General features: G+C 48.6%; 3 protein-coding genes, 3 non-coding genes and 1 pseudogene across 7 annotated transcripts; 3 read left to right on the top strand and 4 right to left on the bottom strand.

The window, feature by feature from the left end:
- Positions 1–24,789: 24,789 nt before the first annotated feature.
- jing (AE binding protein 2 jing) lies at positions 24,790–202,736 on the top strand. 2 transcript variants are annotated; one of them, XM_065439358.2, is made up of 8 exons: positions 24,790–25,342; positions 128,630–129,422; positions 131,667–132,656; positions 148,268–148,436; positions 157,444–157,629; positions 182,861–182,991; positions 186,461–186,528; positions 191,029–202,736. In XM_065439358.2, the coding sequence occupies exons 1-8, from the start codon at positions 24,819–24,821 to the stop codon at positions 191,186–191,188; spliced, it is 3,021 nt and encodes a 1,006-aa protein (XP_065295430.1). In that variant the 5' UTR covers positions 24,790–24,818; the 3' UTR covers positions 191,189–202,736. The 2 variants fall into 2 exon arrangements, with proteins under 2 accessions (XP_065295430.1, XP_065295431.2); XM_065439359.2 differs by lacking the exon at positions 24,790–25,342 and adding an exon at positions 80,560–80,665.
- On the top strand, positions 65,141–65,322 carry LOC135907693 (U2 spliceosomal RNA; annotated as a pseudogene).
- Positions 98,214–120,558, bottom strand: Tsp (Thrombospondin). The gene is made up of 10 exons (XM_065439357.2): positions 119,061–120,558; positions 117,454–117,798; positions 116,012–116,277; positions 113,797–114,037; positions 111,033–111,242; positions 106,289–106,510; positions 104,500–104,688; positions 102,822–103,128; positions 99,474–99,712; positions 98,214–98,820 (listed from the first exon to the last, which is right to left on the bottom strand). The coding sequence occupies exons 1-10, from the start codon at positions 119,916–119,918 to the stop codon at positions 98,458–98,460; spliced, it is 3,240 nt and encodes a 1,079-aa protein (XP_065295429.1). The 5' UTR covers positions 119,919–120,558; the 3' UTR covers positions 98,214–98,457.
- Positions 202,737–208,827: 6,091 nt separating the features above from the next.
- Positions 208,828–240,136, bottom strand: LOC135907692 (globin-like). The gene is made up of 4 exons (XM_065439395.2): positions 239,921–240,136; positions 235,556–235,747; positions 227,312–227,494; positions 208,828–209,079 (listed from the first exon to the last, which is right to left on the bottom strand). Exons 1-4 carry the CDS (start codon positions 240,089–240,091, stop codon positions 208,993–208,995), a joined length of 633 nt encoding a protein of 210 aa, XP_065295467.1. The 5' UTR covers positions 240,092–240,136; the 3' UTR covers positions 208,828–208,992.
- A 3,842-nt stretch (positions 240,137–243,978) lies between these two features.
- Positions 243,979–244,051, bottom strand: TRNAM-CAU (transfer RNA methionine (anticodon CAU)). The gene has a single exon. It is a non-coding gene; the product is annotated as a tRNA-Met (tRNA).
- Positions 244,052–249,901: 5,850 nt separating this feature from the next.
- Positions 249,902–249,974, bottom strand: TRNAM-CAU (transfer RNA methionine (anticodon CAU)). The gene has a single exon. It is a non-coding gene; the product is annotated as a tRNA-Met (tRNA).
- A 15,661-nt stretch (positions 249,975–265,635) lies between these two features.
- On the top strand, positions 265,636–265,708 carry TRNAR-CCU (transfer RNA arginine (anticodon CCU)). The gene has a single exon. It is a non-coding gene; the product is annotated as a tRNA-Arg (tRNA).
- The last annotated feature ends 1,330 nt before the right edge of the window (positions 265,709–267,038 follow it).

The following is a 267,038-nucleotide window of genomic DNA, read 5'->3' as shown; positions in this document are numbered from 1 at the left end:
TTGTGTTGAATTTATTCTGTTTAAGTGTACTGGGTTTCGGAACGTTCTGGTTTGCAATCTTCTCCAATCTGTTTCTTGAGACCTGTCGAGTTGTTTGTGGGGTTGTGGGTATGCTTCTCTTTGTTTCGTGTAGTGTGTCAGTATGTCGTGGTACGTGACCAGTCTGTCCCTGTCGTCTTTTATCGCTTCTTCGTCGTCCTCGCCTCCTCCGAGAGCCACGGATATATGCGTGATCCGTTTTTTTTTTGTGTGTGTGCGTGTGTGTGTACGTGAAGGTGCAAGCATGGCCCTCGGTGATGTCGCAAACACTTTTGGCGGTGTTTACACTCTAAAAGAAAATTACACATTTTTGGTTGTATCCTGCCACACAACAATAAACGTCATCTGTCTTGTCCGCATTTCCTTTCTTTAACGCTGCGAGCTCAGTACTTCCCAGTAACGCACAGCATCTGCGCGTTATCAGCATGACATAGCATTCCCGACAGGAAAGTAGCGGGCGTGGCGTTTTCAAGAAAGGAAACGCAAGCAAGGCAGATGACGATTATTCTTGTGTGGCAGACCTCTGTCTGAGAGTGTAGGCCTATTAAAGGAATAGAATAGTTATTTCATGCTGCTGCGTGAACCAGCGGGGACTGGCTGTACGCTACTTCGCTTGTTCTCTCCGTGAACGAAATGGACGGCCTGGGCGTTCACGCCAAGTGCCATTCGTAGCCGGAAAACAACTGCACGAAGTCATCCTGCTTGTGAGTAAAGTCTACTGTGGCACTAAAATGGAAGCGACTAAATTGGCACCGTGAAAACCTTGCGCTTTTAATAGCTTGACCGATATTTTTAATCGACGCCTCACTGTTGGCGATGCATGCCTTACTGCGCACCGGCGCCGTTGTACGCCGCGGCGTTTCATTTGATCGGTATACTTTAGATCGCCATGCAGATCGATCTCGACCGAACACAGCTGCGCGGTCACTTTGGGTCGCGATGTCTGTATTCAGTCGATCGCGATTAAAAAAAATTTAAGGGGTTTTACGTGCCAAAACCACTTTCGGATTATGAGGCACGCCGTAGTGGAGGACTCCGGAAATTTCGACCACCTGGGGTTCTTTAACGTGCACCTAAATCTAAGTGCACGGGTGTTTTTGCCCCCATCGAAATGCGGCCGCCTTGGCCGGGATTCGATCCCGCGACCTCGTGCTCAGCAGCCCAACACCATAGCCACTGAGCAACCACGGCGGGTGTCTGTATTCAGTCGATCGCGATCCGCGCATCGAGTTCGAGCTTCACGATCGCGATCGTATAGGCTGTCGTCAGCACCGTCATGCCGAGTGAGCTGAACTAACTCGATTCGGATTGTTGGACCGGGTAGCAGCGACCATGCTTGAGGGCAACTGAGAAAATTGCTCCGGATCGGGCGCGATCTTGATTTAAAGTGACTGTGCTCCGTTGCATACCACCTAATATGGACATGTACGGGTTTACAATCGGAACGCTCTCGTCTCCTACTGCAAGCCGGCCTCCGCTACAGTGTGACAACCAGCTGTGACCGCTGGATACATGACAACAGATTCCACAAAACACTGCTTCAATTCATACACAACACAGGCCTCACAGCACACATATAATACACATATACGCTCCAAGAATTATGCCTTAAGGGCAAGCCTTTATCGCAATAAAAAAAAAAGACTGTGCGTCACTGCGGTGCTCTGCAACGTTTTGTGGGCTTCTTCGTCATCTGGCAAGCCGCCAAACGAAAACTTTTTGCGGTTTGGAAGCAGTTGTAAGCCTTCCATCATGGCTCACTGCTTAAGACAGAAGCAGGACCTACTTGCCGACATAATCGGCACAACTACGAGTCGGCTTCGCGTGGCAAGTGAGACAAACGAGCCCTCATTTACCAGGTCTTTTCATTCGTCAGATTGTTCTCGTCGACTTGCCGCACTTTGTAAACGTCCGGAAAAAGCGTGGGGTACGTTGTAGCTGGGATGACTTTCGATGGTGCCTTTTTCTCCGTTGACGAAATGCGCAGAGCATATATCCTGGTTGAGTCAGTTCGGACCCATTCGAAGCCGCCTGCAGCGCTGAAAAATGCGATTATACGCGATCTTAATATGTCTGACGCAAATGTTCGTTTTACATAATGTACAGTCGCGTGCAATGAGAGCTGCAGCATGCTGCCCATGTTCAACATGGCACCAAGACCGTACGGTGGCGCCGACATACGGATAACTGGAGGACTAAACACTCTTACAATTTCTGGTATTTATTGCACCAAATTTTCATATGTACGCGCTACCCTTCAGTCTTGAGGCAATTTCAGCACGTGCTCTCTGTTGCAGCTCATTTTGCATGCGACTGTACAATCATCGAGGTTCATTATGCCCTTCCCACAAGGTTCGATTTCGCTTGCGAATTCATTTGCTTGCATATGCAGTCTGTTTTTGCAATGCGATTTCAGAAATGTAAATTCGCAAGAAAAATCGCACCACGTCAAATGGCGCCTCTGATGACTAGCACCTGGAACGAGGCTCGTATATATTAGCGCTCTCCAGCATAAAGACAAGCTTCCTCGGTGACACGCAACAAATACTGGGAACGGAGAGAGATCAGATGATCAGCTTTAGCGAGATCACCAAACACTATAAATTGGGAAGGGCCCATTTCCCCCCGGCACACTCCTCGCTGAGTAGACGGCAAGCGACGGCGTGGCGCCTCTTATAAACAGATACATATCCGAACCCGGTGGCCTACCACCGCTACTATCCGGACCTTTACGCGGATAGATGTAGATTCTGTCAAGAAAGGGTGGACTTACAACATATGGTTTGGGCTTGTCCTCGGACACCCACACTGAATAAAATAAAAAAGGCCAGAAAGCAGTGAGAGACCGCGTTGCTCAGTTGTGCGCCCGAAGACCAACTCAGGGCAATCAAGCAGGCCGAAGATGCCGCCAGGGCCCAAGGGCTCGAGACCGTCATCTAGGTAGAGAGGTCTAGGTCTCATATCTGCTGTGCACAAATAAAGTTTATTCCTTCTCCTCCTCGGCATAAAATATTGCTCATCGCAAACGCCAGTGTAATCCTGATCGTACCGAGTGCTAAGGTTACGGTAGGGAATCTTCAAATCAGCATAGTGACAAATGCCACTTAAATGCTGAACAGCTGTCCCGGCCAAGACTGCTGGTGTCTCAAAACCAGCTGCGAAACGCGCACGTGTTGCACGATTTAAAAAAAGGGGGGAGGGCTAATTAACAAAGCAAAACGACCTCAACCGAGGCCGACACGAAGTGCAGTGCGCGTGAAGGAATGCGCGTCGAGCCGGCCGAGCCGCAGAGCCACCTTCTCAGTACTGTCGCGTTGCTGCGACAGATGGCGCCAGAGTAACCGCAAACTTGTGTACGGAGCCTATTGACCCTTTTCCGGGCAATTCCGTGGGCGCTGCCATGTTTGATCACGTGGTGACGCATCCATTGCTTGCCTCAGCTGCCTCCGTTGCATCTGTGTTTACAACGGATGTATATGACGCCGATGCGGCTCTGCAAACCTCAGTTCCGGCGGATATGGCAGGCGGTGACTGGGTGGACGGCACGCGAAGATTTATCTTCAGCTTCAAGGGACATGTAAGGGCTTTTAGAGCTCCTTACGCATTGACCAAACGGCGCGAGCAGTGCACACGGGGCTTGTAATTAAAGCGGGGCTAAAAATGTATTCTGAGCTATCCTAACTTTTCGCTTGTGAATTGAACCAGTACAGTGTGTTTAGCCCTGCATTCTTTACTTGGCAAATACTTTTAAGCAGCGGCTTGCCACGTTTCTGACTCAGTAAGGTTCCCCGGGCGCTCTCTGTACGATTCTTTATCTTCTGCATAATCGCTCGCGGGTAGGCTTAGTTGGGATAGATTTGTCCTTGCTGGGCACAAGATTTGCAACATAGATGTTCGGTACGTTGTAATAGCTTGTAACAAATACGTATTATCGCTAGTCACTCGCTTACTGTGTTGACCGTTACGAAACGTTTAGCTTCGAACATCAGCGTGCGGTCGTTGTAGTCGCCGTCACCCATGCTTGGGCGCATTGATTAAAGCGTGTGGCCGTTCACTCACTCTTGAAACGTTGGTGATAGTGTGGGCGTATGTTTGCGTGTGAGTTGGGGTGGATGTGTGGAGATTGCGTGCGATAAAGTTACTAGGTGCGAAGAAGTGGCGCAACCATTTGTCGCCGTATAACGAGCACTACTCACTCGTGTAGACGTTCCGAGGTTGAAGTCCTTTTAGCTCAGCGCTACAACTCTGGCGGATAAGTGCATGTTTTTATACTCGAGGGAGGCCGTGCATTGCGAAGAGCCGGCAACACAGGCAGTCCTTATGTACCAATGGTCCATGAACACACAGATGCATTCGATTCCTTAATATGTCAGTCACAATTTTCGCAGCCAACTACTGCACACGTCTTCACTTCACCGCTCCATATTTATCAGCATGAATGGAACACAGTGCGCCAGCGAAAGCTCAGTTTCATTTCCCACAGCTGATCGCTCAAGAGCAGGGCAGAAGAGGTAATGCATGGTTTCGCATTCATGCGCTTTAGCTGAGGCAACGTGCGGCGCACTGCTGAAGGCGCCATCTCGTTTCTCTAGAGGGAATTGCTTCGCGAAAAGGGTCCATACACATTCTGGCTTGCCAGCCGCAGTGGTCGCTGTGTTGAATAGTGCCATCGGTCGCATACAGGAGGTCTGCTAGACTTGAAATGCCTGAGAACGACGCCAGTGGCTGACGAAAATCTTTTATAATGATTGGCGCTTAGATGTTCCGTGGTCGCATTAGGTTGGCCGTAAACGAGGTATCTTGTGTTTCAGCTCTTTCGACAAGCGATCAGATAGTGAGAAGATCTTCCAATTCACGCTTTCACTTCACAGGCGCCGCTGCTCTTCGTCGAGTGGAAACCGATGCCCTCAAAACAGTTCGCAGTACGTACACAAACCACGTCACATGTTTGCGCAGGCAACACAAACTTCCGCTTCCACATATCCGTGGTTAGCGCTGCACCGAAAGGCCACACAGTGGTTCGCCAGCGACCTCGTATGAAGTGACACCACGTAAATCTCACGGAGAACGAGCTTGAACATCTCCGAATCGATCTGTGAACTCTTTCAGGCATGCGCCACGCCGGCTCGCCCAAACCAGAGAGGAGGAAAGGCTAGCCGCGCGCCCTTTGTCCATTAAGGGTCCATTAAAGAGCCCGGGCTTCAGATTGTGCTAACAGTATCGTCGTCAAGTCGCTCGTTTGCGTACTACAAGTGATACCAAGTGCTGCCGTCATGGGGCGTTTAGGTCCTGTGTTTCTTGCCACAGTAGAGACTTTTCGTGTTCGCTATTCTGGCAAACCGGGGCGATTTGGGCGGGTTACCGGATGGTCGGGGGCGTAAACGTGAGCGGCTGGAGCGGTGCAGCCGCCTGGTGTTGTAGAGCTCAATCAGACAAACACAGAACTAAAATTGTAGTAACCTACTTTATTCTCCTTCGCTGCTAGTCCGAATTCTCGGCAGCGGCGTAGTTGTGTTCACAATTACGCCGCTGTCGAGAACTTACATCCCAGCTAAGAAGAATATAGTAATTGGCTCTGTGTTTATGTGGTTGAGCTTTGCACCACCAGCTGGCGCCACCAATCTGGCCGCTCACGTTTACGCCCCCGACTATCCAGCAAACCGCCCAAACCGCCCCGGTTTGCCGGAATAGCGGACACGCTAAACGTCTCTAGTCTCGCACCACAACATTAATTCACGCTAATTAATTCGATCATTCGTAGAAATCGGGCAATGTTCGTTACGGTGGTCGTCGCCGTCGTCTCGCTGCTCTCGTCACGCACACGCATTCGCGTTAATTCTACTTCGCTGCACTCGCGTCAAACAAACGAATACTGGATTTGCACAAACACATCGGTCAAAACAGTGTAACGCGCTTTGCGGAACCCCAAACAATTCCGCATAGCCAGCTGCCTGCAAAGTGCTTCGCGTAACGTCCATCCCCGCGGTGCACGGAATCTGCAGAATTTTTTAATGCGAAGCATTCTTTGGCAACTTCGGGCACATTGAGCGGCATCTATACAGGGTGTCCGAGCTAACTTTAGCCGGAGTTTAAATATATGCGAATGCCACATAGCTGGGCAGAACCAAGGTAATGTTGTTTGCCGTCGCTTGGAGACACTGAACAGTCTTTTTTTTTGTTCATTCCACCGAATTAAATAATAAGTCTTAGTCAATTAATCAACTTCTCACATATTACAATTAGATAAAAACTGTTATTGAGACAATTGTAGTGCGACATGAAAAACTCCCGGTACAGCTTTCGGTTGCTCAGTGCGCGCTACATAAAAGTGTTTTTCCGAGCGTGAAAGGAGCTTTTTATCAAATTATAATATGTGAAAAGTTGATTAAATAATAAACACTAATGTAATTAGGCGGTATACAAGAAAGAGTAAGCTGAGTATCTCCAAGCGATGGCAAACGACATTGCCTTTGTTCTGTCCAGGTATACGTAGCATTCGCATATTTTTAAACTCCGGCTAAAATTAGCTGGGACACCCTGCATATGTAGCCTCCTACGCCGCGGTGCCGGCGTTACCTACCAACTTGAGCTGTCGGGTAGCTCGAGTTCTCGATGCCGTCTTGATGCCGTCATAATCGCCGCATCGCCGTCATTCGAGCTTCGTCATTCGACTCTCGCCGCCGATTCCCGCCGCACTGGCCGCGCTGTAGAGCAAGGCGACGCGGTTCCTGCAAGAAGTTCCACGTGATGGTTGCCACCGCATGAACGGGCGATTCAAAAGGCGAGTCTCCCACGAGGCTTGATTTCCGATCGCCGGGCACCAACGTGCCACATCACTGTTCCCCCCCACGCTCGCACCGCACTGTCACTGCCCTTCTCGTTATTTACCACCCTCTTAGGCAAAGTTACACCCTTTGGGGTGTATCTCTGCCATAGAATGATAAATCGTCATCTGCCTTGCTTGCGTTTCCTTTCTTGAAAACGCCGCGCCCGCTACTTTCCTGTCGGGAATGCTATGTCATGCTGATAACGTGCATGCCGTTCGTTACTGGAAAGCGCCATGCTCGCCGCGTTAAAGAAAGGAAATGCGGACAAGACAGATGACGATTATCGCTGTGTGGCAAAAGGGTGAAATTTTGCTTAAGAGTGAGGCCGCTTAGTCGGGCATCGATGCCTGCCGGCTCTTTCATTCTGCGCACAGAGTACGACGACGACGCGCCCAACACCGGCGAGGCAGTGTCATTACAACCAGACGTGGTTGCTCAGTGGCTATGGTGTTAGGCTGCTGAGCACGAGGTCGCGGGATCGAATCCCGGCCACGGAGGCCGCATTTCGATGGGTGCGAAACGCGAAAACACCCGTGTACTTAGATTTAGGTGCACGCTAAAGAACCCCAGGCGGTCGAAATTTCCGGAGTCCTCCACTACGGCGTGCCTCATAATCTGAAAGTGGTTTTGGCACGTAAAACCCCATAATTAATTATTGTGCCTGTGAAAGTATACCAGTGTCAGATTGTGGTCAGTAACATTGTTCCCTAAATTTTTAAACAAGATATAAGATAGAAGGCATGCGCTGTGAATGAGATATTACGTTACATTTCTTAGCGCGCTGAAATTCTAAGAAATTCTGATAAATAAGTCAGTTAAGATCATAAGACCCGTCCTGAGCCAATTGGGCGGTTGAATAGTAAAACATCTAAATACACGGCATAAACCCAAGTAACCACGGATATCCGGGCGACGTCCGACGGACGTCCTTTCTGGATATTCGGGATGTTCGTGGGATATCCATGAATGTCCGACGTACGTCCGAGGGACGTCCCTGGGAAATCCAAAGGTAATCGCTTTGGCATCCGTAGTACGTCCGACGCGGACATCCAGCATGGACATTCAGGGGACGTTCAGGATATATATATATATATATATATATATATATATATATATATATATATGTGTGTGTGTGTGTGTGTGTGTGTGTGTGTGTGTGTGTGTGTGTGTGTGTGTGTTTGTGTGTGTCTTCCCGGGGATATTCCAGATATACACATGCCTTCAAGCACCGGACCATTATATATATTACATTGGTCTAATGCTTGAATGCATTCTTGTTTTAAATAAACGAGAAATGAACTTACACCAACTTCCAAATACAATTAAACGTTTATTGTCACCTTATACATATACATAAAAAGACCAATAAGCAGATATATGCGTACTGTTCAAAGAACAAATAAATACACGGATAAAGAAGAAGAAGAAGAAGAAGAAACTTTAGTAAAGAATAGTCCGGCAGTTCTTGATGTGGTGGCCTCAGGTGACGGCTCGAATTTCTTGGACTCGAGCGGCATCTTCGGCTTGCCGGACGGCCCAGAGCTGGTCTGCCAGAAAACTTGCAATTTCAATAGCACAACAAGGTAGAGAACAGCAGAACAAAAATACTTATTGCCCACCCTGCTTTGACATTTGAGTTTGCAGCATGGAATAAAAAGAAAGAGCAAAAACACATCAATTAGCATTATTAAGCAGCGAAAGCAACAGAAATGACATGAAGGAATTAATCTTGACTACATCACTTCACTAGCACTCTGCGACACGGGCACAAAAAATGACATTAACTGGCTAATGCCTTAAACTTTAATGTCATTCGCGGGGTGCCACACGGACATGCTTAATGGTATTGCAGCTTAAATGTTATTCGCGACGTAGTGCGTTCTCGTAAGTCAACTTGGCGTCAAATGCGTACTCTCGTTCCCAATGTCTCCACATTCTGACGTGGCTAAACGAACTATTAGTGAAGAACAATCAATATATTCTTCACTTTCTTTAAACAATAGCTCTTCCTCGTGGCGTAGTGCGTTCTTACAATTATTAAAACTCACTTGGCCATCGAATGCGTACTCTCGTTTACAATGTCCCCGCCGTGGCCGTAGTGACCATATTCTCACGATATTAACTAAACTTGTAGATAAAAACAACTAATATATTCTTCACTTTTTTAAAAGGAGCTTTTTATTTTCGTAGATATCAGCAGGCGATCTTACCGCTACTGACGGCTACAGCTCTGATCATGAGCGCATTAGCCAGGAGAAGCTGTTTGCCAGGAGAATCAAAGGCCGCCGATGAAGAGTCCGCGGTAGCTAAAGCAAATGTAGACTCCGGGGTCCTGCTTACCAGAAAACCCGCATTGACTTGTGCGTACACCTCTCCTAAGGGATCCTGTTCCGTTCTCACAGCGAAGTGAACCATCCGAAGCGTCACGTAGAGTATATCCATCAGGGAAGCAAGGCACATTGTCCTTAGTGCGCGTAGTGTCACAACCACCGTCCTGAACTTCCGATGTCGCCTCGGTGCAGCGACCAGCATCACAAGGCGTACAAATGTTTGCAGGGACAGCCCGAACGCACATGTTAATGCATGCGTGCGGGGTATGCGCGCCACTGCACAGTTCTAGACTTGCGAATTCTCGAGCTGTTGACTGCTGGCTGCCGGTGCGAGATCCGAAGTCCTCGAATACCGTCTTTGTTTCCAGCGACGCTCTTTTTCGCGCGTGCGGCTTCTCCAGCAGTCTAGGCATCCTGGCACCTGTGAAGAAAACACATTTCAATACCCAAACGAATTAAAAAAGAAATCGATGTAGCTGTCATACCTTGGTAGCTGAGTAGGAGACTTCGGCAGGCACGGAAGGTGACAAACGCTGCTCCACGATCGCAGAATGAAAAATGGCGTGGCGACGATGGCTAGAGCTTGGATTGGGTTGGATGACTGCAGCGTTCTGCTTTGCCAAGGTTGTAACACTTCCACGTGCATCTACGCAAACATAAATAGTTTTTTAAAATATTCTATTATTATACAGTGAAATATTTACTTATTCTGGGAATATTCGGTATCTGATTTTCGAGTTTTTATTTTCTTCTAAAGCTGTCGGCGCCAGAAAAACATAGCCTTTGAGATTACCGTCAATGCATGGCGGCTCTGACGCATTATAGCTTTCGTAATCGCTTTCAACGCACGCAGCCACCAAAAGCGTAGCCTTTGAGATTCGTTTTTGTTACCTATAATGATATTATTGTATGCACAATTGAACACTGCAGACAACTTCCTGTTTTAAGAAACCAGCCAAAAACAGGCGCACACAGGAAACATACGAGAAGACAGGAAAGAGGCTGGAAGAGGCCTGTCTTGTGTATGTTTCCTGTGTCCGTCTTTTTTTTGCTGGTTTTTTTCTTAATACAATGCACCAACTAGCCCAACAACGTGTTTTACTTCCTGTTTCAATGATAAACCTGAACCTACATGTTCGGAGGTCAGGACCAAAAATCAGGAACTTTTCATAATGAGGGATAACTTGAGTGCTTGGCTCTAGGTCGAATAAGTGGCTTCAAATGGGCGCTTATATATTCTGCTAGTCATCCACAAGCATTTTTTTTAAAGCAAACTACAAATTGTTTGTATGACCCACCGATAGAAAAAATATCGTATTTTAATACTGCGATGTTAAAGTGGTCAGAATTGATATCAAGTTGGAAATATATTTATTTTGCTTTGAAAAAAGAATGAACTGTGTCCGATAGAGAACAAAAATAAACAAATATAATATGAACAAACTAAAATTTCCGGCAATATATTTATGCTAGTTTATATATAACTCACTAGTGTATATCCTGGGCATGCCTATTTATGGACAGCCAGCGGACGTTCAAAATGGGATGTCCTTCGGACATCCAAACAGGATATGGACTTCTCCTGTACGTCCCACGGACGTCCGTGTCGGATATCCGGATGGATGGACGTTGGGACTTATGGTGGACGTCCCACGGATATCCGTGGTTACTTGGGAATTGTACAGCATGCATACACGTAGGACTTGAGAGAAGTCAATGCTTCGTCCTTTGTATATGTTATCGTGTGGAATTGCGCCGTGGTTGCAACTCAGTTCGTATCGTCTCTTGCTGAAGTAAACTTTTTCTAAACAGAGGTCAGGTCACGGCGACTGCGACGCCGACGGCCCAAGTTTGCCTGGAGTGTCCATACATGCAACAAAAAAAGAAACACTTCTAATGTGCATTTGATTCTCCTTGAGGGTACGTTGTATATACCGCAACCCGCTAACACTTCGTAATATGAGTACGCCATGGTGATTATGAATCATTGCATAACCGCCCACGAACCCTTGCACCTCTTGTATGCGTATACACCACAATCTGAAAACGCTATTTTCCCAAACGCACAGACACTCCTAAAATAATTATTGGCACGGCGTACGTCATAATAAGGCGCACGCGTGGCCGCCACTTAAGTATGCCTTCAGTTTCGGTTTCGAAATAAATACTCTGGGGACGCTCGACTCTCTCACGTACCCTGACGTTTGCTCCCAGCGGTTCTCGCGCCTCCCGGTATGCAGCTTCAACACAAAAGCAGTGGCGAGCGTCGGTGTAGTTGCGCACTAGTACGAGAGATGGCGCGAGCGTTCCGGCGCTAGCACCTCCTGGCGCAAAACCAGGTAGTCCACTAGTTGCGGCACGGCAATCCGCGCGCGGAGAGAGTGCGTGCAAGTTGAGTGTGTTTTTTCAGGGACCGAAACGCGGAGGCCTCCCCGATCGCTTGAACACGTCTCCGTTCGCGCGGCTGCACTCACAGACAACTTAAACTGTCCTGTTCAGCAATGCTGGAAATGAGCCCCAACAAAGGATTGAGGACCTTAGCGAACAAAGTGTAAGAATAGTTCCGAAGTTAAGCAGTAGTGTCCGGCATGGGGGTTAACCCATTCGCTGTTTTCTATCGTGACGAGCCCAACTTTCTCGATTCCTCGGGGTATTCCATCGGCATAGTACACTCCTTGTCTGTCGGCTAGCTGTCACTGTTGTATGAAGGTAGAATAAATGTCCCTTTGTTTCCACTACTGTGTCCTTTACTCGAGACCCCACGTTGCCGATCCGGGATCTGAAGCTCAATTTCGCGGAGTAGTTTGCTCCAGAGGAAACAGATGGCGCTTTCGGCGGCGCGCTACTAGGGTGCCTCGATGCGCGCGCGCCCTCTCTAGGGTGAGGTCACCCTTTGGGAGGGCGAGTGCCGCCTCCTCAGCCGGGACAGTCCACCTGCGGCCATTTTCATGCCCTTTCTCGCGGCGGCGCGGCGGCCGTAACACGTGCGTTCGCTCTGTCGCCTTTTCTCTTGGTGCTGACCGGTGGCGCACATCGAAAAATGCCGGGTTGTTGTGTGCCGCAGTGCACCAACCACTCCAGAAAGGGATGGAGAATGTTTCAGTTCCCGAGGGACCCCAAGAGAAGGCTGCTTTTGACAGTAAAGACCAAGCGCGATCTCGATGACCGCGAATATCTGGTAGACCTTCTCTCACAGGCAAAGAAAGAAAGGACAGAAGTGGAAGCTGATGAGATAAACGACTCAGAAATTCTGTTCATTGAAGAACTGTCCACAACAGAGTGCAGCATTCTACACTACATAGGAGGCTTCATTTTGAAAGGAATCTTGCCGTCTGTCAGCTGCCAGCAATGCAAGGATGCCCTACTGGGATGTGCTAGTGACGAACATGCCTCTCTGACTGCTCTGAAGGAATATGTGTCAGAAGGTGACAACCTAATTTATCCCAGTGATGATGTGATGCACATGCTCAAAATCTACGAGGAGCACTTTGTAGGGATAAACTCATGGTGCACAGGCAAACTAGTGACAATGAAGTCACCTGTCCGCTCACTTACAGCATACCTAGGAAAGGTCTGCTGCAAGCAAGCATACCGACGGCGCTTGAAGCTGTGCGCAAGCCATGATGAAGAAATACGGAAAACGCTGACCGACAGGTACGCAAGATTGAGACTGCGCATCTTTCTCCGACACCTTCAGAAAGCTCGTCTCAATGGTCACGCAAGCAAGACGTGTGCGGAAGTTAATTTAACCTAAGCTTCTATCCACGCTGAAGTACACTCATGCTGCTAGCATTAGCAGAGTTCCTATTTTTACACCTAATAAGTGTCCTAAATTGCACTGACTCCAGGTTCTGAAGACAAGGATAATCTGTGCAAACATGCCTTTAAAGTACCCTGAAATATTTTTTTTCGGGGCAAATAAACAACTTTCATGGTTTTAAACAACATTAATAATTGTTTGTTTTCAACTAACCTCTGATCGCGGCAATATATTGTTATTTTGTCTTTAAAACGCTGTCTTAAGTGCGCGTTGAATATACTAATGCAGTCGACTCTCATTAGTTTGACCTATTAATGACCTCAAAATTTCGATTCCATTCGAGTATAAACGGATGTATTTTCACTGCGACTAATAACTTTCCTCATCATTTGACCAATATACAGTGGTCCCGCCAAGTTCGAATGGCCGACTACACGCGTATAAAAATGCCTGGAGATATTTGGGGTTTTCAGTGCACAATGCATGCATGCGCGGCTCAGGTACTGCGATATTCGGTTCGTGTACGTGTGGCGAATGCGCTGGCTTTTATTTCTTAGGACAAGGTACGTAAAGCACATTAATCTTTTTTCTTCTACAAAAAAAAAACCGTCATTCTAGGTTGACAATAAATGTGAATAAGGCAACTGGAGCGTTCTTAATTAGTTACACAATTGAGTAATTGAATGCAATCTACCTGCTTATGATATTGCTGTTATTAATTTATTTTAATCCTGCAGTTAGGTTCCTAGTGCGCTCTATGAACTCTTTCCAATCTAGCACCCGAGTCGCCGTGTGCTAGGAGAAACGACCGTCCAAATCTTAAAATATTTGGACAGTTGCCCCTTACAAGCCTGTTCTGTTGACACTTCATTAGAAAAGGCGTGAAACGCTGTTGTATTGTCTTTTGGTCGCGAAGACAAGCGCGCTTTTGCAGCGGCAAGTGCAAAAAGCCTGTTGGCGCACGCCCCGCGCCTCTGAAGTAGGCATGGCAATGGCAGCCGCCGTAGCAGACGACGCAGTTGTCTTCACCCTCAGCGGAGCGCGCGCGCGCATCGAGGCACCCTACGCGCTACATGCTGCCTCGGCGAAACCGCACGTATACGAAACCATTGCCGCTTCTGCTTCTTTGCGATCAGCTGTCGGAACTGAAACTGGATGTCCGCTAGTGCACTGTACTCCATCCATGCACCGAAATGTTGAGTGGTAGGTAGAAGACATGCGCAGTAATTGGCCGCACAACGTATTGACTGGCATATTAAAGGATGGCCTGGATCTGTGTGTCCAGTTTCGCGGACCGCTCTACGAAGCACAGGGTGGCCTGTGTTGCCGGCCACCCTTCGCAACGCATGGTTTTTCTCGAGGGCAAAAAGAAAATTACCTCATCCACCAGTGCTGCACCGCTAACCTCCAAATAGACTTCAAGCCCAGAACGTCGGTAAGAGTGAGTACCGCTCGTTACACAGGCAGTGACAAAGGGAGCAGCCATGCTTCCTGGCATAGTGTGTTTCTCCCATGTAACCTACGCACATCGACCCCGACTCGCGCGCAAACTTACCCCACACTACCCCACACTCTATCGCCCACTTATCACAAGTAAGTGAATGGGCCCACACTTGATGCAATGCGCCGAAGCATGGGTGATGTCGACTGTGCACCGACAGCGCAATAATGTTTGAAGCTGAACGTTTCGTCAAGGCTGTCAGAATAAACAAGTGGCTAGCAATAATACGTCTTGATACAAGCTATTACAAAGTGCAGAACATCTACGTCCCAAGCCCTGCGCACAGCAAGAACAAATGTATCGCCACTGAGCAAACCCGCAGGTGATTAGGCAGAAAATAAAGAAATAACGCGGTCACATCCAGGAATTTTAGAGTCAGAATCATTACACACCGGTGCTTCAAATTATTTTACAAATAAAGAACAAAGACCAAAACACACTGATCCAGATTTAATTCATGAGCGGAAACATTGGACAGCTTTGAATACATTTATAACACCGCTTAATGAGGTGTTAATAAGGACAAGGCGTAATGAGCTCCGGAAGTTCTTATATATCCTTTGAAGCTTTGGGGAACACTTAGTGTCGTCCACCCAGTCACCGACTACTACATCCACCGAAACAGAGGTTTGCCGAGCCGCTCCGGGGCGTCATGCAATCTATTGTAAAGACGGAGGCAAATGAGGCAGCTGAGGAAAGCAGTGGACGCGCCACCACGTGATCAAACATGGCGGCGCCCACGGAATCTCCTTGAAAAAGGGTCTGTATACGTCTGAGACACGAAGGCCGCTTAAGGCCGTAATCGCTTTGAGGTTATTATTAGTGACGACGCCAACCCGCTGGATTCAGGCTTCACGATAGTGCGTTATACCGGTGCATAATTACCATCACTCGGGTAACCGATGGGGCCTGGTTATTCCCCGCTCTCTCCGTTTATACGTCCAAAGATCATTTTATGATAACGCAACTGTTCGGCACTAGGACTTCCGCAATACTTACCGGTGAAATATTTCTGGCCTGGCCTCTCCACCAACGTCGTAGAATATGTGTCTTCCCGTTACCCCTGCCCGCACCGCAAACGTTTAGCCACCGCTCCCGCAGGACCAATGCAGCCTTTTCCGTGCTGATCCACTCCATCTGAAGTCATCGACATCTTGCATGGTCCACTCCCGACAACGCCCACTGGTAACCACTGGATTGTCACTGCTATCAACCATATGACACACTACGCCGTGACTGCTTCTCACCGCTCAGGCGCTGCCTGTGAAGACGACGACGTCTTCTTAGTTCCTTCACTTTGCGGCACAAAGCCCCTCACGTGCTTCTCAGCGATCTTGGCGAGGCGCTCCTTGGCAAGGCGTTCACGGAACTTTATCCGAAAGAGTGTCTTGTCTGTACCTTTGGTGCCCGTGCTCAATCTATATCATTTTGTGTGTGTGTGTGTGTGTGTGTGTGTGTGTGTGTGTGTTCGTGTGTGTGTGCGTGTGTGTGTGTGTATTTGTGTGTGTGTGTGTGTGTGTGTGTGTGCGCGCGCGCTGTTAGATATGGGGCTGTTTCCTGCGCCTACTTCGAGTTCCCCGGACCACATCGAATCGCAGCACAACTAATTGAGAAGCGCAGAAACGTGGAAAGCACATTCCAGAGGAGCGCTCGAGCAAACAAGTTCACGTGCAAACAAGTTCTTACGCCGCCGGTGGAGCTATTCAATGCTTGGATCTTCCAGAAAACGAGGGGATAGCGCGGCACTGTTGCAAGGAAAGTGGGTCCCGAAGCAAGACGGCTGTGATGTACCGGGATGGCCTGGCAGCGCAGCCCCCATACGCCCATTGTGCCGACGCGTTGCAAGCCAGCGAGGCAAGATCGCAGGGAGAAGTAAGGCACCGTGAAAGTAAGGCACCCTGCCCGCCTTGGTCCGCCGTCGCTCCCACCTGGCTATTGTGACGGCGAGTTGTAAGTCAGCAAGGCAAGACCGCAGGGGGACCAAGCGGCGACTCTCTTCGCCGGGTATGACACCATCGCACGGGCGCCTACCATTGGCCGAAAATGGCGTCATCTGAGCGGACTCTCCCATTGGCCGAACATGAACGCGACTTCCAGTGCTCGAAGGGTAAGAAGCCTTCCAGAGAGACCAGAGCATTCCCTGATTCCCTGATTCACCTCTCTCGAACTTCTTGCCGCGGGCCGCAGCGTCCGAGTTGCTGCCGGCCCGTAATGACTGTACGACTGTTACATGACTCTCACCTCCTTGTAAATAATGTAAAATAAATACTCCCAAGTTTGGGTTTTCATCCCGACGTCCGTCCTCAACCCCTACAGCGTAAAGAGAATGAAAAAGAATTATATAAAAAAATGTACGTGGTTCAGTTTTACAACACGGATCCAACTATCGGAGCACACTATATATGGGGGCGTCTTTTCATGTCCGGGCGTCTCTTTTCTTTCGCAGCCGTCCGGAGCCGCTGTTTATGGCCTTTTCTTCCCTCTTGCCTTCGTTGAGCGAATCCACTGGTCAATCACAAACACCGAATCGTTCACCACCTCTGTCGCCCCTCACTGGTCTTCTACGTGCTGATCGGGTGTCCAGCGTGGTGCTTCTGTCTTCCACGCGCTGCTCGTGGTGCTCCTGTCTACAACGTGGCACACTACGAGGCAACCGCGTGGCAAACCGTGAACCCGCCGTTGGTCTCCCCGGGAGTCCTTGTCAATGACCCTGTCATCGACTAATGGCCTCTTCGTAACGGTCATGAGGGCGTCGTTGCTGTCTCCGAGCGAGCTGCCTTGAAGTGAATGATGAGGCGTAAACATCAACCGTGACAGCTGCGTGTCGCTGGTGGGGCATCTTCCGCTCTGAGGGACCGCCCGGCATAACAGGGCGTGTGAGAGATGAAAGGGAACCGATGGACTCGATTTTCTTAATCCTGGCCACATCAAACCAACAGACAATGGAGCCAATTGGAAGACAATGGAGCATCGGGGAAGTTAGCTGTAGTCAAAAATGAAATGCAAACAACAATAAAGAAAGGGACGATAAGATAATAGAGAGCTTTAGATTAGGAGACGCAAGCGGCTTGCGTACGCAAGAGCTATAGGGCGACGGTACTGCGCATCCGTAGACCCATACGTTGCGGTCTGCGCATGCGCAGTACCTTCGCCCCTAGTTCTTGCGTGCGCAAGCCGCTTGCGTCCCCTAAACTAAATCTCTCTAATGCGTCATTGATGAGAGCCGAACCCACAACCTCCGGATCACGCGTGCGTTGCAGCACCAATTGTGCTGCGCCGACGGCTATCAATTCGTCCACTAACTTGGGTATTTATGTTTACTAGACCTAGCCCCAGGAGTGTTAGCCAGCGTCGCTCAGAGCCAACGTGGGCGGATGTGGAACATCCTTTTTTTGCCCGATGGTGTCACGTGACGCGCGATCTTCGGAGAACGGGCACGTGGCTAATAAAGCCTCGCACGCTGCCTAATGGCAGCAACGTGGCAGGATTCGAGACCCTCGCAATGAATAAACGAGAGAAGAAGGGGAACCGAGGGGTTCGATGTTGTTTTAATCATCACCGTATAAAGCCAACAGACAGTGGAGACAAATTAGCTGTGGTTGAAACTGTAGCGTAGAAAATAATAAAAGACGGGAAATGAAAGTGGGCGAAAACATAACGTATATATATATATATATATATATATATATATATATATATATATATATATATATATATATATATATATATATACGTATCTGTGTGTGTGTGTGTGTGTGTGTGTGTGTGTGTGTGTGTTTGAGAGAGAGAGACTATATAGAAGGGAGAGAAAGTGATAGATGGGGTAGAGAGCCGTGCACGAACAGCGCTACAGAATCAAAGTCGCTTGAACAAGCCAGACGGTCTCGGAAAACACAAAAGTGCCTTTAGTGCCCTCTGAGCCGATAATCGGTGGAGACGGTGTTCTAGTATTGTCTGTTCACCCAGAAGACGATCATCTAGTTTCGTGGATGCGTTGGTCGTAGATTGTCTTTGTGCTTCAAACTGAGGACAGTGGCAACAAAGTGGGGGAAGAGCCAAAGAAAGCTGTGGCTTTAAAAATAATAATAAAAGCGTCGCACATGTGCCCGTGAACATACGAGCAACTCGTACATCAGAGACAGCTGGAGAAGCTGCACAAGGGAGTTCTCGAACACTTCCGAATTTCTGGAGGTCTGTTTTTGCCACTGCTGACTGTTCAAACGCCCTTTTGCCTACCCGGTGAAATTCATTCCCTAGATTACATTTCATTCGAGTGCGTCACTATATGTAAGAACTTAGTGCACGCTCTGTGTAAAAAAAAAAAGGTGAGGCGTGCAGACAGGATACAAGTGGACAACACGAACGCCGACTATCAACTGATGGCGAAAAAGAACTCTTTTTTCGCTTCAGTGCTCCCTTCAGTTGTTAGTCGACGTTCGTGTTGTCCACTTGTATCCTGTCTGCACGCCTCACCTTTTTTTTTTTGCATAATGAATCCTTACCCACTAGCTCAGCTTTCTGTCGTTCCATGCTCTGTGTGTTCTGCGCCGGCTGTGCAGAAGCTGGTGCCGTGCCCGGCTGTGCGTTCCGACGCATACCGTACTTATTCGAGCATAGGTTGACCTATTTCTTCGTTTTGTGTTAGGAGATGTTACCCAAAATTAGCTATCGACCTTTATTCGTGGCCGAGGAATCTGGACCTGCATTCGCGAACAAAGCTAGCAGCAGTACAAAGCTAACGGAGGTTCTTCGTCGCATACGCCGTAAAATAAGACTGGAGATTTTATACAGACTGAGCTTTGAGAAATGCTGCGTACATGCAGTGTGGTTGAGGGAGGCGTAGTCGCCACAGTGAGGGCATTTGCACGAGTTCTGATTGTCTCCCAAGTGTTAACTGGGTGTTAAAGGCCAAAATTATCATTCTCGCATGTCAGGATTAATGAAATATACGGCCCCTAATTTCGCGCATTTCATTCGTTCGCAAGTATTGTACGTTTAAGGCTATATAGGTAGGCATGTAAGGTCAACTGTTTGATACATTGGGAAGGGTCTCTTCGCAAAAGCATTGAATTTACTGAGGTCCAAGTTGTACCGGTAGGCGGGGTAGTCATGGCAGTCTCGCAAGGTGTACAGCGTGCGGTTTTTTTTCGAAGCCTCGGGGCCACTGCGGTGGATGAACCAGGCGAATTCGCTAATCCGGGGTCCTACTTAAATAAATCTTCCCAATTAGATATACCATTCGCATTCCTCAGGTCCACGTGCCTACATATGTATAGCAAACTACGTATAACAGACTACGCAGGACTGTGTACGCGGTTTATACAATTTGTGTTCCTGTCCACCAATCGCATCCCTTTGCCCCTTCCCCAGTACAGGGTATCCAACCGGAGATAATCACTGGTTACCCTCCCTGTCTTTCCTTTGCCGTTCTCTCTCCTTCTCTCCTTTCTTTATCCCCCTTACACCCATGCATGAAGCGCGCCCAAGCAGAACTACCTCTTGCTAACCTCCCTGCCTTTCTGCTGAACTTTCTTTCTCTTGATATTATTCACTGGAGCTTGTACATGATTAATGTTGCACGTAAGTTCATTCAATTCCTGATGTGATATAAAAGTTATTCTGTTAATTCCTGCGTAGACGTCCCTAGCTGTCCTTTGGTTCTCACTGCTTCTGGGAGCCTTTGTTATATGATGTCTATTGGATGCAACCGCAGCATGTTCAGCAGGATGTTCAGCCATACAGTACTTTTCAGCGTCAACAAAAGTAGTGAACCAGAGGTTCGCAGAAAGGAAGCAAAAAAACAATAAAGAAAGTGACCTGGACGAAAAAAAGAAATTATCCTCGGAAGAAGTTGGTGAAACTCCATCTTGAATAATGTACTAAAACATACGCCTAATTCTGTGAAAGTTAAAAAGCCGCAAACACCTAATCCTGAGTATATTAGGCTTATATTACGAAGTTATAGCTCAGCGGGCCAGCGTGGATGCCACTGCGCATGCGCGGTACAACATGCGCAATGGCGTCTACGCTGGGCTTGCTCAGCTATAACTCTCTGTTGACTCGCGTATTTGTTTATCCGGTGACCGCATTTCCCTGGCTACCAAGTTATCACTGAGCGCATGACGCGGAACTTCGGTATCGGAAGTTTCTTCAATGTTATCAGTGCTTCTATCTGATTTCTGTGTTTTCACCGAGACTCGTGTAATCAGATTGTACGCGCCGCGCGAATAGCGTAGCACTTTCTGGAAGTTACGCCGGCAAGAGTGATTACGTTGCAACCTTCCGCTAGTCACGTACAAAAGCCGGCGCACTTGACCCGCACAACTGATTATACCTTATCACGTGCCTTATCAGCGTGCTTTGCGTGCAGGGAACATTAGCCTCGGGGCCTGTGCGGACGCCTTATCACTTTGCGCGACGCGCGTGGGGCATCGGTGAGAACGGTACACCCGGCGGCAAAAGTTTACGGCCCACGGGATCTCCGAAAACGTTCAATTCCCGAGCAGCCCGTAGCAGTAGCCAGTAAAACTGCATACACTCTTAAAACGGTTGCACCCTTTGGGGTGTATATTTGTCCCACAACAATAATCGTCATCTGCCTTGCTTGCGTTTCCTTTCCTGAAAACTCGGCGCTCGCTACTTTCCTGTCGAGAATGCTGCGTCACACTGATAAGGCGCATGCCGTTCGTGACTGGAACGTACCGGGCTCGCAGCGTTAAAGAAAGGAAACGCGGGCAGCACGGATGACGATTATTGTTGTGGGACAAGATACGCCCTAAAGGGTGTAAATTTTTCTAAGAGTGTATACGACAATGTTGTTGGCATATTCTAGTCGATGCCCAAAAATGCAAATACCGGACTGCGTTGTAAGGTCGCGGAGATATTCAGCTTATTTTTTTTTTCTCAGATTTCGGGGTCCGTACTATTTTTGTAATATGTACATACCGTGCATGGGACCGGTCCCTACGTCCGAGTATTCCTTTCACTACGTATTCCTAACGCTTCACCCCAGCTGGTCAGTATACACGTGCCGGTCAGAGAGAAGCTCCTCCGACGGACCTCTCCACTTATCCCGTCATTAAAACTTTCTCTCTCTCTTTCTTCCCGCTCGCAAAACGGCGTGTTATTGAGTTCCATGAAGTTACTTGTGTGCTTCGATGCATGAAAGGACGTTTTGTTCACAAATTAACTGGAGCACCAATGCATTTCTATACGCAAAGTTTAGGAACTAATATCTCGAAACTGGTGTCGTCCTGAGAATTTGTTCCAATTCGATCCGTCTTCCGAACTCAACGGCTAGAATTACTGAATTGCAATAAGGGCCATTATGTAATTAGTTAAAAATTAATTACTGAATTTTTGTTAATTAGTCGATTATGTTATGACTTTCATTTTTTTTAATGTAGCGTCCGCCGCTGCGAGTAGACCAGCTCACGAACTACAAATGGGATATCTGCCACATGCTTTAAAGATTTTTGAAAGTGTTCGCTGAAACACCCTATATATATATATATATATATATATATATATATATATATATATATATATATATATATATATATATGAATGAGAATAAAGGAAACCGAGAGGCGCGATTTTTAATAGTAAAATGGTAACAAGGCAAGAAAGAATGACGCAAAGGACATTGTGTACTATTATTGTGTAATATTACACTTAATCTCCGCTTGCTGTCCTTTGTGTCATTGTTTGTTAGCTTCATCAAATCATATATATATATATATATATATATATATATATATATATATATAGTACGTGATGATACATGATAATGATAGTACATTGTGTACTATCATTGCGTAATATTACAGTTAATTTCAGCCATGCTGTCCTTTGCATCATTGTTTGTTAGCTTTATCACATACACTCTTAAACAAGATTACACCCCTTTGGATCGTATGTTGCGACACAACAATAATCGTAATCCGTCTTGTCCGCATTTTCTTCCTTTAATGCTGCGAGGCCTCGTACTTTCAGTTCTCGAACCGCATGCGCGTTATAAGCATGACAGAGCATTCTCGACAGGAAAGCAGCGAGCGCAGCGCTTTCTAGAAAGGAAACGCAAGCAAGGCGGATGAGGATTATCGTCGTGTGGCAAATATGCGCCCCAAAGGGTGTACATCTAAGAGCAAAGAACAAGTCCACCTAAGTGGGCTTGTTCATTTCTTCTGCTGTAAGTTCTGATTGGCTGGGCTGAGCTGCGCGTCCTTAGCAGCGAGGCGCTACATCCAATAAGCACTCCAGCAGCAGATGGAATGGACATGTCCGCTAGGTGGACTCTTACAGAATACCACGTCACAGGACACACACATAGAGCACATGCACACGATCGCAGCCTATTACTCCACATATTAACAGTTAACGCTTGTAGGTGCTGGTCACTTGCAACGTTTCCTTTTGTTTCCCTTAAGAATTGTAACGATGTACCCGTAGCCCTCTTCTGCGATGGCTTACGAAGTGAGTACTCTAAAACGACTTCTTTTGGGGGTTGCGATACTCTGTTAAGGGTGGGAATAGAATGGTACGTTATACTCCGGCCCAGGTATATCAAAGGGGACCAATGTTTATCGATAAACCACCGCATAATCTGCGCCAGATGCACGCAATCTTCAGTGACAGTAGGATTGCGCGGGGAAGTCGCAGCCGTATCATTTATCTGAGACAAGTGTACTGATGGTCCGCTCGCGAAATGTGCACGTGACCACCAGGACCTGACAGCTGACCCTCTTACGACGGCGAAATGGGTTTCTCCGGGCCCAAACGTTCAGAGAAAGCACAGCACGAGGCTGCTCCTGTCTCATAGGGAGCGTGCCATGCTGCGGGCGCATTCAGTTACGCCTGGCGGCTTCTTCCAAGACACTAGGCGACGGCGGCTATTAGCTTTCCGTGCGCCGCTCCCAGTCAGTGTTTATTAACGTGTCGCGCTCTCGGCGTGCGCCCGTCATCAGTGGATCCCGCACACTCCGCCTGTCACTTCTTATGTTTCTGTTCTTCCAAAAAGACCTTCCCCCTCCCCCGCCAATCCCGTGTCGTCGACGCACTCTTTCCCACCGGTTTTGAAGCAACAAGCTTGCAAGCAAACATGGCGACGGGCCAACGGGTCGGACGTCGTCTGCAGAGCATGCTTCTGTTTGCGGTGCGGCAGCAGCGGTACCGAAAAAAAAGAAAAAACAAGAAGCGTGGGAAAACGCGGCAATATGAATGACAATGCACGGCTCCACGCGACAGGGAGCGGGCCCGGCCCCCCCTTCTTCCGCTACTGCTCGTGTGTCACGTGCGCCGTGACGTCAACGGCACGTGACGCGATCAAGGCTATTACGTGCGCTCCCACTGTCCTTCTGTTCTTTCTTCTTTTCCTGTTTTACTTGCACTTTTATCTTCCTGCTGACTCGCACCGCCCCAGGGAAGGGGAGTGGGTGCGTCAGCGCCATCCAAAGAGGAAAAGCGAGATGCGAGAGGTTCGTACGTTCTCATCTTGCCGTATTTCTTTGTTTGTTTTTAGTAGCCAGAAAAGGCCGCTAGAGGGAATTAATCGCATGCGATTTGAATAAAGTCGCGGTGAAGGGAATTTGACGAAATGGTTTTTTCACGTTTCATTGTGAGACATTTAGCTACATCTGGACATCCGTTCAAGACGAAACTCATTGAACCCAAAAAGTCGTGACTGCCTATTAAATCATGACACAGCCAATGAGTTGATTCCGATTCGCTCATTCCCGAAGTTCGTATTATCCGGGTGTGTATGTCTGTCTATGGCATGCTTCCAATGCGCGGAGCAAAAAAAAAGAACGATGGATTTCATTTTGGAATCATTCTCATCTCTGAATTCTTCTCGTCCTGCGTCATTACGTGACAAATCACCGGGATTGGCAACTAGACGCGACGGAATTAAATAAAGATTACTTTACACCGGTACATAACAGGGCCCCAAGTGCTAGATTACAGCGTTTTATAGGTCAAAGACATCTCGCAACTCAACAAAAGTCTAAAACAACAGAGAGAGAACAAATACAACCGCTGCTACCCATAAAAAGCTGCAGCCAGCCGTTGAAAGCGGCTGCGGAAGAGAGCGCGAAGAACCCACTAAATCGAAACACAAAAAGACAAACCAAGCAGCAGACGACGATGCAATCGCTGGCGATGTCAGCGCTGCGACAACGACCGGCGGGATGCGCTTGCGTAACACCCGGAACGGGGAGCTTCCTTCCTCCACCGAGGCTTCTCTCCTCCCGGGGCGCACTGCGCCCTTGCAGGGGCGTCATCGCTCAGCAGTGAAAGCGTTTCCCCCTCTCTGCATCCCTGCTCCTCCTTTCCTTTCGGGTTTTCGTACTCTCTCTCTACACATGCAAAGAGAGCGAGAGCGAAAGGCAAAGTCGGGGGGGCGCCACAGTAGAGGCGAGAACAAACGGCAAGGGAGGCGGAGGAGGAGGCGGCGCGGAGAGTCCGTGCGTGCTCCCGTGCGTGTTTCCAACATGGCGGCCAGCGGATGCTTGGACGAGGAACGGAGCGAGGAGCTAGAACACAGCGTGGTGCGCAAGGCGTTGCTCGATATGATTCGACCCGAACGGATATACCACCAGCGCGGCGAGTTCGACTACGCCCCCGTGAGGTCCTCGGCCGGCCCGGGGCCCAGCAGCGGGCCGGGCGGCCTGGCTAAATGCCTCGTCGAGAGGTTCGCCAGCGGCGGCTCGGCGCCGTCTGTGCTGGTGAACAACAAAGTGGTCGTCGGCGCTGGCTCTTCATCGGCGGCGCGCGGTCTCGCCTCGAGTGCGGCACGTCTGGACGGTTACGACGGCGACCAGGAGCCGGCGGAGTTCGCGACCGAGCGCCGCAACCATCGCTACGACCGCGCGCCGAGCACGGACAGGTCAGTACCGAACAGCACGCCTTTCTCTTTTGTCTGTACGCCAGCGACCGGAGGCCTTGGGGGCTCCCCCCCCCCCCCCCCACAACTTCGGCGCTTTCCCCGTGGAACCGCTTTGATTCAGAAACGCGTATGTAAGTATGTATGCATCGCTCGTAAGTTTGCAATCGTCCATTTCGGTGCGCGTTTTTTCGCTGCCCTCTACTCGCGGTACGCGTTGTTTTGATTCGAGCGAAGAATGCGAGAAAGTATCAAGGGGGCGGGCTCAGAGGAAGTTGTATCTGAAGAGAGCCGGAAATAAGGGGGGGGGGGGGGTCGAGGAAAGCCAAGGGGAAGAAACCGAAGATTCCTAAGGGGGCGATCAAGATCGTGGATTTCGGGCAAGAAGGTTGTGCTCTGTGCTCCCCCCCCTCCCCCCTTATTTTTTTTTCCTGCCATCTCCTGGGAGACTTGCTTGGAGGTAACCGGGTCAATAACACGTTATCGTCCATCTAGGAGAGAGAACGTATTATGCAGGCGCCGAGTCTTCTCGCTAGATGTGACCTAGGCGGCAGTGTTTTGGTTGTTGCGCAAGCACTGTCCGGAAAGACCGGGCATTCTTTCTTCGTGGGGCGCCGATTATACATACGTCGGCGGGATTTATGTAATCGTAGCGACGTCGGGGAACGTACTTTCACTTGCCGAGGCGCTTGGCCCATTCGGGCGGCCTCAAAATCGCACCCGGGCCTGTGTGTGTGTTTTGAGGGAGGAGGGGGGGGGGGAGGGTAAATAATCGTCAAGTCGAATGCTTCGCTCGTACATTTTTCTTTATCTGAATTCGAAGAACGCTACACGTTCCTTGCATTAGTATCGATGATTTGCGCACACGATTTAGTCGTTGGGAAACGTTGGCGTTACTCGTTGCCGCTGTATTAGCATATGTCTAGGACATTTCCCCCTTCAGTTCTTCCTTTTTCATTGTGCATCAATCTCAATCTGCGGTTTCTCTGTGGTTCAGTGTTCTGCACAGGGCATATGCGACTGAAAACATTTGCTTTTACGAAGTTTAAGCGTACGGGAACAAGTTGTTTTCGTGGGTGAAGTGACCACTAGAGCGTAGAATCTTCTTGTACAAGTTGTTGAGTCTTCCTAGCAGAGACTGCAGAGTTAATTATTCGGTCGCCACACTTGACGACAGCGTGGAAAGTGCCTGTGTTAACTTAGAATATGGGCAGATTAGCTGTATTGCTGCGGCAAGGTGTTCTTTCTTTCTGCGAACCTTTGCTCGTGTAAACGAACTACGCACGATGAACGAATGGTAGCCCTTGCTAATTATGACATTAAGGTCTTCTTCAAACTTACAAAATAATGAATGCCTTTGAATAGCGTAGCATGGTATGGCTATGTCGAAATGCTGCTTGTGCCTGCGTTAGTGCCAGCTGATTGTACTGGAGAGACAGCAAGTCTGGGCCGCTGTTCAAGTAGCTACTTAGGAAAGCTGCGCTGTTTGCATTACGGCATGGGTGGTTGTCACCTTACAAGTCGTCGTACGACACGCGGTTTTCTCTTAGAATAGCTCGGTTAATACTTTTGTTCAGGAGCTATTCATACCAACCGCGAATGGCTTCCATTTCTCTGTAGTGCTGCGACCGTCCACAGACTGGATGTTCATTTCTTTTTATTCTCCTCGGATAAGCGCTTTTAACATCGTGCTAATTTAAACGGTTCCTTGCGAGTGCTCTCGGGACCAGGTTTGGAAGTGATGCTACGACGTATTCAAGTAACAGCCTACTAAAAATAATACATAAACGTTGTAGTTGGTTCTCGATTTAATCAGTTACGGTATATGGCTAAGCGAACACACATATATACCAGCCAAGGACGAGCCGAGTTCGTACTGAAACAATGCCGCTATGAAGTGCGTTTCTTTTTTAACGTTTACGCGCTTCCAGAAGCCAGGCAGGTGTTTTTGATTTTTGGAACGTTATTCGTTGTTATTACAGTGGTAATCGACGGAGAACGTAAAGCCTATTGATGATTCCTTCATGGTGAATACATAACCTAATGTGTGCATAACCTAATGTGAAAATTCAGAACTCGGGTATAAGTTGAGAGGGCTGCCTGGGTTGCGCCTAATTGTGCGCTGCACCTTATCTGACCTATTTTATGCTCTAGTTTGTCTACCAGCGTAAAACATAACTTTAGTGGGCCTTCGGGGTTTCCCTCTCTCCTGTCTGGGTTCTTACGAGACATGTACCCGTCGTCAGCAACGGAATAGCATAAACGTAATAGCATGTCCAGCTTGAAGACTGGGCGTGTTGGTATAGCACATTAGAGGTTGGATTGCGCCACATTTTGAGGAGACACAGAAGCGCTCTGTGGTGTGTGTTTGTCTTCTGTGACGTCTCGTCAAAATGTTGCGCAGTCCAACCTCTAGCAATGGCATGTAACTTTCTTACCTGTCGGCGATCGTGGGTACCGCCCCGCGGCAATGAAAAGGAGGAAGAGGTGAAGGGAACGGCACGAAATGACGAGGAAAACCAAGCTACACACTCAACAACGTAGCCACAAAGGTCCCCTTGGGGCAAGAGGAACGGTGAAGGACACCCGCCGTGGTTGCTTAGTGGCTACGGTGTTGGGCTGCTAAAGCGCGAGGTCGCGGGATCGAATCCCGGCCACGGCGGCCGCATTTCGATAGGGGGGCGGGGGTGCGGAATGCGAAAACACCCGTGTACTTAGATTTAGGTGCACGTTAAAGAAGCCCAGGTGGTCCAAATTTCTAACACTAGCTAAAACTAGCTAAGGACTACTTCCCTCGAAGCCACACAGAAACCAAGCTGCCCTTTTACCTTTACACCGCCGTGTGGGAGCGTCGCCACACTGCTTCTGCGATTACATAATTCCTCGACTTTGAAATAAGCACTGCGGGGTGCCTTATAAGATAAACGATGGTGACGAGACGATCGTGAATACGGAATGGATGCCGGAAAAAAATAAATAAAGACGCGTCCTGCGTAGTCGCCCAACCCGGCAACCTAATTCGCCGGCTCCGTCACCTCGCTTTTTCGTTGGCCCACAGCCTGGTGCGCCAGTTCTGGGAATGCACGGGCCCCCCCTTTTCTCGAGTGGACTCTTCTAGGCACGACAATGGGCCCCCGAACAACCTGCACGTGCGGCACGTTATGTCCACCTAGAAAATAACTTTCTTCGGGAAATATTTTGTGCGAGGAGACGACCCGTGTCGGCTTGGCTTGGCTTCCAGCGCGAGGCGCCCCGAACGAGCGTCGTCCTTCGCTAGGCTTTTTTTCCAGCAATCGGGCACGCGTTGTCAAACTGGTCGCAGTGAGTCTCTGATGGGGCGGGTGTCAGCGTCGAGTGACGTTTCGGACAAGCGAGAAAGCTCGTTCTCCGCTCCCCGTCCCCAGGCTGTTTGCGTGCCGGTAATTTTCTCGAAACCGAAGCCAGCAGTCCATCCCCCCCCTCTTTCTTTTCCTGGCCCTGTGTCTTGATTGGAGTCGGTAGGAGTGGGGACGGATGCCAAGAAAATCCTTGGGTGTCGAGCTGTGGGGCTGGGCAGGCCGGTGACAGTGACTTGTGTCCCCTAGCGAGCGTTTAGTTCTCGTCTTCGAGTCTGTTTCCTTTTTTTTGTTATTGCTGGTAAGTGGTTTTTGTTCCTTCTTGGTTCGGTGGTGTGTTCGGTGAGAGGGGGAGGGGGCATGGTGAATGAATGAGATGCCCAGGTAGGGGGCGCTAAGGAGGTCCACGCCACGTTCTGACACAGACGTGCCGGATTTTCGTGTTCTGCGTCAGCTTAAGGCTAGTAAGGGGAACCCACATTACTCCCCCGTGATGAAATAGTCTTTTATACGATCACTACACTAAATTCTTCAATAAAACGACTAGGCATGAGTGATTCCGTCTTCTCTTACCTCATTTACTTCGACAAATGGGCAGATGGGATTTTTAGTTCGACGGATAAACGGACACACCAAATCTAATTTTTAGCCGTTTTTAAACGCTGTCGCAGAAAGAAAAAAAAATTACATGCACCTTAGCAGGGCTTGCGTTCACCTATCGATGTCAAAGTTAGGCAGACGAAAGGGAGGTGTTTTGCTCGTCTGCGATGTGGCAACAATACAGGACATACAGGAGCAGACGACAAAATACAACAATACAGAATACAACACTACGGGAGCAGACGACAGTAGAAGTCCGATCACTTTATCCAGCGTTTACCTGGACCATGCGGCTTTATGTACAGCGCCAGGCTTGACGTTGTTGCGACGAATACGCTGTGTAGTGTGTGTGATGCAGGCACTGTTGTTTCAGGAGATTACCAGCATTCGTCTCGCGTATGTTGAGTTGTGATAGCGCACACAACTTTTGTTAGCGACCCTCCGCTTCAGTGCTCTCACGAAAGCGATATTGTATCGACCATGTATGGATAAGGCACATTCCCGTGCTCTCTTTCATGTTTTTTGTTTTTTTGCGTTAGAAGTGTTCATTATATTAAAGCTTGTTGAGCTCGTGTCTAACCGCAAAGACTGTAGGACGTGCCGTTTTGTTGCTTTTTGCTTTTCCTATATCGGCTTGTTCACGCTCGTTTGCGCAACTTCCGTTATCAAGTGTTCCGACTTCGCCTTGTGTCGTCAACCTTTGGTCTGTGGACAATCGCTTCTCGTAAAAGCCGGTGACACAGTTGTTGCCAACGTTACTGTTCTTTTTTTCTCTCCAAATCAATCAGTCGACCCCGCAATGCCATGCACCTTTCTCTCCCTCATTCAGGACTTACGTTGACAGGTATAAAGTGCTACTTTCACACAGTTGGTGAAACGTAGCCCTCGTAGAATACAGGCGTGAACAGACAGACGTACAGAAAGTACGAACTCTGACAGCCCGCGCTACAGACGGTTTTATTAGGCTTGAAAAGTCGCATATATACAGTACACAGTACATTGAAGGCGTGCGCATAACCGCGATTATTGATACGAAAAACACAGGTAAACAATGATAACTGGCGTCAAGTTTCATGTAACAAGGTTGGTCATGTTCTCACCTGCCATTTTCTGCGCTTGTGTTTTCACGTGTGGTGTCCTAATAGATAGTCGGTCACGTTCTCACCTGCCATTTTCTGCGCGTGTGCGCTTGTCCTTTCACGTGTGGTCTCCTAATAAATGGTTGGCACCTCTGTATCTGCGTCTTATTGATTTATTTTAAAGTTATTATTGCTATTATTAATGCTGATTTCATTCCTCAAGCACACCTTTCTGAGTCATCAGATCACCAAGCCTAACATGCAAAGCAAGGCCGACGTCTCCATCTTCAATTAAGTCTCTCGCCCCTAGCATTATGCGTAAATGACATTTTGATTCTGATCACACGGACGTCATCATTGTCGTAAATGTGCTGAACCCGTTGCGTTTATCGCAGTTGTTTTCGTCGCGCCGAGTGGAAGACGTTCGCATCCGTGTTTTGAAACTCCTCCAACTGTCTTACTGTTCGTTATTTCTGCTTCACCACTTTTCATGGCGTGGGCCGTCTGGAAATCTACGAAAAAAGGTTGTACGTGGTGACACCCTGTTAGAATCTAATAGGCACATATTCCACAGAGCTGGTGCAGTTGTAGCACTGTAGCTAACTCGGTTTATAGACAAGGAGGTAAGAATACGTGAATACTCGGGACACTCAATACGAATATTCAGATGTTCTTTGTTGCTCGAGTCGTCACCGATCGAGAACGTGGTAATCAGAAGTTTCGGATGTTCGTTTCTGTTGACCAAATAGTGTGGGATTAAAGAGCGTCGCTTTTACTGCCTCGTATTTCTTGTGGCGACGCATTACACCGACTTGAGTCTGACCACATACGTTACGGAGCGTACCGTCTTATGTTTTCTTAATTTACATATTTTAAGTATACAACAATAAGATAATATGCCTTTCTTTTTATAGGTGCAGCTATTGCGATAAGCCAAACACACTACTCGTGCAAGAATAGCGGGGAAAAAAATGACGATGTTTTTTTCTCTGCGTACTGCACCTGCATATTTAAATATGCAGATCCATCGCACATGTTGGCATCTCTCTGAAGTAGAGCTCGTGCAAAACGGTTAACCAAAGGCTCTAGAACTGATTAACGGCGACGCGTAAAATTGTTTTTATTTCATCCTACACAACTTCGGCGGTACTCAGTTTTTCATCCATCATAAAGTTTTTCATCCATCCATCCATCGGCGGTACGGTCCAGTACTCCAGTGCTTCGCTGTGTTTTAGAACCGCAGCAGTGGCTCACTAGCTATGGCGTAGCGTTACCGATCTGCGAGGTTGCGGGCTCGATTCCTACTAGGGCGGGATGTAAAAAAAAAGAAAAAGAAATCGCTGGAGCGTACCTGCATTTCTGTGCACGCAATAAAATCCCCCCTCCCTCCCCCCCACCTGCTACGGTGTGCCTCGTAATCATATCGTTGTCCCGGAACGTGATAACACCGAATGTAAATTACAATTTAATGGCTGTGTTTCAGCGCGCGCGCGTGTGTGTGTATGTGCGTGCTTGTTAGTGCCTTCCTATCTGTTCACTCGACTGCCTAAGCCTGCTTGCGTACGCTATTTCTGTTGACACTGTTTCTTAAATGTCGCCCGGCTGTTATCGTCGTTCGATTCATTGAACGGTCGACCGATACGGGCCCTGTAGAAGCGGCGTCATAACATGTAGCCGGGATTTCCCACTGCATCCAAATAAATAATTCATGGCTGCCGCTCGACGTGTGACTGTCGTTTGCCGGTCAGTACATGTTAAGATGTGCGGCGATGGGCTTTGCGAATGACGGGTACGTTGAGCCGTTTACGTGAGGTGCTTACCGCGTTTGCTGAGTTAATGCAGGTACTCGCACCGTGTCACTTCACTGTGATCGGAAAAAAGAAAGAGCACCGCCTTTCTGTTTTGGTCGCAACTGATTCATCCCTTTTCTCTCTGCAGTCGTTCTTGTTCCTTCTTGCGCTGGCAATGTTTCGTTTCAACCGGCACTATCTGTCCCATAGAATCACCCTTCCGCACTCGTTTTCTGTTTGTTTATTCTTCTGGCGTATTGCGTTTCGACATTATAGTCTCGGTTGTGTTTTGACTAAACGCGTGTTCACTACACGCGCGAAGCCTAATAATTTGTTGTTATTCTGAGAGATGCGGGGCCGCGGTGCCTTGTTGGGAGCAAAAAGACTCGTAAAATTCATTGGCGATGTATAGCGGTAAATGCGAGACAAGTGCGTTAGCATTACATCGCGCCTCTTTGATGTCCCCTATCCTTCAGTGAAAACGCGTTCGCCGCATTGCAAGCTGTTGTTCATGGGCTCACTCGACAAACGTCCTGCCTCTTCGAAGAGCGACAGTTGCATTATATATATATACATATACATGTACCTTTACCACGTGACCGGCTTCCCACACTTCAGAACTACTATTTCCACTGGAACACTCCTAATCCTAAGGCATATGCGTCGAAAAAAAATTGAAAAAAATTATATTATGGGGTTTTACGTGCCAAAAACACTTTCTGATTATGAGGCACGCCGTAGTGGACGACTCCGGAAGTTTCGACCACCTGGGGTTCTTTAACGTGCTCCTAAATCTAAGTGCACGGGTGTTTTCGCATTTCGCCCCCATCGGAATGCGGCTGCCGTGGCCGGTATGCGTCGAGGCGACATCCTCTTGAAGTTCTCGTATTATACGAGGTCAACGTTTACCGGGTAAACTGAGTTTAGAGAGTTTTCTGTGCGTGTTCTTTTTTTTTTTTTCATTACGACACGCCGACGTATCCGTGGTGTGTCGTATTCTCCTGCCAACTGTCCGGAGAATTCGAAGAGTACGTGGCTTCATTTTTGACGCAGAATGGAGGACTCCCTTGATTCTGCCGCAGCGGCCGTAACCTGGCCGCCATCTTATTTCGCGCGTTAATTTGCACAGCGCACCAGCAGCGTTTCCGCATTTCCAAATATCGAGAGAGGCGTTGCTCCTCGGCAGATCTCTTCAGTCCGTAGGGATTCCCGCGAAAATTAATGGAGGGAATCACGACGCCACGGTGTTTGCAGCAGGTGCAAGCGTGGCTTAATTAGCTGCTGCGATGATAAATTATTGCATTCACTTTCTTTTTCACCTGCATTCACGTTTTCAGCGATTGCAGCGTTCGCTGGCTTTTATTTGTTGTTGCTTTGCACTGTTATAATTGCGCGCACACTGGCTGATTTTTGCCTCGTTAAGGTCTTTAGGGACACGTCGAGATATATACTTATGTAGCCTTTAGCCAAAAGTGACCGTCCAGCAGGTATACCGTAACGTAAAAAACCACGGCGGAATTAATCTCACCATGACTGCCTACGATATAATGCGATTAGCATTGGACCACTGTGTGGAACGCGGTGTATTGCAAGAGTGTGCTAGAATCGAGCGCTGCGATTTCGTATCGATGCCTTCCGGTCGGTTCTATTTCGCTCTTATCGTTCATGTCAGTCTGTTTATCATACGGAGAATTGGCGCGTAACAAATAAGCTAATAACAGCGTGACAAAGAAGCCTAAATTTTACGCGAGTAGTTAGTATGTAAAGTTTTACTGCGTCCGGTATTCCGGCAAGGGCTGCCGGTTTACCGGATAAGTGGGGGCGTAACATATAGATGATGATTATTATTATAATTATGACGATGATTTATTGACATTCCACTTGACATGGGGCGGCGACGAATAGTCGCCTATAGCCTGCTTGAGTTAACCGGGTATGCTATACACGCTTTTCATTGTAGCATTTTTGTATACATGTTGATTTTCTTTCTGTTCCTCAAACTTCTCTTATTTGTACCGGAACCTACACCTGTAACAAATGCGGTTTTATCAATCTCATGCCTGTTTTTTTTTTTGCCCCAGGATACTCTAAAACGTATCTTGCTTATCTTGACCGCAGGTCGGTTGATGCTTCCGTCCACTTGAAGTCCAATCGCTTCTGGAAGGTGTACGTTACGTACTGGTCTCGCTGGGTGAATCCCTTCGCATTCTACGTATTAGGATGCGCCGAGCGGATTCGGGATTTTTGATGCAGAATACACGTGCGGGCAGGACATGTAATGAGGAGGGAGGATAACCGATGGTCATTAAGGGTTACGGACTGGGTTCCAAGGGAAGGGAAGCGTAGCAGGGGGCGGCAGAAAGGTAGGTGGGCGGATGAGATTAAGAAGTTTGCAGGGACGGCATGGCCACAATTAGTACATGACCGGGGTTGTTGAAGTATGGGAGAGGCCTTTGCCCTGCACTGGGCGTAACCAGGCTCATGATGATGACACATGCGTCACCTAGTTGCGAATATTTGCTGCCGTTTGTCTTTGTCCTTAGGCTCGAGCCCCGCATAGCAAGGCACTGACTGGCCTTAGTGCTATCGTACAGATTTTCCCTTCCGATTTCTTTCTTCTCTTTCTTGTAAATCTCCGTGGTGTATTTTTGTTTTTGTTTCCAGTCTTTGCATCCAATTCGCTGTCGCTGCTTCTCTCACTTTCCTTTTTATGACTCCTGGTTTTCTATTTGCACTTCCAATTACCCTGTACTTGGCTGCCGACTTTCTTGACCTCTTCCTCCATTCTGTGTCCGCGCTTTTCAGGTACGACTACTTGTGCACTTTAGCCGTTAGTTTATTTTTATCCACGTTCCTGAATCTTTCCTTCTTCAAAACTAGTTTTGCTGTGCGCTTCTCTCACTTCAAAAGAGGCCCACAGTTTTGCTCGGCCTCATTTGTGGTTTTACCGTGGGCTCACAAAGCCAACTGGGCTACCGATCTGTGGTTAGCTTCCAACCCCGACAAGATATCCGATTTCAAGCACCGAGTGGCATTTGCGAACGTTAGCGCAGGCACCATTACTCCTTTCGAGATCCCAAGCAGCAACTCGTATTTATTGTGGCCCCAAACTTCCCTGTGTTTCGTTATTGCAGCGCTCTGCTTCCTCTTTATTTTTCAGATTATTTCGGTGGGTGCTCGAGTAGTAATTCCTCCCTTCGTGTGTTTATATTGCTTGACTATGGGCGTCACTTGCTCTGGAATTGGCACCATGTGGTTGCTCGTCTCTTCTTTAAACACCGTGATTCCGGATTTCTGTGCGCTAAACTTCAGGCTTTTATTTTTCGCCGCGTTGCCACTCATATTCGCTAGTCTCTATAACCCTCTCGCATTGTCTGCTAGCATCACTAGTGGTTTGGCCCGATCACCCGAGTCAGCGGGGGCGTAAGCATAAGCGGCTGGTGGGGTGGCGACTCCTAGTGGCGAAAAGCTCAACTAGACAGAGCCAGGTAGTCCTCTTCGGTGCTGGTGCAAATTTTCCACAGGGGCGTAATCGGTGTTCAAAATTACGCCGCTGCCGAAAAATTTACACCAGCAGCGAACTGCAATATACTTGGTTACTGCGACATTACACTCTTTAAAAATCACGTGCTTTGGGGCTTATCTTGTCCCACAACGATAATAGTCATCTGTCTTGTCCGCGTTTCCTTCCTTTAACGCTGCGAGCCCGGCACTTCCCAGTCACGAACGGCTTGCGCGTTATCAGTGTGACACAGCTTTCTCGACAGGAAAGTAGCGAGCGCGGAGTTTTCGAGAAAGGAAACGCAAGGAGGCAAGGCAGATGACGATTATTGTGTGGGTCAAATATCCACCCCAAAGGGTGCAGCCGTTTTAAGAGCGTAGTTGCGTTTCCTTTAGTTTTTTTCTTTTTTTTATGAGCTCTTCGCCACCAGGTCCCTCATGTTTACGCCTCCGCCCCCCCTCCCTCCCGCTCATCTGGTAATTCACACAAACCGCAGTACCGCAGTTTGCCGTAGTACTGGACACGTTAAAAAACTCTGTAATAGTGCGTTTGCGCGGCGCTATAGCCGATTTTCGCAGCGACAAGGACCCAGTCTTGGGACGAACACGGGCGACGCAGTCAATAGGGTCTCGCTCATAAGGCAAGGGAAGTGTTGCACTCTCATTGAGTCACGTTTGCCGTCGCATGTTTACTTCGACAAGCGCTTTCAGCATTTCGTATGGTGCAGTATAGAACGTTGTCTTTCATCAAAACGTTTTTTTTTTCATTTCTTTCTCTAATATTTATCTATCCGTCCGTCCTTCTCCGTCTATTTGCCCTTCCGCCGGACCCAGACCTTTCCTTCTTTCTTTCTTTCTTTCTTTCTTTCGATCAATGCCAGTGCGCGTAAGCTGACAGACGGGTCATCCTTCAATTACGCTGCGGAGAATGCCTCTTGTCGCTTCGTGTCCGCTTGACCGCCCCAGAATCCATTCTTTCACCGGTGTGTGTGCCTCACAGATTACGTGAAAGCTTTTGACAGGTCGCGTGGGAGCGTTGTATACGGCGGCGCAGATTTCAGTAATTTTTTAAAAAAGTTTTTTTTTATTTCTATTGGCAAGGCTAAATGAAGCGATCTGTCAACACTAGAAGGTGCCGTGGCTACTATATTTTTTGTTTTTGTTGTTGCGAGTGACCTAGAAATACGAGGCGACATAAAAATAGCGGAGAGCGAGGATCGTGGGCTCAAAAAGAAGTGCATGGACAATAAGCATTTGTGCCGTTTTCAGAGAAATGCGCTGAAAGACGTGGATTATATTTTTCTAAATGCAACAATGCATTTTGTTGCCGACTGAAAGCGCTAGTATCGCCGGGCAAGCTTGAACTGGCATACTGAAGTTGCGCCCGTCGTTTCAAGACATAGCTATTCTTGCAATTAAATTTCTTGCTATTACAAAAAAAATACAACAAACAAGGAAAAAAAAAAGGAAACCGTCCTTCTGCGCATTTCAGTGAAAACGAAATCGCGGTGTTGTCTATATTTTTAGAATTATGGGATTTCTGCTTCTGCAGTCTTCATGTTCACACACACACACACACACACACACACACACACACGCACACGCACACACACGCACACGCACACGCACACACACACACACACGCACACACACACACACGTACAGTCTTGGTCAAAAAACTTGAACCCGCTGTGAACAGCCGGGGAGCAGCTGCGCTCCGCTATCGCGGCGCTGCCGTCGTCGGCGCGCGCCTCTGCTCGCTTGCGTCGAGGATAGAGAGGGCGAGGGAAGCATGGCCCTTACTCTCAAGCGTCGTTTGATAACAGCGCTCGTGAAAAACTAGTGCGGCGAGCGCGGTGCGAACGCGACGGTGGCGAAGCGGAAGCCACTCGACCGGCGAGCATGCCGTTTGCAGCGCATGCTCGATGAGAAGGTGGGGGTCTCTGGCTACCGCTGTCACACGCGATACTCTCAAATTTGGCAATTCTGAGTATCGTAATCATCAGTTATTGTTTTCCGGTACCAAAGTAAAGGAACAGTGCTACGAATAGTCCTGCACGTGCATGCTCGAACACGGGCACATTGCGAGGATCGTAGCTAAAATCTGAATTCAGCATCTTAATGATATATTAAATAACATTCCAAAATGGCACCTAGTATTTGTAATCATTAATGCCATAAGTAGGAAATTAATCAAGAAAGCGTAAGACTCAGGGTGGCACCTGCGCCTCGACAAAATCACGGGGGGGGGGGGCAGCATGCCTTCAAGGCATTGAGTGTGGCTTTGTCTGTGGCTGCCCCGCACAATTGCTGTTTGCCCATGTGCTTGACTGTAAACTATCCAAGGTCTATAGTAGAAAGGACGATACGTATAACCCATTTTTTAAACTCCTTGTGAAGCCATTTCTCGCAGAGACGAACGATACCTCAGTAAACTATGTATAAAATACTTCTTACAGTGAACCCGTGACAGCGACACCACCGCCGGTGTGACGCCTTCACTATGCGAGAATCCTATTATCTCGTGGCAGTGGTCTACATTACGCGATTCAAACGCGTGATGCCCAATGCAAACGGGATGAACTTACACTGACCTCATGTGTGCATGAAAGTGGGCCCTAACGACAATGAGGCAGTGTGCACGAAGACATAAAAAAAGATGAGGAAGTGGGCACTTTCCAAAATGCCGAGGGAATGGGTCTAACTCAGTCGGCTACTCAGGCAGGGCGAACGTCTTCTAGTCCCGAAAAGTTTTCAGAATCTCACTGTGGGTTTAATTAAAGAACTTCAACGCCAAACGCACTCGTTTGGTCGTTCCTTAATGGAGATGTGCGGCCAACGGATTTGAAATATAACGGTGGTTACGAGCCCTTTCCGAAGAGAGCCTTCATAGTCGAAATTACTGCTTCTGACCTTTTTTTAAACGAACGATGATTGAATTGCCCGCATATTACAATAAAACCTGGAACAACGCTAGACAACTATGAGAGATGTTAGTTATTTTTTATCTTTTGTTTTCATCGCACTCAGAAACACATTCAAAATGTTTATTTAAAAGCATAATGCGAAGGCTCTCGCCTTTGAATATGTAAAATAAAATTGTAATAGGTAATTTCGATGATTAGGAAAATTTTTATACTATAATGCGCTGTAAGGAAGCCAGGCAGTTTCGCCCAGGCCACCGCATTTACTCGCACGAAGCGCCGTACCACGGCGGCCGCAAGACGACCTCGCAGCTGGCAGAACGAACGCTGCACTAGTTTTTTACGAGCCCTGTTATCAAAGCATGCTTGAGAGTAAGAGACGTGCTTCCCTCGCCCTCTTTATCCTCGGCGCAAGCGAGCAGCGGCGAGCACCGGCGGTGGCAGCGCCGCGATAGCGGAGCGCAGCCGCTCCCCGGCCGTTCACGGTGGGTTCAAGTTTTTTGACCAAGACTGTACGTGTGTGTTAACAACGGACCGCGGGTTCTGTTCCCCGTCTGCGTCGTTATTTTCGCACTGTCATCCTTCACGGCGCCTTCTGTTCAAGCGGCCGCCGCACTTCTCTGCTGCTCTCTCGCACCACAGCGCTTCCGTTCTCGTCGCCGCATTGCTTCACCGGCAGAGAAAGCGGGTCGGCTTTCGTGCCAGCTTCTCTCGCTCGTTTCGCGTTGCAATTGTTCTGGGTTGCTTCTTTCCGGCCTTTGTTTTTTTTTCTCGTTCTTTGTTTTTTTTTTCTTCGCACCTTCTTCCTCGTGGAAGCAGCCGTTGGTTTCCCGTTTCCGTATTGCAATTTTTCTAGTCCACCCCCGCTTCCCTCCCCCCTCTTTTTTTTTCGTTCTCAGTTTGCGGGTGCCATGCGGCGTGAGTCATTGAACAACGAAGTGCGCTAATTCTCACCAGTTCGTAACAGTATTGGAAAAAAGAGAGAGAGAGATAAAAAAAAAATGGCTGTGGCTTAGGTAAGGTTAAGCCCAGGATGCGAAGCATACTAGCCTTTATTTTAGTTGTTGAACCACTGTTTAGCCTGGTGAACTGCTGTTGCTTGGCTATATTTGGTTCGGCTAGACGAAGAAACAACTCATGCGCTACTCTGCTTCGCCTTCAAGAGTGGAACGCGACAGCGTTCCCGTCGACCCGCCAAGGGGTGTGAGACAATGAGCTACGGCGCAGCGACTACGCGCCCCGCATTGGACGCGGTGAGCGTCGAGCAACGCAGGGTTCGGCGCGGCAACGAAATGTGCGCCTGAGCAAGCGACCGCATTCACTAGAGGCGCTTTTGTACCGCTTTGAAGCATCGTACTCGTGGCTCAGTGGTAGCGTCTCCGTCTCTCACTCCGGAGACCCTGGTTCGATTCCCACCCAGCCCATCTTGCAAGAGTTGAGCCAAAGCCACTTCTCCTCTGTCGTGACGTCACGGTGTCACGTGGTATTGAAGGCGACACCGCCGCGCCTGAGGAGCTGGGTTGAGCTCTCGTAATATGCTTCGCATAAAAACCCGGCACATCGTTTTTAACCTACACTCGGCCTCGGAAGTTTTACGGACGGGGGAATGTCGGAAAAATCTCAGTGGTACCTCGCGCGACGACTGACTCTGTCGGTGCCAGGGGTCGCCAGTGTCTACGTGCAACAAAGTTTAAAAATATATTTTCTTTTGACCTACTGTGTCGCGATGTAGAACAAGAAATGCGCAGTATATTTTGCCCGACTAACGCGGCTCCCATTGCGGACCGAGGGGCTGCGTACAGTTCGGTGCCTGCTACAGAAATCGAGCCTCGGCAAAAGCGAAACAGCCTTTATGTTTACGAAAATGCAACAGAACGCAAGAATGAAGAATGCGCCAACGCGCAGTCGGACATTCTAAAACGTAATCCTGGTCTGTCTATTGTTATCCTGTAGGGAGAGACAGAGAGAGAGAGAAAAGCAACAGTCTTGGCACTTGGCCGTCCTGACTGGCTCAGATTGGGGCACGGGACACTTACTCAAAGGTCGGCACTGTCCCGCCAAATTCGGGACGGTTGGCATAGGATGTTTTCCTCAAGTTTCACATTCCCTGCGCCCGCCGGACAAACGTTGCAGTGGTTAAGAACTGCTATAGTTTCATGCATCTATCGCTCTTTCTTTCCTGGAACGTCACGAATGATTTCGCTAAGAAAATTGCTGTCAACCTTCGTTTCTGACGGTGCCCTGTCACGTTCGACGTTCGCGTCCTGAGCATCGTGTGGCTTGGTTGATTCCTGGTCTCTCTCTCTTTCTCACACAAACACACGCACACACACACGCACGGACGCACACACACACACATTTGAGACCTAAAATCGGTGTAAAAATGTCATGGGTGAATGCGCGAAGCAGCTTAATTGTAGTGTATCCTACTTTACGTGAGTTATAGCAACCATGTTCACACCGTCGCCTCCGAGATAGCACCGGCGTGGTGGAGGCCACGATCTCGGAGGCCACGGTAAACACAGTCGAACGAATGTTTGCATAGCAGCGCTCCAGATTAATATTCACTTGATAACCGCCCTGTGCGCCGTTGTCAGTTCTTGGCCCCGCGAGTTGTAAAATTCGCGCTAAGCTTTAATTTTCCGGCTTCTAGCGTGATGTCTTTGTTGGGAAATTCCATAAGTCCCATACCGCAATCAAATATGGTCACGTGAACTTATGTGGTATCAAATACAGGATTATGGTACTGGACAGATGTGATTTGCCAAGACGGGTTTCAAAAAGCCGCGGGGATACAAACAACCGTGGTGTTAAGGGGACATCCCGCTACCCAGCTAGCTCATAACTACTTAGCGAAGTAGTAATAATATTAAGTAAATAAATAAGAATGGTAGTGGTCTCCGTGCCAAAACGTTCGCCCGGCGTGACACCCACTTCGGAGAGCCGCTGTGCTTTAGAAATGGGTTAGAAGTGTTGTTGCTTCGCACACAGCAGTTCGAGAAAGAAAGCAAAAAGAAAGCAAAAACAAAAAACCGAGCAGAGACTGATCGTTGTAGGGTCAATAGTCGGAGCGTCGCCCTCTGTCACGTGTGTTGCTCTCTCCAGCGTGATAAGAATAACAAAAGCAACCCCCATCCCCCCCCCTCCCCCCCACACCCACAAACGCAGGTACGCGCACGCGCACAAGCGCTCTCACTACGCACACACACGCACGCACGAACGAAAGACAGAAGTAACGCCGAGCGTTACTAAGAGCAGCTTTGAGCATTCCGGAACACCACTGACGAGAAACGCTGCGGAGGCAATAGAGAGTTTAAGTTTAGGGGACGCAAGCGGCTTGCATACGCAAGGACTAGGGGTGACGGTACTGCGCATGCGCAGACACCCACGTCGGCGTCTGCGCATGCGCAGTACCGTCACCCCCTCGTTCTTGCGTGCGTAAGCCGTTCGCGTCCCCTAAACAAACTCTCTAATGGCTATCTGTCCCGTATCCGCGAAATCTTTACCGACGCTGTTGGATGTGATCCGAGGCCAGAGTTTTACGGCTCTTGGTCAAGCAAGTGTCCCGGATGGAGGAGGGCAGACGAAAACCAGCAGCTGTATCTCCGAGCAAGCCGCGGTTGTAATGCGTCGAAACTAACGCACGAGCTTCTAAAGCTTATAATTTTATAATCTTTTTTTTTTCTTTATGTCCTCCTTGACAGCTGTGCTGACAGCTGAAAGTGACCTCCTTGACAGGTAGGTCACTTTCTGTCGCGAAAAGCTCGTCGTGAGGATGACAGACAGGAAATGCGCGTTAAACATGTTACGTGGCAGAGTATGCTGTTACGCGCAAAACACCTGTTGCAATACAGGCTTGCTTACCTCGAACAGCCGCATAGCAAGTTGGACGAGTCGGTGCGAGTGCACGGTTACGAAATTACCAAATCGGACGCAACGGGAAGCAGGGCCGACATCACACGAGTTTATTGCTGGCAGAAAAGGCCGTGCCGAGAGGTACCGGGATCGATACCCGGCACCTCCATCGGTTTGTCACAGTCAAAGCCACAAGACTTCGGTCGACGCTATAGATCTTATATATATCTGTCCTGGCACCTTCGTCGTCGTCTTCTTCTGGGAGCCAGCCAACATGCCTAGCATGTGGCACCGAATTACACCGAGTGGCTGTCAGTTGTGTCAAGGTCGTGGCACTATATATATATATATATATATATATATATATATATATATATATATATATATATATATATATATATATATATATATAATATGATTATGAGGCACGACGTTGTTGAGGAATCCGGATCAATTTTGGCCACCCTGGGTTTCTTTAAAGCGTACGTGAACTTAGGTGACATGAGCGTTCTTCTCTTTCTCTTTCGTGCTCTCTCTCTTTTACATTTCTCGCCTCCATCGAAATGCGGCCGCCGGTGCAGGGATTCGATCCCGCGACCACGAGCTCACTTTATGTGGCCAACCTCTTACAGCGAAATTTACGAAAAAAAAATGGCGGCGCGTACATCCTTTGGAGGTGGTTGGCGGGACGTTAACGCGACTAGCAATACTTCTTACGACAGACGTGTAAATGGCGACGGTATGTTTTATTTGTTATGGTGCTTAATGCGAGGAACCGCACATAGCAAGTCGCACATACATGCCGAGTGACCGAAGTTGTCGTGACAGAAAGACGGTCACATCGGGACATAGATACCGGAAAGTGCGTGAAGTATGCCGATAATGCCAGTCGCATTATTAGTCTTTTTTTTTAAATACAACGCTTAGTCATTCCAAACCGATTTCGTGTTCGTCTTTAGTGTCTCTTCAAGCTTGCGGTGACGGTTCGAGAGTCCGCGCCGTTGTGTGCTCCAACCCGTTCTCATTCATCCGTGAGTGAGTGTCAACTTTATTATCATTCATCCGTGAGACTTCCTCCTCACGATCCAGGTTGTCCCGTGGTCACGTGGCCTGGGTGCACGTACGAAGCATCTTACCCGAAGGGTGAATCTATACCGTAGTTACGAAATTGCTTCGTGGAAATCGCTCCCCCTTCTCTGTGCCAGCCCGAGGCGGCGGTTGGTTCGTGCAGCTAACATGAGGGATTTCGTTGCCCGGTATTTGGCAAGGGAGCTTTTTTCCATCGGCTCCGCCGAAGTGACGCGTATGCCAGCTCAAGGACAGTGGGTGTTCCTATTGTTCTTTAATTTTTTTATTTTCACGCAGCGTTGGCCACACTTTCACTCTTGTTGGCCTTATCGGATACCCGTCGCTCACTGACCATCGACAAATTTATTTTTATTTTGTTTCCACCGTGGACTGACTGACCTGCCGTTAAAGTTGTGGGCGCCGCGCCAGGCACTCCGGGCGGAGCGTGTTTTTTTGTTTTTGTTTTATTTAAAGGCCGTTTATTGTTTCCCGCGGCTTATCGCGCGTGTCAGTCGGCCTCGCCTCTTTCTCCTAGCAGTGCCGTTCGGACACGATCTCCGTGTGTCTCAGTCTCGCCGACCTTGGGCGAAGGAATGTTCCGGCATCGCTCGCGTCTGCCTGTTGTTTTGCATACTTGGTTTGGCATACTTGGTTTGGCATACTTGGTTTGGCATACTTGGTTTGGCATACTTGGTTTGGCGTACTTGGTTTGGAATACTTGGTTTGGAATACTTGGTTTGGAATACTTGGTTTGGCATACTTGGTTTGGAATACTTGGTTTGGCATACTTGGTTTGGAACACTTGGTTTGGAATACTTGGTTTGGCATACTTTGTTTGGCATACTTTGTTTGGCATACTTTGTTTGGCATAATTTGTTTGGCATAATTTGTTTGGCATAATTTGTTTGGCATACTTTGTTTGGCATACTTTGTTTGGCATACTTTGTTTGGCATAATTGGTTTGGCGTACTTGGTTTGGCGTACTTGTTTATTCCGTCACTTTGTTTCGTCCGAGCGCGATTTGTTTATCACCGCCCCCCCCCCCCCTGGAATTGCGTGAATGGGTGATGACGATGGACACGCAACGCGATGTCGTCTTCGCTCATGATTATATTACGCGTAATGTTACACTGACGATTTTAAGTGAAGGACAGAACGTAACGCTAACGCTATAACACTAAGCGCAGTATAATCGTGAACGTCCACCAATTAGCCCCCTTCATTGCTTTACTAAATCGTCTTCGGTGGAATGGCGCCGTGTTCGTGTTCAGAATGAGAGAACAGTCGTGTGCGCTGTGGCAGATTATCGGCGGATTCTCGTAGGGAAGCTCCCCAAAGTGAACCTGGTGTAATTGCAGTATCTTTAGTTACAGTATTTTTCAGTCTTATATCACAAATGACAAAAAAGGCTGAAACGTTGTGTTAGGCGGACGTGAATTCAGATTAAAAAGAGAGAGAAATACTAACACGGCTTCATTTTGTGTTGATCTGTTTTTGGGCAAGTTGTCACTTTTCTTTTTTGTGCCGTTGTGTTTTTGCACGATGCCTCACTATGGCGAGGGACATTCCGCCGTCGGCCTTTGCCAATAACGCCCGCTCAAACTCTTAATCCGCCCCAGTGATCGATTCAGAGTTCCGCCTATAACCCGCCGTGGTTGCTCAGTGGCTATGGTGTTGGGCTGCTGAGCACGAGGTCGCGGGATCGAATCCCGCCCACGGCGGCCGCATTTCGATGGGGGCGAAATGCGAAAACACCCGTGCACTTAGATTTAGGTGCACGTTAAAGAACCCCAGGTGGTCGAAATTTCCGGAGTCCTCCACTACGGCGTGCCTCATAATCAGAAAGTGGTTTTGGCACGTAAAACCCCATAATTAAATTTTTTCCGCCTATAGTGTTCGTGCGTGCAACGCCACGCCGTATCTTCCCCGTAATCGATGGCGGAATGCTAATTAGGGCTTTTTTTTGTTCCTTCAGGTGTGAGCCATGCATAGTGCTTGGAGATGTGCATTTTATTTGACTTGATTGATTACACTTATTAATGAAGTACCGCCCCGCGCTTGAGACCGTCGATGAACCACATGTGGCAGACTTCGTTGCCGCCAAGTTCTGTGCATTGTTCGCATTGCGACGGAATCCCGTCATGCGAGAGGAACGATGAGGCAGGACGCGACGACTTCTGTGTCCTTAGGCGCGGCTAGTTCGTTACTTTTCATTATAGCCGGTTGACTTCCGTTTTGAGGGTAGTTGGCTGCACGGCTTTTTTTTTTCCCTTTTTTTCTCTTTCGGACCCCCCCCCCCCCCCCCCTGGCTGACACGTCTAAGGATTCGTGAAGTCGTGTGACACGTGTCACTGATCGCGGTTTCGACAATCCCTGTCGAAACCGCGTCGCGTTATGTCCTTTCGAAATCGATTTGGCAACGCGGTCGGTGCTCAACCCACGTGTACATACATTACGGACCCTTCGACGTCGCCCTTTGGCAGAGAGAGAGGGGGAGAGAAAAAAAAGAGAGAAAAAGTCCTTGCCTCACGCTCGGCGACGGTCGTGTTCACTTGCGGGAGGACGTCAGCGGGACTTATCATACCGTCTTATCGCACCGTTTGCCGAACAGCGGGGAAAGTGCGCCGCACTGTGTAGCGGGTGCGCGTGCCCATATCGATTGCCTATCGTTCTTTATCGCTCCTATCGCTGGGCGTGTTTGCAGTCGTGCACGCCTTTTGCTCTCTTGCCAAGACCGGGAGGGGTGCTTCCGCGTTTCAGCATCGGCTTCGACCCCCTGGCAGGTCACGTGAAAGGCCACGCGTTGAAGCGCCCTGGACGTTTGTCGGAAATACTCGAAAAAAGAAAAAGCGTCGGTGTGTATGTACGCGAACTTTCAGAGAGTTGGTTAGCATCAAAACCTTTCGATCTGCATCTATAGCGACCGACTTACGTCGTCCGTCCGAAATCGAGTGCGTGTTGAACGTTCTGTCGAGGAACTCACTGGTAGCTTTTGCAGCAGAGGAAAAGGTCAGCATTTCGTCTGATGCCTCTGTAGTAATTTAGTAGCTATTCAGAGATACTAAATTACTACAGAGGCATCAGACGAAAATACCCGCCCCCTCACAAACAACTAAACAGAGAAGACGCCGTAGCATGGCGACAGCTACAAACGGGAACATTCCCGTGCCTAAACATGCTTAGCAAGATCTACCCCACGGAGTACGAGAGCAAGTGCCCATGGTGTGGAGACAAGCCAACCCTATACCATACCACATGGGCTTGCCAGAAAACAGAAGGGCTAGCCATAATAAAAAACCCGAGTGCGGAACAGTGGGAGAGGATGCTATCCAGCGACATCCTGAAAGTCCAACAAGGGCTAGTAAGGCGTGCACGCAGGGCAGCTACCCTCAGCGGAGCCCTGGACTAGGGAAACCGACCCTGGAGAGAAGATGGAAGACTCCATCTGATGCCGCAAAAGTCACTGCAAAATAGAGCAAATAAACGTTTTTCATCATCATCAGCAGAGGAAAGCCGTCTACATTACCCCCCTGTAGTGGGGAAATGTAGACGGTTGGAACAGCTCGCTACAGCGCAGTTTTCGAAGGCAAGACTTAGACAAGTTGTGTGTCGTCACAGAACGTGGCTGACGCTGGGATTGACGTTAGACGCTTGCTCTTTTTATATATATATATATGTATATATATCGCTTCTTGGAAGTGGGTGATTCATGCCGCACGTTTGTAGACTCGAACGAATCCATTAACATTTGCGTTGAATATTTGATAAAGGACAAGGTTTCCGAAAGATCGGGGAGGGGTTCGGGGAACTATGCTTGACAATGCGTGTTCAGTAAATGTAGAGATATCAATTAGTATATATATATATATATATATATATATATATATAAATATATATATATATTCTGGCGTAGAAGATCAGTTACACAACTGTACCTATAACAGCCACCGACCATGCACCCCGAAAATCAAAATTGGTTTTGCTTGGCTACTGATGTTTTTACCCAGTTCTTTCCTGCTCATGAGGCAGTTGCCTGTTAGTCCCCTCCTAAGTGACGTGTTCTAAGTTACGTTATCAGAGATACGGCGTATCTATCTTTATCACACGCCACTATGGGCAGTGTGCAAAACGCTGAGCGAATGCAACAGCAGTTTGTTAAAGATAAGCTGATAAGTAAATACTGGGGCGCTGGGGATGTCGGGGAATTGATGTCTGCTTGGCTGATTTTCCAGCAGGTAATGGAAAAGAAGTGTCGCAAATAAATACTCGCGGTATTAGAGCAGCAAGCTGCGGTGTTAAAGAAAGAATGCAGACTCTTGTCACGGGCATTCGTGGTCGTGCATGATTTCGGACAGTTGTTCGTTTTAGCAGTTCATGCGTGGATATGAGGGATTGTGAAAGTCATATTGTTGAATGGTTTGCCGCCAAAATGGGCCTTGGGAGCCTGGAGTGAGCGACAGCTGGTTTCGGGCGCATTATCAAGAAGTGGACTTTTCGAGAAGGAGCGACAACGGACACCACTCTATGTTTACGCTTCAAGTTGCGCTGCTTATACGTGGAAGCGTAGTTTACACCGTAGAATCATGTTATAGGAACCCCGTGCCATGGCCCGTCCAAGCTCCTCGAGCGTCCATTTTGTCTGCAAACTTGTTACCCCCGTATTCAGAAACGTTCACTCAAACCCAACACTCCAACTCGACGATGATATGCGGACGAAATGCGAAAACATACTTAGATTTAGGTGCGCGTTAAAGAACCCCAGGTGGTCGAAATTTCCGGAGTCCTCCACTACGGCGTGCCTCATAATCAGAAAGTGGTTTTGGCACGTAAAACTCCATATTAAAATTTTTTTGACGATGATGATGATGTGTGGCTCTACCCTTCGAAACTAGTGCACAGCTGTACGAGAAAGTAGAGTGCCTCGACGTCCTCCTCGCCCGCCGCCTCGTACAGGCTGGAGACAACCGCGGCGTCTCCTACGGCGTTGGGCACCCGAATGGCAGACGCACACGAGCATAGAATTTCTCACTACATTACCTAGAGGGAAATCTGGCGCTGCTGCGCTGTGGTATGCATGGGAATGCCGGTATATTGTGGATTCGGATTGGCATCGTTCTCGTAGAGACAGGACACCTTGAAGACGCGCTTGGCAAGTACCGTTCCGTCTGTCACAATGATTCATTTTCTACTAGAACAGCACGCGAAAAGCTGTTTTAACTTTATTATTACGCGAAAACATGTTTTGTTTAACTATGAGAACTTGTTATTGTGTGTACGACTACATGTTACGTAAAAAATATCAGCGGGCCGCTAAAGTTGGAGGACAGACGACAAGGTTCGAGCTCGCTTTGAAACAGTCGGTCGTCTGTTCTTGCTTTTCTTCGCTTGGTCATGCATCGTGGGTGAGTAAAGATGTAATATGCGTGAATGGAAACATTTTATGAAGATTTTACTTTGAGAACGCGTTATTTGCGTAGCCATATCCACGTTTTAGACGAAGCCTCTTACAACACCAGTCAACATGAGCCTCGCAGACACATATACCGTCATTCCCATGCCGGCACGGTGTCCCCTTAAGAAACTCCCATAGACGGTGGCGCCAGATTACCCTCTAGGTGTTATGAGAAACTCTATGCACACGAGCGCCGGCAACGCATCCCTACGGCGTCCGCCATTCCTGTGCCCAATGCCGGAGGAGATGCCGCGGTTGTCTCCACCCTGTACGGAGCGGCGGGCGAGGAGGACGTCGAGGCACTCTACGATGGATGGATGGATGTATGTTATGAGCGTCCCCTTTGGAATGGGGTGGTGGGTTGCGCCACCAATCTCTAGCTATTATACTGCCTAATGTCCTACCTAGGTTAAACAATTAAAAAAAGAAAAAAAAACACCATGAATTACCACGCCCAAATTTTCTGATCTCCTATTGCGAACTGTGCTTTTGTACGTCTCCGTCTTTTGTCGTTTCCTTACTTTTCTTCCACCAATCCTCCAATCGCCTCTTAACCGCTTCTTACGAGAAAGTCTATGGCAGCGCCGTCCCTCGGTAGGAGTGGGCACTGCGTTTGAGTGACGCACCGCAGCAGTTCTTGAGAAGCGTGAGCGTTTTCTTCGGTCGAGAGGCGACGCCGTGGTCAATTCGCGGTGGAGTGAAGGATGAGCTTTCGAGTGGAATGTGGATATGAGGGTATGCGGGCGTTAATCTCATCACGCCTTCTCATCAACCTCGTGGCAATAGCGAGCTGAAGGCATACTATAGAACAACAGATGAAAAAAAATTCAGCACTTGGCTCGTTCGTTAAGCATACTGTATGTGGTGTTTTTGGCGCTAAAATAACGAATCGTCCAGACTGGACACAGGACGTGGAGCGCAAACAATCGACTGCTTACTTTCTTCAGAAAAACGAGCGGTTCTTGAGAAACGTAAGCGTCTTCTTCGGTCGAGAGGCGACGCCGTGCTCCATTAGCGATGGAGTGAAGGATGAGCTTTCGAGTGGAGTGTGGATTTGAGGGTATGCAGGCGTTAATCTCATCACGCCTCTCATGCCGTACTCTATTACGCTTCCGTTCCGTTAGCGCGCACATTCACTCGGTTAGACCGTAGTAGACCAGCCGTTATCTGCTTCGTGCGCATTGCTTGACCTTCTACTTCTTGCCGTTGGTTTAAAATATTTGCACGGCGTCTGCAGTCGTTGTTTCTGGCTGAAAAAAAAAAAAGCCATCCAACGAAGTGACACGCGTCAGCGAATCCCTGTTTGACGCACTTTGGCTGCGAGTTATACATATCTCCGGGGCTCCTCCTTCCGTGTTTGGTGGGCGCAGGTGCTGGGTGCGTTATTGTAGGTAGTTTCTCCGCGATTCTGGGAGCGCGTGCGCCATGTTCAACGTTACAGCTTGCATTCCTACTTTTGTTTCTATACTGTTTATTTTCCTGCACCTGGACCGTTTGCGTTCCGCACTGCACTGCGTAGCGGCCTCACCCGAAAGGGATAATTTTTTATTCCGTGACTGCGTTCATTTTGCTTGTCCTGCCTCGTGGCAATAGCGAGCTGAAGGCTTACTATAGAACAATAGGTAAAAAAAAAATTCAGCACTTGGCTCGTTCATTAAACATACTGCATGTAGTGTTTTTTGGCGCAAGAATAACGAATTGTCGAGACTGGACACAGGACGTGGAGCGCAAACGATCTACTGCTTACTTTTTTCACAAAAACGAGAATGTATGTGTAGCCCACTCGCATGCGCAAAGATGTCACTCCAGCCGTACCAGCGACATCGAGTGCTGAAAGAATGTCATTCGAAACTGGTTTAGTCTTTCTGTTTAGTGTATCTTTAAACAAGAATAGATAAGCTTGTTAGACCGGTCATGTTTCTAGATTAGGCCTATTGTTTCGCTGAAAGGGAAAATTATCGGCCGCCCGGTAGGACTAACCTACAATGGTTCTGTAATGTTCTTTTGCTTTACTGCTCGGCAGGTACAACAGCGAGCTGGCGTAGGTGGCTTTCCGGTTGGCAGGGCATCCCTCTTGGAAGGGTCCAGCCGTCCATTGTGCGGCTAAAAATCTAATCTTATTTCATTTGGCTGGCAAAAATCTTACATCACCGAGGAAAACGAATGTCGAAAATTCACCTGAATTTCAAGCCTGAACCTCATCGCCGGTACGTCTCTGTGACGTCACGGATTTCAATGTAATTATAGAATTTCAACGTGTCCGGTATTCCGGTATAGCGCTGGCGCATAGGGCGGGTTACCGGGTGAGCGGAGGCGTAAACGTGAACGGCCGGATGGCTGGCGCCGCCTTGGTGGCTCGGAGCTCAACGTAGACCGACACAGAGCTGATATGGCAGTAAATTAGTGTATTTCACTTCGCTGCTAGTGTAAATCTTCGGCAGCGGCGTAACCGTTAACACGTTGCCTCTTTATATGATCTGTTTCACCGGCAGCCACGATCCTGCAATTCGTCCCATCCGCATGCGTATGCCGAAATACCGGACATGCTAAAGCTGTCTAGTTTTCTCGGTAGTTCGGATACATTCGGCACAACAAAAGTTTCTGAAACGTGGTCGATATAGTGTTTACTTGCTTTTAAGACGTAATATTCTTCTTTAACGATGAACGATATGCTAGAGCATAGCTTTATCGTGTTGATGATGTATTGAAGGAAGACCTCTATTTAATTCGCACAGTCGGTAGCACTTCGCGTGAACATTGATATGCAGCAACGATAATCTAAGTAGGTTGAGTGAATGCGGAACAAGGCGATTTCTGAGGTAAAGCTCCCGCTTGGTATCATTATATAGGGTCCATTTTAAAATCATAGTAAGCATGAACGCTCTGTCAGGCTAGATCAGTATATTACGCTAGTAATGTTCTGCGTTCTCCCTGTTGGAGATGGTGGTGTATTGAAAGAGAAAAATCAAAGGCGATGTTTAAAAAAAATTGCGCTGAGTCAACCGCGAAGTCGTGACGTCATAGATCAGACTTACGCAGGTGTCGGCCCGCATTCCTTTTTCTTGTTCATTTTTCTGTTACTATATTAGAACGGCACTGTCGAGGCAAGCTCTTCGTTTGTTTTCGGATCGAATGCGATTGCCTTCCTTTTTTTTTTTTCGCATGATGAACAAGTTGTAGCCTCGGCAAAATGTTCAGACCCTTCGTGAACTGTGCTCTGCCCTTTGGCAATTGCACTTGCACTTTCTTTCTTTCTTTCTTTCTTTCTTTCTTTCTTTCTTTCTTTCTTTCTTTCTTTCTTTCTTTCTTTTTCTTCCTGCTTTGTTGAAATGAAGATAAACCTAGAATTTGGAACTGGATTCGATAGCGAAACGGCGCATGGCTTTTAGAGCCAACGTGATGGTAACGTGGACAACCGGACTTCCGAATGAACACCTGTATCTTCTTTCTTCATTCATGCGTTCGGAGGCCTCTGGATTCTGTGAACCACGGCGCACAACGCAGATTACCAAAAACGGAACTCCGTTTAGCGAGCGCGTCCTCGGTGAACCACACTGTGTCCGAGCGAACTGGCGTTGCATCAAGTATTCGATAGCTGTTCGCGAATCCCCCTCGCACACTTGCGAGCACGCGTATGCGTATGTGTGTAACACAGGCACCAGGATGTGCGAATTGTGTGTCGCAGGTAATTTCCCGTTTAGCACAAAGGGGTTGCCAGGCTACACAACAACGCGGGGTGCGTCACCAGTGGTGCGGCAATGCTGGGTGCGTCACAGGCCGCCACCTATATAGTGCCGGTTTTCCGGCTAACAGGATATGACGAGGCGCTGGCTCGCTCGTCGGCAGTTCCGGAAGACGTGTTCGCGATGACGTGGCATCGCTCGAGTCGCAGAAGTGATTTACTTTACGTATATATATATATATATATATATATATATATATATATATATATATATATATATATATATATATATATATATACACGCACATACACACACACAGGGTTCATCACAATTCTAGCTCATGAGCTCGTCTACTCGAAGCGGCGGACATTACTTGCATAAAAAATTGAGATTCAAAATCGACTAATTACTAAAAATTCACTAATTAAGTACTTAACTAATTACATTATGTCCCTTATTTGCAATTTACAAATTCTAGCCGGGGAGTTCGCAAGGCGGATCCACTTGTAACGAATTTTCAAGATAACACCAGTTTCTTGATACAAATTCCCGAACTTTGCGGAGAAATGCATTGGCGCTCCGGTTACTCGCGTGCTTCAGTGCATGAAACGACGTTTCGTTAGCAAATTAAGTAGCCTTCCTCGCGATATCTGCAGTGTATGCGGAACGGTGTTTGCAGCGCTGCCGTAGGGACCAGGCGTACACAGTCAGCATCCTTGCGCGGTGGAATATAGTTCCAGGCGCAACTGTCTGATTAACGGAACGATTATGAAGCTTTGTTTCTGCTCGGTGCATCGATACGTTGCAGCGGTATACGTGGCGCGTTAGGACACAACCACTGAGCAGACGACGCGGCGCGGATGAACACATCTCGAGGGGCGTTCGGCCTTCCTATTGGCTGAGGAGTCCCAATGCTGCCAACCGCTTTTGAGACGGGCTCGGTGGCGATGCACCGAACTAATAGCGCGTGTTCGTCTGGGCGCGCCGGCGTGTCTCCTCCCTGCGCGAATCCGCCGGTACCTGCGCCTCCTTCTCCTCCTCTTCATCCTCCTCCTCTTGTTCGCCTCGGTGAAAACCGCCCTTGCCGAAGAGAGGGAGAGAGAGAGAGAGAGAGAAATCTCGTTTACGTCGCCGCCGCCTCCGGGCCCGCCAAGCCAAGTTGCGTCATATGCGTGCACGGCCCTGCGTGCAGTCGTTGCGTCTCTCGGTCGCTTGGCTTTGCGAAAGGGGCACGGCTGGCACGGCCTCGCATTTCTCGGGGGGAGCGGCCGGACGCTGGGACGTCGAACGTGGTAGTATAGTCTGTCGTTGCTTCTTTGGTCTTTATTTATTCTTTTTTTTTATCATAAGAGAGAGGAAATGGAGGAAACTGCTGGATAGCTGCTCCGAAGAGACTGACGCCTGAGGCGACGTGCAGAATGAATGTACGAGGATCGTCGATGGTAGAAGAGGTGGGAAATTAACGCTATTTGCAATCTGTATGCAGAAAGATCGCGACCGAGCTTGGACTCCGAGATTGGGCGGCACGAGCACGCTACGCCGTCTGGTTTCGGAGGTCAGGTTCGTCTTCGCTCATGCGTGTGGCGCAAATCTGCGTAAAAAAAAAAAAAGAAAGAGGATTCGTATACGCCGTCGTAGTGGATGACTTTCTGTAGAATCTGGCTTGTGGCACCACCGCTCTAGAAAGTCGCAGCTTCCAACGACTTTGCGACTTTGCAAATTCATCACTGTCAACGGAATATGGCGTTATAAGGGCACCGATTCCCCGTCATGTATGCATGTGCACAGAAACTCATTGCTTTCGTGCGTGTAGAAAAAAGAGAAAGAAGAAATGGATTTCTAGCGAAGTTAGCCTCAAAAGCCTCTGTAGGCACAGACACGAAGATTAAGACAAGCGCAAGTTGTTTCCTCAGGAGCCCATCATTCTGACGGTATCCCAACCATCGCAGCTCCTGAGTTCTCTCTGGCAAATTTTGTAGGAGACTCCCACGCGAAGACATGACCTCCGAAATCCAGTGGCGCGAGAACGCGCACCGCCCGATCTCGGAGGCTATGTGAAGGAACGAAACGCCGCTTAGCAACCTTGCCCGTTTCGTTCCTTCGATGTATAGCTAATCACGCCCCGCTTCGCTGTTTCTCTTTCTTTGTTTTCTTTTATGTTTTTTTTTTCTGAGCTGATCGCCTGTGCGCGCTTGGATCGCCTTGTCAGTGCAGCGTTTGCCCAACTCAGTCGGCCAAGGTTGGTGCGCGCTTTGAGCGGGACGCGAGGAAGAAGGGAGAGGGGACGCCATTACGGAGACGCCCGAGAGGCAACCGACGCGGTATACGTTACGTTAAGGCTAAACACCGTGAGCTCGATTTTGTGCGCGACAGCGACGGCTTCGAGCGACGGATCGGGCCGTCGCTTGAACAGATCGCTCGGTCTTGTCGCGCGGTCGCCCGGTTCTGCAAATCTAGAATTCGTCGCTCGTCGCCCGGAAGTGCCATGAGCGACTAGCCAATAGCGCGAAGCCGAAACTGGATTTGCATCACTCGAGCGCTACCCATTGTGGCACGGAACGAGCAAACGATCGAATTGTTACCAGTGCAAGGACAAGAACCTACTGGAAGACCTTCAGATATATTTTTATGCTGCGTTTTACAGCAAGACACATCAGCGTAAGTTAATAAAGCACGCGTCACGCTAGTTTCGGCGCCAATATTGCTGCCCTCATACCGGCAACACCGGGGAGTCGTCGCTCGAAGTCATCGCTCGCGCGGGGTACGACTTGTAGGCGACGAAGCGGACGCGACAGCCATCTCTGTCGCGTCGCTTGTCGCTGTCGCGCGCAAGATCGCTTGCATGGGGTTTATACCTAATGGTTGTTGGAAATAGCACTTAAACGAAGGACATGCTTCCTTTTTTCTTGAGGACGATTTGCCCGTGGAGTCCAAACGCACAAGTGAGGTTCACCGAATTCGATAACGCACCGCGGAGTGCCTACACTTATTGCAGTAACCCGAATTTATGGGGTTCATACCTTAGGCTCGGTGAAGCTGGGCGCCTTGCGACAGACCAGGTCGCCTGCCGAGGGCGGTCGCGTCGTCTGCGGGGGGGGGGGGGGGGGGAGTCGCGAGACCCACTGTTATTCGCCTAGTGTTTCTCGAGTGCTTCGAATGGTCGTTTTTTAACGCGACAGCGTTAAGGCGCTCGTGTCGCAGAAAAGCCGGTGTCGTCGGTGACGGCGTCGGCGGCGTTGGCCGTGAGCGATAAATCCCAGCAGGCACTTCATGAATAAAAAACAACTTGCAAGATGGGCCGGGTGGGAATCGAACCAGGGTCTCCGAAGTGTGAGACGGAGGCGCTACCACTCAGCCACGAGTTCGATGCTTCAAAGCGGTACAAAAGCGCCTCTAGTGAATGCGGTGTTGCCTTAGAAACGAGCTGTTTCTATTTTTTAATTCTTACTCTCTCGTCGTTTTTTTTCCTCCTCTTTCTTTTCTTTCTTGGTCGGGCTGCCTTGCGTTCAAGCGTGCTCTTTCGAGCTTGCCTGGCGACCGGTCGCACGAATTGCCGGCGTGGTTTTGCGGCGACCGTCGAGGAGAGGGTATCATTGAGTGGCCTGGCGCAAGAACTAATCTGAATGACCGTAAAGAAGAAAAAAAAAGAGAGAAAACAGAAAGACAGTTCTGGTCATTTGCGTACTTGCGGGATTATACGTCTTGCAACCTGATTACCGGGCGTCGAACGCCGCACGTGACGGCGATATGGTACAACTCTACGCGGAGAAAATTGTAGCCGTGAAAACTCCGTCACGTGCTGATTAAGGCTGCAGCGAGTCTGGTTAGAACTGACCTGCAGGCGTGTTATTGGGTGCCCGTTAAGGATGTGGGCACGAGAAAGGGCAGTTCGCTTCTTGGAACGGGCGTATACCTCTCTTTAGGCGGAATCTGTTTCTCAACTCTTTTTTTTTCCCCAACTATTTCCTTGTCGTCTGCACTTGTATTTTGTTTTCGTCTGTCCTGTTTGGCGCGTCAGGTGACGCGGGTTGTCATCTAACACTCGCCGTGGACGTCTGTGTAGGCACCTATAAGCGAACATTGGCCAAGTTTCGTATCTATGCTAACGCAGCCGGACAGGAGTACAGCTTCAACATGACGTCATCGAAGTGAAAAAAAAAAGACGATGCAGACTACATTGCTTTCCAAAACATGGCGGCTGAGAAGCCTGCTTGTAAGCTCGCCTGCAAGTTCGCCTGCGTTATAATGTAAAACGTAGCCACGGTTTGTTTAGCGCTTAGAAGGAAGCCGCGTTGCGTTTTACTTGAGTTTGCACGTGCAGTGTTACAATGTTGCGTTGTATGCATTTCGTAGCTTTTATTTATTTTATATTTTTGTGTCGACGCCAGCTGGCGTCAAGTACGAGACGTTTAGAGTATTGGTCGGACAAATGGTACGGAAGAGATGGAATCGGCGTCGTTACAGGCACAGGTAACTTTACGATATAAAGATTAAGATATAAAGTGTTTAAAAAAATTACGGGGTTCTACGTGCCAAAATCACTTTCTGATTATGAGGCACGCTGCATAGTGGAGGACTCCGGTGATTTTGACCACCTGGGGTTCTTTAACCTGCACCTAAATCTAGGTACACGGGTGTTTTCGCATTTCGCCCACACCGAAATGCGGCCGCTGTGGCCAGGATTCGATCCCGCGACCTAGTGCTCAGCAGCCCAACACCATAGCCACTGAGCAACCACGGCGGGTGCATAAAGTTTTTGATGGACAGTGAGAAGAGCAAAGAGAAAAAGGCAGAATGCTGGACTGTAATCGATGTAGTAAAACCTGATTAGCTCAAGCATGCCGGGGTGTCAACCTGTTGTCGCCCTCTTTGAGACCTGATTTTCGTGTTAGATATAATTATCATCATCAGCATCAGCGTTTCGTTCAAATACTTTTACTCGGGGAGTACTTCCAAGCCGTCAGGGTAGACTGGGTTCCCTACTGGCAAGAATAGGAGCACGCACATAAGCTTTTGCGCGTTTAGTACAAAATGGCGGCTTTGCCGGACTGGGTCCCTGTCCTTGAAGGCACCTTTTCGCCGGAACCTATAAAGTGAGACGCGCAGTCGCGATTCTCATTGATGTTTTCTTTTTCTCTCCTTGTTTGGAGTGAATAAGTTGGAGACAACAACGAGCAGACGACTTGCAGACGGCGCCGGCGCTGTCGCAATATAGTAGGCCATAGCGGAGTTCGTCGTCGTCTGGTCGCTTTGAAGTCGGAGGGTATTGTTCCCCCTCGCCAGGCCTATTGCGCTTGCGCGCTCTGTGGGTACTTATGCTACTTCATTTTCTTTTTTTCTTTTATTATCTCATTTTCGAAGAAGAGAACGCACGCCAAGTCGCATGAGTGCCATCGAATGATCCTCGTACATGCTGAATTGTTCGGGCCGAGTATGCCAGTCACTAAAGTACGGGTATTGGAACCGCGTGCAAACGTCGGAAGCTGGTCAGAATGTGCAGCAAATGTACGTGCAGCAAATGTCAGCAAATAATGTATCATTCCAAACTGATTTAGCGTTTGTCTTTACTATCCAATTGAGAAACGTGTCGTGTTTGTTAGAATCTCAGCTTCTTCTTCTTTTTTTGTCAAACATAAGACGCATAGCTGCGTAGACTGAGAAAAATCCTTGTTGCAACTTCATCTCGCGTAATCATAAAGGCTGACAAAGTGCACAATTAAGTTAAGTGCCGCCGCATCTAATTCCGGTTACTTCCTCGAGGTTGTCTCCGCGAAAACTGTTACCACAGGTATGCTTCCTAAGGGATTGTTAAACAGTCGTGAATGCCGTTCTTTTTTTGCCCGCACAGTGTGATAGCTGTCGCACGTCTTTGCCAATGCACTCAATGACCTTTCGACAACCGTGACAATGAATGCGGACCGTCTGCTGAGGTAGCAGCCAGCTTTGACAGATGTTCTCGGACGTTAAGCTCTCTACTGCACGTTTCTCGCGCTTGAAGCGATGACACTAAGCCAATATATAAAAAAAACGTGGCATATTTTCGGCAAGTTATTTTAATTTGATACTGCAGGCGTTTCTAAATGCCGTACCTGCAGCGTCAACGACGTTGCCGTTACGTCTTGACAGCGGTAGAAATTTTTGTACGCCCACGTAGCGATAAGGTCAGGCATGACGGTGTTGCTCATTGAAAGAAAGACAAAGAAAGAAAGAAAGACAAAGAAAGAAAGAAAGAAAGTCTGGCAGAAACCATCTGAGGACGAACGTGCCGACGTCAATGCGATTAGCCTTGAAGCAATGTCGGGACGCGCCATGTTGCCGCCGCCGAAAGCGCGTCATGCGTGAGGCGCCTGCTGCAGCCGGGTTCCGCTCCCGCGTTTCTCCTTGTTGAGCGGCACACACACTCTGAGGCGCATACCCCGCGAGCAAAGTTGGTTGGCGTTCAAAGATAGATAGATAGATAGATAGATAGATAGATAGATAGATAGATAGATAGATAGATAGATAGAGAGAGAGAGAGAGAAGTCAGGAAAGGCAGGAAGGTTAACAAGACGCAGGTTGGTTTGCTACCCTGCACTGGGGGGAAGGGGGTATGGGGATGAAGAGAGAGAGAGAGAGAGAGGAGAGTGTGTTAACTGAAGGGCGCCACGTACCCAGTGGTGCACGTAGACAACCGCTCAGAACGTGAATCGAGATAGCCCCTCTGATGTGAAGGTTGCCCATCGTATTGGTTGAAACGAGCCATGTTTTTTCTCATTAAGCGTGGAGTTATAGTTTTGATTCTTCTCTTAAACGTCGCGAAAAATGACCGTTGGCGCCCCGCGCGGCAAAAACATGAAGATGCATAAGTGCAAGCCTACCACGTGACCTTCTATTAGTGTACGGGGTTCCTGGCCTTATTATTAGCATTGAAATGCTGTACACTTTTTTTTCTGTTATATCCATTTTCTTACAATGTGCAGATAAGTTTTCGTTTGTAGCGAGCAGAAAAGTGACGCTGCCTTCGTTTTCGATGAGTTGGCTTGGCTTGGCTCGTCTGTCGGCAGAATAATGACGACAGAAGCCAGCCAGCCATGACGTACACGTGTACTTGTCTGGAAAAAAAAAGAAACGCGGCACAAATATAAGGAAGGTCTGTAGAACGACGCAAACCTGTTGTACCAGCTTTCTATATTCAAAAGTGGTTGAAAAGGTCAGAATGTAGGTGTTTAACCACAGGTGCACTAGCTCACTCCTGTGAAAGCAGAACGACGAGCGACTTTCACTATTCGCGAGGCGAGCTGTCACCAATGCTCTCGCTTCTCAGCGTTGCCGATGGAGTGACTTCTTTTTTTTTTTTTAGAAGCTGCGTGCTTAGAACGAAAAATTCGGCCTACAAAATATCCGCACGCTTTTCGTAGTAACCGCTGCAGGTGTAAACGCTACCGAGGGTAAGCTTTTCGTTGCGCCATTAAAAAAAAGAAAAGTTAGGTTTTTCAAAGTCGCTCGTCAGTCCCTCGAAGTATCGCAACAATGCTAATCGCAATGAAATAGACAAGAGCACTCCCTGCGCTTCTATGACTGTGCTCGCTCCTGTTGTCATAGCAACGATCACTGGAACGGAGCTGGCCGGTGTATCGTGACGTCACTATCCACAGACCTTCCTAGGTAACGTAACTGAAATTGGGGCGTAGAAACAAGTGTTACAATAAATTATTTCGGCCGCTTTGTTGCTTGTTCGTATATTTTTCTGAGGTTTAGAAGGCTCCCAGAATCCCATTTACAGCTAGAAACAAAAATAATAGAAAATGATATACGAGTACTGGGTTAACACGGAAACCTGTCGGGCATAATCTTGCGCTTGTATCTTTCTTCACGATGAGCAGTCACATCTTCGCAAATGTGAAACGGTGAAGTGGACAGCGGCGGTGTTGAGATCGGCTACGTGAAGCTAAAAAAAAAAAGTTGCCTAAAGTTCGTTGCGTGCAGGACGCCCTGTCCTAACATTACCGCGTAATATGTGCGCCGGGTCAACGTGCAGCGTAAACGGCTGTCGTTAGCCGCAATTCTGAAAGACTCATTGATCAACCCCCAAGAACAGATCGTTAAAAACAACCTTCTATCGCGCTACGCAATCTCGTCACGGCTGGCCGGCTGCCTCATGTGTCGGCGCTAAAAGAAGAATCAGTGGTCATTTTGAGCCCGCGTCCGTTTTACTTCGTCTTCTTTCTGTTTGATCTTTGTTTCTCTGCTTTTTTTTTACTACTACTTGTATGTAAAATAGCGTTTCCTGCACTCCCGTAATATAACAGGAAGTGAGGGTCGTCAAGCAACAGCAGGACGTCATCTCACCACCACTAGGGGTCGCGCCATTCGCACAAGCTCTCCCGCGGCGCCCGATTCATCTGTAGAGATTTCGTGCAGAATTTGCTGTTAAGTCTCAAAGTTCTACAGCGCATGCTGGTCCTTCGGCTTCGGTAGTTCTGACATTCCTGCTGCCGGCATAGAACCTTCTCTGTAAATTTGTCCGTGTACAGTGACTTGTACAGTTAGGTGTCGCGCTCTCGAGAATACAGTCGTCTGCATCAAGACCTGGGTCGCGGAACAGACGATCTCGAGTGGAGCAGACGACGTTGTCCGGTTGGCCGGATGGCCTGTGATAAGTAGCGTCGGCTGACACAACGACGACCAACGATGCGGAAAATCCCGTAGTACGCGCCTTTATAACGACATGTACAGTGAGAGTAAGAGCCGGTGCAAAGCGCCGCGACGTTGTAGGCGCGTGCGCAGAATGTTAAACAGATGTTAACAGGATGCGGGCGACGCGGAGCAGACGATCGCAGCAAGGGCGAAGAGAAAACAAGAAACGGACTTGAAGCGAGCGTGCACGAAAAGGCGGATGGGAGTTCGAAAACCTGATGTGAGAGAAACGGGGTTTTTGATCTGAGAAGTGAAACATATTGAAAAAAAAAATCTTTCAGGAAGCTCCGGGAAAAGAACTTTAATCAGGAGAGAAATAAAGACTGGTTCATCGAACTGTGTCCCAGACAGTGCGTGGTAGGCTACGTCTGAAAAGTCGCGCATTTTATCACCAGCACACATGCAGAATTCAAGTCGTGTTTTTCCCTCGAATCGAATGCGTGTGCATGCATAATTTCGTGACAAGAGCCCATTCTCAAAGGGGACAGCACATTTATTTTCTGGAGCTCCTAGCCCTTTATTTTTGTTTTTTTTTGTAATTTTTAATCGTCTGCGTGTCGTCAGTTTGTGTGTGTTTGCTGCTCGCTTAAGAGGTATGGCATGTTCAGTAGCAGGGAAGAGATAGGTAAATTAAGGAGTCGCCGCGCTGCAGATCGGGAGGAGAGGGTTTTTGCGCCAAATTGGTCGGCGATTACAAAGGAGGCAGTGGGCCTTCCCGAAGTCTCGTCTGGTGGTCGCGTAGTCTCGTCTGATTGTCGTTTTACGATCTTGTTCTCTCGTGTCGTCTTTGCAGGCCCTCTGTTTCTTCTAACGCGCATTTCCCGCGGTTGTCGCGGTGTTTGGCGAGGCGCAGTAAATTGCGTACTGGCCGAGTTTTGCTGCCGCATTCGTCGCACAATGAAGACGTTGGTTCATATAGCCCTTTCGCGACCTCGTCTCGTTCAGGCGAGAGACCTTCTAAGTGCTTAAAAAATGGGACGTCTAATACTCCTTAACTTAGTGCGTTTATGGGTTAAAGCTTCGAGTGCGTCATACTCCGCTAGACTTGACGAGTTTTGACGAGGCTTCGACAGGAAGGCCGTGGAATCGGCCCCCTAGAATTCATATCAGCTCGTTTGCGTATTGACTGAAGAGGTGCAGAAACGCATAAGTAGATCGTACTGGCAAAGAAAACGAACGATCGTTCATAAGCAGCGCTGTTGTCAGCGCAGCGGGGTGCCTTTAAGCTCGTGAGGTTGGATATTGACTACGCGGACGACTTGCCTTGGCTGGGAAACGAATGCTACGAAACCGAAGGGAGCGTGTGGCATCGCCGCTGGAAGTAGTCCCGCAGTTTCATTCGCCTTTTCTTAACGAGAGAACTAGAATATGTAATCATGACCGCATAAATCCTGCAGACAATGAAGCAAAAGAAAACATCGGGAAAATTAGGTGTGACTGAAATTGAAATGTAGAAAATAAAGGAAAATGAAAATCGAAGTGGACGAAAAGATAACTGGTCGCCGGTGGAAGCCGAACCCACAAGCTCCGCTTTACGCGTGCGTCGTATTAACGATTTGCTAAGGCAACGGCTATCAATACATTCACTAACTTGGGCATTTAGGTTTTGCTATATCTAGCCCTGGCCGTGTTAACCAGGGCATTTCCACGCGAAGTTCACGGCGGAGTTTCACGGCGTCCGTCATTCCACCGCTGCCACCACGCATGAAGAGAAAACCGCGATGTCGGGTTTAAGTTGAACCCAACAACAAACGATTCAGCGTCGTCATATTTCCATCTTACAGCTTCCTCACGTCTGGTTCCTTAACTCGGGTTCTTATAGTCCGTCTACGTTGTGCCCAAAGTACCTGTTCTTCAATGTATATCTTATTGCACCGTCGATCTTTTCCGATTTTCGTTCTTAGCATACATTTTACACGTATCATCGAGCACTCCCAGTCCCGCAAAGTGCACTTCACGGTCCCATGGGTAATTTCGGTCGCGTATACAGCAACGTAAGCACTCCGTGCCTCGCTTTCGATGGTGCTGCACCATGTCCGTTGAGTGCTGCGTGCGCGAGCTCCTCGCATTTTCTGCGACGTATCATCATTATTCCGCAAATTTCACTTCCAAATGGTTGTCTTTCCCTCCTCCTTCTCATTTTATTTTGCTGTTTTCGTATTTTTTCCTACATTGAACAAGGGAGAAACGATTTGCCACAGAGAACTTTGCTCGGGAGTGGAAACGAAATCATGTCGTCCGAAGGAAACCGCCCTGAAGTGAACGTTCGTCTGTTCTGTCTTCTCTTGGCTTCGCGGCCGTCTGCCGTATATACTTCACCGCGTTGTCTTCTGCGCTGCGTGGTTTTGTGGTCGTCTGTTTCTCCCGCCTGTCTTCTGATCTCCTTTTGTGGCTGTGTGCTTCTTGCGAGTTCTCTCGTCTACGCTCCGTTCTGGTCGTCTGCTCTGGTTTTGTAGCCGTCTGCTTTTGCCTTGTGTTTATTCCCCGTTTCCTCTGTCCTTATCCTCGCGTCGTTTCCCCCAGTTTCCGCTGTCGCGCGGTGCGGAAAAAGAGGGGCCCCTCTCCTTTTTCGATGGACCCGTTTCCATGGCGACCCGGCGCCGTCGTAACTCAGGGTCTATCAGGTTCCCGAGCCGCCCTCCGCTGTTTGTTTTAGGGCAATCCGCTTCTTTCCTTGGCCTTCGCCTTCAAGTGTCTCCTTTATGATGCCGCGACCGAGGGCCGCGTCCTTTTTTGTGACGCGTTTGTGTCACGCATCTCTCGCTGTGTTTAATTGAAAGCGCTACGAAAAACGACTCTATTGAAACAGTTTTCAGATATTTAGGGTGTCTTTGACTACATTCGATTTTGTCCTGTCACAGCTTCTATGTGCCACTTAAGGTGTTCAGCCACAGTAGAAGGATTTAAGACGACGTTTCTGCATACATTTTGTCCTCAGAACGTCACCGTGCATTTTTGAAGACAGGATAATGCTTTTGATGCGACAGTTTGCAGATTAATTAAGCGACCCGGTGTAGATGACAAGCGAGCTCCCTATCACGAACCGTGATTTCATTGTTGGTCCATGACAGCGGGATCTGATAGTGAAGTATTTACAGACACTCCATTTCGGTGGAATGCAGTGGAATCCTGCGCACAAGCCGAGGTCTTGTGAATTCTGGCACGTCAAATTACCCTCTTATGTATTCGGGTAACTTATTCGGGTTCGAAGCGTACTGTTCCGGGTCTGCGTACATGCAGATACCGCTTTCTTTAGACCTACCCATGTATTGTTGTATTGTATTGTGTATTATTAGACATAACCATGTATTGTTGCAAAACGCGGCACGACACCTTTTACTAACGGATCCGGGCACGTAGAACAGACACGCACCTCACCCCACTCCGAGGGCACACACTGCTTCACCGTAGCCGAGGCGATCGTGCGTTGGTCGACGTCCTGCAGTGCAGTGATTGTTGTGAGGTCACTAGGAAACAACGGCGGTCACACACAACGCAGCCCACACAAAAGTGCTTCCCTTCAGGCTCTCTCGGAAACCTGACCACTTCTCCGGTGAAGCGTTCCAAGTTCGCGGCATCGGGGCCACGTGGACGGTTCGCACTAGTTTCCGCCTCGCCCTCCTGGCAGGCAGCACGCTTACGGGAACGCCATCATGGGAGAGAGAGAGAAAGCAAGGACAGGAAAGGCAGGGAGGTCAAACAGAAGAGTATCCGGTTTGCTACCCTACATTTGGGGTGAGGGAAAGGGAAAAGGGAAAGGGGTGGGAGAGCGGAAGGAAAGGAAAGGAGATAGGCAAGCGCCTGGAACGCCGACAAAGAGAGGACGGTGCGAACGTAGACATGGTCGACGCGGGTGAAAGTGTAGTATCTGTTCCTATCAGTTTATTATATGATACGGGTTGTATTTGTACCGAATATATTCAACTTATCTTTAGAAGTTGGCGGAGTGCTTAAAGCCTGTTTCGCCTCCGCCGTGGGTCGGCCCAGTGTTGCACTATCTTCGGGACCGGCCCACAAAGGGGGAGAAATTCTCGATCTACACGGTTCGATAGGCGCACGCAGTCTTTTTTTCCAGAACCTAGCCATATGCAGCTTCGTTGCAGAACGATTAAGAAATCGCGGTTCACGAAAGGATGTTAAGACCTGCTGCGTGCGGTCGTCAGTCCTCTGACTACCGTACACCGTAGGTCTTAAAGTCGTATAGTGCACCGTGGTTTTTACATTATTTATTTATTTTTACCTTCAACAGCTTGGCTAACGTTAGCTGGGACACACGGTATATCGGTTTGTTCTTCACAAACGCAGAGAGCCTCGAGAGCTACCGGTTAAGCCCACAGAAATAGACCGCTGACCTCTGACGACCGAGCACCTAGGTCTCGAAATCGTATCCGGCAGCGTGATTTTTAAACATCATTTTTTCCCCCCTTCAAGAGCTTCGCTGACGTTAGCTGGGGCATCCTACCCAATTGAAGAAACGCATGAAATGTCGGTCTGTCGTATTTTGGCACGTTCTGTAGTCTGACGCCCTCTGTGGTCTGACGTCCTTTGTAGCCTGACGCCCTCTGTGGTCTGACGTCCTTTGTAGTCTGACGTCCTCTGTAGTCTGACGTCCTCTGTAGTCTGACGTCCTCTGTAGTCTGACGTCCTCCGTAGTCTGACGCCCTCTGTAGTCTGACGTTCTGCGGTTCTTTAATAATATTCGATAAAGCTTGACAGAGACTTCTTAAGGCCATGTAAATTTGGCAGTGCAAAAAAGTTAAAGGAAAAAAACAATCATAAAATAAATAACTTTCAGCCGGGGATTTGAAATTGCCCACTTGAAGATTCTGAACCCAGTATCCTACCATTGCACCATGTCGGGCGTGGTTGTACTTGGACATTTGGCCATGTCAACAGTAAGGACCTCTGTCTGCGCTGATGTTTACATTTGTATGTTGAGAACCAAGGTGCGCTTTCACTTCGCCACGTCAACTGGCGCCTCTCTCGAAGAACAAAAGTGTTGTTACCATCGACAAGTACTCCCCGAAGTGCTAGAACATCGATTTTGCTTTACGATATTTATATCGTTTAGCAAATTCAGAAACAGATAATGGTCACCGGAGACGCTGTTAGGTTTGTTACTTCTAATTCCGACAGCTGTCTCTAGCTCTACACTTTTGAGCGCGCTTATAATTCGTGTGTTCGGCGCAAAATAGCTACACAAACATTCGTGGATATGTGTTCATTTAGACAGTGTACCGGTTTCTCGACGGCAGCGCTTGTTCCAGAGTATACCGACACCCGAGCGAGACAGATGTTTTCACGCAACTTCGAGGAACGACTCAAAACTTCTTTTCCGCTTGGCAAAAGCTTATTGTAATGTTCCTGGGAAATTAACTAATGTGTCAGCGTCGCGGCAGGTGTAAGTCCACGAGCCTGTGTGTCACATCTTACGAAATATAACAGAATGAATGGACAGCCGTTTCCGCAGATGCTGTGATTTTTGATCAGCGGCCGATTTTGAGGAGCCGGAAAGCGTAATTGGTGGTGGCTCGTTGCCACGGCACAATTACGACAATTGGCCACGTCGACTTCAATACCGGTGTCGGTGCTATCAGCATTGGCGGATTCAGAGAACGCACGATTGAATCCTCTTGAAAAAAATTGAAGTTACGATTACAAAACTACGGTGCCGGGTCCCCTCACTGAACGTTTACCTCCACCGGTCTGGTCTGGCTATATCGCTCCTGTGCCCTTTATACAATGAGAAGGAATCTCTGGAACACTTGTTTTTAACATGCCACCGTTTCATTATTGAACGGAAAAGATTTTTAGAAGAATTCTTCCAAAAGCTTGGCTTGAATTCGACTATTCCTGTAACTCTTATCTTTAGGGCTACCGTACTTGGTTACAGTCACAGAAACGTTTGTGAAGCCCTGTGCTTTTTTTCTGCGTGAAACAAGATGAATTGCGTGTTAGAATTCTTCTAAATGCTTATAATGTTCACAAAATTAACAAAATATCTAGATAGTTGATTATTCGTATCTGTAACAGCAGACACTTTAAATCCCATTTGCGAGATACTTATTTCATTTCACCCTAATTTATTTAAGAAGTGCTAACAGTTCCTTTACCGCCCGATTCATGATGATGTGCTGAAGGACTGAGGTTCGATCCCCACCCTCGACCACGTAATTCATTTTTTTTCCTTTAAAGTGTGAGCTAGTCGGCGAGACAGCAGCAGCCACGGTCAGGAAATTCTGGGACGGTTCACCAAGAAAACTTAGCTTTAGCATTAACAGCTGTTTCTCCATGCTCTCAACTATTGAACATCGGCTACCCAGCCTCGTTAACCTTGTTTGCTCTATTCTCCCTCTTAGCCTTCGCGCACGTCCAACAAGAGCTCAGAGGGAGGGAGAGAGAAAGATAAAGGGAGAGGGAGGGAGGGAATCGGGTGACAACCCTTGGTCACACCTGCTCGAAGAGCCAAGTAGAGCGCTTCCGAGCGGAGCCGGAGTTGGTTCACCTTCAAAACTGTTCACCTGGCCGCTCCGCGACGAGGTTGACATAACGAATGGCTCTGCTTCCCCCTCCTCGCTTCCCCCCTCGCCTCGTTTCCACCGGTCCCGCATCGGCTAAGCCGCTGTTCAGCAGCCGCATGCGTAGCGTGACGCCACCCTGACGTCAACCTTGGCACCGTAAAACAGCGGCGACGATGGGCAGCCGGCGTTTTTTTACTTTCTTTTCGTTCTCGGTCGCGTCTTGTTGTTCTGCTGCTGCATGCGAGACTGCAGGTGACCCGGTCAGCAGCGAGCGGCCTCTAGGGGTCGCGAGTGAGAGTGTACGCGAGCGCCCTCTGTGAATCGAAGGAGGGACAGATGTTTCCCTCCGGGGTCACGTGGTTAGGGCTCCCTCTTCGTGCCGTAACCTTCGGTTGTCTCGCTAGATCGGTGCACTGTGGCGGAGACCTGCTGGCACCGTGCGGACAACGATGGTAGTACTACTCGTAGTAGTAGTTGAAGTAGTTGAAGCGGTGTGATCATGTTGTTTCTTCATGAAAGAAAAAGATGATTGCATGTTTACATACAAAGTTGTTCCTAGTCCGTCTCGATAACCTACGGCAAATTCGAGCAATGGGATACGTGGCATAGTAAAACACCATGTGGAAAAAGGTGTAGAAGCTGTACAGTGTAAGCACACGTGGCCACTTGTACAAAAGCGGAAAGTTACACGGGTATAAGTGTCCAGACGAGCGTGTATTGGGAACCGAATATATTCAACACACAGAAAGGTATTTAGGGACGTGTATGGTAGTGTTTAGTAATACTACTATAGTAGCCGTAGCGATATAGTAGCAGTCATATTTTTTGTTGGCGTGTTTAGATGTACTCAAGCGTATTTTGAATTTTAGAACGTACATACACTGCATTTAGTAGCAGTAGCAACAGTCGTATTGATTTCTTTATTTTATTATTATTTTTTGTGAGCAACAGCATCATGTCTAGCCTAGTCGTCATGTTCGGCAGATTTGTCCGTTTCGTCGCGTCTAGATAATAGTCGACGACACCGGGTCCGCCATCTCGTTCGTGGCCAAATTTAGCGTCAGATTAAAACGCCTTCCACGTGTTTCTCAATCGCGATGCTTTGCTAAGTGCCGGCCTCTTACGCGCGATGAGCACGTGGTAACGGTTCCTTTTTTTGATATCCAACTGCGAGAAAAATGTGCGTCCGTGCACCTTTCAATGCGGTGGACGACGTTCTTTGTGCGTTTCTCGTTCTAACATTCCTCGCGCCAGCGTGAACGTTGCCAGGGAGACAGCTGTAGGGTGTGTGTGTGTGGTGTGTGTGTGTGTGTGTGTGTGTGCGCGTGTGTGTCTGTGTGTGTGTGTGTGTGGTATGCGTGCGGAGTGCCGTACATTGTGGCCGTAAGCGATGGCTTTCCAAATTGCGCGCTATCAACTGGGTACTCGCCGAGTGGAAGTGCAGCTTGCGCAGCTGTTTCCGAGCGCTCGCGGGGCCGAGACATTTGCGCCCTTGTCGATTGCCTTGTTAGCAGCTGTCCCTCTTCGACCGTTTAACCGGGCCTTGAAAAGCGTTTACGCGTTTCGTGGCCTTTGTTGAAAGGGCACCGAAGAGGCATGTTAAGCGGACTGGAAATAGAAAAGCAATTTGCGTTTTATTACTCAATTGCTGTTCTGTGATGCATTAAAAAAATAAAGAAAAGAGAACGCAAAAGCGAGACGAGGGCTGACGCCGCCTTGAAGTTTCCGCGCCAGCCCGTGGTGACGTCATTGATCTTGGCTCCGTCTGCTCAGACGTAGAGAGAGAGAACTAAACTTTTATTTTCCGAAACGGTAAACCGAGTCAGAACCCGGTTCACCCTAGGTGGGAGGATTCCTTATTCCAAGAACCCTCTGGCTTGGGCTGCCTCTTTGGCCCGGGCGACGAGACTGCGTTGGTCGTCCAGGTCATCGGAGGAAAGCTTGGCCTCCCACGTTTCGGTTATGGTATGGATCTGCGGTGATTTGGGGCGCTCTTCTTGTGCTTCTATGGGGCGGCTTTCTTTGGAGTCGTCTTGTGGAGCTTGTGAGGTAGGGTCTGTGGGTGTGCCACGCAGTGGGCAATCCTGGACCATGTGTTGCAGGGTGTCTGGAACGTCGCAATGGGGGCATATGTACGAGTACTGCGTAGGATACAGTCTGTGCATGATTATTCCGTGCACGTAGGTGTTGGTCTGTAGGCGGCGCAGGATGACTTCTTCCTCCTTGCTTAGATTCTTGTGTGGCAAAGCGTACGTTCTTCTGCTGAGTCGGTGGTGTTGCAGAAGCTCCGAGTACTTTAGGGCGATGTCATCAACGTTGGTGGCCGGCCTAGTGTGGGATTGCAGGAAAGCCCGGCTGGTATGCTCGCGTAAAGCATTTTTTTTTTCATCCGTAAAGTAAAGATGCGCTACATCGTGTTCCAAAAGACCAATTGCAATGCATGCTCACTGACCTGGAGAGGCAAAGCAGAAGGGTGGGTCTAAAATTAATGTGCAGAAAACTAAAGTAATGTTTAACCGTCTAGGAAGAGAACAGCAGTTTACGATATTTAGCGAGGCACTGGAAGTGGTAAGGGAATACATCTACTTAGGAGAGGTAATGACCGCGGATACCGATCACGAGACTGAGATAATCAGAAGAAATAAAATGGGCTGGGGTGCGTTTGGCAGGCATTCTCAGATCCTGAACAGCAGGTTGCCATTATCCCTCAAGAGAAAAGTATATAATAGCTGTGTCTTACCAGTACTCACGTACGGGGCAAAAACCTGGAGGCTTACGAAAAAGGTTCTACTTAAATTGGGGACGACGCAACGAGCTATGGAAAGAAGAATGATGGGTGTAACGTTAACGGATAAGACAATAGCAGATTGGGTGAGTGAACAAACGCGAGTTAATGACATCTTATTTGAAATCAAGAAAAAGGAATGGGGGCATGGGTAGCACATATGAGGAGGGAAAATAACCGGTGGTCACTAAGGGTTACGGACTGGATCCCAAGGGAAGCGTAGCAGGGGTCGGCAGGAAGTTAGGTGGACGCATGAGATGAAGAAGTTTGAAGGGACAACATGGCCACAATTGGTACATGATCGGGGTAGTCGGAGAAGTATGGGAGAGGCCTTCGCCCTGCAGTGGGCGTAACCAGGCTGCTGCTGCTGATGATGATGTGCAATAGTGATTGCTATATTAATAATCACAATCTAATTACGCGGAACTTAAGTGCGCTCTTGCCGCGTAACGTCCGTGCTTCAGGCACAACACGCAGTGGCAACACACACCGTTTTGCTTTCCGTTTTATCTCGAAGGGGAAGTATTTCCTCCTTAACGGCACCTCCTTTCTTTCTTTCGTTCCCTACCCCCCCCCCCCCCCCTTCTTTCTTGCCTCGACTAAAAAAAAAAAGCGTACACTAACAGGCCTCGGGTCTTGCCTCCGCCCCTGTGCTCCCTTGGAGCCATCCGTTGTCGATGTTTGGTTCTGTTCCGTCACTACAAAAGGAGAAAAAAAAACACAACGAGCGGGAAACTGCGTTCACCTCGAGTTTGTTCGTGTTTCCCGCTAGGCGACGCGACCGTCTGTGGGTCCGTAGACGGCGCAGGGGTCCTGTTTGTATGTATATTAGACGCCAGGGGAGGGAAGCCGAACTCCGGTTCTGGAGTACGCTCCGGGAGGTCGAGGCTTGCAAGCGGGGTGAAGTGGTGAGAACCCCGGGGGAAGGGGATTGTAATCGGAATACAAAAGGTGTGGTGAAGGGGGGGGGGAGGGAAAGGGGGGGTTGGAGGGGGCCGTCTTTTAGAGACTATGCCTCACTCCTGGAAAGGATGGAGCCCGTGGTCGCGGCGCTGGGGCGATCGCGGGGTTTCGGGGCTACAGTGACACGCGTTTTGGGGGCGCTTTTGCCGTTGGGTCGTTTTTTTTCCCCCTCTTTATTTCGGTGTAGGCGCATGTGTCGTACGCTCGTGTTCGCTAAAACGGTGCAGCGTATTGAGAAGCGCACTGCGTTATGTAGAATTGAAAACAGCTCTAGTCGGGTTGGCGTTCGAACTGTCTCGTAGTTCATGCAGCGCTCGCCAGAAACTAGTGCAGAACTATTGCAGAACGGGAGTGCCAGCATTGTGCATTTCTTCTCGCATTTACCGTTGTGCATTTTTTTTGCAAATTTTTCTCCCTGAGTTGTCCTCGTTTCTGGTGATCACAGCACGAACCACAATGTAGTGAAAAGAGAGATAAATTGTATTTACGGGACAGTCAGAGAGGTCGCCCTGAGCTGGTGCACTCAACTCTGACGCTCTACACTGGCGAAGAGGCAAAAGGCACAGTTCAGGGATGAACGAAAGAGTGTGGTGAAATCTACGGTTGGCGTTATCAAACCTCGGGCAGCCCCATGTGCGTACAGCCGCTGTCCCTCGGATTTCGCTACGCGGTTTTAAAAGTGCGCAGCGTGGAGTCGATCAAGTGATGTCCTCGGTTGAGTGAAGGTTTCGATAGGGGAGTTTGTGTTCGCCCTAACAAAGAGAAGTCCGCTTGTCGAAACGTTCAACTCCAGCGTGAGACATTTCTCGTTAATTTGTCTATTTGCAAACAGCAGTACGTGAGAACAAGTGGATTTGCAGTCAAGAAATATAGTAGGAGAATGTTCGACAGCTGTTGTTCTTTCTCCAGCTGGTCTCCACATTCCTGTGAACCTCCGTCGTGCTTGTGCACGCGCGATATTTGAATATTTTAGCATGGAGCGCTGCGCATGCGTTGCCGATAGCCGACGGTGACGGTAAAATAGTAAGGCTATGCTAGAGAGAGAGAGAGATAAAGAGGAAAGGCGGGCAGCTTAACCACATATCAGTCTCTGGTTTGCTAACCCACAGTGGGGATGGGAGATAGGGGTTAGAAAGAGGACAGGGAGGAAATCGTTGAAAAAAAAGTACCAGATTGGCTAGCGCCTTGGCTGCCTGCCTACTTTCGGAGAACGAGTATCGGGTTATCTCGAACCGTTCTTCAACGTTGCACGCTGCCGTTCAACATAACGCGTATTCTCGTGATTTATCGGGTCTTATTTCTCTACTCATTTGCAACATGAATAGTTTGCAGACATGTTGGGCGCTTGTTGTTCTGCCGATGCTGTTCGATTATGTGGGCTACCGTTTTATAATTCCTTGCCTCTCTGGCCTTACGTGCACCTATATTGCGGATACGTGATCTGCTCTGTGTGGTGCAGTTGTTCAACGGGTCTACCTCTGCCTTCAGAATTTCCGGAAAATTGAAACGCTGTGTAAGGTAGGCACACGCGCTTATCACTTCTCAGTGCGCTGACGCCAGCTGCGTCTGTCACAGTGCTGCACGGAATTAATGACACGAGAGTGTAACTGCAAAGTGGATGAGGGCGCTGCTGTCGGCGGGGTGCGGATGTTGCCTCGATTTTTCAGTTGCTTTGATAACATTTCGTCGACGTCTCTCTTCTGCTTTGTGCCTGCTTTTGCCTCCCCGCGTCCCCGTCCCTCCGTCACCGCTGTGTCGTCTGCTCCGGCCCCTCGGTTTTGTCGTCTGCAGTTAGCACGCGGCGTCTGCGTTGTAACCGGCGTCGTCTGCTACCGCTGTGTCGAAGAGAGAGCACGGTGAGCGAGAGGGCGAGCAGGAATTTTATGCGAAGCATATTACGAGGGCTCAACCCAGCTCCTCAGGCGCGGCGGTGACCATGAAATCACGTGACACCGTGACGTCACGACAGAGGAGAAGTGGCTTTGGCTCAACTCTTGCAAGACGGGCTGGGTGGGAATCGAACCAGGGTCTCCGGAGTGTGGGACGGAGACGCTACCACTGAGCCACGAGTACAACGCTTCAAAGCGGTACAAAAGCGCCTCTAGTGAATGCGGTGTTGCCTTAGAAACGCGCTGTTTCTAAGGCGTGCGTCTCTTGCTCAGGCGCACATTTCGTTGCCGCGCCGAACGCTGCTTTGCTCGACGCTCACCGCGTCCAATGCGGGGCGCGTAGTCGCTGCCCTGTAGCCCATTGTCTTACACCCCTTGGCGGGTCGACGGGAACGCTGTCGCGTTCCACTCTTGAAGGCGAAGAAGTAATGCATGAGTTGTTTCTTCGTCTAGCCGAACCAAATATAGCCAAGCAACAGCAGTTCACCAGGCTAAACAGTGGTTCAACAACTAAAATAAAGGCTAGTATGCTTCGCATCCTGGGCTTAACCTTACCTAAGCCACAGCCATTTTTTTTGTGCTACTACCGCTTTGTTCAAGATGCGAAGGTGGGCAGCGAGGAATTGTGAGCGCTCTTGGGCTACCGTGGGCCAGGAAGAGAACTTCTTGCTAGAATTACTACAGGGAACTTTGGTATATTGTGGTCGCGCAGCTTCCATGGGAATCCTTCATGATTCCATGGCAATGTTGGTTAGTACTTGGATTTGTCTGATCTTCGTGCTTGCAGCTTCAGACGTTCTTGTGGCTTGGTTTATTACGCATTATTTGCCTGTATTGACCTCAATTTCGTAGCACTCTGTTTTACAAAGGCAGAAGACAATAAGACTCCGCACACATGCGAATGATTGCGAATTGTTGCGTTTATCACGGAATATCTCGTTGAAGACGATTACTTTTTATTGCTTTTTGAAAGTCACTTAGCCGCTTGAAGACAGAAGGACGAAGTTTCGGCCAATACATGTATACTACTAACCGTCATTTCCGGGCTGCAGCTGAAGCACCGTGCTTGCACATTCTATAGACACTAGCCCCGGAGTTTTCTATATTAGAGAAAGAAAAATATTATAGGAAAATGCCGTACGCACTGGCTACTGTTCCTGTTTATCGCAAGCGCTAGGATGCGCGCCGATCGGAAGCGGCTTACATAAACCTAATCTACTCGGCTCTTATTCTGCGATGCTTTGTCCATCACCTTGTCTGTCTGCCCGTCTGCCCGGTATCACAAAACTTAAGTTCTATGCCCTTTTTTTTTGTACTCTTATTTCGTACGCTATTTCGCAGTTCTTCATCGACCTTTTACTTCGGCAGGCGGTGCTTGCTGCATGATTACTCGTGACTGGAGAGCTTTAGAAATAACAAAACAACGCCCAGGTTTGCCCACCAAATAAGTCCGCCAACGCCACAACGCAGGTTTCCAACCAAATTCCACTTGGATTCCCTGGCACGCAGGCGGGATAGCAGCGCACAACCTTCTGAGCACGCTATATTACTGAATTCCCCCCGAATGGCCCCGCTTCGCACGTAGGCTTTGTCGAGCCCTAGTCCGACCAACGTTTAGGCTATAGCTCTTGGGTAGAGCAAGTCTTTGGAAGTTCAGAACCCTGACGTCGCGATAGTTGTCTGGCGTATCAAGCTGAAAGTAATGCTAGGACGAAAACACCAGCGACGTTAGTGCTACACCTTCCGGTTAACTCTCAGGTTATCTGGGCACATCGCGTAACGTGACGTCCTGTGTGGAAACACGGTGCGACACTTCAGGAACATCACTCTTAAAACGGTTGCACCCTTTGGGGTGTGCATTTGTCCCACAACAATAATCGTCATCTGCCTTGCTTGCGTTTCCTTTCCTGAAAACTCGGCGCTCGCTACTGTCCTGTCGAGAATGCTGCGTCACACTGATCAGGCGCATGCCGTTCGTGACTGGAAAGTACCGGGCTCGCAGCGTTAAAGAAAGGAAACGCGGGCAGCACGGATGACGATTATCGTTGTGGGACAAGATACGCCCCAAAGGGTGTAAATTTTCTGAGAGTGATGGTTTGCACGAGAGGCGAATGTTTCTAGGCGTCGCCCGTGTAAGTGGCTAAATAATGTTTCTTGTTGACCGTTATCTTGTTACTAACGCGTAAAAAAGTTAGTTAGAAATACTGCTTGTATCACTCGCGCAGCCTAGTTTACTGTTCAGCTAGATCAGTTGCCATCCGAGATCGTTGGCGGTCTGGATCTATCTATTCTCTGAATTGAACGATATCTGCCCACTAATGGGCCGAAAGGTATCTTGACAGCATCCGGAGGGGACATGTCAAAAATGTTGAGTGCAATGAAGTGGACCACCGGATGTTGGCGCCGTCGCACAGGAAGTTACCCGCCACCGACAATTTATACCTGGATCTCCCTCCTCCTTCCCCTCAGAAAAAAAAGAAAGAAAAAAGAAAGCTCAGAAAGGCAGACGGCGCGACCATTGCTACGAATGATATTCTTGGGAAGGCGAGGGGACTTCAATTCAACAAAGAGCGGCAGCGCTTTTTTCCTACTCCTGAGCTGCTGTAAATAAAGTAAATATGTAAGAATATGGTTCGGGATATAATGTCTGCTCGTCTATTCTCCTTAGTCGCGCATGGATCACTGCGTCTCCAGTTGCACGACTGGTTCTCCGACGCGCAGTGGTGGAGCAGACGAACAAAAAAATATGCCTGCGGTCGTGTTGCAGACGTGATATTCGGCGTCTGCGATAGCTCTGCCTAGCTGGCCTGGCTTTGGAAGCCTCATTCACTTAGTGCGCATAACGAGCAGCTGTAAATTTGACAATGTGTACTGTTCGTTAAAGTGCGAGATTGCTGAAACAGCTTCAGCAAAAGGACAGGACTGCAAGAATCTTCCCGACTCCGGAGACCCCCCCCCTCCCCCTCTCCATATATAGTGTAGTCGTCTGCTTGTGTCACATTGAAAAAGGAAGAAAAAAAACTAATGTACTGGAGGGACCGTATTCGCATGTTGGCCGTATATCTAATACCCCACGTCCATCTTCTGCTTTCCATGCGTTGTCGAAAACGCTTGCTATGTTTATGTGGCGTTCTCGTACTGCGTCATGTACACGGGGTTCTTTAAACGCGACATGCCTGACCGTGCACCGACAGTAAGGAGTGACCCGGGTCTTTCCCCAGCAGGGAACCCCTCCGCAGTTCGGTCGTCTGCTGCCGCAACGGCGCAGGTGGCGCTGCGGGCGTTTAAACGACATGTCGTCTTTGAGGGGCGCGGGGCGCATTAGATAGGAGGTAAGCGCGGAACTGGCTCGGACGCAGGCTTCCTGTGGAACGGTGGTGTCGTCGTCGAGTCAATAACGATACAGTGTCACGTTTGGTTTACTGTCCTGGTTCATCGATGTCAGTTACGGTGACAGTAAGTCGGGAATAAGAAAAAGAGGAATAAAAACACGTTCAGGTGTATGGCCGCCCTTACTTTTCGAGGAAGCTTGGTAAGCTAGAAAAGGACACAAAAAAAGTAAAGATAACCATTTCGCCCTGATGTTGTAGGCCTTGAAAGTGTCTACCTGGACATAGTTGTTTGTTGGCCGGTAAGGATGGACGCCCTGATGTTGTAGGTCTTGAAAGTGTGTACGTGGACACAGTTGTTTGTTTCCCGGTAAGGATGGACTGCGTTGTGCATTAAATGATCCGGACTGAACTTAGGAAGTTTCGGAAACTTTCGGTGCATTACGACAGACCGGATACGAGAACATCGCAATTCGTAGCTTCACGCTGACGTATTATCGCTGGTGTTCTGGCGCGAAATAGTAGTCAAAAAGCTCTACCTTCAGGTTGTTTTCTTTTAGGAAAGACCTCTTCCCGCCAAAGAAAAATGCGTTTCGGGAAAACGACGTCGTTTACGCTGTAAACTACAAAATTGTAGCAAATTTATTATAATGAGCGAGAAATCGATCCCGCGAACTGCTTGAACTTACGTAAGCCGCGATACATGTCGGCGGCTTCTTTCGCGAAAAGTTAATGCTCGCGAATCACACTGAATCTGTAGCATTTGTTTGAACGCGTTAAAGGTCGATGTCCTCATAAAAAAATATTTACGGTATGAGAAAACAGATTCGCTGCAAGTTAATCTCCCGCAACAAGCTGCTTTCGCAGTAGTCTCGGCTGTGCGTCTGCGACTGAGCCATCGTTAAGTGCAACTTAATGAAGAAAATGACTCGCAGATTTGCTCATACATTTTCATGTTGTAATGTTTCCCTGAAATCGCCTTAAAGGCTATGTGAACGTCTTTCGTGTAAGTGTATTCACCTCGGGCACCAGCGTGCTTGCAGAGAAACAAAAACGAAACAGAGCAAAAACAGGCATGCAGAACAGGACTGCGGAACGTTGGCCTTCTCTCGACATTCAACTGTATAACTCTGATGCACCTTTACGGCCTGCTCATGCGCAACTTGCGGGTGGTGCAAGAAAAGACATTGCTCAATGTCACGACGCGAAGTCTGTCCGGTCTGGTTAAATGTATTAGTTTCACGCGATTTTTTACTTTATTGTAGGCTTGGCGAGCAGCTAAAAGAACCATAAAGAGAAACGCATCAGTTTTTACTGATGAAGTGTTCTTTCCAGATTATATTCTATTTCTGATTTCGTTTTGAGAGGTTGATTCTAAGAGAAAATGCAGGTCATAGTTCAGATTTTTCAAAATTTTGCACTGGAACCTGGTATGTCAATGTGACATCACGGATTTCAAGGTAAGCACTCATATTTGGGCCGTCGCGGCTCAATAAAAGCTTCGGAAGACTTGCTAAGTTTAGGCTTTGGCCTTTTTAGAATGCAGGCAGTCCCATGTTTAGCGATAACAATTTAATTTGCTCCTAGCAGACGTCAAAATCCGTGACGTCACGGCAAGGTGGTGCGCGAACATTGAAGTGGTGTCGCCACCCGTCTTTCGTTATCGCGTGTTTTCTGGCTTTGCCCTTTTTGGTATTGTAAAAGCGTACTTTACTAGTACAACTCAGCTCGACTTGACTTTCCTTTCATTGTCCCTGGGACGGACTTTGCCTGGAGTCTCCGCTTTCTATGCGTAAGTGCGAGAAAGCGTTACCGTTACTATTAGCAGTGAGCTTTATTGTGCTGTGTTCGCGTTCTTCTGCACCGGTAATCGTCGGACGTCCGTTCCAGTGGTGCCAAAATATACACGCGCTTCTCAGGGGGTTGCCTTTCGCCCGAGGGAAGAAACGAGGAGAGAGGGAGCAGAAAAAGCAAACAGGCAAGTTTCAGGAGTGAAGCCATAAAGGCCTGGGCAGGGAGGTTTCTCTCTGCGTTTGGAGGGTGCGGGGGGGATGTGATTGGTTGGTGGAGAGAGGAGGCACCCTCCTCACCCGGCGCTCCGTTCTCCCTTGGCTGCCGGGAATTTCCTTTCTGTTGCCGGTCGAGGCGAGCGGCCATTTTTGTTTGGGTCGTGCCGTGGAGTTCACGTTCGCCCACTGTGCTCGCCGGTTGGTAGTGCTGCCGCTGCGGTGCTGCCGCTGCTTCTGCCCCCGCCGCCGCACCGCAGCCAGGGCGCCTTCTGCAACCGCCGGTGTACCGTCGTCTGCTCGCGTGCTGCCTGTTTGTCTCTCGCTCGCAGTGTGTATGTGTGTGCCTGTGCTTGCATTGTGGTAGTGATCGTCCATCATCGACTCATCGGTCAGTGCTTCGGCGTCGTCATCTCCCGCGGAAAGAAGAGCTATCTGTTCTTCGAGCTTTGACGCCCGCCGCTTTTTCTTTTCTCTGTTTTGGATTATCGTCGTCTGCTGCGTGTTTCGTGCTGCTGGATTACGGTGTCGTCTGCTTAAGTCGTCGCGTGTCTTCGGGCTTTCTCGGTGTGCTGTTGATCCCCGTGCCTGCTTGCTTGCCTCCCTTGAGAGCCGGCCGTTGATCTGCCGAGGAGACCTGGATGTATGCCTTCCGGCGCACGACGAAGCCAGACGCCGATGACGTCACAGATGCCGTGAACGCCTGACCGAGAGCTGCTGTTCGCGACGCCGTCCTATGGCCGTGTGCTCGTTGTAGTTGGCCATCGAAGCTCTGTCGGCCCTCTGAGTTCTTGTTGCATTGTATGCGACAACGTTCTGTATTTAGACCCCAAGAAAACCAGTTATTGTCCTTTCAGTTATCGATTTATGTGGCGCGCGGTCTGAGCACGCCGGCTTTTGGAGCCCGTAACACCTGGATGATGTATGGCTGTACGACGTCAGTAGATGTTCTTATGCACACGCCGTCAGAAACAGAAACAGCATGTGGATTGCAACTTTGACGATGCCTCTCGTGGCACATTAAACTTCGAGGAGAGGTCGCAGTTGCCGGTGCTTCAGCGCATGCAGATAGAGGCTGCCGGAAGGGCCACAGCAGCTCGCCACGTACTGCCACTTGCGGCCTTGTAAGCTTCGAGCATTGTTCGCCTCCGATGTAGGAGAGCCGTCGTCTGCACTTTCCCGGCGCCGCGTCGTCTGCTGCACATCGCGTTGCAGCGCAGCTTTGCTCGGCGAACGTTTCACCGAAGCGTGGGAATTGAGTCGTCACGGCCACAGAGGAAAATAAATAATATAATAAATGAAGAGCGACAGAGGTGACGTCATACGTCATCTCGCTTCGAATGAGAAATAAAAAGAAAAGGAGCGCCATTGTGCGAGCAAGTGTGGCGTACGCGCTCCCTCAGCCGCAGTAGGCAACCTGACAGCGGTTGGAACTCCGCGCGACAATTATCGCTCGAAATCCGAAGCCGCTCGCGACAACTGCTGCGGCTGCTGCTGCTGCTGCTGGCGGGAAACTTTTTTTTTTTCAACGCGTGCAAAAACCTGCGGCCAGCGTTCGCGCTCCCATAGGGGAGATGGATTGATGACGCTGCGTTGTCGTCTTCGGCGGCGTCGTCTGTTGCTGCTTGCACCGTTTTCCCGCGGTTTGTCGTCGTCTGCTACGAGGGAGCAGCGCGCCGCCTGACCGTCCTCTAGGAGGCCGACGCCATCTTTCCCGCGACAAAGGAGCCTCGTCCTTTACACGGAGCTGGGATTCCATGTGCCTCGAGGAATTCGACGGCATGCTCGTCTTCAAGGGTCGCAAGGTATTGGGCCCGGATGACGTGACCGGCGACGCGGCGGTTCTCGAAGCTGGATCGCTGTTCAACTAGTGAGTACGCACTGAATGTCCTCGCGACACGCCGATTTTGCTAGTTCTTGTTCTTTCGCTATCCCCCGTTTGTGCGAGGCGCTGTTGCCCACCCTATGCGTGCGGTTTGCTTTCAATTAAACTCGTGCTTTTAGGGTTTTCAGTTTAGTTTTTCGGCGGCTGACCCAGACGACCGTACGAGCTAACATGTGTTTCGTGGCTTGTAGCAGACGACACTGCCGGCTTGCGCCCATGTTGCACACGTGGGGCTTCGAATCGGCGAAGGATTCGCAGGTATGCATGCATCAGTGCACTTCCCGTTGGTTCTTAGCACCATAAAGTGACACTGTCTGTTAGTTACCCCCCCCCCCCCTCCTTTATACGGGCACACGAATATGCTTGCGGATCTGGCGCTCAATTTTACGCCGGACGCGTATTACAGCTTCCCGTGCCTACCTCACCTTCGGTTAGCCAGCTGCCGAAGTCGCAGGTGTTTGCTTTACGCAATGAATACATTTGCATAAGTGCCACTGGGTACGCTGTATCCTGTAGACAGATACTTTGTAGAGACGCCTTTAAGCGGCAAACGTTTTGACCCTGACAACGGGCATCTTTGTTTGTTAGATTACGACTTGTTGACGGTTGTCGACACCCGTTTGTATATACGTTTTTTCCCCCCTCAGAAGGCGGCCTATGTATTTCTGATTTTCACAATATTTTCAGTTGCGGGAACGCTTGCTTCCTGTTTTAGCGGTTGTCTGCAATGAACTCATCATCGTCACAGGCCCTTTAGCACGCCTGCCTCTATGTTCGATGATTGGTATCCTTTGCTATTTCTTTCTTCCCTTCTCCACGTCTTCTCCCTCTCTTTTTGTGGGAGCATATGTGTCGACTTCCCCACGTCATTGACCAAGTGTCGTCGTTCGCAGATTTTTCTTTTTTCTCTCTTGGCGTCGGTCGGTTTGCGAAAGCTGTGCATAGTTTTCTTTTTTCACCTGACGTGTGTCGTCTGGGGCGGTGACATTGTAGTAGGTAGCACTTCACTATTTGTAGCCCCCCTCTCCCCTTCCTTGATGCGTTTGCTGTTTCTTTCTCTTCTTTAAACCTTTGAATACGAAGTTACCCAACGGCTTGACAAAACTGTGCCGCTGCAGTCTATTTACTCTGCGATGACTGCACAAAGCGTGCAGACATGGTTTCAGATTTTGTTTAAACAACAACATCAACAAAACAAGAAAGCCTGCGTTTGGCGGTCTTATTTGCGCGTGGGAGGTGAATGCACCTGTCGTAAACTTTACATATAGATACAGAAAATGCAAGATGGCTGGTAAACTTGCAGAATGTGCTGTGTACCGTACGCCTTGCCAAATTTATTGAAACAAAAGTGAAAAACGCCAGTGGAGTCGTGCGATAAAACTCGGGAACACACTATATCATACCTGAACAATCATCGCTCCGCCTTTCACTCACTTATATTCGCCAAGTGGCTAAAATGAATCTTCTGTGCCAACTTTTATTTTTCCGTTGTAACGACAGACGAAGCAAACGCCATTTCTTTAGAAGAGGCAAAAAAACATCCACGAAGAGTTCTTTTTCTTTTTTTTTACATGTACCAAAGCATTAGACGTGCCCGACCGTCTGTTGTCTTGCTTCTGTTGCAGACGGTAATCATGCCGTCGTCTGTAACTATGCGGAAGCGTTACCGGAAGCTTTCTGCGAGCTCTGTTGTAGTACTTAGACCTGGGAAACAGCTAGCTCCTTGGGCCTGCGTCTTTCGTCTGTTACCATGCGCTTCGGCCTGCGTTGGTGCGGTAGGAGCGCCCTCTGTTTATAACACTGCGGTCTCTTGCTTTACTGAGTCAATGCGTTAGCTTTTCACCCTGTTTTTCTTTCACTTATTTCCCCCCTTTCTTTTGAATGATGTATACACAGCCAGGTTGCATCACTTGCCGCGCATAAGCAGCAGATTCCGTCATTGTTGTCTTAAAAAAAAAAAAACTCGTTGTTTTCACTTTTCGTCCTGAATGACGGCCTCCGGAAACCCGCGTCCGCAAGCTTTGCAAACATTGTAGCACAAGAAGTAAATCAATAACAACGTAAGAGCAAAAACGTATCGACTCTTCGTCCGTTCGACATCTGAGAGAAAGAAAACGAAGCACGGCAAGAAAAATACTATGCAATATGCGTCAGGGCGGAATAAGCTTATTTTACTTGTTTTTCACGTTTCGTTAGTTACTTCTCGATTCTAGTTACTTCTCGCTTCGCGGTCTTAGCTTTCTCCCTGGGCAGGGCGCGGTGCCAGAAACGCTTAGTTGTTTTTTCAACTTGCAACGTACATCGGCGCACTTTTCTTTCAGCTGAGGAGGATCGCAAACAAATAAACAGTGGCAAGCACCACTCATCTCTAATACGCCCTACGTGTGCTGAAAGCGCGTCATTTCAGCATAGGCGCAAGAGCTGCAGAATGCCGGCCTCGCCCTGAGCGATTCGTCGTCGGCGTACACGGTCGTCTGTTTTGCGCTTTTTCGTCTGCTTTCGCAGGCGAATGCCCTGTAGCAACCGCGGTGGCGGCGCGCTGGCTTCGTGATTTCCTTTGTTTTTGTTTCCGCCGCTTCTCCTTTCTGCATAGCAGGCGTTTGGGTCGCCTGCGCGTTCTTCCTGTCTGAATATTTTTGTTTTGTGGAGTCGCTTCGGGTGTTACGGCTTCGTTCACCTCTAACGCGTTCCGAGGTATGGTTTAACCTGTTCCCAAGCCGTTAGCCTTCGCGGAGACCATTACGTCTAGCTGCCCCGCATTTCCTGTTCCGGTGCGGAGCGGTCGCTCCGTCGTCTGCAACGCTTTATTTCGTGTCGTCTGCGATGCAACGTGCCTTCTGCTATCTTGCTTTGCCTTTTGCTACTTGGTGCTGTGCTCTCAGAGGGGTTTATACGAGTGAGCGGTCGGGATTGCGTTCGTTTCGTTTCGAAATCGTGGCGTCTGCTCTTGATTACGTCACGGAAAAACGGTCTTGCAATCCGGGGCGGGGGGGGGGGGGGTTGTAGAGAAACAAGGAAGATTGCTACGTCATCTGTCCAACGCTTCTGCGGCATCGATTTATCAGGAAGCGCAGTTAATTGCTCTAACCTCAGCCGATCGAGGTATGCGCGGTCAGGCCATTTTTTTTCTTGATTTCTTTTTGATCTTTTGCGTGGCGAGAGACCATCGATCATCGCACCGGCGTCCTGTTCAGCGAGTGACGGTCACGCATCATGGGTTCATTCGCACAGGTACATATAAGTGTTTATACCCCACCTTATACTACGGCTTAAGTGGTTTCGTGCTGTGCAGTCAACTAGTTATTGTTCTGCTTAGGAACTCCAGCGTCTTTTGAATTCGCACACTTTGGCAGTTGGAATTATTGCACACGAAGCCCTGAAACTCGCTTTTAATGGTTTACATTGGGCTCATCTGTGCATCTCTAGTGGCGATATAAAGGCACCCTTAAACGGTACCAATGATGCTTGTCGCGAGTACTATTCGGTGTCAAAGGCATTAGCATCTTCTTTAAAGTCATATTTCAAAAAAGAAAAGAAGAAAGAAGAAAAAAATAACGTTGCTGAATTTACACTAACCAGTTCAGGTTTTGCCCCGTTTTCTCTTGCCGTTCTCCTACGCAATATCTCTCCAAAAGTTCACGTATCTTTCGGGCTGGTGTTTTCTATCTTTCGCTCACGCCGCATATGCTGACCTTTAGTGCACTTTAGTTCACTATAGTTGTTGCCGGTGACGTCAGCAGCACCGCCTTCGCGGGTATTTATTTTCATTCTATCGCTTCGTGCCCGCGACAGCTATAGTACTGCAGGGTAGTCGTAAAATGTGCCAAGCCACGTGGAAGGAGTGGCTGTTGGCGGAAGTAATAACGCGCAGTAACTACCTCGTCTCCGAGACGATATGGTCTACTAACTACCCGACCTAATTGCTGTACTCGGAACTATCGATTACATAGAGCGCCGGCTTTTTTTTTCTTTTTCTTTAATATTTCGCTTATTCCTGACGAGTGACGTAATAGCTCGTACGTGATACGAAATTATCAACAAAACTTTTTTCTCTTTCTCTTTATAGTTCGTGCTGTTAGCGTCCTCTATCGCAATTTACGAGAAATTTTGACTCTATGGTTCTGAAAGGTAGTTTCTGTTATATAGCACGATCTTGGGCCAGGCTCTATTTAGAGGGGAAGGGTTCGTCATCGCTGATCGTTATTCTTGAGCGATGCGTTTTCTTTTTTTTTATTTTATGGGGGCAGCGTTTCTTTGTTTCGTTCTCTTGCGCCACCGCTTCGCTCCTACCTTACAATTATAATTTAGTCGCGAGAGTGGGAAGTACCAATTCAGGCGAGCATTAGCTATGGTTAGTCTGGAGAGCAGGTAATAACAGACGTACTACGCGAGAGGTCGTATAGCGCAGACGACTAATGGTCGTCTGCACCACGCTTGCGCTACGAGGGAAGCCATGATCAGGTGTTTCCGAATAATTACACTCCGTCGTTTCTCTTTCTCTCTCGAGATCCATGGGAAAAAAAAAGAGAAAATTTAGATTAGAAAACCGGTTTGCCGTCTTTCTTCGTTTTCCTGTTTTCCGTCATATGCGACCCGGGCTCTTGATTGTCTCTCCTCGAGGCGTCTATACCTGCTGTACCGTTCCGCCTAGCCGAAAAGCATTCGTTGTCGTCCGTTACCCGCGCTTTCTTTTTGTAATGTTCAATTTTATCTTATTGTTATTTAGTGCCTTCGTGCGAGTCTGCTGCGTCGTCTGCTTTTCGCCCATGCACGGCCGGCGTCTGCTCACGTTAGTTGCAGAACAGACGACGCGAGCCCAGTCCCCGAGATTGGAGCGTCGTCTGCTTTGAATTGCCGGTGCACCATCCTTTTAGCGTAGCCCTCGGGCTAATCTCCGCCTAATCTGCGCTCCGCTACCGGTCGCGTTTAATCGCCCCTGCTGCTAAAGTGTGATGAACTGTCTTGTACGCCCAGCGGCGGTAGCGGCCGTTGCTTCGAGGTCGCTGTAGCTCCTTCTTGCCTCCTTGGTATACACGGGGGGCCTCGTCGTCTGCTACCGGTTTTCCGCTGGGAATGAAAAGTTCGTCTGCTTCGTCGCCGGAAGCTGTGGCCTGATGGCGTCCGCGATGGGCACTCCCGTTCGCCTGAACTGGCTTTCTGTTTATAGTTGCTTTTGTTGCGTTTGTTTGGGCTGCTGCGCGCTGTAGTATCGGCAGTTCGCGGATCGGAAACTCGCCGCTGGGGGGCGCTGGCGCGTGCCGCGCATGAGCTATGGCATAGCACGCCAACATGTGGTATACATGCAGCCTTGGGCATGGCACGGATCGCCGTCGTTTAGACGTCTGCGCACCGTTATTGGGGAACCCTCATTACGAGCCATTAGAGTGACCATAGGGTGCGTTGTAGGCAGTTAAACGTTCGCGGGCGATGCAAACCGACCTCTTCGTCGTGGGAAAGAAAGCCGATTTTGCGCCGGGATAAGGGCCGACGCCGTTTCGTGCGCTAGACATTATAGACGTATACCTATGTAGGGTGTGAGCGCTGTAGCGTCGACTCGGCTGGTTTGGTGGCCATACCGCCGTGCCCGAGTTGATATCATCGTTGTTCAGTTGTTCGGTTCACCAAACACAATGGCCCGGACTGCGAATTGATGTTGGAAGCCCTGCTTGAGGAAATAGCAGTGCTCGATATTATCTTCGTTATTGTTTCCGTCGTTTAAAGCTTCTGTCAGCCACAAGCTCTTGATTCGATACGCAGACAACCGTCAATTACGGCGTTCACGTCTATGCCATAATTATGCATGTACAGCGCCTCGCATACACCTTGATTTAGCTACCTCTGTGGGGACATTTAGGCATATTTTCAATAAGTTGAATGTGACAGGACGGAAGAATAACAAATATTGCGCATTCGTCAGTGAATCTCCAACTCTTTGTTTCGTATTTGCATGCCTGCTACGACTACCAAGTGTACACGTGCGAGTGGTATACACCTCTCTGCTTTGATGTCTTCATGCTTCTGCGTTCGGGACGCTTCTTCGTGACCACTATATCTCCTACGATCAATTTCGTCATCAAAACGTTCGCGCATTTCTCGCATTTGGTCGAGACCTCGGACGCCAGAGTTCGGCCAGTGAAGCAAAATCCCCAAGTTTGAACTTTACGTTATAGAATTCATCACTTCGAGCAGTATATAGCCGATGCGTCACAGGTGGCTCTTTGCTGATTGCTCGATCTAAGGTGTCTGCTTGAACAGTTGCCTATGCCTCGCTTTTGCATAGCATCACATCTCCAAGTGCAACAAGCTAGCGCTGACTTCCACCCGACGTGGCTTATTGTCAGGATGTCACATTTGTACCTTGAACGGAGGCTTAAGCGCCGGAGCTCCTGTGTAAAATACATCTGAGCTGAGAAATCGTTTTGCTCGCTATTCGCCGCGTCTATTGTAGTGAGGGTTGTTGTCGCATTCAAAAGAAGCTAGCATTTAACAGAAGCTGGTATCTGCGGACTGTAGAGAGACGATTGTTTATTTAGGCCATCGTTGTCTATTTTTTTTATTTGACAAACTGTTGGAGATCGGAACATTTAAGAAATGCGAAAGATCACTTTTACAAATCTGTAAGTCAGCAATGGAAATATATATATAACAAGTCTGTGAGTTGTTCTTGTTGAGGCATCTAAAGCGGACAAAAGCTGATGAGTTATGAACCGGCCCCAATTTTTAACTCTTTGTGAGTAAGACTTTAAGCAGACAGTTCCTAAACATCGACAATTTTAGGTAAGCTGGAAACTCTTATTTATCAAATTGGGCCGCGTCATACGCTCTACCATGTGCAGTCCATGGAGCTGCCACATCCGTTTTCTAACGCACAGTTATGGATTCGTAAAACTTATCTTTCATTCTTTTTTTACACTTGACAATTTTCGACAGTTTTTCGGAGAAACGTGCGAAACCATCATTCAATAGTTTGCTTCCTTCAGTTGCTGCAGCTTAACCTCTTCTCGCAAATGCAAGACATTTCATTTAAACATATCCTGCCATTGTCTCAGGAGAGGGTTGCGTTTCGATCATTTGTATATGTATAGGGTCAAGGTTCGTTTTAATCCAGGAGTACAGAATCTTGCGCTAATAGGTTTGGCATGCAGTTACTGGATGTCGTGCCAGTAACTTCCTTCAAGGCGAACGAACAAACAGAAAGCGTGACAACGTCGTAACGTGACATTGCGCGGCTTCGGATATTTGACGTAGTACGATAGCACGGCGGCGCAGTCTCCTAAATGCTAAAGTATTTGACGTACGTAACTGCGCAGCTGTCCTTGTCATAAGCGAGCCTGTTTGACCAAGGGCCCGTCAGTTGCGCATTAGTCGCGCGGCCTTCGTCGGTCAAGTGTTTAGCCGGAGTGCTCATCGACGCTTCAAGCGAAGGACAGGTTGTCCTTGCTGTTGTCATCAGAAACACGCATTGTTCTGAGACAACTAGAAGATAACAGGGGAGGCTTATTCGTCGTTTATGTGCATGTGAGGCCATGGACATTGCGAAATTCTTACTCTAACTTTCTCCTCCGCCATAACCGAGCCCCGTACACTCTGCCCTGACTGTCCTAACCCTACGGTGCCGGTCAAGTATTTAGTGTCGAAAAGTCTCAACAATATCCGCTTGCGTGGCAGGGAGGCTTCCTCCGGGACTTTCTTACCGGCGGCAGATTGACTGTGAGGTTTGACGGTCCAGAACTGCGCACTTTGTAGGATTTGAAAAAAAAAAAAAAAGGAAAGAAAGAAGGGTTTGCGCGTTCCGTCGCGACCGCCAGTGTTTCGTGAGGATCATCATCATTATCATCAGCCTATGTTTATGTACACTGAAGGACGAAGATCTCTCCCATCCATTTTCAATTACCCCAGTCTTGCGCTAGCCGATTCCAATTCTGCAACTCTGATGGTCCACCGGCTATTCCCCCTACGCATTGTAAAAGTAGCTAATCTTATTGTTTTTCTCTCATTTGAATTATTCTTGTTTCTTTCGTGTCCAGTGCTCGTCCTGATAAGAGTGTGCCCACGCGGCTACAGCCCGAGCGGAGTTTGGTGTCGTGATTGAGGGCAGGGGGTTCAATGCCTTCTCCGCGGACGCACCTCTAGATCCCTACACCTTCCACGGCCCCCTCCGAGGTGTCCGTCTTTGGCAGCGATGTGGCTGGCTCTGCCTGCCTGCTAAGACCACATCCACCCCTCTTCGCGGAGAGATCGGTCGTGACGTGGGGATCACGTGTGCTTCCACCCATTAAACCTGTGCGCTCCGCATCGCCTCGGCTCTTCGCAGCATCCGTGTTGCATGCGACGTGACCGCGTCGTTTTGTTGTTGTTGTTTTATGTTATTGAGAGTTCTTCAGGCCGGTTGGTGGCCGGGTCGGTTGGGCCGAATTCGGTTAGTCGGTTGGGCAGCGAAAACTTCACCGCGAGTTACGCCGACTGATCGAACGCGTGGATTGCTTTTTTTTTTTTTTTGCCCGCGAACAATCACCTTGCGCATTTGTACCAATTCGTACATTTTCTCGTCACACCCACTTCATTGCTTGTCGATACAGCTGCGTGGACGCTAAACGTTCTCGTCGACCTGTGCTTGTACGTCTGCACGTACTCTTTAGACGTCTGCATGTTGTTACGAACTTGTACCGCTGCACCACGATTACGGCTTTGTGGTCCCGTAGCGCTCGTCACCCGTTTCGTGACAGAGCGTTGGTAGCGATGACTCCGAGCCTGGCGTCGATGAGAATAACAAAAGGGACTTTATACATTATATACAGGTTATCATACAGGACATGAACGGGTCGGCACTGGGGCCGAGTGCTCACAACAAACGCGACTGTTCTCGCACGACGACGTCCGGCGAAAACGCGTTACACATCTCACCCCAGTCGGGACGACACTCTCTCCCGGTGGGGTCGGCAGATCCTGTTTTCGAGCGGCGTGTCACTGCTTTTATAATCCCCGAGGCCCATTGTCACTCAAACGGCCCAATACAAAGTCAGCACACGACGGTCGTCCGAGGGGTCCAACCAGCGACCGCGCTGGCCACCCGGTTCAAAGTTCGCGCGCGCGGTGACCTCCAGGCAAGGGAGGTGCGGCGCCGGGCTGTCGGCCACACGCGGACACGTTTAAACACGCTGCTTCGCCGAGGCTTCTCCCGGACGAAGGCGCAGCATCTTGTCTTGTGAAGGGAGAATTATGGCGCTCGCAGGATAGATTCCGCATCTTGCAGATTCGGAATCCGGGCTTGTGGTAATGGCACAACAGCATCCCCGCCCTCAGATAAGGCGCCGGGAAGACGAGCTGCCTCCACGTGGCTCGGATGCCAGGCGCGCACGTTCGTCCGGCTCGTCCAGGTTCACGTCCAGTGTCGGGACGCCAGGTAACATCACGTGCCCAGGTCCGACTCGTCAGGACAGGAGCTCTGCTCACCACGTCGTCGCCAAGGCACCTTGACCAGCTCCGCTCGGGTCGTTCCTAAGACCTTGCTTCTCGCCACTGGTCCCGCTTGGTCGTTCTGCAGCTTGCAAAACCGACCGGCAAAAGGCAACACCCAACACGAACAAGTGCCCTCTGTCTCCCGTCAAACACCAGACAAGGCCATAATTCAAATCAACCTAATTAATCGCTATCCCCTTTTGCTCCCGCTGCAACAAGAGGCAGGTGTACGATCTAGCACACAAGGCTTAAACAATCAGTTTTCAAATCATCAACCTAACAAAATAGAAACAATTAATAATCAGCAATAATAATGACAAATAGAATGGTCCCCTTGAAATCGCTTTGGACCGAAAACATACTTCTGAGGAAGCAAATGAGGTCATTCATTTTTCCCGGCGATATTTTCGCGGAATCTGAAGCTGCTTATATTTGCGACCCTGCTTATCCGTGTAGCGGCGGTACAATAAGCCAGGTTCCTTGCCAAATGAAACCCCCTTTTTTTCCACTCCCCGTTTGACGCTCTTCCTCAGATCGGCTAATGAACAATCTTCCTGTTGCTCGCGAATCAGACTTTTTCTTTCAACTGCAGCCTGCCCCTGCCGGCTGGCGGAAACCGGAGCGAGTGCGGAGCCCGCGTCGCCTAATTGCGGCGTCGAGTCTATATCGCGGCTAGCACTGCACGCGTCACTCCCACTCACGTCCAGGACCCGCTCGTCTAGGCCAGCCTCCGAGCTCTGCCTCTCCCGTGACTGCTCGCCACTCAAGTTACCGTGATCGGTCCGTGTGCCGCACCGCCTTTCGCTTCCCGACGCTAAGTCAAGTTCCCTCGACAGCGGGCGCGCTTTGGATCGCGTGGGGGCCATGTACGCCACGTCGGCAAAGAATGGTTTGCCCTGATCCCTCAGCAGCTGCTCCGAGCTATTTGAGAAGAGGTAGGAAAATTGCTCCGGGAGGGCGGCTGACACAGCGGCTTCGGTGTTAAGTTTCCCAAATTCTCCTTCAATGCTAACCGTTGCGATCGGTAAACAGACACTCTCCTTCTCGGCCACTTGCCGTATCCTAACGCACTCTCCCGTAAAATCACTCGAGGAGACGAAAGACGGGTGAACAACGTCCATAGTTGCTGCAGAGTCCCGCAGTGCTCGGCACTTCTTGCCGTTTACCTTAATTTCCTGCACATAGGGCTCCAATAGACGTATGTTCTTGTGAGTTTCCCGTATCGTTGCAAAAGCAATTCTCTCTGGGCAGCTTGCAGCGATGTGCCCTTGCTTTTTGCAATTGTAGCAGGTTAACGGTCTCCGTTTTTCAAAAGAACGCGTCATTTCGTTTCGCTGTTTCGGACCATCGTCATCATTCTGAGATGCATTCTGTCCATCCCTTACAGTTTCTTTGGGAAGGGACTCGTCGTCCTGAAACTCGCGACGCGTGATTTCCTTCCGTTCGTCGGGCTTCCCGGAAAACACATCTCTTCTATCTGCTTTTTCTACACGCACTGCCTTGCTGTGCAAGCTGCGGCGGGTGTAATACTCTTCCGCTAACTCTGCTGCCTTGTTTAGCTTAACCTCCTTTAGCCTATCTTGCAGCCAGAGCCGGACATCCTCATCAATGCAACGGTAGAACTGCTCCAACGCGATGCATTCGACAATTTTGTCGCGGTCGTCGTAAACCTCTTCGCCCTTCAGCCATTCCACCAGGTCGGCTTTTAGACGAAACGCGAAGTCAACATTCGACTCCTTACCCTTTTTTGCATACCGGAACCTCTGCCGGAAAGCTTCGGGCGACAATTTGTACTTCCGCAGTAGCGCTTCCTTCACATCACTGTAGCTCTCAAACGCCTCTTTCGATAAGCAAGTTATTACGTCTGATGCCTCCCCAGGAAGCAACGCTAACAGATTCTGTGCCCAGAGGGATCGCTCAATGCTATTCCGTTCGCACACGTGCTCAAATTTCACGAGGTATTTGGCCATATCCTCTCCGACGACAAAGGGTGGAAGTTGATCGCGTATTCTTGGAACGTTAGAAGTGAGACTAGGCGCTGGCGAGCTATTTCGGGTCTCCAACTCTTTCATTTTAAGCTCGTGCTCACGAATCTCTCTCCTTTCCTCCATGCAACGTTCCTTCTCCCTCTTTTCCTCCTGTTGCTGTTCTCTCCTTTCCTCCTCTTCGCGACGTTCCTGTTCTCTCCTTTCCTCCCTTTCCCGTCGTTCATTGATATCCGCCCAGGCCTCAGCGGCCTCCTCAGCCGTTACGTCCCCAGTCCTCATGACCTCAAGGATCGCATTCTTTCTTTTGGTTGAGCCCAACTCAATGCCCAACTCCTCACAAATTTCGAGAAGTTCCTTCACCTTGTACTTCTCCATCGTTCACACTGTCCTCCTGCTGTTTACCCTTTTTGAATATACCTGCCGTACGCTACTATAACACTACTAGTAAGACATATGCAAGTATTTCACACACTGCCCTGTTTACCCTCTCAGCATCCCCTGGTTTTCAAAACACTCTTACTAGGCTTGAAACACACAAGGTTAAACACAATGCAACACCAAGTCAATCCCTGAGCTACTATAACCTGTGTCAGAGAAAGTCTGGTGTTTGAGGTAAACTTCAGGCACTCACCGCGCCGAGGTAGCTGATGCCGGTCAATCCCGTAGCTGCCATCCAGTGTTACGAACTTGTACCGCTGCACCACGATTACGGCTTTGTGGTCCCGTAGCGCTCGTCACCCGTTTCGTGACAGAGCGTTGGTAGCGATGACTCCGAGCCTGGCGTCGATGAGAATAACAAAAGGGACTTTATACATTATATACAGGTTATCATACAGGACATGAACGGGTCGGCACTGGGGCCGAGTGCTCACAACAAACGCGACTGTTCTCGCACGACGACGTCCGGCGAAAACGCGTTACACATCTCACCCCAGTCGGGACGACACTCTCTCCCGGTGGGGTCGGCAGATCCTGTTTTCGAGCGGCGTGTCACTGCTTTTATAATCCCCGAGGCCCATTGTCACTCAAACGGCCCAATACAAAGTCAGCACACGACGGTCGTCCGAGGGGTCCAACCAGCGACCGCGCTGGCCACCCGGTTCAAAGTTCGCGCGCGCGGTGACCTCCAGGCAAGGGAGGTGCGGCGCCGGGCTGTCGGCCACACGCGGACACGTTTAAACACGCTGCTTCGCCGAGGCTTCTCCCGGACGAAGGCGCAGCATCTTGTCTTGTGAAGGGAGAATTATGGCGCTCGCAGGATAGATTCCGCATCTTGCAGATTCGGAATCCGGGCTTGTGGTAATGGCACAACAATGTACTCTTTAGACGTCTGCATGTACTCTAGAAGTCTGCATGTGCTCTTTAGACGTCTGCATATACTCGTTAGACGTCTGCATGTGCTCTTTGAACGTCTGCATGTACACTTTAGACCCTTTTCGGCGTGTGGCGTCTTTTGACAGTCAGGTGTTGCGCAAAAGAAAGTCGGCGACGTAAGGTTCATAACTTTGCTGATCTCATCAAAACAATCAGCTTGCGAATTAATGCGACGATTCGCGTAGCGAAACGCGGACGAAGCCAACGTCTTGCGGGTCGTCTTATCTTCGACGAGTGTTGGCAAGAGCCTGTTGGCTTGTTATTCAATGAGGTTACGGTTGGCTGCAACATTGACGAATAGGAATCCGTACGAGCTTTGCATACGCGAGGAGTGTGATTTGACATTGGGGCGGTTAAAATGACACCGTACAGAAACGTTTCGTCGGTTTATATCGAAACTGTTGTTCAAAACTTTAGGCGTATATTGTGTTGGCTGTAGCAGGTCGACTGCTAGCGCCAACCCTGCGAAGTGGGCTGGATTCTGAAATCAGCAGGTTTTCATTTCGCGCGAGACAATTGGATGTCGTTAGGAAATGGCGCTTTCCTCTAACGCGGGTGCAGCAATAAGGGAGACAACTTTTTTTGCTTTGTTGCTTTGTTGCTTTGTAGGAAAGTTCGGGCAGGATTGGGCGCAGAGTACATGACGTCTCGTGTTCCACTTCCTGCGCCTTCGCTTCCTGCATTGTAGCGTGTGCGCGCCTTTTTTTTTTTTTTGCGCTGTCTTGAACTTCCCCGTAGGGGAACCTAACTTAACCTAACGTAACGCGCGCTATCCCACCCTCCCCCATCCACTTGTACGACTAACACGCCCGGACACAGCCGAACTAAGCACAACGAAATCGCCGCGTCATCTGTCTCCATTTTATCGCAACTTTTGTTTTACCTCCGTGTGCGAGGCGGTTCTGGTGTCCTTTATCAAGAGGCAGTTAGTGGGCCGAACCGGACCCTTTGCACGTGGGGTCGGCGTACTCGCACGTGATTATCAGACCTACGAGCGCGTGACTATAAGCGCGAGTTGAGCGGCAGTGAGTGTGAGTAGACAAGAGTATAGGTGCAGTGGGAGTCGACGTCAGCATGCATGAACGCGAGTGAATGCCAGTGAGGGTGAATATGCGTTCATAGACATACGAACGCTAGCGATTATCGGTGAGCGTGACTTGAACGCGAGTGTGCGGCCGCGAGTGCACACGTGAACGGGTGGCGCGGTAAGCGTTACGGCGTGCCTCTTAACCCCAGAATTCAGTTCTGGCTAATCCCTCGAGTCAGTATAGCTCCGGTATGGCCGCGGCATCCCGTTTCAGTGGCTGGTCTTGCTTGACGGCCCTTGGCGCTGGCATCGAGAAAGTGTTACGCGTAGGTCGCGTCGAGGCAAGGACGCCTCTTCCAGGAATGCCGAGTGCGAGCAGCCTCTTCTTTTCTCGCGTCGCCTCGCGCATCGTCGCTCCTTGCGACGGTCCGGTGGTCTCGAGGAACGCGTCGCCTTGGATGCGGCTTGGCGCCCGCCGCTGTTTTGCAGTTCGGTACGTTCCTTTCCCGTGCAGTGCTTCCGAGGACGCTTCTCGCCCGTACTTCTCCCTCCCGCCGCCCGTCTCGTACCGATGTGTGTAGTGATTTTTGAAGGAGAGCAGGAGAGAAGTGCAGTGCCGTAACTGTCTCTCAGTGGAGAGAGAGAGAGAGAGAGGAGATTCTTGATGATGGGAAGGAAAGGTTGGGGTTAAGTGCAGCGGAGAGACAGTTACTGCGCTGCACTTTACCCCAACCTTTCCTTCCCATCATCAAGAATCTCCTTCTCTCTCTCTCTCCCCCCTCTGAGAGACAGTTACGGCACTGCACTTCTCTCTTCCTCTCCTTCAAAAATCACTACACACATCGCTACGAGACGGGGGGCGGGAGGGAGCAGGACACCTCAACAGCACTGCACAGGGAAAGGGGAGTGGGAAGTCTCGTACCGATAACCGCGTGCGCAGCCATTTTCGAGCGAGTTCTCGTCGAGTTGCAACGGCAGCCGTGGGCGCAGCAACATCTTTCGGACGCCTCGTACTACGTGTCTGCGAGCGCAAATAAGTGAAGAAATAAACGAGTTACGAAGGAACCTGCTTGAATCAACATTCGGCGCTTGTGGCGATGACGCCTGTCGTCCGGGGTCATCTTTCGGCGGCAATTTTTGCCTGCTTGTGTTGTGACCTTCTTGAACGACTGAGCTTTCTCTGCTCCGTGTACGAGTGACCTCCTTAAGACACCGCTGTGCGCATGGCCGTCGCTGATACTTTCGTTCGTCGCCTCGTGAATATGCTACGGCTGAGCGCGTTCGCTTTTTCACCGGTGACTGCTTCCGGTGTAGAAGAGAAAACGAACGAACCCTGTTTTAATATGGCTATGCTCGAAGCAAGGCAGGTTTGTGTATACAGGATTGGAAGGTTGACCAAACAAGTTATATGAACGCTAGTCAGCGTATAGTTTCATTCCTGCTTCTACATTGCCCTACTGTACCTACGCCTACGCGAACCCGATAAAGTTGAGTCGAGTTATCTTCACGGGCCGAACTCCAGCCTTCGAGTTCGTAGCGGGTCGGACCGAGCTGTGCAAAGTGAAGGCGAATTTGCCTGCGACAGCTGCGTTGACTCGCCCATGCATCCCTCTTTGTTAAGATGCGCGTAAGCGCAGTATAGGCTCGGTTGTAGTGAACCGGACGTCCGACTCGACTCGTTCCTGTCGAGTCCACGTACACGAAGCTAACGTGGCCACTTCCGAGCTGCCGGCTGACGAGAAGGCGTGTCGAGCTTAAAACCGGAGCCGTGTGGACCTTTCGTACGCGATACGAGTTAGCGTTCTAAAAGTGGTGTGCGTGTGTGTGTGTATTTAAAATTCTAAAGCGTGTAGAGAAACTCCCCCTGCGGCGTCCGGCTTCGTCTTCGGCTCGTGCAGCTACGCGGACCGCATGCCCCGCTGGGTGGTCTCCCTCCACCCCCGTCCTGTCCCGCGCCTGCCCCGCGTCGTCGCGTCTTGAGTGCAGCGCTAAAAGCGCCGTTTATGTGAGCTTCCCCCCCTTTCTACTCTCTTGACGGATGCATGGGCCTTTCACTCTCGTGCATATATAAAGGTCGGTCATGGTGGTTTCTTCTTTCTCAGCTGTCACTCTCCGCCACAGTGATCCTCCCTGTCTCTCTCTCTCTCTCTCAATCTCTCTCTCTCTCTCTCGTTTTTGTTGCTATTTTTCTTTCCTGTTCTCGTCAATGTTGCCGTTTCGTTAACTTTTTCCTTCCTCTTTTATTATTTGTGTGTGTTTGTTTGTTTGTGTGGTGGGGTGTGTGTTTGCTTTTGCATGCTGCTTCTGCTAGACCTGTTCTGCGGGCTTTTCGTTGCAGCCCGTTTCTTGTTGTCGTTGCTTTGGAGCTCCTGTTCTTTCGCCGAAGTATCATGTCTCGTTAGCCACGCGTGTCGACGCCCACTCCGTGTTTTGTCCCGAACATTTCACTCTTTCTTTTATTTTTATTCTCGTCCTCAGCGTTATGCGCTCGAAGCATGCGCGTCCGCGTCCGCCGTGTGCCTGCTGGAACTCCGTCCTGCCGTGCTCTTGTTGTTACATTGTTGCGTTGTTACATTGTTGCATTGTTACATTGTGCGCTTCTTGTCTCGACGTCCCATCGGCCTCGCTGCCACAGTTCTCCGCGTTCTTTTACCGGTGACATTGTAGGAGAAGGGGAAGGCGTCCTTGGCGGGCGGCCAAGGTCGCTGTACAGGTGACACGTGTAATGTAAGCCGCGAGAGCGCGCGATTCCGGAGTCCGTTGCCTCTTGTTGGCGACCCGGACCAAGTTCGCGGAAGGTGAATCGACCGACTCCACCTTGGAACTGCTCGGCTTGCAGACAGGATGCTCTGCCGCACCGCCCTTTCGTAGAACACAAGCGGTGTGCACCTCCAAGAAGTTGCGGTTTTATTTTAATAGGGCGTATGCGACATGCATACGGGACAACCTAGACCTTTCCACGCTGTTAGGTTGTCCCCTTACACAAGATGGCCGACCTTCCGATTGCGGCGTGATCGGACCGAGACTGGTGTTACGTCTCAACACCACAAATATGTTAATTAGACGTTTTCGCCGAGGCAGACCCCCACCCATCCATCAGCGCCTATCCAGACGTCAACGTAGCACGTGCACCGACGGTCGACGGGTCCTCGAAAGGGCACTACCCCTACCACTACCTGATAGCCTGAACTAATGACGAGGGGAGCTAACATCAAATGCTACCTAATAACGACGGTGACCTTGGATTAGCAGGTTGCTATCCTGCCGCATACTCCATACCATCGGGCTTCGGAGGCGGGGTGACCACGGAGCGGTGCGGGAGCACGGGCGTGCCATCGCAACGCATTCGACGATTGTGGTTTGCTGCTGGACAGCCTTCAGGTTCCCTAGTCGACTCGCCTAGGGAAGACGGCGGTAACAAAAGCGGATACTTTTCGGGCAGTGAGGCAGAGGGTCCTGACGTGAACTTCGAAGTTTAACTTGCTCCTGCGTGGAGTGGGCTTCCGTTAACTGGAGCCATGGAACTAAGCCAACAAACCCCTCCTCCTTCATTCCTACTTCTGCACGTGCTCGTCGATGGGCCTGGTGAATTCGTTGCCCCAGCTTCGGAGACCTAGAACGAAGACCTTCGTGATTGAGCGTGACATGGCCGACGACTGTTTCTGAAAAGTCGTTTTTATTATTATTATTATTCCCGCGCGGTGTAGCCGCATGAAAACGTGGCAAAGGAGGAGGTGATGGACTGCGCGAGGCCCTCCTTCCGGGACTCTTCTCCTCCGACCGTCTTGCAGAGAAGCTAGACCATGCTGTCGTTGAAGACTACCCCCGCGTGGTGTAGCCGCATGGAAACGCGGAGGAGGAGGAGAAGGACTGCGCGAGGCCTTCCTTCCGGGACTCTTCTCCTCCGAGCGTCTTGCTTCTAGAGAAAGCTAGACCATGTTGTCGTTGAAGACGACCGGTCCCAGCGGCACCTGCGACGGCGTGACGTTGTCCCGGCGCGCCTTCTTCCTCAGCTCCGGCGGCAGGTCCCGGTAGGCGGCGTCCGGCAGCGCCTCGTTGCAACGGTACACCAGGTCCGACCAGATGATGGCCTCCTGCGAGAAGCAGAACACGCCCAGCCGCCCGCCCCGAAGCGCCGAGTCGTAGATGTTCCCCGAGTCGGCGACCATCTGGTCGCTCTCGAAGATGCGCAGCCGGATGAGGCCCAGCTCCGGGCGGTGCAGCAGCAGCCAGCGGTAGGCCACCTTCTCCTTCCAGCCCTCGTTGCGGGGGTCGCGCCACAGGAGGCGCACCTGCGCCGAACGCGTCCCCGCCCCCCCAAAATATGCCGTCACGATTGAAGGAACACATAAGTTGAACCGATGGAGTAGTCTTTGAAAGCTCCACTTTGGTTAGTTTCGGCGTAGTAAGTCGATTATTAGAAGGGAAAACGAACACCGAGTTTCCAATTCCTTTCCTTTATAAATTTGCCCCCGGTTCGCCCCCTCCCCCCTTTTTTCTTCCTTTCTTCAGCATTCTAGAGAGAGAGAGAGGGAAGCAGGGACAGGAAAGGCAGGGAGGTTAACCAGAAGAGCACCCGGTTTGTTACCCTACACTACGGGTGGAGGAAAGGGGCATAGAAAGAGGGAAAAATGGAGAGAGTAAGCACTGAGCATTCTAGAAGGGTAAATTACTAATGCAGCTTAGCATTCTAGAAGGGTAAATTACCAATGCAGCTTAGCATTCTAGAAGGCTAAATTACTAAGGCAGCTTAGCATTATAGAAGGCTAAATTACTAATGCAGCTTAGCTTATTTTTCTCTTATAACATCGTCGCATAATTCCTCGGTAAAACACTCTTTTCGAAGTCGGGACGGGACGTCCGAATGAGCGCATGGCGTCCACGTCTCGCTGCTCGGAGAGGAACGCGTTTCGCGTTTATCACAAATGACGGCGCCCGCGCATACCTGCCCCGGCGTGTGGCCGGTGTGCCAGAGCGCGTTGCGGAGCGTCTCGCCCGGCCCGGTGTCCGAGTGGACGAGCTTGAGCTGTATGCCGGGCTCGGCCACGGCCCGGAACGGGGTCGCCTGCCAGTACGTCTGGCTGCTCTTCTTCCACATGACGGCGTAGAAGTGGCCGTTGTCCTGGTAGCCGAACACGAAGCCCACGTAGTCGTCGTCCACCTCGGTGTCCACGAAGAAGGTGCCTGCGCAGCCGCGCGAGCGCTCTTTATTTAATTAGTCCCCCTCGCCTCCGCTTTTGTTCGTGTCGTGCGAGCCTTAAAATGACGCTACAAATGGGGGAGGGGGGGAGCAAACGTATGAAGCGGAAGTTTCTTTGAGTCTCCCCCGCCCCCGTTGCCTGGACGGTTGTCTTGCGGTTGCCGATCCTGAAGACAGTGCGGTCAGAGTGCGTGACTTGGTGGGCCGATCCGTCTGCGTGTCTTACTTAAACGTACCTGTATACACTCAAATACGGTATGCACTCCTTGTGTTTTCCGTACGATGATTATGGAAATTACAAGAGATTGACCTGGCGTCCATATAAATTCCGCAAGAATTATACGGAAAGCGTACCCGCCGCGGTTGCTCAGTGGCTATGGTGTTAGGCTGCTGAGTACGAGGTCGCGGGATCGAATCCCGGCCACGGCGGCCGCATTTCGATGGGGGCGAAATGCGAAAACACCCGTGTACTTGGATTTAGGTGCACGTTAAAGAACCCCAGGTGGTCGAAATTTCCGGAGTCCCCCACTACGGCGTGCCTCATAATCAGAAAGTGGTTTTGGCACGTAAAACCCCATATATTATTATTATTATTATACGGAAAGCGTGTAGAATGATTGGAAGGACATGCGGAACGTTTCAGTGGAGTGATATGCGCCCCGCAATGTTTTAATGTGCCTTAGAACGTGTGCCGATTTTGGAGGCTGCGCAGTTGGGTCACAACGCAACCAATTTAGGCGTCCCCAGCAGCATGTAGTAATAATAATAATAATAATAATAATAATAATAATAATAATAATAATAATAATAATAATAATAATACACCTTTCTACAGTAGCAGAGCGATCACTCTTGTCAGGAGAGGACGCTTGGTGAGACGCAAGTAAATGTTGGCGGCGAGCACTGATCTGTGATGACGTCACTGATGACACCATTAGTTGTGACAGCGTCTGCTCGGGTCCAGTTATTCGTTTGTACCGTATGTCCCAGCTAACGTTAGCCAAGCGAAAGAAAAGATTAAAATTCACCATACAAGATGCGATTATAAGGCCTATGATGCTCGGTCGTCAGAGGTCTGACAACCGAACACCGCGCGTCTTCAAATTGTATCTCGCGTCGTGCTTTTCTTACGTCTTTCTTTTTCCTTTGTGAACAGCCTGGCTAAAGTTAGCTTGGTCGTCCTGTATATCGGCAAAGATATTGTCTGCATTTTGACAGAAACTTAGGTCCGAAGCTAGCGAGTTCCGAAAGCTTTTAATTTGCTGCGCCAAAGTCGGCCTCTGCACGGAAAAGTACTGCGAGGTCCGTGACGTCACACTGACGTAATGAAAGATTGGCGCCCAGCTTAGTTACACAACCGGCCGCTTTCTGGCAAATGACTCGATAATTCTCGAATAGTAGTTCATCACATCTAGACCTCTTAGGCGTTTCACTTTGGTCTATACACATGAAGAAAGTAATTTAAAAGAAGAGCACCACACTCCATGTACCGGTATCGGCGACCACCTGCACACTCGACAAGCTTGTCCACAGTCCGCGCACATCTGTCGCGGTTTGGGCACACGTGACGCGCCTGCACGTGTTTGGCGCTTAGAGTCCCGCGACAGCTGCCGATGCCGGTCTCGGCGAGCCCACTCGAATGACGAGAGGTTTCAAGTGCAACCCCCTCAAGGCGGTGACGCGAGCAGTTTCGGGGGCTGGCAAACGCTGCGTGCCCGGGAAGTGAGCGGCGAGGGTAACAGGAGCTAGCATGCAGCTGTGTTTACGGAGCACCGAAGAAGCAAAGCAAAGAAAAAGGAACCAGGAAAGAAGCACAAGCAGCGAACTCTGTCTATAGCACAGTGGTCCTTGGAGGCGCCGCGCGGTCTCCTCTGCCTCTCTCATCTTCGGGAGCACAAGAAAGAAAGAAAGAAAGAAAGAAAGAAAGAAAGAAAGAAAGAAAGAAAGAAAGAAAGAAAGAAAGAAAGAAAGAATAGTGGTGGTGGTGGGGGGGGAGGCTGTCTCTCGCGCAGCGACGAACGACTGTAGAGAAATCGATTGCATTCCTCAAGTTCTGCGCTGGTTCCAGCGATAGTGCGACTTCTTGCACGTGACACGCTGGCGCTTCAGGGTGCTTTTGTTTTTATACATAGCCATTGTGTTGCTTTGGCATGGTAAACGCCATAGCTTGATTTGATTTTTTTGACCCTGGTGTCCTACCAGGGCCGTCCTTAAGTCATTATGCACCGGAGTGCAGGCGTTCGATAACCATGTTTTATCTCTCCTCGAAACGGGATCTGTCCCGCCTGGCGACTTCAGGCGAAAGCCGAGTCGTTATTGAAACTTACAAGACTGACAGCTGATCGAATTACTTCTGGGTGGAAAGTATCAAATCAGTTCAAAGCCAGCGCTTGTCATACAGATTGTTTTTCTTGCGTCCGTACCCTAATTTTCGCGCTCTTTTTTTTCCCTCCATAAATCCTTACTGAACGTCAATGGGTCCACGACAGTCGTTTCTCTAGCCAGTACGGCTAAACGCGTGGTTTTGCAAGTCGGGGCACACTCCATTTGAGCACGGAACACCTTTTGTTTTTATGTGTGCGATCGATATATTACCGTATTTTCGCGATTCTAAGCACCCCCCTCTACTTTCGCGAAAGAATTTGGAAAAAAAGTTTGCATGCGAATCTAAGCACCCCCCTATTTGTTAGGAAGAGCGCGTAGCCAAGACCGCCAAGCGCGCTTGCTCACTCTCTCATCGAGCCGGAGCCGTCGGAGTCCCGAGGTGGAACGGCGTCCGCGGCGCGATCTTGCCGCACAGCCGGACTGCAGAGCCGCGCGGACTCGTGAGTGGCAGTGATAGTGACTAAGCATCCGACACGAGCGGTGGGCTCACTGTCTGCACCGATTTTTCTTTTGGATGTTTGAGAAATAAAATGTTATTTCTCGCACCCGTCTCGTCGTGATGTCTCAGCGAAAATGGGGAGGGGGGGGGGTGTCATTCCAGATTTTTCGAATCTAAGCACCCCCCCTCACTTTGGGCATCGCGATCATGAGAAAAAGGGGGTGCTTAGAATCGAGTAAATACGGTAGATCCGGTGGGGGAACTCTCACCTTCGAAGTCGACGCCCCCGAAGTGCTGGAAGCCCACGGCCAGCCCCGGGTCCGAGTTCATGGTCTGCACGATCTCGGCGCCCTTGTTGTAGACCACCCAGTGGGGGTCTATCTGCGAGTCTCCCTCCGGGTCGAGCACCACCGTCTGGTAGGCGCGGAAGTCGGTCGCGTACACCCGCCGGTTGTCCGGACACACGTCCAGGGCGTCCGGCACCGAGTCGCCGTCGAAGTCGTCGCGGCAGGCGTCCCCGACCCCGGTGCGGTTCGTGTCCCGCTGGTCCGGGTTCGGCACCAGGGCGCAGTTGTCCTTGGGCGTCGCGAGGGGGAAAGAAAGATGAAACGCGCAGACCGTCCTTAAGCTAGTTACTATACGCGAATCGGTCGTGCTTAAATGTTCGAAGGGGGACAACACAAACTTGAAACGAGAACCACATAAAACGATGCGTCCGCTTCACGTGGTAGATACTGGAAACACCGCTAACGGCGAAGCGTGGAACACAGATGTTGAAGGCGAGGCAAGCAAGACTCAAGCGAACGCTCTGTGTGTCGCGTTTGTGTCTGGTTTCGGGTTTGCGTGTCGGGTGCCACGAATCGGTTAACTTAACCCCCAACTCCCTACCCTACAACCCCTCACAAAAACACACACGCACACTCGAGCACGAAGCAGTTCTGTGTGTGTGCGGGTGCTTCGCGTTTCGTGTAGCGTGACACCCGGTGCTTCGCGTTTCACGCAGAGCAACACCCAGGTACTGTGGGTGTCTATGTGTGTGACAACGCTGGTGACGACATGGAATGATCGCAAGGCTTTATTGACTGTATATTTCAAGGCTATATACTCTTTCACTAAGCGTTACTTCAACAACGTTACGTCCACAGCTTTTCCCCTTGGAATTTGGTTGCCAGAGGTTACTGGATTTAAAAACAATATTTCACGCAGCATAATTCAATACCGCTGTTAGCGAAAAGCTGTATACTAGCCATGTTCGATATGCAAGCGTTATCGTTAAACAGAACGCGATATCGCAAATCCTCATCTTTCGAGGCAAGAGTCGGCGGTGTTATTGAAATGCGCGTGAGAACTTCGGTTCAGTGTAATTTTGTTTCTTTACTTGTGGCACACTTCGCTAATAACGTTGAAAAAATTACCAAAGCGCTCTGCGTACGATTTTCTGTTGGAGAAGGTTAGATAGCAGATACTCTAAATGTTTTACATTTAGATTTAGATTTTACATTAGATTTACATTACATTTACAGATTTTACATTTAGATTAGGAAATGAGGATAAACGAGAGAAAGAGAGAGAGAGAGAATGATGCATAGAAAGGCTGGGAGTTAACCAGAGGTAGTTCCGGTTTGCTACCTTGCACGGGTGGAGATAGAGAGAGAGAGAGAGAGACGAGCACGAACAAACGGATTAACGAAACCCAGGAAGGTTAACCATGTCAGAGTGCGGTTTACTACCCTGCACGGGGGAAGAGGAGGGAAACATCAAGAGAAGTATAGAGAGAAAATGACGCGCACTGGAGTTGCTGGCGTAATGTAGTTCTCGGCGCTCTCTCAAACAAGTAATGGAAGATTGAAAGTGAGGATGTGTAGTAGTTGCTTGTCGACTGCGACAAAACGTGAAGTTTGACTATCTAAATACAGCCCGCTGTCCCGAAGGTTCTTGTCCACTGACCTGGCTGTCGGGCACGCCGTCGTTGTCCTTGTCGAAGTCGCAGGCGTCCCCGTCTCCGTCCGCGTCGGTGTCCAGTTGGTCCGCGTTCGGGTCGTCGGGGCAGTTGTCCCGGTTGTCCTGGACGCCGTCCCTGTCCCGGTCGATGTTGTCGTCGCAGGCGTCGCCCACCAGGTCGCGGTCCGTGTCCACCTGCAGCGTTTTGCGCATAGTTGATTGGCTTCGCGCGCAAAGTGGTGGCGTTGCTCTAGGAAGCCATATTCGTTAGTGCAACCCTTCTAGAAATGCCTTGTCATTCTATAGCTCCTATACAAGACGTCTTTCTTTTTTCTCTCAGCGCATGTCTTTATCCAAGGAAACGGTTTCGCATTACGGCGCATGTGTTCTGTGCTGCCGCAAGACATTCTTTGTTAGTCTTTCGATAGAGGTCCGCATATCGAATTTTCGCCCACCATTTCAGAGGGAGCGAGCATTGTTCATCCCCTATTGTTCACGGTATGTTCCCATATGGGCGGCGTGTTCCCATGAGGGCGAATCAGAAAGTCCTTGCACCTATTTTTCACCTGTAGACGACGTAACGCTGGCGTGGAATTGGACAAGGGCGAAGCCATGGGTCTCGACCCAGCTCGTATGAACCACGCCTCGCGGCAACTTGTCGATCGTTACCGTCAAGGCCAAGATATAGTCCGGCGTTCTCGGCGCGCCAGGCCGCGGCAGGCGAAGTCGGATACGCTGCGCTAGCGACGCCAGGGGTGCAAGAAATTTGCTTCCTCTAGAGTTCGGCGTGCGCGCGCAGCTCGAGGCTGGCGCCATCTGTGCGTCCGGGAGCGCAACTTCGCCGCAGCGAACAGCTGTTTACATGGCGCATGCGCGTCGTTCGGGTAGCGCGCGCGCTTCTGGTTCCGCGCGCTGTTTGTGCGCTAAAATGAAAACTTTTGCGGGATGGCGTTAACTTGTCCTGACAGCCAGAAAAGAAAAAAAAAACATAAGGTTTTACGTGCGAAAACCACTTTCTTTCTGACCTGGGGTTCTTTAACGTGTACCTAAATCTAAGCACACGGGTGTTTTTCGCATTTCGCCCCCATCGAAATGCGGCCGCCGTGCCTGACAGCCAGAACATCGCACTCATATTGCTAGTATTTCGGCTACGTCAAAAACGGAAGCGGACCATGTATGTACATGCGAAAGCTATTCGACAAGCGCCCTCAACTCGGCGACTACCACCAGCTAGTACAGGAGCTTACCTGTGGCGAGACCACACTGCTTTCGTATAGCTTCCCACGCGTTGTTCTTGCGCTCTGTGTCGCGGTAGTCCATGCGTTTCACATCGTACACGCATGGAAGGTTGCAAATCGCTTCAAGCTGGCGTCCTCACTCGCGCTGTCATCCCGCACGGATGTTGAAAAAACCACAGCCGCACTGTCAGTACGCGCACCGCAGGCCGCCATTCTGCCATCTGCTCGCTGCCGCTGCAGCGCGCAGTGCATTCTGGTCTAGCGGCAGCCGCGTGAAATAGAACACGCTCTATGTCCGCGCCGGCGCCGTTGTGCTCGCCAAGCGCGCCTGGGCACGCCGGCTACGCCGTGACGCCGGACTGTAGAGTGCGCGCTTTTCACCGACGTCGCTTAACCGCGACGCGCGTGGCCGCGCGCGCGCGTTACGCCGGACTATATCTTGCCCTTCACTCGTGACGGAGGGTCGTTTGCTTGGCTCTCCCGCGAGCCTTTGCGCACGTGCCCACACGCGTTTTGTGGGGTGGTGGCGTGGCTGGCCCGCGCGTGCGCCGACCCACCTGGTCGTAGTTCGACACCCTGGGGCAGTTGTCGCAGGCGTCGCCGAGCCGGTCCCCGTCGCTGTCGGCCTGGTCCCTGTTCCGCACCGTGGGACAGTTGTCGCGCTCGTTGGGTACGCCGTCGTCGTCGGCGTCCCCGTCGCAGACGTCGCCCCGCCCGTCGCCGTCCGAGTCCGTCTGGTCCGGGTTGGACACCAGGGGGCAGTTGTCGCACGCGTCGCCCTGCGGAAGTGCGAGCGGGGGCGCAGAGAACACGTGACGTACAGCTATCGCAGAATGCTTTGTTGGGCAAGTTGGTTCATTGTACTTGGAAAGATTGATTGCGCTTTCTAGACGATCACAAGGAAGAAGACAGGACAGGCGCAACTGTCTTCTGTCCTGTCTTCTTCCTTGTGATCGTCTAGAAAGCGCGACCAATCTTTCCAAGTACAGCTATCGTTAAGAGCGTCTGGGCTTGCAGAACCACGCTTCGGCGTGTCGCGTTAACGAGGATGCGACGGCCGTGATCTTTTGGAATGTAGGCAGAGGTTCTGGCAAGCTCTGCTGGCGGGTGGGAATTTCCTCGGAAGGCAAATTTATTAAACCCGTGACTATGTTTATTAAAGAAAAAACTTTTTTTTTTCAGAGTTGTATGGTAGTGACTTCCAATGCGGCGAATAACGAAACTAAGAACTTTCCTGTTGATAATGAATACTATCCTAACTTGCATGTAAACAAAAGAATGTATATGAAACGTTTAGTTGTAGTTAGCTACATGTAGTCTGATATATCCATGCTTCATTACCTGTTTGTGGTTTTCCCAACGTAAAGAATGAATGGACCCGAACAAGCCATTCGCTTTGCAGATCCAGATGTTTGCGTACACTTCTCCATAATACCTTCCTTTTTTTTTCAGAATAAAAGACAATCAATCAATCAATCAATCAATCAATCAATCAATCAATCAATCAATCAATCAATCAAACAAATACAGTGCCTCCGAAAACGGGCGTGCAACGACCAGCGTCTGCCCTTTGTCCGCGGCGTCGCCGACCCGTCCGTGCATGGTTGCACGCGCGCCCTGCTCGTGCTCGTAGTTTTCCACTTACTGGAAGTGCGCCAGGGGCGACGGATTGTTCCCCCCCCCCCATTTTTTTCCTTCTTCTCACGCGAGAATCTCGTTTCCGCCTCGACAGTCGCGTGAGCTAGCGCGCTCGTAATTGACTTCACGGCAGTGGTCGCGATCGCGCTCTCTCTCTCTCTCTCTCTCTCTCCCCCCTCTCTCTCCACGACCGATGCGTGCGGCGATATCGATCGGCTCCCACTATGCGAGGCTCTTCCACATGTGTACAACCGCTAGACGTCCTGCAGCCAGTTTCTCGCGCCAGGTGGCACCTGTCCTCCCCCATTGAGGAACATGAAAGGGCGCACCGAATTCGTTTTATTAGGCAACGATCACTCGTGAGGAGGGTGCGGATTCGAATATGGCGTGTGCATGCGTAACAAGCAGATTTGCCGTTGAACATTCGCTCTTATTGAGTGCTTTACGCGAGGCGCGCCGTTTAGTGTCTACGACGGGAATGGACCGCAACTGAGGTTCTGAACTCGTTCATGCTTCTCTCTCCCTCTTCTCCACCGCCGTCCCCTCAGCCTCTGTTCCTGAGCCGAGTATGACGAAAGCGTGAGAGCTGTAAGTGTGCGGTCTTCTCCCGTTTCGCAGACCGACATACTTTCTTCACCTTTCTTTAGTACGCTTGCCCGATAGCGACCCCCCAACTTTGGGTCTCCTGTTCCTAATTTTCCTTAATATCGACGAGGCGTTCGCCTTTCACATATTAGGGAGTTTGACCGTGTAAGTATAGCGCGTCACGGTTTTTACCGTAGACGTCTTGCGGTGTTTTGTGAAACCACCAAGCGTTATATATATAAAAAAAAAACGTTTATTTTAACGTTGTTTCCGTCGAAGGATGATAAGGAAGACAAACATCCACGATTATGCTGTTGGCGACTCCTTTGCACCAGCAACCGAGTGTAGCACACATAACCGCGCTCAATGCAATAATGGACTTGTGCGCTACGCTAGAACTCAACGTCACGAGATGGCGCCACCAACGGTCCTTCTGGCGTCTACGTCTTTGGTATTCCGTAAGTGGTAATAGGTTTAAGGACAAGCTAGAACTCTGTGCTCTACACTTTTAAGCTTGCATTATAACAAAAAATACACAATATAAGAGCTGCGCATTTTAAACCTCTTGAATGTAACCGCCGCATCATCTGAAATAATCGTAACAGCCTCGCGTGCTTAATTAAGCGGTGTTGGTTATACTTCGTTGAATGAGGAGGCAGCATCAGTCTGTTTAAAATTTGCAGGAGCAACAGCGCATCAACTTCAGTTCCGTCAGGCGTCACGTTATGCACGCTGTAACATGCAACGTGAAACTCGCCGCCACAATATGTTGTTGGTGCGTTGCCATAAAAATTTTCGCCCGATTGATGCAGGCTTTTGGCATTACTTTGCACCTCCTAATGTCATTATTCATGACTAAACACCATTATTTAAGAGTGTTGTACCGTTATTTGGCGCAGAGAAAGCTACGCAGTAAATATTTCTGGGCTTTCTGGGATGGTGGCAAATGAAGTTTTCGTTTTTGGCGACTTCTTGTGGCAAGTGAACTTAAACATTAACAACCATCGCTTTGTTAAGGATCAGTTTAAGTGTTGCTCCATGTGCGCCAGTACAGCGGTGGGAAATGCAATGATTGTAGACTTTTCTGTTCAAAAGAATAGCGCTAAGCTGCTCCGGCCATGCACAATAACTTTTTGAAGAGCACTTTTAAGGGCAAGGTTGTTCAGTGACGGGAAAGCCGGCATCCTTGAGAGCGCGAAAAAAATGTTTGCTGTGCAAACTACACGTATACATGAAAAATGTGCGCGTTTGTAAAAGTCGGCGCGCTTTAGAGTGGCGCTGCCGTCGGTGTTCGAACGTGACGTGCACGTTGAAAATGGACGGCCTCTCATTAAGTACTCTTACGCGATTTGAATGCGAGAACATTACGACTTCTCTAATTGGTTACGTCCGCGACACGTGACGTCGCGCGCGGTCACGTGTCCTTCGCAGCTCTGCCTTAATCCACCTCGCTCCAATTTGTCCCAACCTTAATCCACCTTTGTCTACTTTAATCCACCTTAATCCACTTCACTTCGCCGTCGTCGTCATTGACTTCGCCCTAACTCGCTTTGACTTGTTCTAACTTTAATTCTGTATTACCGCTTACGTCACTGATAGTGATTATCTTTGTTAGCACTCGTTGCGGAAAACGCCGGTTTTATTTGACTCTCGGGACGTATTAATGCTTTCTTATTAATAAATACAAAAACTCCGGACGCCCCACGCGCGCAAACTGCACCCATGGGAGCTGGCCGGCGGTCCGAGCGGGTACCTGGACGAAAGTCGATTCCTTCTCGGGTCATGCATGGTAGGCATCGATCGTTGGCGCGATCGTTGGTGCCAACACGAGGCGTCTATTCCTTTTTTATTTTCTTTTTTTTTTCATTTTCTCCTTGGTTTGCTTCGGTCGCTGCGGCTGATCAAAGGCGCTGTTCGGCCTCGTCATTCTTTCTTTCATTTCTTTCATTCATGTCATTTCGTCATTCTTTCATTTTTCTTTCTTTCTGTTTCGTCGTTACACGCTGCATGCACAACCATTCCCTCTCCTTTATGCGTGGGTATATGCTTGGGCGCAATGGTATAGCGTTGAGTCTCGAATCACTTTTCTAAACCTGTTTCTGTTTCTTTTTTTTTCAAATTCGTAGCGCCGTTTGCATGAGGTGAGTCGAAACACATTACGATTTAAATCGAAATGAGCGTCGATGGGGACGAAATACGAGAAAAAAAAGAAACGCTCGTGTACTTCATTCTTCCATTTCAACCGCACAATTAATACCTCTGTCAAGCGGGCAAGTTAAGTGCGCTTACGGGGAGTGCACTTCGGGACCTTGAGTGACACTTTAGGCTACGCGGTGCTAAACGGTAAAACAAAGCGCACTCGCACTAAAAAAAAATGGCGACAGACTAAAATCATGTTTTTGGAAGACCTAGATTAAAATAAAGAAACATACTAAAAGGCGATTGCTTTAGTTCTATTATAAATAAAAAAAAACAATCTTAATCTATTTTCACTCAACAAGAAACGAAAATACTTTTATCATAAGAGCGTTACAAGTCAAGGCCGGCCAAGACAAATGCCTAGCCAATCCAGAATCGGATGGAGGCGTGCGACGAGGAGGCATTTGATCCTGCTAGAACAGAGTATCAGCGAGTTCTGTTTCCATTATTTTGTTAGAAGCTGTTCAACAGCTAGAATGAACTTCTGTGCACTTTTGCTATGCATTACATCTTGTATCGTCGAAATCGCTGGCGGCGAGGCTACGCACTCGACCAGCAAAGTGCCTTTCCGTCAACGCACTCCAACCGGAGTGCACTCTTCTGCGAATACGCTCCACTTGCGACGTTTAGATTTGAGAAAGCGCATTTAAAACCGAGTGCACTCTCCGTAAGTGCACTTAACTTGCCCGCTTGACCCAGGGGTATAAATAACCGCAGGGGGTCAAAGCTTAAATAACTGGAATGCCCTCCGCCACTACGGCGCGCTTCGTAATCAGATCGTGTTTTTTTTTTCTTGGCACGTAATTGAAAAAAAGATCCCCCAAATTTGTATTTAAGCCGTTCAGCGCGAGGAACGACCGGGCGCCATCGCGAACTCGCCTGGTGGTCGGGTCCGTCCGGGTCGTTGTCCTCCTGCCCCGGGTTGGCGGCCAGCGGGCAGTTGTCCGGGTTGTTGGGCACGCCGTCGTTGTCCGCGTCGTCGTCGCAGGCGTCGCCCTGGCCGTCGCCGTCGGCGTCCTCCTGGCCGGAGTTCGGGGTGCCCGGACAGTTGTCCGGACGGCAGCGGGCCTGTCTGCAGGGCAGCGCCACCTGGGAGCGAACGCCGAAGTGCAGCTCAGTAGAGATTTTTAGGTTAGGGGACGCAAGCCGCGTGCATCCCCTAACCGTCTGCGCATGCGCAGTACCGTGGACCCTAGCTCTTGCGCACGCAAGCCGCGTGCGTCCCCTAACCTAAAGCTCTCTTGTTTAGCACGATATGTATGTATGCGGGATCGCTTTGCGCCGGGCACGAAAGGTCGCGGGTTCGGTTTTCCGGATGGACTTCGACACGGGAGACGCAAGCGTGGAACTGTGCTTGCGTTCCCAGCTGGCCGTACGTTTTGTTTGAGGAACCCCGTATAACGAGAGAATGTCATTGCTCACGTGCAGCCTCCTCTTGCATGGATTGTGTGTGTAATTGTAGCTCTGCTGGGAAGGTATTCTGGTATTCTATGGGAGTCCACCTAGCGGACTGTCCGTTTCGGCCGCTGCTGATTGGCTGGGGCCGCTCGTCTCCTCTTCGCTCGTACAGCTGCATCCATTGGACAGTCCACTAGGTGGACTCCTACGGAACGGCGCGACTGTAAACGTTTGACGGCTGGGCGCACAACTGGCGCGAACTCGTTGCTCTACTCAAAGGGGTCCTCTCTATTTGTTCCCTTTCCTTCTTCGCTTCTCGCCTCTCCTGCAGTTCTTGAGAATTAACAAAGCTTTGCACTGGGAACAAAGCAGAGAGTTACAAGTGCCCGTACGTCCGTCCCCCGCGCAGTGCGGCACTGGAGGAGCATATAACTTCACTCCCCCCCCCCCCCCCCCGAAGTTGTAACGAAAGGCACGCAAAATGTTGCCGACGCGAGGAAGTCGTCATGGCGTTAAAATTAATAATAATAATAATAGATGGAGAGAGGAAATGCAGGGAGTTTAACTAGAGGCGAGGTTTCTGGTTTGCTACACTGCCTCCAGTGTGGGCCTGCCTTACAAACCGTGTTGAAACCCTTGCTACAGCGTCGTACATGGTACACCCGTAGGTGTCTGGAATATGGCCGTACAATTCACCAACTTCGATTAGACTGTCACTCGGGGTTGGACCCTATAGCTGGCATTTAGCCAGACTGCCGTCAACTTAAATTGGGGGAGGGGGGAATGATCTGAAGAAAGCTGGAGTTCAAAATAAACTGCCACTGGAGTCCATTACTGCTTTTTTTAACTAGTCAGGAAACTTATTCACGAAACTTCTCCGTCACGCTATGCAAGAGCTTAGTACGCCGCCAACCCCGGCAATGATTCCTTCGCACTGCCTGTACGTAGTCACAAGAGAGTATCCTGTCTTCAATGGAGTGCTGTGCAAACTGTCATTTCACTGCGAGGATTTGCCCACATATCAATTGCGCGCTAGCGAGTGGAAGACGCAGTAATTTAAATAGATCGAAAAGGCGATTGGAAAACCACGTGAACGAGTCATTGCAACGGAAACCGCGAAGGCAGGCCGACGGGGACCGGCTGCGATTGTAGCCTGGTGATGATTTAGTTGCATCCCCTTTGAAATGGGGCGGTCAGCTAGCCTGCTTCATTTAATGAGGTATGCTATACATATTTTTCATTCTGGCATTTTGCCTACAATGCCTCAACCTTTTTTTTATGTTCCTCAAAACTTCTCAATCTACCTTGTACCGCTACCTATCCCTGTAACGGATCCGGTCGTATCAATATCTGCTCTGAATTTTCTTTTTCCCCAATAGTACTCTAAACGTCTCTTGCTTATCTCTTGGACAAGCGGCTGTGAGAGTGACGTCGCGTACCATGCCAGATTGATGGACTCCAACGGACGATGTGTGTGTGCCGTGCTATGTGCTCTCTCTCCCTCTCCCCCTTCCTAATCTTTAATCTCCCCCATCCCTCTCCCATGTGTAGGGTAGCAAACCGGTTAAGCCAAACTGGTTAACCTCCCTACCTTTCCTTCTCCACTTTTTCCTTCCTTCCTTCCTTCTTGCTTATCTCGACAGCTAACCGGTTGATGCTTCCGTCCGCTTTAAATCCAAGCGCTTCTGCAAGGCGTGCGTTACCTACGGGTCTCACTGGGTCTCACTCGGTGAAAATTACCGATCATCGTATCCACACCTTCGTCACGTCCCGTCTGAAGTCGCGGTTCTTTTCCTCTTTAAACTGGGTGAATACCTTCGCATGCCGTTATGGTGGGCCGATTGGTATCCGGGTTTCTTTCTGCAGCATACACACGCCTCATCTCGTTGTGAATATATGCTCCGCTCTGTTTCTGTCCTCAGGCAGCCAGCGCGAGCCTCGTTGCTTTCAGTAGCGCCCCGTAGCGATAGCTTCCATCCCTATATGAAACTTGGCATGGCCTCCGAGATCTGGCGACGTCCGCCCTTCCGATCTCGGAGGCTACGCACACCTTGCCCTGGATCTCGGTGACCACTAACGAAGGGTATTAGGACTCTGGTGTGTGTGTGCGTGTGTGTGTGTGTGTGTGTGTGTGTGTGTGTGTGTGTGTGTGTGGTTGTGTGTGTGTGTGTGTGTGTTTGTGTTTGTTACGCCGTAGCGGGCCGCATCGCTGCCACCCGTGGGCAGAGGGCGCCTTCGTCCTCACCTCTGGCCAGCCGTCGAGGTCCCGGTCGGGCCCGCAGTGGCGTCCGTTGCCGGCCCACCCGACGCGGCAGCGGCAGCCGTAGTAGCCCCGCTCCTCGCCGCCGGGGTGCTGCCCGCCGGGGCGGGGCGGCACGCAGTCCGCGTTCGCGTCGCACAGCGTCCCGTCGGGGCAGGTGCCCGGCCGCGGGTGGCAGCCGGCCGTCTGGTTGCCCAGGTAGCCCGGGAGGCACTCGCCGCACACCCTGCTCCGGTTAAGAATGAAACGTCCCGATTGCACCAGTTGAAGAAAGGTCCCGATTGGAATAACTGAGCATGTGTTGGTGGGCTAGTTGGTTAAGCATGATTACAAACACGGCACCGAATAAAACACACGAAGAAGGGGAACACGAGACAGCACGTAGGCGCACTAACAAAGAGTTGTTAGTGCGCCTACGTGCTGTCTCGTGTTCCCCTTCTTCGTGTGTTGTTTTATTCGGCGCCGTCTTTGTAATCACGATTGGAAATTATTTATACGTCTACTTTCGTTTTCTTGTTGCGGTACTGCGACACCCGCGCCTCTGTGTTGTAATTTCTGTAGTCCGTAGTTGACGCGACTGTCGCCAGACCCTTTCATCTCGCGCTGTTCGACCTGTCGACACGGGCTTTGAAACACGTGGCCTCTATAGACCAGGACCACAGCGCACAAGCGACGCGGACATAGGAAGACTGACAATAACAGCGTGCTAACTTTCAAATGGATGATTTTTGTTTTCGAAAAGGACACGCTTAGTATACACGTTCGATCATTTGCTTTGTTTCGGTTTCCCAGTTGTTTGCGTGTTTGAGCTATTCTATGAGCATATCCCTTGTCGAAGCGAAAATTCAACGCATCTCGCTCTGTGCACCAGATGCCTACGTTGTATGCAGTACGGAGAGGCAGGTGCTGCCCGTACCGCGTTTGGGACGCTTGACAACCGGCCACTGTCAGCGCACCGGATACTTTGAGCAAGTGTTCGCATTGCAAGCGCGTTCGCTTAAACCATCCCGAGCGTTCGTTCGCTTCCCCCTGTTTACAGGCTTGCGAGAGAGGGCGGTGTGATAGCGACATCGTTCCGCGTCAGATTGTCGTGGTCCCCGATTTCCGTTACGTTACTGATTTTCTCACTTTATACCTCTTGAAGTTAATTTTTTCCCCGTTTCTTCTCGTGCAGGTTAACAAACCGGACTTTCTTCTAGTCAACCTCATTACCTTTTCGTTGCTTCCCCCTCTCACTTGAATGTTAGCGCGCTGTTTTTGTCGCTCCCATGTAAACGTCTTATTAAGCGATATGGCCCCAGCGTCAGCATCAGACAAACAAGGGCGTGGACTTTCTACAGTGTAGCAAATCTTGCTAGAATGCAAATATAAATAGACTGTCAGTGAAGTAAACGGAAAGTTTATAGCAGTTCTAAATAATGCTAATAGGCTTTTTTTTTAAGGACTGTATCTCGACTGCGGACCGGTCGGTGCTTCCGTCCGCTTCCAATCCAAGCGCTCCCATGAGACTTCTTAACGAAGAGTTTCGCGTCTGGCGTAACATCGAAGAACGACGGTACACTGCCATGGTGCGCGCGGCATTGAAAAAAAAAATAGGCAGTGGCTTAGTTCGGCTGTGCCAGGATATACGTAGCGAAAGCTAAGGGATAGCATGGTTAGCCTCGGTTTAATCTTGATTGGAAGTTCAGGTTAGTCTGATTGTTTAGCTATGTTGCGGCATTTAGCCAGTCGTTCGGCGCGCTGTTCCTCCGTTTCCTGGGTGATTCTCTTCCTCTTCATCTCGTTCCGATGTCGATTCCAGGCCTCGTCCTGCTTATCAGAATTGTCGCCGTCCATACTGCCGCCTCAACTGTGGTCGCGGCGCACGCCAGCTCTCCTTTTCAATCCTCCGACATGTTATCATGCGACGTGCGACGCAGCTGGCGAAGCGAGTGGAGGCGAGCGCAACGACGAGGAACGCGATGGGACGTCATACCAAACGGCGGCAGCGAAAAGGCGCGACGCTGCGCTGCGGCGGAGCACCTGTGGCTCGGTGCTACTAGTGGCGCATGCGCAGTAGCGACTAGGGAACGAGAGAGAGAGAGAAACATTCGCGGCGAGGCGTGACGTCATGTGCCTCCTCGGAGCACCGCCACGGCGAAATCGCAAGTTCGCGAGCAGTAAAGCTTTCGCTTTAAAATAAATAATCTAACGAACCCACCTCGATCCCTGCGTGTTGATGCAGCGCGAGTTCGGCACGCATCCGCCGTTCCGCCCGTCGGCGCACTCGTCCACGTCGCGGCACTGCTGTCGCGAGGAGCGCGCGAAGACCAGCCCGACGCCCCGGTGCACCTCCTCGCCGCTCTCGTAACCGCGCGGGCAGGGGCCGCACCGGAAGCCGGGCGACTCGTTCACGCACGCCACCTCCTGGAAGCACGGGTTGGCCGCGTCGCACTCGTCCACGTCCTCGCAGTGGGTGCCGTTGCCCTGCGCGGACGAGGATCGGGGAGGCGCGTCGCGGTGTCTGTAATCGACCGCGTGGTGGAGCCCCAGCGCTCGGTGGGGCCTATAGTAAATCGTGGGAACGATAGTTTTCGACATGGACTATATATATATATATATATATATATATATATATATATATATATATATATATATATATATATATATATAGGGCACTGAGTTTTTTCTCCTTGTTTATTATATATATATATATATATATATATATATATATATATATATATATATATATATATATATATATAATAAACAAGGAGAAAAAAACTCAGTGCCCTTCCACTCCATGTGAAAAAGTATCACCAGCGAAGCTGTGTGTGTAGGCGCCTTACTGGAGAACTGCACCTCCGCCGTGGGTCGGCCTGGCATTTTACTATCTTCGGTATCGGCCCCCGTATGGGGAGGTTTGTGTCAACACACGGAGGACACGATCCTAGGAAACTAACCCTTAACAGCTTCACTGTTAAAGAAAGACAAAAAAAAAGGCCATAGCGTGTTAGAGAGAAAAAAATAGAAAGATAATTTGCCGCCGTTCTTACATTCTTAGCTCATTCTCTTGCGTTTTTGTCGGTTACTACGTGTACTAAACCTAGCTCTGCGATATTTACCTTGGTGTGTTTACTACCAGGCAACGTTCAGGCACCTGCGAGTGTAAGGCTGACGCATGGTAGGACAGCGGCTGGTTAATAACATCTGTTTTCCAGCTACTTTCACGGTGTCGGTTAGTCAAAGCCGCCGGTTGGTCACCTCGTCAATAAGTCCGTCGGTCGATCGGTCCGCTCACTGAGTAAATGGGTGGTTCGTATGTCCTTCCGTCAATGTGTCAGCCGGTCGGTCAGTAAATCAGTAATCCTCGTTGCTCGGTCATTCGATCAATCGATGAAACAATTAATCGTATAAAAGCGCCAGGTCGGCCTAGTTGGTTAAGGGACATTGTGAGAAAAAACAGCGCAGCGACAGAACCGATAGAAGACAGCAACGCAGACTGCAACGCATCAGCGTCTGTATTTTTTCGTTTTTCAGTAGCGAAGTTGCTGCGTTTTTTTTTTCGTCTTCGAATTATCAGTCTACCAATCAGTTCATAAATTAACGAATCAGTCAATCAGTCATCCAATCAATCAAATAGCGCATGTCGTAACCGCGTACGTGAAATCCCTCCGGACACGGTCCGCAGTGGTAGCCCCCTCCGGGGGTGTTGCGGCACTGTACCCCCGGGAAGCAGGGCTTCTCCTGGCCGCACCTGTCTACCGGTTGGCACCGGACGCCGTCGCCCGTGTAACCCGACGGGCAGGGCCCGCACCGGTAGTCCCCGTGCGGCATGTCCATGCATTGCACGCCCTGGAAGCAGGGCCTGCTCGCGCAAGTCGCGGGCGCCGCCCCCACGTTGATGACCACGTCGTCCTGGTGCCGCTGGCAGAGGCGACAGCGGGACAGCGTCTCGGTCAGCATCAGGAGGGCTCGCGTCTGCACCTCGATGGCCTTCTTGGACTCCTGCGGGGGGCCGGCCGGGGGTTAGGACAGCGGGGTTGTCGAGAAAAGAGAAAGGCACGGAGTATGCAATCCGTTTGTGGCCCAGTCACACAAAACGATCGATTCGGGTAGCCCCTCTACATAGAACGAAGAATGCACGGAAGAAGAACCCAGAAACAGGCGCTGAATACCGATCGATAGCTTAGTAGGAAGTTTTTGCTTGTTAGTGCACTTTTTGCAGTTTCCAGAATACCGGGTTGTATACGGAGAAGTGTACGGCAACATCGCCTTTGGCGACGGCTTGCGAATCAGAGGGTGCCTGAATGCGCTCCCTCTCCCCCGGTTAGAGGGAGTGCATCGAGGCTCCCTACATGGAGGAACTGTAGCCCCACAGCAAGAGTGTTGACGAGAGTCGCGGCTGGAACGCATTCCATGCAGCTGGCCTGTGGGCTCGCAACGCCAATACTGCAATGGCCTATCATACTATACTTAACCGTTGGTGCGATTTTGAAAGCGACCATGTTCGTGAACATGCAGTCCCATTTTACGATCTGTGACGCGATCCACTGACGCGACAGGAAAGTTATTCAAGTGGATTGCAGTGGAGCAAAGCGTCACAGATGTCGTTACCATCGTTGCTGCTGTGCGCTATTGCCGTCCGCGACTGCGGTGATCCGCGAATCCGTAAACGTTAAGAAGTTTACGAGCAAGCCAAAACTGTCCATTTACACTGCGTACGTTACGGTCTGGAGCACTTACGCTCAGTTGCGCGATTAGGTTAACCATATTTATTCAGTGGGTCATGCAGATATGTATAAGTGCTGTCGGGTTTTTTTTAATTGATCATGACAAAAACCTGCACGTGTTGTAAGAGAGTCAGCTTAGCGACGATGGCCATGTCCTGCGGTGCTCAGTTCTAATTAACAGAAGTTTCTACTTTGGTGGCAGTGATTTTCTCCGTATGCAGTATCGAAATCATAGAATTGAGCTTCGGGCAGGTAACATATCAGTAAACACAAAGCTCGACGTACCACAACAAGCTTGGCGTAATATTTACAGTCTATAAAGATAGCGCTGTTCATTTCTTCTTCGAGTGCCTTCTATATACATGCGAACAAAGCTCTTACACCAATATCAGGTCTCAAACATGTTTTCGCCGCTGGAACATTTGCGATATATATATCGTATAAATGTAGTTGCAGTAATGGTATACCAAATGACACATACAGTATTCTTGACAGTGCGTAATGAAACACCAATATGAATAATCAATCGGCGCTTACGCTCAGCATGTCGATGAGATCGATGAGGGCCCGGGTCGCTAGGCGACCGATGTCTCCGCGCAAGTGTACGTCGCCGGACACCTCGTCGCTGTGTACGACGCCCTCGGACGTCATCGCCATTCGGCCGCTACTGCTGCTGCTTCTGGTGTCATGCGCTGTCACCGACGGCGTCGTCAGGGCCTCCCGTCGGCCGCAGGACGTGGACGCCCTGCGGAGCACGTTGTCCAGCGTGACGTCACGCACAGTGTCAACCTTGATCCTCTTGTCTCGATAGACCCTGAGACCGGTCGACTGGCGAGCCATCTCCTTCAGGGGAAGCGAGAGAGAGAGCTGCTCCTGTACCTCGCAGTCGAGGAAGACGTGGACGTCCGTGTTTGGCATCGCGTCCCGCTGTCCTTCGGACGTCGAGAACAGGAGGACGACCTCCCGGGGCACTCCGGCAACGTCCACCGCCGAGGACGTCGGCGGCGTCGACGAGCCATTTACGATGCCTCTTCGGGCGACGTCGGTGGACCTCAACCGCAGTCTTCTCTGGGCGCCCTCGAGCGCCAGTCGTAGACCGTGTGTGGTGTCGCCCGTGAACTGTAGTTCCAGTAGCGCCTGCTCTTGGCTGAACCGGGGCCTCAGCGGGGCGTCGCGTAGCGTGACGGCGAGGCCCGACGGGGACGTCGAGGACAGCGTTTGCCACAGCGTCGACGAGAGGTCGAAGTCGTGCGTGAGGTACGACCTGGCCTCGGGAGGACCGCCGCCTTCTCGGCTGTCACCGGTCGCCCCGCCGAAGACCGACGACAACACGAAGAAGGCCGTGAGGCCTACCGACCGTGTAGTTAGCCTCAGTGCGTCGCGCTCGGTCGTCATGACCGAAGGAGCAGTCCTTGGGCGGGCCGCGTCCAAACTGACGTGTACAGCTTCAAGGGAGGCGCGTTACGGCGAAGGTCCAGCTGGCGCCGTCCTCCTAGCACCAACGGGAAGGCGATGCCGGCGACTCGCGTTCACTTATCGGCCTGACGTGCGGTCGCTGCAGCCGTCGAAGTGCCAGGGTCTGAGGGTTCAGGGTTCGTGAAACGAGACGTCGTCCTTCGGCGGTCGAGCGGAAAGAAACGCACAGGAGCGGGTCGCGTTTGTGTCGCTAGGTGCAGTGCCACGGGCACAGGTCTCTGCCGCGCGGTTGCCGCCGCACTTGATCTCGAAGGGTTCGCGTGGCCTTCCGTCGGCTTTCCAGCGGCGATGTTGGCGGTGCCGAGTCGCCGGAACGACTGGAAAGTCAGCTCCGGGGTCGCATTTTGGTTTTCGTGTTTCTCTCTTTTTTTTTTTCGTTCCTTCTTTTTCTTCGCGGCAATGTTGGAGGCCGTCGTCTCGCGTGTGTGTGCGTGCGTCTGGTGGTTCGACGCGAACGGAGGGAAGATGTCGCGGAAGAGGGGTGGGTGCTCTTGAAGGAAGAGACCTTCTGCCCTGATTGGCCGTGATGACGCTGGCGTCGACTTGCGAGCGAATGTGGCGGGCGGCGCACATCTGGAGTCGCTCCTGTTCCCGTTGAGCGAAGCCTCGGTGGGCCGCTGCTTCTTCACTGTGCGACGCCTCGTTCGGGGTCTGTGTGTCGCAAGTGGCTCCTCGTGGCTTTGCCGTTATAGTAGTGGCCTTGTCCTCGCCTTCTTTTTTTCCGCGCCTTATCCGGGGGACGTCGTCTCTGCCTTATACGCCAAGCGATATGCGGGCTAGCCGACGCCTGTTTATTCACATAGCTCGCGCTTCGCAGCTTGTCAGATCGGGTTCTGCGCAGTTACCAGCAGGACTTGCCGCGCTAAGCTCGCCTTCGCCAGGATTGGATGGACCCTTTATGCGAAGCCTACTAGCCGCACAACCACGCTCTTCCTTGCTGCGCCGCGCGCGGCCGCGTAGCTACCATATGACGTCATAACAGCTGCAAAAGCGGAGGCTCAACTCGTGCGCTCGCTTGCGGCCGCGTAGCTACATAGCCGGGTCTCAGCTCGTGCGCTCGCCTGCATGAGTTGTTTCTTCGTCTAGCCGAACCAAATATAGCCAAGCAACAGCAGTTCACCAGGCTAAACAGTGGTTCAACAACTAAAATAAAGGCTAGTATGCTTCGCATCCTGGGCTTAACCTTAGCTAAGCCACAGCCATTTTTTTCTGATCCTTCAGCATGCCGCAGCGCGCGCTGTAATGCACCGTATACGTCGCGTAGCTTGGCGCATTATGGCCTTGACGGCTGTGATCGCGTGCTTGATGCAGCTTGTGCGACTTTTTGCCATCGACGTGCAGTAGTTGGCCGTGGAATGACCCCGAACGTGTACACGCTCACCACGTTAGCTTGGAAATTCTCAGATGGGATGGCTCGTTTCCGGATTCAGCATTGTTGCTCGCCTGCTGCCATTTATTTGTTCAGTAACAGGACGCGTAGTCGTCTCAAATTTTTTAACTTGTTCCTAGTGGCGGCAAAGCGTCTTCGCACTTTTGTGAACCGGCTACAGAGTGCGCAAGTACGCTAATGTGCAAAGGCAGTGTCCTGCATTGCCTTCGTACAATTCGCGCACTTTCGTAAACATTCTGCGTTGTGACTTGCTGGACGGATCTTTCTTTCTTTCCATTTCTTTCCCCTTTTCCCCCCTTCTCAAGCGCTCTGTCACATGGCGCGTGCTCGCGCGCATTGCAAACACTACTGCTTACTTGTCTAAGGATCGTTTGCAATGTGTGTGGCAATGCTTTCTGAAAGTCGTCTTCCGGTGTACCGGCCCGCAGGGTTGTAGCCGTTTTTCAGGTTTATTCACGCCCACAGGCAACACTAGTGCTGCGTGTGACTAAACGGTAAGCGGCAGTGAGGGAGCGTAGACAGTTCATTCGTGTTCTGGGGGGACAGGGATTGGAAACGGGAGGAAACAGAGATGGGCCGCTGAGAGAGAACGGCGTCCACCGCCTCCCCTCGGCGTCACTTCGTCTTCATTAATCTGGGCCATCTTGACATGCTCTTGGCCCCGGCTTAACACTCCCCACGAGAACAATCTATCTATCTATCTATCTATCTATCTATCTATCTATCTATCTATCTATCTATCTATCTATCTATCTATCTATCTATCTATCTATCTATCTATCTATCTATCTATCTATCTATCTATCTATCTATCTATCTATCTATCTATCTATCTATCTATCTATCTATCTATCTATCTATCTATCTATCTATCTATCTATCTATCTATCTATCTATCTATCTATCTATCTATCTATCTATCTATCTATCTATCTATCTATCTATCTATCTATCTATCTATCTATCTATCTATCTATCTATCTATCTATCTATCTATCTATCTATCTATCTATCTATCTATCTATCTATCTATCTATCTATCTATCTATCTATCTATCTATCTATCTATCTATCTATCTATCTATCTATCTATCTATCTATCTATCTATCTATCTATCTATCTATCTATCTATCTATCTATCTATCTATCTATCTATCTATCTATCTATCTATCTATCTATCTATCTATCTATCTATCTATCTATCTATCTATCTATCTATCTATCTATCTATCTATCTATCTATCTATCTATCTATCTATCTATCTATCTATCTATCTATCTATCTATCTATCTATCTATCTATCTATCTATCTATCTATCTATCTATCTATCTATCTATCTATCTATCTATCTATCTATCTATCTAATCTCGTATTATCTCTCCCTTTCTCTTTATAGGTGCGAATTTGTTCCCTCGCGCGAAAACCCAGGAACGAGCAGATGCGAGACTAAACCGAGAAAAAAAGAGGGAGCTTCTACCTAATTCCTTTCTTTTTCTTCTCTTTTTTTCTCGCTTTTGCCCGCTTCCGTTCCCGACGGCGTCTCTTCTCTGGCGCTCCTGCCGCTTAGATTGATGACGTTTCCCCCTAGATTGATGGCGTTCCGCGGTTTGTATTATATAACCGTTGCTCCCGCTTCTGCGTCTTTCTCTCTCTCCCTCGAATAGAGTGTTGCTGTGAGGGTGATGACGCAAGCGATGATGAGCGTATATCGGGCGTTGTCGCCTCCGCCGCTGCCTTGGCATCTGCGCGGTCGGCACTTGAAAGAATGCGACCTCGAAGGTCCTTTGCACGAAGCGCTAAAACGCCCTAAAAAAAAATAGAAATGAAGTAGTTGCGCTAGCTATTTCGCTCGAGTTACGTAAGTATCCTCTGGTTAAGCTCTTTGTGACTGTTATTGAAATAGCCTTTGCTGCCTCGTTTCATAGAGTGGAATGGATGAAATGGTCGCCCTAGTTGTCGCGGGCGCATACTCATTGCACTGCTAACCGCGATAACCGTCAGCGAGGTTGGGGAAGACAGAGCAGACGACTATAACCGGCCGTATTCTCAAACTCCCCTCCTCCGCCCGTCGCGAAGCCTTCGACCTCGGGAGTGGGCGCTGGACTGCGAGTGATAAGATTTAGCCATTGAGGAAGTCCGGAAAAGCGGCGCGTTGGCTATACCCTACGCTGGAGATCGACGCGGAGGGCAATAGAAACATAAGAGGGAGAGATTTAAAGATTCATGGAGTTAAAGAGGTAGAGATACATATAGTGAGCGAGAGAGAGAGAGACAGAGGTGAGAGTTAAAAGATACGGAGAAGTATAGTTCGCTGAACGCATACTCGCACGTGTAGAATATCACGTCGTCAAAAGGTAATCGCGCAGGAACAGCGCTTTAAAACGCCGTTATAAAGGAGACAGCTTGAGTACCGAGCCACGATTAGTCGCGATACTGTCGAATGGAACCTTGAACGCGAACACGTGCAAAGTTGCACCCCAACTCGACCTTCCGTCTTGCAAAACATAATAAGGCCTTAGATTTGTTTCAAGGTCGCGTTGTGAGGTACAGAAAATATCACGCGACCCAAGGAAGGTAGAAGCGAACCAAAGCATGTACAGCTATGTATAAGATTATTAATGATTAGCAAAATGATTTATTAGTAATTGTATTAAGGCAGATTACGGTGGATGAAGGAGGATTAACGTGCATTAGGGTGGATTTAGGAGGACCTTGGATTAGGGTGAATTACAGTAGGCTTTACGAGGCCTTCGCCTTCGCGTCTCCTAGGCGATAGCCAAGGACACCTGGGTCCTTTCTTTTTGTGTTCGGTGGTGATCCATTGCGAAGTTATGCAGAAGTGGGCGAAGGTGGGTTTATTGATTCAGCAATGTCATCAAAAATAAATAGCGCAAGTCATCACGCTTTCCTATGTGGATCCCGAGTACTTTTATCCACAGGAATGCTGATGTGTGTTTTCAACGGAGTGGTTGTTGTAATGTTGATGCTAAGTCATTAACTGTTACACAACATTAAGCTAATGCAAGCTGCTGTGTAGTCTTTATCGCACAATTTTTAATGTGTATTCTGTACCGAGTGGCTGCTGTGATGATGATGCTAAAATTAATTATAATTGTTTACCTTGCGGTATGTTTCTGATGGCTCACGAGGGGCACATTAAGACGTAAGCAGAAATTCCTTAACTATTTTCTTAAGGGACGGGAATACGGGAAAACCACGGCGCCCGTATTTTCCGCATCTCCGTGGTAATATAGCTAAAGCGCTATTTATTTATATGTGCAGTGTCGTGGTTGAGTATTCTGTTCCGTATGACTCATTATCATCATTATCCCGTTTTTTTTTAAATGTCCACTGCAGGATGAAGGCCTGTCCCTGCGATCTCCTATTACCCATGTCTTGCGCTAGCTGATTCCAATTTACGTCTGCAAATTTCCTAATTTCCTCAGCCCACCCACTTTTCTGCCGTCCTCGACGGCGCTTCCCTTCCTTGGGCGCCCATTCTGTAACTCTAACGCTCCACTGGTTATCACCCCTACGCATTATCCGTATGATTCGTCTGGCCGCTTTATACGAAATCGTGTTCCTTTGTTCCCTGCCTTAGTTTGTTGTGACTGTGTTGTTGCCCGCCGGTTCGAGCCCGCGATATCAATCGCGCGTTCGTTCCGTAATTAAATTTTCCGTTATGCAAACGCGCGTATATGCTTGCGAAAGACGGCGCGGGAACCGCGACTCGAAAACAACCGCCTCTGGTTTCCTGTTTACGAAACGGGATTGTCTTTCGGCTGCGATGTAGCGACGAACAGCGGGGTTATATAGGCTATAGGACGGCCGAGACGTTTTGTGAGAAAAGTCAATGTCAGAATTTCGTGGGCTCCCGTCGCGTTGGGTTCTCGGGGGCACGCAAACAAGGTAACGGTGCCTCCGCGAAAAAGTAGGAGAGAAGAAGGAAGGCGGTCGCAGCGACCCGATTCTCATCTTACCTCCAACCTTGACCGCGCAATTAATTGGTATATAACTGTTTACAGGTAACGTCGTGCGCATATCGACGTTGAATAGCTCTGCGCACTCCCTCCCCTCTCACGCCCCCCCCCCCCCAACACACACGTGTGTGTGTGTGTGTGTGTGTGTGTGTGTGTGTGTGTGTGTTTGCGTGTGCGTAGGTTAGCATATAAAGTAATATGGCGTACTGGTCACGGACGCTGCGCCACAGCCGCCAGAGGGCGGCTATCAGGCTCCCGCTTCTGAGCGTTTTTCGATGACGTAGGGAAGGGCGTTTCCCTAGAGTTTCCCTAGGGCGTTTCCCCCTGATGCCAGTAGCCAATCAGGGCTATCGTTCCCGCGCGGGTGTTTTCGACCGCGCATCGTGGGGATGAGCGAGGGCGTCCCTTCAAAAGCGGTTCGCCGCCGATCGAGCACCTCTGTGTCCGCCGGTTCTCTCCGGCGGGAACGCGTCTCATGCGCGTGGACTGCACGTGCCCGTTGCTCGCGTTGCCTGCCTTCCTGGGGAAGCTGCGTGCTGCTCTTCGCCCAGGAAAGAGGAACCGGCGCGTCTGTCTTCTCGAATTTCGGTATGTGCGCAGCACGCGCTCGCCCGTGGCGGTCTCGGCGTCGAAATCCGAAACGTCGCGTGGGGTGCACATATGCGACCGCGTCATCGTCCCGGCGTCGTTCTCTCTCGCCAAGCGCATAATCAGTCTGTTTTTTTCCCGACTTGGTTCTCTACGCGTTTGAACAGTGCGCATGCTTTTCCGTACTTGAGCGTAACCCCCTCCCCCTCTCTCTCTCCCCCCGCTCCTCCTCGAGTTTTGCACGCCGGCGTTAGCGTAGCTCGAGCTGCAAGACCGTGCGCCGCGGTTGCGCCGGGATAGCGCGGCCGCGCGGCGTCACGTGGTTTCGACCTCCCCCCGCGAGCGCGCGACGCGGTGACAGCGGACGCGTGGGTACGCTCGCGTCGCGTGCAAGACGGCTGCGGTGGGGGACCGGCGCGCCCCCTTCCGGAAGCCGCGTGCGACGTCGTCGTGCCGAGACCCCGGTTGGCCTGGTCGGCGACGTTAAGCTCCGCGCCACAGGGCTCGACGCCGCCGCACCGCCAGTTGCTTGAAAAAGTGTCTGAACATTTATCGGTGTACCAATGGCGCGTGATTTCCCTTGTTCGGCTGTAAGAGTCGCGCGCGTGAATTCAAGAGCTCCCTCCTTCTCCCGGTGGGTTCCGAGCACAGTCCAGCGTGGAAGTCACGAGTCATGGAAGTCATGAACTTTCGAGCTTTTACTGTACATGTGCATATCGTTTTTTCCCCAAGAAGTTCGTTTGTGATTGACCTTATGGAACGCGCTCGTGGTTGTAATAGTTGAGGTCTCGTCCTGTCTTGCCCATTCTGGCCGCGGCTGCTTTCCTGCGAGACTTCCTTTTCGGGTGGACAGCGATTTGTGACGTGCGACCTCGTTCCATCTGACGTCTGGTGCCTAGCCGTGGTGATGTTCCGCGTGGTGGTTGGACTCGGAAGCGACCGCTTGGGGACGAACGGTTGCGTCGTCTCGTGGGAACGGCGGATCAATCCCGGACGCGGCATTATCGGCGCACGTCCGTCTTTAAGCGTCCACTGCACTAGCGCTCCTGTAGCTGGGAACTACGAACCTTCGAAGTGCCCCTGGCGGCTTTGCACCGGCCATACCGAAGAAATCGCAGTGTTCTTTGCTTGCTTCCGCTCTTAAGTCCCGTTGTGGACGCAGTTTTCGCCCTTTGGGAACGAGGGGGTCTTCTTTCTTCCCCGCTTCCATGTCCGTCGGCAAGGATGTGTAAGTAAGTTTCCCAGTGTTTGAAGGAATAATCTTTGACCGCGAGTACTTCGGCTTCGTACCCGCCGTGGTTGCTCAGTGGCTATGGTGTTGGGCTGCTGAGCACGAGGTCGCGGGATCGAATCCCGGCCACGGCGGCCGCATTTCGATGGGGGCGAAATGCGAAAACACCCGTGTGCTTAGATTTAGGTGCACGTTAAAGAACCCCAGGTGGTCAAAATTTCCGGAGTCCTCCACTACGGCGTGCCTCATAATCAGAAAGTGGTTTTGGCACGTAAAACCCCAAATATTAATTAATCAATTCGGCTTCGTGTGCGACCTCTAGTGGGCACTGGTTGCGCAATATTGGTCTTGATGCGCGGTGACAGTGTCGGGGACGTTTCGAATGTGCCAGCAAAGGATTCGTAAGAAACGTGCTCTTTCAAGAGGAATGTTTAGCGTGGGGCCCCGACTTCTATTTCCGTATTTCGAGTACGTTTTGAAACGCGGGAGCGTTTTCGTCAGACCACCGGTTTAAATCGATTTGAATGAACTTTTGTTGCATAAGTTACGCTCTACCGACTGCGGGGAGCAGAAGTGTGACTGAGGGCCTCGAAGTGTGTGCGAAAGTTACCGAAAATTAAGTTGAAAAGAAAAAAAAAGAAAAGAACTGAGGCACATAGTTTAGAAATGCACAACTCTGTGCCGAAGCAAATTTTTAGTTTTTAAAACTTCGCCTTTGAGAGCCTCTCAAGCGGACAAATGCGATGTGTCACTCATAGATTTGTGGGATTTCTAGTGTTTATGAGAGTTTCGCAATGATCCTACTCGAAAGTTAGTGGCACATTTGCGAGCGGTGCATAATTAATCAATTTTGTCCTCTTTGACTGTCTTAATAGGTACCGTTACCCAGCTGGCGGGCTCGGCTCTCTTTCCTAGGCGCACTGCGTTTTTGTTGGTGGAGCTTGTTTGCAATTATCAGGCTGTCACCGACTATAGTAAGTTTCCATATTTCAGCCCAGTAAACGCATCAGTTTTTGTTCATGTTTTTGTCGCCGCATTTACAAGTCCAGTGAGAGGGAGAGGTAGAAAGAAAAACTGAACTAAGAACACACCAGTTCTGGCACTCTGAGCGCCTTTTCAGCAGTCGTCCAGCAGCCCTCGGTAGCCCTCTCAGAAGTCTTCAGTAGCCCTTTGCCCACCAAATCTTGCGTTCTGGCCGACTGCCGGCAGGAAGTTGACGCGGATTGCTTAAAATCTCCGTCTCATATCGGTATGTATATATATAGTGCGCTAAACGCGTAGAATTAATGGACAGCAGGTATACAGGGGCGATAAGTTAAGCACATTTTTTTCGACGTAGTGTGCATGCTTGCTTGCTTTCTTTGCCGGGTTCACCGTGTGCCACGCTTCTTACGTCGCTCATCAGTTGCCTCTGTTCTTTACGCTACCCCTCTGCAGTGTTGCCACGAGCAGCGGAGAGTCATGCCGGTCATCGAGCGACTCCGCCTCGTCTGCGCCGTGTTCGCCGGAGAGCGTCATCAGCGACTCCGGCGGTGTCGAGGGCTTGCCGGACAGCGTCGCCATCCTGGTGTCCGGAGAGCTCGCGGACGCCGTGCCCCCGGACTCCGGCTTCAACCTCTCCCGGCTCCTGCTGCCGCAGCAGCACCGGCAGGGGGAGACCGCCGCCGAAGCCCGCAAGCGCGACCTCCGGCTCGTCGACGAGGTCGTGGCCGCCGCCTCGGCCGCGACGACCGAGTCTCGGCCCGTTCCCTCGCCGCCCGCTTCGCCGCGTCCACAGTCGTCTGCTCTGGCCGCCGCCATTTCCTTTTCGTCTGCTTCGTGTCTTTCATCGCCGTCTGCTACATTTACTGCCACTGCGACGTCTTCTGCCGCGGCGTCGTCTGCCGTGGAGCGTTTTTTAGCGAACAGCTCCGCGTCGACTGTTGGGCCGGTGGTGCCGCCGTCGTTGTCACCGTTGGCGGCGTCACCGGTGCCGAGCGTGTCAGTGTCGTCTTCCAGCTGCTCGGCGGCGACTGCCGTTTCCCATGCCGCGTTGTGTGTGACGGGGTCGGCGACGACGTCTTCCAGTTCCGTGGGTCTGCAGGCGTCGCCGTCTGCGTCGGCCAAGTGTGGTGTGTCCCAGGCAGCGGCTGTGTCAGCGGCCTCACCGCCGGGAGCTTGTGCCAAAAGCAGCAGACGCAAGAGGAGGCAATCTGGAGACGCAAGGAAGCGGGACAGTCCGCTAGTATCGGTAAGCCACAGCGCCGAAGTATGTCGATTTGGACCTAGCGCCGCATCGGAGCCGGGAGTAGTGGAGGGAGTAGAGTAGGGGGAGTAGTCCCACCTTCTGGCCTTTCGTTATTTCGAGGCACGTCTTAGAAAGTGCATTGTTGGGAAGTACTGGGCTCCACGTTAAGGTATCGTGAACCAGTGACATGTGGGGCGCGAACAGCTTGATCACAAGTTGCCCCAGACTGCGCTTATGTTTCCCAATTGTCGTTACATTCCTTACGAAAGGACACTTTTAATCTGGGTTGGAAGTTGTCAGGCAGAGCTAGTAGACATTCGGTTTAGAGGGGACAGTTAGCGAAGGCAAGGAAAAAATTCGGTAAAGGGATAGTAGTGAAGGTACGTGATGTTTACTGTAATTTCATTTAGAGAAGAGGTTTTCTACATGTGTGTGAAGAACCATTTACGTTCGCTCTTTGCCGCGACGTCAGGGTGAAAGCGGCTTTCTGCTAGTGTCGATGCCGATCGACAACTGCATCTTTTGTGGCGCTGCATTTTTTGTGGCACTGCAATTTTGGGCTGTCTGAGTGTGGTCTCTGGAAGGGGCGATGTTTTGAAAAACCGGGGACTCACTTCAAAAGAAAGCGCCCAACGAAAAATAAAACGGGGAAGAAAGGCGCACAATGTTACGTGCACTTGTTAAAGACAGCATGGCGTGGCACGTAGTTTAAATAAATATACTAAGTGCCTGTCCCAACTCATTCAAACGCTCTGGAAGACATTGATGAATGAAGTGTCATCCACTTGTCGATAACTAAGCTCGTACTCAGAGTGCGTTGCAAAGTAAAACACCTAAATGTGATAACACAGGTTTACCACTATTTGCAAAAGTTCGAAGTGTGCTAACCATATGCGTGCGCGTAGGAGTCTGCAAGTTTGAAGCCGCATCTTGTAGAAGTGTAATGGCACCGGAATCGAATAGAATATCGCATACTTCCCGCACAATTGTCCAATAATGTACAGCCGTTCTCACCGTTATGTAAAACTATGTTCACAGTCTAGTATTCACAACGTTAGCCAGTTTTTGTCATTACATTGTGCGCTATCAAGTGTTGCTTAAAGGCACAAATAGAGCATTTGGTACATATAGTTTGTTAGCATACAAAAAATATAATGAGAGTGCGAATCATTGCAGTTTAGAAGAAAGTCGAGTTTCCTTAGCGACGTGACGTGCTCCATTGGCTAACATTCCAAGTCTTGTGTCTTCTACGGCCGCCGGCCGTGGTGAGCTTTTATCACACCTTTGCAAGGATTTTTATCTTTGACCGTATGCTCTTGACGATTTAAGATCCTTAATAGCTAATACGATTTAATACCTGTTGTACGGGTGACTATTCGATTCGAAGACCGAGTCGAAGCGTCGATAAGCTCGAGACAGTTGCCGTGGTCGCCTCTAAGCTCGTGATTACGTAACGCCTCCAAACTTCATCCTAACTTCTAGAGAATCTCGGCACTCTAGACGATCGAGAACCCGAGAAAAAAAAGAAGGTTCAGTTCGTGGCTTGCTTCAAACAGAAGCCAAACTGTATCAGCGTATGATTTGTGCTATCGATGCTGATGTTAACCACTAGTCGTCACCGAGACGCACATGAGCTTGTTTAGGCAACGTCTTTTTATCGCAGGTTTGAGCATACCATATACTAGAAAAAGAGTTTTTTTTTATAAATTCGTACTCAGTGACACAAACCATATAATTTTATCCACATCACGTCCTTCGCTTTATGCAGCTGGCTCACGTATTTTCAGCCGATCGCTTTCGAAGATAGTTTGCGGGGCGAGAAGCTAACAGCCATCTCTAGCCGTCGCGGTAGAGTACTGACCCAGAATACGAAGCCTTCTTCCTCTTAACGACGTTCACATTACTTCTCTGATGTCGACACTGAGGATGAGGGGAATGGCGTCACCGTTAACGGACATGCCTGCGCCATGTCGTGCAGAGATGTGTTTTCGCCCTGCGACAAGGATGTTTTGTTATGTTCTTTGTTATTATGTATTACGGAGCGACACGCTGAGTGTTGTGCAATATCGTGGTCTGGGCGGGGATTGGCGCATTGTCAGGCATTCAGTTGCCTTTTCGCCACCCCTTTCCAATGTACCGATGGATAAGTATGCTTGAACTGATCATGAAATAAACCATTCATTCATTCATTCATTCATTCATTCATTCATTCATTCATTCATTCATTCATTCATTCATTCTTCGCAGGACGATGATGCGGAGGACGAAGACATCTGTCGGCGGAGAGAAGCCGAGGTGGAATCCCTGCTGCGACACTGCATCGATCTCGTCGCGGACCGGTTGGACCCGCAACACAGTATCAGCACCAGTTCGCTACGCGGGTACCGGAGGGATCACCAGTCGGAAGCGCACCGTCATTCCGAAACTAGCGGCCACCAGGCGTCGCCGTCGCGGAGCTGTCGCCACCAGGACCATCAGCCTCACTGTAACATACATCATCAAGAACGACTCACGCTCGACGACGGCGCCGAGGTCGCGTCCGGCTCGCCCCAGGAGTGCCGGAGCGGCTGCCACGTCCAGGAGCGGGAGCATCGTCACACGGGTCACGATCATCATCATCAACGCAATCAACACCACAGTCACCACTCGCAACCGCAGGATCACAAGCCGCAAGATCAAGAGACCCACGCGAAGCACCACCCCCACCGCAACACCCACCTCGAAAACCACCACCACCACGAGCACCTAAGACCGCCGTCGCCCATCTTACCACCTTGTTCACCAGAGTGCAGCAGCAGTAGTACCAGCAGCAGCGCCAGCAGCAATTGCGGCAGCATTCCAGGAGACGATGACTCGCAGTGTCTACAGACTACAGCCGAAGATGACGCGGCGTCGGCGGCCGCGCTGTCGATGTCTATTTCGTCAACGCCGACGGCGGATTCGCTGGCGCCAACGACGCCGCCGACGATATCGTTGTCGACGTCAACGGCGTCGTCGACGGCGGCGGTCTTCTCGGCGCCTTCGTCGTCGCTGCTGGCCACCGCGCCTTCGCCGTGTTCCTCGTCCCAGTCGGCGGCGTCGGTGGCGGCCGAAGACGGCCTGTTCACGTGTCGCTGGCTGGACTGCGAGATGCGCCTGGGCAGCGAGGACTCGTTGGGCGACCACGTCCGCGGGGCCCACGTGGACACGCAGACCAGGGACCAGGGCGTCTACCTCTGTCGGTGGCAGGGCTGCAAGGTGAGCGTCCTTCTTTGCCCTCCAGTTTGTGTCCTCTCTCGGCTTCCTTGTTTCGCGGTGGTGGTAGTGGTGGTTACCGTTTATTTCACTCATTTGCAGGGAGAGTTGAGGACGACCTTAAGGGCCGGCCCCTTGCAAAGTCTAGGAGGGGTCCCTAGTCCGGGACGCCTGTGGCCTCCGCGGCGGCTCGGTCCCTAGCCACGAGAGTTCTTTGGCTCTCTAAGGTAGAGCCGCCGAGCAGGGCAGCCTCCCAGCTCTCTCGGGTGGGTGGGTGAGGGGGGGGTGAGGGTAAGCCTGGTTAGAAGGGCGCTTAGAACGACAGAAAACTGAGCTAGTTGGTAAGGATTCAGTATGCAAGAAAAGGTGACGCGTGCAGACAGGACACAAGAGGACACGGCGTTCGGGTTGTCCACTTCTCTTGTGTCCTGTCTGCACGCCGCACCTTTCTTGTAGAAGGGCGCGACGTACTCGAGGGACGGTGAAACGGAGCGCGTAATGGCGCCCCGACAGTGCTGCGCAAGCGCCGTGCAATGTAATTTTAAAACTTTGTTGCGCGGTTAAGTTGGCTGCAATGGCGGTATGGTATGATGAACTTTATTCAGGTCCTGAAGATCAACCCTTAGGTTGACGCAGGCGGCTCCCACGTCGGGACCTTAAGGTTTGACCTTGCCGCCCTATCGTTCGCCTTCTGGATGGCCTGTAGTTGATCTAAAAGAACTACACTGTGAAGGACTCGTAGCCACCAGTCTCTTTCCTTGTCACAGTCTGTGAAACGCACAGGACACTGTCAAAGCATATGGTCAAGAGTAATGATGCCATTACACTTCTCGCCATTGATTGGTACCTCTCTTTCTGGATATAGCTTGTTAATAAAGTCGATCTGACTTTATTATCTCCGTTTGAGCACACTAGTGCTCTAAACGAAGTTGCTGTATTTACGCGGCTCAAGCGTCACGACAGCCCCCCCTCCCCCCTAATCTGTCTGTTTGCTCGAAATGAAAGTAGGAATAGATTAAGCCACTTTTTGTACATTGGTTATTGCAACTCCTTTACGATGATATTAAAGAAGTAATGTAAGAGAAAACTCATAGGTTGAGGAAATCAGTCAAAAAGCGAGCGATTGAGGCAGTGAACGAGGTCCCGATGGAGTACGACGTACGCTTGAGCTTGTATATATGTAATAGGCGGGGACGACCTTCCCGCTGAGTCGTCGCTCCTGTCTCTCTTCCTTCCACTTCTCTCTCTCTCTCTTTTTCTCCCCCTTCCGACATTTTAAATGGCTAATAATGCGTTATCCATCAACAAACCGTTCCTGTCGACAGTGAAGGCAGTTGAATACGTTTTCTTTCTTCTTTTTTTTTTTCTAATGCCTTTGTAGTGCTGAACTGCGGCATGGTCCGGGGCTCGTTTTCCCGTCTCCATGGCGCATGCCTTGAACGAGTTTTTCCAACTCGCTTCGTTCCAGGAACAGCAAATCCAATGAGCCCACTAAGCCTATCGCTCAAAACGCGCGCGCTTCCCTCTGCTGCGCCGTCGCCGCGGCACTTCGCTTAAACAAAACAAAAAAAGAAAAAAGAAAGGGCGGGGGGCTCTACAGAAGACAACCCCTGCAGGGGTCGTTCGCCACCCCGACCAACTCCCGGCGTTCGTTTTATGTTTCCTACGTAGTGCAGAACTCCTATTCTCAGCCCACCCTATACCACTGCCGAAGACGCCGTCGCGTTCTGACGAGCGACTCCATCAAGAAGAAAGGGACCGGGGCCTTTTTACGATCGCCTCGATTGCCCTCTCCACCCCATTTCTCTCTCCTTCGCCCTTTCCCCGGTCGCTTCCCCACCTCGCACAGTTACTGCGCTGTGCTGAAACCCCATTCTTCCTTCCCCAACCAAGAATCTCCTTCCTCGGTGCCTTTTAATTGGCTCGGCTATCTCCGCCTGTTGTGCCATTCCGACCTTCTGTTTTTCCTAAAACTTAGCGCCGATTTGTAAGTTTCCGGCGGGCACTGGCTAAGAACCATCGTCTCGTTCGTGTCGGTGCCCAGAGCCGCGTACCTCGCACTGATTTGCCAGCGCCATAGGCTTCCGGCGCGACGTTCAGAAAATGGAACTTTGGACTTCATTTTCTCCAATGTTACTCAATCTCTGATAAGTCTGATTAAAGAGAATGCACTTTTCAGGTGATGCTTCGCCAATCCAAACTTAATTGTATACCTTTAACTGCTGTCGGAGGTAGAGCCCGTGCTGTCTTCCAGCACAGCGGCGCTATCCTGGCGCGCGCATGCGTCACGTGACAGTTTATCGCACTCTTCACTCCTGGCAGCCAACACCTTGAGACGCTGCGTTAGACTGCGCTACCCTCGGGATAAGCCCATGTTGAGTTTGTTAGATTGCGTTGTTTAGGGATTGGCCCGCATTTTCCGTTATGCACCACCGAAATGGGTGGGGTGAACCTATAACACTGTCGAATTAAAATAAAAGGACCGGATTGCTCTGCTAGGATCCGCTGCGGCGGCCATGGCGTTCTATCTTTTTTCGAAAGAGTCCGCGAATCAGTACTTCTGCTCGCGGGAAGCCGTCTGCTCCGGCGCGTAGTGCAGACGGCTTAGCCATGGGCGTGCGAGCTGCGTTAAAAATCGGCGGTTTTTCGTAGCAGTTGCTTATCGCTCATACTTACACGTCAGAAGTGTTCCCGGTGCTTCGAGCTATGGCTATCGCTCGATCGTAACTCGGCTTCACCGCGAAGTTATATACCGCGCGGTAAAAAAATCGCGAAGCTGCCCCGCCGACGGCCCCTGAAGCCAATAAAGACTGTCTCGAACGACCATCTTAACGAAATATATGCCCCCTCTCCATCATCGACGCGCGCTCAGTCGAAGTTCCTGTGTTGTGGACAGTTAGTTCCGTGCAGTGTTGGTAACGCTAACCTGGCGAGGGGCTGTACTTAGTGCGCCACTACGTATAGGGTAGGTGGGGAGGGGGGGGGACACGAGGTCAGGTGGGATGTGAGAATTCCTTGCGCTCAATTCTAGAGATTCGCCTTTCATAATTCCAAAGCTAGCTTTCCTGCGAGACAGTTTGCCCAACTAATGGCGGCGTACGCATCTTTTGCAAACGCCGTGTACAAGCAGACTTTGTGCTTGTGCATCAAAATGGAACGATATATAGAGACAGGGTTATTGTGGTTTAAAAATAAGAAAATAAATTACAAAAACGCCTGTGCACATGACACAAGTCCCAACATGTGCAGATGACACCTCATTTTCATTTGAACGACGAACGGTGCTGTTATTAGTTTATTTATTCGTTTTATTTGTACTTCAGTAAACTAAAGGCACGAAGGCTTTACGTAGATTTGGCGCATGCGTAGTGCAAAGAGGCGCACTGCGCATCTCCCAGTAGGCCTCACGCGGTCAAAATTAATCCGGATTCCACCCACTAGGCGCGCCTGATTATCATATCGTGGGTTATGGTACGTAACACCGCATAATTTAATTTGTTCCCGTGATTTCGCTATTCAAACGTACTTGAATTAAACGCAGGCATCCTATCAATAAACAGCTGGACAAATTTTGAATAAAATTTGATACAGTTGAGAGAAAGCTGAACTGTCATGACTGTAGACAGCAGAATTTTGATTTTGGACCCTCCATGTTTCGAAAATTGTCGAAAATCGATCGGTTTAAAGAAAAAAAATTTGACGCACGAAGTTTACAAATAGGCAAATGTGCACCAAAACGCGGTAACGCAGTTCTGCAAACTGAATCTGATAAATTCGTCGCATTAGCTTATACCTCAAGTGAGATTGTTATACTGCTTACGAGGTAGTTTTTTTTTTCTCGAAAATCCTACTCACAGATCAGTGGTGTATACATCAGAGTGGTTGATAAGGTCAATTTTATCTGTTTAGGTGTCTTAATAGGTGCAGTCTACAAAATTGCGTTGCCGTTATTTATTACTAGTTACACAGTTGTAAACTCGACGCTTCATTCCTTGTTTGATTTTGCGATTGTCAACAACTTTCATTAAAATATGGACGACCTAAGTAAGGATCTGCATCCTATACAATTGGCTGATATTAAAGTTGTTTTTCGTTTTGCTTAATGCGACACACCTCGTGAAATTCGCTGCAGTGGTAGGTGCTGCTGAGCGATACGATTTATCCGTTCCCACGTACTCAAATTCACGCTCCTAAGTTAATTAAAGCTTCTTCTTAAAGATGGTAGACGAAAGGTTAATGAACCTTCAGTTTCAGTTTATTATTCGTTATAACAATTTGTTACAAGAAATAGTAAACAGACAAGAGTCCCAAAGTCAGAGACTGCACCGGGACCCTTGGATTAGAAGTTATGTAAAGAAATAAAGCGCAATACAGACCAGAGAAACAAATTATGAAATAAGCAAAATATAACCAAGAAACTGAGTGACGACACACATAAAAAGCAAAAGGAAGAGGAAAGATGCACAATCAGTGGTAATTACACAGCTTCTAAATAGCAAAATACCATTGTAGGAAATTATACAGACAGCAAATAATTATTGAGTTCATATTTGAAAGAGCGGCGGAGAATTGTAAAGGACGACGAGTTTGTTGGTGGGACATAGACAAGGGTGAACAGGCAATACGAAAACACACTGCACATTTTAAGGCAATACATTTCTTTAAGGTTCGACGGCACTAGGTCGCGGGATCAAATCCCTGCCGCGGTGGCGGCACTTCGATGGGGGCGAAATAGAAAAAAAAAAAAACACCCGTGTTAGAATCTCAGATGCTCAGAATTAATCCGGAGAGCCCCGTTACGGCGTGCCTCATAATGAGATCCTGGTTCGGGCACGTAAAGTTATTCCTATCCTATCCTCCTCGTAATATTTTATCGTTTTAGGTTAGACGGTTCGTTAACAGTAACCAGGAGTCTTCGGAGGTCGTGTTTAAGCGCAGCAGTAAAACGTGGCAGAAGTAACCACCTCGTTTAAAATGGAATGCTCGTAAGTTCAATAAAGATCCATTTATCCATCCATCCACGCTGAAGTGATGTTTCCTCGACCTATACACTACTCGCATATCGTTGGGTTTAACGCCATTTTAACGGAGTGTAGTTTTTAGCGAGCGCTGGTCCGGTCACCGGTATCGTAAATGTAGCCTGGCACAACGCAATGGGCGCGCACACACACGCGTGCCCGCACGAACGAACGAACGAACGAACGAAGGAAGGAAGGAAGGAAGGAACGAACGAAGGAACGAACGAACGAACGAACGAACCGGCGAACGAACGCGCAAGCTTTCCGCAGTTACGTAGGCGCCAGGAAGCAAAGCAAGAGTAATGCAGGGCGGCGACGGGTGAACTCGAAGCGAGGCTCTGCCGCCGTGTGATGCAAGCGGTGAGGAGGCCTCTTATCATCTATCGCCGCCTCTTCCGTGTGCTCCTCCCGCTGCTTTTTTTTTATGCGAAGCATATTACGAGGGCTCAACCCAGCTCCTCAGGCGCGGCGGTGACCATGAAATCACGTGACACCGTGACGTCACGACAGAGGAGAAGTGGCTTTGTTATGCGAAGCATATTACGAGGGCTCAACCCAGCTCCTCAGGCGCGGCGGTGACCATGAAATCACGTGACACCGTGACGTCACGACAGAGGAGAAGTGGCTTTGGCTCAACTCTTGCAAGACGGGCTGGGTGGGAATCGAACCAGGGTCTCCGGAGTGTGGGACGGAGACGCTACCACTGAGCCACGAGTACAACGCTTCAAAGCGGTACAAAAGCGCCTCTAGTGAATGCGGTGTTGCCTTAGAAACGCGCTGTTTCTAAGGCGTGCGTCTCTTGCTCAGGCGCACATTTCGTTGCCGCGCCGAACGCTGCTTTGCTCGACGCTCACCGCGTCCAATGCGGGGCGCGTAGTCGCTGCCCTGTAGCCCATTGTCTTACACCCCTTGGCGGGTCGACGGGAACGCTGTCGCGTTCCACTCTTGAAGGCGAAGAAGTAATGCATGAGTTGTTTCTTCGTCTAGCCGAACCAAATATAGCCAAGCAACAGCAGTTCACCAGGCTAAACAGTGGTTCAACAACTAAAATAAAGGCTAGTATGCTTCGCATCCTGGGCTTAACCTTACCTAAGCCACAGCCATTTTTTGTTCTTTGTTCTTCTTCTCTGGTGAGAGATAGGAGAGGAGGACTTGTGGGCTTACGATGATTCAAGGAAGGGCTGTGGAGAAGGGGGGGTTGGAGTGAACGCGCGGGTCGAACCGCTGTTGATGTCGGGCACTGCCAGATGCCAGCGCCGTGGAGGAAGGCAGTATTCAAGGAGGGAGCGTCGCTGGTGTAGAGTATTGAAGCCAGAAAAGAGGCAAATGCGGCGCCTCTTCTATGTCGACGACAAAGACAATGATGGTAGCTTCAGTAGGCTTTGTCTTGTGCATCGGCCTAGCGGAGGTTAGAAGACTAACAAGTCCTCTCTAGGCTTGACTACTAAAACAAGCTATTTTATGCGAATCATATTAGTAGAGCTCAACCCAGCTCCTCAGGCGCGGTGGTGTCGCCTTCAATACCACGTGACACCGTGACGTCACGACAGAGGAGAAACGGGGCTCCAACTCGCGCCGTCGCTCGCGGCGTCGCGGCAGTATATAAGCAGCTGCGCTTGCCTCTGTTAGACACTCACGAGGTGAGGTGCCTCCTGGAGACACAGCTGCTCGTTGGAATGAGAAGCGAACGTTGCGGTGTGCTACAGAGACTGTTTCTAGGTGGCTTTGCTACGGCGCAGCGACTACGCGCCCCGCATCGGACGCGGTGAGCGTCGAGCAACGCAGCGTTCGGCGCGACAACGAAATGTGCGCCTGAGCAAGCGCCGCACGCCTGCAGCCGACGCCGACGACACCGGCTTTTCTGCGACACAAGCTCCTTAACGCTTTCGCGTTAAAATAAAGGCTAGTATGCCTCGCATCCTGGGCTTAACCTTAGCTAAGCCACAGCCAGTTTTTTGTTGTACGTGTCCTCGTCTCGTTGCACCGCGACAATATTCCACTTTCGTCTATAGCGTCACGTGAATAAGGGTAACTGCCGCGATAGCTCAATGCGCGTCGGAACTCGCGCTCTCTCATTCGATCCCGGCCTCGGCGGCCGCGTTGTGTTGGGGCGAAACGTCAAAAAAAAAAAAAAAGTTCGTTTAACTTGCACTGGGTGCACGTTAAAGAAAAACTGCGCAATTTCAGGACGTTAAAACCTCGGCCTAATGATTTGCCACAAGGGTCGAATAGACTCGTATCGTAACTCTGGTGCAGATTAAAATGTTCTGTCGTCAGAGTGAAACAACAGCTGGAACACGCAGCTCGATCATGCATCACCTAGGCGCGTGCGAAGGGTGTTTCGAGCCGAAGCCTCCTCGCCGTCGCCGTCAAACCGTCCATCGACCCACACCTCTTGAACATATTAACCTGTCGCTTGTAACAGCGGAAACGTGACAGTCAGTGACCCGTATAACGCGCGGCAGCAACCAAGTACACTCGTCCCTGTGCGGTGACTCACGCTTTCTTTTGTTTTTTTTTTTTTGTCTCCTGTGTTTCGAGCAGATGACGCGACGTGCAGGCACGCGCACGCGCGCATGCGCGAACAGACGATCCTTTCTCGCTTCCCCCCCACGCGATTGTCCCACGCACGTCTGCAGCGAGCAGACGACGACACATCGTGCCCTCTCGTCCGCCTGCCCCCGCTGCAGCAGTCGACGCGATGTCACGCGCGTGGGAGTGCGAGATTTCGGCTGTGGCTTTATTTATCGTGCCACTCCGTGTAGTGACCTTTGTTTCAGCGGCTCTTTAATCTCGTTGGCAGGAGTGGAGGATACGGGGTGGCGGAGGGGCTGTACAAATCGGCTTAATTAGCAGCAACGCCTGCCGCCAGTTTGCGACCTTGTTAATCGCTTTTAACGCCTTGCTTTCTTTATCTTTTTTTTCTTCATCGTGTTGCATTCTGCGAGGCGCGTGCTGCAGATGTGAATAAAAGGAGGGCATGTAATGTGGGTAGGGGAGATAGCGAGGATGCAGTATGTTCGAACTTGGGGGTGAAACGTGTCGACCTCTATTAGCGTGGTTGTGCGCTTCAATTAAGGAGAGCGCGAGTGGGGTTGCGTTGTTGCTGCTTATTTGCGGTCTTCGTTTCGGCACGCTCGCGGAAATCAAGTGCTTTCAGTGGACCCACCTGATGGGGCGCCAACTCGTAATGACCTTTAAACGGGACAGTAATTGCTGGGCTCTGTTTTACGTTTCTGTTCTTGTATACAAGTTTATCTATAAGTAAGCTCGAGTGCTTACCTTTTACGCCCTGTGGCTGTTTGTTCTAAATATTTTATCTGCTAATTCGTCGTTGTTGGACATTGCTATTTTCTTTTTACTGTCTGCGTCTTGTTTTGAACAAATATTTACGTATCTTTGCTTGCCGCTATGGTCACTTCATGAGTAATATTTTATTTCGTTATGCACATAAGCTGTTCAATAGCCTTTGCTTTGCCTTTTGCTATAGCTAACCAGTTAGGGGTTAGCTATAGCTCATTTAAAGCTGGTCATGAGCTGGCGAACAGTATATACAGGTTGCTTGGACATTTTTATTCACCCCACACCTACGAGCATTGTATATCAAAATGTTACATGCACCATGCGTTTTCTTTCTTTCATTGAAGCCCGTTGGAACAATATCGGTCTCGCATGACTTCCTATTTGAGCTTTACGTTTTAAGAGGAAGCTTTAGCTCGGGCCCAACTCCAATGCCACCTATTCAAACACATGTAAAACGCAGAAACGCTTTTATGAGATACCACTCGGCCGATTATCATGAAATTTGTTGCATTCGTCAGAGAAAATTAAGTTCTAGTGAATGCTGAAACGAGAATTCTGATTCAGGCCCTGATCTTATTTAGAATTTTCAAAAATTGGCAAGTTCGAAAGAAAAATATAGAAGCACGAAGCTTACAAAATCGTGGCTTTGCACCTCGCACAGATAACGCAGTTCTGTCAACTGCATTCATTAGAGCAATCAAAGCGGGCGAATTATCTGTCAGTGTTTGCCTTACGTGAACTTGTTGATTTTGTTACATTGTCTACAAGGCGTTTGCAAAAATCCTACTCACATATTAGTGATCAATTTAAGAGCCATGTGTAATACATCAACTTTGCCTGCTTTAGATGTACTATTAGCAGCAATTGACAGAATTGTTATCATTTTTCATTGCTGAGTTAGAGTTGTAAACTTTATAATATTGCTTTCTGAAAATTTGGGTTCTTTAAGAATTTTTAATAAAATATTGACAGCCGAAATCGAAGGTACCCTACCAACAGTCGCTATATTTTGACTTTTTCTCCTAAATGCAACAAACCTAATCAAATTGGATGCAGTGGTTGTTGAGAAAAACGAGTTCTTCCCCGAGTATTTAGATAGGAGCCCCCGAGCTAAAGCTTCCTCTGAGAAAAATGATATATCTTTCCCCCTGTATCTAGATAGAAACCCCGAGCTAAAGCTTTCTCTGAGAAAAACGATTTCTCCTTCACCGTGTATTTAGATAATAGCCGCCAAGCTAAAGCTTCCTCTAACAAAAACGATTTTTATTTTCCGTGGGTTTAGATAGTTTAGGTAGAGAAATAGTTTTTCTCGGCAACCATTCCACCAAATTTGATGAGGTCTGATGCATTTCAGAGACAAAGTTAATATCTAGTGACTGTTGGAAGCAGATCTCTTATTTAGGCCGTCGATTATTTAATCAAAATTGCTGAAAATTGCAAATGTTCAGAAAGCAAAACTATCACGTTTACAGCTCTGTTACTCAGCAGTGCAGAGTGATATCACAATTCTGTCAACTGCGTCTGATGGAGTATCTGAAGATACCATAATGGATGTGTTATACATGGTTCTCAGATCCACAACTGATAAGAATTCTGCAGTATCCTTGTAAGCCCTGTAACGAATTGACATAAGATGTAACCCATTTTATCAAATTTGTCCGCTCTGAATTTTCTAACACATGCAGTTTACAGAACTACGGCATCTGTTCTTGGTGCGGAGTTGCGTACTTCAAACCTGATGTTTTTTTTTTCTAACTTACCGTTCATCGCCAATTTACGTAAAATGATTCAGGTAGTGAATCAAGATTCTGATTTTAGAGCCAATAGAATCTTTCTCTCTCAAGTGCAACAAATTGTATTAAAACCGCGCCAGTGGTAGGTTATCTCAGAAAAGCATTTCTGCGTTTTACACATATTTGAATAGGTGGGATGAGAGTTGGGTCCGAGCTAAAGCTTCCTCTTCAAGTCGCCATTTTTGCAGTCTTACATCAATCTCTTAGAAAAACGATCTCGCCATAGCGTTAGTATTGTTCTCACGATATTCAATCCTCGACGCTCGTGCGTGCCACCGCCAGGGGGAGCAACTCTCGCCGCTATGGCGGCGAACGGCATGGAAAGTCGTCTGCGAGCCCGCGTCGTCTGCTGCTGCGCTGCATGGCGGCGCAGACGGCGTAGTGCAGCGCAGCGAGAAAAAATAAATAAAATAAAAGCGAAACGTAACTTTCACTTCTGCTTTCGTTCACCCTCTTTTTATCTCTTTCGCCCACGCACGGATGTAACCCGCCCTCTCCCTTTGTCTGTCTTCTTTTGAAACTCGTCGTTTTCGTTGGCACAATGACCCACTTCCATCCAGCCGCCGCAGGTGTCACGGCGCGGTAGCGGCGGTATAACTCTTTATGCCCCTCTCGTAGCGCTCTTTCTCGCCGCGCGGTTCTTTATCTTTCGACAGGGCTTCGTCTGGCTCGTTGCTTTCGCGCTTTCTTTTTCGCGTTGTTTAGGGCTTTGCTTGTTTCGTCTGCTCTGAGCTGGGGCTTCGTTGGCAGAGAGGCTTATCTGTCACTTCTTGGCACTGCGTTTAGTCGTTTTTTTGCACGTGTCTCGTGATGTTTGTACGGTCGGCATTCCCGTAATGGGGTCTCACTTCGCCGCTTTGCACTCACACGCCGGTACCGCGCAGCGTTGCGGAAGGTGGCGCTGCCGTCAGCCAATGAGGCGGCGTTGAGGTCGTTCCTGAAATCGCTTGTGATTGGCCGTGGCTACCGCGCGCACAGAGACCAGTCACAGTGGCGTACGATCTTATGGTTAGTTTTCTGGGCAATCATGCGGTTATTTCGGCAGCTTTGTAACAAAGTGCTTTGTTAATGATCCGTAATCTGTTTGACGCAGACCATTGGTGCAGGGAAAATATAGGGATTAGTTTTAACTGGACTTTAATAAACAAGAAAATAGGTAATTATGTAGTCGTGCGTTGAAATTTTCGGTAGAACCAACGTTGCGTTGATGTCTCTGTAAGCGCACCTCACTACATCATGTTATGCAGTCAACCACACATACACACATTGCAGATGTACATGTTTATGGTTCTTACAGTAGTTTTTATGGAGTATACGTGCCTTCTCGTTTTCTTTCATTCTTCAGATTTTCTTCCAATATCTCTTCAAGCCGGCCTTGCTGATATTTCATGCAAATCGAACACACATGTTGGAATTAATGTGAAGCGAAGCTTTGTCTATTGGTGATGCCTGTTTGATGATTTATAGGAACCGGTTTGATTTGGTGTGGTTTGGTGGGGGGTAGTTTTATTTTTGAATCGTATTGGGACATACCCATTCTGAAGGATTGGCCAAGAACGGGCACACGGGCTGGCACGTACTGAGTGGCTAAATCAATTCAAATAAAGCAAATCAAAGCGTCTGTAAATATAACTCACGGTTTCATTAGCATATCGTTGTGGTATAAAGATACATCTGTGCTGACATTATATGTTGAGATTTTATGCCGGAACTTATATTTTTTTTTACACAGAAAGCAGTTGGGCGTATTTGGTCACAAGGGTTATAAGGGTTACTTTTATATAGGGTTACTTACAAGTGTTACATTTAATTCGGCGCCTAATAACGCGTATGACACCTAGTGTCCCAAGGTGGCAGTAAATGGCCAGACAGGGACAAACCTAAATGTTGGGCGAAGGGCCAAGGAAAGCTGTCGCTTTAATACAGAACGAAAAAACACTGCATTCCCCGCTCGCGCCAAGGTAATCAGTGTCGAGTTATAGTTTGTCTTGCATTATTAATTGAACCGATACAACCGCGTGGCGCCGGGAAATCTGTCGATCGTGAATGAAAAAGTTCAGCTTCACATTCCTGCCGCATAACTAGCAAATAAACTGCGAATATTTAGAGGCGTCTGACGCGAGCATTGCGTCGTCCTGCGTGCCTAGCACACCTAGCAACTTACGTTACGGTCGACATAACTTATAGCATCCCTGTAAACTTCAAAAGATTTTATAAAGTTATCTCTGTTCTAAAACAACAACAAAAAGTGATTTGTAGTTATAGCTCGGTGCCTGTGCTCTGCTACCAACCACGATGCGAGTTCATTTACTAATCACAAATAGCCTGCATGTCTGCTGCAGTATATCGCGAAAAGTTTTTCTAACGCTACCGATGTGTATGTTCTGTACACTGTCGGATTCCCCCATATATTGCCGTGCTCCGCCATGTTTTCATTTTAAGCCAATCAGAGACGGCGCAGCCGTCTTGTGAGCCAATCAGGGCTGTCGAGATGGCGAATTAACAAAATGGCGTGATTTGACTAGTGTCCGGAGTTAATCTATACGTTGTCAAATTCCATCATATATTAATAAATTCTGCAATCGTTGCACTTGGAGCCATACAGAGAGCACGCGCAGCAGCAGCAGCAGCCTTCTGAACCGATCAGGGCCGACAAGAATACGATTTCTGACAAATGTTCCGGAGTTCTATACCAAACTTTGTCAAACTGCCCCATATTGTCGATATCTGCGATAGTAAAATATTGGGCCAATCAGAGATGCCGTAGCAGCCCTCTTAACCAATCAGAGCTGACAGGATGGCGAATTAGACAATACGGGCGAATTCTGACTTTGTTCAGAATAGCACCCCAGAAATAGCGCACCTGGGGATGCTGCGATTTCGTCACCCTGATTGGCCTGCCCGATGGTTGCCGGCCTCTGCTGCACGATTCGGGTTTGGAGAAGAAGCGAGACCTTCCGAGTCCTTCAGTCTCGCTTTCTATTTTCTCTTTCCCAGACGTTACGCACCGTTGCGCATTGCGTGCCGCCGACCTCCCTCCCCCTCGTAGCGCGTATATCGTTCCCTCGCTCCTCGGCGTTTCCTGCTGGCGTTCGCACGCGACAACTGGCCCCGCTCGCTAACCAGCTGTTTCGCCGCGCTCTTATATTTTGTCGGTCGTCTGCTTCTTTTTTTATTCCGCACCTACACGCACGTCTGCTGCTGTGCTTCTCTGTTTGCTCTTTGTCGTCTGCTGCCGCTGCTCTTGCTGTTTATCGTCTGCAGAGCGGCAGCAGACGGCCTTGAGTCGCTGCCTTCTGGTCATTGTCGGGGCAGGTGACGTCACTACGCATAACTGGCGCGCAGCCGTGGGCGCCCAGAGTTCGTACGCAGGCTTCATCCGTGACTGAACAACCGGGACGGGCTAATTGACGAGTGACGCGGAGTTGCGGTGCCTTGTGCTGGCGACGTAGTGTTCTTATGCTTACTGAAGTATTTCTGCAGTTGTGGCGATCTCTTAAGGCACTGAAAGCATACGCGTATACATATGACAACATAAAATGCAAACGAAGGCCCAGTTATATATGTTGCACGAGTACTTTCTCGCAACGTACGTTGTATATTGTATTGTAGGGTTGGCGTAGAGGTGCCTGGGTTAGCTATATGCTTAGCCGGTCAGTGCCAACTAACGGTCAACAGCTGGCATTGAGATGTTATAGGTAACTGCTGGCATGATACCCGCCGCCGTAGCTTAGTGGCTATGGTGTTTGGCTGCTAAGCACGAGGTCGCGGGATTGAATCCCGGCCACGGCGGCCGCATTTCGATGAGGGGCGAAATGTTAAAACACCCGTGTACTTAGATTTAGGTACACGTTAAGGAAGCCCAGATGCTGGATATTTCCGGAGTCTCCCACTACGGCGTGCCTCATAATCTGATAGTGGTTTTGGCACGTGGAAACCCCATTATTTAATTTTTGCGGGCATGATTACAGGAGAGTTCGCATCCTTAATCGATAACAGCTGTGGCTGCCCAGCTACTGTGCGAATGATTGTATGGCGGTTACTGCAAATGTTGCAGTCTGTTTACAGCGTAACGCGGAGTTGTGACTCTCGTGCTTCGCGGGTCGCTTCAAATTGTAAGCCGAAGCCCAATTGCAAGGACATTCCGCATCGTGTTGATTTACAAATTGGAAAGTTGAACATGCTGTCTAATAGTATTGCGCGTATTGGAGGAGAGAAAAAAAACAGCCACTGAAAGAAAGCAACTTCTGTTTCATTTCCACGTTCTCTGTGTTGTACTTTTAGAAGTGGAAGAAATATTCGCTTTTCGCATCCATATTCGAAGCCGCCTATTTCTAGAACGTTCGATTCGATTTGGAAATTTCGCCATTTCAACATCTGGAACGGAAATCGAAATTATTTTCTGTTTTTGACTTCAATGCTGTTAGGTCTGATAGTTTTTCTCGCGGAAAGCGACGAAATTCGATTCGTATTGCAAAGCCTGTCGTGTTAAATTGCCCGTCCACACCACATCGTACAGCAGCGAAATACTCATATTCCAGAAACTACCGATTTCATTTAGTTATCTTCAGTTGGTCATTTCACCGATTCAATTCATCGTCTGCCAACTGAATCACCGATGACTGCGCTATGTTTTCCGTCTAATGTCTGTAAGTTTGTACTATATTTTGATTGACCACGCTGTTACTGGGAAGTGAGTGTGCGCAAACGTTCTTTTCTACAACATTACTTTTACAGTTGTAATTCTCTCTATCGATTTTTGATGCATCATGAATCTGCTTGCTCGTTTTTTCACAAGTGCGTTGCGTCGTCCACCACTGCAGAAAAAAAATATAATAATGGCGTTAAAAATAAATGGCTTCGTTAACAATGCGTACTTTGGAGACGAATCCAAGGCAACACTGAAGGTTTTAAGCACACGTAAGAACTAAGGCCGCCAAATAATTTACTTGAGCTGTTACACTTACATTTTTTTTTGTATTCCGTAAAGTTATTTCTTGTTCTTGCTTGCTGTTCCAAGGAATGTCATTATGGTACTTTTCATTCATTCTGCAAGTATTATCGACATATTTCGCACGAAGAATAACTTACGCAGTCTCATTTGCGTTAACTTATTGGTTCGCGTGAAATCTTATTTGATTTCTTCGTTTCAGGTGATCCGACTTCTTCGGTAGCTCTTCTAGCATCCGCCTGTGCTTAATAATTTTTTTCAATGTGATCACATTATATATGTTTACGCTGAGCGCTACATTTCTTCGTTTTGAAGGACCGATTGCATTTCTCGCTTTTCCCGCAATTTTTTGTTTCTGCGCAATACCGTCTGCTCTGTCATTGTAGAGGATTGATTGATTGATTGGTCAAGCACTCTACTGGGGCTACGGGCCACGTCTGTTTTCACATTTTGGCTGTGTTTAGGTAAAAGTTGAACGAACTGAAACGAGAATTTAAGGGAAAAATGCGCTTTGATTCAACCTTGGCGCCTGTTTTTCCTTTTCCCCAGGTGTTCGAGCGGCGCTCGTGTTCCCGGCAGTGGCTGGAGCGTCACGTGACTCTCAGCCACTGCGGTTCGCGGCCGTTTCCCTGCATCGTGGCCGGTTGCGGGCAGCGGTTCGGCTCCCAGGCGGCGCTGCAGAGGCACGTCAACGCCCACTTCGAGCGGTCGCTCAACGGTGGGTGCATGGAATTCGCTCGTTGTCTATCGACTGCGTTGCACAGCCTCGGGGCCACTCGGTTGGGTCGCTCAAGAGGCCGTAGCTGCCGCAAAATATGGGACCAACGCCTGTTCATCCCTAATAGGGACGGTCAGCAGTGCGGCGTGCAATTTGGGCGGGTGCGATGAGACTCTAGAGCGCGTTCTGTGTCACTGCTTGTTCTCTCTCGGCTGTGTTACATAGCCTCGGGGCCACTCGGTTGCGTCGCTCAAGAGGCCGTAGCTGCCGCAAAATATGGGACCAACGCCTGTTCATCCCCAATAGGGACGGTCAGCAGTGCGGCGTGCAATTTGGGCGGGTGCGATGAGACTCTAGAGCGCGTTCTGTGTCACTGCCTATTCTCTCTCGGCTGTGTTACATAGCCTCGGGGCCACTCGGTTGCGTCGCTCAAGAGGCCGTAGCTGCCGCAAAATATGGGACCAACGCCTGTTCATCCCTAATAGGGACGGTCAGCAGTGCGGCGTGCAACTTGTGCAGGTGCGATGAGACTCTAGAGCACGTTGTGTCACTGCCCATCTTTTGGCACTAAACGACGTTCTCTACAAGTCAAACTCAACCTTCTAGGTAATAGAGCGCTCTCGGAAGATCATCGGACCCATGGCCTATGCATTCTTGCATGCAAAAGGCCACAAAATCCCTTCTTCGCTTCGTGAAGGCTACTAGATTGTATGAATGCTTGTGACAGGGGAAGGAAGGAAGGAAGGAAGGAAGGAAGGAAGGAAGGAAGGAAGGGAGGAAGGAACGAAAAGTGGAAAAGGAAAGGCAGGAAGGTTAACCAGTTTAGCTTAACCGGTTTGCTACCCTACTCATGGGAGCGGGATGGGAGGATGATAGATGGGGAAGGGAGAGCACATAGCACAGCACACACATCGTCAGTTAGATTCCATCACTCTTGCGTGGTACGTGATATCACTGTCACAGCCGCTTGTCCAATCCCGTCTCTTTCTCTTTCAAAAACCGAAGTAGTCCCTTCGTCGGCTTCAGCTGCGATGTCTTCTGTCGGCGGCATGTGAAAATCGTTTCGAGGGACAATGGTCTAGTGTCAAGGTGCGCTAGAACGGATGTGACAGGGGAGATTCCTCTGCGACTGTCTGAATGATTGGCTATTATTTTTCTTTTCTCTCCTTATCTATTCTTCCCCTTTCGCCCTCTCCCAGTGTAGGGCAGCCAACCGGGAACGACCGTGGTTAACCTCCCTACCTTTCCTTTTTCATTTATCTCTCTGCCTTGGACCACGGAAAAAAGAAAACTTTGTTTTAGGTAGTTGATGTAGAGCAGCCTCTGTGCGAAAACTTGCGTTCCAAACACGAGTGGATGCATCAGCTGGGCGTGACCCCCGAGATTCGGCGCCTCCTGCTGCTGCCCGCGATGCGCTGGAAAGGAATCTCGGAGGTAACGTGTGCTGGGAGTCGCGGCGTATCCGCTAACCACAAGGCGCACGCGTCTTCTGCGTAAATGCGGCTGAGGAGAAAATTCGGCAATTACCAGCCCTGCAGCTTTGCCAAGGTTCGATAGTTGAAGTGCGTACTGCTAATTTACAACCGCTTTAGCCAACGCGAGATTTCGTTGCAGTAGGCCTTTAAGGGGGTGGACAACAGTGGATTAAAAAGATAACGTGGTTTCGAGCAGAAAGCACACAGACCAATTCACACAAAAATGCAAGTAGAAAAATAAAGAAGGTACTGTCTATAACCAAATGCTACAAATGAAACGGACCCAGCAAACCTTATTCGGAGCACCGAGCTGCTGTCGCGTGTTAAGGCAGATGAATTCTGCCAGCGGCTTCCAATATGGTCGGAATGTAACGAATTTAGATTGTGGGGCTTTTAAGCGCGAAGTCTGCGGTCTGATCACGAGGCACACCATTTATGGTGAAGAGACTCTGTATTAATTTGGACCTCTTGAGGCTCTTTAACGTGTACCTAAAGTTAAAAACGTGGGCTCATTTTTTTCGTACATTTCGCGCCCGTCGAAATTTGGTCGCCGCGGCCTAAGTTGAACCCATGACCTCGAGCTCAGCAGGGTAACGAAATAGCGGGTAGTGAAACGTTCAGCTTGTTTGTGGTTGCATGACTAATGGTACAGTGCTATGGACGGAAGCAGAAGCTTGAAAAGTCAAACTCCTCCTTGCTCTGTACCTTTAGTGTACCACACCGGTAATGTATACGGTGTACCGGTAGACAGAGGTATACCGGTATACATACCTATAGGTACCGGTATTCGGTGCACTGTACATTCATCATCATCATCATCATCAGCTTGGTTACGCCCACTGCAGGGCAAAGGCCTCTCCCATATTTCTCCAACAACCCCGGTCATGTACTAATTGTGGCCATGCCGTCCCTGCAAACTTCTTAATCTCATCCGCCCACCTAACTTTCTGCCGCCCTCTGCTACGCTTCCCTTCCCTTGGAATCCAGTCCGTAACCCTAAATGACCATCGGTTATCCTCCCTCCTCATTATACATGCCCTGCCCATGCCCATTTCTTTTTCTTGATTTCAACTAAGATGTCATTAACTCGCGTTTGTTCCCTCACCCAATCTGCTCTTTTCTTATCCCTTAACGTTACACCTATCCTTCTTCTTTCCATAGCTCGTTGCATCGTCCTCAATTTGAGCAGAACCCTTTTCGTAAGCCTCCAGGTTTCTGCCCCGTAGGTGAGCACTGGTAAGACACAGCTATTATACACTTTTCTCTTGAGGGATAATGGCAACCTGCTGTTCATGATCTGAGAATGCCTGCCAAACGCACCCCAGCCCTGTACATTAGGCACCGCTAGTTTCGGTCGCATGCATTGCCTTTTCCGAAGAGCGAGCGTCGAGCACGCTTGTATCGCGATGCTGGAAGACACTAAAAACTTACCGGAATGGGATTACGTGTCGGGCCAACTCTTCTTTTTTTCCTTCAGTTTTGTCCCGCGACGTTTTCTCCTGCTAATTCTTTCCTCCGTTGGTGCTGTCTGTCCGCTAGCGCCGGTAGGCAGGTGTCGTGGAGCAGACGCGACCAAAGTGCTCGAGTGGTGGGCGATTGGGCATGTAACCCTTTAATTTTGCATATTTTTGCTCGTCCGTTTTGCATATTCTTGTGTTGCCTTAGTGTTGAAGCGACATCGATTCGCACGTGGCGCTCCGCAAAAAGAAAAAAAGAAAGGAAACCGAATCAGAAATGTGCTAACGTATAATCGGCGTTTAAACGTCGCTCTGCCCCTCTTTGTGTTAAAGCGGCTCCTTGGCCGGTCTCCAGTATAGAAGCCAAGCGCACGGTGGTGATTCACAATCTCACCGATAGTGATCTGCCGTAGACCTGTGATTCAGCCGATGATGTAGGTGTACTATAACCAAGGTCGGACGGCCAATTATTGGCGCCGCTGAAAGCGTTTGCGCCTGTGGCGACGTGTGATCGGCATTGCCGATAACGGGTAACTCGGAGGTGCTAAGAAGGGGGGGGGGGGGGGGCTCGGTCTCGGATGCGTAGCGAGCCATAAAAAAAAAGCTAGAAAAAAAAACCGATGGTGAATTGAGTTGAACGTCAAGATGGAAGCGTTTAGTAACCTTTTGCGGGCAAGATTGCGATCAGGGTTGCCCCGGGTGTCTCAAACATGTGACATCTAAATGAAGTGTCGCCACTGTCTCGTTGCGTGGCCAGATGTAGCGGCACAGGCGATGACCGAACGAGTGCCGAAAGCTCACGACGTTCCGCCCCCACGTGGCCCACCTTCCGCGTCACGACGCAGTCGCCTCCTGGGAAACGAAACCGAAACTGATCTGTAGAAAAGCAATTGTCAATTAAGGTGCTTCTGAGGCTTGCCAGTTTTCTTACTGGGCTTTCGAGGTCTAGGCTACTTCGGGCAATTTTTCACGTCTTTGGAACGGGACGCGTCTTTCGTTATCGTTATTATTTGGCAGAAAAACAAACCTTCCCGGTCATCGGCGGTGTGCATCGTCTGACAGCCCTCGTGCCGTAATCGCCTGCGTTATGGCCGTCGTGCCGTCTTCGCCACACTCATTGTTGCCGTCATCCTGACGTCACCGTGATCCTTGTCACGCCTCCGTCGTAGTCCTTGTCGTAGGCGTTGTCGTCGTCATTGTGCGGCCGTTGGGCCGTCATCGTCTTCATCGTGCCGTCATCGTCCCTCAGTCGTTTGGGTGTTGTTTTTGTGCCGTCGTCTCCTCGAGCCTGCTCCGTCGCTCGGGCGTGGCAACTTAAAGCTTTACTCTCAGAGGGCTGCGAAAATGGTTTTACCGGTAGTTGAGGAACTCGCCGAAGTCGTCGCCACCCCCCCCCCCCCCCCCCCCCACTTCCACCCCACCGGCTTCATCACAACAGCATGCACTCACAGAGGAAGCGAGAGACAGGTTGCGTCAGGTCGGCCGCCCGGTCGGTGCAGTTCGCCCATAAAAAAAAACCGCGCGTCAAATTCTCGCTGTAGCAGATAAGGCCTGCGCCGACGGGGGGCACCAGAGAAAGAAAAGTGACTTCGTTTTGAAACACTGAAGCAGTTGCCCGTAAAGCATTTACAGATACCGACTCGGAGATAACGCCGGTATAATGGAGCTCGCCGCCAACGACTACGTAGTGTTTCGTAGTTCTGTTTCGGTTGTTGCCGCTCTGGGGATCCAGTGCCCGCAGCCAAGTTAGTGAGTAAACTGTAGTGAAGTTTAGTGAACTATTTAGTCTGTCGGGGGAGTGCGCTGTACTGGCTCGCTACGGTGCAAACGATACGATCTACGTCGGAGATCTTGCCCTACATTTGCACCTACATTTGTCTCAGGCCTGGATGCAGTTCAGGGTCATAATTACTTTTGTAGTCTGTTCTTATTAGCTATTGACATATTACCCCCTCCGTTGTTTCTTTTCCGTTGTTGAAATATTGTGGTTAGATGGAGGGTACACAGCAGCTTTCTGTACGCGAATAACGGAACCGTCTACCCGTGTTCCTTGTCGTAAAATACATCTTTATTTGCTCGAACACGACGAGGAAGTTGTAGCACCGTGTCGCTTTCGGCTGTGGACGTTGGCATGTGGACGTTGCAGTCGCGTTCAATATGAGCTGCAACGCGGTGTCAAAGGGGCTCGAAGACAGGATGGCTGCGCCGACGTACGAAAAAAAACATGAATAACTAAGTTTCGGTATCACTGTGTTTGTGAGCTTTGCCATGTTTTTACCGAGCTTTACCGAAACCGTGTTTGAAACTTCAAGTCTTGCACTCTGCTATAACTATTACTACTATAATATACTATTACTATGTTACTATAATATACTGTTACTATAATTAGATCTTGCCGTTGAGTGCGAGAGTTTGCCGACGTTGAGGTGGACTTTGGGAACGGAACGTTTATTTGCATTAGGTACTGGACTTAGGAACACGTGAAAATAAAACAGCAAAAAGTCATCGTCGGCCGGTAGCAAATCGTAGGCTGCGACCCGTGGCAAGAACGTCTGTGAACGTCTCCCCCTTACCAATGGTTCGGTGCCTTATGACACCCTTCAGTCCGTCGAGGTCACGTCACTGTCAGCCAGTCGTCGAGCCCGTACAGGCGTCGTCATTTTCGTCCAATCGGCGAGCCCGTACAGGTGTCCTCGTGTTCGACCATTGGGGACACTCACTGGACTCTCACCTCCGATGGCTTCATGCCTCCGGGGTTGCCTCCTTGCCTGGTCGACCTTGAACGAGCTTCCAGTGCTGCAAAGAATCTTTTTTTGTTACTAAGGTCAACTAACTGGAAACTTGCTGACCTCCATGTGCACTTTCGGCAATAGTCACCCGGGGGGGGGGGGGGGGGGGGGGTCAGACAAAAGCTGCCCGCGCGACACACTTGAGCAGGCTAACCAGCCTGTCTGGCTGGTCTGGTGACACGGTCGAGGCGCATCTGCGCACCAAAATTGGAAAACGTCGACGAGGGGTCGCGCCCGGAGAACTTGACCGATGCTGAGAAATGATCCCTGTATGAGATTATCCACAACTGGGTTATTTACGCGGTGCGAAATTTCGTTGCAGTCGCGGCCTCCAATCATATGGGACCCGATTTCGCTCGTTTGCAAAAATAGTCGCAAACGGCACCAATCTAGAGACCTTTCAGGAGACGAGCAAGAGTGCCAAAGTACGTAGGACGCCCGTCACTAGCTTCCCTAAATATACCGGACATTCGGCCCAGGTCTCGATCGGCGAAGCATTTCTGCGTGAAGTCTCGCTCGCCGTTGTGAACATCGGTTTGCCGTGTAGTTCATAGTCCCGCTCCCTAGTCCCAGCTCCCGTGTAGTCCGCAGTCCCGCTCCCTAGTCCCGCTCCCGTGTAGTCCGTAGTCCCGCTCCCTAGTCGCCAGAATCGCTCTGTCGCGCGAAAGCCCGTCATTCGCCTTGGCGAATGCGCCTTTGGCATCCTCTGCCTTGGTGCCGAGGCTCGGGAAGCGAGGTTCTCTCGCGCAGCTGTCGGCGCGAGCGGAAGTGGCGTTCACATAAGCGCGAACCGACGTCGACGCGGAGAGAATGAGAAAGGAGCTGGGTGGGCAGAATGGACGTCATTGCGAGCATCTGTGTTTGGCCGCGTCCGCCGGAGCGATAACACGTGCGGGAGTCGTAATCTACAGCCCCTCCCCCCCCTCCCCCTCCACCCCCTCCCCTCCGAAACAAGAGAGCAACAAAAGGCGCGTAACAGCTACAAAGCAAAATCTCCTTGGGGGCCAGGACGGCTGAAAGAAAGAACGAAAGGAAGAAGAACGCCAGGCTGGCGAGGAGTGTTGCAGCGCATTTCGGAATGAAAAAAAAGAAGGAAGAAAACAGGAGAATCGCATAACGGGGAGAGGACATACATAGAGGAGGGGGGAGCTTTTAGCGACTCCCCCCGAAACGCCGTCACCGAGGCTTTCCCTCTGCCTACGCATGTCGTTTCGTTCTTGCAGTGAAGCTTGCGTTCCTTCCTCGCCCCCTCTCTCTTCTATCTGCGAACGCTCGTGCTGTTTCGTTCTGTCTTGCCCCACCCTCTCCCTCTGTGCGCGCGGTTGTGTGTGTGTGTTGAAAGAAGCATCCATTTCGGGGGGAGGCCGATCTAAATGTGGAACCGTGGATCAGGGGCACTGCGCATCCTGAAACACATTTGGCGACAGGGGCGCGCTCGCGATCTTTTTTTGCGTCGCCTTTGAAAGTTTTGTTTCCCTCTCTCTCTCTCTCTCTCTCTCTCATTTCGTCTGTAACAGCGGCATGCCGCGCGTATGTGTCTTCTCATAAATTAAGTGGCGACGAATAGCGTTGTCCCCAAGCGCCGTTCCATTCCCGTTGAGATACGTGCGTTCCGAGTGTATAAGTGGCACACCGTTGCGGTCGACTGAGATTAGTGCCAGCATCACGCACACGTATGAACTTGACTGTCGTTGAACGGTGTCGCTTCCTGCATGAAAAGCAGCCCCAGCGCACACACAGCACTCGTATAGAGGTCTGAGTGTGTGTGTGTGGGGGGGGGGGGGGGGAGGGAGGGATCCGACGCTAATAAGCGATCCCAGTACTCTGCGGGAACGCTGTTTCCATAGTCCTCACTCGGCTTTTGAGCATTCCGGTTCGCATATTTTAACGTACCGTGCCAGTTGTTGCTTATTGTAACGCCTATAGGTCTGTACGTTCAATGGATAAGGAAATCAACTAAAGGAGAGTATCGCTTGACAAAGCGAGCTTGAACCCTCCGAGAAGCCCTTCCCTTCGCTTTTACCCTCGGAGTACCGGCCCGACACGGGACCTCTGAGACAGCGTATTAGCTGGGAATGTACGGTCCGCGGTGCTCTTCAATCGTTGCACACTTGTTCTGCCGCCCTGCCTCAGCTCTGTCTGCAGAGCTGGCGCACTCAAAGCTATACCGGCGCTCTGACGGGACGATAACTTGGTGGGCCTGTACGTTTGGCTTTAGTCACGTTGCGCGATGATCTCCAAATTTCTTTCGTTCCACCATGATCTATCTATCTATCTATCTATCTATCTATCTATCTATCTATCTATCTATCTATCTATCTATCTATCTATCTATCTATCTATCTATCTATCTATCTATCTATCTATCTATCTATCTAATTTTTGCATCCGCCTAATAAAGTTAAAAACCACGCAATGAGCGATGGAACGAAAGATAGGCGCAACGTTAGGAGGCAAGAAGAGAGCGGCGTGGATCCGGGAGCAAATGGGGACAGCCGATATTCTGTTGAGAGTAAGAGAAAAAAAAAAGTGGATCTGGGCCAGGCCATGTAATGCGTAAGGTAGATAGATAACCGGTGGACCATTAGAGTTAGAGTGGAGGTACTCGGGGAATGAAAGCGCGGTCGAGGACGGCAGAACATTATGTGGGGGGATGAAATTAGGAAATTTGCAGGCGCAAGTTGAAGTCGGCTAGCGCAAGACGAGTGCAATTGGAGGATCGCTGGTCCGGCAGTGGACATCAAAATAGCTGATCGTCTTCTCTATACGTACAGAAGCGTTGACTGTTAGGTCAGTTGTAGCATCATGTAGTGTCGTTTGGAAGAAACGATGTGGACAGCACAGACGCTTACTTATAACTCAAGTTTAATTAATAGTTTCCTAGGAAGCGGTGGGGGCGCGCACTCAGAACGCAGATACAAGGTTCATACATGTTCGCATGCAAAAGTAAAACAAAAAGTAAACTAACGCCTGATAGATTATTTCTTTATCCGTCAGCCCTACTGATGGGACACTAACACACGTGGCCCATTGTGCGCGTACCTGGTCAGCCTCGATAATTTCCCTCAGCAGTCTGTCATTAGACTTGCTTACAATCGTTGCATTGTTACAGAGCGGGGTGCAAGCACAATCTTGTTTTTTTGTGCCCAGGTGGATGCATATGTCTATGACATTACTATGTCTATATGTTGCTATATGTTACTATATGTTACAATATTTTACTATATGTCTATGTCTATATGCCTATGACGTTACTACGTTTCTCAATTGTGCCGTCGTTTTGCAGGCTCCGGACCGGTGCCGTCGGGCGGCGGCGCTGGAAGCAGCGCTTCCGGGAGCGGCGTCACTTCCGGCGGAAGCCTCCTCGGATCTCGGGGCCTGGGCTCCAAGGAGCTCGCGAGCGGAGACTCTCCGCTCAAGCTGCTCAGGTTGCGCAAGAAGCTCAAGTGCCGGCGTCGAGCGTGGGCGACCGGTAAGAACGAACGTCTCTTTCGTATTGCTTCCTTTCTTCTTAATTCGTCTTTATTTTTTATCGCGACAGCAAATAATAGACAGTTTTAGTTACACGTACGTAGGGCACTTCACGTACGCAAACGTGAGAAGCCTACGTACCTTACGTGCACGCCATCTGAAACGTTCATAGCTACATGTATGCGACGCGCGTCAAGAGGGACCACGTAGCTCCATCTATCGGGAAATGTGAACACGGCGGTAGCCAATTCAATCCTGCCGCCGTGTTTCAATGCAAGCAGTCTGCGCACGCGCCGCCCGCTATCGCTTGTTCGTGATTTCGCGAAACTCCCGCGCGAAGCTGTCTACGTGCGCAAGAAAGGCACGCAAAGAATTGAATCTCACGTACGTCCGTGAGACCAGCGCGCGGCCGTTGCGTTCTACGCATGCGCACTGGTTACACGGAGGAGCTCTACGTACTCAAAGCCTCTACGTACGTGTAACTAAAAGTGTCTAATATGGGGCTTTTGTTGTAAGAGACTTCAACAACAAACCTGGTTCGTACGCGTCTCTCGTAACCAACTGTGTTGTTCCGAGACGTTAAAATCTATAAGACTTCCGCTTATTGCTGGAAGAAATGGCGGCTGGACTTCCTGTACTGAACTTCGTGCCCCGGCGCCGATGACGTCAGTGCAACGACGTCACAGACTTCGTTGTGTTTTGCATATTTTAGCCTCTCGTGCATCGCATACTTCTCAAAGCCCTCGCATAGGTCGCGAAAGCAAGACAGTGTTTCATTATTCACATGCCTTTTTGCTGCCGAGCAGATGCCGTCAAAGTCTGTGACGTTAAGACGAGCTCGTGCCGGAATGTCAAAGGTGCTGTCGCCAGCTGTGGTTCGTGTTTCACCGATTCTGGCTTCCAAGGTTAACGCTTACGTTAAGGAAGACCTCCCGATTCGAGAGGAATAACCTGCCCATCAAACCGTTTAACATTTTCGGTCCACTTTTGAGTGATGAGCCATCGTAGTTATTTATTTTTCTTAATTTATTCTCTCTTCCATAAGTGAACATCGTCGCTAAGTGACTTTTGTATAGGTAGGTGTTTCCGTCATACATTTCTGCTTTTGCGAGTAGCTATTTAAATTGTGCTCCTTCTTATGTATATCGAGAAACGTGGCGTAAGTTAAAGGGACTTTTCGCACTACTTGCAACCGCTACCACGAAATAGTGCCTGCCATTTTAACGCTTGAAATTCGAATGCGTTGCATAATTTGGCCACAACTCGGTTCGTAAGCTATTCCTGCGTCTATAAATCGGTGTCGCGCAGAGAGAAGCACCGATTCTCGATTTGATAACGGTGGCAGTTATAGACAGTGATACAAGTCTTACCTGAATGCCACGCGTACCGCTATGAGAGATATCACCTTGAGCGCCAAATGGACATGATTTGTCACGATCCTCCATGATTACGCAACATGTTAGGTCCTGTATCTTGCCCTTCAGAACAGCGGCTGGCCTTCGGGTTCGTTGTTCTTATACCTTTCAGAAATTGACATTCTCGGAAACTTTCACCAAGGTCCATTCTATATAGAAGCGATATAGAAATGATATAGAAATGCCCGGAAACCTTCGCCACCTTCTTTTGTAAATATCATTGTAAAGTTTACCGCACATTTCTCTTTCCCCTTTTTTTGTACTCTCTCGAGGAATATGTTAATGCCCTTCCTCCTTCCTATACGCGAAAGTAGGTCAGGTTTCATATACATGCGAGCAAGAATCTCTGCCGCTTTCATGTAAACAACTTGTCTCGCACACGCGCAAGCTATTGTCATAGCATGTGTTGAGAAGTTGTTGTGTATAGGTCGTCATATGCCTATGTGATATATCTTAAACACTTGTTCACCTCGCAACGATTGGAGAGGCACGTTTGTCGTACCCGCACCCGTTGCACATTTTACGTAGCGCGGCTCCTGCATCCGCGACGAAAGTAGAATGCGTCGCACGATGTAAGCCAAAAAATGGTATACGAGTAACGTGCGATTTAGCGCAACCTTGCCTCTATCGTCACAGTTGAAATAAACGAAGAGTTTATCAGTAGAAGACGTGACAGGCACGCAAGCACACTACAATATGCGCGGATTGATACGTTTTTATGACTGATCCACTTGCGTAACTTCTGCACCGTTTCGCCCTCAAGTATGACCGATGCATAGTTTCGGATTTGCTTTATTTTTTCTTTAACATGAAAAAAAGGGAGAAATCACTAAAAGATACTGCATCTCGTAACTTGACAAGGTGAATTCCTCCTGGATACGACGGCAAAGGACCATTTACAAACGTCTATAGGTATGTACAGGCATAATGAAGTTTGTTACAACTAGAGAACTAGCAAACGCGGGAGCCAAACACTGCCTATTCCGATCTTGTACCTTCCTAAATTTCTATTTCCGAGCCTGGTCTCGCAAAAAAAAAAGTGCCGTTAGCCTGCCCTCCCTTTTAGTGCGCATGGTGTACGTAGTCCTGAAATTACGGATCGATCGGGTGTGCGCCAAGTAAAGAAACTTTATTAATTTGCCAACCTCGCTCAGCAATGTGACCGAGCTTCCAGAGCTTAGCGCACTCTAGCGGACGCCCACGATCGGCGCGCTAATTTAATCCCTTGTTTGATTTTCGGGTTTCCTCTGAAGCTCCGCTTGGCTTAATTGGATCTTCGCCTGTGTTGACTCACCGCCAAGTACTGGCATATCGATACTTTTTTTTTAAGTTTTCTTGTATATTTATTTTCGTCGATAGCATTTCTCTCTTACCGTTTCGTTTTTAACTTACTCATCCGCTCAGGTTGAACGTTAACCGATACGTGTTTCGCATTTGTGTGATTTGCATAGATTATGTCCATGGCGATGACGTTCTCGGGAATATTCGCATGTGGCAGGATTGTTGTGCATTGTACAGGCACTGCTAGAGCAGCTGTCATTGCCTCGGTGTTCAGTAAAGGTTGTGTCATGTATAGCAGCATTCAGCTTCACATTGCTAAAATAATTGGTATGCCTTTTATCACGGGCCTTTATCAGGTCCATACCTCGAGCATTAAAGCAATCATGAAATATAAAACTAAAGAAAAAAAAGGAATTATAAGGGTTATTATACTCGCTCACAAGCTGTAACGCGTCTTTCAGAGCTCCGCCCACAAAACCGCACTTCTTGTGTCACTCTCTGCCTCCGCGCTCGAATGCATAGACACTCCGATGTTAAAAAAAGTCCGCCTCCGCCGTTACGTCATAAAAATGAGGAAACTTGATTGGCTGGCGCATTGTACAAATTTTCTTTGGGCAGCGTATATCAGTGTATATTTGGCAGTGTATATTTGGGCAGCGCTGTTGGGCAGCGGTATATCAGCCACTGCATCCTATGCGTTGCCACCTTCTTAAGTTAATCGTGTCCCATTTTGCCCCCATGTCGCGAATAGCTAACAAAGGCGTTTCGCCCCGGTGAAAGAGCAGAGTTGATGCCTGCGCGTTTGAACACTTGGATTAATCACGCAGTGATTATCGACGAGGCTGAATAAGAAGAGACATTCTTTTTAAAGATCAAAACATGGAAAGAAAGTCACAGTTTGAAGGATCACTTCTACCGCCGTAAAATGGCTTCGAGCAAAGCTTTTTTCGTTGCAGAAACTCCGTGTTTTATATACACAGCCGTAAAAAACCGCTCGTAACCGAGGAAGCACTTTCTCTTTTCGTGAAGTCAGGTAAGAGCGTGTCCTCGGAAATCATTAATGCAAACTACGCAGAAGAAGCGCAGATCCGCACGAAGTTATTGCGAAGGTAAAGCGCAAGACTTCGCAAGCAGGTCGGCGGTCTCTATTCACCGGGGTCACGGTTTGCGTTGAAATGCGCGGAACACCGGGGCGGGGAGAGAAGCCCCCCTTCCGGCGCGGGTTCGTCAGATCGGTGGCCCCGCCACAACTGCGCCCGCATGCGTGGGATTCCGGGCGCACCGCCCGATCGCCGCGCCACCTAAAGGATGAAAACAACGACGACAAGACAAGTGCGTCAGTCTCTCGCGTGTGGCAAGATGCTCTGGGCTAACTCGGTTTGCTTCCGGAGCCCAAAGTACGGGGAGGGGGTGGAAGAGGGGGGAGGGGGGGGTCGTGTTAGCAGTGCACTGCCGCGGGGCACGAAAGTGTTACACGCCCTGCAACAACACTCGACCGTGCGCACATTACAAGGGAGTGCACCTCGCAACGCTGCCCGCACCAGTGTTCCTGTTATTAATGTCACGGTCTGTACTTATCCTTTTTTTGTTTTTCTCCTGCCTCGTCGATGGTTGGTTGTGCGTCCGGTCCTCCCTGGGGCTTCTTCGTTCGGCGGACGGGGTTGGTATAGGAAGAGGGCCCTGTAATTCAACCGCTCCTCTGGGCATCGGTGGAACCCCTCCATGCATTTCCTTTATTTAGTTCTTTTTTAAACCTTCGTTTTCCGTGCGCCCGCCCCGCTCGCGTTGCCCTTCCACATAACAATTCGCTCTCTCTCTCTCTCTCTCGTCTCTCCAACACCGCGGCCTTCCTTGCTTCCTGCGTTGCAGGGCTGCAAGCAGGTCTGGGTCGTTGAGCCCTTCCTCCGCGCGCGCTTGCTTTTTGCCGCCGGGGAAAGCCTCTCATTTTTTGTCTCGCTCTCTCTCTCTCTCTCTCCACCCTAATACTGTGCCTCCTCCCCCGAGCCTCTCCTGCCCGCACCACGGTGTATGCACCGTGGCCCGCACACCCTCCCAATGCGGCCGCCATTCTTCTTTCTTTTTCTTCCGATTTCTGCTTCCTTTTTTCTGGCGCACAAAGATGGCAGCGCCCATTCCACGCTGCAGAAGTTGAGAACGGGCGCCTGCAAAGAGAGGAGGAAACGAGGAGCGACCATTGGGAGAGGAGGAAGTAGCCCGACGTGTGCTACGCCGTGTGGCGGGAGGAGGAAAGTCTGGGTCTAGTGGAGGAGGGGGGCGCGTAAGGCGAGAGCGAAGTGAGGGCTTCGTTCGGGTGTTCCGTCGTCTGCTTTACGGGAGGGCGAGCAGACGACTGGTTTCTTTTTCATTCGCTGCTTCTTTTCCCGGAGAGTGTCGCCTGCTCGCTCGCTCCTGTGTGCTTCTAGCTGGAAGCGAAGCTGCGTGTGGTGTCTTGGAAAAAAAGGGAAGCGGCTTCTGAAATGAAAAAGAAGAAAGCCTGTTTTAGCAAAAGAAGCGGCACAGAAAAAGAAGAAATCGTAAAACGGGAAGACGGCTGAAAGTGAGCGTGCTAGAGGGTGAGGGTATTCACCGCGAGAGGATATGAAACAAGTACTAAGGCAACGGCATACGCGCGCACTCGTACCTACAAAAAAGTAATAAATAAAAAATAAAAGCTGCAGCTCAGGATGAAAGCAGAGGCGCGAAATGAAAGCGGCGGCTTTGAAGCGAGCGAACGGACAACAGGAGTTGATGTGGCTGCGGAAGATGGGCGAAATAAAAATAAAGATGGCGGCGCGCGCGGAATACGGGAAGGTGGAATCGAAATAAGGCGAGTGAGATGGAAATGAATTGCCGAAGCGTAGCCCTCGAGGAATGGAAAGAACGGGGTTCGGAAAGGCAAACGATGGCCGTAAGATTGCTTGCAACGAAGGCGGAACAATGAAAAAAAAAGAAGCTCGAAGGAAGAAAAGCCACCGTGACCATACGAAAGGGCTGAGTGCAGGCACGTACCCAGGATTTTTTTTCGGGGGGGGCCCACCACCTCCATCATCATAATAATAATAATAATAATAATAATAATAATAATAATAATAATAATAATAATAATAATAATCACCCTGTTTTATGTCCACTGCAGGACGAAGGCCTCTCCCTGCGATCTCAAATTACCCCTGTCCTGCGCCAATCGATTCCAACTAGCGCTCGCGAATTTCCTAATTTCATCGCTCCACCTAGTGTTTTGTCGTCCTCGATTGCGTTTCCCTTCTCTTGGTACCCATTCTGTAACCTAATGGTCCAATGGTTATCTAACCGGCGCATTACATGACCTGCCCAGCTACATTTTTTCATCTTGATGTCAATTAGAATATCGTCTATACCCGTTCCCTCTCTGATCCAAACCACTCTCTTTCTCTCAACGTTATGCCTAGCAATCTTCGTTCGATCGCTCTTTGCGTGGCCCTTCACTTGCTCTCAAGTCTCTGCCACATATGCACTGGCAAAATGCACTGGGAAATGCACTGGCAAATGCATTGGCACTGGACATATTGCACTGGTAAAATGCACTGATTGCACACCTTATTTTTCAATAATAATGGTAAGCTTCCAGTCAGGAGCTGGAAATGTCTGCCGTATGCGATCCAACCTATTTTTATTCTTCTGTGAATTTCCTTCTCATGATCAGGGTTAACGTACTCCTTCACAGTCTCTAGTGGCCGACTGACCATCCTGATCTCTTGTACCTTTTCCCGGCTATTTATCATTATCTTCATCTTCTGCATAATAATATTCAATCCCACTCTTACACTCTCTCTGTTAAGGTCTCCAATCATTTGTTGTAACTCATCTGCATTGTTGTTGAATAGAACAATGTCATCGGCAAACCGAAGGTTGCTGAGATATTTGCCGTCGATCTTTATACTCCTAAGCCTTCCCAGTTTAATAGCTTGAATTCTTCTAAGCACGTAGAAAATAGCTTTGGAGAAATTGTGTCTCCCTGTCTGTCTGACTTCTTTCTCTATAGGTATCTCCCTGCTTTTCTTGTGTAGAATTAAAGTAGCTGTAGAACCTCTGTAGATATTCTAACGCGAAAGACGAGTCAGTAAGACGAGACACTATTTACAGATTATATTTAGAACAACGGTTGCAGCGCTGACCGGTTAGATTCACAGCGCGGCCCAGTTCGTTCTCTCTCCTCATTTCTGGAATGATGGCGCATACGCGCCTCGTTCAAACAACCAAATACCTCACGCATGTAGTAATATTTTCCAAGACTTTAACGTAAGCGTTCTGTACTCCTTCATTACATAGTGCCTGTACTATTGCTGGTATCTCTACTGAATCAAATGCCTTTTCGTAATCTATATAAGCCACATAGAAAGGCTTATTGTACTCTGCAGATTTCGCGATAACCTGATTGATGACATGGATGTGGTCCAATGTAAAGTATCTCTTCCTGAAGCCAGCCTGTTCCCTTGGTTGACAAAATCCAGTGTTAACCTTATTCTATTGGAGATTATTTTGGTAAATATTTTATACAATACTGGGAGCAGGCTGTGGTCCCATAATTGTTCAATTCTTTAACGTCTCCTTTTTATTGTGGATTAGTATAATGTCTGCATTCTTCCAGTTTTCTGGGACTCTTGCAGTCGATAGACACTTCGTACAAAGAGCCGCCAGTTTTCCAAGCATTATGTCTCCTCCATCTTTGATTAAATCGACTGTTATTCCACCTTATCCTCCCGCTCTTCATCGTTTCATGTCTTGCAGGGCCCTTCTGACCTCATCGCTAGTTATAGGAGAGTTTCTGTATCCTGTTCATTACTGTTTCTAAGTGAACTATCATGACTCCTCTTGGTACTGTATACAGGTCAGCTTAGAATTTTTCCGCTGCTTTTACTATATCTTCGAGATTGCTGATGATATTATCCTTCTTATCTTTTAGTGGTTTATCATCATCATGGTTTGTCCTATGCCAGTTTTCTTTTTTATTGATTTCAGGCTGCGTTCGTTTTTTACGGCTTGTTCAGTCTTTCTCATGTTATAGTTTCGAATATCAGTTATTTTCGCCTTATTGATCAGTTTTGACAGTTCCGCAAATTGCGTAACGCTGTGCGGCCGCCAGTCCCATACAACCACGTAGAGCGCAGAACTCTGCGATTCTGGACGTACTGCGCTCACTACGAAAGGTTAGAAAAACACCCACATCAGCACAGCAGAGAAGTGGCTACGTGAGGCGATTCGACCAATAACTGTGGAAGCGTCATTCAAAACAAGTAATTGTTCTCCTCTTCCAGCGGCGTTTTCTCTACTTCCTTTTTAAATAAAGAGATGTTGATCCATAAATATTCTCATAAACAACGGTCAACTTTTTTATTATTCGCTTTTGCTTGCACTTTGGTTGTTGCCTTGGCTCTCTCCCTTAGTAGATCGCTTAATTTCTCAACTCCTTGCGATGTTTGTTTCCGGTTGCCAATTTTGCACGAAAAGTGCTATACAGTTAGGGAAAAACAGACGAGATAACGGGCGACAGTCATCTTGCTTATGGGTTTAAGGTTTACTGCAGGGTTTCATGAAGGACGCTCTTTCACATTATTTTATTTCCCACCTTATCTAACCCATATCACGTGTATATGGTTCCGGGCATCTGCCAGCGTCGCGGTGAGCCGTAACTCAAGGAAACAATGAAGCAAAGGGATAACTCGTTCCATGAGAGTACAGACCAGCTGAGTAACAGCCGCATCCCTCTCCTGGTCCCAGTATCAGCCTAAACAAAGAAGGTTGAACTAACAAAAGCAACAGCTATGCGCGTGACGGTTGAATAGATGGTGACAACTGAACGCATGTCGAGTTAATCGCGCGGTTGCGGAATCTACGAGAAAACTGTCCTTCACATTGCAAGAGATGCCGATAACTACCACCATCTAAAAGGAGTGAAAAAGGCAGCATAATGCTGACCGATGAACAGCTGCGAATCTCAACATTGATGTGGTGGCGCTTTAGGAATGTGTGAGGAGTGGTGGCGTGGGTGGGGAGGGGGGGGGGGGGGGGTATGCCACTTGATTTCGGGGGGGGCCCGGGCCCCCCCGGGCCCCCCCCTGGGTACGTGCCTGGCTGAGTGCGCAAGTGAACGAGGACGGGAGAGAACGTTGGAGGTGCGACAAAAGAGATGAAGGTAGTGTGAACGGGACTATGGAATAGACATTGTTGTTGTAGGCAGTGCATCGTAGAGCAGTAAGCGTGTAAAGCATTACACTGCAGTGGTGTGGGACCAGATGGTTTTAGAAGCAATGGCGGCGCCTCCTTTGTGGTCAAGGGGCTGAGGAGAATGTGAAAGCGAATTGAACGAAAGCAAGAAAAAAAGGGGGGGGGGGCGGGGGTAGAAAGTGACGGAGCGCGGTGATCAGGAAATGTAGTGAAGCGTCGGGAGGAAGTAACGAATGCTGGAAATTTGGAAGTTGGCGCTTGGCGTGTGAGAAGATGTACATATATAACACCGAAGTGCGAGGAAAAGTCGGGCGTATTCGGATTGCGGAATGATAGGGCGAGGTATTTTGACGTGAAATTTTCAGGCTGCGGAAAAAAAATGAAAACTAAAGGAAACTAAAGGAAAGGGAGTTAGTGTATAGTGAGCTTCAATGTATCTGATGTGGATATGGGAAAAAAAAGTAAACGTTAATCAAGCGTGAAGCAGGATGTCGGGAAGAAAGTGAATTGGACTTGGAAAGGCTTGCTGACTTTGAAGCGGGTAATGGTACGCCCACACTAGCGACAAAAACGCGCGCGACACGCCGCACGCGGCAAGCGCCCGCGCGGCAGACGCGTGCGGGCAAGTCCACAGTCGCGTTTTGCGGCACGCGGCAGCGGCCCGTGGAGTCCCGCGTTGTCTCGTTCCATTCGATACTTCTTGCGACAACGCGCTCTCCGTTCTGCCCATTGCGTCTTTCATCGGAAGTGTCTGTGTTTTTTTTGCGCCACTGCCGGCCACGCTCAGGCATGTCGGACAGGACGAGGAGCTACTGGTGACTGTGAACACTATAATACTTGTTTGTTCTTTACTTGTGCGACGCCGACGTGCCAGACAGCGGACGAGAAAGTTTTGAGTGCGGTACAGGGACACTGAGGGCCAGGCGCACACTCTGCTTCCCCACCTTCACCAATTACTCACCTGTCATGCCAAACTGCTGTCCATAATGTGCCAGCGGTTGGCGCGCAGCTCCTTGTCCGACGCTCGATTTATCATAGAGGTACGCATATCCGCGAACGGTTTCCAAAAATGCCTCCATTGCGAGGCGAATTCTTCGTCGACGCCTCAGTGGCGGTGTGGTAAGGGTTAACAAAAACAGCCCCCTTGACTGGAAATGGCCTCTGAGATTTTACGGCGCGCGTGTCACTGTTCAGTCTCAGAGCCCATAGATTATGATTCTTTGCTTATGCGACAGGTGGCGCCACAACAGCGCGGCTCGTAAAGCGGCTCGCTTCTGATTGGTGGACGTTTCGCGTCTGCCGCGAAAAATGGGTCTCGCACCCATTCGCGCGTTTGCCGCGCGTTGCTGCCGCTTTTCGTGAATCTTGCCGCGCGCGACAGCACCGCTCGCCGCGCGCGTTGTGTCGCGCGCGTTTTTGTCGCTAGTGTGGACGTACCATAAGGCGGTGTGTCGGAATAGGTTAAAAAATTTGCGCCATGCGCGGGCAGCATAAATCAGACAGAGCGTGAGGAACGAAGAAAGAAAAAAAAAGTAAATGTGAAAGGCGTGTTTAGAAAGTCAATTGAGGTGTGTTTTAGTGTGTATGCTGAATGAGAATGGGCATAAAAAGGAAATGTTGAAGAAGAAGCGTACTTAAAAAAGGTGCATTTCATGTGCGACTTCATTCGGTTGGTTGTGCGTTCTCTCCTGATTTAAGGCTAAACCCCATTAGCGCGATTTTGTGCGCGACAGCGACGAGCGACGGGTTCGCGCGACGGATCGGGCCGTCGCTTGAACAGATCGCTCGGTCTTGTCGCGCGATCGCTCGGTTTTGCAAATCTAGAATTCGTCGCTCGTCGCCCGGAAGTGCTATGAGCGACTAGCCAATAGCGCAAAGCCGGAACTGGATGTACAAAACTCCAGTACTTCCGATTGTCGCACGGAACGAGCAAACGATTGAATTTTTATAGGTGCAAGGATAAGAACCTACTGCAAGACTTTCAGAAATATTTTATGCTGCTTTTTACAGTAAAATACATCAACTTAAGTTAATAAAGCACGCGTCACGCTAGTTTCGGCGCCTATATTGCTGTCCTCATACCGGCAACACTGGGGAAACGTCGCTCGAAGTCGTCGCTCGCATGGGGTCCAACTTGTAGGCGACGAGCGAACGCGACAGCCATCTCCATCGCGTCGCTTGTCGCTGTCGCGTGCAAGATCGCTTGCATGAGGTTTATACTTTAGTCTGTTTCACGGACCGATGTGATCAGTGTTCAGGTTGTAAACACGACGTCGATGCGTGTTTGTATCAATGAGATAATGATGAAAATGATTTGTGCGGCATGGCCCGATACTTGTGTATATTTAACACATGTTATGTAATACGTTGCGGTACTCTTTCTGGAAAGGGGAACGGTGATAATAAAGTAACCTCGAGTATAAAAGAAATGCGAATGAATAAATTCTGAACGCAGGGAAACTGAGGCGTGGTGCGTTAACGTGACTGAATATAGGTCGAAGTAGGAAAACGTAGAGGGTAAAAAAAGAAGGAAGCGTTACGAAATCACATTTAATTAGCATTTGCCGGGAAAGCGTCCGGATAAATATAGAAGGCTGTGTAAATCAAGCGCAGGCTTGACTGCTTTTATGTAAACCAGCGCGGAATATAAAACGAGGGTCGTTCTGTTTTAAAAAGGGCAAGCACTCGGATACGTGTGCAGACAGGGGCCGCGCGAAATGCAAAGGAAAGCAGACGACAAGAAAAGCAGAAGAGTGTGGTGAAGGAAGCAGACCGCATCTCATTGAAATTATTGTGAGCAGACGACGTCGAATTCTCGCTGCCAGAAATGAGCAGAATCAAAATGTCCGTAGAAGTAAGAAAGTCATACTGTTATTTCTGTTGACTGCAGACACGGATATGGAAAGCTCTCTGGTGTGAAATTAGAGGCCGCGTTGGCTGAGCGCGTTGGTCTGAGCAAACAAAGCTGCGTCCTCACAGTTCGTCCATCGGGGGAGGGACGGGGGGAAGGTATTCTCCAGCAGCGGCCTCACAAGAATGCGCGCAGGTGCATCTTGAACTCGGCATTCCAGACTGGTCAACTCTGGCGCGGTGGTCTGCAGACTTGCTCTACGTGTGTTTGTAAGTAGCTGTTCCGAGTCTGGAACACCGTGGTTCCGTCGTCAGCAGACGTATTTTAAGTTTACAAAACCCGAGGCAGCTGCTTGCATCGCGTGCGACTCGGGAAAGCCGTTTTGACGTCCAAACGACGTTTGAACTTTGTGCGAGAGCCATCCGTCTCGCCAATGAGATTATCTGATGACAGATCCCGATAGCCGGCGTTTCTTCGCTGCCAGTTCAGTTATTCAGTAGCAGTTGCTCTCTCTCTCTCTCTCTCTCTCTCGGTCAGTCAAGTGCTCAGTCTTTTCGTGTCGCAGACGGAACTGAGGGAGCAATGTATCATTAGGCTGCGACGTCATCTTCTCCCCCCTCCTTTTGTTGTTTCGTTTTTTTAAAGTCATTTGCCAAAACTTACTCTGAAACGAGAGTCCGTATATGCACGTCCTTGGCGCACTTGCGGCTGTTTGTGTGTCTGAGTATGTAGAAAAGGATCTGTGCCTATTGCACGTCAACTTGGTTGTTTTTGGCCGAACCACCTGGACACAGGTGATGGATGAGCTGTAGTGCTGTCACGTACGCGAAACCCGCTACAGGTTTAACGCCAACGTTTGTGGCTTGTTGGTTTCTGAAGAAAAAAAAATTATTTCACCTGTAAAAGTGTGTGATACCCTTTCACGGGCCAGAGGAGGCATAGAAACGAAAGACAGGTGGCGACGCCTCCGTTAGGTTGCCGCACCATCTTTCTGTGACGTCATGAATTTTGACGGCGTCTGCTAGGCCCTAGTGAAATCGGTAAAAAATGGAATATATTATGTTGCGCAGAAACCAAGCATTAAAAATGTCAAATTTCTGTAACCATTACTGAGATAACACGGCCCAAATACGGAAAAATGCTTTGAAATACGTGACGTCAGGCTGACGTAGCGGCGCTAGGGTTTCGGCTCGAAAATAAAACTGAGCGTTGCCCTTCCTTCTCTCTTCTAGTAATCAACCTACCACGGCGAAATCAAAGAAAATATTGTTTAGAAAGAGCACTTTATCAGTTTTCTTTAGAGAATAAACTTTATTGTACGAAGGAACTCCGTGGGGTTAATCTCGAGTGGAGCCTTCTTGTAGAGCCCCACAGGCCGTAGCGGCTCGCCGGGCCTGGTCCAGGGTCGCCAGTTGGCTTCCCAGTGCTAGCTCGGAAAGCCGTGCCTCCCAAGACCACGTCGTGAGTGTTTGTGATGAGCTCGCCAGCCTGGATACTGCCTGGGCTGGGCGCTCCGTGCACCGGTAAGTGATGTGTGTCAGTGTGGCCCTGTTTTCCTCACACCAGGGACGTATCCCTGTTGCGTATACCTCTGGAAAGACTGCGTGCAGTCTCGATATGTGCGGGCGTGTGTTTGTTTGAAGGCGGCGCCAGTGCCTGGCTTGTTGGCTGCTTAAGTTGGGATGGGGAGGAGCGCACTTCCGTCTGGTCAGGCGCTGGTACTCCAAAATCTGCCTGCTAGTGATGATTTCCTCATGATAATGGGAAGGGGGTCCCGAGGAGGGTTCTGTAGCTCGGCCAGCAAGTCCTCGAGCTACGCAGTTCGCCTCCTCGTTGCCCCCCAGGCCCGTGGGCCCCGGGCACCAGGAGACGGCATGGTCCTCAGTCAATCCGGGGCCCAGGATATCAGTGACGCACCTGGGAAGAGTGCCTCTGAGGTATAACCGACAGGCGGCTTGTGAATCCGACAGTATGTATGCGGGGCAACCCCTTCGTTGTGCTTCTGTTATTGCGAAGACTATGGCTGCTGCCTCCGCGGTGGCGCTTGATCTGGTTCGCATAGACGCGCAGGACACCACCTTGTTTTGGTTGGTTACTGCCATTGCGAATGCCTGTTTTCTGGTGCCTTCTAGTGGTGTAGAATAAAGGCTAGCGTCGGTGTAGTAGGTGTCAGGATCGCTCGTTCTCTGGAGGAGTTTTCGTGCTCGCTCTTGCCGCCGCTTTTGGTTGTAGAGCGGATGCATGTTCTTGGGGACCGGTTGCACGATGATGCGTGCCCGTAGGTGCATTGATACGATGACCGTTTCATCTTCGCAGTATTGGAGGGTGAGTGGGTATCCCAGTCTTCGCAGTAGTTTTCTGTCCTGGTGTGTGGTGTTGTCGTTCTCTTTGTGCAGTGTCCCTTTATTGTATCGGCACTCACATACCGGCGGTCTCGCCTTGCGCGGGAAGAGTTAGTTTTGCGGATTTGTATCGTGTCACTACCAGAAGGTGATCAACACTGCCGCACAATTTTTTTTTTCACTTTGCCTAACTTTAGATATTTTCATCCCTATTAGTGCCTTCAACGTTGAACATGCATGCGTACAGTTCCCAGCATGAATCGTTGTCTTAAGCGGTTCTGTCGTCTGCTTCCCGCCTGGGGTACTCTCGAGAGTTTCCCGCTTCTCCAGTCGCCTGCTGTTTCGTCTGATATGCTGATCTTTTTATGTTTGCTTCGCTGTCTTTGTGCCAGCGAATAGCCGCCATCTGCGATCTTTTGTCCCGATTTTCGCTCTAATGTCTCCCCTTCGTCTACATCCGACGTGCTATGGATTAGCAATGACCCTAGTATTTAGAGTTCTTGGCATCCGGCGCAGACGGCAAAATCGAGGGCAGACGACGTTCGGCATTTTCGTCTGGGAAATTGAAAGCAGCTTCGCGACCCCGCTACATTTGGCGCGTGTCGTCTGCTCCTCGCAGCTGTTAGCGATCGGCAGTGGAAGGTCTCGTTTTGTTGCTGGCGCAGCCTCCACAGAGCCTTGCTTTGTAGTGCCTCCTCGGCAAAATTCTCGCTTCGTCGCCGATTTGCAGAAGCTTCGAGATAGCCAGATCACGTGACAGCGGCGGCGTACCAAACTGTCTTTCGGGTCTTTTTTGTAGAGTTGAGGCCCTGAAGATGACGGGGCGATCATCATCATCAGCCTATCTTTATGCCCACTGGCAGGACGAAGGCCTCTCCCAGCGATCTCCAGTTACCCTCGGTTCGCGTTAGCCGATTCCGACTTGCGCTAACTGTACCCTCTCGTTAAAACTGTACAGTTTTGGCAGCGGTGTAGCGTGACTGTCTGCTCAATCGGAATACCATTGGGTCGCCTGAAGTGAGCTGCCTGTACAGAGAAAGAGAGAAAAAAAAAGTTACAAATTTTCCGTTGACTACATGACGAGATTGTTGGAGGCGCAGTGCGTCGACGTAGTTGCTCCTTGCACCAAACTCCTTCTCGCGGCCATAACAGCAATCCTAAGATAGCAAATAAACCAGTTCGCGGGGACCAACCGAATACGTATCCCATGAAGTTGAAGCAACTTCCTACCCAGACAGCGATAGCACTCCGACGCGTCCGTCAGCATCCACAATACTAACTTCGTTTGTATACAGACGTTACGTATAACTGCCGCTGCTCGTCAATTGTAGCAGCGAACGGTGCGCCATACAGTCAAGCAGTCAGCCAACGATCACAAACCGCTGATAGCCCGCAGTCAGCTTCGTAATCTCGGTAACCCTGACCAACCGGACGAACAGCTAGAGCTTGCGCGCCGTTGCACGGTTTTAATGGCACAGCGTATATCCGCCGGGCAGACGAAACGAGCAGACGGCGTGACTGATCGGTATCTCTCCCGCCGCACGAGCACCTTCGACGACACGGACGAGGCGCAGATTCCATCGAAGCACGCAACTCGAGCCACGGCTTCTGGCATAATGTAGCCGCGCTCCAAGCCAAGCCAAGCCAAGCGCGTTACAGTTGAAAAGAAAACTTGACGTTGGTCTTCCAGCCAGCAGATGGCGCCAGCCAGGCAGCTGCTAGACGCGAGTCGAGAGGCGCTGCTTGCTTGTTTATAAGTTTGGGCACCGAAATCTCTCGCTGCCGTGTTCGGGTTTATATGGCCGTTTTGTTCTTGCATTTATTAGCATTTATTTCTTTCTTTCGCGGTAGTCTTCCTGATCGGTTTATTGCGTGCGGCGCTTTCAGTTTATAGCTTCCTGTACGCCTTTCGCTCTTAATTTTCATTCCTGCGTCAGGGGCGCCCAAATTTGTTTTTGCGATCCTTCGGAGATTGCCGGCATTCTTACTGTCGCCCCCTCTGGCGTGCACTGTCAAGCGATCGTTGTTTGGGGGAGGTGCGGCGCCGGAGCGGACTAAGGAGGGCGAAAAAAAGAGGGAAAGGAGGAAGACGTGTGCGGAGAAATAAATGATTGAAAGAAAAGCCAGGTCCAGCTCCCTCTATCGGGACCTCGCATCGCCGGGTGTAGGCGTGTCCGCGCGTCAGCCGTGCGGGGAGTTTGGCAACGAAGAACACAAGGAAAGTCGTCAGCTGTCTGTCCCCGCTTCTGGTTGCGCTGCGGGGCCCGTCCGATCAATGGCGTCATCGGTGACGTAACCTACGCGCGGCGAAGAGAGTCTCCCCGGCGGTTTCACGGTGGCTCCACCCGTCGGCGCTTATGTGAACTGCGCGCATACTTCGGACCGGCCGTGACTGCTTTTGTTTACTTTTTTTAGATTTTGTTTTGTTTGTGATAAGAGTGTGTACATTCCGGGGAAGCTCATGGAGTGGCACACATGTGGATGGGGGGGGGGGGGGGGGGGGGGAGAAAACACCGCTGCCGTGATTGGGCTCGTTCATGTCCCTATTTAAATGTAGCCTATGAGGATGTCAATGTCACGATGTGTACTTATTCGTTGCCCACCCGTTTGTTTTAATTTTAACCCCGCGAAGCCCAAACGCCATTGTGCTCTCAAAATTGACTTGTTTGCCAAGGAGAGTACATTCGTAAAAACAAAAGAAAATCCATATGTTGCTTCAGTGTGTGTATATATATCATAAGCCAACAGACGCCAAGGACAGCATAGGGTAAATTACTTGTACTTATTAATTGAATTGAAGCAAGGACAAATAAATGGAAGCTAAAGTGTATGAAAGAATAACTGGCCCCAGGTGGGGCACAAGCCCGCGTCCTCGCATTACTCGTGCGGTGCTCTTACCACGTAAGCTACCGTGGCGTTGTTTTCCCATCCACACTCTGAGGTATTTATGTTTATCTGCTCGAACTAAACCTTGGAGTGTTAGCCAGCGCCACCACACACGGCGTATATGTATATGTACAAAATGAAATAGCATTGCCAATATTTAATTGGTGACTGGCTTGCTGAACAAATCGCTGGCGCAAATGTTGCTGCGGTGTATCAGGAACGTATGCCATGCTGTGGGCTTTGTGTTAATAGGTTTCCGGCACTTAAATAACAATTTCGATCTATACAACGTAACGCAGGAAATGTGATACGCCAAGGTTTTATTTTTAATGGGGAGGTCAAGGGAAGTCGGCTCCGTCGCTGATTCCAAATGTTATGATGTATTTTTGTCTATTTTATCTCCAGGTTACTGTATGTGTTTATTTGCTCAGCTCAGGAAGCCCCACATCTCTTAAGAGGAAGCTTTAGTTCAGGAACTGCATTCGCAAATACATGGGAACGGAGAAATCGGGTTTCAACGCGACCACAGCACTGTTGTTAATGGGGTTTGTTGCATTTAGAAGAAGACGTCTAAATGTAGCGACTGTAGAAAGCTGAATGTTTATTTAAGCCGCCACTTTTTCTTTTACACAATTTTCTTTTCGGCTTTAGATATCTCTAGGACGGTTTGCAGAACTCTCATATTTTTTTTTTATTCCTGAGTTGTATAGTTGCAAACTCGAGGCTTCGATGTCTTAGATATTGCAGTACTGAACATTTGTTAAAGAAAGTATGTCCTAAGTAAATTGAAAAGAAAAAGAAAAGATGCTCCCTAAAGTCGGTCGATTTCAACTTGTCATTTTAAATGCAACGAATCTAGTCATATTTGGGGCAGCAGGTGTGGAGCAAAAAACTATTCCACCGTTCTCGCGTGTTTAGGTAGGAGCGCCCACCACATTAAGTAACACTGCAAGTGTTACTCCTGTGGTAATCCTGTAGTAATCTGAGCTCCTTCTTCATACTAAGGTGCGGCAGCGCAGAAAGGGCAAAAAAAACAAAAACAAAGCAAAGCGGATGCCGCGGTATTGCGTTACGTTATTGCATTCCTTTGTGTTTCCCGTGATTCTGCCTTAGCATGTCGAACCAGCTGGTGCTCGGCAACTTTCTCTTAATGTGCGTTAAATTAAGGTAATTAAGATTGTGGGAAATTAACGTAAGTTAAGCCTCTGGAAGAGGAATATATCGGCGCACTTACCGTGAAAGGAGGCCATAGTGTATAAGCTAGGAAGAGAGGCGGGATGGATAGACAGACGGATAGACGGATAGATAGACAGACGGATAGACGGATAGATAGACAGACGGATAGATAGATACACGGATAGATAGATAGATATGCATGCGAAAGGCGGCTGGTGACGCCACCCTGAAGTTCCCGCACCAGCCCTCGCTGAGGTCGCGAATTTCCAGTGTGCTCAGGTTTAGTTGATTGTTTCTTGAGAATCAACCTGGAAAGTTTACGGTTTTCCTGCTTCCAAAATGCCCAGAATACGTGAACATACTTGGAACCACACGCACTCATCACTTGCAGGCGTTCAGGTCTATCGACACGAACGCACGCATGCACGGAGTGTGTGTGTGAAGTGACTGACGTAGAGGGGAGACAAGAACGAGCGAAGTTGTGTGGTGGCCACCTGGAGGCGAAAGCGATAGTCGCACATCCACCTACTGCTTTTTTTGAAAAAAAAATGGACAGGTGAAAGGACGCAGCTGTGCTTTACTTCTCAGGTCTTTTAAACATTGCAGGCTACTTTCTCGCTCGTTTGAGGTGCGTTTCCTCCCCCCCCCCCTCCTTTTTGGACCGGCTTTACTCCCATAACGGCTGGCACCCCTGTCGTCTTCTTGTTTTTTTTTTTCTATAATCTATCTTATCGGCATTATCACTCTTCCTCCTGCGCGCTGCCGTGTGTCCCGCCCCGTTAAAAAAAAAAAAAGAAAATGCACGGCGCCCGAAAGGAGCAAGCACACGGACAGCGCTGGGTGATAGCGGCTTCGCTCTTAGAAAAAAAAAATATTAATAGAAAAGAGAGAAAAAAAGAAACGTGTTCCGCGCGCTCCTGGCATTCCTTACAACAGCCGACCCCCTCACGCAAGCACGGCGGGTACGCGATGCCACGCTCTTGCGCGCCTCAGGTTTGTCGCACGACGCTCCAAATCCCGCGCTCCCGCTTCGCAACCCCGTCACGCAGTTGTCGTTCTGGGATCGCCATCGAGGAATCGGCCTCCAGAACAACGGTGCGTTATAAAAAAAAAAATTAAATTATGGGGTTTTACGTGCCAAAACCACTTTCTGATTATGAGGCACGCCGTGGTGGAGGACTCCGGAAATTTAGACCACCTGGGGTTCTTTAACGTGCACCTAAATCTAAGTACACGGGTGTTTTCGCATTTCGCCCCCATCGAAATGCGGCCGCCGAGGCCGGGATTCGATCCCGCGACCTCGTGCTCAGCAACCTAACACCATGCGTTATAACGGAAGATGGGTGGGGGAGGAGTACGCAAGCGCTTGCTCCGCTTATTCGTTCAAGTACGCTATAAGGACGTTTTGGGACTCACAGTTGGACCACGCTATGGACCGGGCGTATGTTGAGAACGCAAAAATCAAAAAGTGCAAAGGAGCCGTAGTAGCTGGAGCTCGGTTTCTGCGCATGCGCACTGCCGTTTTCGCCAGTTACCTGCTAGGATCACTGGAGAAAATTGGCGCTGCTACAGTTCCGCTAGCAGGGGAATTTTGGGCACATGGCACGTGGATTGTGTCTATTGTGCCTAAGCTTTGTGCATGTGGCTTCAGACGTCCTTGTGGCGTTGTTTATTGCGCTTATCGTTGCCAGTTTTCAAGCGATCATGTTTACAGGGAGCTTCAGCTTAAGAGTTTAGCGCGTCCGGCTTCCAGAGGGAGAGAGAGGGGAACGTAACTAATAATTTGCTACCCTACGCATGGGAAGGGTATGTTGGCGAGAAAGAGAAGGCGGCAAGAGTATCGTAACGGGCGCGACCTCGGATGCCAGGAGCAGTGGGAGAGGGGTGGAGGCAATGTCTTCGCCCCACGGAGTGGGGAAAGGAAGTGGAGACCTCCTTTGTCATATTTGCCCGAACGTCGTGCGCATGCGTGAATTGCGAGAGCGACACCTGAGGACTATCGCTTCTTGGAATCTGCCTTTCCCCAGGTACTGCAGCGCCACGGTCGAGGACTGCGCTTTGTCCCGTTTGTCCCTAGCCAAGCCGCACAATGGGTCGATGCTTTAGCAGCCGCAGACGATTGAGTAGTGGCACGTTGTTACTGCGAATTTTGTTGTTGTAAAATGTTCATTCGCAGGTTGTCGTTGAGTTTTTGTTCGAGGCTGGGCGGCGCATGCGTAGAGCATTCCCGCGTATCACGTGTACTCCTCAGGCCTCCAATGACCGTGGAACTGGCAGAGCGCCGAAGGTTCACTGCGAAGCGGCCATCCTTAGGCTACGTGTGCCGTGTGCACAGTGACACGGCCAAACCACCGACGGTAAAATGGCGCGGCTTCGTCATTACGGACGCTGTAGCGGTCGTCGTAAATCCCGTTTGGACGGAAGTCTATAAGCGGTGCTTACACGGGGGAGCAAAGCGCGCCGCACTTCCTTAATCCTAAGCAAATGCACATTAGAAGCAAGAGTACCTCCTCTACCCCGAAAGGAAAAGTCCCTAGTTCTCGCAAAAACTCTCCAGAAAAAGTCCCCAGATGTGATTCTTGCAAATCACACATGCGCGCGACGATCGGAAAATGCTGTTGGGGGTGATAACATGGAGGAAGGAAAATTTCCTTCCTCCACTTGCTTATCACCCATGGAGGAACCATAGGTGGTAAGCAAGTAGCCTGATGGAGCCGACGACTCGGCGATGGCGTAACGGAACGGAGGAACGGACACGGCAAAATTCATCGCGCCGTGGTGTCTGCCGTGTCTGTACAGCTCCGCAAGTAACAGCGCGTTCGTAGAAGCTTCAACTCTGTGCCCTTAGCACTGCGGCTGATTTTTTTTTAAAAATCTGCGATGCTTTCTACCGAATAACTACTTCGTGTATTGCAACTACAACTTGTAGACGTTAATGTTATGTCTGTAACTGTTATGTGTCTGTTATGTAACTACGCGATATTTGTGCACCTCTGCGATTCTAGTACGTGACCTAGTATGTGGCGTTCGCGAACGCAATCGGCACGCCGTGACCACTGGTCGCAGAAACGAACGTATTGCCGTTCTCGTTTTGCAGTAAAATAGTTCAGATCTACGGAGGCCTTCAATGTAGCGAGTATATAATATTTCCCGTCATCAGAACAAGAAACTTAACGTTACACCGAATTACATGACGCACTCTACGAATTCATTTCTTTCATATGATACATGTCACGCTATACATATATATATATATATATATATATATATATATATATATATATATATATATATATATATTATGTATGCTTTTTGGTCGAGAAAGCGAGCAATAAGAGGTCTCCCAGCGTTTCGTAACGTTGCCAACCTATGCGTGAAACGTGCCGTCGCAGTAAAACAGTTCCATATTCACGTAGAAGGTATCCGGCACTATATGCCTGCGCTGTATTTTCCCGTCGAGTACGGAGAAATGCGAAGAACCCGTTCCACAACGAAGCCTGAACCTTGCGGAACGGCCGATGGCGTGGAGACGTCATTGTAACACTGTTACGTTGTAACACTGTAACACCGACTGGGTCGAGTGGGGAAGCGTAGCGCCCCGCGAGGAGCACCGAGGGGCTGGAACTCCGAATGACGATCGCGGATTCAGATCGATGGGCTCGCGAGATTCCTTCTCCCTGGCTTAGCTCCGGAGCGGTTCAAAAGGGGAGGCGACGGTTCATTCGAAACGCGCTCGTCTGGTAGCGGCCTGCCAATGACAGTTGGATCGAGTCCGGCGAGCACTCTCTGTACATCGCCGGAAGAACCGCGCAGAGAGAAGCAAATCGGGCCTAATTACAGCGCTTTGCGGTATCTTTCCTTCTGCTTGTTTGTCCTTCATTTCTCAAGGCGTCCAAAGCGCACTTTGGGAACACGAAGATAGAGGAAGGAGGAACCGAATACGAGCGGCTTAACTGCGTTTGCGAAGTCCCTGCTCGGGCTGTAAGAAAGAAAGAAAGAAAGAAAGAAGGAAAGGGCAGAGCCTGCGAAGTGCGACGGGTCTGCCGAGAGGCTACGTTCTGGAGGGCCCGTTGCCATGGCGACCACGGGAAAAAGTAAACGAGCGAAAGGAAGAAAAGAAAAGAGGTGAGAGGAAATGGGTGAAGGGGGAACGGGGACGACAGAGAATAAACGGGAAGTCGGGGAGACGAGGGCTCCAGCTGCTGACAGTTCCGCGTCGACAGTTGCGTGCAGCGGGGAGAGGGGGCACGCCCGACCATTTTGCTTAACGTCTCGCTTCGTTTTGTCACCTCCCTTGCGCGCGTTCGGCGTCTCGAACGTCCTGTGTCCATCTTGGCACGTAGCGGTCTTTGCAGGTGGTTTTGCAAGTTGCTTGGAGTTATACGTTTTGAAAGGACGCGTACCGTAGCGTAAATTGTTTTGTTGTGCCTTGGAACTGGAGAAGCCTTACCCGATAAAAGCGCATTATTAGACATCCTGCACGCAATTAGCGTATAGCGCCGCCGCTCGCTTCCGCTTCTTTCGTTGACCTCGAATCGGGCATCGGAGCGCGCCAGCGATGAACAAGGCGTGCGGACGTCTTATTAGCGCGGCGCAACTGGTAGCGCCTCGGTGTGGCGGTGGTGCGAATTGCCGAGACGTCGATGTTTACATTTTTTTTCCCTAGTCTTTTTGTCTGTGTATTTCTGGTTGAAAGCACAGAGGGCAGTAGTGGGCTAGCGGTAATAAATGTATACCGCGCCAGATTTGCGGTTGTCATGGCTATAACTGGATCATGTCCTGATGCACCAGGCAATACATGGGCGGTGCATTATATGGAATGTGCAGGTCATCCGTCACTTCAGAATATAACTTGGGTGATAGCAGCACAATCCTTCTTTGTGTTTTACCATATGACACCTATCATGGTGAGCCCAAAGCAACAAACTAGAAGTCTAGCAGGTGGCTGTGAAATACTTCTATAAATTGTCTGTAGTATCACCACGTCGCTGGTCATGTGAGCATGCCTGAGACTATTAAACATATCCACAAAGAAATGTATTAAGCTATGTAAATTAGGACAAACGCTTGGAGCAGCATTGATGAAAAAGCTTTGCGGAGAGTGGAAGCTTATGTCATGATTGAAATAGATACAATAATGTTTACTAAAGAATAGCGGAAGAAGAAGTCACTCCTATGGGGTTTCTGGTGGTATGCTCAAGTTTATTCTTTTCTGAGTAAGTTAGCAGCAAACTGTTGTAGATTACATTTCAGATATGGCGTAACAGTTAAAGTTGGGGCAACACCATGAGACAGTAAGGGTGGCCATGTGTTCGAAGTTTCGAATACAAATCGAATATTGCACACTAACTATTTATATTCATATTCGATAAGAAAATATTCAGTATTTTCGTACACTGGAAACTAGCCAGTGTTTTGCTGCTGCTATCTTTCTGCTAAACAAAGTATTGCAAGTTATCAAAAGTGAAACGACAAAAATTTTCAAAGCAATGCAGATTAAAAAAAAAAGAAAAGGTGATACAACCATTGTCCTGACTTCGTGGCAAAAGCTTCCACGACAACCATGATTTTTGTTCGCAGTCTGTAATTTAATGCCTTTGGCTTTATTGTGTTCACAGCATTCATGCTGCTAAGAAGCTTTCTTTCCCCACAACTCCTGATATTTTCTCGGTATCCATTTGTGCAACATTTTTGGAAATGTAGTCATAAGCAGCCATTCATTCTTGAAAAGCCTGCTTGCAACCAAGCTCTAATTATGTTGATCTTGTCTATGAAACTTATACTTTATTCTTGATTATTACTAGCTGTCATTTTTGCACTACAGCAAATAGAGGCACGGTACCTAATTATGCCAAAATAAATATTTCTGCTGTAGATATGTGCATCTGTATTTGACTATTCAGTATTTGATTCTCACTATTAGTATTCGGTTCAAACCCACCGTGGTTGCTCAGTGGCTATGGTGTTGGGCTGCCGAGCACGAGGTCGCGGGATCATATCCCGGCCACGGCGGCCGCATTTGGATGGGGGCGAAATGCGAAAACACCCGTGTGCTTAGATTTAAGTGCACGTTAAAGAACCCCAAGTGGTTGAAATTTCCGGAGTCCTACACTATGATGTACCTCATAATCAGAAAGTGGTTTTGGCACGTAAAACCCCATAATATTATTCGGTTCATATTCAACCTTAATATTTACCCACATCTATTAGAAAGCTATTGCATCAGCTCTTTGTGATGCCATAAACTGCGGCAAGGTTTCTTAACTAGACGATTATTAAAAACCTAATGGAGAATACATGAAAACTTTACCTGGTTGTATTCTTGGCATTTTGAGTGTGCAAAAATATACTGGAATTAGCGATGCGGCAGTCATTGCCTGTCCCTAGAGTGTGAAAAATAACGAAGAATAAAACGAAGTTCTGCCTTGCTCATTTGTGCTAATTCAGAGTTCTAACACGTGCATACACGTATTAACCTTCAAAGAATACAGGGTCACCGTAGCTATGGATTGACAGCAGTAGCAATGCTGGATCGGACATATTGTGTTGTTTTGTCTAACCACAACGCACTAGGCAAGTCGTTGAGTTATCTGGGCGTTCTAGTTGAAAAAATGTTTTGAAAAGGCTGCATGTTAATGATCACTGAAAGTCACTGTCAACACTTTGCTCCAGCCACTAAGTCAATATGGTTGGTTACTGCAATAGTAGCTCTGTGTCTGGCTTTCTTTTTACTATTCTGTTAGGCTGCCCTCCTTGAAAAAAAAAAAATGGTTGTGTCTTTATTGCTAAACTATGGGTTACCAGGTAGTGCCACCACTCCCACTTACCTCTCTGGTAACTTGGTATTCCACAAATACTAACGCGTTCATGGGCATGCTAAACCTCCCTAATGAGTCACTCTCTACAACGAAGAAAGAAAAAAATGCCGCCAGAGTGGCCTTTAGGCATCATGCCACCGACAAGTGTTACATTTGCGCAGTGTCCAATTCGTTTTATGCACTTGGGCAGTAATTGTGCTCTTCACTGAGCATCTGTTTATTGTACAGTAACTTAAGCTTGGATTCATTTTCGCCGCAGTAAAACATCCTGATTTCTTCGACGCCGGTGTGATGGAGGAGCTGAGGCACCGGCTGACTGAGGTCAGCGCCCCACAATCACCTGCAGAGCCCCACTCCTGGAATGGGTCCACGGTCACCTTCCATGCAACGGTCAGTGCTCGCTCCACTATGTTCAAAGAACAAGAGAAAGGACTCTCTTGCACAATAATGGTTTCTACATGACATGTGCCAGACGACTTTTCTTCGCCTTGTTTCTTCTATCTGTTATTTATTTTTTGAGTTTTATAGTCTGCGACCTGTTGCTTGTTAGAACGGATCTTAGTTTACCGCCTGTTTCAGTTAGAACAGGGGAATTTTGTTGCAATAACTTATTTATCACGGGATCAAAAAATGCAGAGGATGCTTGCTCGTATGGCCAACACATTGCTAACCTACATTCCAGGCTGATTCATGAGGTAGCGAGGGCATTTAGCTTTCTTCTCGAGTTCTGTACTCGTGAAATATTTTTCGGTTGCCTTTAGGCCATCCAAATGTAGCCTATGAGGTAAAGATGCTGCACACCGCAGCTACTCGCAGGCCTGCTCGACAACGACGTTAGAGTCTGTGCTCAAGGAAATGAGAGAGGACAGTGTGCACTCAAAAAGCATCTAAGACAGTTGCTGGTAACACTTCGACCAGGCCCAGTTTCAAATAGAGACCCTGGAAAGTGTCTGGTGTTGCCCACGGAAATACACGCTGGTAAGAAAGGCAATGGTAAGCTGATGTATTGCTCCGCAACAGATGTTCCACGCTATTTCTCTGCAGCTCATCACAATTTTACAAGCCATTGTCATCATTAACTTTACGAAAAATTACATATTTCACTTGAGACGTGTGGCACATGGCTTTTATTTGAAAACATAAAAAAAAGACTTCTTGTACGTTGAAACAGCTTGAAAGTGCACTTTCTTCAGACGTAGTAGACTGGTAGGACATGCAACTGTAATGCTGTGGCTCACTGCTGCCACAGCATATTCAAAAACATTTATAGCTGTGCAAAGCATGCAGACTTAGATCGCTAGCAGATGGTACCCTTGGGGACTACCACGGAGAGGCCGGTGTTTGCCTGCACACTGGAAAGGAAGGTTCAAGCAGTGGCATGCTTTCCTGTGCGCTGCTCACTGGGAAACAAGTCCCCGATTTCCCCGACGATTCCTGGGATTTTGCCCAGGTGGCGCTGGCACCTCTAGCACTTTCTGCGTTGCCAGCGAAATAAATCAGAAAGGAAAATTTGTACGATAACACTATTGGCACTGCCGTTGTTATTTGAGGCCCGAGCTGGCTGCCTGAGGACGAAAGCATACCGGAGCAAATACAGTCAACATCCATTTTTTTCGGACTCCCTATAGGCCACGAAATGCCAGAAAAATCGAGCAGTCCAGAAAAATGAGCACACCCCTTTTACTCCCCCCAAGGGCTCAGATCTCCACAGGCTCACCCAAAGCAGCTCTAAAGGCCAGCCAGTACACTTATTGGGCATATCGGTGCTCGTGCTATACTGTGATAGGAGACGGCTGGTGCAGGCATGCATAATTAAGGGAGACGTACCCTGTCCCGTGACAACTGACCCTTCCGACTTTTAGTGTGCTTCGCCACGTAACAACGTTTTATTGAGGCGAAGCTGACCCTGTCCCGTGACAACTGACCCTTCCAACTTTTTACGTGCTTCGCCACGTAACAACATTCTATTGAGGCGAAGCTGACTTTCGAGAACCGGCATTATGCAACACGTCGTGCTTTCTGACCATCGAAGCCATTGGCAGGGATCACGAAGGCGGAGCCGATGCCATTTCAAACAGCAGCGAACTGTTTCAGTCAACAACACTGCGCGGAACAACAGGAAGCTTGGTAGCAAGCATCAAAGTAGCTAGGTCCAGCGTTGCCACTGTGGTGGCTACAGCTACCAACGGATCTGCGTGCGAGAATGCTGGTTCGAAGTGGCGAGATAATCAATATGGCGGTTGTGTTGGCTTCGATTGATGCCTTTTCATAGCTGCGGTCATGGCAAAAAGTCCGGAAAATCAGACGAAAGTTTTTTGCGTCCAAAATTCTAGACATTCTTATAAAGTCGACTCTATGGGGTTCGTGGCTGCGCCGGAAAGGCGTCTGAAATATTGGGCATGTTGAAAAAATTGGGCGTGCGGAAAATTGGTCATTGACTGCATTCACAACAGGATGAGGCATGTATCTGCTGCAGCAAATCCAGGACAACAATGCACGTCTTAATGGAATGCGAAGGTATTCACCCAGTGGGACCCTTAGTTAATGACCACTTTTCCAGAAGCACTCGGATTCAAAGCAGATGGAAGGATTAACTGGTCAGCAGTGGAGACAAGTAAGAGACGTTTACAGTATTGGTAGAAAAAAGAAAGCAGGGAAGAGATTGATAGGGGCGGATCCGTTACGGGCATAGGTAGCAGTACAAGGTAGATAGAGAAGTTTTGCGGAAGAGAAGAAAGGATAAGGAGTTGTAGGCGAAATGCTAGAATGATGCGCATGTATAGCATACATGATTAGCTCAAGCAGGCTAGATGACTATTTGTCACGGCCCCGTTTCTAAAGGGATGCCAATAATTAATTATCATCATCTTTCATGGCTCTGGCCTTGCTTTTCCTTCTCGCGCTGATATGCTGGCATGGTTCACTCACCAAATGGAAGGCTTCCTCATGTAGGAAGAGTGACTGCTACTGACCGTGCAAAGGTTTTCTCGATCATCTGCTGAGTATCGTATAAATTTAGGAGCACCCTAAATCCCTGCTAAATTGCTGGCTCATTGCCGCTCAAATTTTTCACCTAGATGGTACTTCGAAGGCAGTTTACCGCGAAAATTGCCTGCATGTTACAATTGAATATGAAACCAAAGTTGTGTTCGCGGCATTGGTAACAGCCTACTGTCAGAGCCGTCAGGTGCAGCATCATTGCTATCACAAAATGGCGACTGAGCATGTTTTTGTAAAGGTTGTGGTGGGTTCATTTTGTGTTGTACTATGATCTAGAGTGGTATCCTTCAGCCAATAACTTTCAGAGATACTATCGCTTGCATGAGATTGTGTGTGATTCAGCAACAGATGCATTTGCATAATCGGCTGTCAGCATTTATAGCGCTGTGCGTAGCTTGCTATCTGCGCACAGCCAAGAACTGTGTCAGATTGTATATATATATATGTACATATATATATACATATATATATATGTTTTATGAATCGGCAGCATGTTACTCTCAGGGGCACCTTTATTGTCTTACATTGAGGTTGTGAAAATTGTGTGCACGTTAAATTCAGAGGTGCATTAGAATTGGGTAAATACGGTAATTACATTCCCATATAAAAGTGCGAGTTGATTTTCTTCTATTAGAAGAAAGAGGAATGTGGCCCATAACCCCTGCATCGAATAATCCCATGTAATCACACAGGAGGCGATGTGAAAGCCTATATGTTGCTTTTTCAGAATTAAATTCACATACAGCATAACATACAGCATTGCATTGTGCAGCATCAGCACATAACCAAAAATGAAGATTGCACAAATGCCATTATTATTTCTTGATTGCACATTGGCTCTGCTTCTCGCGTTTTGCAGGTGATGGCGAGAAGGAAAGAAAATACCGGAAAAGTGAAGGTGCTTCTTCACTGGGTTCCTGAGCACATGTGAGTTGATGTCCATTTATAGACAAGCCTTTCTTGCTGAAGTCTTGCACTTTACTGTTGAGTGGTTCCCTAGGAATTCTGTAACAGCAAGCAGGCATGAACTACATATAATAACTTGGGTGTATCGTACCATTGAACCCCATTATAACGAAGTTGTATAGACACAGAAATACCTTTGTTGTGTAGCTCATATTCGTTCCACATTAACGCTGTTGAGAAAATTCCCTATATCTCATTCATGTTCGTTATATCGATGTTTGTCTGCGTTAGCAAAATATATGACCAGTTCTGCTCATGATCATCAGTTGATGAAAGGAAATAATTTTCGCCCAGTCGTAGTGCAATGTTAGGGGATGAGAGTTGCCTCCTTCTGCAGAGCTTGTTCCACTCTTGCGATTTTCAAAGAATTGATCATCGTTGTCATTTAGTCGCACGTAAAACCACTTGTTTCTTTTCTTTCTTTTTGTGTGTTTGGCCTTTCACATTTTCCTGCTTGTTGATGAGTATAAATATATAAGGCCATATTGGCCTTCGCAAGCCTTTTCACATGATCTAATTTCAAGACACCCTCAACTGGTGCATTCTTTTACGTGAGCAGATTGGGCAACGTAAAAGTTTACACCATTGCTCAGCACAAGCCTAGCATCCGTTGTTTTGTACCTTTGTAAGCAGCCGTAATGCTGAAGCTTTCGCTGTCCCATTTTGTGTGTTTGTGTGTGTTGGTTGGAGAGTGGACCAGCTCTCGAAAATGTATGGAACTGTAATTTGTAAAGTGTTGAACTGAAGTGAGTGAAGTTTTTTTTAGAGATGTCGACGTTTTTGCATGTCAACAAATTTCTGACAACATGTGCTTATTTGGGCTCATCTTGAGGGAGCGTTCCACAGGTGTCTGCTCTTAACTAGACAGTTATAAAGAAAGCTGTCTTTTTTTTATTTTTCCTTTTTTTGTACACAAAGAACAAACACAGAGAAGAGGGAGAGAGCTGGCTGCCAACTGCCACCAGGAGGGGCAAAATGCCTGCTGGCGTTCTATTATTAAATGTTAAGAAATGTCTGTATTATCGAGTGCAACACTACAAGAATGTTTGCGTTGCATTTGATAATACAGAAAGACTCGACCTGGATAATTCCATAATACTTTCTTGCCCACAAAGGGCCACAATAAGCAAAAGTGCAATCAAGCCGGTGATGTCATGTTGACGTCATTATTGCCTTGGTTTGAGCATGAAAGTTGTAAAGTGAGTCTCGATCCCCAACCTTTTTCTGCCAATAACGAAAATGTTTTTTTTTTCTCTCTTAGAAAGTGAAATAATGTTTTACAAGGACAATGCATGCGTGTGAACTAATTTGGTGTTTTTCTTTAGCATCTTTTTAAAGTTATGATGATGAGACTCTTATGTCCAAGTGTTCACTTGGCTGCAAGTTTGACTTAAGTTTTCTTTGCAAGCACAGTCATTCATTCTATTTGCTCTAATGATCTTGACAGTAGTGTCCTACTTGAAATGTATAAGAAAGTTTATGGGGGCTTAAATTGCAGGTATCTTATAGTACATATTTTTTTGTGGGGGGGGGGGGGGGGAGTGGTTTAACTGACATTTAACTTTTTTTGCACCAAATGAGTGAGAGACTAAGAAAACACAATTAAGTAAAAATAATTTTGCATGATGGCAGCCAAGTGGGTGTCTCTGGTGTGCGGCACATCTGCCCGCCATGGAATGGTTTCCTGAATTCCCCATGAAAGCCTTCAAAATAGTTTTCACATTTCATCAAACAGTAGTTAACACTTCCAGCGTTGCACCCTCGTGCTGCTCTTTAACAACTTTTATTTTCAGCATTTTCTGTAAAACAGCATTCAGTTGCATGGAAGGCACCATTGTGGCGGTCAAGTCATATGAGATCAGGGTGTCCACCAACCGGGAAAACCGCGGGAATTCTCAGGGATTTTGAGTAGCCTAAAAAAACTCTGGGAATTTGTGCTTCCATCAGGGAAAATTAGCTGTAATTTTATTGAAAGGGAACGAAATTCGCGGTAATGCTGGCTCGAGTAACAGAGAGGAATCGTAACGATTGGTCTGTGACGCCGTGTCGTTGGCTGGAGGAGTTGCCAGAGTACAGTCAACAAGCGACTTTCCGGACGGACGGCTTTGCGGCACCACTACGTACCCCCATAGGGTCAATGTATAAGAACGTCTGAAATTTCAGACACAAGAACCCTTCGCCGTCCGATTTTCCGGACTTTTTGCCGTGACCGCAGGTCCGAAACGTCATTAATAAAAGTTACAATCTCCGCCATTTTGATAACCTCGCCGCCTCGAACCGGCACACTCGCACGCAGATCCGCTGGCAGCCGTAGCCTTCACCGCGGCAACACTAGGCCTACCTGCATCGAGGTTCGGTATTAAGCTTCTTGCCGTTCTGTGCTGTGTTTTTTATTGAAAAAATTTGCCGCTGTCAGCAATGGCACCGACGCCGCCTTTGTGGTCATCGCGGTTGGCTTCGAAGTTCGGAAAGCACTGTGCGTTGCATAATGCCGGTTCCCGAAAGTCAGCTTTGCCTCATCACAGCTATGTTACGTTGTGACGCATAACAGGTGTGGGAAGGGGCAACTGTCACGGGACACGGTATGTATTCCTTAATTATGCACGCGTGCACCCGCCATCTCCTGTCACAGTACGAGTACCGATATACCTAATAAGTGTACTGGCAGGCCTTCAGAGGTTTTTCGGACATGCCTGTGGCGATTTGAGCCCTTAAGGGCTGTAAAAGACATGCATTCATTTTTTTCGGACATTTTTGCGGTCCCTAGGGAGTCCGAAAAAATCGGATGCTGACTGTACAACTGTCCAAGAGGATGCGTCAAGTAGTCCATGTGGCAAAAGCGCAGCCGCAGGAGAACAATAAGACAAAGGACGAACACATTGAGAAATGAACGGAAAAGGAAGCATGCCGCCGATTTTTTGAAGGAGCGTGCACTCTAAAAGCAACGTGTTGGCCGATGCCGAGATGCAGGAGTCCCTCACCCAAGCACAAAAGAAAGCTCTTTAAGACAGTGAAATGCAACGCTGAAGTGTTGTGCGCGGGCTGAGAGTATGTCAGGACAGTTGAGGTTGACTTACCAGCTGTTACGAGAGAATCTCGCTTGTGATAAAGTTCAGGCCTCAAACCAATTAGCTTGATATCGGTTGATAGAAATAGCTCATATTCGAAAATATTCTGTGTGCATCTCTTTCTTATTTGTATTTGAAAATGTTCAACTCGATTTGAATGGGTTTTACTATTTCTTTCGAAGTTATTTTGTTCGCTGTGCATTTTACATAAACCCTCCCTTCTGTTTTCTTTTTGAATAAAATAAACACTACCTTTTACTATTCAAACTGGATTAAGTTTTTTTTTTCTTTTTTAACATGCTTACTAGAGAGTGACAGCATTGGGTGACATGATGTAGGGAGCCCGTCTTGTCATAAAACAAAGTTCTGTGTCACTCAGGGAATACTGCAAAGGCACTCAGGGAAAACCTGGGAAACTCGGGAAATTTGGAAATGTCAACTTGGTAGACACCCTGAAGATATTTTGCCTTATTGCTACGTGATTACTCCTGTCTGGATTTAGGAACCATACAGTTGAAAAATTAGTGCAAATTGATGGTAATGAAGGAAAACTACCACGAGCTAAAGACATAGTTCTGAAATTGGTTTGTTTTTCGAAACCGCCATGCTTCAGCAGTTGAAGGGTAGCATGGAGCTTATCTATTGTGCCCTCTGCTAACCAGTCATCACCAGTAGTCTTATTTCTTTGTCCAAGAAATCGGTCAGAGATTGTAAGCAACTCGGAATATTTGGTTCACTCCTAATCTAACACAGGAAAAGAACTTAGTAAAATAAACATGCCTTAGCAAATGTCACTTTCTGTCATGCTCTACAACTTCGGAATGAGGCGGCACTTCATTCTTTCTATGACTCGTTGACAACTGTGATGATCAACAGCATTCGCTTTGAGTTGATGTGATGGCCTACACTGCCATACCTGTCAAAGTTGATTACACGGGTGTCACACGGTGTATTCTTGATCTGCGTCGAGTCCGACGGGGATCGAATTTCTCAATTGCAATCAGCTCAATTGCACAAGTTGTGGAAGGTAGCCAACCGTGGTTGAGAAATTTGATCTTGATCAGGCGTGATCACAGTGGAAAATGCACTGTGCGACACTGATATTATAGTTCCTATAATTTGCACTACCATCTGAAAGCAGTGTCATCAGAAGTGTGGCATTGCCACCATTTTTAAACGGGTACTGAATGTATCAGTCTCTCGTATAAGGCAGGGGGTGACCTCGAGACTAAAGATTCTAGAAAAAAATTTTGCCTTATATTCAAATAAATGTGATAAGTGGTGCTGGAACAGAGCAATTGCCAGCATGAAAGGTTGCCTGCACGTCAAGCTATTAGCATTGTTTTCCTCACCTTTTTTAGTGCTGTTAGTTACAAAAATGTTTTGCTTGCAGCCTGCCTGACAGCTGGGAGCCGGAGAACCAGAGCACCGAAAAGGTGGTCGCCCTGTCATCGCTGTCTGCCGACGACCTGCACACGCTAAACCTGTGGCCCAAGGATCTGCCGACGCCATGTCAGGGGTTGTCGGGAAGCCGCCGACGCAAGCGGAAGTGATGGTGATGGCAAAGTCACTCATCTCAGGGTCGTGATGATGCAACACTGCCATGCTTTTTTCCAACAATGCCATTCATCGTCAACGGCTGCTTCATCAACAAGTGCAGCACGCATATGTGGACACAGACTGCATCACCGTCGGGAGCATAATTTATTTTGTGAGCTTTCATTTTGCGCATCTGCCACTGCTGCACTGTCATCACCAAGTGCCAGGCAACAGACTCTCCACTGCCTTCAACGACTGCGCTGGCGGCTCCATGACTGCAGATACGGCTTCAGATATGGCTGTGGCTGTGACTGAGGCTAGAACTCTTGCCATCAGGCCGCGTGTGGGGGAGGGGAGCGGTGTGCCCCTTAGTGGTGCAAATGCTAAGTCCTTATCTGCCTCATTTTGACAGTTTAGTCAGTGAAAGACAGTGGTTTTCCTTATCTTCGGTGTGCTGTTAGCTTCAGCATCGTTTGAGTGCGGGACAAGATGGCATCGTGTAGACCGCACCACAATCCATCGTGGACAAGACCAAGTGGGTAACCTGCCAATTCTGAACGGGAAACGAAACTTACAGCGAGTCGTCACTGGTCCAAGGACGGTGGTCTTTGGTCAGCGGATGGATCAACGGCTCATGACGGTCACTGCCCATGAAGGAGAGGCACTGGTGGAAGTTTAAAGTAGCCAACACTATGCAGATGTTAGTTGTCAAAGCATTGTGCTACGGTCTTATTATTTTCCTCTATTTCACTCATCCCTCTTTGTCTTGTCCGTGACCTTGGGCGAAAATGTAGCTGTGGGATTGTAGTCATGTGAAATCGTGTTTCATCATTGGGTTTCTGCTTTTGGATGTTTCCAACTCGAAATGGTAGTTCTTTTTTTTTTTTGCAGTTGCAACGTAAAGTGCATACAACGCATCAGAACCTGTCTTGATGCTGACTCTTCTGTTCTTTCTTGTACTAAATTTTGCTGAGGCCTTAGTTGAAGCATTTGAGAGTTCTTGATTCAGGGTGTTCAGTTACATTGAAGGTGGAACATTTGTTATGTTTTTTTTCTTTTTTATGACACATCCTCATTTGCACTTAGGCTTCTCTGCAATAGCATGTCTTGCTGAGTGGTAGAAATATAATGCCAGCTCTATGCAATCCCCAGCAAGTGCTTTGGATTCCTTATTTCTTAGAAGGCACAAAACCTTGATGGCTGATAGGTTCTGGTTGCGGCAGATTACAAGTTATGAAATTACCTCTTATGTGCACTATTGTATTTGCGCAAACACAAGTATCTTTTTGTTTCTAGTATTAGTTCAGCAGGCGGTCAAAAGCATTCCTGGAGCCGCACCCAGTCCAGATCAGAGGAATAGAATTTAGTAGCTGGGAAAACAAGTTAACATTTTGAGCACATGCAGCAGTGTCAGTGTCATAGGGACTGAACTTGAGAGATGTTATAACTAGCAAAATGTATTAGCAAGGAGCTTATCAGCAGAATTCTCCGGTAGTATGAAGCATACAAATGAAGGTTAGGGTTCTAGCTTCTCTCCAGTCAGCAGACATGCTTCTTGTTGCAGTGGCCAGGTCTTCTCAGTGAGCCTTCATTTCTCTGTAAACCAAGCTTGATTGGTGTCGCTTCGTGCTTCTTGTATTGCTCATGTAAGTTCAGGCAAAATGTAGGCTTCTTTTTCTTTTCTTGCAATAATGAAACCACACTGCAACAGTGCTGGGATTACAAATGCTGACCTACTGCCATATTTCCCATTTACATTTATGCAAGCAACCCTCAGTGACATAATTAGTGCTCTGAGTTTCTATGTGTGTGTATGCAATTGTCGGGCTGTCTGCAAAGTAGCCCCGAGAAGAGTTTCATTTTACATATGCAGAAGACTCTCTCATGCATTGACTCCTTCCTGCAAAGGAGCATAGGAGGTGTGCACTGGACTTGCTACTTGCTTCATGCGTTGCGTGAACAGTAATGAATGCAAGGGGGATCATTCTGGCTGTAAAGACAGATTGCACACTTCAGTCTTTCCGTGAAATCGGAAGGATTTAGCGTTTGGGCTACGTCTTAGTTTATTGCTGGGCTTATTGCTGGGACAATGATTGTTTGGGGGCAAGGTAAGCCGCAAACGGTATTTACTTCTTTTAAAGTGTAGTCAAACGATAGACCTACTGAGAATGATCTGTCTTTATTCTCATAAGTCTATTTGGTTTCCTTACAGTCTGTATGAAAGATACACTCCTCCGTGTCAAATTCACATGAATAATATGGAAAACATTAAATTACAAGAGTGCAAGCAGATTTCTTTTTTCAAAGGCGCAAATGATCGCAGAATGTGGTTGAATAAAAGAGGCCAAGCAACCTTCATAGCTTGCTTCTACTTATAATAGTATTTTAGGACATTTCTGAGGAACCATCACAGAAGCGTAATCGTTTAACCTAAATGCCCTTGTCAAGTGCACACACCAGGTATTTCAGCAAATGCTTTTTTCAGCAAATGCAAATTTTTATTATTCACAACTGTGTGAAGTGACAGACAGGGAAACCTAATTATGTTTAAATGAAATGTAGAAATAATACGGTAAACGTAAATGAAAGTGGGCGGAAAGATAACTTGCCGCAGGATCTGGATGGCTTTCAGGATTAACATTTGCCGTGTGTCACTGTCTTAAGTATTTTAGGGAGATCTTTTTATTTTCACAGTTCTGAACAAAAGGCAAATGAGGCTAATAATTTCCATACAGCAAACTTCAGTTGTCAGTACCAGTTAAACAAAATCCTGAAGCTTGTTTGAACATAGAACATGGAAGTTTTTACAAATTGATGTACTGGCCATCATTGCTATGCTGGATCAAGCCCTGTACTGGCATTCTGCATAAACTTTAGCAGCAGTCTTTCCAGTAATTTCAGTACGATACATTATGGTCTAATTTAATAATATACATTGAATCGACATGTCTAGGGTTTCCTTCAGAAATGCTTTAAGCATTCCCTGAAATGCCTGGTAGTGTGTGCCCTGACTGGTTGATAAATGGTATGCAAATGATCCAGGTTTTCACATTACCTTCTGCTGGGGTAGGCTCTTTCTTTCTTTTTCTTTGGATTCTTTTGGATTTCTCTTTGGAACTTTCTTTTCCTGTGGATTCAGCAAACACTGCCAGGGTTCGTGTTATGCAGAGCGACCACTGTTCAGGCGTGGGCAGGAACAGTTGAGCTATTGTGATTGCATTCGTTTTGTGTAGTTGCCACAGCGAGTGTGTGGCACATAGAACGAAATATGGGCTATAACTAGCTGAAGAGCCAGCCATTGCGAAGGAACTGTAAAACCATGGCAAATGAGATTGATATCTTCGCTAGAAACTTATTTGTTATTGATTTAAGTCATTTTGTGCCGAACAAACACAGCCCATACAAGTCTTATTGGATTTTCTGTCTAACTTCATCACAATATATTTGTGTCACCTTAATTCTGCATAGTTGTGGTCTTAGTGCCTTTTGCGAGTCTAATTTGACTATCTTGTGGCAGGAATGTTGATAAAATATTCCTGAAGAATAAGCTCCGACTGCTTACTGCAAAGTCTTGCAAAATGTAAATGTGTATCGGATTTTATTGCTCTCCTTAGAGGCTGCAAGCTCAGATGTGTCTCGATGGAGATACTTTGTCAAGTTTTTTGTTGATGTTATTACGTTGCACAATTTCGTGAAGCTTCCTGCTTGTATGTGGCCCTCTCACTTTTGGTAGAATTGCTGCTTTACAGTTCTCTCAGCAACCTTTCCTCTGCCTGATAACAAATGGGATGCAATTGTTTCTTGGCAGATTTTTTTTTTCTATACAAAAGGTATCTAGGTGCAATGCACTTTATCTGGGACCATGTGCCTTTTGTGTCACTATCTCTGAATGGCAGATGGACTTGAGGTGATCCTTTTCCAAGACCTTGATGCACCCATCATAGTAAATGATATGACTGAGGCCTCTAGCAAATTAGCTGTGCATAGAATTCTTTTAAGCATTGTTTGCTTTTTGAAGCTTGTGTTTGAGATTGGCAAAAGCAACCCGAGGTAGTTCCCCGTAGAATCAAAACATACTTATATGAAGCCCTTTGAAGCTGCAGCCTTAAAGTTTCTCGACAGCTTGTATCAAAGTATGCTGCTCCAGATAGGGCAAGGAGAATGTTACCGCGTTTTTGAGTTCAGACGTATATTGCGGCTTTCGTTGCAAACAAAATTGAAAATGAGCATTAAGCTTAATTTTTGAGAGCATATAGGTTAAAGATCTTGTCATTCAGATAGTAAAATCAGTTATTTGCTGGCAGGGGCTCAACTCGCGTGGCAAGCAAGTTGAGAAACTTGAGGAGCTTTCTTGTTTTTGCAAAATACAGGGGATAACTTCAAGGAGAGCACTGGGTATGATGGGTGCAGCTGGGTGCTTCGGCATTGATATTTTCATGAAAGACAGCAGTGGTAGGCGGTGGACTTGTACTGACCTTGTGATGGCAGGTGTGCAGGTGTCAAACAGTGTTCTGTATAAGGAGGAGTTCAGTTTCGCGAATTAGGATTTCTAAAGGTTTTATTGGCGCTTCCAACAGTAGCAGTTGTCTTTGCATCTCTTGCAGTTGTTGCGGCTCCTAGCTACTACCACCTTAGCTTTGGAACTTGAATCTCTAAATTGAAATGAAAAGAACTGAAAAGGGTTTGGGAAAAGAGCTAATGCTACAGAGTGCAAGTTTCATTGTCGTTGAGAGCCAACGGCGGCCCTGTGCCGACGCGTCACAGTTGACAGGAGGCTGCAGCGTCGTGTTTCAGGTAGTTTAGCAAGCGACTGCCGTGCCGTGACTTGTCTCATCACCTTCGGATGTGCCGCATGACGACGTTCTTTCGTGTCGTGATTTTGTAAATGTACATGAGTCATCCCGTTCATTTTGTGCAGCCGTCGTAATCACATTTGCGCATAATTATATGTGGCAGCCATCAGCGTAGCCAACATCGACACAGTCTTATTTATTCCACTTGCTGCATGTAATGCCTGTCCTCGCACTACATCTGGCATGTTGCGGTACGGCTTAGCGTAAACCTTAACCTGGCCTGCGAGCGTTTCTTTGTGTAGCGTGTTGCAGCAGAGCGGACGGCTGCTGCATTATATGCAGCCATTGTGGTCCTTGAGAACAGTCTTAGATGGAGTTACCAGAGATAGTGGCATGTGATGCAGTGCTATACAGACATTTACACTGTAATATACTGAGGAGTATATATATATATTATATATATATATCAACTTTCATAGCAGAGCTTGTAATGAGGCCTAATATTTCACACATGTATATTGGTAAACCACACCTATTTACAACCCCAAATTTCCCTTGTAGTGGAAATATTAATGTCCTTTTGCAGACATCTAATTAGGTGCTTCACTGCCATCAGCCTGTTTAGTAATTAAGTGTAGTGCTTTCCTAATCGCTAAACACGTTACTTAGCCCAATGTGGACGTTCTTGTAAAAAAAAAAATACTTGCATCACATTGCAATGCACGTTCATGCCTGGATTCAATTGCTTCAAAAACATGTTGGCTAGAATCCGTGCTAAATGACATATAATTTGCTGCATTGTACTTTGTTGGGGATAAGTGCCTAATATTTAATTATGAAAATACGGAGGCGTGTCCTCAAAATGGAACGAAGTCTTCTGATTAGATAAAGGGAGACTGGATAACGATAGAGAGAAGCCACCAAATGATATGGTCCTGGTGGCAGCGAGCTTTGACGGAAGGAAAAGGTTGAGGGAAGTGAGGCACCTCACTGTTGTATAAAGCCCAGAACCAGCTTATAATCCCCCAGTGTATATCTTCGATCTCCCAGACCAAGTCTCCCACTCTACCAGCCAACATGTTCAACACTGCCATTGTAAAGAGAGTGAAAAAAAAAAATTTTGTTTTTAAAGAAGCTGTTTATAAGAGATATATATACCACGTAAGAGAAAAAATATATATATACGAGGCTTGTTAGCATGGCGGCTAGCGTGTCTAGCAGCAACCGGATGCAGAACCGAGCGCACGATGGTGGCGTAGCGCCGCATTCAGCGTGCATAAGGTGGAGGCGATTCCTTCGAGTTTGCTGTTCATCCAAACTTCTAGTTTGCTGTGAAGAGTGTTGGTCAGCCGTAACTACATCACCGTATCTTTATTGCATGCTTTCGTACTGTAAACGAGCGAGTGAGCTTGCTGGCATTGAGGGCTGTTACATTTGTGTGTGTGTATATCTCCTGAGCATCACTTGGTTAATGGATTTCTGGCACTCGGCAGCATTTCTAACTCTTGACGGGCTGCCCGAAGTTCGGCCTGCCAATGGTTTGAGCTGGACTTTATGCACAATGGTTGTGCACAAGTGAACAGAGCCCTGGTGTTCTCGTATTCTTTTTTTTTGAAATTGGGGTATATTGGTTCATGTACGATTATGAGTGCATTGGCTCTTATTTTAGGAACACTGTTGTATCTTATCATTCCTGTTGCAGTTTTCTCTGTATGAGAATGCCGGTACCATGCAAGTGAAGCCTTTGATGCCGCAGTTTTGGAATCGTAACCAAAACCATATTGTAATGGCTGGTAGTTTTAAAGGTACATATTGTCGAAACCTTGTCTTGTGTGTTGTGGTTGTCACTGGCCTTGTGACCTGCGAGATGCCGGGAATGAGTAATGCTTTTATTTGCTGTTGTGCGAGTCTGATTGTGCTGCTACTTGCTTCCTTAATCCTAGAAAGAAGTCATTTCCTTGCAAAATTCAGTCAACATGAGGTTGACGGCACTGTCTAAGGATGCTTCGTGGTGGTGATTTGTGTTTAAGGGGGTCAAAATTTTAAACGGTATCCATCATTATTTGATGTAATGTTCTGTGTCCCATCCTTGTTGGGACTGTTACGCTTTTGCAGTTGTATAGTTTCCGGGACATACTGACATGTGTCAATGGGACTGTCCATTGCATTCGCAATGCTCGTGTAAAGTCCAGCGTAGTTGAATTGGTTGTTTCGTTGTCTGCGCTACGATGTAGCCTAAAGAGTAATTTAGAATGTGGCTTACGGAATGACATCCCCTATCACACTGCAGATAAGCTCCCATGACAGTGGTTGTCTCGCTTCTTGTTGTCTTCTGCTCAACTTGATTTGCACCCTATTGCTGGCAGCTTCATCTTGTCACATTCGAGTCTTGTGCATGCTTGCTTTCTGTGGGTACCAATTCTTTATTCACATGTGTTGTCTGGCTGGTCAAGGGTTCAAAACGAAGAGCATGTGGGTGTTTGAAGATGTGTGCACGCAGATTGCTGCACATTTGCCTGCACAAATGCTTTTGCGAGGAAATGTGCTGGTGGTTGGGTGGCATGGGACTTGTAGGGTATGTGCTGGTTGCTGTGTTCCGTGTTTGCTTTCTCCTTTAGGTGACCTTGCCATTCTAAAAGCATATTATGCACTGGTTTGTCAGTTTGAATTCATTGGGTTTGTTTGTAGTCCTAGTCATATTGCAGCTAGTGTAGTGTTGCAGTGAGCAAAGAGTGGTGTCGGCACGACTTGCAAAGCTTGCGTCGATATAGACTGGCATTTTTGTTTTGGCTCCGTGCTTTTTTTTTTCTTGTTGATTGTTTGACACACGTGCTGAGAATTTGCAAACAGGAGAGCTCAATTTTGATGATGTTTACATCACAATGATGCCAAATCAGGGGCTGTTTGAGTTTCAACTGGCTCGAGTCTCACCCTGACTTACATTCAGGTCGAGGTGCCACTGTAAGTTAGTCAAAACAGTAGATTCTTTTTTTGTTTCAGTTTTTGGTTATGTTTGCATCATGGCAGCGAGCCATTATGGCGAGGGTACTTGTCAAGTGTAGGAACCATGCCTGCTTGCTTTTACTAAAACTTGGAACAGTTAACAGCAGTGTGCTTTATTACTTTTCAGCGCGAAGTTGCTCACTTTACTAAGGTATTCACGGAAGGGCAGTTGACCATTTCGGCTACTTTCTGATGATTAAAACAGGTTGGTGACGTGCTCATATTGCTCCTAGCTTGCATGGATGGCAATTCACCTACTAACCAATCTGAAGTAAATTTTAAAATTTATAACGATTACCAATGGATCAGGAGAAGCAGAGAAGTTGTTATACACAGCTGCATTAGCAAATGAAAATCTTTTCAAACACTGCTACAATTTTTCGTCATTGTTCAGTTGAGTGGTCCAAGTGTACTGATAATCTTTCACAAAGTGCAAGTTGGTTTTCTCCATGCTGGAAGTTGTGTTTTTGTGTGCTCGCCACCTAAAGTGCAAGCAGTGGAATGATCTCGAAAACCGGGCAGACGACGTTTAGTACCATCACGGTGGCTGCTTTTGGATCTCTCTTAATGTTAAGTTGCATGTGAACGTTGGTCTGATATGTGTAGGTTTAGTATGAGTGTTAAGGGGGGGATATGTTTGAAATGCCTTCAGAGTGGCGTGTTCTGAAAGGGAGTAAAAGAAGTGTGTATAGGTAGCCATTCACTGCCATTTGTTAGACATATGCCATAAGCGATTGTTTCACCACCTGGCAAAACGTTGCATCAAGTATGGAGCGTTTGCCTAGCTGTTTGTTTGACCAGATCCCTTTTTGTGTTGTGTTTTTTGGCTGCTTGATGAGCGTTTGAGAGTTGCTTTGTGTCGGAATTTGTTTGCTGTGGTTTATTATTGAAATGGCCTGTTTTCTTTTTTCTCTTTAGGTTTATGGGAACAAATAGGCTGTCTTCTTCGTTCCAAAAAGTTCAGTATTAACGTTAGAACCGTACAGAAGCATGTGTTCCTAATGGGATGGGGCAGTTGCTGCTAATGATGTTTACTTTCGAGAAAACTTGTTTCTGTTTGACTGGGACCAATGTTTTTCTTGTCATTCTATGAACATGGCTTGCCTTCTATTTTTCACTCCTGTTCATCCTAGGAGCCCGACATTGTCCTCTATTGAAACTTTGGGAAGGAGAGCTTTTAGTTCAGCGTTGTGCAATGTAGCACAATGAAAGTTCGCTCATATCCAGCCTACTGCCAAGTCTCATGTCTGCATCAGTGCGTTTTAGTTCTGGGAACATGTACATAATTTATGCAATTGCCAGGGCACGATGTGGAGAATAAAATGGTCATAAACACTGTGAGACCTGGTGTCGCACGAACCTATCTGCTAACTATGCCAACGGTGTTATTGTTCTATCTTTTCTCTATTTATTTCTCAAGCAATTTTGTTTCAGGACGTTTTCAAACACCACCATCTCGCTTCTGCTTCTGAAATGTAGTGGATGCTCTCCACGTCAATAGAAGGCACATTATTTGCTTCTGTTGCCATCTTGGGGCTTTTTAAGCTTCACCTGGGCTTGCATGCAGGTTCCATTGGCTTTTGTTTTTCTACGCTGTGGCTTTTGTGGTGTATACTTTTCTATCCTGGTTTGTTTTAGTCTAGAAGACATTGTGCCAAGTGGTGCATTTGCAGGTTTCCATGGCATATGCAGCAAGAGAAAAATATGACATTTTCTTTTTGTATAAAGCAAATAGGCTGTCGGCCTTAAAAAGTTGGGTCTGTATGTTTTTGAAGGTCTCATAACAGTGTACAGCTCATTTCTAACATGGTTGCCAGTGCAGTTTAGTATTCTTGTGTTTATTTGTTTTTGCTTTTCTAGCCATTTCTTTTTTTCTCTTTGTATTCTCAATTCTTGTGAGAATTGCCTGTTGAAGTGTAAATTATTTGCTTGTGTCTGCTATTATGGTAATGACTGTACATCACTAATATTATTATTCTTGTAATTATTACATAGTGCACACTATTTGGCACTGAGTAGCAGCCATATCCAGCGGCAGCCATGTTTCTGCGTGCAACTTCTTTTTGTACTCTCTGCTGGGCAACAAAAGGCCCTGTGCGGCAGGCATGTTTGCTGTTTCAGCTTTTGTAGTTTGTCTCGCGAGAATTCTCACAGGCATGTTCTTGTTTGCTGTGGAATGGACTGCAATTGAAATGTCTTGCATTTCGACCGTTTAACATTGCCTCTTGTGGGCATCATGACATAGTTTGCATAGGCACATACCTCTCATTGTGCAAAATTACACACATGAACATACAGTGGGTGAAGTGTGTTTTCTGGTAACCCTCCTTGATTGAGTTTTGAGTTCCCGCAACACAACATCTTCACATATAGAGAAATGTCTTTGCAGTAACAGTGACAAAACTAAGAATGAAGGAAGGAAAGATAGGAACAGCAAGATATAAAGTTTTACTGTAGGCAGAGGAAGATATATGGTACCACTTTAATGTATTGTTAATAAGATAATTGACAATAATTGTACCATTCAAGTGCATTGATAATTGCATTTTTGCTATGGTGTATCTGTTCATTCATTGCATTGATTATTGTTATATCTTTAATATGATGATGCCTTACCTGCTGTAGTCTGCAGTATGTACTAAGTAACAGATGCATATTCTGTTTTGCATTCAAAGAAACTTCAGTTGCAGGTCGCTAGACAGTGGCGGTATCCATCTTTCCTTTCTATGGTCATTGTTTTGCTAGGCTGTTGCTGCGAAGACGATTTCTATATGCGACGGCGGGTGTCTTCTGCATTGCCAGAAGACTCATTTCACTTGTGATTTTCCTTTGACTTCAGAATTGGTTTGCTCAATAAAACTACTTTCTGATTTGAATTTTCTCCATAAGGAGCAACAAGCTTGCAAGTGAATTAATGTGCGATGTCAGTGAATTACACTACCTGCAGGGTTGTCTGATTGTGTGGGCATTTGTAGTGTTTTTCTTTTTTTTGAAGGCATTATACGGAAAAGAATTTAGAGAAGGCACACGGGCGTTTAAAGCTCGCTACTCTTAGAGCCTGTGTTAAGTCTGTTCTGGCTAGAGAAATCCCCTGTGAGGAAGATGCCAGCTGAAAAATGAGTTTTCAGTAAATGGGAAGCGCGCGGGCATAGCATTTCCACAAATTGCGATGGACTGGTCATTGTGAGCCGATTTTCTCGCACAGGTCCATGCCTGTGAGATTCTCAGCCGTCGACATTTTGTTCTGCTGCGGTGTGCCCTGCACCAGCGTGTCTCTGTGACAAGTTGCACTTGTTGCACCACGAACGGGTGTTAAGTTGCGCTTTGGTTGCCTTGTGTAGTTGTAGTTTTCACCGTTGTTCACACACTTGAGTTGCTGGCGACTGTTGATGACCAAGGGTGGTGTCACATCGTGTTTGTTTTTTGTTAGGTATTTTTTACAAACGTGTTCCATTTATTTTGTGCTTTAGGGGTGGACTGTTTGTGTGGTTTCACGAGAATGATTTTTCCTTTTTTGATGCATGCAAGGTGTCCCTTTTTTTGCATGCATGCATGCGTGTGTGTTTGCGTAATGTGTCGAATGGAATTTGTTGTGTGCGTGTGGAACGTTTGATAGCAGCCACACGAGAGGTTCTGTATGTATACGAGCGTTCCTTGCCATTGGAGGTGCGCGCTGGTTTCTAGATGTCGAAGTTCCATATGCCAATAAACACATTCACCCTTTTTTTTTACACATGTATGAAAAGAGATGAGAAAGAAAACTAAATGTGCATTTGGTGTCTTTATTTCAGTTCGCACAATTCAGTCATATTCAGAGGTCTCGGCAAGCACGCACGCATTCCTATGCTGGGAATGCTGTGAAAGATCCAAGGCTGGGGGCAGCGCCAGGGGTTAAGAAGAAGAAATTGAGATGACAAACATGGCGCTGAACTAGTTATGGAACGTTTACTGTGAAAAAGATGTAATATATATATATATATATATATATATATATATATATATATATATATATATATATATATATATATATATATATATTTACGCACTCACACACAGCACATCACATGATTCCTAATCAAATAGTCGGTGGCAAGAAAAGCAAAAGATGACATTCTTCATTGAACTACACAAACCAGGCTGACAGCAACGACAATAACAGATAAGTAGGCGCAGCTATCCAATTAGCACAACCTAAACACTTGCGTGCTATCAACCCAAATATAACAAAAACTTCACAATTCACCCAGTGATACTGACAGGTGGATGACACAAGTGCAACCCCTCTTTCTTATGGGGAAAGTCCCCATGATTTCCCGCCACACCTTATCCTGATGCCTGAACGATACCGTGGTAACTTCAAAGACCGGCTTGCAGCCGCAATTGTGGCAAATTTTTCAGCCCCTCAATGCAAGAATGAACTTGAATAAAAGTGAGGAAACTCGCACCATTAAAAGGTACCGCAGGTTTAAAGCCAGTCAAAAGAAAAGTAGAAAACCCCAAAAGGGAATTTAGCAAGAAAGCCAGTTGTGTAGAAGGAAAAATGCTGAGGAGTAGCAGAAAAACCAAGTAGAATTTAATGTAAACAGATGATGACAAAGGGATAAAAGGACTGCATTGAGAGGGTATGTGGTGTCTCGACTATCCGTCTTGTTGGTTTATTGGTAAAATGGAAGGTGCAAAGGAGATGTGAAAATACAGAAGGAAGGAAAGGGAAAAAAAAAGAAAAACTGCAGTGAGAAGAGAGAAAACAAAGATTTTCTGAGTCTTTGGGACATTGCGCCACAAACAGAGCCCGGGCTGGTTTGACATGGTGGGAAGTCGAGCGATGCAGGTTGACGGACTGGCATGACTGTACGCTTCGATGGTGGACCTGGAAAGCTGGAACTGAGGGATGCAAGATGAATTCTGGGCCAAAATGACAGGAGGGAGAGAAAGAAACGTTTATTGTACGAAACAGTGTCCCGAGCGAGGACGGGTATCTCCCTAAGGTGGGAAGGCTCCTTAGTCCAGGAACCCTCTGGCTTCGACTGCCCTCTTGGCCCTGGCGACGAGTTGTCGTTGGTCTTCCAGGTCCCCGAGGGTTAGCTTGGCCTCCCACGTTTCGAATAGGTCGTTTGCTTCTATTGCTCGTTTTGCGTGGAAATAAAATAAAAAAGGCATCTGGGGGAAAAGAAGTACCAGGGTAGTAAAAGTGAACTGATGCATATAGGTGCCAACGAGATACATGAAGTTGACAAGTATGGGTACAAAAATAAGGCACTCCGTCTGTAGTGTCCTCGGAGGCGAGCTCCACCTTGGTTGGCATTAACGAAGAGAGCACAGAATGGAAGCTGGGAACGGAGAAGAAAAGGGGAAGAAAAAAAAAACGTGATGAAAAACTCGTGCATGGTATGGTCATCTATTCAAGAGCATGCAATCACGGCAGTGAACTGAAAGGTGGAAATATGCAAATCATGGAAATTCTGTGTTACACTGTTAAGGTGACAATGAGTTTGGCCAATATATAAAAGGCCACAAAAATGGTATTGGGTAAACAACATTACGATGGCAAGGCCCAAATTTCAACCTGTTTTATACTGCATACACGTCAGACTGAATGTCTCTCGGAAACGACACATTCAGAAAGGGCAGAGAGCGTATTAAGAGGACACTATACAGAAATGTTGCATAACATTGAATTATTGCTTCAGTATTGTTTCATGGTTTCGCACATTTTTCTTATAGAAAAAGAGCATAGCTTATATATGGAGGCTATAGAGACCCAACTTGCATTTATAAATTTTGCACACTACTTGGTGTGACGACACTAATTCACTGTTATTTTCACATCTTTAAAAGTGAAGTTGCTGAAAGCTCCCAGACTGGATGTAGTTTTCAAATTCAGTGCAAGACTTTCTCTCTTGTTGATAAGCAGCCAACTCGTCGAGTGCTGCTGACGATGTCGACATGTATAATGCCTTGGGAGCAGTAGAGTTGCAGTAATTTCCAACTGACATTGCCAACCAAGTTTGGGTCTTCTTCAGGAGTGTTCAAAATAGGGAAATAGAGGAGAATGCGTGTTCCCGGATTTAAAAAGTGTCATCACTTTCCCGGCCTTCCAATCTGATGGCAGCATACTGTGTCAGAAAGGCGTCGGGCAGGGAGATACGATATCTCCAATGCTATTCACAGCGTGTTTACAGGAGGTATTCAGAGACCTGGATTGGGAAGAATTGGGGATAAAAGTTAATGGAGAATACCTTAGTAACTTGCGATTCGCTGATGATATTGCCTTGCTTAGTAACTCAGGGGACCAATTGCAATGCATGCTCACTCACCTGGAGAGGCAAAGCAGAAGAGTGGGTCTAAAAATTAATCTGCAGAAAACTAAAGTAATGCTTAAGTCTCGGAAGAGAACAGCAATTTACAATAGGCAGCGAGGCACTTGAAGTCGTAAGGGAATACATCTACTTAGGGCAGGTAGTGACGGCGGATCCGGATCATGACACGGAAATAATCAGAAGAATAAGAATGGGCTGGGGTGCATTTGGCAGGCATTCTCAGATCATGAACAGCAGGTTGCCATTATCCCTCGAGAAAAGTATATAATAGCTGTGTCTTACCAGTACTCACCTACGGGGCAGAAACCTGGAGGCTTACGAAAAAGGTTCTACTCAAATTGAGGACGACGCAACGAGCTATGGAACGAAGAATGATAGGTGTAACATTAAGGGATAATAAAAGAGCAAATTGGGTAAGGGAACAAACGCGAGTTAATGACATCTTAGTTGAAATCAAGAAAGAAATAGGCATGGGCAGGACATGTAATGAGGAGGGAAGATAACCGATGGTCAATAAGGGTTACGGACTGGACCCCAAGGGAAGGGAAGCGTAGCAGGGGGCGGCAGAAAGTTAGGTGGGCGGATGAGATTAAGAAGTTTGCAGGCACGGCATGGCCACAATTAGTATATGACCGGGGTTGTTGGAGAAGTATGGGAGAGGCCTTTGCCCTGCAGTGGGCGTAACCAGGCTGATGATGATGATGTGTCAATGGACTGTGCAAAGAGGTATGACAGGAAAACTGAAGAGTAAACTGAGTATTGTAATTATCGGTGATTTTCTTCTTTTCTTTTTGTATTCTTTTTCTCTCGCCTATCGCGTCCCTTCCCCGGTACAGGGTAGCCAACCGGATATATTCTCCGGTTAACCTCCTTGTTTTCCCTTTGACTTTCCCTCTCTCTCACTCCACTGAATTCTTAACTGCAGCTGTCCCCCTAACAAAGCTCTTATCGCTGCAAAAAGAACATTTGTAAAGCCTTAATCCACAGGAGCTCGGCTGACCATATGCTTCTTATAAACTGCTTCTTAGGAACTGTTAAGCTCAGCGTTGTCAGCTAGTGCGAGCACAGTCACCATGAGCTGTGAATATAACGCCGATGGTAAGTTAACTAGAGCTATGCAGAGGCCACTGAAAGTTCAGTACCGCAGACATAAACCAATTTTCAGGATCATTGAAGAGCTCGGCACCAAGTAAGTAATGTCGCGTGAATGTGACGGGTTCAAGCAAGGAGACAGGCAATGAAGGACTGCAAATTACTTTAACTTTATTGTGTACACTTTGCCAAAGAACATGCGGGTCCTATGACTGGAAAGTAGAAATCGGTGGCCACAATAACGACAACATGGCAAGGGAATTGAATAGCTTGCATTAGCGTCTTTTAATTTGTGTGTATGTACTAACGACAATTTTTATTGTCAGTACTACTATATCGCGCTGCATTAACGCTACATTTAGAAAGGGATATTTCCTGTTAATTCCTTGTCACGGTAAGCTTTACGTATACAAATGGCTGATTCGGCATTCTCATGCGCAAGAGACATTTCGTTTCAACTTTTAAGGTAATTCTACAATATAATGAATAGGGATAAAAAGTCTAGCAAAATCCATCTGACGATGATTGTCGGCGTTAATGAGATTACAGCATTCATGCAATGTAGCCAACACATCGCAGTGCCAACGTAGGGAAGCGTCTTGTACGCGGCGTGCATGCCCAGCCGGGCTCCCGACTTGCGCTTCCCTCTGGACACACTGCGCCATCTAACGGTGCCGCCTCGAACTCCGCGCGCGTGTGGATCCAGACAAGATTGTATTAATATATAATACGGATTCGATTTCGCGCAGCGCCGGGCCAATTTCGAAATTATTTTTTGTCAATTCGAAGAGAGGTACATACCCAGTTACCTAAGTTGGGTCAAATAGCGTCATTGAAGAGCAGCATATATGTACCTAATATCGCATACGCAGTGATCCAAGTTTGTCGAATGGTTGGTTTCGAACCCTGTTCCCTCAGCGCAGCAGCCCTGTAATCTGCCCATTAGACCATGGGTAAAGTTGGCCAAAGTTGGCGAGGAAAGCGGTCAGACGTCGACCGACAGATGGCAGACAGGCAGACACCGGTAAGTGCCTGAAGTATCCTAAAAATTATTGCTACTCGTAGTAAAGACAAACGCGGGAAATGGGGAGTACCGATCAAGTATTTCCGGAGCATACCTGAGCAAATATTCGCAACAAGTTGAAGCATGCGTCTGCGACGGCAAAAGAATCCGGAGACTGCTCGGCACATGCGAATGGAATGCGAAAGTATTCACCCAGGGGACCCGTAGGTCACCTACACCTTACAGAAGCTCTTGCATTTAAAGCGGACGGAAGCATCAACCGGTCAGCAGTAGCGATAAGGAAGAGATGTTTGGAATATTGGCGGAGAAAGAGCAGGGAAAAGATTGATACGACCGGATCCGTTACAGGTATATGTAGCGGTACAAGATATAGAACTTTTGGGGAAAAGAAAAGAAAGGGGTTAAGGAGAAGTATATTAAAATGCTAGAATGAAAAGCATGCATAGCATACCTGGTTAAATCAAGCTGGTTAGACGACTGTTTGTTGCCACCCGATTTCAAAGGGGATACCACTAAATCAGCCGTGCTGTACCAGCGCCACGTAAATGTGCCCTCTGGTGCAACTGCCCAAAATATCTGGGCCCCATGCTTTGTAATTTCATTTTGCACTATTAAGGGCGGCGGCTTTTAACAGGGAGGCGAGCAGGGGTGACTGATACCTCGAGATTCCCAGCGCCCCTTTCCCACTCTCCCCTCCCCCAACACATTTGGCTGCTTCAGAGAGGTCGTGTCCGCGCGACTCTCATCCTAGCCTCACAGTATTGAAAAACTACAAGGTCGTACCGCGGGCGGTCAAAAGGACCGGTGACGTCACGGTATCCATTTTATTAATGTTTGTTCACCCACTCTCAAAGCTTCATCGTCTGACCTAAATGCTTGGACCGATCCTGAAGGCCGGGAAGTCTTAATTCCAAAAGCGATGCTAGGTATCGAAACGTCGCAATTATAATGAGAGTGTGAAAGGGTGCACGTTCCTGTCGAGGCATCACAATCTAAGTATGCTATAACGTACAATGCGAAGCATTCTCGGAGTTTTTGTGGGCCGATCTCGCAAATAGTGCAGTCTAAAGATGTGTGTCACTGGGTATAGGTCACGTGGGGTCTCTTATAAGGTATGTGCCCCTGGTGCCTCTGGGGATGTTGCTGCTCTTCAACGAACCTCGTTGTCGCCAACTTGCGTGAGTGGGTATCAGAACAACAACAACACCTACGTAGCGACATCTACGTTATGTTTAGGTAATGAATTAGTAAGGCTTCGCATTACGTAGATGTAAAGCGTAGTTTAGTCTGCATAGATTCTTTTTTTACCACCACCTAATGCGTGTGGCATGCCGCCATTTCGGAACGCGGCGCATATGAGGGCGGAATCAAGAAGTCGGGTAGAAATCGATTAATTTTTTACAGGATTTAAGCGTACGAGAACAGACGGCGCTCTAGAATCGGACAGGTCGATTTATAGGAGTTGACATTTTACATGGCGTATGCGAATAAGCACCGCCGTTTAAAATAAGCGCCCTCCCACGCCAGATGCTTGCAGACGAGGCCCGTAGCCGCTTTTCGTCTGCTACCGCCGACGTAGGCTCCCTCTATTTGTCGGTTGGCGGCTGTGCCGGTGGTGAGAGGATTCCACGGGGCTTTCCCATCTCGATGGCCCTCTTGTGCTCCGCGTAGACCTGCGCAGAAGTTCGGTCGACAGAGGGAGAGTCAGTCAAGTGTTAGAGGTCGAGTGCGAAATTTTGATTATACTCTGTAAATTGTATAGCACCGTCAGGGGGCGTTTTAGCGCAAGAATTTCGTAATTTCACAAACAGGTCTAGCAGTTGCCGAAATAAAAGCAAACGAAATGTCAAGCGCAGGGGTGCGAGGAGGCGACCTACCCTTCCTGCAACATAATCTCTCCTTTAACGCGATAGCGTTAAGGTCCCCGTGTAGCAGAAAATCCGGCTTCGTTGTCCGCGTCCGAGATAATCGCCCCGAACCACGTGTACAGGCTGGAGTTATGAAAGCGGTGACGTCAAAATCACTGTTGCCTACTCGGGAGCATCCCCATTAGATTATATGGCAATCAGGCCAGGTAACATGACGTCGCGGATGGGAGTGAAAAGGCCTTGTGCCATCTATAGGTGGTGTTGGATCAGCTCCGCCAATAACGACGGCGTTGCTGTCCGTCGCAGCCGAGCGCGTGCGCAATATTTTTCCGGCTCCGAAATGGGTAAGCCACGTGTCATAGGTACTCCTGAGGAGCAGGCAGCTTTCAATCAGCAACGTCGTGAGCAGAACCGTGAACGAGCTCGTCTACGCCGTGCCGATGCTGCAGCCCGGGCACAAGAACAGGGTCGTGGAGCCGATCGCAAGCAGTAAATGCGTACCGAGGATCCGGCAGACTATCAAACCGTCGTTTAATGAACCGTCGAGATTAACCCAATGATAAACACCGGGGCCCCACGTTTCAGCTTCGCTGGTTAACCATCTGTACGGAGTGCTTGGGCGGCCTCGGCGTTCCTTGTAACCGTGCGAACGAGCACAGCGAAAGATGAAAGAGCGAACGCGGAGCTCCACAGCGGAGGAATGAAAGGCGGCGAAGGGGAACCAGCGCTGGAGTTTTCACGACACCTACAGCGCCGCCCTGGCGGTCAGAACGCGCACAACTCAGCCGCTCCCGCGGACGAAAATTGCTACTGGTAGAGGCGTTGCGTGCGCTGAAAGACGAAGGAAAGCAAAAGGACGCCGACGATACTGTTGCGCATGGGCAGGTTGCAAGTGCATAGGCGGCGCCCTGTCTTTCCGACCCCTAGCGCCATCTGACGAATAGTTGCGCGAATGTGGTAGGATAACTCACGGCGTCAGCAGCCCGCGCTGCGTGTTTGGCGTCCTGTCAAACGGTAGCGATGGCGCTAAACAGCGTGCCGATATTAATTTTAACCGGGTTTCGGGAATTACAAGATCGTCATAGCTTTTTTCGTGAAAAGAATTTAGAGAAAGGAAGTCGTCTATTTGAAGTGGGGCACGTCTACGACGTGAGGGAAGTGTTGAACTCGCACTAATCGGAAGTGACTGCTAGGTTTATTCCGCAAACGAAAAATAATGCACCAGCGAGATGCGTGAAGCTCAGCGTAAGTTACTTCGTTATCTACGGTGTGGACGCATGAAATTATAGGCGACATTGATTCTTGAAGATCGGCGACAGCAGACAAATCCTAGCGGGGAGCTGCGATTGCCGTGCTGGCATCGCAGGGAAGTGCAAGGACGCCGCGGTAGTTTCCCTGTACATACAGGACGGCAAATACGAATCCAAAACATCTCATCCGGGAACGTGGAGCGTACGAACGACTCGTCAGACCTACCAGAGGTATTCTAACGTTGCTCTCCCCAAACACAGAAAAAAGGGGACGAACTTACCAGTTGTGTTAGACTACGCTGGGAAAATATTTTCGCCCAAGTTACTGGAAGTGCCATACTCTTATGTTGCGATTTTTTCAGTGCGTGCAAAGGAGGTTCCAATAAACCACGTTGTCAAAAACTTTGGTTATCTCAACTGCCCCTTCGTTGATAATATGCTGGGCGCAGAAGGGCGTATGCCAGCTCTGCCGGCTGCAACCCCTCCTCAAATCTCTCAGCAAGCCCTAGCGCTGTTTGAATGGGAGAGGATTGGGAAAGAGTTCCACAGCTTTACTGCAGTACAGTGTGGGAACAAACTACTTTGTTTGCTGCATATCCTGGTACGCACTGCAGGCAGTGGCGTAGCAAAGGGGGGGGGGGGGCTTGTGTGGGGGTGTCATATACGTCTGGAGACACACGGAAATTGTTGATAACCTCACCTTCCTCGAATAAACCCGGGGGAGGGGGGGAGGGGACAGAAGACCTATGGGCCCCGGGTGCCAGACGACCTAGCTACGCCACTGACTGCAGGTGTCCCGTTGCTGCCATCATTGCTGTAAAAGCAAAGAATTCAGCGTTATAACGCACTTGATATAACGCCGGAACATAAAACAGCTTATGCCGTCTGACGAGCGCTATCCAGTGTTGACGCCGTTCTGCTTCATACGGTCGGCTTGGAAACCTGTAAAACTTTGTTCCTCGTGAGTTGGTGTACGTGCTGTTGCAGCCCACTACTCAACAGCTCGGGTTGCACTTTGGCATTGCTCAGAAAAGGCAACAGCTACGCGCGAAACAGTGCACATACAGGCTTTCCGAACGCAAGCGGGCCGGTCTTATCCTGCCGGTTCCGCGCTCGCCGCCGCGAGGGGCGCCCTAGTAGGCGCGGGAACTACGTTCGCAACCTGCCTATACAAATGCCGCAACTACGTCGGGATGAGGGAGGATGTATCCTTCTGCGTCTTTCCATCGAAACCGTACGAACAAGAACGGAGGCGGCGTTGGATCCAAGCAGCCAGGCGAGCGGAGTAAGTTCCCGTCTTGTCGCCCTGTCAAGCAGTGTCGGGCTGATTTCTAAATCGAATTTCGCGTTTGTGCTTCGTTTATTCGTTAGTGAAGACGGTCGGCCGTGGCAGCCAGTACCAAACAGCAGAATGTGCAGTCGGCATTTCGTCGGAAACAAAATGAGCAATAGCGTGCACCATCCGGCATATGTACCAACCATTTTTCCTTCGCAATACCACCGCCAAGCCCCTTCCTATGCCACCGCACCAAGCGAACGATACGAAAAGTAAATATTATCCATTCATTGCCAAGAATTATGTGGGAGGAAAGCTGCCTTGTAATACGAGTTGTGTGTGCATACTGCCGGCGCACGCGGACCAAGCCGCCTATGTGTTTTTTTAAAATGCGCATGCGGATGAGGACTCGGCGCTGAGGTGCATCCGGTGAATGTATGTAATTAGTGCTAAATGTAACCAGCGTTGTTACGGATCCAGCAGCGGAGCACTCGAACCCTTGCTTGCGCGAGTCAGCTGATGCGATAAAGCTTTCTTCTCCATTCACTGCTGTGGCGAAGTAACATCATAATTTTTTATGTCTAGCCAGAGAAATATGGAATGTCTTCAGGCCAACTAATACTCCTGAAACCATAGCGCAGCACGACGGGCGCCATAGCTGCTAGATTTGCGAGGCAGGCTGCCACGCAAGCATGGCAACGGCACACGGCGCAACCGTTAAAGAAACACACGTGCTCGCCGCGACACACTGTGAAAAATATATAAAGCTTAAAAAGCTTCTTTCATCATTTTTTCACTTGATGGCGCTAGCTTCTTTACGAAAACTGTCCACTTGAAGCGGCGCGAAAACGGAAACAATACGGCCGCGCACGTGTGTGTCGTCTGGTCGAGCGGCTGGAGTATGCCGCATTTCGTCGCCAGGGCGGCGTGCAACGCACTCTTTTCGACGCGCCGCCTATCCAAGGCTGGTTCCCCATAGCGAAGATAGCCTGAGGAGGAAAACGGCGGAGGAGGCTACGGTGAAAGCATGACGCGGAAAGTGGAGGAGGAGAGTATGGCGAGAGAGTGAGAAGAAAAGCGTAGTTCCGCTCAAGACGGGCTCTGCGGCGACGACCGCTACGAGATGGCGGCAGAGTGGTGCGCCGTCGTTTGTTCACCGATGGCATGCGGTGAGCGCGTCGACCGATAGCATACGTGGAAACAAAGCGCTGCATGAGCGGATGTCTGTGTGCGGCGGCTGCTGTGAATCGCGCCAGTGCTTCACCCAGGCGCTGGCTTTCGCGATCTCCAGATTAGCGAGGCAGTCGCGCCGCATTTCGCTCCGTTTGCAACGCGCCGCACGAAATAGATCGTCCACGAGAGCCAATAAATCGCGAAGCAAAAACACCGTATAAAGCTGCTCTCAAATTTGGCGTTACGGAGTATCGTAATCGTCCGTGAATTTTGAGGCACTCAAAATGCGCGTTCTTGCAAAATAGGACCTTCAAGATCGCGTTAGTGTTATCTAAGGGCTTTGCATGAGAGATTCTGAGATAAGAGGTCTTTGTTACTATCGAAGCAGTTCACGAAAATTGCTCAGATTTTCCAGTTGACATGACAATGGCGACTCATTTGAAAGAAGCCTCTGAAGATTACCAGAGTGACTACAACGGTCATGAGCGATAACGTGTAAGCTTGCGCGTGCGACGTTCGGCTCCAGTGGTAATGTGGTGAGGAATGGTTGGCTCATGGCGGGATTTGAACTCAGCCGCAGCAGCACGATATTCAAAGCGTACGCATGCATCTATCATGCCGCATCCAACTGCAGTGGAGCACCTTTACAACGAAAGCCTCTGGAACGGTGAAGAATAACTCTGCCCTGGTTCTTTTGTGAGCTGTGCGCTGGGCGACCTTTGCAACGAAGTCGCCTGTATAACGAAGGTTTTCGGAGGCCCCAAGCACTTTGTTTATAAAGCTGTTCGACCACATTATCCTTTCTCGACACGATTGGCACGTACGTATACGTCCCACATAGCACGAGTTAGAGTACTTGTGTGTGCGCTAACTTCAATTCTGCCACTGGGATTAATGATTTTCCTCCTTGCCTCACGAGCGGTAGCGTAGTCACTGAGTCGTACTCTCGCCTCGTAGCAGCTGACGCATTGGTACGCTGTGTTAACCTGCTCCTCCCCCCCTCCCCCCCCGCTTTCGGGATCGGCACTCATTCCCTATGCTTTATAGCGTGTCCTGCGAGTTGGTGGGGAGGGCCAAAGGCCGCGCCTAGGTGACGGCCAGGATTTCGTGGATCCTGTAGGGGTTGAAGGATGGACTTCGGGATGAAAACCAAACTTGGGAGGGTTTATTTTACATTATTTACAGAGAGGTGAGCGTCCAGTAACAGTCGTACAGTCATTACGGGCCGGCAGCAACTCGGACGCTGCGGCCCGCGGCAAGAAGTTCGAGAGAGGTGAATCAGGGAATCAGGGAATGCTTCTTTTAAACCCTTCGAGGACTGGAAGTCGCGTCATGTTTGGCCAATGGGAGAGTCCGCTCAGATGACGCCATTTTCAGCCAATGGTTGGCGCCCGTATCGCGTTGTCACACCCGGCGGCTCTCTGCGGTCTTGCCTCGCAGACTTGCAATGCGCTTCTTCAAAGGAGGAGTAGGGGGGGTTGCTCATGCTCCATTGTCCGAGGGCCCACCTGCTCCCGGTGCTACGGCCCCACAGCGGTAGCAAATGTCTTATTCAAAGGCGATGAAGAGGGACGATTGGGCTCCATTGTCCGAGGGCCCACCTAGTCCCGGCGGTACGGCTCCGCTGTGGTAGCAAATGCCTTCTTCAAAGGCTACCGGTGCGACGCTGCCAGGCCTTCTCGGTACGTCACAGCCGTCCGGCTGTCACCGCGCATTACCGCCGTCTTGGTTTGGCACCCACTTTACTTCCAACAATGCCGTGCTATCCCCTCGCTTTCTGGAAGAGTCAAGCAGAGAATAGCTACCGGCGGCTTACAAACTTGTTGGCTCGTGCGCCCCTCTGGAATGTGCTGCGATTCGATGTGGTCCGGGGGAACTTGAAGTAGGCGCAGGAAACAGCTCCATATCTAACAGTTCTGGCGGCATTCTCGGCCCGCCGGACGGCCCACAGTTGATCCTCGAGGGCGGGGCTGAGCAGCGCGGCCTCCCAGTGCGTGCGAAGGCGGTTGCTAGAGGCCATGCACAGCCTTCGCAACGCAGGCTCGCGTCGAACATAACTTCTTGTTTTACACAAGCCCGTTGGTCCATCTGATAGCCTTTCGAAGGAACCCAAATGGAGCTGGATAGCCAGCTACCTGCAAAAATATCCACACAGTGCGTGGGACCTGCAGAATTTTTGTTCTCGTGAGCTCGTGCTCGGATGGATGGATGTTGTGAGCGTACCCTCTGCAACGGGGCGCTAGGTGGCGCCACCAAGCTCTCGTTATTTAACTTATACACCTAGGTTAAAAAGAAAAAGAAAAAGCCCACGATGAATTCCCATAACCAAATATGTGACCCCCTATTGTGAACTTAGTTTTTGTACGTCACCGTTTTTTGTCGTTTCCCTCCTTTTCTTCCACCAATCTTTCAATCGCCTCTTACTAATCTCTATTGCGGACGTGTTTAGTTTCCCCCAGCTCTCGCTGAACCCAGGGGCTTCAAGGAGGCCAGTGGTCAGTTACTTTCCGACCACTGGGCACAGATGGGCAGATATCTTCACATTCTAATAAAGCATGCTCCATCGTTTCCCTAGATTTACCACAGCAAGCACATGCTTCTTCTTCCGTCTTATATCTCGCTTTATAGGTGCGTGTCCTAAGGCATCCCGATCTCGCTTCGAAAAGTAATGAGCATCCCTTTGAGTTATCATAAATTGCTTCTTTCCTGATTTCGCTTTTTCCTCTCAAGTAGTTATTCATGGCTGATTTCTTTTCCGTTGCCGCCACCCATGTGATTATTTCAGCCTCTCTGACTTTCCGCTTGACGTTCTTTGCTGCTGACCCTACAGGCCGCAATACTTGCTGATAAGCTTCCTAGTTCTTTTCCTCCACTGTGTACGAATGTTTTTCCTGTACAAATACCTCAACACTCTTCCAGCCCATTTACTTTCTTCCATATTCCTCAGTCGTTCTTCATAATCAATTTTACTGTGAGCTTCCTTCACTACAAAACTTGTCCAGCCCGCTATCATCCTGCACAGCTTCATTTGTAGTGTTCCCGTGAGCGCCCAATGCGAGGCGTCCCACTGACATTTGGTTGCCATCAAGTCCTGATTGTACCCCTGATTTCAAGCAAACAGCCGCATTCCCAAAAGTAAGTCCTGGAACTGTTACACCTTTCCACATACCCCGGAGCATTTCGTACTTATTGTATCCCCATAGTGCTTTGTGCTTCATTATGGCTGCATCGCTCTTCCCCTTTACTGTTATTGCTTCTTTCCCGTGTTTCCATACATCTATTGCCTTCGTTTATTCATATACCAAGGTATTTATATTCTTTTATTCGAGGTATTTCATGGCCCTGTATTGCCACTGTCTGTTCACTGTTTTCATTGAAAACCATAACACCTGATTTTCTAACGCTAAATTGCAAACCTATATTCTCGCTTTCCTGTCCACAGATATTAGCCAGACGTTGCAAATCACTTTGCTTGTTAACTAGGAACACAACGTCTTCTGCATAAAATAAACCTGGGAGTTGGTGCTCTATTACTGTACCCATCTGTTTGTATGAGAGATTAAACCCGATATTACTTCCTTCTAGCGGCCTCTCCGTACTCACCGTGTGCATCATAAACAGCAGTGTGGACAAAGGGCACCCCTGCTGCAGTCCTCTGTTGATATCAACTTTCCCCTCACTGCTCATCCCTTCACATTAAACGCAAATAGTATTTTCTAGGTGAATCTCTCTCAAAAGCTGTAGATAATCGTCGCATAAGCCTTCCCCTTCCACAATATCCCACAAAATGTTGTGGTCTACGTTGCCATAGGCTCTTGTAATGCCTAAAAAGGCCACATGTAATGGTCTGCTTTCTACTCTTGACATTTCAATACACTGAGTAAGAACAAATAAGTTATCATCCAACCGCATACCTCTTCTGAAGCCATTCTGAAGTTCTCACAATATGCCATTATTCTCTGCCCATGCTTGCAGCTTTAATTTGATTGCCTACATTGCTAGCCTGTATATTACCGATGTAATGGTCAACGGTCTATCCAAAAGCAGTACCGTCACCTAGCGGGCGCGAGCACTCAGAGAGACCTCAAACGACGGCTGGAAAAGGGTTTTGTCTTTGAGTTTCCTCGTAACAGAAGTGTGTTTTCTTATATTTCTTGTATATTCGAATTACAATCCAAAGCTATCGTGTCTGCAGCTTGTGTGTGAGTCGCACTTGAATTTTCTGACGCAATTTACTTTGAAAAAGTTCAATTATAATTCGATAAGGCACTTGCGCTTGGCGGAGGGCCTAGAAAAATGAAGGTGCATGCTGCACTTGCGCGCGTATGCGTGCGTCTGACGTACGCCGCTTGTGGTGGTGGGGTTCGCTGTACACCCCCTTTCACAAGGCGGAATGGAGGCGGATTATTTTAAAATTTTGTGTTCCTGTAATGGCTCATCCCGGCCAAAGTCCGTTAAGCGACATACCTGCCCGGCTTTCTCCCATATCGGAGCAGACAGCCCCCCTCCCTCCTTTCTGTCTCGCTACGGCTAAGTCATAATCCCCGTGCACCGCCACCTAGAACCACCGTATACACTCGACTAAGCGCCGAATTTGTGTAAGAGCCGCACTCCCAACTCTGCAGATCCTAAATTCTAAAAAAAAGGTGGTTTAATATAAATCGAAGATGTCGCCCCAATGTAAGGACCGCACCTCATCAAGGTCACGAGAAAGAAAGTGTGGCTCTCACGCGGGTATATTCGGTAGTTTTCCCCGTGATCTTCATCATCATCATCATCAGCCGGGTTGCGCCCACTGCAGGGCAAAGGCCTCTCCCATGCTTCTCCAACAACCCCGGTCATGTACTAATTGTGGCTGGCCATGCCGTGCCTGCAAACTTCTTAATCTCATCCGCCCACCTAACTTTCTGCCGCCCCCTGCTACGCTTCCCTTCCCTTGGGATCCAGTCCGTAACCCTTAATGACCATCGGTTATCTTCCCTCCTCATTACATGTCCTGCCCATGCCCATTTCTTTTTCTTGATTTCAACTAAGATGTCATTACTCGCGTTTGTTCCCTCACCCAATCTGCTCTTTTCTTATCCCTTAACGTTACACCTATCATTCTTCTTTCCATAGCTCGTTGTGTCGCCCTCAATTTGAGTAGAACCCTTTTCGTAAGCCTCCAGGTTTCTGCCCCGTAGGTGAGTACTGGTAAGACACAGCTATTATATACTTTTCTCTTGAGGGATAATGGCAACCTGCTGTTCATGATTTGGGAATGCCTGCCAAACGCACCCCAGCCCATTCTTATTCTTCTGATTATTTCCGTCTCATGATCCGGATCCGCCGTCACTACCTGCACTAAGTAGATGTATTCCCTTACGACTTCCAGTGCCTCGCTGCCTATTGTAAATTGCTGTTCTCTCCCGAGACTGTTAAGCATTACTTTAGTTTTCTGCAGATTAATTTTTAGACCCACTCTTCTGCTTTGCCTCTCCAGGTCAGTGAGCATGTATTGCAATTGGTCCCCTGAGTTACTAAGCAAGGCAATATCATCAGCGAATCGCAAGTTACTAAGGTATTCTCCATTAACTTTTATCCCCAATTCTTCCCAATCCAGGTCTCTGAATACCTCCTGTAAACACGCTGTGAATAGCATTGGAGAGATCGTGATCTCCGTGATCTTCGTTTCTTTTCTTTTCTCTCCCTTCTTTTTCTTGCCGCGCGGTGCGTTTCGGGAGATGATTCTGCAAGCTCGGCGCGTTTCAAGAGGATTCCCGAGCTAGCGCTGCTGCTGGCTGTTAGTATAATCACGGCCGTTGGATTAAAAAAAAAAAGAAAAGAGGTGCGGCCTGCCACGTCAGGCGGGCTGCAATGGCAGCGAATGTCTCAGCCGTAGTCGCATTCTCGGCCGCTTGGCTGGGCCGAACCGGACAACAGACCCTAGAGTTACTGTATATGCTACCAAAGGTAGCATGATTTTGGCTTCTAGCGCGAAGTGAAACACGGACACAGAAAGGAGCAGACAGGACGGCTAGCGCGTGTTTCACTTCGCGCTAGAAGCCAAAATCATGTTACCGTACCAACTCGCCCAACTGTCTATCCTTTTGCATTACCAAAGGTAGCCTTTGGTAGCGCGTACCTATACATACAGATATACATACATACTATATACCTATATACTACACATATGCTACATATATACTACGCTATACCTATACTACATATATACTACAGTATACCTATACTACATATATACTACTACTACTATAGATACATATACTACATATACTACACTATACCTATACATACAGATATACATACATACTATACATATACATACATGCTACCATTGGTATATCATATACAGTAACTCTAACAGACGCCGACTGGTAGCGCCGCGACAGATGACAGCGTTTTCGACACACGCGGCAGGCCGCACCTTTCCTTTTTATCAATACATTTTGTCATCATCATCCAGCGGCCGTGGTATAATGCAGGAGACGCGCATGTGACGCGCAAGCGCCTTGCCCGTAACTGCTGCGGTAGCAATTAGCAGCTGTGGCGTCGCTGTGCTGAGCTGGAGGTCGCAAGTTCGATTCCGCGGCCTTGGCGGCCGCATTTGAGCCTGTTCCACATGATTCGATTTTCGTCGCACAGGAAGCGCGATTTCCGTCGTTTGCGACGAAAATCGCAGCCGCAGTGTCGACCCCCCCCCCCCCCCCCCCCCCGATTTTCGGCGGCGACCGACCGGTTGGCCGCACCGTCGCAGCGTTCGCTGCGATTTTCCGTCGAAATTGAGCGGAGAGCTATTTCGCCGGCTTGTTTTGGAAAAATGGCGTCTGGGTGAACAAGTGCAATGTGCGGAGACGTGGGTTGTCGAATTCGGTACGTAGGCGAAGGGAGAATAAAAACCTTGTGCCGCAGATTCCATTCTCCCGTTTCTATGCGTTCGTTGACAAGCTACACAGCAAATGAAGTACATTTTCATGTTTGCTTCGTGCGCCTTTGCGAGTTGTCAACGCTGCGAGGTGTTCGATTCCCACGAGAACAACATGGTATTTTTGGGTCGTCACAATTTTCGTTTGTTAAGCAGCATGCAAAAATCGCGGGTACGGAGCAGCCTGAATAATTTCAACCTCGGCAACGGCAAACGACAAGACAACAAAGTACTCGAAGTTTCAACGTTGTGCTGAACGCGGTAACCGTTCGGTTGCATTTTGTCGGCTTTCAAGCGTGAATTTCTCTATGCATCTTGAAAGGTTATCTTGCCTCATTTATTAAATTTGACATGGTACACGTGCAAGATATCGTAATGAATTTTCTACGGTAGCATTAACCTCCTGTCTTGAATAAACAGCGTCGTCAACTTCTTTTCGAATATTTTATGCACGTTAGGTAGCGCCTCTTCTCTGGAGTATATTTTTCCTGCACAGAAACCAATGAACCTTGAATAGGTTGCGGACTTTGTATCCCTACTGCACCTGTTTTAACATTTGCTTTGAAAGGTAATTAACTCTACAGTTAGTAAATTAAGGAAATTATTCGCTTGTTATAGTGGCACAGTGACAACGTACCCACCTTCACCGTCATGTAAAACTCGTGCAATGATGCGAAAAGCAGGCAAACAGCCTGCTATTGTGGGTATGGAGCAGTAGACAACGACTCGTCAAAGAAAAGTAAATCAAAACTGTGCAGTGAAGTCAGCGAGTTGCATCTTTTCCTTTAACTCTTTTAACTATAAACTGTTCTTGCACATCCACAGCTAATCAAGTGTGCGGGAACATCCATGCTTTTCATGTTTCTAATAACAGTTTCTAATAAATTTAGGATCACATTTGTAACTGTGTAAACCCATTTAACGATATCCTCTGTGATTACTACCTTTGTAAGTAATGAAGTACCATGCTACTTGCAAGAACATATCACCCTGGGATTTTAAAAGAAATTTATGCATTTCGAACACACACAATGTGCAGTTTACTCATTAAAGGACCACAAAGTGCTTTTTTTGCAATGACACACTTATTGCAAGTTTTACCTACGTACAGGCAAAAAAAAAACAAATATGTAGACAACGAAATTGTTCAATTTGTTCGCCTGCCACTGTGCCTATATCATTCTGCTGCTAACACGAGGTGAGAGGTTCAAGTGCCAGCCGTGGCAGTCGCATTATACTCCAATATACACGCATCATTTCTCCAGAAGCTGACGCTGAGCACGCGAAGATATCGTTGGACTGACACGACGATTTCGCTGCAGTCGAATTCCGAACAATGCATATGCGGTGAGGGTAGGTATATGGACTTGTTGATAGGTCATCTTGCAGGTTGTTGTAGCCCTACGAAGGCTAATAACTCCGCTTCTGCTGAACGCATTGAAGTATTTTCTGCGGCAAAGTGTTTCTGAAATAGCCTATTTTCACTTGAAATGCATTTCTTCACTTCTATGAAAAGTGTTTCAGGGCCCCTTTAAGGAACCCCAGGTGGTCAAACTTAATCTGGAGTCCCCCACTACAGCGTGCCTCATTCTCAGATCGCGGTTTTGGCACGTAAAGCCCCACAATTTTTTTTTTAAATTTTAAACCGCACCTCAAAGTTTGAAAGAAAGAGAAAGAATGCGGCAGATCCATTGCATATGCATCGTGTTGGAATCTACTTATACAGCGAAGCTTTCTTTTTCCATTGATAAATAGTGCTTAAAGCTGTTTCTCGCTTATAGCGATACATATCCAATTAATGAAATGACCACGATGCCATCACCTCACGTCATTTATGTCATTCATGACAACTACCTCACGACATGCATGACACGTCATTCATGTGATGCATGTCATGTAATTTCATTCATGTCTTGGATATCCTGTCCTGTCATGGATATCCCAACATGAAAGTGGAACTTACGTGACTGACAATCATGTCATGACATGAATGTCATAAATTTGAATGATTGAATGACATTACGTGCATTTCTTTAACTGAATATATTCTGGATGTACGTGTGGTGGCATGCGTGTGCGACATTAATGACACGTCATGCCATGTATGTCATAAAATGACTGGCATGAATGTCATGATCCGTATGTCAAGCCACCACACGATTCCCATGAATGTAATGACATGCATTACAAGAATAAAATAAAGTCATGACGTGCGTGCATGCAATGCATGGCATGGCGTTACTGTGATGAGAATTTATGCCGACCAAGTGAACCAAGTTGTCGACTAACTTAAAAGGACACTAAAGCGAAATAATAAATCAGTTGAGACTGATAAAGCATTATTTGAGAACCCGCAGACATTCATTTCAAAATAATAGTTTGATTATTAGATGAGAAAATGAAGCTCGAAGTATGAGTATTTGAATTTCGCGCCGAAACCCCGATGCCAGCACGTCAGTGTGACGTCAAGGATTCCAAAGTATGTTTTCGCATTTAAGCCGCGTTGGCTGAGTAAAGGTTCTCGAAACTTGCCATGTTTAATAGTTGGTTCCTTTAGAACACAATGCACTAAATCTGTACCGCTATATAGTTAAGTAGGCCCTAGAAGATGCCATCAAAATCCATGACGTCACAGCGACCAGGTGCGGGAACTTCATGGAGGCGTCGCCACTCGTCTTCCTTTCTTGTGCTTTTTCTGGTTTGCCAAGCGTCTTATCGCGTTAAGAGTGGTGGTTTTGGTTTCATAGAAAGGTAATTTACTGATGCAGAAGAAATCGTTTTTCTCTTTAGTGTCCTTTTAAGCTGGATGTCCTCGTGTTCAGGAAGCCGTGACGGCCGTTGTATCGTCGTTCCAGTTTCGTAATCCGACTCTCCGCCTCTGATTCTCGCATGCCTTTGGCGCTCGAGTCAGGTTGCACGCGTAAGAAGATCCCGGCATCTCGGCTGCAGAACACCGGGGCGATCGTTGCTTCCGTTCAAACAGCGATCGGAAAGCAAGTTTACCACGAGCGTTGATCACCGAGCGGCGGACAACAACGCTCCGTTGCTTCGTTCCTCCCAAAACTCATATAGCCGACTTTCACGGCCCTTCTCGTGGTTACAAGGCCGCTTAATCAAACATCGAGGCCAGCTCCTTCCTGGTGCACATAGCGTCCGAATACGACAATGCTGCATCGAATTCCAGTATGGCAGCGTCATCACGGCTCGGTCAAAGCGAGCAATCGCGCCATGTCACTCGTACGAATAGCTGTAAAAAGACACGGGCTTCAGAGGTTGTGCCACACTATCTCCGTCAGCTCACTCGCTCGTGTGCCCCAAGTGGTACCACGTCTTGCCGTCAGTGAACATTTGGCTTCTGCGTTTCTTTCCCGTATCTCGCTTCTCCATGCCGCTCGTTCACATCGATTCGGTCGTTCGTACAAATCGTGCAATCGTCGTTACCGCCGTCGTCCTCTGACTGCTGTCGTCACACACACGCTAGCGTTAACGCTAGTTCACTGCTCGCGTCACACACACGAATACTGGGCTTACGCAAACTCATTGGCCAACCTGGTAACGCTTTGCGGAATCCGAAACAATGCGGCATAGCCAGCTGCGTGCGAAATGTTTCGCATAACGTCTATTTCCGTGTGCGTGGGATCTGCACATTTTTTTTTTGTTGTAGAAAAACGGCACGGTACAAACCCAGTGACCCAAGCTGGTCCGACTGTTGGTTTCGAACCCAGTTCACTCCTCACAGGAGCTCGATGCTGCAACCATTATACCATGTACCACCCAGCAGTGGCGTAGCCAGAAATTTCGTTCGGGGGGGGCTCACTTTGCAGCTCGGCCTGCTCTTTATAAAATTATTCGAGGGATCAATAATATATATACATATATATATATATATATATATATATATATATATATATATATATATATATATATATATATATATATATATATATATATATATATATATATATATATATATGTCTGTCATTCAAAAACCTTGTTTACATATTTTTGTACATATGCAACGACCAAGGGAAAATCTCAATGACGCTTTCCTTTGTTAGAATGCATTGCGCAGGAGCAGCTGTCACCGGTTGTGCATAGCGAGTAATTGCTCCGAAATTATAGTCGCAACAAAGAGCACATATAAAAAGCAGGAGTTCTGCAACATATACGAGGGCGAGTCAAATGAAAGTGAGCCAATGCGAATATATGACAAACGGGGTACTTTATTTAAAAGTAGTCACCATGAGTATTTAGACACTTGTCCTACTAATGAGTCGCGTGATTCTCGTCTCATAAAACTCCTTGGGTTGTTGCCTCGAAAATCTGTAAATGACTACACGTCATCTTCCGACACGAATCTGGTTCCCTTGAGCAGTTTCTTCAAATTTTACCAAAATGTGGAAGACGCAAGGCAACAGGTCTGGGCTTAATGAGGGATGTTGCAGCGTTTCCCACTTTGCGAGTTTGGTATTAACCACATCAGCGACGTGGGAACAGGCAATGTCGTTAAGCAAGATGTCCCCAATGCTCAATTTTCCACGTCGTTTGTTCTTAATTGCGACACGCAGCCGATCCGATCTTTCACACTATCTGAAACGATTTAGGGTCTCTCCAGGCTTAGAAAATTCTATCAATAGTGGCCCCTAACGATCTAAAAAGAAGTCGACGCTTTTCCGGCATAAATGACGACCTTTGTTTTCCTTGAGAGTGGTGAATTCAAATCTTTCCACTGTAAGCTTTGCCGTAGTGTTTCAGGCTAGTAGTAGCGGCGCCATGAGTCATCCCCGGTCACAATTGCAGACAAAAAGTCGTCACCCTCATCTGGGGTTCTTCGACGTGCATTTAAATCTAAGTACACGGGTGTTCTCGCATTTCGCCTCCATCGAAATGCAGCCGCCGTGACCGGGATTCTATTCCCCCGACCTCGTGCTCAGCAGCCGAACACCATAGCCACTGAGCAACCACGGCCTTTTCAATTGTGTTGGGGGTGATTGCACGGTGGCTTTGGCCCGGTCATGGATCGTGTTTGTACCTTTCATGTGCTTCTTTGAACAGTTTGCTACAACGCTTCACAGTGGCCAATGACACGCAATGTTCAACGCATACGGCAGCCATACAGTGAATAATTTCTTTTTGGGAAACATCTTCATTTGTCAAAAACCTCACGACACCAAGCTGTCCAACTTTTGAAGTGTCCATTATGTCACTCAACCATGTTCAACCCCGTGTATGAGAGCATTAAAGAATATTTAACCTCACCTCTGCATGTCGCTTGTAAATGAGATGCGTATGTGCTACGCGCATGCCTCGAAAATAATGAACCGAACCATTATTGCGCGGGGCGGGTTGTCTCACTTTCATTTGACTCGCCTTCGTACATGAGAAATGCGAAGATACAATGGAATATACAAATGTGAAGATACAGCTTGATACAGGGCAAAAAATTGTCACTGGAAACAATGTTCACTGCGCATATGCACAAAACCTCGCAACAAGATATTTAAATATACGCATAAGTCACCAATAAATCTACGTACCTAAGAAAAAGTCACTATATATAATGCGTCAAACAAGGCAAATAAACAGGTTGCGCAACCACAGATTCACAGATCACAGCAGCCCCCCCTCCCTCCACTCCCAAAATGTATCGCGTGCGACGGAAGGCGGCGCGCTTCCTCCCCGCTTTTCTCCCTTGCGCACACAAGACTCAGCCACCATCGTCGGCTCACCCCATCACCTTCCCCCCGCACGCTTTCACTCGCACATAGAGCATGCGGCGCGCGGTCACGATGTTATCGCCCTTGGCAGTTATTTATACGGAACATGAGGGCAACGACAGAAATGCGCCTGGATTCTTCATAGGGCTGCTATCGCAATAATAAAATAGTATCCGGCAACTGAAGCGTCCCGTCGCCCATTACTTTCCGCAAAAGAAGTAACAAAATCGAACTTTCACCATGCGAAAATTCGCTGCGCCGCAACAATGTATTTCTTTTTTTTTATGGGCGGGGGGCGGCGAAATAGAATAACGCGAAGAAAAGCATGTTGGCTACAATGGAATGCCTACTTTGGGCACCTAGTTTGGCTACCGAAGGAATATCGAAGAAAACGTGCGACACTTGGTCCACAGAAAACCATACGCGTACTGCTCGGTATCCTACACCGGCGAGACAAAATTTTCCGGAGATGTTGCGCTCAAGCGAACGCGTTGCAATCCATCGAGTCCCCGCAGTGCTGGCGGCGAGCGACTATGCATTGTTTCTTTTTCTCGTTTGCTAGCCAGAAAGCGTTCAAAACTCTGCAAGACGAAAATGCAGTCGGCCAGAGAAAAACAAACGCGCATCCAAGTGCGCCGCGCGGTTGTCGATGCAGCACGAGAAAAACGCATGCGCTCTGGCTGGATCGGGAGCCCGCGGGTTGCGAGAAAAAAAAAGAAAAAGAAATGAGAAAGAGGCTCAAGATATCGTCGCGAATAAAAGCCTAGGTAGAAAAATAAATAAGAACTTAGTTACAATGGTGGCTTTAGTGTCTTGACATGGATGCTTTGGCGCAGGTGAAAAAAAATGTTTATCTTCTTTTATGTGACCTGACGGCACAAATGGACCACCACAACGCTTTGTCTCATCGGACCTCGCTGCGTGCTTTGTCAACTTGTCTGATAGTATGTAGATTTGGCTTGTCTCGTTGTATGGCCCGATGTACGACTTTAGAAAAGTCGATGCACCTTTGGCATCAAATGTTTACAACAGCATTAAACCGAAAAAGTTCCGGAATTGAAAATCTAAAGCACGACCTTTGAAAATGTCAATGGACGTTTCGCATCAAAATCTTATGAGAACTTTATACCCACAACGTTTCAGAATTGAAATCCAAGCGCTCCGTAGATTCCGCGGCCTCCGCGAGATGACGAGACGAGCCCGCTCGCCTTCAAAACGCCCTTGAAATTTTGTGCCCGGTGGGGCTCCTTGCGTTACGATATGTGACTCCTGATGCATGGGCGTTGCCCCGAAATCCAGCCCGATTTAGCAATGTTCGGGCTAAAATGTCTTTTCGAGCGTGAATTAAGGACAGTCTAGACAAAATCGAGCATGATTTCTGGCGCCGGGAGTTGTTTTGGTCGGCGGCACATGACAGCACGAAAAAATTTCGGGGGGGGCTGAAGCCCCATAAGCCCCCCCCCTGGCTACGCCCCTGCCACCCAGTAATCCAAGATGGCGGTAAAAAATTTTAGAGACCCAGGTAGACAGAAAGACAGGGAGAAAGACAGTGTGCGCGAAGTTCCCAAAGAACGCTAATCTCGTTAGAACACGAACTTCTTTGCGCGCCTTCGACGTTTTCTTGTACGCCTGCACCGATAGCTTCCCGTAACTTTGTCTGAACTCCCCCGTTTCTGAGCGAACAAACGGGGAATCGTACCTCGACGGTGACTTTCTGGCAGAAGGCGAGCAGCGTCTTCCAGGCCCTGACCGCTCCTGGGGTCATGCGCGATCGCAGCTTGTCCTGCATGACTTCCACGAGCAGCGCGTTCATGTTGGCGAAGTCCTGGGGTCCCATGGGACGCCGCAGGTGGTTGCGCACGTTCTTCCGCACCAGCTCCGTCTGGGGAGACGCGTGACCACTCGCTCTTAGGGCACATTCACACCGGCGACTTGAGGAGGTCGCGCGACCAAGTTGGTCGCTTTGCGACCAGTCGCAAATGGTCGCAAACGGTCGCCTTTCTCGAAAAGCAACCATTTTGGCCGAGTCGCGCTATTTTTCAGTCGCGCGACCGTGGTCGCAAAACTGATAAACCAATCAGCGGCGCACCGGAAGTGATCTTTCGTGTGTCTACATCCGGCCTCCTCCGGCGTCGCATTCAAATTCCGTGTAGATTCCGAGAGTTCTCGCTGAGAACGATAATCTCCGGGATTGCGACTTGCGGGTCGCGCACAGCCGGGCTTACCGGTGTGAACATCAGTCGCCTTCGGTCGCTTTTTGATTGCGAGTCGCAAATGGTCGCGCGACCTCCTCAAGTCGCCGGTGTGAATGTGCTTAAGTGTCGACGATTGTGTCAAAGTTGCAAGTTTTATTCTGAGGAGCCTAGCGAGTCGAGGTCTTAAAGGGGAATGCATTGTGCGTTCTTTCATATTTAAGAAAGACACTTGCGCTATGATGGTATGTCGACGATTGCGTCAAAGTTGAAAATTTTATTCCGAGTGTCATTTTATTCCTAGAGAGTCAAGGTGATAAAGGGGGTGCATTGTGCGTTCTTTCATATTTGAAAAAAAAAAAGATTCGCAGAATGCATACATAGCCTCGAAAGCGAAACGTACGGGTAACAAGTGCGGTAAAAGAAATTAGTTGTTTCTGTGACCAAGCAGATTAAAGAAAACAGATGAATAATGGTCGCATCTATACATGTATTCGTCCAGACAAACCGTCTAGCATGATCTAGAACACGCACATCACATTTGTAGATACCAGGATTATGGTATGTCAAAGAATGCACCTAAAGAGACCAAACGATGAATATTGAAGAAAAACACGGAGCTATATACAAAAAGGCAGTTGTCTTTCACGAGCGATATCACATGATAGAAAGAAAAATCATTATTGGGTAAATTGAGCAAATCTTCTGACAAACGGTTCCATTCTTTTATTGTTTTTGGCAAGTAGTAGTAGTGAAATGTATTGATCTGCAAATATTCTATGAACTTCTTTTACTGTTATCACACCGAGTGCACACATAAGACGGTTCCAAAAGATAATTAGAAAGATTATTACCTGCCTGACTTTGATATGTATACGATGCATTAGCTTAAGTCTTAGTCTCTGTCTAAACACACGTACAGTCAACCGCAAAAGTTTACGGGACGCAGGACACGCCAAGAAGCTGAATCCTCGCGAAGCGTGGTCCCACAGCCTCGAATTAAATGTCGCAGCATGTAGTAGCCTTCGCCACCTACACAGTGATTCATCAAATACGAAGTGTCATGCCTTAACAGTGCAGTAATTCATATTTGAAGGGGAAACCGCATCCCGTAAACTTTTGCTGTTTACTGTACGTAGGGGACCCTATATATTCTAACGTGGAATTTATTTCCGAAATGTTTACGTAAAGATCGTTATTATTGCTGACGATGCCCCGCTGCTTGCTTCTGCAGTACTTGAGTTTTGATTCTTGTTTTGCTTCTGCGCGCGTCTGTAGTCTGAATTCACTTGCGAGGCAACGATCGTGTCACCCACCAGCTTTCTTTGTTCGTCTCAGCGCTGCGTACTTTTGTTACCATGATTCACCACCTGTTGCGCAGCTGCAGGGCAAGCTTCACCCGAAGAAAAAAGAAGTGTTCACCGTGACCAAAGGGACTATGAGAGCTTTCAAGCCAGTCTGTATGCCTATTACCTGTTACGGAGTAAGCAGAGGCGTAAAAGAGCGCATAAATGGGCTTGATAGCAACTGCTATCAGTCCCGGATGGATGGATGCTAGAGCGTCCCCTTTGGAACGGGGTGGTGGGGTGCGCCACCAAGCTCGTGTTATCTTTCCCGATATCTCCCGGTATCAAGTCCCGACATCTTTTGGTGGCGCCCTCTCGCGTGTGACGTCAGCGGAGGGACTCCGCTGTGACGCACGCGTTCGCAATTTGAAGGCAACTTGACGCTCTCGGCCGAACCTGCCTTGCTCGAGTTTTGGGAATGTGAGCCAGCATGTTTGTACAATTCCTTCTTTCTTTAATTGTTGGGTTTTACGTACCGAAGCCACGATTTGATTATGAGGCACGCCGTGTTGCCTCACAATCAGGAGTGATTCGGGATTAATTTTGACAACCTGGGGTTCTTTAAATGTGCGCCCAGTTTGTACAGCAGTATCTACCGGAATTTTCTAGAACACTATTCAATGCGAAATGGAGCGGAGTCGCCGTCGTTATCACGTTTGCATTACCCCTGCAGTGTCGTCTGCTAGTCATTACATGGGCATCAGGAGGTGGAGGGGGGTATTTTATATCTTGAAGGGGCAGCGCGAAAAGACGATGACAGAAGGCAGGAACACACAGGACAGCGCTGTCCTGTGTGTTCCTGCCTTCTGTCATCGTCTTTTCGCGCTGCCCCTTCAAGATGTTCAACCAGTACCAACTCGCCCAAATGTCGATCCTTCTACAGGATATTCTATAAGTGCCCTCCCACTAGACATGTCCATTTCAGCTGCTGCTGAAGTTTTGGTTGGCTGGTCTGGGGTACGCGCCGGAAGGAGACAGGCGCCCGCAGCCAATGAGCACTTCGGCAGCAGACGAAATCGAGATGTCTGCTACACGGAAACTTACATAATACAGCCCGATATGTGCGTACACGTGCGTGTGTGGTGTTGGTTTCTCGTTCGCCATCGGAGCTCCGTAGTCGTGGCGCACTCATAATGACCTGCCGGGCATTTTTTTACGCTGAAATGTAACATTTACCGTTCGGCTATACAGTATCTGTGTTGTGGTACAGTGTTTGTGTTCGGACGCCCACTCCGTTGACCGCATACGTAAATTTTGTGACTTCATCATCATCATCATCAGCCTGGTTACGCTCACTGCAGGGCAAAGGCCTCTCCCATATTTCTCCAACAACCCCGGTCATGTACTAATTGTGGCCATGCCACAATTTTGTGGCCATGCCACAAATTTTGTGACTTGCTAGCGATTTAAACATGTCACGAGAGATGTTCGATGCCATTCTCAAGAAACGAAGTGGTCACTGTGATGCGTTAATGCTTGCACTGATTTAGCGTCATTGCAGCAAAATGCGGTATTTTGGTACAATGTGGCATGAGAGCAAAATATGGAAGTGGGTAAGTAAGGGATGTACCAGTTGGTCCGTCATGATGCAAGCCAAGCCTTCTCAGGAAGCACGACAAAACTGTGAAAGCAGACATTGTGCGACTGAGTGTGAGACCCTAAGTTTTCCTGACATTCCTTCATCTTTCCCTTACAAGAGGAACAGGAAGTTTCTACGCGTTTCTAAAAATAAAGTGCCGCAGGAGGAGAGTGTGCTACCAATTCAGTGAACCTAAATTCACTGAAAAACTTGTACGAGTTTTTGTTCAAAGTTTGGAGGATTCCTTTAATACTTGATTACGTACGGCACACGTACATTAATTTTACACGAGCAGCAACCTCATCATATATGATTGCGACATTGTAAATGCGTATATAATATGTATTCTGCCTCCTCTCCTTCCATCTAACTTCTATTGGTATGAATAGTTGTTGTAGTCAAATGTAGGCACTATAATAGTGCGTGAAATAAAGAGTTAAGCACGAATTTTCTACGATTTACTTGCTACAACTGCCTCCATTCTCCATATCAGTCAGTAAAAAATACGTTGTTCTAGGCTATCAGTACGTCTGTGCGTCATATATAGATAATATAGGATAGCACTTACGAATACCATCCTAGGACAGACATCACCTTAAATAAAAATATTGCGATTAAGAGGGAGCCTTCAGCTTGTAGCCAAGTCCGATTTCTCTGTTAAAATATACGTAAAACGCACGCATGTTTTAATAAGGCCAGCGCTGGACAACTTCAATGAAATTTGTTGCATTTGAGACAGAAAGTTCAACCATAGAAGCTCCAGGAAGCAGAATTTTAGACGCAGGAAGTAGACGCAGAAAATGTACAACACCAAGCCTGTACCGAAAACAGACATAGCTGTTCCTTAAGTTGTGTATGTTCAAGTACTTCAAGCGGAGGAAATTTTGCATGAGTTTACATATTGCGTAGAATTGTTACAGCTAATTGTTGCAATTAATTATCGTTTTCGTAATTAGTGGTAAATGTAACAGTAGTGTAGAATACATCGGTTTTGCACACCTTAGGTTTATTATTAAGTGCAGTTCACAAAGTTGTGATATCTGTTTTTTTACTGCTGAGTTGCAGAGTTGGAAACTAGTGTTCTGAGTTTGAAATTTGGCAAATTAAAGTATTTTTCGGTAAACACGGTGGAATAAATTGAAAGTTCATTTGCTACAGTTCTTCGACTTTTAGCGTTCTCTTCCATATGTAATGAACCTTGTCAAATTCGGTGCATTAATTGCGGAGAAACGAATTTTTCTTTCCCATCTATTTAGAGAGGTGCTCCCGAGCTAAAGTTTTCATCTAAGATCGAGAGCCAAGACATTAAAGACGACATGACGTTGCATATAAAGCAGCAGCTTTCAGTGAACCTCCAAACGGCCGTCGTTATGGCGAGGGACCTGCTTTTCGCTAAACCCATTCGGTCATTACAACTTCTAATTGAAACCATGAAGGAATACTTTACAGCACCAGTTGGAGTGCCTACGTTGCACTCCGGCAGTAATGTCAAGCCTGTCCCCTAGCCTGCTTGATTTAATCAGGCTTTAATACATCTATCACTATTGTTAAGAATGGGCACCTGCAGTGCAGGATTGCCAACCACTTACGACTATGAGGGCAACATACCGGAAGCTTCGCCGCCAACTTCTAGCCACAGCGTGACTAAATCGACTTTGGGACGGAATGAGTTCGGCGGGCCAACTATTGTTCCCAAACTCCCCAACGCGCTACCCGGAACGGCTCCGAGTTCTACGGGGCCCCTCTGACGTCGGCTCCGGACATTGGAACGTGTGTGCCTTTGTGTGCGTAGGCCGTCCTGCGGGAGGCGGCTAGTTTGCGCCGACGAAACGAACGTTCGCCGCCTTGTATGGCCGGAGGACCGAGTGTTTAAAAACTGCTGTTGTGCGGATGCTCGTCACACTTCTCTTGAGCAGTCAGGTTGGACTGACACTCTCTCTCAAGCAGTCATGTTAGACTGATGTACTTTCTCAAACAGTCATGTTAGATTGATATAAATATTGTGAGTAAACCCATATTCCTCGTTCTCGATGAGAAGCAGTCCTTCCCTTCATCATCGTCCTCTGCGTGGATAAGTTGGACGACGGCATGGGCCAGCTACCTTCTAATTCATGCCGGACTCCAATCTTGACAACGGATAACGAGCGACGGGATTGAGCCCCCAATTCTGACACTATCTATAGCCTTTTTGCCGAACTGATCTCGGTCTTAACTTTCGCATTTAAAACCTCTTCATCACTACACTGTACCATCACCTGCGCTTGCACTGACTTTGATTCTATCAATGTGTTCCCTGCTTTTCGTCCACCAACACTCCAGTCGTCTCTTAATTATCTCGACTACTGGCCGGTTTATGCTTCCATCTTATTTGAGTCTCAATGCTTCTGAAAGCTGGGTCAATATCTTGGCATTCCATTACGATCTGCCGAGTCGTTTCCGGCCTTTTCTTGCGACACACGCATGCTTCATTCTGTGGCGAATGCTTGCTTCGGTATGTCTTTGTCCTCAGGCTGCAGCCAGCTCGGGCCCCAAATAGCAAGCCACTCTTTTTTGCGTTGTCCTACAAATATTGCCTTCTAATTTCTTTCTTGCCGTTTTTGTAAATATTCACGGTCTTTTTCGTTTCCATTCTTTTGCATCCAATTTATCGCCTCTAGCTGTTTCTCTCACTTTCACTTTTTTATGACTGCTGGTTACTTACACTTTCAATCACCGTGTACGTGGTAGACAACTTCGTTGACTTCTTCCTCCATTCTTTGTTCACGCTTCTGAGGTGAGGCGCGGATATTAGTGCACATTAGCCGGTCATTTCTTCTTTGTTTTCCATCTTCCACCCACGTTCCGTATTCTTTCTTCAAAAATGATCTTGTTCTGCGCATCTCTGGCTTCTAAAGTGGCCTAAACCATGTCACCTCGCGCTACCTCATTTGTAGTTTTACCGTGGGCTACTAAGGCCAGTTGGCCCATCGCCCTCTGTAGTTAATCTCTAACCACGGCAACACTTCTGATTTGCAGCACGGAAATGCATTTGCGAGCTCTAGCCCAGGTGCCACTGCACTTTTCGAAATTCCTCGCACCACCTCGCATATACTGTAGCCCCAAAGTGCTCTATGTTACATTATTCCTGCATTCCGTTTCCCTTTCATTTTTACATTATCTTGGTGAACAGGTCTTTTCTTCATTTATGTATACACCCTGGCGTTTATATTGCTTGACTGTGGGTACAATTTGCTGTTGAATTGGCCCAAGGTAATTACTCGTCTCTTCATTAAAGATCCTAATTCCTGATTTCTCTGTGCTAAACGTGAGGCCTAGATTTGTCGCTGCATAGCCAAGTGTCTGTAAATCTCTTTTCTTGTCCGCTAGTGGCCCTATGTTGTCCGAACACATCAGTCCAGGGAGCTTCTGTTGCACCATTTGTCCATTACGCATGTGGGATAAATCAAACCCTAATTCGTCGTTTTCCAGTCGTCTTTCTATGCCCTTGACATAAAGCGCGAACAACAATGGAGCCAGAAGACACCCTTGCTTCATTCCTCGGTGAATTGCATTTAAGTGAAAGTGTATTGCATTTGCGGACTTCCCATGCAATTAGTACTAGGTTGTCCCTGTATATATTCCCTCAACAACTCCAAGGTAGGATCGTCTATGCCTTCGTGCTTGAGAAGATATCCCAGAGAAAACCGGAGTGCCGTTCGCAGCGCCGCCATGGGTCGCGCAAGAGGGCCAGCGTGCGGAGCTGTTATTGCAGTGATCGACTTATGTTAGCTGCTGGTGTAAATGGCGTCGGAAGCAGCCCTGTTCGAGTTGCAGACAGCCCGTAAGCGTATCCCCGTTTACGTATGCCACTATACCGGAGCGCTATACGGGGGCAGCCATGCCGATGGAGCCAACTTGCGGCGAAGAGTTTAACCAGAGGTGACACAGGCCCATTATTGCAGTCACCGAGGAGGTGACATAAAAACTTCTGGAGTGGCAGTCTCTGCAGCCGCCTACGGAAGCGAGTGAAGCCGCGGTGGCCATATTGCTAGAGGCAAAAGAGCTTCCTAGCATTTGGGGATATACGTGCAGAATTCGGATGGTAGGCACAGACCTTAGTAGTCATGAACTTACGTCGTAGTCGCCGACAAATCTCTTGCGGGCTGGTGTAAAGCAACGATAGTGACGTGTTCATTTTCATTCTTTCAACAATGCCGTTTTAACGCGTTGTTGTGTCAGCGTTGTCACCGCCGCCAACGTCTCCGATTCACTGGTATTGTGTAGAGGCTCAAGGTGGTCGAGGTGAACTTGCCCATGCAAGATAGTTTGGACACCACGCATGTATGTATGTATGTATGTATGTATGTATGTATGTATGTATGTATGTATGTATGTATGTATGTATGTATGTATGTATGTATGTATGTATGTATGTATGTATGTACGTACGTACGTACGTACGTACGTACGTACGTACGTACGTATGTACGTACGTATGTATGTATGTATGTATGTATGTATGTATGTATGTATGTATGTATGTATGTATGTATGTATGTATGTATGTATGTATGTATGTATGTATGTATGTATGTATGTATGTATGTATGTATGTATGTATGTATGTATGTATGTATGTATGTATGTATGTATGCATGCATGTATGTATGTACGTGCGTCGTCGGTATTATGACCTGTGCGTGTTTGTACATTGCCTTGCCTCGTAAACGTGTTCTAGACATATGGCGATTCCTCTACGATATATCGAGAAAACGTGCAAGTTCCGCAGGACAATGTAAATGGCAGCGCGCTCGCCGTGAAGCGCACACACGTTTCCGGCTCCTCACCATCAGGACGCCGTCGTCCGTGGCCTCGACGATGTTGGTGAGGAAGTAGAACACGACCAGCGCGTGCGCCTTGACCACTTCGTTGCGGGGCAGCTCGTGCAGGGGCACGGTGGCGAAGGTCGGGAACATGCGCTGGTATTCGGGGTAGCGCGCGAAGAGCGCCACGAACAGCGCCATCGAGTTGGCCCGGATCTGCAATCGCCGCAGACGAGGAGGGAGGGACCAGAGAGAGAGAGAGAGAAAGAGAGCAAGACGTCCTTCTGAGAAGGATGCCTTCTGTAGGCCTCCGGCATCGTGTATTTCTTTCTTTCTTTCTTTCTTTCTTTCTTTCTTTCTTTCTTTCTTTCTTTCTTTCTTTCTTTCTTTCTTTCTTTCTTTCTTTATTTGTTTCCATTGCTAAATACAATGACGGTCAAAGTAGTAACAATTGAATTGAATTGAATTTCGGATGCAAATAAAGTTATTATTATTGTTACTATTATTATATTCATTATTATATTCATTATAGCTGCTGTCCACCTGTGCGAATGCGCCGCTTGATTTCGATGTATTCTGTGTTTGTGATTATTGCACATGTTCTTTTCTTTTATATGTATTTTTTCATAACCCTCTCTGTAAGGACCCTCGCAAGGGGGTTGACAGTATTGTTAAATAAATAAATAAAATAAATTATTATTATTATTATTATTATTATTATTATTATTATTATTATTATTATTATTATTATTATTATTATTATTATTATTATAATGGTAACACCAAGCCTGGAGCTCCTATCAGTCCAGCACAGCTCTGATGCGTCTATCTCCTACTTTGCTGTAGCGCAGGCGGAACGACAGGGACACGGAAAGGCGCGTGTTGAGCAAACGCACAGCGCTGGGTGTTGTCTAACGTGCGTTTCTGGGTCCCAGTCGTTCTGTCTGCGCTACAACAATGTAAGAGACGACGTACCAACGAGGCCATGCAGCTATCCTCGTTGATGTGCTTAGTCAGCACTTCCTGGTAGAGGAGTTGGACAGAAAGGGACGGGAGTAGGCCAGCCCTCAAGTGTGGCGAGTCTGTGGGGAGCGGGGATACTTCTGCGGGTGATTGCGAGGGATGCCTGGTAGTTGATGCAATACCATGGCACGGGTTTGCCGTCGTGGAAAGCCCCGGCAGTGTTTGTCTTTATATCTTTCTTTATATTCTGGTGTTTTAAACTTTTTTTGTTTGTATTGTCATATGTTCACAACTATAGATAAAGTTATCACACTCTTTTTGAAAGCATATGCTGTAGATTTATTAATTAATTGCCCTTATGCTACTGTGTAATTCGCTGTTCGCATTTCTTGGTGTCATGGACACTACCTGTTGCTGTACATCAATACTGCCTTGTAGAGGGGGTCGTGGGCGTAGTCAAGCAGTCGAGACAGCTTTTAGCTCTTGACCCTTTCTAGGACCTATTATTTCTGGATAAATAAAAATTGAATTGAATTGAATTGTCAAGCGGTTGTTCGGTTAGTCCTTGCACACAGCGAAGGCAGCGTGCACAGAAGAAAGAACGAGTCTTAGCTGCTGTCCAGTCTTGTCTGGATAGTGCTTTGTAAGCGAGGGGAAAAGTGCACCTGTTCAATTTGAGCTGCCAGAGGGTGCTTCTTCTGGTACCCTAGGGGACCCTCATCTAAATACGCGGGAACGGAGAATTCGTGTTGCGAGTGGCGTTCATTGCGCCGAATCTGATGATGTTTGTTGTGTGTAAACGTAGAAGTTAAGATACTCCGGTTGTATAGGGAGAAAATATTTTGTTGAGTCCATCAATACACAAAAACGTTCTTAAAAATCGGTAAATATTAAGGAAATATGGAGTATCAGAATTACAACTCTGTAGCTCAGCAATAAAAAAAAATTATATCACAATACCCTAAACTGCTACCACCAAGACATCATCATCATCATCATCACCACCATCATTAGCATCATCAACAGCAGCAGCAGCAGGCTTTTTTATGTCCACTGCAAGGCGAAGGCCTCTCCCTACGATCTACGATTACTTCTGTACTGCGCCAACCGATTCCAACCAGCGCCTGCGAATTTCTTAATTTCATCACCGCAACTAGTCTTCTGCCGTCCTCGACCGTGCTTCCCTGCTCTTGGAACGCATTTTGTAAACCTAGTGCTCCACCGGCTATCAGACGTAGGTTATGTCAAGGCACCGAAAGGGGATAAAACAGGTGCATTATACACCGCTATGAAATTTATCACTCATTTTCGAGCAAGATTTTTACAAAGCACTTATAAACATTGTAAGAAGTTCGTGTAAGCTACAAACTCATACATCACATTTTTCACTTTAGATTCTCTGACTTAACAGATGCAGTTTGCACGGCTGCGATATCTTTTTGTGGTAGTAAGTGTGTGTGTGTGGGGGTGGGGGGGTGGGTGGGTGGGTGGGTGGGTGGGTGTGTGACAGCAGCTAACGTTAGCCTAGCTCTAAAGAAACACATGCCGGTGTACGGTAATCTGTCATCTTTCGCCCGCAACATATTGTGTGTGTACTAGGTACTTCAGTAACTAGAAACAATAATCAAACAGTTTAAACAAACAACCCGATGGCAAGCGTGCAATGAGATGGTGGCGTCACCACGTGGGCGGCGCGAAGGCTTACGTGATGCATACGTGATGCATCAGAGGGTCGAATTCTTTTATTACAGATTTAAAATCTTAAAAAACATTTACCGCAATATTTTTTGGTGACCATAAAGTTGCGAAAACATGTTTTCCGTAGGTAAACATGCATTGCTTATTCATAAATGCTTATGGGTTTCGATAAATACTCATATTAAGAATAAAAGTTGATATATTTAAATATATATATTCTGATTCGGCAGTTGTGTAGTAGTCCGCATCAGCGGAGTCGCCGATGGGGACGCTTCATCCCCTAAAATAACTATTGATTGCACACATAGCAAAATCCGACTTTTTCATGACTGCTGTAGACACCAATAATAATAATAATAATACTTTTATTGCATATAATCAAATCAGTACATTCATACAGGCCTGCCAAAGCCCTTGAAGGCTTGAGCGGCAGTGCCTGGCAGGCAGCAAAACCATACACGGTACATTGATATACCAGTTATAAGCAGCGAACTCAAGTATAGAACACCAAAAAAAGGTTATTAGAATTTATACAGTGTCTATGAAAAGAAAAAAAAATGTCGCAGTTTCGCCCTGAAGCCAAAGCACTCATTGTGATAGCAAATGATTAGATAACTATAGGAAGTATAGTAGTTTTATTGGCCCCGTGAACTGCTGCAAACAGTCGCTTACGAGATAAAAAAGAACAAGCACGGTATCACGCGCGCACAGGCAAACATGAACACATCTCACTCGATGACCACGGAAACTCGCTCTCAGAACGCCAGTGGGGTGAAGAGGGGCAAAAGCGACGAGTGGATTCCCCTTTCTGCGGACTCTCGCTTCAACGCGAACTATAGGCGCGCGAGATCGCAGCGCATGCGACGCCATCGGCTGCCATGTTCGGACAGCCTTCGAACCCACCGCAGGTATTACCTTCAAGATAGGATGCGCGCAGTCGTGCCATACGCAGCCACGGCCGGAATACAGGCGTGGAGACGCATGCTCTCCTGCACCCCCCCCCCCCCCCAGGCTCCTATGGCGCGCGCATATCTTCCCCGCTGCCCCCACAGCGCGCGCGCGAGCAGACGCCGCCGTGGCAAGCCACCGTCCTTCTGTAGGCTCCACTTGCATGCTTTCCGTCGTATCTACAGCATACGGCACGTGGTCGCAACCTTGTAGCACTTGAACTTTACACGTAGCTGCACGTCGACGCCGACGACGGAAATCGACGGCGGAGATTCGCCTGAAGTATCCATACAGTTGTTATAGCAGTAAAAAGTGCAAGTGCGCGAGCGCATCTGAACGGAAGCGGCGAGCCGGGATCGGCTGCTGACGGCTGCGCAATGAGTAACGCCGACGCGTCCGCTCGTGGCGCTGCCGTCGCTCTTCATTGCGTCCCCTTTGTTGTGCTGTACGCTCCCCATATATAGATACACAGACAAGAAAAAAAAATGGTAAGGAGCGGGCTCACAACTACCACGTGAGAGGGCACAACGTTTGCCTGCTCTTCAGGAATCAGGGGATAGGAGCATAGAAATTGAGGATAGGAATAAGGAAAGGGGGAGGAAAGAACAAGTTTTCAAATACATAGCAAACTAATGCTAGGACTAACACTAAAAACAGAACGTAAAAAACTCTCTCTCTCTCTCTCACACACACACACACACACACACACACACACACACACACACACACACACACACACACGCACACACAACGCCAACACAAGACGCGCGGGGCACTCACGTCTCGTCGGATCAGGGTCCAGGTGTCGATGATGTAGTTCCTGTCGCGTTGCGACAGCCCCGTCACCGGGTCCGGGAATGTCTCTTGGGGGTCGCCGAAGATCCACCTGAGATAGAACGGTGGCGTCGAGCTTGCATTGGCCTTAGATTCTACCTTATCGGACGTGGCCATCGACGCGCTGCGCGGACTGACTGCTGCTTCTTGCCGTTGATTCCTTCTCAGCGTGGTACACACCCACAAGGAACATCAGCCACACAAATAAGATATAAAATTACTCTATATAACATATTTTGTAAAAAAAAACACAAAAGCCATCAAAGAAATGCATTTGATGAGGAAATAGAGCTCTATTGAAAATAATCAATATTAACTAAAAGAACACGTGACGGAAATCCCAGCGCAGAGACGGACTGGTGCTTCTCGCACCTTGGATGATAATGATGATGATGCGTAACTGTAGCCCGTTCCCCACTATGAGGGGTGTGGAAGACGGAGGCTTGAAGTGATCAGCATTCTTTCGGCTGTTCAAGTTTTTCAATAGTGTTTCGTCTTAGATTCATTTAACCTTTCTTTCTTAAGTCACCCAATTCTTGGCCCATCCCCCATGGTATACTGGTCGTGTAAAAAGGAATGTTGCTGAAGCCATTTAACGCTTCGACAAGCGGACCTGTCTTCGCTAGGGCAGCAACTACTTTGCTGACTCTTCCTAAATGTAACTGGGGGAGGGATGTCCAAGTCGCTCTGCTTCGCTCTACCGAATACGATCACTTAAGTCTCGGCGGCCAGAGCAGGCGAAGGTTGCTGCCGCCTGGGTGGCTGTAAACATGGACAGCGATGCGGGGCTCGCAGTGACGGGACGTGGCAGCCGCCATCTTTGAGTCGTGCAGCAGACGTCACGTATGATAGTTGCCATTGTCCAAGACAGGGGGCGCCACTCGGATTTTCCGTTGTCGTCATTTTCTCGCTTACCAAACCTATGTTTCCATTACGAATGACGAATTCTTTATGAATGTGCTCACACACATTGATGGTTCAGACACACTCGCATATTCGTATCAAATTCGACGCAAGGACATCGCATACGTGCCAGTCATAAGAAGACGAGGACACAATGCGTATTGCTCGCAAACTGTACTATGCACGCATCAGTGCGCAACTTAAGTACAAAACATGCATAAAACATTTGTGAAAACCGTGCCCGCTGGTTCAAAACGCTCTTGTGCGTTTAGATCTGGCGGCCGTGACTTAACAACAGGCAACGCGTAAGCAGGATACTAAAATAAAGACTAGCCTATTTCATTTCCAACAAACGGAGTACGGCAGTTATCCTTCTCTTTTTTTTTTGTAAGAAATGAAATGTCCGTTTGTTGTGAGTCATACTAGTTTAACGTGATTGGCAAGATAAGCAGTATGCGCTGAAGTAAAATCAGTGGGTCCCCTGGATTGTCGGTGTTGTCAATGTATAAGTTCGCTTGCCGTACGCGACGTTTACCGTTGCTGCCGTGCTGCTCGAAATATACGGTTTGGTTGCCACATCGCCGGTGTTGCGAGTATCTAAAGGGCCATTGGCCGCATCGACATGTGTCCCCGTTCTGTGACGACTTGTTGTCGACTGTTGAAGGCGTCGTGAAGTGCAGGGCCAATGTGAGTAGAGCCAACGCTGGTGCCGCTACCGCTTAGTCTCTTGCCTGTTCAAAAGATAAGTCAAAAGTGGTATTGCGTGTAGCGCGTGTTGCCACTTTCGCCTGATAAACTTAAAGGCTCGGTGCTTTAGCCGGAATTCCCATTCACATTGCAAGAACGAAGTCTTCTACTCAGTTAATGCCCGAGAAGCTTGACGAGACACTGCATCGACAGGTCGTGCAAGTAAGGGGGATTTCTAGCCTGAAGTGAACGTCGGTGCGTTGCAAATTTGACAGTTCACGGCACCAACATTCGCCTCTGCAGTGGCGGTCTATTCATTCTTTGTCACGTTTATTCAGTGGTACGGAAGCCGTCAGTGCTCATATCGGCCACTCGATGCACAACTTTGTGTAATTGTTGGCTACGTTCTCGCATGGTTGGGCGCCGGAACGCCAGAGAGTGCAGGAGGACAGGGCGCTCGCATTGGTGGTCTCTTCCAGTTTCTCCACATCGCTTCCACGCCCCTGGGCCTTCCTGCGGTCTCGGCGTCACTTCTTTTTCTTGGCCGGCACTTGCTTATAGCGTCCTCGATCACCCGCACCGGGGCGCCTTGGTGCGCACTTTCATCCTCGATCAACCGCACCGGTGCGCACCGACCATCCTCGATCACAGGAAGCGCACCCTGTTAGAGCGGTTTTCCATTGCCCCGTCTCGCACAGAGAAAATCGGCGGTGCGCCGGGGTGCAATCCCAGCAAGCACTGCGGGACGCGCGCGCGCACTGCCGACTGCAGAACCGTGGATGCTCTGGCCCGATAGCTGCGGTTGCAACGGAGTTGACGGAGTTAGCCAGTGGAGATGTCGGCAATGAGAAAGGAAGCGCTGCTAATTGCCGCAATCGATGAGCTTTTTCAAGTTCGTCTGACAGCGAAGACGGCATGCTTATCGATCTCTTCCAGTGGTGAAGAGCGGCCGAAAGTGGACAGGTTCGTTGAAAGGGTCGTCAGGATTAATTATAGGATCCATTGGTGTTTGCTTGCAACCAGGTGTGTCGGAGCAAGCAGTTTGACAAGATTCGAGCGCTTGCCGCAGATGCTCAGCACCTGCAAACAACAAAATGTCCGCACGCGCGTGTTCGCGCACGTCTTGCGCGCCAGGGGCAAAGTAGCGCTTCATGCAAGCACCCTGCAATGGGCGCAGTTTTGTCCTCGATGTTGACCCTCCGCAGTGTGCCACCACGGCGGTGCAAGGCGCACCATTCTGGTTTCGGGGCAACCCCGGGGCAAGGTGATCGAGGACGCTATTATGGTTTCTGCTGGGCACGGGGCTGGCGTCTAAGCTGTAAATGCGTCACCTGCCTGCCCCTGTCACATATGTGTGCTTAGATCGGGCGGTCGTATTTGTCTCGTCTTTCCTCTTCATGTCCCCTTAATTCTACTCCCGAGGCGCTGAAACGGACTTCCTAAAGGGCTGCCGAAAAGAGGGCCTCTCCTCCTGTATAATCACTATCTTCGTCTTGCCAGTGTCTTCATCACAACTGACATCACTCTCGTAAAAGAGAGAAAGAGAATATGTGTGATTGTGAACAGGAAGAGGCGCTGCCTATTTTCTGCATCCCTTGAGAGAGCACGACTCAGCGCCTCGCAGCAACGCGGTAGAAAGACGGGAGGGGGCAACAGTGGGAGAGGAGAAGGGTTGCGATCAGGGTTGCGGGGCGCGTTCTTCATAGCCGCACCCGGATTCGACTTTACAATTGCTAGTAAGTGCAGCGGGCAGTGGCACTTGTGGCGGCGCCGGACGTTTGCGCGCATGCGCGGGTAAGAGTGGGTGTGAGAGAGAAAATGTGGGGGCTTTTGGTCTGACTGTATGACTCTGCTTAGGCACTGCGGAGGAGTTTCTTAGCATGTGCTCGATGCATTTGTCCTTAGGAGTGCCGGCATTGTGGAGCGGCGTGGAGTTTTTTGTTTACGCTCCGATGCTGGCAGTCGGTGCGGTGAAACACGAAGGCGACGTGCTTTCGTGTCAGAATTTTGTGGCGTCCCGTGTCGAGCCGATACGATCTCGGAGGCCACTGGCGTCCCAAAGGTTGGGTGCTCTTGGCGGTGGTGGCGCTTTGTCGCGTTTTCACAAAGACGCTAAAGTAGCGTCCTTGTGAAAGATTGCTTGTCATTTTTTATAGAAAGAAAGGACTTTAGCTGGACCAATGACGACATGAGCTTTAGATAGCGAGTCATGATGACGACAGAATTCTTTCCCGTCCTTCTCCTCTGTCGATGACGCCAGAGGGGAAAGAAGGCCTTGCCAAATGGCACAGAAAGACAGGGAGGTTAACCAAAGAAGATCTCCCGTTGGCTACCGTGTACTGGCTAAGGGAAAAATGGGTAAGAATAATTACAAGGAAAGGTTTAAAGTTGATAAAAAAAAAAGACACCGCCTTTGCCCCGGGTGAGGATCGAACTCACGACCTTCAGATTATGAGACTGACGCGCTGCCTACTGCGCTACCGAGGCGGATGCTTGGGCTCAGCAGATAGGGCGTATGTTAAGGTAGGCATTTATCGAACAAGATAACGGAATGGCCCTTTTGTGCAGCAACGTTAAACCGTGCTGGCGCTTACGAAACCATACGCGTTCTCCGGCCGCGTTACCCGCACGCATACCGCCACGCTTATTCGGCGCATAATACCCCAAGTCATGCACTCCATCCTTTTTTTTTTATAATGGGGTTTTACGTGCCAAAACCATTTTCTGATTATGAGGCACGCCGTAGTGGAGGACTCCGGAAATTTCGACCACCTGGGGTTCTTTAACGTGCACCTAAATCTAAGTACACGGGTGTTTTCGCATTTCGCTCCCATCGCAATGCGGCCGCCGTGGCCGGGATTCGATCCCGCGACCTCGTGCTCAGCAGCCTAACACTGCACTCCATCCTTACGTTCACGCTTTTTTTTGTATGTTCAATTCTTTTTCTGTTTATGACCTGGTCTATGTTTCGTGAGTGCATGTTTACGAAGAATGAAAAAAAAAAAATGAGCAGTAGAAACTAGAGAGGCAACCTTGGTAAAACGGCAGGGCTGGTAATTGTCTACTTTTCTTACTAGCCGCCTTTATATAGCACGTTGCCTCAGTGATTTTTCAGTGCGTACGAGGCAGACGCGAGAGCCGCCCCATCTCAGAGGCCATGCCGATGACCCGTGCATTGTAGGTCATGTGTCGGGTCCTGCGAACGTACTGTGGCACTGTTTTATAATATAACGTATAATTTTCCAATCGTTTCTTGGGACACCCAGGCGAGTTCAAAGTGTACTAATTTGCTCGAAGGCAGACACACGTGCAAGACACAAAACAGGCATTATCCGCATGGATCAGCACATGGCTGCTGGTTCCTTCGCAAGAAAATGAGAGACATCGCCATGATGACATACGCACCTTCTCCACTGGAGAAGCTACAGCGTCTTGGTTTCGGTGTCCGTTGGCAACTGCGCGAAAGGAGGTCTATAGATATGCAGTGATGCCATGCGCTTTACGGAACCGTGCGGGCCAAAAAAAAAAAATGCAATATCGTAGCAAATTCCGAATGGTAAGAAAGCGCGTGTGCGTGAAAACAATACCTTTATGTTGGTAAGCTGCAAACACAGATTGCTGTATGCGTGTTCGTTTAACCATTCCGCGTGCCAGCGGTGGTCGTGGGTTTCACTCTGCGTAGGCTGTGCGAATAGCGGTCATTCCACTGGATTTGGACGTACAGCATGCTCCTAAAGTTACGGAATGGCAGTGCGCCTGTCACGACCCGCCCGGGTTTGTGAACGAGGGAGGGCTCGAGGCACCCTCCGTTAGGCCGACGCTCCGAAGCGTGGTGGCAACGAACGATGACTGACCGCCGAGCAGCTGTGCTCGTCGGTGTTTATTGGGTGCGGTGCCCAATGTTGCCTAGCGAGCATGGCAGCCCACCGAGCCTGGCGGGCCAACGAAGATTATGTCCGAGGGGGCGTCACATGCTTGTTACAGCACCTCTTTTTTTTATGACCATGCACTACGTCGTGTAGACATGCGCTGGAGTTGGAGAACTGCGCTGCTGAAATTAAGGCGCCGCTGTGCTTAGCGTGTGGGCGTCGTCTTTCAGCCAATATATTTCGTATATACATGAAAAAAAGAAAACAAATTTTTAGTTCTGTTTCGGAGCTACATAAGAAGAAGATTGCTCTGGGAGATACGTAATTCCAGGATGTTTACGTCCTCGCGTGCTTGGCGAAGGCAAGTCGAGAGGGTCCCCCCGGACTGCGAGCAACTGGCAGAGCTGGAAAGTCGAGGGGGTCATCATGCGCGAGTCAATCGTGCGGTCACACCGCACCCCACATTCCGTGCCGCCAAAACACTCGTTATCGAAACCCCGCGACGTGATCACGCAGTACGTACACACCACTCGAGAAGCCAATCCCTCTCCATTGTGGCAGCTATGCTACATCCCGCGACCATGTGACGTCTCGTCTGCAAACCACGAGAACGTTTCGTATCGCCCCACCAAAACACGCCGTCCCTGTCTGGCTGGCTCGCGGCCAGCGCGAGGACCCTCGTCCGAGCGAACAACGCCGTGTTTTGCGTCGACCCGTTTACTGCCTACGCCGCTCTTTGTTCTTCAGCACCGTGTTGCCAGTCCCGGGACAGAGCGAAGGTTCTTTTGGCTCTGCTCAGTGTGAACCAGTCGACGGTCATTCGGGAAATGTGGTGCAAGCACATGTATACTCATAAGTGCTAAAAGAAGCTCGTTTAACTTTTAGCGTGCGTTAGTGCACGTGCAACAATGCGCGAGAATTCTTTGCGCTATGCGGAATTTAATTTGCAGTTGGCGCCGTTAATGCCGTCTGCGATTGGTCGTGTGAGAGCGTTCTGAGAGCGCTGGCGAGGTCGTGTGACGCTGTAGTTAAGACTTATTGCTACAGGTTGGGCCATAGCTCCGGTGCAGATGATGAGTCTGAGTGTAAATGTTGGGAGTGTGATTACCTGCTTCAATACTGGAGCGCGGATGTCTTTATGCATGCCGCCTATAAGCCAATAAGCTTCTAGCGAGAGTAATATGCCGTGAGCGTTACCGTTTGGAACCAGAAAACTACGCACGTAAGCTGCGGCAGAGTCTCATACTGATTGCATGGATAAGCCAACTTCTGCTAAGGGGTCCTTTGACAGGAGCGATTATGAACATAAAGGTATGCAAAATAACACAGTGGCGCGCGACATCGTAGGGTAGGCGCGGCAAACAATACGCATGAAATTTTCGCAAATACCTGGCGGTGAAAAAGGAACAAAAAGATGCATCACATCTTAAGTTAAGAAACGTTCTCACGGGCCACGTTCTCCTAAGCAAGAGGAAAACGCGCCCCTCCTCCCGGAGCCTTGCGCCTGATGGAATTGCAACAAATGGTTGAGGACCTTAACCAACAAAGTGTGCGAGGAGGATTGATAATTAATATGGAGAAGACAAAGATAATGTTCAATAGCCTGATTCCAAAATCAGAATCGCATGCAGTGTATACACCAGACACTCGGAAATAGCGGAGTAAGTTGCGATCGCGCTGGCCCTCGCAGAACAGGAATGCGAAGTCGTACCAAGCGACTCGCAAACGGCAGTAAAGAATTACGCCAAAGGTAGAATTTCCAAGGAAGCCCTGTCCATTCTGGCCAAAGCGGGCAGATCCAAAACCGCGCGCTCGAGGAACGTATGGTTCCCCGCGCACGTCACCACGGAAGGCGACGCGCTCCCGAATCTAAACGAGACGGCGCACCGGACGGCGCGAGACATCACCCTCCGCGCCGAACAGGGCAACGCCTCTCGCACGATAGCGAATGCTTCTCGAGCGGAACGGGACAGGCGCACCAGACACAATGACGTAACCAGTGCATATCTAAACGCCAGAAGGATATACCCACCGCCGAGACCCAAATGGAACAGGAGGCAGGCCGTCGCCTGGAGACAGCTCCACACGAACACCTTCCCTAATCCATTCCGTCTGAAACGTACCTTCCCAGATAAGCATCAGGACGACACGTGCAAATTGGGCCAGGAAGGACCAGCAACACTCAAACACATGCTGTGGGAGTGCAATGTAGTTATAGGAAGGATGGCAGTTGCTCCGGAGATCCTGTCGTCGAGGTGGGCCGTCGCTTTGCGCAGCTCAGACCTCGAAATCCAGACGTGGACAGTCCACCAAGCCCACGGGGCAGCGTTTAGGCAGGGCCTTGACGTTCCCCCGTGGGAGACCTGAGCCCGGGTCGCGTTAAACCATGCCGGACGTGCAATAAAATTGTATACGTCCATCCATCCATAGTCTGACAAGAAAACAAGAATTCATGGTCGCCAGTCAGCCTCTAGAGCCTGTGCAGGAGTAGGCTCGTCTAGGTCAATTACTCACAGGGAACCAGGATAATGAGAAGGAAATTTACCGAAGAAAAATGGGTTTGAGAGCATACGGCAGACATAACCTAATCCCAACTTGGAGCTTATCACTGTCTCTGAAAAAAAAAAAAGATGTGTACATTCATCGCATTCTGCTGGTGTTAACATATGAGGCGCGAACTAATATAACATAAACAGCGGGAAAATATTCAATCAGTTGAGTGTGCCGGTGCAAACATACGGGGCGAAAATTTGGAGGTTAACAAAGAATATCGGTGTGGTGTGGATCGGTGTGGATCAGCGACCAAAAGGCAATAGCTTGCTATATGAATTAACAAGCATGGTGTCAGCGCGCACAAGCAAACATGAACAGGCCACACTCGATGAGCGCGGACAGTCGCTGTCAAAATGCTGGTGTGAGCAAGCGCGGCAGCAGCAGAGAGCGAAGTGACCACGTGGTCTATCGCTTCAACGCAACAGCGGCGAGAACACAGCACACGCAGAGGTATGAGTAGCCTATACACCAGAACACCGTGAATTCAAAGCGCGCCGCCATCTATCCCAAGCGCCGCGAAGTAGCAGGCCTGGGCTGCCACGCCGAGAGATGCGACCCGGCGCAAAAGCGAAACTTGGGCTTTTCAGCTGGGCGGAAGGCGTGTTTCGCGTTTTTTCTAACCAGTCATTTTCGCTGTCTCGATCCACTCAAACTTCAATACCTCATGCAAGTCCGCAATGGCCACACTGAGTGCTGTGCAGACTGCAGAAGCGAATACATCGGGCAAGTACGCTATTACGTTTGTGCAAACCGCGCGCTATATGCTAGAACACGTGTGAGCTGTAATATCTCCGAATTTTTGGCACGTAACCTGTGAAGGAATATACATCACTCTGTTGGCGCCATATATTATTAAAGCACGCATAACATTGTCCTCTGCACTTTCAGTTCGGTCTGGTTTGTCATGGTCACTACTGGGTTGGCCGCGTTTGGCAACCAACTGGCGAGGTCGTGAGACTGGGCTTATAGCCTGCCTGATTAGCAGACACCTGCCCTTCACCACCTGCACATTGAAAACAAAATATATGTTATAGTAAGAAGGGCTGTAGTTCCTTCCCATGCCATCACTGTTGCGAATATATAAAGTCCTCTCAAAATGAAATAGAAAATACACCAATCCAATTGTATTGTGCAACCACTTATGAGTACAACATTCAGAACACAAGCCTATAAAAAGCACTCGAAAAAGCAGCATATGAAGCTAAACCTGTACTCAATGGAAAATGGGAAACTACAGTAGTTATAATGTTCAACTACATGTGCAGTCAAAGCCCGTATAACAGGGCGAGTATGACAGATGCAGGCGTTGTAAAGTTGTTGCACAAACCATGACGGGGCACATAAAATTACCATCCCTACTTAAAGCGGCATCATCAGGGACCCCTTTGGTACAAGACAACAACCGCACCTGCATTCCAAGAAATTAGCCCCACCAACTGCAGCTACCTGGTATCAGACCTGTTTCGCTTGCGCAAGGCCATATCGGATTGTTGCAGTCAAAGCCCGTATAACAGGGCGAGTATGACAGATGCAGGTGTTGTACAGTTGTTGCACAAACCATGACGGCGCACATAAAATTACCATTCCTTCTTAAAGCTGTATCATCAGGGACCCCTTTGGTACAAGAGAACAACCGCACCTGCATTCCAAGAAATTAGCCCCACCAACTGCAGCTACCTGGTATCAGACCTGTTTCGCTTGCGCGAAGCCATATCGGATTGTTGGCGCTCAATTGGAAAAGAATTCCCTCTGTCGATGACGACAGAGGGGAAGGGAGGCTTTGCCAAATGTCACAGAAAGAGAGGGAGGTTAACCAAAGCATATCTTGCGTTGGATACCATGTACTGGGAAAGGGAAAAACGGGCAAAAAGAGACAAAAGAAAGGTTTACAGCGGATAAAAAAAGACACCGCCTTTGCCCCGGGTGAGGATCGAACTCACGACCTTCAGATTATGAGACTGACGCGCTGCCTACTGCGCTACCGAGGCGGATGCTCGGGCTTGGCAGACAGGGCATATTTTCAGGTAAGGATTAATCGGATAAGATAACGGAGTGCCGCTTTTGTGTGGCAACGTTAACAATGCTGGTGCTCTTGCGAAACCATACGCGTTCTCCGGCCGCGTTATCGGCATGCATCCCGCCACGCTTATCGGCGCACAATACCACAACTAATGTACTCCATTTTTAGGCTCACGTTCTTTTTTTTTTGGGGGGGGGGGTGCAGGGGTTGGTTGATTTTTTTTCTCTCTCTATGGCGTGGCCTATGTTTTGTGTGTGCGCGTTTACGAAGAATGGAACTGCAACAAAATCTTGCTGTGGCTAAATTTGTTATAAATGAGTCGTACAAACTAGTGAGGCACCCTCGGTAAAACGGCAGGGCGGGTAACTGCCTACTTTTCTGATTAGCCGCCTTTAAACTGTACGTTGCCTCAGAGATTCTGCAGCGCGTACGAGGCAGACGCGAGAACCACCCCATCTTGGAGGTCATGCCGATGAGTAGCGCATTGTAGGTCATCTTTCAGGCCCTGCGAACAGTACTGTGGCACTGTATTTTGTTTAGACATGAAGAGCGTATAATTTTCCAATCGTTTCTTGGTGCACCCAGCCGTGTTTAAAGCGTACTAGTTTGCGCGGAGGCTGCTTTACTTCTACGCTAGCAGAAGATACATACATACATACATACATACATACATACATACATACATACATACATATATGTATATATATATGTATATATATACATATATATATATATATATATATATATATATATATATATATATATATATATATATATATATATATATATATATATATATATATATACACATATATATATTTATATATATATATATATATATATATATATATATATATATATATATATATATATATATATATATATATATATATGAAAGAGAGAGAGTTTTTACGAGTCCAATATTACAATGCAGTTTGCCTTTGCCGGCGTAGCGCCGGCATTAATGTAGCGTATACTTTACTGCTGGCGTACAGTTATCAAAAGTTATCTTTGTGAAAAGAGGCATTGTCCGCATGGTTCGGCACATGCCTACTTTTCTTGCATGGTTCATCCGCAACAAAATGAAAGAGTCATCACCATGACATACGCGCATCCCCCACTTGAGAAGCTACAGCGTCTTGGTTTCGGGGCCCGTTGGCAACTGGGCGTAACGAGGTTTATAGATATGCAGTGATGCCATGTGCTTTACGGAACGATGCGGGCCAAAAGAAAATGCAATATCGTAGCAAATTCTTAGTGGTAACATAGCATGGGCGCTTGAAAAAAATATCTATAGTCGACCAAATAAAGGTGTTTCACTCACTCACTCACTCACTCACTCACTCACTCACTCACTCACTCACTCACTCACTCACTCACTCACTCACTCACTCACTCACTCACTCACTCACTCACTCACGTTGGTAAACTGCAAAGAAAGGCTGCCGTATGTGTGTTCGTTTAACCATTCCGTGTGCCAGCGGCGGTCGTGGCCTTTACACTGCGTAGGCTGCGCGAATAGCGGTCATTCCACTGGATTTTGACGTACAGCATGCTCTTAAAGTTACGGAATGGCATTGTGACCCTCTTTTTTATGACCATGCACTGCGTGGTGCTGATTTGCCCTGGAGTTGGAGAAGTGCGGTGGCGAAATTCAGGCACCGCTGTGCTTAGCGAGCGCGCGTCGTCTTTCAGCCAACATCTTTCGTATACATGTAAAAAAAAATTGGAGGACGCTTAAGCTTCGCCTTCAAGAGTGGAACGCGATAGCGTTCCCGTCGACCCGCCAATGGGTGCAAGACAATGGGCTACAGGGCAGCCATCATTTACGAGGCGCCCCGCATCAGACGCGGTGAGCGTCGAGCCATATGGTCGAGCAACGCGGCGTTCGGCGCAGCAACGAAACGTGCGCCTGAGCAAGCGGAGCGAACCAAAGAACTCGGTATCCCGGAAGGGGAAATGATGCACGCCAGCCAAACGCCGTGATCGGCATGGGCAGAGAGATAGAGAGATAGTGATCTAAAGAAAGGAAGGATGCTTGATTCTACAGAGGGAGCAAGGCGAAGCGTTGTCAGGGGAGAGAGTCCGAGCCGCGACAGCTCCAATGCTAAAGCCCCTCAATTTTCCAAAAGTAGCGCCATTCTTAGATCTTTCCGCCACCCCGCTCACCCAGGCGCTTCCTCCTCCACTCCTCCTGTCGCCCCAGCCTCCTCCGCTCCCCCATTGGCCAATCTGTGTCACGTGAAAGCGGGCCCCGCGCTTTTGTATATTTTTTTCTTTACGGCGCAGAGCAGGCGCCGCGCTTTTGTATATTTTTTTCTTTACGGCGCAGAGCAGGCGCCGCGCTTTTGTACATCTTTTCTTTCCAGCGCGCTGCGACCCCCAATCTTGGGCCTGCGACCCCCATTCTTGGGCCTCCGCGACGAAGTACGGCAGGCGGTTTGAAGGAGCGCGGTAGTTTTATACAATGTGTTAGGGCCGAGTGCTTAATTGCGATGCCGTGCTGCTGCGCCTACGGTTGCCACAACAGACCCAGTGACGGCAAAAAGCTTTTTGTTTTACCATCCGCCGGGCGCAACGCAAAACGAAGAAAAGTGTGGATTCACAAGATCGGGCGGGCTGACTTCGAGCAAGTGGCAAAGAACGCGCGGCTTTGTGAAGTGACACGGCTCCTCCAACCTCTTCTTTTGACGCCCGTGTCAAAACGGGCCCGTGTCCAGTGCATTGGGGGTGCGTTAAAGAACCCCAGCTGCAAAAAAAATTAATCCAGAGCCCCCATAATGGCGTGCCTTATGAGATCGTGGTGTTGGGATGTAAAACCCAAGAATCAACTTTTCTTCTGTCTTGTGTGCCTTGACTGTTCCAGTTAACGCAACACTGCTTCCTTGTGAAAACTTACAACGCAAAAGAATACAGACGCACGTAGTATACAGAGATAAAATTAGCACTTCAACAAAAGTGTTGCTGGTGCCAATGAGGGAGGGGGATAATTATTTTCTGAACCTCTTTCCAGTTGTCCCATCAAGTTCCTTCTTTCTTTTCTATCAAATTCTAACCATTTACACTGTAATAAATAAATAACGATTTCATATGCTGGTACGTTGTTAAAATTATCTATTCCGCCTAGGTGTGAAAACGTTGCTCATGGCCACCACAACCTGTGCATGAGCTACGTACATCTGTAAAAGGCGCGGAACAGAAACGGCCCTGCTGCCAGGCATTGCTGACCGCAGACAGTCGGAATCTCTCACGCGCCGGCCGAACAAAAGCATCCTGCAGGTACGTAAATTAACCTACGAAACCACGTGCACATACACTGTAAACGGAAATAACTCCGAGGTGGGAGTATAACGCTTGTCCTCTAGCGACCCCCCGGTTCGGAGTTTATTATGCTCCGTATGATCGGAGTAGAATTTTTACTCCGTGCGAGCGGAATTCTTGCATGGATATATGGGAGTTTTTTACTGTCTTTTTTTTTTCTTTTTTGCTTTGCAATGGACGGAGTTTTTTTGAGGTGCAACGGGAGTCTAAAAAGAGACATCGCGTGAGTTTGCGCGAACATCTTTACATACAGAGGCTGTTCGTCAAATTTCGAAATATGCACACGAGACCGCGTCAAATTCGACGAAACAAGTCAATGAAAGCACATATATCATGACATACATAAACATTTCAGAAACGCCCAATGCAGAAATTTGAAAGACGCTCCAAGTACACGCGATACTCAAGAAGCAACGGTGCCAGTATATATAGCCACGATTCTGTGTGCCTCGAAACCGCCTAGGGAGCAGCTGTACTGTTTTCAGAATTACGACTCGCATGCTCGTTCATACGAGATGTGCCTCTCTGATATTAACAGAATACCTTAATCAACACAAAACTTTAATTCAGAATATTGAGAGAAAAAAGTTAATGGCGTAAATTTTCACAATTAGCATGCCATTCTATGAGTGCTGGAGCGACTTCGCACACTGCCGGCGTTCGCGGCCAAAAAGTAGTGCGTTAGTTACAGTAAGCAAGAAATATGCCAGTGCGTCTGCTTCATAGCAAAATTAAATTTTTGCGATATAGTGGTAGCGTAGCAACAAATTATTACGTGTGAGCATGACCCGCAGCAGCCGACTTAACACCGAAAAATGCGCAGTCGTACATATTATTCACCGCACTACTTGCTCCGCGTCCAAGCAATATCTCTCGGTTGTGAAAAGGAGCTACATCGCTGATCTGTCGAGTGAATCCTTAAACTCGGAGCCAGCAGGCATGCGTCTAAATCAGTGTCTCAAATACAGCGTAATGTTAATGCAATATCGTAAGCAATGACGTGACCAGAAACCTATATGCGCGATAACAATTCGATGCACATCGCTCAATAAGCAGCTTTATTTACAGTACGCATACTTATGTCCTACCGTTTTTCTTCGGGTGAGAATATCCGTTCACAGATACATAAAAACAGTTGCTTGCACTCCGATCTTTCTCACTGGCAACACAGCACCGCAACGAACTTGGGGTACGCCATTCATGTGTGATTAGCACGGACGTCGTCGCTCGAACAGTGGCTGCTGTTGCCATTGCTACGCGGTCCTTTCAAACATTACACCGGACGTTGTCAGCACGTACCCAAAAGGACATAAAAGTCGTATTTCCCGTAGTGAAGAACACAAGCCAGGGTCACGCAGCACGAAAACACAGTCAGAACCTGAGCCGACATCACGAGCCAGTGAGCAGCTTCGAGGTATACCTAAGCCTTTTTCCGCACTTGAAAACGTTGCTCTTGCATTCATCGTTGTCAGCAAAGTGATCAGAGCTAACGTACTTGAAGCTGAGAAACAGCGAGCTTCAGGCATGCCTATAACACTTTCTGGAAGGAAATACGGGAAACAAATTGACAAAACGCTGTCACGGAACGACACTTCACAAATGTAAACAAACCGTCAGCCATGAGCACTGCCCGCTCCGCCGAACGCGCCCGGTCGCTGGCGAGGCGCACAGCCTCATGGGAAGCGCCTCGTGACCAACCTCTTTCGGCGGAGGGGAGTTTTCTAAAACTCCCTGTCGGAATTTCACGGGAGAACAAGATTTTTAAGCGGAGTAAAATCGTGTCATGTCACCCTAATACTCCCGCAGCTAGCCAGTGGAGTGAAACGAGGGAATGGCGCTGTTTTGCTCCCATACATCGGAGTAAATATTTGAGGAGGGGAGGTTTTAGGGCACACCACCTGTTAAAAACTCCCAGGTGGGTTTATTTTCGTTTACAGTGTACTTTCGCGCTGTCAAAACCTGAAACTCTGGTAATTACTCGCGTGTCTGAGCACACCGCGTGCTTGTGTCGTGTTTCAGCAACACGAACTTTCAACGTGCGCGCGCTTTACGCCTTAAATACGCCTTGAATAATGGTGCTTTTCTCTATTTCTTCCGCAAATCCGACACGACATTCTTAAGGCCAGTTACCGACTGACAAAGCAAGATCTAGATTGAAAAAACTGCTCCGCAGGACTCGAACGAACTTTTCCGCGGATTTCCTCCCGTAGCGTGTTAGCCATCGTCTGCTACGGCAGGCCCACTGCCGGCGGCGCCACCGTCGAGGCCGCGCCGAGCGGAGGAGGAGAGAAGTGAATGGCGCTACTTTGGGAGATTGAGGGGCTTTATCCAATGCGCGCGTGGCGCGCCATCTGTCGGGGCAGCGCCGTACATGGAGAGGAGGGGGTCTTCTGTGTTTGCCGCAAGATGGCTCTCCGTGTGCGGAAAGCGCAGAAGAAATGCAGCGAAACGCACTTCGCTACTCGTGTAATTGCGACTTCTGTAAGTTACATGTTCATAATTACCGATATACACCACAGTATAACTTTCCACGGCTCGTTTCGAAGGCAACACCGCATTCACTAGAGGCGCGTTTGTACCTTTTGGAAGCATCGAAATCGTGGCTGAGTGGTAGCGTCTCCCTCTCACACTCCGGAGACCCTGGTTCGATTCCCACCCAGCCCATCTTGGAAGTTGCTTTTTATTTATGGAGTGCCTGCCGTGATTTATCGCTCACGGTCAACGCCGCAAAACGCCGACACCGACGCCGACACCCGACACCGGCTTTTCTGCGACACGAGCTCCTTAACGCTATCGCGTTAAAACGTGTTTTTTTAGGTTCTGCTTCGGGGCTACATAACAAGAAGACTGCCCTGAGAGACACGTAATCCCAGGATTATGTTTACGTCCTCGCATGCTTCGCGGTGGCAAGTAGAGATACACCCCCCCCCCCCCTCCTCCGGACTTCGAGCAATTAGCAGAGCTGCAAAGTCGAGGAAATCATGCGCGAGTCAATTGGGCGGTCACACCGCGCCCCACATTCCGTGCCGCCAAAACACTCGTTATCGCTGTCGACACCACGCGATGTGATCGCGCACTGCCTACACAGGACTCGAGAGCCCGATCCCTCTCCACTGGGGCAGCTATGCCGTATCCCGAGTGTGAGAGCGCGTGCAACGGCGTCCACGACTATGCGTCGTCTCGTCTACAAACCACGAGAACGTTTCCTATCGCCTCACCAAAACACGCCGTCCCTGTCTGGCTGGCTCGCGGCCAGCCCGAGGGCTCTGGTCCGAGCGAACAACGCCGTGTTTTGCGTCGACCCGTTTACTGCCTACGCCGCTCTTTGTTCTTCGGGAGCGTGTGGCCAGTTCCGTGGCAGAGCGAGGGTTTTCTTGGCTCTGCTCAGTGTGAACCAGTCGACAGTCCTTCGGGAGATGTAGTGCAAACACATGCATGCACGTAGTGAAATTTTTAGCGCGCACAATTGACAAGGACACAGTGAAGGGGGGCACTCCTTGTCAAGTGTGTACGCTGAATATTTCGCTATGAATTCGTACCAACTCGCCCAACGGTCAGTTCTGCTACATGCATACTCGTAAGTCCAAAAAGAAGCTCGTTTAAATTTTAGCATGCGTTAGTGCATGTGCAACAATGCGTGAGAGTTCTTTGCGCAATGTGGAATTTAATTTGCAGTTGGCCTTTAATGATATCTGCGATTTGTCGTGTCAGAGCGTTCTGAGATGCTGGCGAGGTCATGTGACGCTGCAGCTAAGAGGAAGCTTTAACTCGGGCCCCAACTCCGAGGAGGCCTATTGAAATAGATGTAAAACAAAAAACAAAATGCTTTTCTGAGATAACCACTGGACCGATTTTAACGAAATTTGTTGCATTTGAGAGAGCAAGTTATATTCTGTTTACTGTAGGGGGCGGAATTTTGATTTAGGGCCTGAATGTCATGAAAGATAATTATTATTAAGAATAATAGTTTTTATGGGATTTCTTATAACCACTTTCTGATTATGAGGCACGCCGTAGTGGAGGACTCCGGAAATTTCGACCACCTGGGGTTCTTTAACGTGCACCTAAATCTAAGTACGCGGGTGTTTTCGCATTTCGCCCCCATCGAAGTGCGGCCGCCGTGGCCGGGATTCGATTCCGCGACCTCGTGCTCAGCAGCCCAACACCATAGCCACTGAGCAACCACGGCGGGTGGAGTGGGAATGCCTTTATGTATGCTGCCTATAAGCCAATCATATCTTAGAGTAATAAGCTGCGAGCGTTACCGTTTGGAATAAGACAAGTACGCATGTAAGCTGCGGCACAGTCGCATACTTATTTCATGGATATGCCAGCTTCTGCTAAGGGGACAGGACGGCTATTTGACAGGAGTGGCTATAAACATAATGGTACACAAAATAACAGTGGTGCACGACATCGTAGGGTAGGCTAGGCAAATAACACGCATTAAATTTTCGCAAATAATATACATCGCAACAAATACATGGCGGGGGGAAAAAGAAAAAAAAATACATCACATCCTAAGTTAACAAAAATGATGCGCGTGCATGCACACCCAATCGATAACCGTACACTGCACAAAGTTCTTTGTCTTTCAAAGAGAGTAAGATAACCGAACGATATAGATGTTCAGCACAGGATAACGGATGACATAATGCATTATCTAACAGCGATATGGTGTGCGTGCTTAGGTTGAACAAAATGTGGACGCGCTAAAAGTGTATGCGTGTGGTCGCTACGAAGATCAGTGTAAAGGTGGTGTCCGAGCGCGGCTGTGAAACTTTGTCCTTCCCGAAGCCGCCGTGGACTCCAGTGACGCGTGACGTCGCGTCTACTGTTACGTCGTTTTCGTCACGTGACGCAAACTGCGACGCAAAGGCCTATCGTTCCTCTCGAGGTGTCCGCTTGCCCCGCGCGGCGCGGTGCTTATCGCTGATATGTGACCTGTAGAAGCTGAACAAATAATAAAGCCAAAGCTTTACTGGCCGCGAACTTGCGATTTCACCGCGGTGGTGCTCCGAGGAGGCACATGACGTCACAACGCGCCCCTCGCCGTGGACATTTCTCTCTCTCTCGCTCCCTAGTCACTACCGCGCATGCACCACTAGCAGCACCGAGCCACAGGTGTTTCGCCGCTGTGCAGCGCCGCGCCTTTCAGCCGCCGCCGTTTGGTATGACGTCACAGCGCGTTCCTCGTCGTTGCGCTCGCCTCCGCTCGCTTCGCCAGGTGCATCGCATGCCTGATAACATGTCGGAGCATTGAAAAGGACAGCTCGCGTGCGCCGCAACCACAGTTGAGGCGGCAGTATGGACGGCGACAATTCTGATAAGCAGGAGGAAGCTTGGAATCGACATCGGAACGAGATGAAGAGGAAACGAATCGCCCAGGAAACAGACGAAGAGCGCGCCGAACGATTTGCTAAACGCCGCAACATAGCTAGACAATCCGAGAAACCTGCTTGCAATCAAGATTAACCAAGGCTAACCATGCTATACCTTAGCTTTCGCTACGTATACCCTGGCATAGCCGAGCTAAGCCACTGCCAAATATTTTTTCTACCTCTGATCCTGCATTAATTGTCGAGCTACGACAGTGACCGGCCTAATTAAAAGGAGGAAAAACAACGGCAGATCCCGCGCCCTGTGGGAATCGATGTCATGCGAAGCATTGTGCGGGGGACCGACAAAGTTAACGAAACGACCATGAGAGCACCAAGATGTAGGCAGCTATTTTATGACCTACATGACAAGCATATCATGACCTATCCTTTATGTTCGTCATACACTCCTGTCATGCTAGGCCAATTTTGCTGCACACGAAATTAATGAAATGACCATGAAATCCCCGAGACGTAGGGGCTGTTTCATGACCTACATGACACGCATGTCATGACCTATCATTTATGATGGCGATACGCTCTTGTCGTACTATGCCAGATTTGGTACATACCCAAGTTAACGAAACGACCATGAAAGTACCAAGACGTAGGCGTCTGTTTCATGACCTACGTGACAGGCATGTCATGTCATTTATGTCAAGACCTATCATTTATGTTAGTCATACACTGTTGTCGTACTATAGCCGTTTTGGTGGGTACCATGTTGGTGCATATCAGCGAGGGCCACACAGTGGAGGAAACATATAAGCCCTTCTGTGCAGGATTGACCCGAACATATCATTTGTGGTGAATAAGGGCGTTGGCAGTGCCTTGAACTTGAACTTATATACAGAGGAAGCTTTTTTATCTGATACGCCGTGTAACACTGCCTCGTTGCAAATGTGGTTACCTATGGTTTAATCTTGAGCACCTTCTTTTTAAGTGTTCCTTAGTGATTTCTAAAGGACTGCTTTGAGGTCAACGCTGTACGGTTTCGATAATCGTCTTTTTACGAAATAAAAATGTTCGAACCATGGAGTGATCGAAGAACGTGAACTAAAGCTCCGAAAGTTTTGAAAAGTGGTATCATTAATTGTATTTAACCATTGCCATATAATCTCTTCTTCAGTTATGTGTAGGTACGTGTTCATTTATGCGGGGTCATCATTTTTAAACATTGTGGAATCGCCTGTTGCAGATAACATAATTCAAGTCCTTGAGGTGAAATACTGAGAGAGGCGGACCTTACGTTCACGAGAAATGAAAACAAATATTGAACTAGTTACCTAAACTTCATTAATTAACTTCATTCATTACTTTAGGACAGATATTGAAATTTACGAATTGTAGACGGTGAGTTCGCGAGGCATATCCAATTGGAAAAAAATTTCTAAAGTGACACCAGTTACGAGACATGTGACGTCAAACTTGCCGCAAAAATGCACTGTTGTTCAACTGATTTTTTTTTAACAATACGCTCTTTTATGCACTGAAGCGCCCAGGTATTTCATACCACTCTATGGAAAATAATATCTCGAAACTGGTCTGAGCCTGGAAACTCATTTCAAGTGCATACGTCTTGCAATCTCACCAGCTACAATTCGTAAATTGTAGTATGAGGAATAAATAAATTACGAAGTTAATTAGCAATTTCTTAAATTAGTTGAATATGTGCTTCAATTTCACGTGCTAGTAATGTCCGCCGCTTCGAATTTTTGAAAATTCCATAGAACTGAAAGATGATCACTCCGTATATTTGTGTGCTTTTGCTTGTCTCATGTATTCAGTTATGCCTTGCTTTTGTTCCCCATTTCTTATTCATTGTTCAAGTGTCTCATTGCTTTCCTGGATTTGTGACTGATTCATACTTTGTATATTTGATTGCTTTCCTCGGTCGCTTGTTTTCTTAGTCTGAACATTTATGTGCACATTGTACAAGGCGTCTTGTGGCTAAGCGTTCGTCATTGACGCTAAGGGCCGGTCCCTTTGTCAAAGGGACAAAGGCAAGCGAAGCAAAACATGCAATAGCATTCCAGTGGATACCAGGGCATTGCAACATCCCTGGCAACACAGCAGCTGATGAAGCAGCACGACAAGCGCACCTGAAAGATGATACGGCTCCGCTCCCAATATCAAAGAATGAATTACGCTGCATTATAAGGACAACGTCTTTCAACATGTCTAGAAACACTTGGTTTGACCAGAATTCTAAGAGCTCTGACTTATATCATATTGATCCATTTATTGAATTCAAATTTTCATTGTCATTAGATAGAACTATGGAAACGCTTATTCATCGATTAAGGCTAGGCACTGCCTACACAAAGCATTTCTTACACAGAATTAGCCGAGCGGAAACCCCCGAATGTGATTGCGGATTTGTAGATGAAGATATATATCACCTCCTTCTAGATTGCCCACATCACGACACACCAAGATGCCGACTTAAATCAGCGCTAAGTAAATTAGACCGCAGACCTTTCAGTTTAAGGAAACTTTTGGGCCCTTGGCCAACAACGGCCTTGCAGAAGAGCGCTTTAAAAGCACTAAAGACTTTCTTTGAAGACAGCGGCATCGCTGGACGCTATTAGTGCTTTCATTGCTCTGTTCATTTCAATGTGACTCTATATATCCATCTGTTTGGGAATTATGTTATGTTGACTGCTTTGTTGTGACTGTGAATGATTGTTTACACAATGTATATACCACCCGCTGACTAGACAATGTGCTATTAGGCAACAGTATCGTTTGTACTTTTGATACTTTGGACTACATAAGTGTGGAGACATTTGCCATGTATACTGTATGTACCCGCTGATCCTCTGACTAGAAAATGTGTTATTAGGCGACAGTATCGTTTCTACTTTTGAGACTTTCGACTACATAGGTGTGGAGACATTTGCCATAGTCTTCCTGTGGAAACGTTGCTTTATAAGTCTTGGTGCTTGTGTGAAATGATTATTTGATATGTAACCGTGAACCCTGAATGATGTATGACGGAACCACCCAAGAGATAAGGAGTAGCCGGCGCCTTAAATTGCGCGCCAACATCTCCTTATATCATATCAATAAAAAAAAAAAAAAAGGGCCGGTCCCCACGTGTATGTGTGTGCCCTTTCAATCCTTTGCTGATTTTCCTATGCCATTTCTCCATACTCACTTGACAAACAAACGTTGCGGAAAAGCCGGTGTCGAAAACTGCCTACACTTCTACCGTACATGTTACTGAGAGATGGGCGTGTAAACAAGAAACAAAAAGGACAGCACGAAGAATGGTCCTGTAAGAATAAATGAATGCATAGATAAGTAAATAAATGAATTAATAATTATTTATTTATTTATTTCTTCATAAGCTTATTAATAAAGAACGTAAAGATACTACGATGAAAACTTAACTAGAAAGAAAAAAATCGCTGAACGAACTTACACGAGACAAGCTCCTTAAAAAAAAGATGTATGCAGAAACTCCACTGGAGTTGTCTCAGTATACGTAAGCATGAGAGCAGCATTCCGGGCAAGTTGGTAATCCATAGCTTAAAAGATATTGCGCGACATAAAAAACGACACGGACGTGAAAGAAGACGACACACCAAGCGCAAACTTTCAACTAAAAAAAAAGTTGAAAGTTGAAAGTTTGCGCTTGGTGTGTCGTCTTCTTTCACGTCCGTGTCGTTTTTTATGTCGCGCAATATCTTTTAAGATACGTAAGCATACCCCGCAATTTCATGTGGCTCACGCCCAAATTACATTGGCCCACACCCAAATGTCAGTTCGCCTAACCCCAATATTTCCAGTTGGCCCACCAGAAAATCTCAGTTGGCTTGCCCCCAAATTTCAATTGGCCTGCCCTTAATGTCAAGTTGGCCCACCCCAAACATTAAGTTGGCCTGCCGCCAAATTTCAAGTTGTACCCCCCTTTAAATTAAAATTATGGGGTTTTACGTACAAACCCCTTTCTGATTATGAGGCACGCCGTAGTGGAAGACTTCGGAAATTTTGACCACCTGGGGTTCTTTAACGTGCACCTAAATCCAAGTACACGAGTGTTTTCGCCCCCATCGAAATGCGGCCGCCGTGGCCGGGATTCGATCCCGCGACCTCGTGCTCAGCAGCCCAACACCATAGCCACTGAGCAACCACGGCGGGTCCCCCTTTAATTTCACCCACTCCCGAATTTCAGTTGGCCCACCTGTACCATAGGCTTCCCATGCATATATTATGGAGCCATATATACCCCTATGGGAATTCTCTCTGATCAATTTTATTTCTTTATTTGGTTTCGATCGCTCCATACCGCTTAGGAAACTTTCAGTCATCTACATTTACAATATTAAAACGATTACATGTCTTAATTGCGCAAATTACGCATTTTTGTGCAGATACACGGCATTACACTTTTCACATGACGGACTGGGTATACCGGACAAAGAATGCTCACGCAGTAAAATTCACACAAAATGCTTGGACTGTGGTGAACTAGCCGACTCCAGCAAAAGGCAACCATCTTGTTGAAAGGCTTGTCAGACGACAAGATAAGAGTTTCTGATAAGTGGTGTTTGCATATAGCGATGCAAGCAGTGGCGCGTATTTGAGTTCGGCACACAGTGAACCGAGCTCCAACTTATAACTGCGTGTTTTTTTTTTCCCCTTTTATCTGCGTTGGTACTCGGAGGACTCCTGCACCAAAATTGTATCTTCGATTCGGTTCACTGGCGTCTCTTAGCCGCGTTGCTGCGTCACACCGCTGCTTATCTGCGTTTCTGGTTCACTTCTTATCAGTTCCACTCAGTCGCCGCACGTGCCTATGGAAAGATGCCCCACTCATGGCTGATATCAGGAGAGCGAGCGGGGAAGATACAGTGTTGCCATTCGCTGTCGAGCGCCGTGGCTTTGCAGCTGTCCGAGACTGAACAGATTGCTTTCGTTTTCCACTTGCGCGCAATACGCTGAACCGTGCGTAGACTGACTTTGGATGCTGAGCACTATACTCGCGGAAAACTTTCTCAGGCTATGAAGGGAAAGCTATGGGGGCGGAGCTTCGGCACATATGTTACCGCGCCAAGCAGGCCGTTTAGAGTTTGACAGGGCTTTTGGTTGCTCGGAACAGATGCTGAATCACGCAGCTCCTCCGTTTTTTTTTCGTTAGAACACTTTATATTGTCAACAACAAGCAACTTTCCTAGGCTATCACTTTTTGTACAAAACCGGTATTGCTCATGGTGAACACGCTTGTGTAGGCGATCTTTTACTGGGCTAAGCAGTTATAAAATATTGGTCTGTCCAATGTCAAAATCAGAGGGCTTTTCCTCCTTAAGTGTCCTTCACTATTGATTGGCCCCTTTTGTTAATAGCATGTCCAGCATCGCTATTGGCTGGAATTGGCTGTTTCAAACAATTCTAGCCCAAGTGCTTCTTGTGAATGCGGGCCCTGGATATTTCTGTAACTTCGTGGTCCCTTGCAACTACGCGGCTCCTTGTGACGTCACGCTCGAAGCCTCGCAGACCTGCAGAAACAAAGCTTACGATGAATTAGCCAGCCTGCGCGGGCATAAAGTGACAAGAACGCGCAGTGGCCTTCGAGCGAAGATCAATCCCGAGCATCCCTTTGTGAAAACATTCGTTTGTTTCGGTGACCGGGGTTGACAGGTCATGTCAAGGGGGATGCATTGCAATGGAACTGCTTTGCGCATTGATTGACGTGCGGCTGCTAGGCATATGTATTTCGTATTCGCCAGTTCTGCCCAGCGAAGGCACGAGAAAGGAAACCAAGGCCATTGAACTTTGGGTCAATTGAACCCCCTTCCTTGCATGCTCAATGCGTTGCCATTTCGCTTAACTGCGCTGGCTATACTGCTACACAAGGGACCATTTTGCTGAGGTCGGTAAACTGCTATCGGCGATGACGAAAGGAGAGGGTTAAAGGGAATGGCTTTTTTTTGTCTCTTTCGCTCGTTTTTGTGGTTTGTCGGTTGTCGGACTTAGCAGGCAAAACATTCGTTCGCTCAGTCGCTCGCTCGTTCTTTTCTTGTTCGTTCGTTCGTTTGCGCTGTTTACTTACATTGACAATCATCGTCAATGGTTTCTGTACAACTTTTTTCTTCTTCTCTGTACGATTGCCTGCAGCCAATTGTTAACGATAGCTAGTGCTTTGATTTGGTGGTTAGATTATTTCTACATGAAGAAGTACGACGCTTCCGACTCTACAGTAAATGAATGTTTTCTTATTCCGTAATTGCGAGAACTAATTTCAGACTGTTGAAATCATCCTCCCAACACCTTGATCGTTTTCTTTAAAAAATTTTAATTGGGTTTCCAGCACCTTGCACTTAGATGGTGCAAATGTCACGCATTGATCGATCGACAGTCCGTCCGAAATCACGACGGAACGAGACAAGGGCCCTTGGACAAAACCGCAACTGGCGGAACTTCCGACGACTGTGGGACATTTATTAAATTGCCGTTACGTCATCGCCGGGACCGGCGTGACGTGTGGCGAGAACTGGTTCTGCGGTTTCCCCATATTGCTCACGTTTCACTCTCTCACTTGTGTTTTCTCTTTTTTGTGTCTTTTGTCGTCTTGTTTTTGGATGTTTCGTTTTCCGACTGTGCTCCGGCTTCTCGGCCCCCCCGACCGGCTTGACACGTTCTCTCCTCGCGTTGGCGGCGCTGCGCCGGCACCGAATCCCGGACCGTCCCGCTCGCCGTTCTGCCCCAGATAAAAAACAGAGAAACTTGGCGTCCGCTCAACAAGTGCGGCAAACTCTCTTGTCCCCCCCCTTCCCCCTGTTTTTTCGCTAGCGGTGAAAGTGGGCGAGGGCACAGAAGGAAGTTTAGAAAAGAGGGAGAGAGTGAAAAAGAGGGCGAGGAGGAAGAGAACGGCCTTCTCGAAGCGCCGTTGTCTACCCGCAAGCCGGAGCACCGCTCGGCTCAGCCCTCGTGGCCCAATGGATAAGGCATCGGTCTCCTAAACCGGGGATTGCGGGTTCGAGTCCCGCCGAGGGTAGCTGTAATATTTTTTTAGAGAGAGCTTTTTTCTTTTATAACGAAGGAGAACGGAGCGCTCTTCCGTCGGCGGGACAGGAAGGCGGCGCGGCGGTGACGTCACCCTCTGACGCATCCTGCGGATGTGAATATGCGGTCGTCGCGAAGGCGTGGTTAAAAAAAAAGTGCGATGATTGAGCGGTGCGTTTTTCTGCGTATGTGAGCGTGAAGCGGAGACACGGAACAAGCGCAATTTGTCAGACCAGCGGACAACAATGAAGGGACAGAGGATCGATAGAGACGGACAATGCGCTGCAGCCAAACATGGACGAATGAAATGTATAGAATCCAAAGTTTAACGCTCTCGCAAAATCTGTTAAGATAAGGTATTAAAAATAAAACTCCGAAGAGCGTAAGTCTGGGCGGGCTGGTACCATTATTGAGGAGCAGCGCACAACAGTGCCTCATCCACGTCTATCGATCTATTCACTGTCCTGTTGTGTTGTGGTATGCAACAATGGAGTAGCGACATGTTGAAGCAATAACTTTTTACAGTTAAGCTCTTTATGACTACGTTCTAGCGGATCTCGTCTCCGTGGACACATACCAACAATTATTCATGCGGGGACCGATCCCGAAGATCGTGCAATGCCGGGCCGACCAGCGGCGGAGGTGAAGCAGGCGTTAAGCACTCCCTATACGTGGGCCGATCCTGAACATGGCGCAATACTGGGCAGACCCGCGGCGGAGGTGAAGCAGGCGCTAAGCACTCTCCATACGTGGGCCGATCCCGAAGATAGTGCAATACCGGCCCGACCCGCGGCGGAGGTGCAGTTCGCCATTAAGGCGCCCACATACACAGCTTCGCTGGACATGCTTCTTCACAGAGTGGAAGGGCACTGAGCTTTTTGATTCAATTTACTCATATGAGACCGCCGGAAGAAGACGTATATGCGTACTACTTGTGCTCTTCTAAATGAACGTTGGTTTGAAAGTTGCGTCCATTTCATCTCTCGGTCAATGTCCCTTTTCGCGCTGTTCACCCGTCACCATGCATTTTTCTTCGTTATCGCTTGGCCGTTCGATGCAAGACGCGTCTGTCGTGCTCTCATCCTGTCACGTTGCTTGCTTACGCCACTTCTCGACGCGCTAGTACTCATGAATGGTGGCTGCGTTGACGTCTGGGCAAACTATCTACAGCGCGTGAATTAACTTGACCGAGAACGGGGACACGCACTGGGTGTGCCAGTCCATGGCTGCACCGCAGCAGGGAAGTGAACTAAAGCTATAACGCATCATAGCAAAATAGTGACGGAAAGCGGTGGTAATCTAAGAACGAAAAGAAACCGTCG

The sequence above is a fragment of the Dermacentor albipictus genome, chromosome 10, assembly GCF_038994185.2.
Source record: "Dermacentor albipictus isolate Rhodes 1998 colony chromosome 10, USDA_Dalb.pri_finalv2, whole genome shotgun sequence".
Taxonomy (NCBI): domain Eukaryota; kingdom Metazoa; phylum Arthropoda; class Arachnida; order Ixodida; family Ixodidae; genus Dermacentor; species Dermacentor albipictus.
This window is presented reverse-complemented; position numbering and strand designations above follow the sequence as displayed.

What these genes read in the sequence shown, in the direction of transcription:
- jing (XM_065439358.2), top strand. Translation starts at nt 24,819, where the DNA reads ATGCAAAGAGAGCGAGAGCGAAAGGCAAAGTCGGGGGGGCGCCACAGT. An exon ending in CGGTCACCTTCCATGCAACG is followed by an intron (nt 182,992 to 186,460) that starts GTCAGTGCTCGC and finishes CGCGTTTTGCAG; the next exon opens with GTGATGGCGAGAAGGAAAGA. An exon ending in CACTGGGTTCCTGAGCACAT is followed by an intron (nt 186,529 to 191,028) that starts GTGAGTTGATGT and finishes TTTTGCTTGCAG; the next exon opens with CCTGCCTGACAGCTGGGAGC.
- Tsp (XM_065439357.2), bottom strand. Translation starts at nt 119,918, where the DNA reads ATGACGACCGAGCGCGACGCACTGAGGCTAACTACACGGTCGGTAGGC. An exon ending in ACCTCGACGGCTGGCCAGAG is followed by an intron (nt 111,243 to 113,796) that starts GTGAGGACGAAG and finishes GTTCGCTCCCAG; the next exon opens with GTGGCGCTGCCCTGCAGACA. An exon ending in CGGGGGCGTCGACTTCGAAG is followed by an intron (nt 99,713 to 102,821) that starts GTGAGAGTTCCC and finishes GCGGCTGCGCAG; the next exon opens with GCACCTTCTTCGTGGACACC.
- LOC135907692 (XM_065439395.2), bottom strand. Translation starts at nt 240,091, where the DNA reads ATGGCCACGTCCGATAAGGTAGAATCTAAGGCCAATGCAAGCTCGACG. An exon ending in GGACCCTGATCCGACGAGAC is followed by an intron (nt 235,748 to 239,920) that starts GTGAGTGCCCCG and finishes CGGCGATTGCAG; the next exon opens with ATCCGGGCCAACTCGATGGC. An exon ending in GCCAGAAAGTCACCGTCGAG is followed by an intron (nt 209,080 to 227,311) that starts GTACGATTCCCC and finishes ACTTCTGCGCAG; the next exon opens with GTCTACGCGGAGCACAAGAG.